The sequence below is a fragment of the Barbus barbus genome (genome assembly GCF_936440315.1).
Source record: "Barbus barbus genome assembly, chromosome: 26".
Lineage (NCBI taxonomy): Eukaryota > Metazoa > Chordata > Actinopteri > Cypriniformes > Cyprinidae > Barbus > Barbus barbus.
Window position 1 is genome coordinate 7,913,276 of NC_136754.1, and position 268,831 is coordinate 8,182,106.

The 268,831-nt window shown below is 37.2% G+C and overlaps 3 protein-coding genes and 1 long non-coding RNA gene across 6 annotated transcripts; 1 reads left to right on the forward strand and 3 right to left on the reverse strand.

Annotated features, from left to right (window-relative positions):
• Positions 1–68,564: 68,564 nt before the first annotated feature.
• On the reverse strand, positions 68,565–186,264 carry LOC306846328 (ephrin type-A receptor 3-like). The gene is made up of 17 exons (XM_079379630.1): positions 186,112–186,264; positions 173,692–173,756; positions 167,862–168,522; positions 129,168–129,323; positions 125,860–126,195; positions 123,017–123,129; positions 119,046–119,208; positions 116,998–117,106; positions 99,369–99,436; positions 98,951–99,076; positions 93,915–94,100; positions 80,137–80,198; positions 77,406–77,615; positions 75,831–75,980; positions 74,704–74,897; positions 72,294–72,431; positions 68,565–71,340 (listed from the first exon to the last, which is right to left on the reverse strand). Exons 1-17 carry the CDS (start codon positions 186,203–186,205, stop codon positions 71,241–71,243), a joined length of 2,931 nt encoding a protein of 976 aa, XP_079235756.1. The 5' UTR covers positions 186,206–186,264; the 3' UTR covers positions 68,565–71,240.
• Positions 186,265–212,343: 26,079 nt separating this feature from the next.
• Positions 212,344–218,531, reverse strand: LOC306846577. Its single transcript, XR_013782085.1, has 3 exons — positions 218,391–218,531; positions 217,900–218,204; positions 212,344–213,071 (listed from the first exon to the last, which is right to left on the reverse strand). It is a non-coding gene; the product is annotated as an uncharacterized lncRNA (long non-coding RNA).
• Positions 218,532–242,563: 24,032 nt separating this feature from the next.
• Positions 242,564–245,172, forward strand: LOC306846269 (uncharacterized protein). Of its 3 annotated transcripts, none has more exons than XM_079379516.1 (5): positions 242,583–242,764; positions 243,110–243,217; positions 243,557–243,698; positions 244,224–244,338; positions 244,524–245,172. In XM_079379516.1, exons 1-5 carry the CDS (start codon positions 242,689–242,691, stop codon positions 244,659–244,661), a joined length of 579 nt encoding a protein of 192 aa, XP_079235642.1. In that variant the 5' UTR covers positions 242,583–242,688; the 3' UTR covers positions 244,662–245,172. The 3 variants fall into 3 exon arrangements, with proteins under 3 accessions (XP_079235643.1, XP_079235642.1, XP_079235644.1); XM_079379518.1 differs by having other exon boundaries at positions 242,588–242,764; positions 244,224–244,300; XM_079379517.1 differs by lacking the exon at positions 243,110–243,217 and having other exon boundaries at positions 242,564–242,764.
• ccl20l (C-C motif chemokine ligand 20-like) lies at positions 244,597–246,926 on the reverse strand. The gene is made up of 4 exons (XM_079379519.1): positions 246,770–246,926; positions 246,514–246,631; positions 245,318–245,395; positions 244,597–245,125 (listed from the first exon to the last, which is right to left on the reverse strand). Exons 1-4 carry the CDS (start codon positions 246,849–246,851, stop codon positions 245,059–245,061), a joined length of 345 nt encoding a protein of 114 aa, XP_079235645.1. The 5' UTR covers positions 246,852–246,926; the 3' UTR covers positions 244,597–245,058.
• Between the last annotated feature and the right edge of the window lie 21,905 nt (positions 246,927–268,831).

Sequence of the window (268,831 nt, forward strand, 5' to 3'; positions counted from 1 at the left end):
CCCACAAATACGTCCTCCTTTTCCCCGAATTGGAAGGATGGGTGTGGTGGATCCTTTCCCGTCCTACCTATCCCATAATTCTTTTCGGCAGAGCGTAATGGCGGACAAAGCGAGCGGTAGCGGAGTGGGAGAGGAGTTTCTCTGACAAAACAAGCTAAAGTTTATGCTTCGGCTCAATGAATTTGTAGGAGAAATTAGTAGAATACTTAAAAACAAATAAAAATAGGCTATAATGGCTTACCTGGATGTGACTGTCTTGTAGTCTGATATAAAAAACTCTCCGACAACGAGCAAAGAAAGTATTTAATTTATTTAATTGCTTTATTTCTTCCAAAATAATTAAAATGAGGAGAATAACTCTTTGTTTGTCCATTTTCCCGCTTCTTGCTTGGCGCTGTCACGGTTGCTAGGCGACAGGATATGAGCAACGGGTAAGGGAGGGAACTGAAAGAAGGGTAGGCTGTCCAAATTCACAAACACCGACTTCCGGGTTTTGCGGACGTCGGAGGATCCCTCCTCCTTCAACCGGGTAGGAAGGATCCTAAGGAGGATGCAGACCCTGAATTTGGACACAGCCCAAGAGTGTGTCACGTTTTTACGGCTAGTACCTGCAAATAATGCAGTTTTCCCATCCTGAGCTGAATTGGACTAAACTTGTAAAAAAGCTAAACTTGTACTATTTAACAAGAAGTGTGCATCGCTTTGTATGTTTAATATGCTTTGATCTGTGTGCTTATTTTCCCTTAATGTAAAATCTTGATACAACAATGGTTGACTTAAGGCTAATTATGATGATAATTAGGTTTTTATTATTATTTCCTCGAAGGGTGGAAAGTAAACTATACACTAGGCCATCCTGGCCAGAAAATCTGTAAATTCTCTATCCCTTCACATCTTCTTAGAATCTGTTTTCCACAATAGCAAACCTGCGTCTCTAAATGACTCTGCTTGCTTCATAAAATATGTATGTCTGTACAGGGAGGAAAAATGCTAATAACTTTTGGTGGCCGAATTAGATTTGGGATCGGAGGCAAGGAAGGAAGAAATGCATGAAAGAATTTAGCTGTGCAACTCATAAATAGTTTACCAACCTAGTGAAGATTCATCAAGTTGCATAAGAGATAAATTATATTTTCTGGCTTTGCATTCTCACCCTCACACCGCCTTTCCACCAGAGAAGTGAATTGAATAAAAGATGAGGGATGGAAATTGTGTCTGCGCCGCGATACCAAGGCTAACTGCGGTTTATACCTGCCGACGCACGTGAAATCCCGATATCTATGATAGGCCACATTTGGAATGGGTGTCACCAATCCTATCGCCTTGCCGTGGATGAGGAAATATTGACAGCAATACAAAATGCCTTCCATGTGCACGGCAACACTATAGCATATCCTTAACCTCCAGCAAAGCTGACATCTGCTAGTTTTTGCATCCTGAAATGGAGGATGTGGAAGAAATCCACCACCAGTGGTTTATCGGATTTCTATTTAACATAACGCAGGCCGTTGATTAAATAATTTCTAGTACAATCCGAGAGACATGCCTTTTTGTTATTCTGGAGGAGTTGGAAATGGCTTTAAAAATGCAGTAAGCTGGAGACCGGTTCCCTCGCTAGGTGCCATTCTATGTTTGCAGTGATGAAGGAAAACTAATTTTCTCAACAAGAGATGTTGACTTTTTGTAAAAGTTAGAGACCGTTGTGGAAAACAGATGACTCAGCTAACCCGCCTTAGGCATTTTCTGTCATTTTGGTGCACGCTTTACACAGCTAATCACACTCTAGGTGCGTCAGTTACAAGATTATTCCCCTCCCTGCATGTAGTTAAAATTCCTAAATTCACTACTCCCACAAATTCATGTGCATGCCTGCATGTTGTTTGTTAGCAACATGTCAACAAACAACATAAAGGATGAACTTCCAGTAAATTTTACACTGATTTGCAAAGAACACATAAAAAATTAATTGTGATTATTTCTTTAACAACTTTTTAACCAGTCCACAGAATTGCAATGCTGGAAAAAATTTGGTTAGATGTAGGCTGCATAGGGGGTGTTTACACAACAAACTTTTTAATTAAAAGCAGAAAAATATTCTTGCTTTTTGGTCATTTATTTAGCTGAAAACAGGTTTCAAAGTGCAAGTTTTTAAAAATTATACAGTTATTGTATCTGTGTAACCTATGAAAACATGAATTTGTGAAATCAGTGACATCATACACATGCATATTATCTGTTCAGTCTATAGGTATGTGTGCAGGTGTTTCTTCGGTAACACTTTATTTCGATAGTTCACTTTACTACTACATTCTACTAACATTAAGTAACTTTGCAACTACATGTCAAATAGCAGCCATTAGAGTATTAGTAGACTGTCTGCTTAATATCTTCTAATACTTTATTTTGATGGGTCCACAACAGACAACATTCTGACTATGAGAAGCTTTGCAATATGTCAACTTATTCTATTAACCCTAAACCTACCCTACTGAGAGTTAGTAGACATGTAGTTGCAAATTAATGAGAATTAGTTGGCATGTAGTTTCAAAGTTACTTATGGTTAGAATGCCTAAAGTGGACTATCAAAATAAAGTGTAACCGTTTCTTTACAAGTGATATCGCCAACTACTGGCCTGAAATATTTATTACAGCATTTTTAGTCGTTTTTACGGATCAGTGTGAATGGGGATCTTTTTGACAAAGAAAAACGTTTTCAGTTTTTTTTGTACAATTGTTTTTGTGCAAATGTAGCCTTAGATAAAGTTGCAAAAGAACAGTTTTTTTTTCAATGTCTGGATATTTATATATGTTTTGTTTATAGCGCATTCATACAATATAAGAGACCACATACTAGTCTGTGTAGTGTGCACTTGGTAACTTACAGGGTAAGTCATTAATAAAGCTTTTGATGGGACACTAACTGTGGCCTAAGTGGACAGGAGGTGAGATGTGAAACTTCTTCAGCAATTTTTGGAGAAAACTAAATCATGAGGGGTTGAAGTCAATTGCATTTGAGTTAGTTGTGGTCTCAATCGTCAAAAAAGATTTAGATTCTGTGTTGTCAAACAGTCACCCACTTCCCATAGCTCTTTGAAAGATATCCCTGTCTTTGAAAGCATTACCCTGTTTTGCCGTGGCTAGACGTGGTATCTATTGTGACAGAGCTCTTCATTTATCCAGTCTGACACAAAGCAGTGGCTTGTGCCCAATGGGAGTCCTCTGGTCTGGGAAAGCTGAGATGATTGGTTGTGTGTCGTTTAGTGATCAAAGAGAAAGACACTTTTAAATCATCCTCCATTTGGCCATAGATTACTCAGCGAGGCTGCGTTCAGACAGAGAATTGAATGTAATATGTGTATAAGACTAATGGTTAAACTCTGCACAAGGCCGACCACCTCTTTTAATGCATTTAGTTTGATTAATAGCTTTATAACTATACACTGCATGCCAGTCTCTGCTTCTGATCTAATTGGTTTTATTTGAAGTGGTGTGTTTTGAGTTGATGCTGCCATTAGAGTTTTGCTTGTTTTGAAATGGCAAACACAGACGAAAATAACTGCAGTGCTATTAAATACTGAAATCCAAGGCATTCATAATATCTCCATTAATATTAGGTTAGAATAACTGTAAGCCTGCCCTGTTCACATAAATCTGTAATTTGTCTCATAATGTGTCTGACAAGCTACAGAACATGAATGACTTGCATTAGTGCTCAACATAAACATAATTTCACATAAGCACAGTCTGCGGTCTACAGCGAATCCAGAGTCTTGGTTTGTTTCATCCGGACTGTTAAACATTTTTCATAAATGTATATAATTATAAACAAACATGTATATAGAACTGTATTTTTATGTTTAAATAACTTCTGACTGTTGCATCAAAGCTTGTGATGTCTGTGGTCTCCGATTTACTAATTTAAATAATCTTTTGTTTCTGTGTTTATGTAGGTTTTTATGAAGGTACAGTACATAGGTTATTTTATAGTTGAAAACGTTAGCATTGCTACAAATATAACCTTGTGCAAAGGCATTTTTAATACCAGTGGGTTTCCATTGAAAAAGCAGACAATTGTTTTCAGTAGATTTTCACTTTTTTACAGTAAATTCTAAACAAATCAACTATTGTGGACTATTTTTTAAACAGACTGATTGAATCGATTCTACTATTTTACCATGTCTTCTTCCTTTACAGAAGTGTTGTTGACGCCAGATTGGATAAGTATTTCAAAATGTCACATTTCTTAGTTGTTCATGCCAGTAATTAGCTACTGAAATACTATAGTGTGAGTGATGATTTTTCAGTGTGGTGGAAGATTCTGTTTTCCAGTTTATTTACACTTGAACATACTGTACATCTTGTAGTAACTCGATGTCCATGTTTTGTAAATGATTTGTTTTTAAATTCCCTGTTTGGCAACATGCAGTTTTATTTTATTTTATTTGATCAAAATCAGTTGAATCCAGTGTTGTTTTGGACCCCATTTATTTTCATTGTTTGGACAAAACATTCTTCTAAATAACCTATTTTGTGTTCCACCGAAAACAAGTCATAAACTTGTGGGATGACATAATTATTAATTAATAATAATTAATTATAATAATAATATATAATTATAATTAGTTTTTATTTGTCACATACATAATTATACAGAGTATAACTAGCAGTGAAATGTGTGCTCTGCATTTAACCCATCCAAGTGTACACTCAGTAGTGAACATACACTCGGAGCAGTGGGCAGCCAACGCTGCGGCGCCCGGGGAGCAGTTGGGGGTTCGGTGCTTTGCTCAAGGGTCTCACCTCAGTCGTGGTATTGAGGGTGGAGAGAGTGTTGGTTATTCACTCCCCCACCTACAATCCCTGCCGGACCTGAGACTCGAACCCACAACCTTCGGGTTACAAGTCCAACTCTCTATCCACTAGGCCACGACTGCCCTAAATGATGACTGAATTTTCATTTTGGGTCAACTTTGGGTAAATTTTTTGTTTACCCATGAGCTATCTCATTAAAAGTTTGCCTTGTAGTGAGAAATAGCTGAGAAATAAAATGTCTCCTGTGATACTAAAGTCATTTAGCTCTTGTTAACTATTGTAGAGTCATATAGGTTTTTGATAAAACAAAGCATCCCTGCACACCATTCACGTACTGTAAGTGCTTTCTAATCCCATCCCTCTCATTCTTTCTCTTTTTTTGTTCTCGTTTACTTTTGTGGCATCAGCCACAATTCTTAAACCTCTTCCGTAGGGCTGCTCCATGCTCGGTAGCGGCAGATTTTCATTACCGAACAAGTCAATCATCATCAAACCGCCCTCTTGTCTTTATTGCTGGAATCTATTAGAGTTAATGCTTTTAGCGGCATTAACCAGGGCCCTGAGAACCTGCGGCAACCAATAGGCGAGAACAACATCCCCTGATGACACGTCTGAGCCCTGCGCTGAAAGACCTGAATTGATAGCTCTGCAGGTAGATGAATACCAAACAGAGAAGGCCCCCGCCCCGGCTCAGGAGCAGAGTCCCTTACTGCATTTTAATGGAGCCCGAGCTTCTCTGCAGAGGATGGGAGGGATTGATATGCTGCCCGACAGCTCCTCACCGGGTCCCATTGTGCTATAGGCGATATAGGAAGCAGTCGGGGAATCAGAGTGGATGTTGCAGGGGTAGCTGAAGACAGATTGTTAACTCGGCCTCTGAGGTGTTGGACACACTGAAGGCCCATTGTGATGAGCTGTACTCATGCCTGGGCAACTATATCATGCCAGTGTATTATGTGTCCTCAGGCCTCACAGTGCAAGAGAACAGCATGATGCTTTTCTCACTTGAGTGACTGTTTGATGTTAATAAGGAAGGCGGATCATGAAATAATTTTAGTCCTGTCCTCCATCATTAATTTTCCAACTGAATTCACCACTCTACCACTTTTCTGCTAATGCCTTAAAGAGGGGGCTGGAAATTCCCTGTCGTTCATGAGTAAATTGGTGCGAAAGATTGGGTTTTTGTCTTTTGTGGCTTGGACTAGAATAATGAAGCAGTAAAGAGTGTGGCCATGTTCTGATTTAGAGGGAATACACTTGTGTATCACTGACATGTTTACATGGATGATCATTTGTGTGTGGTAATTTAGCTGCTTGATTCAGTACCCTGCCAGTTAAAAAGTTAAAATCTGGCTAACATGTACTTGTAACTTGTAATTTATAACTTGTAATTTATATACATTTCCATTTAGTCATTTAGCAGATGCTTTTATCCAAAGCGACTTACAAATAAGGACAATGAATGCAATCAAAATCATACAAAAGAGCAAGTGCTATAACAAGTCTCAGCTTAAAGCAGTGCACGTAGCAAGGTTCTTTTTTTTTATAATATAATAAATAAAATTATAAACAGAATAGAAAAAGAATAGAGCAAGCTAGTGTTAGATGTCTTTTTTGTCTTATCCACTGCGCCATCACCACCCTGATTCGTGTAATTCTTGTACATGCATGTAATTCTAAAATGCTCTGTAAATACTCTTCCTGAACCACAAAGGTGAACTGTAATGGAGAAAGCGTTTTGTGTCTCCTTAAAAGCATTTCTCAGTCTGTTTATTGATGCTGTGGAGAGACTTGATACTCTAAGCCTTCAAAAAGGAGAGCTTATCTTTTGCAATGCTTTCCTCCAGTACATTCTTTCAAAATTGCTGTAATTTCATTTTCATTTTAAAATTTGAGCTCTGTTTTTTGGTATGCATAATAGAATAGAATTACACATTTTCTAGGGATAATTTTTATATTATTTTTTTTATCTAATCCTAAAATGTAAGTCAATTATTTCTGAGTACTGATAATGAGTGTGTGCTGACATTTAGATATCAGCTGTCCTTGATTAGACTGTTTTTTTTCAGGTTCTGATCTGTCATAGAGCATTTGTTTGAGCTTTAGTCTGGTATTTATATGATGACTGGAAATCACTTATCTGGATTGATGTGTTAAATTACTTTGGAGTATCAGAAAACGAACATTATACATTCAGTGTAAAACTGAAATGATAATTTCTGTGCCATTTAAAAAAAAGTGTCTCCCTTAACTCACAGAGTTGCACTGCAACAATATTATTAATTAGTATTAAAATTGTCTTATTTTACAGTAAGATATTAACACTATATTTGGTGAGATGTTTGCTTAAAAAGAGGAAAAACAAAACAAAGACACCAATTTCTTCTTTCAGCAGTGCTCATTGCGCGATTTTTTTCTTTTAAAAGTTTAGATTAATAGCAAACAAACAAAGATTTTGGCAGTTAGTGTTATTAGACTGCTGTTTCTTAGGGATGCTGAACATCGTCTTGATTTTTTTCCATACACTTCAAGAATCGAGCCATAAAAGTATTCCAACATGCTCAATGCATTATTTAAAGGCATGAGAGTTTGTGTTCACATTCACAGTGAGGTCAGGGTGAAAAATTGCTGCACTGTAATTTATTCATAATCATATTCCCAATAAACAAATACCAAATAATCTCTCGGATAAACCTCATCATGATCTACTTTAATTGACTCCCCTGAGATCAGCTGTGTTCAGTGGATTGGATCATGCAACTACATTCCGTTTTTAAAGCACCACAAATGATTAAAATATAGTTACATTTATCAATAATTCATCAGAAAATGTCAACACAAAGCTTTGTTTGTCACAGGAAGTCATCCAGAGGTAGCTCCATCTGCGGTGTGCTGGTAGTTTTGTCAAACGCGTGTGTCTGGATTGTAAGTGGGGCGAAGTGACGCTGTGTCTGACCTCAGATTCACCCCAGGTTCAGTGGAAGTTCAGTGGCACTTTGTCTCATCATCAGCACTAAGCCTGCAGGGCTATAACCCTCCTGTGTGCGGCTCCTCAATATTACATAACGTGACGGCCCCAGGATGGCACTACACACTGGAGTCAATTAACCACTGAAGGACATAGTAAATATTCTGTAATGCCTCTTTAAAGAGGTCTCTTTTAGTTTGGCTATTGGCAAAAAGTGATATGAAACCACAGAGAATATGCAACAATGGGGAATGTGAAGTCAGACGTTCATGTAGAAATCAAGCATGACTTATTAAAATGACTAAATATTTCATTTGGACTTAATTAGCATTTGATTGCTCTCAGTGACATTAGGTTTATTATTTTAACATTGACTTTTAGGCTGAGATTTACCCTTGAGTCTAATAAGAAAAGACACATAACTTGGCTCTACTGTTCTTTTCTGCTGTAGGTGTTGACCTTGGTTTTTTGTATTTGGCAGACATTGCACACCGGCTCTGCAGGGACAGCCTGTGACCACGCTATTACCTCTGTAGTAAATAATTTAGCTACAACAGCCTTGTCTAGCCACCTACCGAAACCCAGACGGAGAGGTGGTAACGGCTAAGCAGGTCATCACCTGCCACCAAATTGCGAATTCCAAAGAATTTTTAAAGTGAGGGGGCTTATGGAATACATTTGAATGTTTTATATGATTGATATTTTTGTCAGCGTAATTAGAAACATTCAGCTGCTTGGAGGGCAATACATAAATAATTTTATGGATTTTTCTCTCGCCTTTGATCACTCACAGTTTGTGTTAAATTGTAAATGAGATTTGCCTCGGTTTAACAGCAGAACCAGAATTGTTTCATGCAACAAATAAGTCAAACCGAGTTTGACAATATACAGACTAGATTTTTTTAAATAAATTGCATTTGAAGAGTAGCACTTCTGTGGAAGACAAATCAGGTGCGTTTGAAGTTGTAGGGGTAAATCTCAAGGGACAAATACTTGAAAGCTCAATGAAAGTAACAACTTCTCTAAGTCGTTATGATCCACTGCTACTGTACTTTACATATGCATGATGCAGATGTATTTTGGCTTTAAATAATGCATCTTGAAAAGAGCTGTGGAGGTAGAGTATGGTGGAATTGAAGCAATCAAACCAAGGTTAAGTGAGTTAAATGATTAGCTTCACGTTAATATCTTTTTCATATACCAACATAAACATGATAATTAAATCTGTGTCCTTTTATAAAATGAAGGTTTACTTCATGGTGGCAGCAGTAAAGCAAGAATGTGGGAAACCTTGTGGCATTTTTTATTCTCTTAGGGCTTTTCACATTTGAAATAGTTAACCCTGGGGCAATCTTAACCCAGGGTTAATCATCGATATTCTTAACGTTTCACACCACACATTTAAACCTGGGTTGACGTTTTTATTTGCATATTCGCAGTGTGATTGGATGAACACAACATGAAGGCTGGAGGCTTATTGCGCATCATCGATAAGCTATACTATCAAGTTTTTCCTGATTTTTTGGACTTTAAAGGAAATAATAAAAGTCTCTTCCTCACTCCAATTAATGTGCTTTCCGTCACCATTTCACATTCCCCCTCAAACGCTGAACAGTTTACACAACGCGGCGTGTACGTGACTGTCGAAAGCACGCTATTGGTGTTTGTTGCTGAGCATCTTGTCTTAACAATAAAACACCACATCATTTCAAACAGTACATGTTTGATAACCCTGTGTAAAAAGTGGTGCTTACCCCACTCAGTCTCATGAAAATGCCTATAAATAGTACTCCAAATAAAAACAGAAGGTATTGATATGCAAAAAATTTACTTTTAAACTCGTGCTTTGATATGCACTTTCATGAGATCGGGTTGATGTCAAGTCACATTTATTCATATAGCACTTTATACAATACATATTATTTCAAATAAGCTATACAGTAAGAGTCCTGAGAGAATGGCATGTTTTATATGAAAACACATCCTCTGTGGGAGTAATATAACGTTTTGCACTGCCTTCAGCTCAGTAATTGAGGTGACAATCAATAACAAACTAGCCTACACTTCACCAGTGCAATACACACTTTGAATACAGACAGAAACAAATGCACAAATATTGTTATAAAGTATTGGACATAAAATGTCAATTGGTGTAATGTCTATTGGACACCTAACCATAATATGTTGGCTGGCATCTCATTTTATTTCTTATTAATAGTTTTGTAAAGGCGTTGAATGCACAGAGTGTGAGTGACATCAATATTCATTGTTAAAAGAATTTTCAGGGTTATTTTCAACCGCACAAACAGTATTTCTGTATTATTCATAAACTTTGAAGTGTTCTTTCAGCATAGACCGTGAAGGTTCAGGGTATTTACAGTAGAACACAAAAGAAGATGTTTTGAAAAGTGTTTAAGTGTCCACTAAGGTTCAGTGTTGTTCAGTCTGTATGGACAAAAATATATTTTTCTACATGTCTTCTTTGTGTGCTGTTTTTTTTTTCCATTGTGTAAATCTTTTAGAAGTTATGAGGGTGAGTTTTTGGCTTCTTGGAAGCTTTTGAATAATCCAGAATGCTCTAAAAGCAGTATCATTGCAAAGTTTATTGTCTAGTTTGGAACCGAAAGAACACAATATTGTAATAGACATTTTCTTTTCTCCTCCATAATAAATTATATACTTAGTGTCCATGTGCCTGGCACATCTGTCTGGCACTAAGCAATTTTAGGTAGGGAATAAGGGGTTTCTTCATATGACACATCCAGAAGGTCTTGACAAGCAGATACTTGAAGCTGTCAATCAAACTGTTCGTCTCTCTCCTCCTCTCTCTCTTTTTTCATCTGCAACGGCCTCACTGATGTTCCTCCCTGTCATCAGCTCCTTTAACCCCTCCATCTTTAGCAGGAATGTTCTGTCACTGCCCTCACATGAGGAACAAGCCATATGACAGGGTGATTTTATGGAGGGAAATTGTAAGGAAACTGTCTGTCATACAATGTGGGGTCTTTTTTCATGCCTATATTTTTCTTTCTGGACACTACAAGTGATGACAGTTATTACCATGGCAGGAGTTTCAATGTCGAAAAATAACAGTGCTTGTTTCAGCTTGAAAAACAACTGCTATAAACATTACTTATTATCTCTCACATATCCTGTTTGTGCATGCGTTTTTGGGGGCAAGGTTAAATTGGATGGAAAAAAAAGAATGATCTGTATTTTTGTGCTACATATTTTCAGTACATTTATCTATTGTGAGCATTTTTAAAACAAAATACTGTACATTTCTTGTGTGCTTTACCATACATTTACCATAATTTCTTACAATAACCAATACAATTCCTCAAAATGTCACTTTTTATGGTCTACAGGCAAAAGTTGTACAGGTGTGAAGTAATAGGAGGGTGAGAATTTATGACAGAATTTAAAAATTTTGATTCAATTTTATGTTGAATCATATAAAAATATGTTGAACATCTCTCTCTCTCTCTCTCTCTCTCTCTCTCTCTTTAATTATTTCTTTTTTAATTCTTCATTTCCCCCCATTGGCAAATTTTTAATTTTTTTTTCCCTATGATTGTCTTTACTAAATTTATTTAGGTTTATTCTTAAAATGAGACCCAAAATACCAGAAGTGTAATTACATTTATTTTACCTTTTGAATTTTGTTTTGAGGAATTTAAGGTCTGAAAACACATTTTATAATCTGGAAATACATTTTAGGACTAAATGTATCTTGTTTTAAGGATGTTTATGTATTATACCTGGAAAACAAGAAAAAAAAGTACCGATTACAGAAATAAGTTGTGCAGTATTGCTGAAGACAGTCAACAATGTCAGGTTCATATCGTTCTGTTGTCTTTCAGACTGAAGCATTTCAAGTTTATAGTGTTGTGGACGCAGGTGTTGCACCTATATTGCTTTCTCAGTTGAGGTTGATACAGGAATGAATGTCCATCACTCACTCTCCACAGATTTATTATGACAGACAGTACAACGGTTGGTGCTGTGCACATTCACACAGATCATGTACCCACACTGCCATCGTGGTAAAAACCTAAGGCATTGAATTTGAGACATGAACTGGTCCAACCATCATTTCTGAATCTATTTCAAGCAGCATTTTCCACAGAGGAGGATAGAGCGCTTTATTGATGATGTCTGCTACAGAATGGATCATTGAAATGTCACGTTCATGAATGATGCTCTATCAACATCCGTATCCATAATAAGGGACGAACAGCTGCATGATAAAAGTAGGGAGAAATAGCCCTGTCCAGTGGACTCTAAAGGATGGCCAGTAGCATTCCTGTTTATAGGCCCATTTCGGATGGCTTACACATTGATAGCATCACCAAACAGCACCCGCAGTACGTGATTTGTCAGTGATATTGTGGCTTTTATTTTATGACATGCTCTAAAAACTGACAGGAATTTCTGCTCTCACAGAAATGCTGACTTAGAATGCACATTATTTTAGAATCAATGACATGCTGGAGGGAGCTGTGGCATAGTGATCAATATGCTTTAGACATGTTGAGCTGTGGTGCTCAAATAGAAAGTTCAGGTTCAGATTTGTCCTGCAACATTTTGTTTCTCCTTCTCTTTCCTTTGTTGTATAAAGTGGCCCAAAAATATTTGAACACTTAATCCACACTTAAGTATTTCATTGTATTTGATGGGAAAGTATTGAACTAAGTTGCATGGCATGAGCTGAAGGCTGATTATCTGATTTTGGCACCACGAGAACACGCACCGTTTCCAAACCCTTCACTAGTGACTATCCTCAGATGTGAAAGGCAGCAGACAGGGGGGAAAAAAAGTCAATTTCACGCTTTAAAGATCCCTAATAAAAAGAAACAGGCACTGGTAAAACAAATTATGTAGTATAATGAAATATTAGCAGTATATACTAGCTTTCAAAAGCTTGAAGATTTTTTTGTAATGTGTTTGAAAGATGCTTCTTATACACAACAGTACACAATAGTTATACTGTGAAATATTGTTATAATAGAAAATAACAGTTTTTATTTTATTCATTCATTTATTTATTTTTGGTAAATTTTCAGCAGGTATTTCAGTTTTTAGTCTTTGTACCACATTATTCTACTTGATTCATTTTAATGTAGTGATTAAATGAAAGATTTCTTAATGTTGAAAAGAGTTGTTGCTCAATATTTTTTTTTCCAGGATTCTTTGATACAAAGGAAGTGCACTTAAAATGCATTTATTTGAAATACAAATCTGTCTTTATTATAGATGTCTTTGCACCTCAATTTTGATAAATGTATTGCATCCCTGCTCAGTAAAAGTATTAATTTCTTTCAAAACAAACAAACAATAATTCTGACCTCAAACTTTTGAATGGTAGTGTATAGTATCTTTTCACAAAAATTAGTCAGAATGCACAATAACTTTTGCATGGCTGTCAATGTATAAAATGATTTAGTCAGTTAGGGCATCTACCAGAAGGGGCTAACGGGGTCATGCTAACCAGTCAAACCTTGACTCCATGGTTGGCACAGCAAAATTAGAGTCAATAAAGCTTGCCCTGGCAGCCTCTCTGATGGACAGCCATGCTGTGATGACAACTTGTGTGCTTTGTCAATATACCACCAAGAACAATCTCCCAGTCTCTTATAACCAGCCCTCTGGTGCTCATTTTGTCCACAGCTGCCTGCCTGTTCACCAGCAATCAGTCAGTTCCAAAGAGTCTGGCACTGAGTAAGTGGCACCAACTGCCCAAACAGTGTGTTTGTTTCATTTCAATTCCGCTTTCGGGTTTTGAATCCTGCCCTCCATGAGCTGCTCATTCCGTCCGATGAGCCTAAATGAAGGTGTCGGAATGAGTAATGTGTGTTGACAGTTGAAATTGGCGAAACAGCACTAAAATTGTGTCTATCCATCCTGCTATCGTTCTGAACAAGTACAGCAGGACAAGTGTATAGATGCAAGGCAACGTTATCCATCTTTCTTGAGGAAGGAGGAAGCTGGAGAAGGAATATAAGAGAGGAAGGGAGGGACATCTGTCCTTGTGTGTCACAGCAGAGGTCAGAGTTTGCTCCATGCACATAAGTGGCAGAAAGCAGGGAGAGAGAGATTGTAAAGAGAGTTAATTTGATCTATAGATCATTGTCGCTGTCCCCTGTTGCAGTGCAGTGACGGTATGAGCATTGAGCAGCATGCAGGAAATTACCATGCATGAGCTGTGTGCGAACATGTGTGTGTGCACTGCTTAAGAGTAATCTGTCACCCTGACATGCCATTTAAGGGGAAACAGGAGAGTATTTTATTATTCCTTCAATGAGCTCCCTTTGTTCCATGGTGCACCAAGCGTGCAGCATGCTATATATTAGCCCTCGCTCATTTTGTGATCTTTTCTCCCTTTAGGAAATAAATCAGTGGTTTTATTTTGCAGGTATTTTATTTGTGAGGGTTTCCAGCTGATGATAGTTTCTACACTGAAAAAAATGTGGCATAGAAACAATCTTAGCTCAGAAACTGCTATTAGGCTAAATTTCACAATAACAAAGAAATTGTAAGTAACCCACTGAACCCACTTATGTACTCCAAAAATCGTTTATTTTTAACTTCGAAAATTCATTTTACACAGTTTAGCTTTTAAAACTGTTTTAAGCAAAATTAGTTATTTTACACTTTTTTTGTGTGTGAGATAAACATACATTTCTTTGTTATATTCGCTCAGTCATGCTGAGTAAATCGAGCAAATCCAACCTCGTGTTCACTCTGCTTAACTGAAATGTATACATGAGGCCGTGGATAAACTTTAAGTAAATTCTATCATGTCCTACCACTGTTTAATACTTATTTAAAAGCATTTTACTACAAATTTCAGATATAGCAGCATGATTTAATGCACAATTAGCCTCTTTTAAACGTACCGATGCTCAAATACTGATGTGTATTGCTTCTGTGAACTGTACTTTAGATGTATTATTATTAATATATTATGAACTATAAAAAATATTATAAACTATAAATTTATTTATGCATTTAGCATAATATTTGCATTAGTTATTAGCACAGCTGGGTAGATTACTTACAAATTGTAGTCCGTTGCTGATTCCAAATTACATGACAAAAATTGTAGTTAGTAACGTAATACACTACATCACACATTTTAGGTAATATAATCAGACTACTTTTAGATTGTTTAACCTAAGTTGTTTATCACATTGGTTTAAATCTGATAATATTGTAACATATTGATATTAACATATAACATAAAAAAATATTCCAATTATGTTTACCTGTCGTGTAGGCATTTTCGAAAGCCAATAATGTAACCAAACGTATTACGTTGTAAAAAGAACTAAATACAAACATGCCTGAGCCTACATAATTAAATATTAATGTGCAAAATCTGTGGCCACTCCCCCAATCACAACATGCATAGGACCTCAGGACCTTTATTGACACTGTGTTTTAAACATAAAAAGCACGTATTGTTATTTTGTGAAATGAATAGCATGTTTAAAATGAATCAAATAAGCAATCTATGATAACATACGATTAATTTGAAGCCAGATTCTTTTTTTTTCTAGTGCACAGCTGTCTGTTGTTCACATGTGAGGTAGTGGTTGGGTTTTTGCAGTGAGAGTGAAGGGTGGTGCTGTATGACGCTGAAGACAGATTGAGGCTGTGACACCTGTCAGACACGTCTGTCTGAGCCTGCCCTCATTCACAGAACACTTCAGATTACAACGCTGTGTCTGGTAAAAAGAAAATGGGGTGAAGATCTTTTCGTGTACTGATGTAAATCATCAACCATCAAGTTTTTTTAGTGAGACAGGTAGTTCAGTAAAAGAATATTGCATTATTCATTTGGTATGTTACTATGCCACATTTGTTATTTCATATGTAAAGCATCTTTGAAGTGATTTTTGTTCTATTTAATGGTATTTTGTAGCATTCTCTTCCATTGTTATTAATTAAAATGATTTTTAATTTATTATTATATCCTATTGCTGTGACGACTACTCATGCATCAATAATTTTTTTTGACAGAAAGTGAAATGTAAAAGATGTTTTTCAATTGTATTTCTGATTATTCTAAAAAGATGATTACTGCAATATTAATATCTATATTTGTATATCATATTATTTAAATCAGCATGATTTTAAGTTAGCACAAATAATACCACTATGTATAAATACTTCATTATTTAATTAATATAAAAAAATTCCACATTAAGTTAATTTGATTTTTTTTCTCTTTGCTTATTCATAATTAGAAGTGTGGAGGGGGGTTGTAATTGTCATAATAAATAATTCTTTCATAAATAATATCATAATGCAAATGATCTGAATGGCCCTTAACTCTTTCCCCACCAGCATTTTTATGTTCATTATCACAAAACTTTAATGGCCCCCAGGATATTTTGTTGTATGAATATCTGAACATGCAATATGTCAAAAGAAAGAAACAAGCTTCTCCTTTTAAACAACAACAAAAAACATTTTATTCTAGCTTTATGCATTCTTTTTTTTATTAACACTTGAATGTGGGCAAGTTTAACAACAACAACAACGAAAAGCAATATTTTGAACAAAAAGTTGAGAAATGTATGTTTTTGTGAATGCATATTGTATTCAGAACCATGTTTAAAATTCACTTCATGTGTTGACATTTTTTTCCAATATGTTAGGCAGTTTTGATGCTGTTAAATGTTCAATAATTGCACTATTTTACATATGCATCTGCTTACATATATGCAATCAGTTGTTTTTGCTTCTTCTCCTGAGTTCCGATCTGGAGATTCTGTTCACTTTTAGAAGATGTGTAATTGTGCCCCCTACCTTAGATTTTTTTGTTTTTGTTTTTAAGCAAATCAAATTTCATATTCCTTCTTTTAAGAGGTGAAACAGGGTCAATTAACAGTCTCTCACTGGTCTGAGTAAGTGAGAGGCCCTAAACATTAAATCTCCACTGTATAAGAAAACTCACATTTTTTACATGAGAGAAAACAGTCACCTTAGATTATAATATTTGAATGCCATTTCAGGCAATTATCGTCCAGTTGTGACACCTTTTGGAAACCTCTGCCCGAGACCTCATCCATCCCTATGGTAATGAAACCCAATCAGGTTTCCATTGTGCACAGCACTTCCACTGACCTCATAGAGTCCCTCGGAATTTGTCTCCAAACTTTTTGGAGTAATTACAACTGTCACTTCCACAAAAATACATCAGCAAGCCTGTCCAAATGTGTGATTGTGAGCAGGAAATGCACACTTCATTAAAACCCCCCTCTGCAAAATGTCACAGTAGATATTAGCCCCCTAAACTTTTGGGAGGTAATTGTCATGTGTTGCCTGTGTAACCTCACTGATCAAGGCACAGTGCTCTGCCCTTCCAACCCCCTCCTAGTCTGAAAAAAAATGTTTCAGAAATAAAAAGTCGTCACTGACCTTTTTTATAATTGCTTCATTTGGATTCAGGTTTCACTAACAGGCCTTTCAGTTTCAAGTATGATTCTGCTTCCCTCTTTCTCCCTCTCCTCTGTGGACTCGAACAGTTTGACTGGCAGCATAAAATAAATGTCTCATTAAAATCCATGTAATATTGTGTTCAGCGTAACAGCAAGTGCCTGTAATCATATGCTAATGAGAATGAAAATGTGCACAAGATATTGATCAGTTATTTGTTTGTGTTCTTTTGTTTTAATTGTAAAACATGCAACATTCTTATATTATATTGGATATAGTAGGGTTTCTGGGGATATTGTGAAAAGGATTAAAAATGTATTTTTCTTTCTTTCTTTCTTTCTTTCTTTCTTTCTTTCTTTCTTTCTTTCTTTCTTTCTTTCTTTCTATGTTCCCCCCAAACTTTCTTTCTATTTAACTTTCTATCAAAACATTCTTTTGGACTAACTTCCTATCTTCAAACACCTCACAAAAAGCACACACACACACACACACACACACATGTTGGGTTTCCATGTTTTATGGGGACATCCCATAGGCGTAATGGTTTTTATACTGTACAATCTGTATGTGCTATTGCCCTACACCAACCCTACACCTAAACTTAGCCCTCACAGGAAACATGCTGCATTTTTAGATTTTCAAAAAACTTTATGCTGTATGATTTATAAGCTTGTTTCCTCATGGGGACCAAGAAATGTCCCCACAAGATTAAGATTTACTGGTATTACTATCCTTGTGGGGACATTTGGTCCCCAGGACGTGATGAATACCAGGTGCACATTGAGTTTCCATGTTTTATGGGGATATTCCATAGATGTAATGTTTTTTATAATGTACAAACTGTTTTCTATCCCCTTACCCTAACCATACCCTCAAACCTTTCCCTCACACAAAACTTTCTATTTTAGATTTCTAAAACAGATAATTCTGTATGATTTATAACCCTTTTTCATCACAGGGACCAAAAAAAAAAAAAAGAGTCCCACAAGGTCCAAATTTACTGGTATTACTGTCCTTGTGGTGATATTTGGTGAATAGTTTGGTGAAACTATTAACTTTGCAGAATTACCACCCATAGAAACCATTCAAAATATCATTAAGAGAGTGTACGTTTTTTATAGGAACAAAACATTATAACTGGCCATATATCCAGACCTGTTATGTATTGCACTTTCTGCATTCCCAATTTGTTTGTGTGATGCTGAACAGTTCCAGTAAATTACAACAGATTGTAGTAGTTTACTGCATTCTCTACAATCTAGTATTTAGGAGCATCTGTGAAAAATTTGGTGCATGTTTACTTGTTGTTTGATTAGCATAAATCATTTAGTGAGCAAGTGATACTGTCAGTGAGAGCAAATCATTCTTAGTGAATTTCGTTGGCGCCGACTGCTTTGACATACATCGTCGTTGCGCTTACAGGGCGTCCCGAGTTTGAATTCCAACTCGAGGACCTTTCCCAATCCCGCGCCCTATCTCTCTCCCACTTTGCTGTCATAAAGGCAAAAATGACAAAAAATAAATCTTTAAAGGGGTGGTTGACTGTTTTTTTCCAGGCAGTCTAACATGTTAATACTTTGTTTAAAAAAAAGAAAATACATTATTTTTCACATAATTTACCTTTATTCCACACCGCTCTGTCCCTTCTCCTCTAAACGCGCTGATCATTTCCTGCTTTTATGAAGCCCCTCCATCAGAAATACGCGATGAGCTCTGATTGGTTAGCTGGTCCAGTGTGTTGTGATTCGCTAAACCGCAAAGTGCTAAGCGCCATGCCCCTCACCTCAGCAGCATGTGCTCCGGTTGTATTGTAAACAATGGCGTCATCAATATTGCTTATCAATTCGAGCCCGATTGAGACCCAGAGAATATTACTGAAGAGGATCACGCAGAACTTAATGGTATGTTTTTTTGTTTGTTGTTGTCTCGTATTGTAGAAATGCTGTTATTTGTAAATGCTACTGCTTCTGTTAGCTTTTAATGTACGGTTTTATCCTGATTAAAGCTTTAATATAGTACGGCAACTGCACACGCATCCATGTATAACGCTTCTCATAGCTGTGTGAAAATAAGGGTATAAATGGAATACTTCATTGTTGGAGCTGCTGATGATCTGAGAGAGAGAGAGAGAGAGAGAGATACAGAGCAGGGCGACGCGAGGAACATGATTGAGAAGCGCTGCTTTAGAATATTGATTTTGAAACTTGTGATACCATTAGAGTCGTTAGAAGACAGAATTGCAATTCATATATGAATAGATTTTTCACAATTATGCCCCTAGTTTTCACCCCTAGTTTTCTCTTCCTCATCTCTAAAGCAGTGTAGCATGGTCTCGCCCCCTTTGCTGCTTGTTCCTGAGGGTGGGGTTTATCTGGGTTCGTGATGTCACGAACCCTCGTTGTAGTGCCGAGCCGTTTTTGTAGGCGTTAAACTGGCAGAATTTTATAAGACATAAAATAAATCTCTGTTTGCATTGAACTTTCAGCGCCGTAACTTTGCAGATATTGTTTATGCTCAAACAGCAACATTACACACTAACTAACATTAAAAAAGTGAAATCGCAATCAACCACACCTTTAAAAGAATTCTTAGTGAATTTCATAGAAGTCTAAAAATATATCTAAATAAAAATATATTTGTCTAGTAAAACTCTATTTCACGTGTTACCCACTACTCTTTTTGTTCTGTATTTCTATTTATTGGGTTGTTCTGTTATTAACAATACACTAGGCACTTTAATTGAAGGAGCGCAAAGGAAGCACATTCTGTTTGTGGTGTGGGCAGCACAAGTGCTCTTATCCTGTTCCCTTTAGTCATCGTCTCCATGGTGAGGCACATCTCAGGAAAATTGTCATCAGAAAGAGTAAATACTTCACAACTGAAAGAGCCCTTTTACAAAGTCTCTCTCTTTCTTTTGCAAATTTACTAGTTTGTTTTAGTAGTTGTTGACCCTGCTTCACCAGATTTACACCAGAAAAACTAGTTTCTTTAATATTTATTCTTCAGCCCTACAGAAAGACAGTGAAATGGTTCAGAGCACAAGGACAGTTAAAGGCATCCAATAGCAGATAGGGGGAGAAGTGACTTGCTCAGGGACACAGTTACAGTGATGAGAATCTGGAATTATAGCCTGGCTCTTCAAAGTTCAAATGAAGTTTTTCGCCTGTCACTGTCTAGTTAGGAATATATATTTTTCAAGTTTTGTTCAAAACTTTCACTGTTTCTTAGTTGCTGATGCTGGCAGAATATCTCTGAAACTTTGGATGTAACTGCATTCTGTTCAATGGAAATCTTAGTGATGGCTAATGGAGCAGCTGCAGAATTCTGGAGAACTCCATACAGAGGAAGGAGGTCTAATATACCTAGAGAGAGTTATCATTGTTAGCGTTCCCATTCAGCTCAATGGCAGTTGCGCTACTGGTGCGCACAGCCCAGAAGTATGCGACCTGGATGTTACCATCTTTGCTTTATAGACTCTCTGCTACTTTTGGCCATCCATGCAGCATTTACCAGCAGGGGCCAAACTCTGATCCAGAGCGTGAGTATAGGATGAGGTAACCTAAAAGCTTTTATGGTGTGTATGTTTTTAATGTTGAAACACATTTTCTTATCCTACTGGAGTGGGTTTGGGCAGAAGATCTCAGCTATTTGGGAACATATTTGTTTTGTATTATGTTGGTATAATGTCACAGTGATTAAAAACTTTATCTTCAAAGTTGCAAAGACTCCACAAGAGCTGTTGTAATTAGGAGTCATTTAGCAACGCTTTCATCCAAAGTCATTTAGAGTAAATTTATTAAAGGGACAGTCCCGCTAGAGTAACCCAGGTCAAGTGTCTTGCCCAGGAGATAACTCATGAATCATACCTTGTCGCTTATACAGCGTGATTTTTTGTTACACGTTTAAACACGTTTGCCTGCTATTATAGTAACAATTAATTGTGCATAATTACATGCAAGTAACCCTAATCCTAACCCTAACCATATAGTAAGTACATGTAGTTAACTAATATTACTCATTACTTAACTGTAATTACACTGTAACAAGGACACCTTAAAATAAATTGTAACCACAAATTTTTCTTAAGTCTTTTACGCTCTCCAGGGCTGCATTTATTTGCTCAAACATACAATAAAAACGGTAATATTGTAAAATATTATTACAATTTAGAATAACTGTTTTTACTAAAGGCTGAATTTTCAGCAACCATTACTGTCTTCAGTGTCACAGGATCCTTCAAAATCATTCTAATATGCTGATTGGTTCTCAAGAAACATTTATTGTATATCAACGTTAAAAACCGTTGTACTGCTTATTGTAGAAATCCTGATGCATGTTTTAGGAACCTTTGATGAATAGAAAGTTCCAGAGAGCAGCATTTAAAACTTGTGTTAAATTGTAAATGTCTTAACTCTCCATTTATATCCAAAAAACAGGAATGAATAATGACTAATGAGGTCCGGTTGACCTAACCTTTCGATTACCAGTCTAGGTCATTAACCGCTGTGTTACATCGCCCCCAACAGTAGCTGTAATAGACAACTGTACCTTTGAAACAGATTAACAACGAGTAAACAAACCGAGAGAATTTAATTTTTTTTTTTTTTTTGTAAGAATCAAAGGCAGCGCATTTGGACATATAAGCATAAAAACTGTTTGGTCTACATTTTACAGTCAATTTAGTATCAGTTTACAGGTCATGGCATCTAAAAGTGCATCTCACATCGCCTAAAGCCAAGCCTCCGCTGTCAAAAGTGTTTCACAAACTGAGAGATATTAAATAGTGCTTATCTCCCTCTTGGGTGTGTAATGTTTGCACCTAGTATTACAGCCCACGGCTCTGTGTCTCTCTAAATTCAGACCTACCTATCCTAGTTGCTGGCCTCAGACAGGCAAAGGGGCTTTAATTACAAATGTATCTTTTGCGCTGGGCGGCTGGCTAATTGTTCTGAATTCCCTCCGGTGTCATTCTCTCTTCGCCCCACCAGTGGCCTGACTCACAGCCTCTAATTGTCATGTACACACTCCAGCACATTAGATTTAGTGCTGCACTGCCCTTAATTTAATTGGAAAGCACAGAACGGTGTGAGCAAGAAAAGGAGAAAAGAAAGAATAAAATAAAAATGGAAGCAATCTTTCTTCAACGGGCAGTAAAAGGGCTGCAGGTATGAATTATTCATCCACTTGATGGATGGGTCTGCAAATAAATATGTTGAGTGGGCCGCTGACTGTTAAGTGAGCTTTGTATACTGTCACCCTGTTCTTTTCCCTGCCATCTGACTGAGGAAGACTACACACTGTTCGTTATGACACGACGTCACCACGCAATTAATGTAATGCGTTGCTTTATAATAGCTGAGTCTAAATGTGTCACAATAACCATGGTGTTCTGTGTGCCTGCAGTCTTTAAATTAATTAAAAGAAATGCCGATCACAGGATGTGGATTTGCTCTTGGGAATGTTTTGGCAGAAATGTTCGCTCACAATTGCTATTATATCACATGTCGGCATTTCACGGACCTGGACCTAACAGAGTGTTTTCAGCTGCTCTGCAGTTGGCTGCAAATGACAGCGCTTCATAAATCTTGATCATCAGTTTCATTAAGTTAAGTGACAGATGATTACAGTTAATCATAAGCAACCCAAATGCCATTAAGATTTTCTGCAACTCTCTCCCTTTCTTTTTTGTATGTAAAATTTCTCTATTTTTAATCCAAGCCCAATTTGTTCATGATTTCCTGACTATCTGAGAAAAATCTTGCCCGGATAATAAGCTTTCAAGGGAGTAAAAATAAATGATGCTTAACAACACAGCTCTGGGTTGATCATGATGACAACTACAAGACTCAAGTGAATGTTTAACACAAGGTCTATAAAGCCTAGAGGAGCACACTATATGTTAGCATTTCTGTTTATCTTAAAAGCAGTTGCTCGGCTATTGTAGGCCCCTGGAAATATGTGATTTGAAATCTGCTATGTTTAAGATGGTTTAAGCTGGTCCTGAGCTGGTTATGAATTGGTGCTGAGCAGGAGATAGTTTCTTAGGACATGACCAGCTTAAACCAGCTCATGACCAACTAAGGACTAGCTTAAACCAGCTCAAACCAGCTGCCATGCTTCAAAACATACCTAACCATCATATGCTGTTTTTTTCAACAGGGAGCACCTATTCTAATCTGACCGTTTGCCAGTAGAGGCTAACTGAGTCATGCAACCAGCCAAGCCTTGACCCTTTGTGTTGATATTTTAAAGTGATAGTTCAACCAAAAATGATTATCATGTCAGCGTTTACAGCGCTGTATTATGCAACCAACTAGTCATGGAAACCAGACAGTTTTTGTTACCATATATTTTTTTCTTTCCCTGCAGTTGTATGGACAAAAACACTGCAAGTTTTTCAGAATGTATTCTTTATGTCAGATCAAAGAAAATCATACAGGTTTGGAAAGACATGAGGGTCAGTAAATGACAAAGGGAGAACTACCTTCAAGTATTTGTGAGATGGGAGAGTGATTTTACTGTCAAACGATCAAATGTGAGGCATATTAACATACAAATCAATGGACTGTTTACCTGATTGATTGATTGATTGATTGATCGATTGATTGATTGATCAGTGGATAGAGAACTAGACAAAGATGGATGAAGGGTTTAAAAAATAATCTGCTTGATCTTATTTTGACTTTTGAAAGCATCAAATTATTCTATACTGTAGGCCAAATATGAGAGCATGTGGTCAAAAGGCCTCTGAGTAGGTGTTTTCTGTCCTTATAATATCTCAAGTTCTCTCCTTGTGTGTCTCTTCAGTGTTTAATAACTCATTTTTCTCAGTTCTGCTCCCTGTAATCTTCCTCAGGTACCTCATCAAATGGGTGGGCCACACGATTGTTCTCATCATGGTTAAAGACGTGATCATACATCTGTTATATTTTACCCCCGCGTTTCTCTATCCAATTATTATCCCGACCCTCAGCCCACAATCTGCTGAAGAGACTCTTTAATGTCAGGTATTATTTTTATCCTCGCAATCGCAAATCACTATTCTTTATGATGAACGCTACACCAAGTGTTCAAAGCAAAAATGTCAGGCATTAATTTCCATCGGAAGCAGAACATTTTTCTTCGCTATCAGATCCAGTTAGTGTGTCACGGACAGGAGTGAGCAACTCCATGTGATTTGAGATATAATTGCTCTCTCGCTGAGCCGAGTTTTCGTTTATTGGATGCTGTGCTTTCAATAACCGAAGTTTAATTAGTCTTTATGCCAGCGATTAAAGAAAATAAACAAAGACTCAACAGGCGTAAAGCGTTTCCCTCACTCTGTTTGCAATAAAAACCTCCATTTGACCTGAAGTTCATGCGGATCATTTGGGGTAAAACTCGAGAGAAGTGTTTATTAATGTTTTGCGCCTCCCCAAATACAGAGGCCTCATGTAGGGCTGAGGGATTTGCATTTGTTTGTCAATTATAAAGACAGAAGGAGTGCGTTAGCCCAGATTGCGGATGAGGCTGCTGTTCTGTGTGATATTTACACAGGCTTGAAAATCAGCGGTTGATTAACTTACCAATGATCCACGGGAGATGAGGTGTGCCCGTGTTCTCATCACTACATGGATTAATTAACGTTAATGAGCTAATTATCTCAGCCAAGACAGATATTAGACAGGATATCATGAAAAATACCTTGCACTACAACAAAGCGTCAAGGTGAACTATCTTTTTATTTTTCAGCCATGATTTAGGATGATTTAAGACAAACAACATTAAGAACTGAGCGCTTCAAGGCAGCCTGGAGCAAATTGAACCGCTGATTGAATCCAGAGCCAAAGGACATTAAAAGAATCAAGACCTACTTGTGTTTGATGGAGGGCAAAAGAGACAGACGCAGCTGTACGTCTACAAGCTAAAGCTCATCACCCTCAACAACAGGCATCAGACTCTCTTCAGGCTATGAGAGCGAGCTGTTGGTGGAATTGCATCAGCCAATCACAGATGCTACATCACTTCCAGGTGAGGCCAGATAGTTCTTTGAAACAGCTGATGGGATCCAGGCTTGAGTGGGAAAAAGAGCCAAGCAAATCTCTCACGGTTATAAATTACATGGCCTACTCGTTCTTAAGCGCTTTACATGTTCAGGATTTTTTTTCATACTCAAATCTTTGCTATCTTCCAAAACCTAGTGAACTGCCACACTGCCTACATAGGCAGCATCACAAGCATGATAGAACCTGATATTGATATAACTTTAAAATCAGCTCGTTATTATACCGCGGCAGCGGTCGCGGCAGTCGTCGTGTGAAGCCCTCTTATTGTGAAGACCAAAGAGTGTAAAGACCATCGACTCTACCGTGCGACTCCACCGGGCAGGGACACCGGCAAGGGATAGTAGTAGCTTTTTATTTAATTTTTTCATTGATATGTTTATTATTGAAATGTTGTTGTTATATGCATGTGTTAATTTTATTTAATTTCTTTATTTTCTTAAATATGTGGGTAGATAGTATTTATAGAGTTGTAACTTTTTAGTTTTAGTTACTTTTTCTTATTTGTAAGTCGCTTTGGACAAAAGCGTCTGCTAAATGACAAAAGTAAGTAAGTAAGTAAAGTAACCTTATAAATAGCCAGTCTTTACATGGTTTAATAGTTTTAGCATGTTGCTAAGCGAATGGCATGCTAATATAAGTACAAACACATTATGGTGCCCATGTTTTATGGAATTGCCTTCTTCTTTATGCAGTGCAGCCTTAGCATTTGGATAAAACTGGGTATTGTAAGGCAACGTGATTGAGCTGTCAACCTTTTGCATTGGGAATGCACTATTTTTTATTTATTTTAGTTTCATTTTTTTTTGGTACAGAGCTGCCATCCATGATTTAAACGTGTTCATTTATAGATCTGAAAGCAGTTTTTTTTTTTTTTTTTTTTTACTTTTTCACAGTAGAAGGTATATAAAAGTACAGTCTATTTAATATATTGAACTTAAGCATCAATCATGTCAGTGAACAAACAACTTCAGGAAATGCAGGTTATGTGACCCAGGATCTTAAGAAAGTATGATATATTAAACAGAATATATTTCAATGCCTCTGAGCCTCAGTTTTATTCATGTCATGCCTGGCTAAAACGTATATATTTTGATCATTCATACTTTTTTAACTAAGGAATGTTACTGGGAAAGAAAATAAGTTTGGGATGTGGCCAAAAACTTTGAATTTGTCTTCACCTGAAAATTTTGTCTTGATTTTGATTTTTTTCCTATACCGTTATTGTAGGTGAAATATTATTTTTAGATACTGTGGCATCCATTATTGATACTCTGAATTTGCTGCATATCCAACCACAAGGCCGCCCCATTTTTCTCCTCCTGGCCTACTTGTCTGAGTCCTCAAGGGCAGCAGTGATCTGGGCGATGTACTATATTTAGTGGGGAGCTTCTGAGTCCTGAAGGATGTTGGGTGAATGTGTAGGTCTTCTTGTCTGTACACACACACACCTGCATTCACTGGATGTGAAGCTGCTGTGATCCATCAAACAAACCATCACTAGTAATGGATTATTAAAACAGTCTTTTCGTTGTGTAAAAATAAAACCTTTTATGCCGGTCTCGTCTTCAAGAGGAAAGTATATAGAGGAACATTTGTTCAAGAGCCATTTTGACCCATATCACAATTGCACATTTGATATGGATAACTCCTTTTATGTAGAACCTTTTGAATTATATAGCTTTAAAAAATGAGTATGTGTGTTGAACTTTAAGAAGGCATTTCCTTAAGAGGGTATACAGACTTTCAGAAATATTGAGCTCTGATCAAGCTCATTTTAATTGAAATCATGAAAATTTGGTATGGAATGTGATTTAACCTAACAAAACCATGGTTTTCTCTATTGTAGTTTATTTTTTGTGTGTGTGGGGGGGGGGGGGGGGGTGTTATGGCTTGTAGGTGTTGTTTACCTCTTATTGACCACGGTCTGTTGGGATGTCATCTCTGTGTGGGCCTGCTTTCATAAACTCCATTAAGCATAACTTCTTTATGTGTTTCCCTCTGCCCTCCTTAATTTACGGTTGCAGCCACTCTCGCCTTCATGTTAATTTGTGTGTTAAGTCCTTTGAGCTTTGTGATGAGCTGGTGTTAATCACACAGCTCACACCATAACTGTGTCCACAGCCCCTCGGAGAACACCATTGATCAGAGAGTAATGACTTCACAAGACTGTGATCCCAACAATTCAAGACACCAGCTAGTCCGAGGACAAGGGCGCAGCCCCGAACATCCCATAATTACCCTGGGGGAGACGAAAATGCAGAGAGAACAGGAAATCTTGCGGCAGAAATAGACAGAACACTCAATCCTACGTCTTACCGGTTGCTGCATGTGGCATTACGGCAGGAGCCTAATGGAGGACTTGTTTGTAGATGCAAATTAAAAGAAATAGATAGGGAAAGAAGGCCAACTTTGATTTGCTGTTTGTTTTCCCACTCAAAGGACCCAAACCTCTTCCTCCCGTGGCCGTGATTATGTTGTGGCTTGCCCCGCTGTGTATGGGGGCCCAATCAGTGGGTGATAGGCCTTTGATTGGGTGCAGGATCTCAGCTCTCACTTGCTATTAGGTATAACAGGTTTGTGGTGGCTGAAACCACTAACACTCTCATTGAGTCGAGGGCTTAAATTCAGTCTGCCCACTCTATCGGCCAGAGCTCAATCCGGTATTATGGCCTCTGACATTGTAAGGATGATGGATTATGAAGATGGAGTGTTTGTGATTTGGATGCTTATTCAAAGTGATAGACCTTTGCATTCTAGCAACCTTACTGCTTCATTCCTGAATTTATCACTAGTTTACTGTCATTTCTGAGCATCAGCATCCTTGTATATATCAGTAGTCGGCACTTTTAAATAATAAAGGGCATACTTTGTCATGTACATTGACAACGGTGGATGATGCTAATGAATGAGCCTGTTGAAAAGAGTTTGAAGTGGCGTCTTATTGCCATGGCTGCAGGTGTTGTATAATCAAGTGGGCAATTTTGATAATCCAGATCCTCGTTTCCAGAGATTGGTACAGCTGATCCCGGTGGAATTAATATAAACCTAATCAAACTGAATGTCTAATGACTGTAAATATTTTTTGTCTGTTTGCTGCAGTATGTGCAGGTGGAAGCCTTTTAAACATACCTGTATAAAGCTGACTGATATGAACTCCTGCTTGTCAAAAGTAAAATTTAAGTTTTGCATATTTTAAGCAATATGCAGTTTATGAGGTAAAGGGGGCTAATGTTTCTCACCAATAGCATTTTCTTTTTATAACAAACAGAGTAACTTACAGAAAAGAAAAATGTGCTGTTAACAATTTTTTTTATATATATTTATCATATCATATTTATCATATATTTTATATATATATGAATATTTTGCATTAACTTTTTATATTGTCAGTGTTCATTTAATTTTGTGTGCTTTTGTCATTTTTATTTTATATTATCTCTATATAATTATAGATTTTTATTTCAGTTAGTTGCAAAGGCAACATTTCTCATTTTAATTTAAATTCTGTAATTTTACAATTTTCATTTAATATTTATATTTTATTTTGGCTTCATATTTGTTCTGTTTCATTACCTTTATGAATTGTACAAGACATATTTTCTATATTGAAACTATAAATGCAATAGTTACAACCTGAAATGAACTTTAAACATAAACTGAAGCTGAGCACTTTTTAACATTACAAGAGGGGGATACTAAAATTCTGCCTTAGATTGATGATTGCAGCCATCCAGTTACTGAAGTGTTTGTCTCGACGTTAATTAGCAAATGTTTTAAACAAGTGGTGCTTGAATTACTCGATTAGTATACGGTTTTGAGTTGGCGTCACCAAAAGTGTTGTTCAAATTTTTTAATGATTTGATGAAACAATAATAATTAAAAAAATCATTAAAATGTAAGTATTGGCAGAATTCTTGGGGCAGCAGCACAAGAGAAAACATGCTTGCCGAAGGGCGTTTTCCCTGAGATGCTGAACTTGCCCAGACGGTCACAGCAAGAATCTGTCCGTCAACATCTGATGCGTTTTTTGCCTGTCTGAAATCTCCCGCAGGAGGCTTTTAATTGTGGCCTTGTTTTAATGATGCGAATAAACAGGCTAGAACGCATCCTGAAACTGAACTTCCCTTTCCTCATGGGAGGCTAGATGTGATTGAAGGTTGAGATTTTCTCATTAAATCCCAATGCAGAAGGTCTTAACCAGCCCACCAAGGTGACAAAAAAACTGTCAAAAATATAAATTCTCCATTAAATAGTACAAAAAAGTTGATTTCTCAATTTTACCTCTGGGTAAATAAGCATTTATTTGCAAAATGTGGCTGTCCTCAGCCAAAACTTTATACCTTCCAGTAGTTTACATTTACATACATACATTTATTCATTTAGCTGACGCTTTTATCCAAAGCGACTTACAATTGCTATATATGTCAGAGGTCGCACGCAACTAGGGGTTAAGTGTCTTGCTCAGGGACACATTGGTGTCTCACAGTGGATTCGAACCCGGGTCTCTCACACCAAAGGCATGTGTCTTATTCACTGCGCCATCACCACCCCCTAGTTTAAAGCAAAAAAAGTGATTATAAGCTATTACAAGATGCTACCACATTTATTGATGAGATAAACTCCCATTTCTAGTACCAATATGAATATGCAGCTTTCAAAAATAGTCGGCATACAGCACTTGGATGTAGAGATATGATTGTGCAGCACAAACACTTTATCTGTTGCAAACTAAATTAAAAGATTTTAGATGTAACCATTCCATTTATAGTTGCAGTATAACAAATATGCCTCAAATCTTAGTGTACCAGCAGCAATCTGTATCTCCCCCAAGTTCTGTTGTCTTCTTGTGTTATTTTATTTATTTTTTGTAAGGATAGCTGATAACCCCCTCTCCTCCGGTTTGTTTTGTTCTCTAAATGCCTCTGAGACTCTCAAATGCCCATCAGAAAGACCAGATAGACCTGGACACGGCCTGAATGCTGAATTGATATTTGAACATGGATCAAGACGCCCACGCTGCACTGCGGGGGAGATAGGAGGATCCTAGTGTGGGCGTTAAGCCTCAGCCCCCAGTCAGAGTCAGACAGGCCCCCCAGCACATCAGAATCAGAATCAGAATCAGAATCAGAAAGAGCTTTATTGCCAAGTGTGTTTGCACACACAAGGAATTTGTCTTGGTGTTATAAGCTTCCAGTACAGAAAGTACAAACATAGTGCAGACAACATATAATTAAGGTGATAAAGAACACTAATGAAGAGAATATACAATAATTAAGAATAACAATAGTAATAAAAATAAAAATATACAGAAAAGAGACATGACCATAGACAGAACTGTGAATGTGCATGTGTCCTATGTGCAGATGAAGGTTTGATGGGAACTAGACTGGCGCTCTAACCACAAAGCTTTGATTGCAGGATCAGCTGGTCTCAACATTAGATCACCTGCATCCTCAATAGGGTTAATTTGAATCGATTCATTGGCTGTTGGAACCGTAGTTCACATTTTGAAATAATAACACTACAGCATATCTAAGCTATTATTAAAAATGCATTCAGTCATTAATAGATAACATTGGTGTGCATTTAGATTCAGATGTTTTTGTATGTATTCATATAATTGTTTTTCCACTTTTTCATGCCTTTTTTTTTTTAACAAACTAGAGTAAGGAGAAAAAAAGTGGAGAGAGAAAGATTTGCTTTGTGTGCAGGTCTGGCTGTCTGTGAGTGAGCGCTCGCTCAGTAAACATGGCCATACCTCAGCTGAAGACTGAGTCAACAGCAGAACAGATGGTGAGATCCTGCAGGAGCTGTTGGGTGTACACAGAGCCGAGACTTCACCTCCTGAATGAATGAGGAGACAAAGACAGATGCGAGGGTTATAGAAAGAGCTCTTCAGTGTAAAAAGTGAAATGGTTGTTGATACTTTGATTGAAGAAGTGTTAGTTATGTATGGAAGCCACTGAATAAAAAATTTAAAAAGGTTATTGCGACTTTTTATCTCGCAACTCTGACTTTTTTCACAGAATTGTGAGATATAAACTAGCAATTGCAAGTTATAAAGTCAGAATTGCGAGATATAAAGTCAGAACTGCAAGATATAAACTCACAATTTTGACTTTATAACTCGCAATTGTGAGTTTATATGATGCAATTCTGAGAAAAAAAGTCGCAATTACCTTTTGCATTTTTTATTCTGTAGCGGAAACAGGCTTCCATAGTAATGATTGTGTGTGTGTGTGTGTGTGTGTGTGTGTGTGTGTGCATGTTTATGTGGTTTATGAGGACACAAATTTGTATAATGACATGGGTATGACAGAGGTATTACAATATGAAGGTGGTTTATGAGGACACTGCCTATGTCTCCGTAATTCAAAAGGCTTAAAAAACATACTAAATGGTGTTTTTTTGAAAATCTAAAAATGCACAAAGTGTCCTGTGAGGGCTACGTTTAGGTGTAGGGTTGGTGTAGGGCAATAGCACACACAGTTTGTTCAGTATAAAAACCATTACGCCTATGGAGAGTCCCCATAAACCACAAAAACCAACATGTGTATGTTTGTAGCTTTTATGCACGGAAAGCGTACAAGATGCACTTTCAAAAAAGAAGGTCCAAAGCTTTCACTGGGGCGGTACCCTAAGGTGCAAAAGCTAAAAGATACATCTACAAGTTCCCTAGTTATTAATTCCCAAGTCCCTGAATGGTACATACTAGTTCCGACTTTCAAAAGGTACTAATATGTACTTTTAAAGGGTTTTTGAATATTTATTTTTATTTTATTTAATTTTTTACTGAGAGGGTAGGACAGTTGGGATATGGGAAGATGGAGGAATGTTTCAGGCACTATTTTAAGTCAAATTCAGACTTCCATCAACCACATTTGTATGCACTATTGAAGCCTTCAGTAGCAATATATTGTCTTTTGTTATCTCTGTCTGCACCTGCTGTGTGTGTGGGTCAGATTTCGCCTATTTTGGGAAGCAGCCAACTATGGGGAAAATGGATTAAAGAAATAGTTCACCCAAAAATCAAAATGTCAAATTTCGGTCCTGAATATTTACTCACTCTCGGGCCATCCAAGGTGTCAGAATGAGAGTCCAAACAGCTGATAACAACATCACAATAATCCACAAGTAATTGATACGACTTCAGTACATCAGTTAATGTCTTGTAAGTGAAAAGCTGTGTTTGTAATAAATAAATCCATCATTAAAACATTTGAACTTTAAACCATTGCTTCCACGTAAAGGAGTCCCCTAGCCATAATGCAGTGAGAAAGCAGTCTTGTCTAAATCAGGAGAGAATATGCACAGATCAAGCACAGTTTACAAGCAAAAACAATCTAAAAGTGTTCTAAACAAATATGTTGGTTGATTTTGTTGTGAGAGGACAACAGGGATGGACTTTTTTTCTCTGGAGGAAGAGTTATCATAGACAGTGGACTATTTGGCTAGAAGATTGAAGATAGATTGAAGTCAAAATGCTTTAATGATGGATTTGTTTATTACAACCATATAACTTTTTGATTCATAAGACATTAATCGATCGACTGAAAACTTTTTTTTGCTGCTGTTTGGACTCTGACAGCACCCATACACTGCAGAGGATCCATTGGTGAGCAAGTGACGTAATACTAAATTTCTCTATATCTTTTCCAATTAAGAAACGAACTCATATAAACCCTGGGTGGCCTGAGGGTTAGAACATTTTCATCAAATTTTAATTTTTGGGTGAACTATTTCTTTAATATATCCTACAAAATATTATCTAGCAGAAAGGTTAATTTTTACGAAGGCTATATAAAATATCATTAGTTTAGCATTAAAGCAATGGAAGTAAATGGAAAGTCCGCTGATAGAGAACCAAATGTGTGTGTGCACTTGTATCCATCTGCGCTGTCTACGGATGTGTGACACAGGTTTGATGACATTTTAAAATATTCATGTGAATTAACAAACAGAGAAATCGAGGCCAGCGAGGATGGGGGCAGGTTTGTTTTGCAGGAGCAGGCCTTTGTAATTGCTTTGTTTATTGCCTCTTGGCTGCGTGCGATGGCACATATGAAATATTACCAGGATGATGATACGTCTCAGACTAATTCAAAATTATGACAGCTTAAAGTCTGGCAGAAGACAGGAAGGGGGGAATTGGCTGGCTCCGCTGTCATAACATAACTTTGAGTAGATCCTGACCTTCAGGCCCACAGGTACAGCTAACGAGATTTTAAAATGATGACCCTCCGTAATAAATGATTTGCTTGAACCTCAGCCATGCGCGGTGGTGACACTATTAGTGTTTAAAATGATGGCAACTTGAGTTGTGCAGTGAAAACTAATTACAGATGGGTAATTGTTTTATTTGTCTTGATGTTAGCGTATGAGTAATGGCCGTGGCAAATGCATATTGGAAAATATGCCACATGCGAAGTCTAATTTTTTCTCATTACAGGATAAAACCTCTCTGCGTTGGGATTCTGAGAAGTATATGTGCTGTAATTTTCTGCCATTTATCAGGCAACAAACAGTAAACAGGTCAATTTAACCATTACTATGTATTGTTGAGCTCTTCTGTTTGTTGTTTGGATTTGTGACATTTTATATGATGTTCGTTTATTTATTTATTTATTTTCTTTGAATCCAGACTCTTCTGGAATCTTTTTTTTCTTTTCTTCATTTCTTGACAGACTTCAAACTGTGCATTCTACATCTGTTTTTACCACTAACCTATGGTGGAGTCAGAAAAGTCTTTTTAAATGTCATTGTCCATTATATTGATTGTCAGCCTTCGAGACAGAGAAGGGATCCAGGAGACGTGGAGACCTAAAAGTGTCCAGTCAGCAGTGAGCGTTCATTGGATATGGGTAGAATATCACTTATCCATTGGCAGTCACAGCACTTGTGTGGCCAGTTTGGGTGGTCTGGGTGGTCATTGGAGCCCACTTTCCCTGTTAAAGCCATTTGATCGGCGTCTGAGTACCTCTTTGTGAGCTGTCTAGGTGTCTTTTAGTGATGGCTATCTTTGCTTTGTAATCAAGTATGTGCAACATGACCTTTAGAAACATGTCTCTTTTCGAAGATGAGGCTGAAACAGATGCTTTCATGGCTGCAGCAATGACCAGAAGCACTCTTGACCACAGTGCTGCATTTTGTTATGTTTTCTGGAGATTAATTTAAAGAAAGAAGGCATTAAAAAATTGAAATCTTCAGAATTCTGAATCTTTCTTTTTTTGCACTCAGTAATATTTTTCTTATTACAAAATTCTAAATAAAATGTATACTTATTAATGTAAATGTTATATAAATTACTTTATATAATGTTCAACATAGGCTGCGGGTCTCAGAGATAGCCATGAAAACACACGGCTTTGGTCAGAAAAAAATAATTTTGCATCAATTCTGTCACTGAAAACTTTGAATGTAAGAAAAGGGAAAACCTCAGGCCTGAAGCATTGAATCTGCATGATTTGAAAAGGGGTTTGTGAGTAATAATATGTGAATATCATATCTATTTAACATAATTAGCCCCAGCATTTCATCCTCATGTAAGGACCCCATGAGAAAATAGCTGACATTTGTGGAAATAAAAGGCCTCATCTGTTGACAAAGCCTCTAATTGACGTTGAAATCCAAACCTCCAGAGCTCACAGTATGGGGTCTGAGTAGCCAAACAACGTTCAATATCCTCCACCTCTGAAAACTCTCCCTCCGCTAGAAAAACTAGAAAAAATGTTCTCAGCTTAAAAATATTGTAAGTGTCTACAATTATAATTGGAGGAAGATGTAACTTTTATGTTGGCATCCATTTAAATCATGGATTTCACATTACCCAGATTCAATGCTTCGGGCTTGAGATTTTACCTTTTCTTACATTGTAACTTGCAAAAAAGTAATATTTATTAATTAACACAACGTTTCGGTCACAAGACCTTCATCAGGAGTATACAAATGTTCAAATTCATCTCTTTTAAGATGAACACATGACCACTTAACAAAGCTCCATCTGTAAACAATTAAGCTCATTAGGAGTATAGATGAACATCACATCGCAAGTTACGATAGTGTGCGGGAATTGCTTGTCTGTTGAGGCGATCCACCTGGTTGGTCCTTTGTCCTACGCACCTATTACTTGCAGGTGTGCGATGGAGTTTGATCACTAATTGACCTTCAAAGGTTTCAGTGACAGAACTGATGCAACAATATATATATTTTTCCCAGCTGACCAAAGCCGTGTGTTTTCATGGCTATCTCTGAGACCCACAGCCTATGATCAAATATTCAGAAAGGTGTTATGTTTTGGGACTAGCAGGATATGTTTGTGAATTTCTCTTTCTGAATAATGGTAGAGAAGAAGAGACCATAGGGTCTATTCATCTTACACACATAAAAATGGTCCTCTCCGATCCATTGTGTCTTTGTTTCGCAGATCTGTGAAATGAGCCTAAATGCATGTGTACGTCTCTTTTGTTCAAGGAAATTATTTGAATTATCTGGCCTCTAAACAGATTTTATACATCATCCTTTCAAGTGTGTGCGTCAGAGAGTGTAATGGGTACTTTCTACCAGGTAATGATGATCGGAGTTAAAACCAGAGACAATGACATTGGCGGGTATTATTGATACAAAACATGTTGCTGTTACTTTAGCAACGTGAGCAGCTCTAGGGTATTACTGGGTGAATTAATTACAGATCACTGTATATTGAGACTTTACATTAAGTAACGGTTTAGTAACGCACTAAATTTAGAGGTGGTGAGAACAGAAATTAGATACATTGAAGTGAATATGTGAGTGATTTTATAGAGAGGCATCTGTTGAGTTCCATGGTGTTTTTGCCACATGTGAATGATGCTGTCCCAACGGACAGGCCCAATGAATTCAAATCAGTTTGAAACTGATTTTGCACGGTGCTGATCTGCGCCACACTTTGTTTACCTTGCTGTCAGTCATTCTGTGTGGAACATTCTAGGTCTGATATGAATCTGTGGCACGGGAGATTTGCTACCTAGAAATGGAGATTTTGTTTAGACCACCCAAATAAAAGTCAGACAACAGCATTGGTATTTCAAATGAACAGTCATAAAAGTAATTAATTTTGATATGTGGTAAATGGTACTTATTTGTTGCACAGACGTGTGAACTGTGACGTCTGTCAAAGAATATGACCTTGTTTTAATGGCTTTTAGAGTTTAGTACATGAAAATATGCTATTTAGTAATTTGTTTAATTATACTATATATTGTAATTGAATTCTATACATAAGCATTAATTTATAATATGATGTGTCTGTCAAAATATGTGACTTTTAAATTATTTTTTTTATTTAGTTTAATTTAACACATACATGTTGGGTTTATACTCCCTCAATATTTTATCATTTATGGAATATTATTATATAAACATATATGTATTATAACTCCAGAGATAATTCAGTTTTTAACAATTCAGAAATCATGATTTTCCATTGTGCATTCCAAATAATCTCAATCAAACCACAGTTGGGTTATTTTGACTAGGGTAAAAAATAACTAAAAAAAACACAATAAAACAATAAAAACATGATAACATAATAAAAAAAACATGATTTTTGAAAATAAGTTATCCGTTTATGCAAATAAACTCTTCATATAATAAATATATATAAATTACACACACATATACATATACAAATATTACCTTGTTTTGAGCCACGTTTTTTAAATAAATATTTTTGACTGTTTTCTAATACAATACTTTACTTTGTTTTCTTTACAATATTTGTTTGATTTGTTTGTATGTAAGCTCTATATAATGATTCTAAAGCACTTGAAACAGGAAATAGAATTTGACTTCTAATCGAATGGGAAAATGGTTTGAAACATGCCGTCCAAACCACACTCGTCCTAATGTTTAAATGGGTTCAAATTGCTTATTCTCTGATTCTTCCACTTCATCTCTTCTCAATGGGTGGATTTATTCTTTAGAGTGTATTCCAAAAAAATAAATTGATTCCAGAAACTCTGGCTTAGCATGTAAGTGTAGCGTTGATGAATGAAGGGGAACTGAGCAAACTCTTTTGTGCCTTGTCCCTGTTTCAATCCATCCATCAGGATTTATGAACTTCTGATGACAAGCAATAATATGAACCATATTTTTATTAATTAGGTACCAGTAAATGTCCACATTTTTGCTGTAATCATATTGGACAATGCTATATGTTTGTCTGTGCGTGTGTAAGAGAAAAAGATGACGCTTGGCAAAAATTCTATAATCGGATAGTGAAACTCGGCGGTGCAATTACAGGCAGCTGAGACACTTAGCTTATTGCTTTCACATCCAAGATATATAAAAGGAGAAGAGAAAAAGGAGCATGCTAACAAGATGCTGAAAATAAATACTGTTGAGATATCAAATAAATCTCTGTGTGCTCATTTTCTAAAAGCATCATCTTGAAACCAATTACTGTTGAATGCTGCTCACTTATGAAACCTTGTCATTGCTGTTCACAAGGTTGAGCTCACTTTCCAATCCAGTGAATCTCTTTAGAATGGAGTTTTGAAAAGTTTTCAGAGACAGTCTGCATACTTTTGAAGGTTATGGAGGGTGAAATTCTCCTATCACTTCATAATATGGTGAGACGTAATATTTTTCCCAGTGTTTATTTCACGTATTAGATCATGCTGTTGTTTTACCCTTAAAAATTCTACATACTATATTGCTGTGCCTACTGTATGTAGTTCTTTTCCGTATAAAATGTCTTTTGTGTTCCACAGAACAAAGAAAGACATGCAGGTTTGGAATAACATTATGAGTAAATAATAACATAATAAAAAAAAGTCTATAAGGTATAATCTGGGTCATCAAGTGAAACAAGTTAAGCACCACTGTTCTTACAAGCTAGAGAATTAAAACGTATTTAGTGCTGTTTCCAATTGGAAACGCTATTTTTATGCGTGTTCATGCTTCAGATTCAAACAAAAGTGCAGAATGTCTTAGAGGAAGCTTTTTCGACATGTGTTGGAACTCATGTCCTTGACACCCTATAAAATCCAGTATATCCAAAATTTGTAAGCTTGGTGTGTTTGATTTCAAGGCTCATTATCAACTAAAAAGCGCTGCCGGCTAATGTACTCGCCAAACACTTGTCTTTGTCCCTGTTTTTCCGAAATCACATCCAAGACCGTAAGCTGATAGGGGAGGATCAATCGAAATAGATCGGATTTTCGAGACAGTTAAAACAGTCTTACTCTTGGATGCAGATCCTCTTTCATAAAGAAACTTGGCTAGTTGAAATCAATATGGAAGGCTCCACTTCTTTCTGTTAATGCCTCCGCTCTACCTCCGTTGGGTGGTGGTTGTCCTGCAGCGCATCCTATAAATATGTTTACTTCGCCTTCCCTCTTTATTTGGCCTAATGAGCAGACAAGCTCAACTTTAACGGCTCAATACTTGATCTTCACCTGACCTCCCTCTAGCCCATTGTGATGCCGTTCCACCAACAAAGAGATGCTAATGTGGAGAGTACAGCATCTGTGTAGCGCGCCAGGCACCTGCTTTAGCTAGCACATTGACAGCTTGGCTAGATTTCAATAACAGATCCATATAGCCGTCCTGGCTCACTCCACAGCAGGGCCCCATATTGATGCTTTTGTGTTCTCATGCTCAGCACAACAGATTGCTCTTTAGAAGTCATTTCCTGTACCTTTTCCTTCAGTATTTAGATGTGTATCTCTCGCCTGCTACATGCTGGAGATTGTGCGCTATCGAAGAGTTTAAGCAGTCTTTGTCCTCTGTCAGCTGTGGAATTGATTGTGGCCTTGTGGGTGAAAGGGCGTAAATGTCCCATGAGTCTCTGCAGTGACAGCAGAGGTGTCTGTACTCTGGTAATGGCAGATTGCAGACAGACGCTAACATTTTGAAGATGCAAGGTCTCTGGTGACCTAATGAGAGGTAGGAGGAGAGAAAGAGTGATAGAGGATGATGGAAGGAAAAGAGGGAAATAATGCCTTTGGTTGTTCTTACGTTTCACAAATATTGTCATTGTGACCCTCACTGCATCCCATCCTCGTATTTCAGCTCAGCTGGGCTGGACAGATGTGACATTTGTGTTGATTAATATTCCCGTCATCCTCTTTTACCACTATGGTGCAAAGGATGCTCTTTTTTCCCAAATGGTCAAATTGCTGCATTGTCAGTAAGGCATTCATTTTCAATAAAATGAAGGAAATAAAAATAAAGCACCTCACGGGTGTTTATCAGTAAGGGGGAAGGTGTAGGTGTGGGGGCGGCTTTATTGTTCCAATAAAGCGACATCCATTTAATAATTTTAATAAAAATGATAATTTACACTCAATACATTATTATTGCATACAGATAATGAACTATGGTGCCAAGGTGCAAATATCTACCAGTTGCATTAAGTAGTATAAATAGCATCTAACTAATATTATTTCTGTGGAATCTCTTTTATTATGATTATTATTATTACTTATTTTGCTTTTTTTCTAGAACATACACATCTATAATAAAACTATATATATTGTTTACTATTGTATACTAGATTTATTTTTGATGGAGTATCAATGACAATATGGACAAGGCAAGTAAAAATCTAATCTAATCAAAAAACAAACAGCCAGTAGGACAACAAATACTTGCTGTTGAACTCTTATTGAGGTGTCTGAGACTATAAACTGACTGTCTAAATTGAAACAGATTTACAGACCAATTTTATGCAACCTGCCTATGAGGAAAACTAATGGTGTGTATGATGTGTTTTAACCCCGGAGGCCATTTTTGGCAGCACGTATCTGGCCAAATACCTTTTCCGCAAATGTTGGGTTGGGTTTTGGTGTAAAACGGGGTTTGTAGCGCAGAGGTCATCCAGACTGTAATATCGCAAGATTGATGGCATTTGATTTGAGGTCAAGAACGATTATTTAGCATTGGTTACTAACTGCTCAAATAGTATGTTTTTTGTGTTTTTTTGGCAAGAGCTTCAGCTTAAGATTGATCTATGGTAGACTCAATGGCCCATACGGCAAGTTGTGCCTGATTTATTTTGATGATTTTATGTATGTTTTATGACTGTGTGATGTATTTCTTATGGTTTTCATAAGGACTGAATCATGATGGAACTGGAATTCTGTTTTTCCTATCCTGATCATGCCAGTTATAGAACAGATTGTACAAAATCAATTCACTTCTACGTTCCTAATATAATTCCATGTTTTTCTGGGAACAATCAATCCCCATTTCAGGTGAGGCTAACAGAGGGAAGTGATTTGGAGTGTGAACACTCATCTGTTGCCGTGGTTGTCCACACCATACCTCTGCTTCTCCCCCTTTTGATGGACCAGTCCCCTCGCTGTCTACCGGGAAAATTTCTGTCAGATTTGATTATGTGGGCTGGCAATAAGAGACTGCTTTTGACCTCCAGGACCCTGCTCACTTTTTAACGGGCAAGTGTAGTGGACAGCCCTCGGAGAATAATCAGTGTCAAATGAACCGTTGATAAATGTGTTTGGCTCTCATTTGAGAATCTGTCATGGAAGCTCACATGCAGAGAAGTCCAAACCTCTTTCCAGCCCTGCCGAGAAACACCAGGAGAGTTGCCTGCCAAGACCACCAATACCTTACTGTTTTTAGCCTTGCGGTTTTTAAGTTTTGAGTCTTTTCTTTTTCTGGATGACACACTTCAAAATGTTATATACGTACTGGACTTAGTGAGTTTGTGTGCAGTAGGGAAGACTACACTCGGAAAAAAAGGGTACAGAAGCTGTCATTGGGGTGGTACCTTTTGAAAAGGTACACATTTGTACCTAAAGGGTCCATATTGGTACTTTAAATGCACAGATTATTACCTAAAGTGTACATATTAGTACCTTAAATGTACAAAAGTGTAGCGTGGCAAAACGTGCCTCCTTAGTGATAGCTTTTGTACCTCTTTTCTGAGTGTTGGTAATCACACCGACAGATATTTGTTCTAGTTTCAAGCATAAACTCACTTAATTTTGATCTTTTCTTATCAGAAAACAAGACTTAATATCCTAAATCATTTTGCTTCTGACCTACATGTGTATCAAGAGAACCAAAGTCTTCCAAACAATACATTACTTTAAGACTGCACAACCACTACAACGAAACTGAATGCTTATAAAGAAACGGGAACAAAGGAGTAAACGAGATGATTAATACAAAACAGGTGGGGATAATAAACGATGAAAAACCAATGACAAGAACCGGAACAAAACCAAATAAGGGCAAACAGGAACTAGACAGAAATCGACACGTGACAACATGTATCTGGATTTAAAAATGGGTTATACAGTATGTTGTAATTTTAGCCTTTTCCTTTATTTATTCACTTTTTGTCAAAAATTAAACTTCTAAATACTTTCTGAACAATGTGAGTTAAGGCGAGAATTTTAAAGTAGCCTACAGTCGGTCCCTGCAATATGGTTGCTAAAGTGTTTGGAGTTGTAATTAGCACGTGGTTTCTAAGGTGTTCAGAGTGTTTTTGGTTGCTTGCTTGCTGTTTTTTGGAGTTTTTCTGGAGTCTCTATGATGTGTTGGTCCATACAGCTCGGCTACAGCCTTAGCAAGTACCAATATACACGGGTGTGAAAAGTGTGACTAGCCCTGAGTTTTGTGAATGTCATTCTGAAGCTGTTGAGACATGTGATCTGGTATATTTTGATGGTAAAGTATTTGTAGCACATAGTCTGTTAAATGTGTGATGATCCCTGTACAAATCTCATCACATCTGTAAATGCATGGTGTCTTCTTTCATCAGTCTTTGATCTCTGTATGTCTGTTAGCTGCTCTTAAACCTAAAGTCAGTCAAATTTCACACACTTTGTTTTACTCAACAGTGTGCATCTGTAGTCCTGCAATAACTCCAGTTTTTACTTTTAAATAGAAAGCAGCAAATATATTGTATATAATCTTAGACATGTTGAAGGTGATTGATTTGGCAACCTCAGAACCTGAATGCATAATTTCATATTCATATATACATTTTTGGTTGACAGTTTGATTAAAGGTACTTTTGAATAAAACAAAAACCTGGGACTTCGTGCTGGGTTTCGGGGAGGACTGAACTGCTTCCACCTTCTTTTCCTGGGGCTAATGAAGCCCCGCCCGACCTGGAAGCCCAGATACTTTGCCTCGGACAGGCCCAGGTGACATTTCCGGGGGTTGGCGGTAAGCCCAGCCCTACGCAGCTCCATTAGCACCCTCCGCAGACGGTCTAGGTGGTCTTCCCAACGCTCCGAGTGGATGACCACGTCGTCCAGGTACGCCGCGGCGTAGGATTGGTGGGGCCACAGTAAGATGTCCATCATGCGCTGGAACGTGGCCGGAGCCCCGTGCAGGCCGAAGGGAAGGGTCCGGTACTGCCAGTGCCCACCGGGGGTACTGAAGGCCGTTTTGGGCTTGGCCGTTTCGGAGAGGGGCACTTGCCAGTATCCTTTAGTCAAGTCCAGCGTAGAGATGTACCGGGCCCTTCCCAGGCGATCGAGGAGCTCATCCACCCGAGGCATTGGCTATCCGTCAAACTCAGAGACTACATTTAAGCGGCGGAAGTCGTTGCAGAAGCGGAGGGTGCCATCTGGTTTTGGTACCATGACGATAGGGCTGGACCAAGGGCTGCTAGATGGTTCAATCACCCCTAACTTCAGCATTTGTTAGATCTCTTCATCAATAGCCTGCCGACGAGCCTCTGGGACTCGGTAGGGCCGTTGCCGGACGATGACTCCGGCTGGTGTGTGGATCTCGTGTTGGAGGATCTGGGTCCGTCCGGGGTTTGGGGAGAACACATCAGGGAACTGACCGACCAGGTGCTGCAGCTCCATCTTCTGAGCCGCCAACAGCTGTGGATCAACATCCACTACCACTGGGTCCACGGTGGCGAGGGCGGCGAGCAGGTCCCTTGTCCCCACCCATTTCTTCAGCAGGTTGACGTGATAGAGTTGGTCTGCTTTCCTCCGGCCCGTCTGGCGGACCCAGTAGGTAACAGGCCCGACCTTCTCGGTGACAGTATACGGGCCCTGCCAGCTGGCCAGGAACTTGCAGGCCGAATTGGAGACAAGGACCATTACCCGGTCTCCAGGATGGAACTCTCGGGGCTGGGCAGCTCGGTTGTAATGCCGTTGCTGTGCCTGTTGGGCCTTTGCGAGGTGTTGCCTGACTAATGGCACGACCCGGTCAATCCTTTCCCTCATTTCCTTCACATGCTCAATAACTGAGCGGTGGGGCGCCGGCTGTTGCTCCCACGCCTCTTTGGCCATGTCCAAGAGGCCCCGGGGCTGGCGCCCGAACAACAGCTCGAATGGGGTGAAGCCAGTTGACGCCTGAGGAACCTCCCGTATCCCGAACAGCACATAGGGGAGCATGAGGTCCCAGTCCCGCCTGTCCTTGGCTACCACTCACCGCAGCATTTGTTTGAGGGTTTGGTTGAAGCGTTCTACAAGGCCGTCTGGGGATGGTACACGGAGGTCCTCAGTTGCGTCACCTTGAGGAGAGCGCACAGGTCAGCCATTAGCCGGGACATAAAGGGGGTCCCCTAGTCGGTCAGTACCTCAGTGGGGATGCCGACCCGGCAAAGGAGCAGGAAGAGCTCACGGGCGATGGACTTGGCGGTGGCCTTTCGGAGGGGCACTGCTTCGGGGTACTGGGTGGCGTAATCCACAATCACTAGGATGTGTTCGTGGCCCCGGGCAGACTTAGGCAAAGGCCCCACTAGGTCCATCCCGATGCGCTCGAAGGGCACCTCAATGATGGGCAGTGGTATCAGCAGGCTGGGGGGAGGCTTCCGCGGAGACGTTCTTTGGCAGGTTGGACAGGCCTGGCAGAACCGCTTGACTTCGGCTTCCATCCCCGGCCAGTGGAAACGATCACGTATTCGGTGGGTGGTATTTTCAGCCCCAAGGTGTCCCGCCAGGGGGTGCGAGTGGGCCAACTCTAGCACCGTTTCTGTCTTCGTCCGGGGCACCACCAATAACGTTTTTTCCTCCCCCCTTCGCTGCGCGACACAGTAGAGAAGGCCATTTCGGATGATGAAATGCGAGAGAGGATGGGGGTCTGGCTGAGTCTCCTTACCATCCACCATGCGCACTTGGGCCCAGCAGTGCTTCAGCCGATCGTCCTCGTGCTGTTCCTTGACGAATGACCCACCTTCGACCACCTGCTGAAACAGATCTTGGTAGAGGTTAGCGTTGGAATGTGGGGACTCACCATCTCTCCCGCTGTCCGAGGCCAGCAAGGCCGGGCGACGACGGGCTCCTTTCGCCGGCTTTTTCCGGCGGTGGCTCACTTTTGTGGTGACAGGCTGTATGGCAGGGGCCAGCAGGCGGTCAAACCCTGGCCAATCTCTTCCAATAAGGACGGGGACCGGTAAATCCTTTACCATGCCCACTTCCAGCGGCCACGTGCCAGGGGAAGCGGAGACGATCACTCTCCGGGTCGGGACGTGTCGCGTGTCTCCGTGCACGCACGTGATCGGAAGGGTAGCCTTGGTTTCCTAGCGGGGCGTGAGGATGCGGGACTGAACAAGGCTGACTGCACTGCCGGAGTCCAGAAGAGCTGGGAAAGCATGGCCATTGATTTTCACCTCCGCTTCCGGAACCCCCGTGGGTAAGTCGTGATGCTCAATACAGCCTGCCAGCCACGTCCACGTGGGAGATGCGGGGTCCACTGTGGGCATGGGCTCGTCCTTTGGAGTGGGAGCTGCCGGCCTGACTACTGGTCGCAAGGTGCCATCCGGCGCCCGTCGCTCCTGGACCACCCTCCGGGGAAACGGCCTCGCTTGCTCCCCAGCATCCCGGTGTTGGGCAGCATCCGCCAGCTCCACCGCCTCGACGAGTTCGGCCATGGTGGTGGGGTTCCGCATTCCAACAGCCTGACGGTGAGACCTCGGAAGAGCCCGGAGGAACCGGTCGATGACGACGCGCTCCGCTACTTGGGCAGCTGTGGGTTCTCCGTCGAGCAGCCAATGTCGAGCAGCCAATGCTGAGCGAGGCGTGACAGTTCAGCGGCTTGGGCTCGGGCTGGGAGGCGGGGTTTATATTCCCAGTCGTGGAAATACAGGGCTGCACAAACCGAAGAAAGCCCCAAGCGGGACAGGATTTCCTTTCTAAGCTCGCTGTAGTTGCTTGATACTTCCGACGGCAGAGCGAAGTAGGCTCGCTGAGCCTCGCCGGTGAGAAGGGGCGCCACCAACCGCGCCCAGTCGTCACTCTCACAGCCCTCCCAGGTTGCTGTGGTTTCGAACATCTGGAGAAACTCGCCATGGTTCACTGCCAAACTCAGACAGCTCCGTCAGGCCAAAGAAGATGCTCACAGAAAACTCGCCATGGTTCACTGCCAAACTCAGACAGCTCCGTCAGGCCAAAGAAGATGCTCACAGAAAGGGGGATAAAGTCTTGTACAAACAGGCCAAATACACACTGGAAAAGGAGATCAGAGTGGCAAAGAGGAATTATTCTGACAAGCTCAGGAACAAATTCTCTTCCAGTGATCCGGCTTCAGTGTGGTTAGGATTGAAGGACATCACCAGCTACAAAACACCACCCCCCAGCACTCTGGAGAATCAACACCTGGCAGACGACTTAAACGAGTTCTTTTGTCGGTTTGAACGATCACCCCACACCCGCCCAGAATACCCCTCCACACAACCATTCACACCTCCAGCAACCCCTCTCTCCCCACACCTACAATTCAAATCAGAGAAGATGATGTGTGCCAGGTCTTCAGGAAGAACAAAAGAAGGAAAGCACCTGGTCCAGATGGTGTGTCACCAGCCTGCCTAAAAATCTGTGCTGAGCAGCTGGCCCCAATCTTCACACAGATCTTCAACAGATCACTGGAGCTGTGTGAAGTCCCCTCATGCTTCAAACGCTCCACCATCATCCCCGTCCCAAAGAAACACAAAATTACTGGACTTAATGACTACAGACCTGTGGCCCTAACGTCTGTAGCCATGAAATCATTCGAAAGACTGGTTTTGGCTCATCTGAAGGACATCACTGGACTGTTACTGGACCCCCTGCAGTTTGCCTACAGAGCAAACAGGTCTGTGGATGATGCAGTCAACATGGGACTGCACTTCAACCTACAGCATCTGGACAGACCAGGGACTCATGTGAGGATCCTGTTTGTGGACTTCAACTCTGCTTTTAACACCATTATCCCGGAAACCCTTCAAAATAAACTAACTCAGCTCTCCGTCCCCACCTCCGTCTGCCAGTGGATCAACAGCTTCCTGACAGACAGACAGCAGTTAGTAAAGCTTGGCAAATTCACATCCAGCACTCGAACCATCAGCACTGGAGCTCCTCAGGGCTGCGTACTCTCCCCACTGCTCTTCTCCCTCTACACCAACGACTGCACATCTAAAGACCCCTCTGTCAAGCTCCTGAAGTTCGCAGACGACACCACACTGATTGGCCTCATCCAGGACGGTGACGAGTCTGCTTACAGACAGGAGGTTAAGGAGCTGGCTGTCTGGTGCAGTCTCAACAACCTGGAGCTTAACACGCTCAAAACTGTGGAGATGATCGTGGACTTCAGGAGAAACCCCCCTGCTCTCCCCCCACTCACCATTATGAACAGCACTGTGACTGCAGTGGAGTCATTCAGATTCCTGGGCACCACCATCTCTCAGGACCTGAAGTGGGATATTCACATTGACTCCATTGTCAGGAAGGCCCCGCAGAGGTTGTACTTCCTTCGCCAGCTGAGGAAGTTCAACCTGCCACAGGACTTACTGAAACAGTTCTACTCTGCCATCATTGAATCCATCCTCTGCACCTCAATAACTGTCTGGTTCATCTCAGCTACCAAATCTGACCTCAGAAGACTACGAAGGGTAGTCCGGACTGCTGAGCGAATCATTGGTACAACCCTCCCCACTCTCCAAGAACTGTACTTATCCAGAGTGAGCAAAAGGGCTGGTAAAATCACTCTGGACCCCTCACATCCAGCACACAACCTCTTTGAACTGTTACCATCTGGTCGACGCTACAGAGCTCTGAGCACCAGAACGACCAGACACAGGAACAGTTTCTTCCCTCAGTCAATACATCTCATGAACACTCAATAAATAAACGTAGAACACACAACTAATTCATTATCCATTCACCACACTCACTTATTTTATTTTTATTTTCTCATTTCTAATTTGCACATACTTGACCTGTACATACATAGTCGCCTATATTATATATTATATATTGTGTATTTTTTATTTTTTTGCTGCTTTGTACATTGGTTATTGGCTATTTCTTGTTATTTTGTTTTATTACCTGTGTCCTGTCCTGTTACTGTCTTTCTGTTGCACTGTGGAGCTTCTGTCACTATAACAAATTCCTTGTATGTGTAAACATACTTGGCCAATAAAGCTCATTCTGATTCTGATTCTGATTCTGAAACGCCTCAACATCGTCATCAGCTGTCATCTTCGGCAAGAGTTGCGTGACTTTCGCCCGAGGATCGGGTAGCGGAACGCATCACGCGGCTGCCGTGCGCAGCTCGGTCTGCCCCTGGCGAGTAGCAATGTGCTCCGTGATCTTTTGCTGACAGATGCTGACCTCCGCTAGCCGTTGGAGGATTTCGTCCATGTCGGAGAATGGGGAGCAGCGGCCGCCTGGCACAAGGAAAACAGAGGGAAAAAAGGAAAAATTAGTGCGTTGCTGGGAGATCTCTGGTCGTAGTTCCTACCACTAATATTCCCGCATTTTCCACCAGTGTGGCGGGGTGGAAGGAACATGCGACAAGCAAAGCTTAGGTGAAGGCCCCGGAGGGTGGATTTTATTAACAAGTGCAAAAATTACGTGGGCGGTGATGGCGCTCTTCCTCGTGGCGGTGCTCTTGAACATGTCCAGGTGTGGATGAATCCGTGCGGTGCTCTTGGCGGTGCAGATAGGTCACACACTGCTGTCTGGAGGGAGAAAGAGAACAGAGGATTAGGTCACTGTCTCATGGAGAGGCTTCTCCACCTTTCTCTGTGAGTACACTGTTTAAATCCAGCCCGGCTGACGAGGCGCAGGTGTGACCGATCAGCCCGTGATGAGCTGTGAACAGGTGCTCCACGTGTGTTTCCAGGGCAACGCTGATGTGGACTCGGGATGCTCGTCACAATATATATATATATATATATTTTATTTTTTATTATTTTTTTTTTAAATACTTTTAGTCCAGCAAGGATAGATTAAACAGTTTCTTTTCCAACTGTGATAATAAGAAGAAATGTTTCTTGAGCACCAAATCAGCATATTCAGATTATTTCTGAAAGATCATGTGACACTGAAGACAGGAGTAATAACAGCTGAAATATAGTGTACAGAATATAGTGTACTTGTTCACAATTCTGTTTTCATATTGAAAACATAAATTTCCAAACACTAATTTTCATTTAAACTGTCCCTGTACTTTATTGTTTTTTTGGTGGGGATTCTATTGTTCATGTTCCTTTAAGAATACTCAAGTTCAGTGCTTTGAGATGACACCAACATCTGTTAGATAATATGAAATACGAGAGCGTTATTAGAACCTGATTCCAAAAAGTATTCTGAAATTTAAGCATAATTCCTTTGTGGTCTGGCCTGTCATGTATTTCATTAAGATGCCATTATTGCCGCTGTACCCTGACTCCACTCTGTCAAACTGTAGGGGCCGACTGACAGATAGCTCCACCATCTATTGATGTGTTTATTCCCCTGTTAGCTCTCAGTCGTAGATGGAAAAATAATTTGTTTTGCGAGAGTAGGAAGGCACTTGCTAATGGCGGAGTGTATTGGAGTGTGTGGGCATTCAGCATAGTGCTTTATGACCTCATAGCTGGAAAAGATGTGTTTCCATGATTACAATCATACAAGCTCTTGTATGAGACTTTGTTCATTAGGCCAGTGGCCATGTGTTATTTTTTTCTTGACTCTTTGCAGTCACATTTATATTTTGATTTTAACCTGAAATCTAAGCGACCCTATAATTATGTTCTTAATGCTTGTTCCTGGAGTTTTTGTGAATGATTTATCAGTGCATATTATTCAAAAGAAAAACTTGGTTTGACTTTGTAATCTTTAATCTAAATGTAGTACCTTACTATTCCTCTAAAACAACATTGACGTCACTTAAGTGATGTGGGCGATCAAATAATGCTTTCAGTCTGGGTCCATTGTGGTATGTAATATTCCATTTTGTATGATGCATTCAGTTTATGCTAAAATATATTTTTTTAACAATATTCATTTATTTATTAAAGAAATAAATCACAGTATGGTACAAAAAAGGGTCAAATTTGTGTTGACAATTTCACCAACATGTCATGTTTAGCAAGTTAAAGCACTGAAAGACAATCAAAATCAAAATAAAGTCAAATCAAATCTCAATTTTAGGACACTTTCCTTTCTCTTTTATACCTAGATACCTGTCACCTGCTCCGCTGAGCATAGTCTACGACGATTTTATCTTTGAGTGAATGTGGAGAAACGGACTGTTCTGAGCGCAGCTTTCTAAATTAAGATTAATGCAGGCATTTGGGTTCAAGTATCATTTGGGTGATATTTTATTTGGTATTAGCCTATCAATTTGCTAATGCACAACTTTGGAGAGTTGCTCCGAAGAACAAGGTGACAGCTGTTGGAAATGGATATTGATTATAAAAGGCTGCTGGGTTTTCTTTTTACTTTTCCCCCTCCTTTTATCTTTGTCTTTCTCTTTTGGTCACGCTGTAATGTCTTATGTAGCGCAAAGCATGATGGATGACCGAAACAGATTTCAAGGCTTCGCGTCAGAAGCGCACTTTTGAGGATACCTGATCGAATTTCAGCCCTCATTTCTGTGGAATCTCTTGGATATCATTATTGATTTTCAACCTTAAAGCTTAGCCATGAAAATGGACCTGTGCACAAATAACTGAATAAAAATAGACTCAGCGTTTAAATATTTCCTTTTAGGGCAATATAGGATAGCCACATGGGACTGCACATGGAAAATCACAAAATCATTCTCCTGTGCAGTTTATTTCATGTGATTACACACCTGTAAAGTCAACCTACATGTGTCTCTTTAGCAATGGAAACTCTCTTTAGCAATGGAAACTCCTTTCTTCACAGCCTCGCTGCTGTAGTTTTACTTGAACACTAACATGTACTGTCATTTTTTTTTTCAAACATATTTCCACCACATTTCAAGTTATTTATTTTATGTGTTCTAATTACACCCAATGAAATAATAATTTGTCAGTTTTTGCATAATTTGTCAAAATTACAGCTTGGAAAGGACACGCACAACTGAGTGATGTCCTTTGTGTAAAAACAGATCATGTTAAATAATACTGGCATGGTTTGTTTATTTCATTTATCGTGTAGAATTACATTTTTTGTTTTAAATCTAAATCACAATTTAATAGTGCATTAAAAGTGAACAAAAAGCCCAATCCTGTCATTTTTTATTTTAAAATTCAGTATAAAACTGTTCACCTTGTGTGTGTGTGTGTGTGTGTGTGTGTGTACATACACACAAGGTGAACAGTTTCAGTGTCACATAAATACAAAAGTCCATCAAGGTAACACACAACAATAAGTCAAACAATAAGTTGTAAAATCCCTTAATAATCACAATTATGAAGACAAAAATTACCATCAAATGTGTTCTGGGAATGTCAGTTTGCAGTTTTTTCTCTGTAAATTACTTATTTTAATTTTACTTTCAACATTTAAAAGTATTTTAATGTAAACATGCATGAAATGTAAGCTTGGGTCCATAAGCTCCAGGTCTTGTACTGTAGCTGATGTTGTTGTGCATTCAAGGTTGGACTCCATTATTTGATGAGTAAGTGTGTCCTGAGTTTATGATCTCATATAAAGCATGTGTGCATGACAGTGTCTTTGTTTGTGTAAAATGCCTTGCTGTATAAGCACTTATTTCTTTCACAGTGTTAATCTTGGCTGCTCTTGCCATATTTCGGGAGACGTGTGAATCTGGCTACCCATCTGTATCACAGCTGTGAGGTGTCCTTTTATTTAATTGACTTTGACGTGGTGCTCCAAAAACGCAGCAACTCTGCAGAGCAAACAGCTTCCTGCACTCAATCAAAAATGCTTCTAATGAAAATGATACTACCATAATTTTCATATTCATTCATTCATTGTTCTATCTATCTATCTATCTATCTATCTATCTATCTATCTATCTATCTATCTATCTATCTATCTATCTATCTATCTATCTATCTATCTATCTATCTATCTATCATTTAAGATTTGCAAGTGTTTCTTTATCAGGATGTTATTAACAATATAAAGCATTGTAATAAGCAAATTCACACCTTTAGGTCATGGAACACGTCTTTTTTAGCTGTGAAATCTTTACAGATTTTTGTCAAATAAACATAGGAATATCTATTATATTGTTTGTGAGTTATATTTTAAGATGAACACTTTATGGGCTGAAGCAAATTATCAAATATTATATATATATATATATATATATAATAAATGCAAACTTCTCTTTTAAATAAATAAATAAACAAACAAACTGTGTAACAATATTTGTCAGACTTTATAAGGTTAATTTGTTAGTCAGCCTGCTTTAAATAAAGCTACTGATTGCTATATGAATAAAGCAATTGAAGGCTAAAGGTTAGGTTCAGCCCACAGGAAGACCGAGTACATCAGATGCCCGCCTATATTGTCATTTGTCACTAACTGTAATCCATTGATGGCTCAAATTAATTTAACCCTTCAGTCATAGATCAATAGGATTGATTATGATAATCACATCATTGATGAAAGGTCAAAGGTTAAATGAGTTTAAAGACTGGTAAAAACCATTTAACACTCTGACCGATGCTCTGGATCTCTCTTTAAAACAGCAGGAGGGTTTGTAATTATGTGATATTATTACCTTAACATATCCTTTTGCGAATCTCCATGGAAAAATATTTGAAAAACCAAGCGCGATGTTATATAATGTGTTGTCACAAAACTGTAAGTGTGAGTCTGTATATCATAATGTGTTCATCTTTCTACTGTACAGCACCTTCCCTCTTTTTCTGTTTCCAAAACCATGCTGACCTTTGGAAAATCGGTCTAAGATGAGCAGCCAGGCCTCAGAGATTCCAGAATATCAAGATGTGTTTGATGTGACAGATGTGTTAGCCCAAACTGACACAGCATTCATGATGGGGTACTTACTGTTGACATATTGGGGGCAGAGGAGGAGATGTCTGTTGTCTATACTGACTGACTGTACCGAGACAGGCCTTGTGTAGAAAAAGTCAGATATGAAACTCACGCATAAGCTGATGTTTTGCCTCAGAGGTGCAAGAATGCGAAGTTTGCCCTTGAAACCAAAGTCAAATCATAAACAGTTTTGTCAGCCTTGTTGTCCTAGACTAAGCGCTCAGCTTTAAGCCTTGATTGCATTATCGGAGGTAATCAAAGCAGCATGGTAGCTCTTAAGATGGCATTGGCAAAAAAATAGCAGGGAGAGAATGTGTGAAGGGTGGCGTGCAGGAAATTCAGACTGTCCTTGGGCCTGAAACTTTTACTGCTCTGTTAGTTTGCCTTTAGCACAGGGAGACACTAATTAAGGGTTCATTTAATTTCCTGAATCAAACGGAATTTGTCAAACACTGCTACACGAGCGCTTGTTAAGCCCTGTGGTCCTTAACGTTTCATCAAATAAATGCTGCGAGTCACAAAACACTATTTAGCAGATTTTTATACAAGGTGTTATACTTATACGTTTTAGTATCTGGAAAGAAAGTGCCGTATGTCCTACATTTTTAACTTGTAAGATTTTTCCACCTGAATTTAAAAAACTAAACCAGGCATCACAAAAAGCTTTGATTTGGTTTTCATTTCAACATCCAATGATGAATATGTTCTTTTACAGACCTCCACTCTCATTAAGGTGAACAGTGTAACAATGTCTGTGCTACTGACCTTGATAATTCATTTGAATAGTCAGATGATTTATATGATTAAATAACTCTTCTTTCAGAATGACCTTTAATCTAAATATTTTACTTGAATGCCATGTTTAAATAATGATAGTTATTATTTCCATCCATTTAACTTGTCTCAATAATGTGTGGCATTTCTAGTCTATTTTATTCATTTTTAGAGTTTTAGCTACATTTTCTACATCAGTAAATGGTTTAATCTAGGACTGGATAAAAAAAAAATTATATGAAAAAGTCTTAGATTTCAAATTCTGTCCGTTTTATTACAGTATTCAAACATTTCAAAATATTTCAAAGTATTCAAAAAACACATGTTTTTTTGTGCTGTTTAATGTGGAGTGTCAGAACGCTATAGCGCCTCAGTTCAAGAGAAATGGCAGCGCGAACTGATCGTCTCCTCTGCCTCAATACCAGTTTCAGCATGAAATAAACATGAATGAACATCCAAAGGTATATTAAAAGAAAGAGTTCAACTTACCAAAGAGTTCAACTTTTTTCTCATGTTGTCGCTCAATCAGTGTTTTAACCATGCAAAGACGTTAATATAACGTCACATTTACCTCAGCAAAACATAAACTCGTTAGTCAGCTAGAAAAAAATACTCTAAAGAGATGCATTTTGCTAAATACATGCACCATATTCATTCTAATTTCTACTGTTCTCCGATGTTTTATGTTTGAAAATTTTTTATGACAGCCACCATTTAAATGTATTGGAGTAGAAATATAATTATGTAATTGTAATTTGTTATTATACAGTGCAATTTAAGCGTTTGTATACAAATCAGTTCATTTTAACGTTCAATATTATAGTAATGTAACTGACTCTCATCTATATTTTACAGCATTGTAAAATATACCTTGAGAAAATTTGGCATGAACTGTACCTATATCCAAAATAATAAATATCAGAATATAATCAGAATCGAATCATGAAATTTGTATCAAAACCCAGCACTAGTTTAATCAGTGAAATAAACCAACAAATTACAAATGAAATATCTAAGGCAACAATAAAACTTAACTTTTCATTTTTATTGGGTTGAAATATTGTAGTTCCCTATTGAGTTTTATAAATATCTACCATATTTATGCTATTCATGCAAACTTGCAAATACACCTGAAGCAAGAGAGCTATATTTTTCTCAGTTGCCATGTGAAAAGTAACGAAAATAATGTAGTTATATGTTGACATTTCCAATATGTGGGCTGCGGGAGCTGTCCACAAACCTGTGATTGATCTTTATTCATCCTTAACGCACAAAAATATGCTAAGAGTTTAATGCAGTGCTCCCAAACTGCCTTAAATTGGTTATTGATTTAGATTTTTCCAAAAAGCAATAGTACATCCGCTCTAGTCAACAGCTTGTCACACAGCAGCAGTGATAAGTGAAAACATACAAAAAGAAGCCAAAAATGTGACCTAAAAAAGATAATGACGACCATACACTCTAAAATAAGCAGGAAATAGTCAATCTGAGAGCTTGTTCAGATCTGATACAATCACAGCCTTCAATAATGGCAAACACATGTGACTTTACAGCAGCGCAGCACGCTGAATTCATTTCCTCTGTGTTTTTGCTCAGCCTTTGCTGTAATTCAACAACACTGTGATCTCCGTGCCTGACACTTGGCTGTTTTCATAAAGAAACATCTCTAGTTTCAACACTGAAATGCACATTACTGTATTCTCTTGGTATAAAGTGATCACATGGCCTGTATCCAGCAACCATAGATGTCCGTCTGTGAGGCTAATGTGTGTTGTGCACGGTCCAAAATTATTAAAGTATTTGGAAGACGTGAGACCTCCATACTGTATTCTCATAAACTGTGAAATATCTACCGTATTGATTTGCAGACAATAAATATTCTGTTGGTAACTGGAGATTATTAAATCTTTAAGATATATTGTACGTCATGACCGTGAGTCATTGGCTTTTAAATGTGTTAGCTGTCTTTGATCACAATGAGCAGGTTTTATTCTTAAGCTTTAATGGTACGAGTGTTTATTTGGAAATCTTAAGGGCGCGCAGTGGCCTCGGGCACGCTTAAGGGCTGCCGGAGACCTCTGGACCATGAGAGGAGATTTTTTTGGGGAGGCTGTACAGTTGAAAAACTTCATGGGGAGGCACTCTGGCTCCAGGCAATTCAGGACTCAGTGGAGAATATAATGGAAAAGAGAGAGCTGACTCAGGAGAAGATGCAGAGTGTAGAATAATAGAAAGAGAGAGAGAGGGAGGGGAGGACAGATTTATGCTTGTGTTTGTGTGCCTCTGTCAGTGACCTACATATCTTGAAAACATTCTCTATATTGTACTAAAGCAAAGATGATATATTTTTTTAAACATGTAATCATAACTAGATTTACAAGTATAGTTCAGCTGAAAGTGAAAATTCTGCCATCATTTGGTTCATAATGGTTCAAACCCTTTTTTTCTTTTGTGTAACATTTTATTGGCACTCTATTGTCTTGGAATTTATCTATCTATCTATCTATCTATCTATCTATCTATCTATCTATCTATCTATCTATCTATCTATCTATCTATCTATCTATCTATCTATCTATCTATCTATCTATCTGTTTAGATTTTTTTTAACAGGCAGAAAAAGCATGTAAAAAATAATTTTGTTACATGACATGCATCTAAGGTATGCACATTTGTAGGCAAATTGATTCAAACAACATTAAACGTAACACCTTTTGTTATGTCTATATATACATTTCTGTGTCTCCTCTGACGGATCGCCGCTGGTTAAAATGAAAGGAAAGAATTGGGTGACATTTCTATTTGAATGGCTTCAGTATGTTACAGTCAAGATGCTGATGTTATCATACCAGCACAACCACTTCCTCTCTCATGTTTCCTCAGACATAACTAACAAAACACAGCAATTTTCCTGTTTACCATGACAAAGGTCAAAGAGCTGTTAATCTCAGCAATACATACAAACATTTCTCGTTCAGACAACAACTGAAATCAGAGAAACCACCTGGCTCCAAAACCCTGTCAGCAACTGTACACGGTCAAATGCACGCACAAAACGAACATGCATTTCCATGCTGCATTCCTCTTAGCTGGTGCACAGTCTATTCTCAGAACCCTTCATTTGGACGGAAAGTAAATAAATAAGCTGAAACAGCAGTGCTGGGAAAACAAAATGCTTAAGTACTAAAATTAATGAGTGGGTCCCATGGAGGGCTTGACTGAAGTGGTCTACCCCAAAGACTCTGGTTTGCCTCGATCTTCGATCTACTTTTCTTCTCCAGAGGGCATGTGATGGTCTTTTATTGCAAGTCTAACCATTGCCGACATTATGTCTTACAGATGCTGCAATTTCATGCCTCCACGATCCAGCGCCTCACTTTGGGGTTTGCTCACTGTGCATGTGACCACTCACAGCCATATGGTCAGAGGATATTGATTTGACTTTTTTCATCTGAAAACAAGTGTCTGCGTGTGGGAAACTGAACAGGAAATGTAGTCCCGAATGATGTTATTCTCAGCAATCTATAAGAGGATTTCTAATTATGTGTGTTTGAATGTGTGAGTAAAACTAGCTGATCTGAAACAGAATTCGAGCTGATTCACTCTTAAAAACTGTGGAAAGCTCTTGTGGGGTGGACAGTTTTATTGTGTGAGTTGATTTGTGTGGTATCAGTTCCTCAGATATAAACACATCCAGATATGTCCAAGAGCAATAAAACAGTCTTTAACTAAAAACAAAGAAATCTCATAGCAGGAGAACAGCGAGTCCTGGTATATTAGTTCATTATTTCAAGTGTAAAATGTTTTATAGTTTCTAGCACTGGAACAAAGCTTGAATATTGTCGCAACTGAGTATCTGGTGCCATGCTACAATTTGTACATTTCACAAACAAGATAAATTGGAGACATAAAGTTGTGCGTCCTGCCTATGGGAACTTTACATAGGGTCAGCTGCTCTACTGAAAAAAAATAATAATAAAAATATGGTGGTACTGTATATACATGGTGGACTCGCATAGCAATACTGTTTGTTTGTGCATTATATTCCATATATATATATATATATATATATATATATATATATATATATATATATATATATATATGTGTATATTTTAACAAAATTTAAATAAACTATAAAAATCAACTTATTTTTTGCTAAAAATTAATTTGATACATAATTGTGTATATAATTTATAACCTAAATTTGAAACTGAAAGAAAAAATAAGTCCAGTAGTATAGCGTGATTTGTAAAATCTAACCATACAATTATATTTATAATATTAAGCATTCATTAAAATGTTTACCTCTCTCTTTGTGTTTTACATGTCAGTATTCTTGTTCATATTCTGTTTTAGCATACAGTATGTCTATGCAAACCAGCAAAAAAAAAAAAAAAAAAAAGTGAAGTGAGTGAAGTGACATACTGCCAAGTATACTCGGAATTCGTGCTCTGCATTTAACCCATCCAACGTGCACACACACAGCAGTGAACACACACACACACACCGTGAACACACACCCGGAGCAGTGGGCAGCCATTTATGCTGCGGCGCAGTTGGGGGTTCGGTGCCTTGCTCAAGGGCACCTCAGTCGTGGTATTGAGGGTGGAGAGAGCGCTGTACATTCACTCCCCCCACCTACAATCCCTGCCGGCCCAAGACTCCAACCCGCAACCTTTGGATTACTCTCTAACCATTAGGCCACGACTTCCCAAATGGTCTTTTATTGCAAGTCTAACCATTGCCGACATTATGTCTTACAGATGTTGCAATCTCATGTTAACTGAAATTAAAACCACAATATTTTTGTTTACTTGAATCTGAATTAAGACAAAATAGAAAAAAAAAACTTCAACTTTTCAATTTTTATTTCACCTAGTTACCAATGCAGCATTTCTCATTTTTTATTTCTTTTATTTGGATGTTTTTGTTGTTTTTACTAAAATAACTTGCAAAAAAAAAATAATAATAAATTATATATATATATATATATATATATATAAATGACAAAAACATGCAACACAATTACCAAAACTTTAACTAAAATTAAAATGTAAATAAATAAATAAATAAAAATTCTGAATATTAATAAAAACTATAATAGCATCTCAATGATACTAAAATAACTGTGATGTAAACATTGCTTGTGAATATGAAACCAGGAACCAAAACCCAAAGCATGCTGGTCCTTTAAGCAGGGCCGTTTTTTTCACAATTGGTTCCTTTCAAGCAATCTAAACTTGTGTAATATTAGCACACACCACTACAGAAGATAACATAATCTAAAGCGGCGTAACAGCTTTAAGGACCAAGTCACTTGAGAACAACGTTCAGTCAAACGAAACGTCTCCAGGCAGCATGGCAAAGTCACAGCCGCAATTATGCCTTTTCTGTTTGCATGTTCGTAATTGTTTCTTTTATTTAGGAGCCCTTGAGGTCCTCTGGAGAAACATAAATTGTGTAATTAGGGGCAGTGAATGGAAATCCAGAACATTTCGCCGTCTTCTAGTCTGATCTCTCCCAAGTATCTTAGCCCTAAAGCCTTCTGAAGCGTTTTATTCTCTTTGCGATTGGATGGCTCTGCAAACTGAAGCGCATTGTGTAAAAATGTATTTATTTTTGTTTTGTTCCAATAATTGCATTGTTCAAGATGTTTTCCCCCCTCGCTGCCGTTTTCACATGCTGTTGTGTTGGGGTCTATTTCAGTTGGCGGGGGGAGGATTTTTCATTAACTTAACTACTTTTGGTAAGTGTCAGAGGCTGGTTTGACTGACAGCGCTGTTCGATTGCACAGTTGGCCAGAGATTGCTCCATTCCACAGTGGGCGTGGCTGAGGGAAATTGATCAAGCCCCCAGTGCCTGCTCCTATCTTCTGCCTCATGGCAGGTGGAAATGGGCTGTGGATGGACTGCAGCCTTCTAGAAATGGGATTGGATTGGGAGTGAACGGTGGTGGAGAAGTTTGTTTTTCACTGGCAATGTGCTCATCCACTCTTTTCAAACTGGAATTGACCTCATTGATTTAAAATGCTCTGGATTTGCAGTTGATTGGGGAAAAAAAGATATCAAGAAGAAAGTCGGATTTCATTTGAGTGAAGGGTTACAGCAAGAGCTCACCCGAAATGAGTTCTTCCATTATTTATTTACCCATATATCTTTTAAATGTTTTATACTTTTTATTGTAATATATATATATATATATATATATATATATATATATATATATATTTTTTTTTTTTAATTATTATTATTATTATTTTTTTTTTACTTTTCTGAATACTTATTTCAGGGCCACCATCTTCATTAGAAATGCAATTTTAAGTACACTCCAAGATATACTACAGGGTAACTTTACATACAGTACTCAATCTCATATCAACACTTTTGATATCAACGCATTTTTTTTTTTTTATCTTAACCTCAACATTTGTAAGATTTAGTCAGAGAAAACTGTTTTGAGGTTCCTTTTGTGTCTCTGGAAAATATTCATTGACATTGCATTATGTTGAAGTTTCGATATTTGATTTATTAAATGTACTATGTTACAGTTAAGGGTTGCACTTTATTTTAAGGTGTCCCTGTTACAGAGTAATTATACATTTAAGTACTGAGTAATATTAATTAGCTTCATGTACTTATTATATGGTCAGGGTTAGGATTAGGGTTTGTCTTAGGGTTACTTGCATGTAATTATGCATAATTTATTGTTGTTATAATAGTAAGTACATGTAACATGTAACAAGGACACCTTAAAACAAAGTGTTACCCATTTAGTAAAGGCACATGTTTCTAAAGGAGGGCATCTTTCCCCAACCTTACCCTTTAATCGCTTTCTATAAATAGCAAACAAACAAATAAATAAATATGTAAATGATTTGATGGCGATAATCATCATCCATTTTGTTTGTTTGATCTAAAATTCTCTCTAGATTCTTGGAGTTGAGTAGGGAAAACAAGAATGAATTTAATTTAATGAATGGATTACAGATTTATATATATATATATATATATAATTTAACCCTTGTGCATCAATAAAAAAAGTTACACTTAGGTAAAAAAAAATACGGTTATAAAAATTGGAAGCTTGGGAGCACAGACTTAAGTTTGGTCTCATTTTAAAGAAGACCCATGGCAGATTATCACTGAAGTAATAAAAGTAAAAAAAAATGAAAGCAAAAAAAGTTATAGAAGTTTAAGTTTATGAAAATGCTTTATGAACAATATTTTATATAAAATATATATTTTATGTTACATGTTGAACTCTAAACCAGCTAGAAAATAGAAAATCAAAGCCACAAATCTAAACAAGTTGTGTTCCAAATTTGAGGTTTATATCTAAAAAAATGAGCTTTCAGTAAGATTTTGTTTGGGCCCAGTACCAAATTTTCCCCATTAGATGCCAGCAAAACTCTGCTGGTGCACACAGTGCTTGGATTTGTGATTTACAGGAGAGTTTTTCTTTCTCAAATATTACAAGCACACACAATTGTTTTTATGACACACATACAAACCACACTCTGACATCTATACCAACAGACCCACACAATTATAGCTGCATTATTTATCCAATTGGCTCTATAATATGCAGAAGCAGAAAACAGGAATAATGCAAGTATTTGCTTTATAGACCCTTTATAGACCAAACCTAAAAAAATGGCACCATCTAGTAAAAAATAGTAAAAAATTCAATTTTGAAGCCTTGCCAACAGAATGATATCATATTAACAAAAATTGTATCATTTTACAGTTAAACGGCAATGAAACTGTTTAGAAAGGGTTTTCATTCATTTTCATATGTCTTACGCAAAGTCTTATATATGTTAGTTCAAAAGATATTTTGTGTCCCTGCTCATTTAAGGGAGAGTACGCTTGGGGTGGGGGTGGGGGGGGGGGGGGTGGAAAGAAAAAAAAGCTGAAGAGAGTTGTGTGCGAGTTCTGCTGTTCAGGCTTTAATGCCGATGCTTCCGATTAAAGAAAGAAACGAGAATTATCACCCTGGTAACCCGTGTTTTATTAATGTTATCCACGCGGAAGAGATTGGAGCATATACAGCAGAAAATAAGGCCTACAGTTAGATTCAGATGGTAAATCATATATTATGTTGGGTGTCCATATTAGAGATAATCACCATGTTTAGAATGAAACCCATCATATTTAAAAACATGATTATAATCATATCATAAAATATCATTTGTTGGTGTTACTGTAAATATACATTCTATTATTATTGGATTTCATAAATACTTTGAGAATCTTTACTTATTAAAATGATTTTGTTTCTGTATTTTAAAATATATTTTTATATTAACATATTTTAATGACAGTATATTTATTGAACAAAAATGTATTATTTTATATTTCAAAATATGCAGAAAATAGTACAAACGTTGTATTAACGTAGACATTATTTTAAAAAAACATTATTTTAGCTGAAGTATTTGTATAAATACCGTGTGTCTTTTACCCCATGCTGGTGGGCCTTTTACCCCGTGTGTGGGGTAAAAGGCACCTCTTGCCACCTCACACATTTATAAGATTTTTAAACAAAATAAACAACTTGAATGATTTATTTTCACACAAAACTATTAATTTAGGTATATATATAATGTTTTGGACATTTTTCACATGCTGAGGTGCATTTTCCACTTCAGCCGTGACGGAGATCTAGCTTCATGTAACTGTTAGACTGGAATACACAATGTACGCTGTATGTTCTATAATGTATCAGATCAAATCATCAGCACTGAATTGAGTTTAATGTAGCGGTGCAGTTATTTTCTCTGCTGTGAGGTGTGTGAGACAGCCCTCCGTCATCATCTTTCATCTCCGTCCATGAGTATACTCATCTCTCCACTTCTGCTCGTCCAACATACCAGATCATTTTTCCCTCCAATCACTCATCATTACAGTACCAGAGTAGAAGCGTGGGACTCCTCTCCCTCGCTCTCTCTCTCTCTCTCATCCGCAGCCTTAGTTTGCATCTCATTCCCTCAGTGTTCTGCTGCAATCTCACTCTCGTGTGCTTTTTCTATGGCATATCACGACTACAGAGCTACTTTTCCACTTTCAATTTTTCAATTGCTTTTTCATTTTTTTTTTCTGGTACAGGCAGCGATGCAAGAGGCCCAAGTGTCCTCGCTGAGGTATCAGTCTCATGTTTGTGGAGAAATGTGTGATTAAACAGGCTTGTTGTCCACTGAGCTAAATCCTGTGATTGCAGTTGGGCTTTTTGCCCTGCTAAAAATGTTCACAATGCTAGTTTGAGGCATTTTTTTGTGGAAAATAAACTCTTTTTGAGACAAACTCAGAGCATTATAGCTACACCTACGTCATGGTACTGAAAAAATATATACCTTGAATGCACTGAACAGAATCTGCCAAATGCATAAGTGTAATGGAATGTTAATGCAAACAAAAAACAATTCTTCATAAATGTGCTGTATACTCATCTAAATAATCTAATTGCATGCATATGTTGCTTAGAAACAAGATAAAATAATATATCACTGACAGGTAGATTATCTTTATAAATGCAGAAGCTTGGTTATATTTAGTGAGTTGGGTTGTTCTTTACTTTATGTAATCTCAGTGCACACGTTTTTCGAACTGCTTGTCCTGTGCTGATGAAGTCTATCCCTGGACGGATGGCCAGTCTGTATACACATTATAGAAAGTATGGGATCAGTATGATTTTATTTATTTATTTAATATATATTATTGTTTTTATGCAGCAAGGACACATTCAGTTGCTCAAAAGTGACAGTGAATAATGTAATGTAAAGATTTATGTAATTTCCACAAAAACGCAGTAATAAGCAGCGCAACTGTTTTCATCATTGATAATAATGAGAAATAATTTTGAGCACCAAATCAGCATATTAGAATGATTTCTGAATGCTCACTGCAAAGTAATGGCTACTGAAAATGCATTACCATTACAAGAACAAATGACATTTTAAAATATATTAAATATGAAAACATTGTAATAATATTTCACAATATTACAGTTTTACTGAATTTCTGATCAAATAAATGCAATCTCATTTGGAGACTTGTTTCAAAAAATTATTAAAAATCATTATAAAAAGATGCAGTTGCATACTTTTTAAATTAACTTTAATCTAATTAAATGAATACTGCAAAATTTGTCTGATACCTAACGCATAACTTAATAAGAAAGTTATGGTATAAAAAGGGCAGCTGCAGTTTCCAAATTTTAATAAATAAAATGATTAACCAAAATGTATATAACTGATAAAAATTGAAATATAACTTTTAAATTAATTAAAGAATGTAAAATGTCACAGGGAATTGTGTGAATGTTTATGGTTTTTCACTTTAAATAAGATGATGACTATTACATTTTTACTTTCAAAATCTGTACAGTAAAACAGTATTTTACTGTAAAATGACATACATTGTCCCATTTGATCTATTACAGTTTGTCATCATATGGTAGTAAGGGAAATTACCATCAACCAATTAACAGGGTTGTTTTTTTCTGTAGCATTTCCCCAGTTGTTCCCCAGTTTAAAATTATATTTTGACAAACTGACCCCAAATTGTTACAGGGACACAGACCTGTATATATTCCAATTAGCTTCCACATGCCTCTTGCGGTTGTATCTAGTGTGGGATTTTCCCATCCCCAAATGTCAAGTATGAAACATTTACATCACGTTCCTCAGATGGCCCCTTTCTGAGCAGCTCTTAGCCAGAATAAGTTGAAATGAGTAGCAGACTGTGAGACTGCTATATAACCGGATCAGAGCAGTGTCTGTGTGTGGTAATTCATCATGGCCAAAAGCCCATCAGCAACTAAATCTAGATTTCCCTGAGCTCACACAATAGCATCATCCACCATAATCTTTTCCTTAATATCTATTTTCCAGCGCTCAGACGGGGCATTCTCCGATTTAACATTTGCAAGATGTGGCACGGTGTTTCTGGAGCACACCACGAAAAAGACACAACTGATGCTCATTTTTCACCCCCAAATCAACTGCAACCGGCAGAGGCAACTCTTCCAGAAACCAGTGCCAGCTGTGCACCAAAAAGCAGCACATCTGCAGAGGGTTAGAGGAAATCCAGACCTCCACTGAGAAATATCCTGTACGATCCACCAACTCCCCACAAAACCCCAAAATAATGCTCTTTTTGAAAGAGGAAAGTCAACCAAATGTTATTGAGCGGTTCACTGTAACACTCACAATGGGAATACTGGCGACCTGCCCGGTGCTGGTGGAAAGCAAGGACAGCAGTCAAAACATGTAGCATAGATGGTGACAGCTCTCCCCTTTCTTCTCGTTTTCTTTCTCTGGCACGGCAGAATGCAACGGGCGCATTCTTTCCTGCATGGATCAACAGTATTGAGCGTCTCGCTGTAGCACGCTGATCAAAGCAGGCGTGATACGGCCCATGCATGTAATACAATTTAAAGCACCATATTCACTTTTTAAATTGAATAAGGAACTTTGATAGCTAATGAAAATTTGAGGCAGGAAGTGCTTTGATAGACAAATTAAAATTCCATGAAAAACAAAATAACTTGGAATGAAAACAGGCACAGCAACAGCGTCAACTATAGTATCTAAAAAAAAAAACGCTTTTAGTGTACGAGCCAAGGTCAAATGCTTTAAATACTTCCTGAGTAAAATAAGCAAGTGTGCTTGCAGACTGAGATGTGCTGACTCGTCAATACATTAGTCAGAGGAGCAGTTAGACTTTTTTGTGAGTGATGCTAGTAGGATGGTTTTCTTGCAGGCTGATAGACGGGCATCTGTTCCAACAGGCTCTAATTAACATCCGCCGTCTGTGAAGTAACATCTCTACTGTCAAACTCTACAGCTGATCATGCATGGGAAAGTCTGACGGATGTGAGGAGTCCTGATATTAGTATTCCATAAAATCTGCTTTTGTTTCTCTTTTGTAAGTCACTTTGGATAAAAGCATCTATTAAATGCATAAATGTAAATGATAGCAATATTAGGCATTATAAAATATATAGTTCTAAGTTCTGAATGTTGACTGGTCAGTTATTGGCCTTGTTATATTCCTACTGTACATTTACAGCTCTTTTAGTGAACTGTTATTTTTGTTACATAACATTCTGTTATGTGAGGGACTGGGGAAGGATGACACTTACTTATTAGAACACATTTTAATGAAAAGTTGTACATTTTATTTTTGGTAACTGTTTTATAAAAACCAATAACATTGAATAATATTAATGAAACATTCTACTGTTGCACTCTCAGAAAAAAAGTATCTATCTATCTATCTATCTATCTATCTATCTATCTATCTATCTATCTATCTATCTATCTATCTATCTATCTATCTATCTATCTATCTATCTATCTATCTTCTAAAAAGTTACTGTGTGACTTACTCAAAGATCTTTAACCACAAGACACCACCATTCAAGGACTAAGTTGTTAGTAATATGAGGGGGGTAATATGAAAAATGGTTGTATGGTTACAGTTCAGGAGCCACTGGAAAGCCCCTATCAAAAATTCAAATTGTTCATTGTGTCTTAGTGTAGCTGCTTGTCAATTTTAATAAAGCCGCTTACAATGGTCTTACAGTACAATCTTCAAAAAACACAATTCACAGGGCCCTCGCTGAACACGTCTACAACAGCCATGACAACACTGTTTGTAAGTAAGCCTTCCCTATAGATGTGTTTTGCTGAAGTGGATTAGGATGATGGCCGGACTAATCTAGTTAAACGTGAAGATCCCCTTTGTGAGCTGAAATTCTCCCACACTTCCTGTGGCTCATCCTCTACCACAGTCAAACAATATCTCAGTGAGGAGCCGGCTCATATTAAACACAGAAGACTGCACCGCAATCACATGTTCCCCCAGTATCTCAATAAGTGAGTAAAACCAGCTAGGCTTTTTTTCCCTCACCGAGCAACAAATGCGATTTGGTTGACAGAGGGAGTGACACAGAAAATCAACTGACATCCATTTTGTATTTTTATGAAAAACAACATCTGTTCAAACAGCATTAGCCGTCTAGGTTCAGCAGTCGCAGACTGACATGAAAAGCTAGCATGACGAGGGAACTAGCATAGTAGATTTCCTTCAGGACTTTAGTACTGATCAAAGTGTTACGGTGTGTGACCTTTTTGCTATTCGGTGTGATGTGAGGATGGCACTTGTTGTGCTCCGAATGTTTTGTTTTTGCCTTAATGAAAATAAAGGCCGGACGCGCTGGGAGCAAACGCTAAATGTCACCGCTAATCAACCAGGATTGCATGACAAATAAAATAAGAAAACAGCCTCTGGGCCACAACTAAGAGTAATAAGAAAGCAATCCAGAGTAATTTGAATTTATTTGCGCATTTATCTAACAATATTTCATTTTCAGATTGAATTAGCATTCAAGAAATATGCGTCTGAGCTTATTGTATTAAGTGCTTCCCAGTTTCCAACACATCCAAGAGAGAGCGCAGTGGGAACGGATCGGTTCCCGGACAGTCACGTGATCCAAATTGAATCCTCTTCCATCTCCCTTTGTCATGTTCACCATATTAAACAATCACATGACACCAGTAAGCAGGGCAGAAAGGATGACCGGCTGTCATTTAGGACGGCGTGATGGATCACCCCGTGATAATGTGTCATTTTACCAAACCACAAATTAGGCCCAAGTCCATATATTAGCAGATGCGAACATTCGGCCACAGTAGGACATATTGATTCATTTTGAAATACACATTGACATAATTTGAAAAGGTTATATGGTGAGGCGAAGAAGGCTCGAAAGGCCAAACCATGACGGATGGGGTTGTCGGACATTTGCACAAACTCGTACGGCACACTGATTCACTCCGAACAAATGTAGAAACACACTAAGCGAACAAATTCACTTTTACTCACTCTCTCTATAACACACATGCACACAGTAGCGAGTCCCGAGGGTGTTTAGTCTAATTACCCCTCTCAGTCATGCTGTCAGACAGGGGCTTAGGTGTCTCTTAATGTGAGTGCAGAAGGCATTAAAAGAACACAGGAGCCCGAGCCTGGATGGTGTGATATAGATCCACTCAGACCTCCGGAGGCTTCGGACAGCAGCGGTGGAAAACTGACCCCATCCCCTTGTAAAAATGGCCCTGAATGATCGCCCCACACACACTTCAAATGCTCACAATGACACGCAAAATAAACATTGATAATACTTTTTTTTTTTTTACTTATTTGCTTAACGAGAAAACTTCCAACCTTTGTGATTTGTCTACTCTGTAAACACTGCACGTTTTATCATTGTGTAATGAGAACACAGAAGGCCATGTAATACTCATTAAATGGAGAAAGTACTTTAATTTTTTCAGTTCTCAGCACTGCGGCACAGAGGCCCGTGAAATGTAACGAATCCGCTATGGCAAAAGCGAACCGTTAGAGATGATTTGTGTACTGTTTGAACTTCTGTAGCAAAATATGATTTGTTTGAAAAACCGTCCGCAATGTTCATCTGTACTGTCTTGCCTGCTGATTGTATTATTGTGGCCCTACAGGCTGCCCATAAATCTGTCCGACTGCCATACTAATGATGGCTGAAAAATTACTATGTGTTCCATATGATGTGTGTGTGTGTGTGCTGTATAATGCACAGCAAGACAAAGGAGAGAAAGAGAGAGTGGGGATTGGTTGTAATGGCCATAACATAGAGTGAGAAGAGAGGCAGGAGTGCTTTTAAAAGCTGACCTTCTCTGACCCGTTCTCTCTCTCTGGAGAATATGACATCCGTCTCCGGCACAGCGCACAGGTCAAAAAGGCCCTGGTTTGCTTAACATAAATGCGATCTTAAAAAAAAAAAGAAGCCCTTTTTGCAGTTATAGCCTCATTAGGAGGCTGAATGTTTTTTGTTTTTTTTATATTTAGTTGTTCTTTGTGCATTTTAAATCTAAAAAATGTTAGAGGCACACAAAGGTGGACTAATTCTGCTAATTGTATATCTTTAAAGGATTTCCTTGCACCTTTTAGAATAAAATGAAAAGTTAAAAATAAAATATACCATGTTAAAAGTAATACATTTTATTTATAAATTAATATATTTTACTAAACAAGTGCATCATGAAATCTGAAATTTGATCACAATATGATTCTAATATTTCGGTGTGCAAGACTAATTTTGAGGAAAATTAGTTTTATTTACATAAATTTGTACATATTCAATTTATATCTAACTATTCGGTTATTTACGAAATCCCGTGCGTCACAAAATCTGAAAAATTGTTTCTACACTATTTTTTTCAGGCTTTTTGTGTATGTGTGTGTGTGTGTGTGTATTTGATAAAGAACCATAAGTGCATTTAGAAAAGAAGGAAAAGAGATGCCAAAGCTTCAGGTGAGAAATTAAAAATATTAGCATTTATTACAGCGACATGAAGAATCTCAAAGCGTACACCCTTTTTTGCGAGCTCATAGAGACCTGCAGTGTGTGGAGAGATGGGCACATAGCTTACAAAAGAACAGAGATCATTCACAAAGGATCAGCCCAAACACATGTACAGAGCCGGGGCAGAACAAAAGACAACAACTCGATAGACAATTTATAAGCAAGATTCATCTTATATCATATTAACAACATTCTGTCACTAACACCGTTTAGTCACACAACCACCTGCTTTGAATCATTTGGTGAACAGATATATAGATAGAATTCTTTACTTAGCAGTATTTGCAAAACTGGAAGTTTTATGTTGCAGTAGTAAAAACTGGAGCTTATGTTTTATTAATGGTCATTAATATTGCCATTATCATCACCAACACTATCATCATCATGTTTTTATTTCAATGCAATTTTCTGCAGCCAATTTTGCTACATCAGTATATTGCCTCCCTGGAGATGGAGCTGAATGGATTTAATTTTGGATTGAAAAATGAGCATAAAAATGGATGAGTTTCTGGCCTTCTGCAATTACTTTACATATTGAAATCTGAGATTTAGTGTATAAGCTTCATTAACAATCGCAGGATAGAACAAATGAATTCATTTAAATGCATAATCACTTGTTTAAGGAAGAGTTTTTCTTCTCTCTCGTTAAAATATGCATGGAAAAAAAAAACTAAAGAAAAGTGCAATAGTGATCCTTGCATTTATCAGTATCATTTATATATTTTTAAATGTATTGTTATTTATGCCATTTTAATTTGGGGAACTAAATATGTGACCATTTTAAACATGGTTTGAGATGTAATTTTCAGGATTTTCACCTTTTATGAAAAGTATCCAGTTATACATAATATCTAATAGATGATGATGGATTTTCCTTAAAAATTGACAAAAGGAAGTGTGGTTATGTGTGCTTAGTTAAACTTACACAGAATCTGTGGAATCTACATAATTCTGAAATTGTATTCATTTATATATTTTTACTCATTATAATTCTAATTTAAATGAGTTTTGAATAAAGACATTTCAGCATATTCAAATCCTTTCAGCAAAGTTCTGCAGAATGTGGAAAAAAAAACTCCTACAGATTCCGAGCAAGTTTTTGTGATTAGTTACAGTGTTGTGCTGAAGCATCGAAACAATCAATGACAAAAGAAATCAAAATGTGAAATGACGTCAGGAAATCATGATTTGAAGTATGATTATCTCTCATTTCCATCCGTTCCTGTATTTATGTCTCATATATATTTAAATAAAACGAGTAGACTTCTACTTTACAGAACAACCTCACTAGTACAAAAATATACAGTGCAGCAAATCAGTCTCGGTAAAGTTAGCATGAGGAATTTAGTGCGGCCCAATAGAGTCTCCGTCCCTGTTCCACACGGATCAAACTCGTTTCCACAAACAGCAGACTAAAACACGTCAAGCCTGGCTTTAATATCGAGCTCCAGCTTCTCAGTGACGCAATGATAAATACTATATACATTAAACTTCATGATATCGTTTCTAAGGGGAGGATGAGAAAAAGAGAGAGAACTGCACAGTTAATAAGGCATCTAAAGTCAAGCAGCTAAGGGCACCACTTGAGTGAAAAAACTGCAGTCACTGTCACCTGTCAATCAAAAATGAAGCTTAGGATCCATGCTACATTCCAGAGATGAGTTATTATCGCACATCGGCAAACGACGCTGATAACGGCCACTTCCTCCTTTTCATACTAAATAAAAGTACATCATTACAAACATTCTAGTTTTTCGTTTTTGTCTTCTTTTTTTTAAATCAACACTGTACATTTTATACACTATAGTACAATAGTCGTCACGCACTACGAGTGTAAACGTAAAGATGATGCGAACTTCGTAATGACACAAACCTTGCAGTGGTACAACACGTTGGCATATCTGTGCAGCGAATGGACAGAAATCACATTTCTATTTTCTGGAAGTGTGTTTGAGAAGTCATACGGTTTCTTATTCAAATGCTTGTAACATGGCGATGAGTGAAGAGCAATTATTTCTCAGCTTATCTTGTCGTCCTGTGCAAGGCACGGCTTTCATCTTTGTCCATCTTTGCTTGTGGAACACAAACCTCTGTCACCTTTTCGTCTGAATACTGGGACTTGAATCCATCTGTGCTCAAACGCTGCCTCAATTATGACAAAATAAATATACTATAAACATCTGATATTTTATTGTGGCTTATAAGTGATGTAGAAGGACAGACTGATATCCCAAACACGGATGTGAGAAAAACAAAACAACAACCCTCATTTTAAGAATAACAGTCCGACCTCTGATATGCAAAACATCAAATATGAAATGCAAATGTAGAAACTGTAAAACACAAGCTGTGAATTCTCCCTAATTTGTCATTGTTCCTTTTTTGTTTAATAACCATACTTCATATCTGATTTGCTGTGGCCTTGTCAAGTGATTGTAGATCGGTCTCGGTGTGTTCCTCTGCCTGTAGGAAGCCCGGGCGTGCATGTACGGAAGCCAGAGTGCTGACAAAAGGGTCGTTTGCGGAAACATCCAGGGTGCGAACTGTAGGGTGAAGCTGCTGATAGGAACTGTGGTGGGAGCAGTTGGTAACTCTCTCAGTCTGTACGCTCTTGAAGGCTTGTTATACTTGCACGTGTGTCCCCTGTGCGTGCAAACTCTGGACGCCCGAAAGAATCTTCTTTTGGTGCCCGACCAGAGTCACGCTCATCTTGCTTAACTCGCTGAGGAAGAAGGGATAGAAAAAAAGGTTCAGGAAATCGTTTAATTTTGGATTCAGTTTAATAGTTCTTTGGTTATACAGTAGAAACAATGATTAAACAATATGTTTAAGTGTAGTATCATTTCATTTGTTTTGATGATTGATGTGTAATATACTGCAAAGTGGAGCATGAGTTTTGAACCAAAGAGATTTCTTTGTGGGTGGAGCTACCCAGCACTACATTATAAAAATACAAACCAAGTGACAGTTTCCCACTAACTGCAGCTGATTGGGACAAAAATATGAATTCTGAATAACAGAGAAATCCTAAAAAAATCATGATCATGTCTATACTGGTTAGAGCACTGAGACTTGCAGTGTTATTTTACTGTCAATGAGATTATATATATATATATATATATATATATATAAAAAAATATTTTCTGTTTTTATAATTTTTTCATTTTTTACTCGTTTTTGTTTATAAATGTCTATATATTTTTTTATTTAATTTTTTTATTTCAGTTTTGGTTTTAGTTTATTTTAGAATATCAATATAAACTACGAAAATGAAAGCTTTTTGATATTTTATTTCTGTTAACATTTATTTTATTTCAAGGAATTATTTTTTTAAATGGTTTTATTTTAGTTTACTATAAAAAACCTGCACTGCAGTTCAGAAGTTTGGGGTTGGTTTTAAACATCATACACTCTTATGCTCACAGAGGCTGCATTTATTGATCAAAAATACAGTAAAAAAAAAAATATTTTAATGAATGCCGTTTATTCCTGAGATACTTTTATTTTTAAGAGCCCCAGTCTTAAAAATAAAAGTAATTACATTATTTTTTTAAATAAAATTAAATAAAAATAGGGTCTTCCTACTTGCCAAAATGTGTGTTTATGTGTGTTTATACACCACTTTTGGGTTCACAAGTATACAGTAAGTGTATTTATATTGGTATACAAACTTACCACAAGCTGATGTATAGTACGGAATCTAGAGAAACGTAGCCTGCGCTGGCAAAGTTGTCTTTGTACTGGCCCATATTGATAGCATCCAGCCATTCATCCACCGTACTCACACTGAACTCTGGGGTGGTGGGGTCTTCCCTGAAAAGGAAATTTAATTTGTATCAATTGGGGTTGGGTTCATTGCTAAAGCATTGAGAACTGAGCTGGAAAACTGGTCTTGCATTATAAATCATCTTCAGAGATGCAGGATATAGTATTAAGGCTTCAGCTTCAGGCCTACAGTAAATAATATCTAATCAAACTGTCACTTGTTTCTCATTTTATGATAGTTTAATGATAGCCTTTTTCCCGAACCAACAAAGCAAGCTGATCCAAGAACTTTCTACTAGGGTATACAGCAGTTTCTTCCGAGAGCCGATATCTTAAGCAATTTCATGAGGAGAGGATAAAAGTTCAGGAGTTGCAGTTGAGGTTAAAACCTATTTTGTTGCCTTTCCGTTCTTCATGACAGATGAGTGACAGCAGCGTTTGAGTGAAAATCGGGGGTCAATTCAATCTCAGACCTGGGATGTATTTAACGCCCTCGTTCTTCTTTGTCCTCTTTGGACACAGAGGGATAAAATGACTGGCAGGTTGGGCTGTAATCAGAGAGACTGTGATGGGCTTGAGGAAGCGTATATCTCACGAAGGGCTCTGAGTCACTGGCTTTACGGCTGTAATGTGAACTCTGCCTCTCCGTCTCCAGCGCTCCTGATAAACCGCAGGTGGAAGGAGAGTCTGCGCTCTGTCTCATGTCAGGTTTTACAATGGGGGTTCAGGCTAGCTATACAACTATGTCTTTTTACAAAGCTACGAGATGGATGTCTGCTGGAAAAGGATCAGTGACACTAGGTTTGGTTATATTAGACAATATGGAATTTATCTGCTTGTTGTTTCACATAAAATGAAGGATTTGAGAGTTCATGGGGCAGACACCGAAAAGCTGGATTGGATTTTCTCTGGATTTATTTGAGCTGTTAGGGATTTGTTTTTGTGGCTTTTAAATGTTTTATCTGTACATCACTTTAAAAGAGACAATCATTTGGTTTAAACTGGTGTTGTCCTTCCTGTTTCATATTTCCATCACATTATCAGGTTTTTTACAATTGAAATCGTTAATCCTGAGTTAGCATAATCTTGGGTTATCTTGATCCATGCTTTACACTGAACATACTATTTGTACACACTCTACATGAGGAAAGCCTTGGGGTAGTTTTCTAATTTGCAAGTCTTGGAAAGAGGATGTTACATGTTTGAGTGTCTTTTCAACAATTTAACATGTTTGCCAACACAATTCGTCATAACCTCCCTCAAGACACTTGAATTAATTTAAATAATAATGCATTTTCATCCCATTGGTGAGAATTTACCAATTTCATCCCCAATGGGGTAAGAAAAAGGAATAATTTCTAAAAATGAGCCTTCGTTAGTAAATATGTATTAACTTATCTTAAATGTAGCTTGTTTTAAGGATGTTAAGATACACTAACTTTCAAAAGTTTGGGGTCTGTACGTTTTTTTTTTGTTTGTTTTTTTGCTCATCAACACTCGGTGCTGTATAGCACTAAAAGTGGTTCTTGGCTCGTAATCATAGGGGAACCACTTTTGGTGCTATATAGTACCATATCTTTAAGGGTGCTATACAGCAACTTTGTCAAATGGTGCTATGTAGAACCATTGCATTGGTTTTTTATTATATTTCTTCCCAAAAAAATGGTGCTAAACAGCACCAATAGTGGTTCTTTGGCTCGTAAAGAACCTTTAAAGGGGCTTAACGGGTTCTTTGTACGGCAGTGGTGCTATATAGCACCTTAATCACTCCAAAGAACCGGTGAAGAACCGCTGAAGAACCACTGAAGCACCATGACCGAATTTTCAGCAGCCATTACTTTAGTCGTCAGAGTCACATGATCCTTCAGAAATCATTCTAAAATGAATTTCTATTCTTTTTTTCAGAATAGAAAGATCAAAAGAACAGCATATGTCTAAAACAGAAATCTTTTGCAACATTATAAATGTCTTTGTCACTTTTGATCAATTTAATGCATCATTGCTGAACAAAAGTATTAATTTCTTTGCAAAATAAAATAAATACATTTTTAATTAAATAAATAAAAATTGTACTGACCTTAAATGTTTGAATTGTAGTGTATATGAACTTATCTTTAATTTATCTTGTTTCAAGGATGTTCAGATATTTTTACAGGAAACAGGATTTAACTTGATTTATTGCAGCGTGAACATTACCTAATGCAGGGTCAAAAAGTGACCTTAATGCAGGATTAAAAATCATGTGTATGCACAAATATCAGCTGTATTGATCATATCAATATCAATTTGAATGAAGTGAGGGTTTATATGAGTTTCTCACCAGACTGAGCTGTTGGCGAGCTCTTTCAGACTGTTGGGGTTGCGGATCAGCTTGTCAAGAGTGTTGACGATCTGCCCGAATTTGGGCCGTTCGCTTCTGCTCTTCTCCCAGCAGTCCAGCATCAGCTGGTGGAGGACAACAGGACAGTCCATCGGAGCGGGCAGCCTGTAACCCTCATCTATAGCTTTAATCACCTGGAAGACAAAGATATGCATTAAAAATACTGTACGATACAATGTGCATGTGCAAATGTGTATTTAAGGACATATTTCTATTTGATTTTCCCAGATAGCTACTTTAGTAGCTGTAACTTTATTAAGGTTACTTTCTTTTCGATGTCGTTGCTAATTTTGTTATTGCAGCTAAAAAAAAAGCATTAATATTGGATCTCCAAACAGTTTTCTGAATCTTTCTGACCTTTTGTTAGATTTTTTTATCCTTTGAAGACAGTATTAACAGTTAACATCAAGCCCCTGGAATTCTAATATGGTAAAAACTATGGTTACCATGGTATATTCATGCAAGTAACATCACTTTTACATTTCCATAACATACCAGACTATAACTCAACTCAATGTTTTAAACATCTTCTATATGGCTATAATTCATTGCTATGGTTAAAACAGCTCCTGTGCTCTGCCACTTCCAGTTCTTAAATCAAAGGAACTATTTCTTTTAGACAGGAAACATTCTAACATTCATTTCTTTGTTTCAAAATGAGCACTGAAGATTTAGATAATTATCTGAGGTGCCCTGAAGGTCTTCAAGATTTCTTTGACATTTCCTCTGATGGTAATAAAGGGAGAAGTCAGAGAGCGTTAGCATAATCCAGCAGTGAGGGATGAAGTGTGTTTAACTGGCTTGTATTAAAGACAGGAGCAGCTGGACAGTTCTAGTTTATGACGCTCCTAAACCATTGTCATTCGAGCGCTTGCTATACAGACATCACCGCAGGAAGATGTTATTCTCTGAACATTTGCAAGGGCACACTGCTCAGAGCCTCAGCCCCCCCGAGAGGCTTCAGTGGAAATGATATTAGCGGAGATATTAGATATTAGTAGAGCAGATTTCAATTTAAACAATACACATGAGAACAAGTGTGTTTCCAGTTTCTCAAGGACACTTACGTCTTGATTAGACATCTCCCAATAAGGCCGCTCTCCATATGAGATCACCTCCCACATGACAATGCCATAACTCCAAATGTCACTTGCTGAGGTGAACTTCCTGTACGCTATAGCCTCAGGGGCCGTCCATCGAATGGGAATCTTTCCACCCTAAATAAGACAAAAACAAGAGGTTTTATTTTTTACCACTTCAAGCACTTTGGTGGACTGATTTATTTTTTTGTTACAGCATATAAAGGCCACATTGAAAATGTTAAAATTTCCATCATTGTGATTTCCATCACAAAATAGTATTAAACACAAATATATATTCTGGTGTAATTTCCATTTCCATGTAATTTCCACTGTTGGACATTGTTAGACTAATAAAACTGACGGAAGTGTGAAAAGTGTGTTTCAATAGAGTTTGTCTTCTAAAAGTTAAAGAAACACCCATAAACAAACAGCAGAATAGAGACAATATTTGTCTTTTCGTATTCCAACACTATGGCGTTGTCAGTATTTCCCTAATGTCTTTTTAAATAGCTGCAATGGTTTGTAGTTAATCTCTACAGTCAAAGTCAAGCAAAAGACAAACCGGCTGTACTCTGTATAGACATACGTGACGAGAGTGCCAAAGAATGGCAGCGGGGCCCATGGGGTAAAATCATTTAAAGAGAATTTCAAAAAGCAATCTTTACAATTTTTTAATTATATAAAGTCACGGCACATAAACGGCTGCCTCGCGTGGCCTGGAGGGTTTTGTCTCTTCATGATTTTAGCACTTGAAGCAAGGGGGCACAGGGCGCTGAATGTCAGAGCCACTTAAATTTTAAGAGTTCCTCTCTGTGTGAAACACACATTTTGCCTCAGATGCGCACACACGGACATCATAAAACAATCTGAGGGGGTCTGTTCGGGGTTGTATGACCACTTTTCTCCCCTGTTGCACGTGACAACAGAGTCGCCTGCTGAGTTTATGCTTTGTCCACTCGAGTGGACACCGACGGCTACACACACACACGCATATGCCTCTTTCTTGCCCTTGGCCTTTATACGCATCCACAGGGTGCTCACCAATTACCGAGCTGAGAAGGAAAGAGAGGAACGAGTGTAGGATGTTTGGAGGCGGTTGTCCTGTCAGAAACGGATGTAATTAATACATGCTGGGTTGACAGAGAAACTGACCCCTGAGAAAGCCAGCTCGCTTCTCAAACATCCCTCCCCTGTCTCTTTCTTTCTGTGTCTTTGTGAAGTTCTTTCACACAATCAAACACTTTCAAAAGACATTAGAGATATTTTCAAGAAGATCAGAGACATTTCAATCATTATTTCTCAACTGAGGACTCATGGAATGAGTCAGATTTACTGTATTAAGCAAAGACAATGATGAAAGCTAGCTCTGAAAAACCATTAAATAAACAACTGAAGTGGGACTCAAATTTATACTGCAAACAAGATGTTACAAAACAACAACAACAACAAAAAACAGCCTTCATTTTTAATCCGTTTAGTTATTCCTTCATTCTCTATTTCTGTAAAATTGATGAAGACTCTAGGATCTAATACAACCTTCAGGGTGGAAAGGTGCTTTACCCGTGTGGTGTATGCAGCTTCAGGGTCGTCCTCCAGCACTCTGGACAGACCGAAGTCGGACACTTTGCACACCAGGTTGCTGTTCACCAGGATGTTGCGTGCCGCCAGGTCACGGTGGACGTAGCTTATGTCAGACAGATACTTCATTCCTGAAGCGATTCCACGCATCATCCCCACCAGCTGAATGACCGTGAACTGCCCATCGTGTTTCTGCAAGAGAAAGAGAAGGCATCTGTTATTTTTGATAGATTGTACAGGTGGTGTACACAGTTAAAAACAAAGGTTTGAATTGCTTAAAAATGTTATCTTGTGGCAGCAGGATGTAAAACTGGTTATAACTGGAACCCTTATTTTCTTTTTATTGGCTAATTTAATATGCAGAGGCAACTTATGTAATATATAATATCAGATATCATGAACTAGCAATATAGAACATTTTGGTTACACTTTATTTTAAGGTGTACTTGTTACAGTACAATTATAAATTTAAGTACTGAGTAATATTAATTAACTACATGTACTTACTATATGGTTAGGATTAGGGTTACTTGCATGTATGCATAATTTCTTGTTATTATAATAGTACATGTAACGTGTAACAATTCAAGTGTTGCCAACATTTTTATTAAGGATTTTTAATGTTAAATTGTGTGTGAGTGCGTGTGTGTATACATACATACATATGTACATATATACATATATATTAGTGCTGAACGAGTGATCAAACAATTAATCGCAATTAATCACATCCAAAATAAAAGTTTATGTAATATATGCGTGTACTGTGTATATTTATTATGTATATATAAATACACACACAGTATATATATATAAATATAATTTTTCTTAAATATATACATGCATGCGTATTTATATATACATAATAAATATACACAGTACACACACATACTGTATATTATGTAAACAAAAACTTTTGGATGCGATTAGTCACGATTAATCATTTAACAGCATATATATGTATATATTTATTTAGTAATAATACAAATAATAATGATTAAATCATGTTTTAATATAGTCAATTCGCTATACATTGCTGTTGAGATTTTTACATTGCATTATGCAGAAAATTATTTATATTAAATAATATAAAGGTTGTTGGTAGGTGACACTTGCTCTGTAATATTTGAAGGCTTTTTTTCTGTTAAATTTTTTTTAATTACATTATTCAGACTTTCATGCATTTTTCAAAAACTCCATTTTCACAGTTCCAATGGTTTTGCCCTGAGTTCTGATTCATTATGCAAAAGACTCTGACCTCTGGTTTTAAAGCTCTTTCTGCCATAATTGCCATAATGTTTACAGGCCTTTATTAATGTAAAACCATCTGGATTTGGTGCTTCTGTTAACTAAACAAAAGAGACATCCGTTTGGCCTCTAAAACAATCTTCGCAATGAGCAATTAGCCCAATGTCTTAATCTCCATATCTGGGCAGTACACTAATCTGGTTAAAACGCCACTTTTGTCCCTCCGAGCAATATCAATCTGAAACATGCGCTCGTATAGTATTTCATGCATCATAATGTGGGTAAGTTAATTACGCTGTGTTTTGTGAAATGTGGCCGCTGATTGATCGTCTGGGCTGATCAACTGGTTGTTATCAATCTAGTGTCAGAAGCCACACTACTTACAGGAAGAGCAGAGAGAGACAAAAATAGAGACAGAGAGAAATTATTTGTTTTTGTACTAGTAAGTGATGCTTAACTGATCTGTCTTCTAATTAAACACATGTAGCTGGGTGGCCGAACTATGAGCTATTAGCCATAAAACTGACCCCATAATTATATTAGCTTTTTATGTGGGCTAAGGGGGTATTTATGGGATTCATTATGTACGCTGCAGAAAGATCGAAAGTCTCAGACAGGCCCTTTTTTAGGGATGGGGGTGTTAGATTTCATTTTCATTTTCTCAAAGTGTAGGCAATTAAAAAGAGTCCTGACTTAAAGGAAAACGTATCTGTGCTGCGTGTAATAAAACTTCATGCCCCGATCCGCTGGGTGACAAAGGCGGTAATAAATTAGAGAGGATTGCGGCGGAGATGTTATGGAAACTTGGTGGAGCAAGCGCACCCTTATTATAAATCTACAGAGTTAATTTACTCACTTCCTGTCTCTAGACACATTTGCAACACATTCACTCGAACACATGCTTAAGTGTTATTTCTGATTACTAAAACAAAAAGGCAAAAGACTACTTTTTTGCAAGCAGAAATAATATAATCATAAAAATTAATGCTAATAAAAAAATGAAATCTAAAAACTTTCGCCGAAAAATAAAGTACAATATAACAAAAATAAATAGTAGGCACACTATAGATGGCAATATAGTTTGTGATGCAGATTAAGCCAACATTTACTATAAAACAAAAAAGGAATATTTTATTAAACAAAAACTGTACTGAAACTAAACAGAATTTTCAGTATTGCAAATGTGCAAAAGTCAGATTATTATAACCTTGGCACTTTTGCTGTACAACAGACAAGATGCGAGAGCCCTAATGGACAGTGAGCAACTGAATCCGCACAACTTCCAGCAGGCATCCATTCCATGCTTAATTTCCCTCCAGTAATAGACTTTCAGGGAGGTATCCGTGGCTTATACCCTTGAGCGATGCTCGTTTATTGGCTGTAGGTAATTAAATGTAAGGCAGCATCTTAAATGGCAAGCGAACATCGGTGTGGACTTGTGCCACGGGCGTTTTGCCTTCCTCACCTTCAGGAAAGTATCCAACGATCCATTCTCCATGTACTCTGTAATAATCATCACGGGCTTGCCTGTAGACACAAAGAGAGAAAAAAAAAGACAAAAACACAAGATTTACCATCAGCCTAGATGGAAGGAAAAAAGCATAAAATGTCGTAACAGATTGATGATTCTACACAAATCCACAAAGAAATAAATCATGGTAATGGTGTCATTAATCCTTTATAGCTGAGATGCTGAAACACAGGAATGAAGGAGAGAAAAGAGAAGGCTAAAGCCTGGCCACACTCTCAGCCTCTCTCCCGGGCAGCCCCATTATTCAGCATGACAGACCTTCATCAGAGCCTTCCACCATCAAAGACAGCAGTTAATTAACCCCGGCTAATCCACTGAGAACCAATTAGAGAGCTTTGTTGCCATGATGGGCGGGCAGGACAGTCTGTGAGAGCCGATGGGAGGCCACAGCACCTGTTGTAATGGATGGCAGGTAGCGAAAGGAAGATCTCCTGTAATCTCGACACTTTAACATCTAACATTGCGCTTAGTTTGTCTTACAAATGACTCTAGAACCCAAACTGAGAAAACAAAAGTATTAGTCACCTGAGCACACCACGTCTGCCCTCTCAATACAACCATGATCAAGTCAGACAAGTATCAGTGTACTGGTTAGCCTGAGAAACTCACACATGTAAACATTAGCATCATAGTTTTCTTCATGTGTAAGGTCATTAACTTCCAACAATTACAAAACGTAAAGCATAAGAAGTACATTTCTGACAGAAAGAGTCCAAATGTAGGTCAGAAAATTATGCTGTCTTCTCAGATGTCTCATTTTAGCCAAATGCTAATATAGCATCCATGTATACCTTTACAAAATATACAATGCCAGTTAGCTAACTAGTCAAAGAAAAATAAAAAAAAGTGGCTGTGGACATACATTTCATTTGTTCTCTCAATATTTCACTCAATATTTTTGTTTGATATCTGTTGTTGGTGCTTTTTATTTCTATTAGATTAACACGTTAGCTTAGCAATGTGCTAATGCCAAACAGTATGAGTGCAACATTCAGGTTCTGGAAGTAAAAATTCCATTGATTTTCTTGATTGGTGAACTGCTTTTTACCAATAATTTTGAAAACAGACCTACTGTGAGCTACTGTACAAGGTTGTCAGTTGATAGATTATGCTTTTGTTGAAGCCGGCAGTCCACATTATTTCAACTTTGTTTCTAAATAATTGTTTTCAATAACAAAATTCCTGGTGAAAAACAACATTACCCATGATTCTGCAGGATTCTTCCTACACTGACAAACTACTTGTACATTTGTACATATTCATATTTTTCAATAATCCTAAAACATGTTATTTCTATGCAATCAACATCTTTAAATCAACAGTTGAATTTATCTATAATTTTTCACTTGATTATGCCATTTGCAATGCTTCATGGGATTGTAGTTCTTTTCCTCATTCCTCATCAGACGTTATGTACACGATTTTCAAATGTGTTTTGCTTTAAATCAAAGTTTCTAATATTGTGATTCACTTTGTAGCTGGTTGGTTTGGTTTATATCAAAGGGGAAAAACATAGAATGGGGAAAAAAAAACATTTATGAACAAGAATGGGAAAAAAAACATGATTAACCAATCATGTATTTGTGGGTCAGACAAGCATACACTTTTTATACAGACTAACATATTCATTGTTTATATTAACAACTGTATGCATCTTCTGTTCAATTCCTTTGAGCTATTTTGAACACGAGGAGGCATCCTGCATGAATGGCCATTACAAGGTAGCTCCTTCTGCACATATTAGGCAAAAATGGAGCACATTGGCTTTTGAAAGAGAATTTTAGTCTTACAAACACACTCACACTAATAAGCATAAGTTATACTACTGCTGCCACCACCAATCTACCGCAGGGCATAATCTGCAAGCCAATATCTGAAATATAGCGACAGAGTGAAATAAACAGAAAAATGTTCCAGTGCCTTGTTGAGTCTCGGTTAACAAGCTCTGTCATATTCCTCTCAATCCTCTGACCTAAATACATCACTCACAGGTCACCGAGAGTTCAACAATTTAGCGACCCTTGCTTCATTTGACAGAACGTCTAAGTGCAGATTTGACGGAACGAATCCAAACGTGACCCCTGGGGTAAAATGACCGTGTCAAATGTGCCTGTTGATTAGTTGGGGCGTATGATTCCGGTGGTGTACACCGTGTTTGCCCTTGTTAAAGGGGCATATCATCGCTGTGTATGAACCTACGCCAAGCATAAGTAGGTCTCCAGAGCGGAGGCTTATAGGTTCATGTACAGACACTGAATGCTAAGTGGGCTTACAGTGAGCCAGATAGCAGGAAACAGGCCATCATGTTAGCACCCAGAGAGATGTAGTGTTCATTTTCTTTTAAGCCACTAAATTGCACTTTACAAATATTAGTCTATGGAGGACCTGCATTTTTTGAACAAAATTTTAAAGTCTGCAAGAACCGGAAGTTGCTGCCGACTTTTTCAATGGTGACGTATTTCCAACTGCAATGGAATATTGAGTAGAGAGCAGGGTTTTATTTTTGTGCTATACAAATCCCGATTCCAAAAAAGTTGGGACACTATACAAATTACGAATAAAAAAGGAATGCAATAATTTACAAATCTCATAAACTTATATTTTGTTCACAATAGAATATAGATAACATATCAAATGTTGAAAGTGAGACATTTTGAAATGTCATGCCAAATATTGGCTCATTTTGGATTTCACGAGAGCTACACATTCCAAAAAAATTGGGACAGGTAGCAATAAGAGGCCGGAAAAGTTAAATGTACATATAAGGAACAGCTGGAGGACCAATTTGCAACTTATTAGGTCAATTGGCAACATGATTGTGTATAAAAAGAGCCTCTCAGAGTGGCAGTGTCTCTCAGAAGTCAAGATGGCAAGAGGATCACCAATTCCCCCAATGCTGTGGCGAAAAATAGTGGAGCAATATCAGAAAGGAGTTTCTCAGAGAAAAATTGCAAAGAGTTTGAAGTTATCATCATCTACAGTGCATAATATCATCCAAAGATTCAGAGAATCTGGAACAATCTCTGTGCGTAAGGGTCAAGGCCGGAAAACCATACTGGATGCCCGTGATCTTCGGGCCCTTAGACGGCACTGCATCACATACAGGAATGCTACTGTAATGGAAATCACAACATGGGCTCAGGAATACTTCCAGAAAACATTGTTGGTGAAAACAATCCACTGTGCCATTCGCCGTTGCCGGCTAAAACTCTATAGGTCAAAAAATAAGCCATATCTAAACATGATCTAGAAGCGCAGGTGTTTTCTCTGGGCCAAGGCTTATTTAGAATGGACTGTGGCAAAGTGGAAAACTGTTCTGTGGTCAGACAAATCAAAATTTGAAGTTCTTTTTGGAAAATTGGGACGCCATGTCATCCGGACTAAAGAGGACAAGGACAACCCAAGTTGTTATCAGCGCTCAGTTCAGAAGCCTGCATCTCTGATGGTATGGGGTTGCATGAGTGCGTGTGGCATGGGCAGCTTACACATCTGGACAGGCACCATCAATGCTGAAAGGTATATCCAAGTTCTAGAACAACATATGCTCCCATCCAGACATTGTCTCTTTCAGGGAAGAGCTTGCATTTTCCAACATGACAATTCCAGACCACATACTGCATCAATTACAAAATCACGGCTGCGTAGAAGGAGGATCCGGGTACTGAAATGGCCAGCCTGCAGTCCAGATATTTAATTTGGCGCATCATAAAGAGGAAGATGCGACAAAGAAGACCTAAGACAGTTGAGCAACTAGAAGCCTGTATTAGACAAGAATGGGACAACTTTCCTATTCCTAAACTTGAGCAACTTGTCTCCTCAGTCCCCAGACGTTTGCAGACTGTTATAAAAAGAAGAGGGGATGCCACACAGTGGTAAACATGGCCTTGTCCCAACTTTTTTGAGATGTGTTGATGCCATGAAATTTAAAATAAACTTATTTTTCCCTTACAATTATACATTTTCTCAGTTTAAACATTTGATATGTCATCTATGTTGTATTCTGAATAAAATATTGAAATTTGAAACTTCCACATCATTGCATTCTGTTTTTATTCACAATTTGTACAGTGTCCCAACTTTTTTGGAATCAGGTTTGTATATACAGTGTATGTATGTATGCATGCATGCGTGTGTGTGTGTGTGTGTATATATATATATATATATATATATATATATATATATATATATATATATATATATATATATATACACAAACAGCTGAGTTTATTGACCCATTGCTCAATGAACTCCGCTTCAGCCATTTTTTTTAAGATAAACTGACATGCAAAGCAGTGTCATTTTAGTGTTATTTATATGCTATTATAGTATTTATTAATACTTTGAAAATTCTTTAATATTTATTTTCAGAAATAATTTTAATTGGTAGGAATGTTATGTGGTTTTGTCATTTTATTCGTTTTTATTGAAATATTTCTATATAGTTTTAATTTTAATTTTAGAAATTATTTTACATTTATTATTTAGTATTTTTAGTACTTCAGCTTAAACATTTGATTCAGTTAGCATTTGACAATCAAAATGTGTTATTTGACAGAATTTCTCATTTTCAATTAAGTTTGAAAGTTTTTCATTTTCATTTTTATTTAAAATTTTTCATCTAATATTTTATTTTATTTTATTATACAACTACCAAAACATTTTAGTTTCAATTAACAATAATAACACTGATGCAATATGGGTATAGTAGTAAATGATGATGAAAACAATGCATAAACTGGCATTTTCTAAAAAAAAAAAAAAACCTTGGAAATGTCCTTGGTTACTACTCACAAAAAATATGAGCACTCAGAATGTGTGTCAGTGTTTATTGGTGCTCAGTAGTGGGCCGTTGTCCCTGTCTCTCTCAGGGACATGTAAACAACAGCCACGTCAGTGCTGATAAATGACTTACATTCTGGACACCTCCACTCTGGAATACAGAGATATGTGCTCGAGTCATGGGACGTGAGGTCTGTGTGTGTATATACATATATATGTCTCTATGAGTTTGTGAAAAACAGGTTTGATCACCCCCCTCCGAGCATCACCACAGCAACAGACTGGTTATACATCACCTAAAATTAAATCACTATCTCACCAAGATAAATGCCTTCCACGACACCCCCAAACCTAAAGCCCCATGTCTCATCTGAAAAAAGAGGGGGAAAAAATGCAATTCCTTTTACTTTTCGGAGGCAGACTAATGTAGCTGTCAGCCGCTGAAAGAGAAAGAGAGGGACTGGACCGCAGCACACTGTGTTCTGGGAATGGAACGGCAATGGGTGGCCATCTGATGTCACTATGTGTGTGTGTGTGTGTGTGTGTGACTGCTTAATCAGAAAGTGAGTTGAAGCGGCGACTGGCATTGATCCTGAAAGAGCGGGTGGCCGAGGCAGTGGATCCGATCAGAGAAGCTTACGGCAGCCTCCCGGGGCCCTGACCTCAGAGCCGAGCCCAGAGAGAGAAAACACGAGCTGGACGTGCAGTTAAACACTGTGAAGGCAGAAGTGAGGATTTAACGGCATTACATATTTTTAGTACTTCAGCTTAAACATTTATTTCAGTTAGTATTTTACAGGATTAATCAAAATGTATTAGCATTTAATGGAATGTCTCATTTTCGCTGAAAGTTTGAAAGTTCATTTTCATTTGTAATTTTTTTTAAATTACGTTTTTTCATCTAATATGTTATTTGATATAAAATAAAAATATAACTAAATAAAATTTAACAGGATCACACACATGCCTTAATGTGGGGGCCCTCCAGAACAGAACTGGTATCAAAAGCTGGAATTTACAAAGAAAATAATTTTCGTACTAAAGGTCTTTGCATACTGAGTCCGAAATTTCCGCACATTAAAAAATAAATACAACCTTGCGTTGTGTTAATCACGTTTACACACTGCCTCCGAAACTTTTATCTGTCATAAAAAAAATAAAAAAAAAATAAAAAAAAATCGTTTTTCTGTGTTTTCACATCCGTAGCAAGTATTTTGATAGGAAGGATGACGAATATGAAACCAACGAAAAAACGCATACGAAAATTTCAGACTCGGTGTGCAAGGACCTTAAACACTTGACTAAACTTTGTCTCAAGTCTTATAATAAAACCACTCTGGTAAATCTTTTTGAAAGGTCATCTAGTGTTGATTTTATGTGGGTTTAAGTGTTAAAAAAAAAAAAAAAACCTGTCAGCCACGATTACAGCAGGCGTTTAACTAATAAAACACTCCTTGTCAAACCTCTTCAGAAAACAACTCTGAAAGATAATTGACAATAATCTCTGGCAACCTTGAGGGGATTTCTAATTCATGCACTATCAAGTGATCATCTGGACATCTGACATGGCAATTTTTCCTGACGAGATACAAAAAGGTTACAGCACAAGCACACACAAGCAGCTTCATCTGATGCAGACGGTGTTCGCTATCTCATAGGCACACAATGGAGCTCATTGAGGGCTTCCTGCATTAGCATCACATGTCTTATGAACAGAGGGCAGGCATATCTCTGTGATTTCACCCTCAAGACCTGGTTTCTCTTTTTGCTTTGTTTCTACAAAGAGACAAATATGTTTAACCCTTCGTGAACCCTGCATGGCTGGAATAGCAGCGCTCTACAATGAGCTCTGTGTGTGTGGGACTGAACTAGCAGTTAATGTCACTGGTGGCTTACTAAGTGTGGCCTCAGGTATAGAGATTCAACAGAAGGATACTGTGAAGAAGAAACCCTGAGGGTGAACACTAAATATGGCTCAGGCAGGCAGGTTTACAAATCATTCTTCAGAAGACAATGCAACTGTCTGACACAACGTTCTGTTAATATGAAGGAATTGTCCTTATTGATTTTTTTTAAGTGCTTCCCCTGTATTTTAGATTACGCATTAAATTGTGCTGTGTTTAAGGTTTACAGGAAATGTCTGTAAACTTCTCTATGGATTTTTTTTCTTACAGTGATATATCATATCACTAAGGGTTATACAAGAGCTTATAAAAAGTTACTTTTTTAATTTAACTCCAGAAATCAGCTTGGATGCATTCATTAATTCATTAAATTCATTTAAATTAAAAAGTACAGTAAAGACTAATACATTGTTACAAAATAAAAAAAAAGATATTTCAAATAAATGCTATATTTCTATGAACTTTGTTATAATCAAAGAATCCTGAAAAATTGATCATAGTTGCCACAAAAAATATTAAGCAGCACAACTGTTTTCAATATTGATAATAATAAGAATTATTTATTGAAAACCAAATCAGCATATTAGAATGATTACTGATTGATCCTGTGATATTTAAGACAGGAAAATTGCAGCTGAAAATGCAGCCTTGAAATAAATGCAGCCTTGGTGAGCATGACTTGACTTCTTTCAAAAACAAAACTTAAAAATCTTACCCACCCAAAAATCGTTAAATAATATAACAATGAAACATAACAATATACAAATAAACAAATAAATAGACGCAAATATAAAAGACACACGACAATTTCGTAAAAGCTTGATAGAATGATTTTCAGAACTCTGATCCTTTGCTACTTTCAAGAAACATCTAAAAACACACCTCCATCGTGAGCCAGAGATGTTCACAAGTCTTTAACTTGGAGTCTGAGTCAAGTCTCGAGTCTTCGGTCACGAGTCCAAGTCTAAAAAAATCCCATTCAGAATCCTCATGTATTGAAATCTTCCTATTTATGAAGCTGTTTTATAGGCTATAGACACAATATATGATCTATGATCTGCTTTGTAAAAAAAAAGAGGTGTTAAGATATAAGGTTAATGTACATCCAGCCTGTTACTTGTTTTAATCCATTACCATGTTCAAAACAGTTTTTCTGTAATCAAATTCTACCATGACACATAAGAAAATAGCCTTATACAGATATTACAAAACCATACAAATAAATTCTTTATGATATAAGTCAGGGGTTTTTAATTAAAGTTACAAGAGGCGCGGCCTCTATATTTTATTCCAAGCAGAGGTCCGACAAAAAAATAAAAATAAAATAAAAATAAAAAAGTACATTTTACATGTATTGTATTTATACATTTAGATACATGCGAGGCCAAGTGACAGAAAAATACTGTTCAGGGTTTTCCTCCTGAAATCAATAGGCTACTATTTTAATATTTTCCTTAAAAGCATTATCTACTAAAAACAATATAGCTACAATAATCAAAACGTTCTCATCTTGAGCAGAAAAGAAAAATAACTAGAGGTTTCAAAGTTTAAGTTCTATCCGATAGATAGAGAGAGAAAGCACACGGAGCTGAAAAGGCTTGAATAAAGCGCGTTTGGCTTTAGATAAAAATACTAGAGCATATAGCACTGAAAGATATTTGTCATAAACGACCCTGAGCGCTTATGTGATCCGCTCCGCTCATGTAAAATGGTGTTGCTGTTACACCTCGCGGTTCAGATGGATGCCGGGTGCGGATGCGGTCCGCCAGTTATATAAGTATTTAAGGATAAAAAACTCAAGTTGCTTTTAAAATATTCACGAGTTCTTTTCCTCAAGTCGAGTCAAGTCTGGAGTCATTTCAGGTCGAGTCCGAGTCAAGTCTGAGGTCTATAAAAATGCGACTCGAGTGCCCATCTCTGTCGTGAGCACACACATTATACAAATATGAATCATTTATGTTATTGTACTGTTTTAGCTCTGAATAAGTGCGTCTGATATATGCATAAATGTAAAATGTAAATGCGACTACAAAAGTACAGAAATAAATATTAAGCTGTCATTGTCTATGGTGAAAATGGAAGCATGGATCCAGGTCTGCTTGTGTTGTAATATCTAGGACAGAGACTTAAAAACCATATCCACTTAAATAAAGCTGTCAAGGCACGCTGCTGTCAGAGGCATTTTGCACAGAATCTCTTGAACTCCATACGTACTTACCGGGAAAAATCGCTGGATAAATCTATTCCCAACGGAGTCCCTCTGACCTACATGTTTGTATTGCACGTTCGGGGAAAAAAAAAATGAATACCTGCAACAAACTCAAGTAATCGATATTACATAACACCTCATCTGTGTAATACAACACCCCTGTGATTTACTTCTAACCGGTATTGTAGGATAATCACTAAAGGAAACAGACCTTTGTTGCAGGTGATTTGACATTTAGTGAAGTGACATTCAGCCAAGTATGGTGACCCATACTCGGAATTCGTGCTCTGCGTTTAACCCATCCAACGTGCACACACACACACAGCAGTGAACACACACACACCGTGAACACACATTTAGAGAGCATGTACGTTATAAAAAATGCTTTGTGACATCAGATACGAGGCGGATTGTGTAATTGCGTATTGGGGGGGAGGTGCACCAGCTTGAGTGTGTGTGTATAAACACTGCCCTGTAGTCATCCCATCAGGACCCCAGCAGTGAGTGACACCCCTTAACAAGCTTAAATCAGGCCCATTCTCAATCCTAGCTCATCCATAGAGAGAGAAACCCTATTGCAAATAGAGTATTGATTTTACACCCCGCATTAAAGCAGTTTATTTCGGCGGCGTGGTAAGAGCAGAACTCATATCTCCATATATTCTGCATTGATATACAATGAACTAATTTATAGGAGTAAAGAGAAAGTGACCAGGTTGATGCCCTGATGGTCCACTTTGGGCACAATTATGAACAAAAGAACAAAAGGAGCTGTTCTTCAACTTTACAATCTTATTGATTTTCCAAATGGTGTTTTAACTAAATGACACATGATGTACTTAGCACTGAGCTGCTTTCCAAGTACTCACTGTTCCCTGCATCACAACCCTAAATCTACCACAAGAGTTAGCGTAATTTAACACAAGAATCTCTGCAAGACTTTAAACTTTCATTGTCCCCTAAACAAAGGAGCGGTGGTTTTAATGAATGCTTTCTCGAAATAACAGCCACTTCGTTAAGAGGAAAATCCTTTGCGGTGGAAAGAGCACGATGAGGAGATGATAGCCTCCTCCAAATTGAATGCTTCCAGATTAGGCGATTGTTGGCACATAAAGGAGGAAATGAGAGATATGGAGAGATCAGAACTTTTCTGACAAATGACGAGATAGCAATTAAAAGGGCTATTTCCAAAGCTTTCTTTTAGTCGCACCAGACCCACCATCTACATAACAATGGAAGCAATCACAGTGAGAGGGAGGGTTTGGAACATTATTCTGATAAAGCACTGTTGATTGGAGCTCTGTTTTAGATTTGTTGATCGCTGAGGCCACGAGCGTAAAGAAAAAACACAATAAAAACTACATTTACAAAGGCTTCTTTGTGTGCATCACTAAAATTAGCCCTGAAGGATAACATTGGGAAGTTAGATTCATTCTGTTTATTCAAAGAACCAGCTAAAACTTGATTTACCAACTCATCTGAGTCATTATTCAAGTGTTTCCAGCAGCATTTTAAATTTCATTTGATGTTCTTTCGTAGTGTATGAAATGCTGCTGTGTATCAATATTTATCACAAATTGATTTTTATGATTTTTTCATTATTTTTGCAGATGTTCGCGATTACTGGATATTTTAATAACGTTTTAAAATTAGTTTATAGAGACTGCTCTCACAAAAAGCAATGAACGCCAATGAAATATATTAAAAGTCCATTCATGCCTGCAAACTTGCTGATATTTCCAAGTTTTCCATAACCACTGGAAGCCTGTTGTGCTAAATACAGAGTCATTTATCAACACTTTGCAAATCAGTTTGAGAATCTGTTCAAAAAGAATGACTGTTTATGAATTAGACAATTTTAGCTCAAAGATACAATAACAGACATAGACATGTTACCCTTCAAGGATTTTGCGTATCCCAAAGGTTGTTTTTTTTGCTACTACAGTAAGAGGCAATCACGATGGAAGGATTTGAATGCTGGGAGCTGTTAGAAATGAATGTTTTGAATAACTGTTTGGAGTGAAAGGTTAGAGAGCTGTGCCTGCTGTTCCCTTGCCCTCTCCTCGGCCCTGCAGCCACTGACCTGCTGAGCAGTGATCTGTGAAATTGCCTCTCTCCGCTGTCATACGTGCGACCATTCACAACCCCCAAGGCCAGAATACATGCAGCCATATGGACAGTGACATGACTATCACTTTACCCTTTCAGAATCTCTAAGTTATGCTTAGTACATAAGAGAAATAAAGTCTTAAACATAAGAGCACAACATGTTTTTTTAAGTAATAATAAATTATTTTAAAGAATTATATTAAAGATAATTAAGAATACAAAATTTAAAATCACAAGTTTTCACAAAAATATAACAAATTGTGTAAATTCAATTTGTATATGTAAACATCTGTCAAGTAGCTTCATCAGAGAATAAAAAAAAAAAAAATGTTTTATGATTTTTTTTTTGAATGACAAGCATCTTGCAGATTCTTAAATTAGTAAATGTAAGAGCAGAACACACTGAACACACATTTTAGCATTGAGATACTATTATGGTTTATGAATATTTTTAACCTAATTTTTATTTTTTTAATATTTTCAATTCTTTGCATGGATTTAGATAAAGTATTTTGTATTGGTTTTGCCATTTTTTTGGCAGTTTTGCCCCCCCCCCCCATATGTCTATGCAGTTTTTTTTAACTTTTTGTTATTTTAGTACATCAACTACATCACCTCAGCTAATGCATTTACATTAAGTCATTTAGCAGGCGCTTTTATCCAAAGCGACTAACTGTACAAATGATGACAATAGAAGCAATCAAAACCAACAAAAGAGCAATAAAATGCAAGTGCTATGACAAGTCTTGGTTAGCCTAACGCAGTACATGTAGCAAGTTTTTTTTTTATTTTTCTAAGAATGTCAAATATTTCCTCTCTATATCTTCCCCTACACTTTCTTTTACCCTGTCAAAAGCATGCTTATTTTAGATTCCAACAGAGGACTGGTCTATTCCACGAAGACAGAGGTCAGAGTGCAGCCCAATGTTGAATGCATTACTCTCACTTAAACTGCTTCTTTGTTCTTCCAAAGAGTCTGCATGCATGCTCAGAGAGATACTGAACTGAGCTTTAACCCCGAGCCCCTGATATTTGCTCAGAACATAAATACACCACTTATAACTGGAGGACAGGCAATTAGGCAGCGTCTGCCTTTTCAAAATGAAAAGCAAACTCGATTTACGGAGAAAATAGTTTTGTAAACTGCACAAACCAATGCTAACAAAAGGTCAAAATTAGCATTCCGCATTAGAGAGAACAGAGCGAAAAATGAATAAGAAATGTCGAGACGTCGCTGTTCATATGTGTGCTGCTGCATATTTATGACATTTAAAACATCCAATTAACTATTTAAATGATTAATATTCATGCAGTCATAAATATGCATACTTTCATTGTTGTGCTCTATAGGTAGTGCGGAGCCGCAGACGTTTGTTCAGTCATAATGACGCTCGAAAGAAAGGGTTTTTGTTTGGCGTCTGGTGAAAGCTGAAGTTCTCCGATAAGCTCTTCCCCATTACTGATGAGATAATGAGACTCTGAAAGGTTTCTAACACACATAACACTGTGTAAGTCTATCTCTGTATGCTATTAAGATCCAATTTAGACAACGCCATCAGGCCACAAACATATAAACTGCAAAACTGCAGTTGAAGATTGGAGAAACAAACGATAAAAGGAATATATATATATATATATATATCCTAAAAGTTTATAAACATATCATTTTGCTTGTAAGAATGTTATAAAAGCCTAGTTTGCATTATTTAAAGATCAGCGTAACATTTCCACTTTCATCTGCATGTTTCTAAAAACGTTGACTGGTAATGTTCTTCATGTTGCTGAATTTTTATAAAATACTGATTATGCCTAATCTACACTGTTCCAAAACTTTGCTAAAGACTTAAAAAGGTTTAAAGAACAATAATTATTTCAAATTCTACTCAAAATATTAGACTGTCTGAAGAAAATCTGACTGTTTTCCACACATCGTCAAAACTGCAATGCTAGGGTGTTCTGAGCGGTTTTTAGCAAGTTCTTATGTTTTCTAGGATTTTTGGGTGGTTTTAGGCATTTGATTGCTAGGTGGTTTAAAAAAATGGCATAGTTATCATCTACCTTTAATTGTCTGTAGCACAAACAGTGGGGAATGAGTTAAGCGCCAGTTTTATTAGTCATTTAATACTGTACTTAGGTTTACTTTTGCATAACAGTCCCTAATCAAAAGTTCCCAAGTAGCCAAGTGAACGTTTCCAAATGAAAAGTGAATTCTAGAGATAATATATTTAGTCACGTTTAAAGGCTTGCTCTGCAATACATCTGCTGTAGCAAGTCTTTGTCTTCAATCCCTCTTGTGTGGTCGGATCCAACTCAACAGAGCCATTCAGGTGGAACAGTCAAGCTCTGTTTCTGTCCTCCCCAAGGCTGAGCACGTCAGTGAGTACAGCACACCTCCATCTGGCTTTCAATCACAGCGCCATGAAAACACTTTGTGACCACTGTGGTGGAAAAGGTTTGTTTGTGTAGTCACAATAATCATATATTGTCACACTTGTGCTATTCAACCACGCTGTATAAAAATTGTACCGAGCCAAGAACTCAACTGTGCAATTGAATCCCCGCAAAATGATTTCTGAAAGCACTTTGGAGAACAGCTTATTTTTCCCTCAGTGCTTACAATGCAGTGTATGTTTACTTACTTAAACTTTTCAATCCGTCTTTTAAAAGCCACTGGGTGAAGGTGAAGACGAGAGTACATGACAGTCACTTACATCTAGTAACGACTCCCTCCAGTCTGATGATGTTGGGGTGGTCGAATTGGCCCATGATGCTGGCCTCGCTCAGGAAGTCCCGCCTCTGCTTCTCTGAGTATCCTGCTTTCAGACTTTTGATGGCCACATAGATTTCTCTCTTGCTGGGGAGCTTCAGACGGCCACTGCAAACCTCACCAAACTCACCTGGAAAGCAATGCATGGCTATCATCAGCACATCAGCATCAGATTATGGCGGATTTATGAAGGAAAATATGCATAAATAAAATTCACTTGACTGGACATTGTGACTGTGTTCACTAGGAGTGTTTCCATTACAGACTTGTGCAAAACTTTGGCAATATTTTATAAATGTCGATAAAAAAGTATTGCGAAATGACTGCGTTTCCATTAACATCTGTTATGCGACAAAAACATAATTTTTTCCTCTCATGATAAGTCATGGCAACGGAATTTGATGGATTTTGACAGATTTTGGCTATATTTAATTGAAGGAGGCGTGTGCATGTATCTTTACAAAAGCAGTGCGGAGAGCTGCTTCAGAAACGTGCACGACATGCCTCATATAAACAAGCATAGACTAGAGTGGCTGAGATCAACTCCGGTGGCCGTATCAGAGCCACACTGCGCCGCGGATGTGTGCAGTGTAAATTGTCTAAGCATGAATGGCAGACAAAGCCCCTTATACTTGAGAGCAGCCACATATTAAGTGTTTCTTGGAGTTTATAGTACATAGAAGACTGATCATATGATATTTTACATACACCATGTGACCTGTAATTGCGGAAAAAACGTTTCCATTGCAGTTTTGCGAATTATTCCTTTTTCGCATTGCCAGAAAAACCACCTCATGCAAGCGTAAAAACATTTTTGCCATATATGGGCGTTTTTGCAAAATTGACACGTTTCCATTAGGCATATTTTCAATTCGCAATTTCAATTTGTGTAATTTGAAGGGTAATGGAAACGCGCCTACTGTCTTGTTTTCCAGTGAAAATATATGGTAGCACTTTAGTATAGGGACCAATTCTCATTATTAACTAGTTGCTTATTAGCATGCCTATTATTAACATATTGGCTGTTTATTAGTACTTATAAAGCACATATTATGCATGACAATATTCTACATCTTACTATCAGGGATTAAAGTTCTCCGTCGCTACGACGGATTTCCGTTAATTGCAACGAGTCTATGACGGATTTCCGTCAATTGCAGGGTTCCGCCTGTCCTTAATGTCTTAAATTCACTTTTCACAATTTTAAGGCCGTAAATAGGCTTACATTTCTCAAATAGTGTAATGTCTTAATTTCAGTTTGAATAGGTCTTAAATTAAGGAAAGATGAGGTGTATTCAGCCTGCTGAGGGGGATGTGATCAAAGCCTGGAGTGGAGTGAAAGCACGTTCCTCTCTCCTCTCGAAGCGTTCTGTAATCACTCCGCTTTGGATCCACTCTGGGTTTTCTTTTCCCGCTCACGGAAAAAAGTGCTCCGTGTGTTCAATCCATTTTAAAAGTTATTCTAATATGTTTATTTTTTGCATGTCAGGCTACAGCTGAGGTAGAACTATATTTCAGCTAGCATGGACACACTTATAATGCAGGAAGGCTCCGATGTATCAGAGATCGATAAAAATGTAAAAAATAAATGGAGATGGGCTTGGCTTGGCGAAATGGGGGAGAATGGCAAGCCTTTTAGTTCGTGGGCTAAAAAAATCAAACAGCCAGGTACGTGTCTTTGCACAGTATGCCACAGGAGACTTCAATATGGCAATAATGGCAAAAAAGTGCTAGCTCGCCATCAATCAGAAGCTAGTCACAATGCTGCCGTTCGTGCTCTACAGTACACATGCTCCCTGTCTGGTGCGACAAGTACCACAACGGAGGTTAATGCAGGGGCGTAGATTACGCGGGGGACGTGTCCCCCGCACTTTTTCATTGGACAGTTGTGTTCTCGGCAACTTGAGGTTTTAATGGAGCAATGTATATAAATGCAGAATGATTTAAAATTCAAAGAGACAGGATAATTTATACATGACGTTTACGTTTCCATGGCAATCAGTCACTCAGTTTGTGACGTCACGACATGCCCAGGCTCGCGCCCGCGGTCCCGCGCTGTATCCATCATTCATTAGAGGTCGAGATGAGTTCAAAGCGGCAAGAAACTCTTCACTCCTTTTTTACGAAGAAGTCAAGCAGCGTAAGTTGGCATGTGGGATCCGAATAGTGTTGCACAATGTTCAGTGACTCTGCCTATTGCTCTTGTTGAATAATTAGCAAGTTTGATGTTCATTATATGGAGAAATAAAATGCTGCCTGGACAAACATGCACTTATTTATTTTCAGTGTATTTTTCCGTAACTCTTTTGTAACGTCTTTTATTTTAACACGTATGTATGTTATTAGAACCCTTCAAATAAGAATAATGTTGAACTGAGATTTTACAGCGTTTGCAGCATTGTGACATGTTTAACTCTGCCAATACTATACATGATGTATTTCAATCAAGTATGCAAGCACTGATCTGATACAGGACCGATCTTCATTTAGGGGTGCTCTGTCATTATTGCACTAATTTGACGTTTTTATGTGTTGTCAAGAGTGAACAAGAAACAGTCAGCCTAGGTTTGTTAGCAGAATCAGGACGACACACAGTGACAGGTGAGAAGAGTGGCTTTTAACACCTGGCTGTTTTTACATTGTATAACGTCTATAATACACAAGCGTTTGTAGGATTATATATGGACCAATCATAGAAAACACATAATTAGTCAAATATAGAAAAATTAAAAATAACATTAGTATGATGAACAACTTCTCAGCTATAATTTTTAACTACAGTAGGTAATTATTATCTTGCATATTGGTTGTTTATTAGTACTTAAGCCCATATTAATTCTGTATTCTTCATGATCATATTCTGCATCCCATAATCCTAAACTTAACAACTACAACGACTACCTTACAAGCTATTAATAAGCAGTAAATGAAGAGTTTGAGGCAAAAGTCATAGTTAATAGTGAATATGTGTTTATCATTCTAAAGTGTTAAAATTAATTTAGGATACAAATGATTGGTTATTGTCCAGCAGTGTACTTAATTTGTTATTTTCTTCTGTATGTCACTATTCCCTGTATGTACATGTTTCAAACACTACTTTATTTGCTGTAGACAGAGGCAGAAGTGAATTCACAGTTGAGAGTGAATGAGGCAGGAAGTTTCAGTGAGGCTTCAGAGGTAAAGATTAATTACAGCATTGTCTATGATAAGATATTTCTTATACCTTTTAACATAGATTAATCAGATTAATGTATAATAGAACAGAACAGAATAAAGGAGTATGTGAAGGTGCAAGTATCCATTACTGTGTGCCATGTACTGTACATACAACACACACAAAATACAATCTGAAATATGTAAACAATAGTACCCTTATAAGGACATCTTTGTAACTTATACTCAAAAAGGTGCATATTAGTACATTAGAGTACCAATATGTACAACTATGAAAGTTTTTGGGGTAAATAAGGTACAAAGATGTGCTTTTAAGGGTACTGTCCCAGTGACAAGCTGTTGTATTTATTTCTTTTTCTTTTTTCTATCTTTCTTTCCTTCTATTTTATAATCATACATAATAATATAATCATAAAGCATATTAAGCAAAAAGGTATGATTAAAAATAAAACCTGTCAATTAGACAAGGGTTAACTGAAAAAAAACAACAACAAAAAAACAGGTATAACACTAGACATTCCGTCCAGTTGTCAAAGACAAGAGTGCACTTTCAAGATTATTAATTATTAAGAGTTTCACAAAACATTGTTTGGTCTTATAACATAAATAAAAACATGCACTGAAAAGTTATGTTGATGGTTGATTATTTGTCAAGGTATGTATAATTTGTTCATAGATAAAAAAAATTGCTTTTAAAATACGCAAACTGGCAATATTAAAACATCTTCCACGCTATTGGTCTCGACTATTTAAATAAAGTGTTGGTTAAAGGAATATGACTTGGCCTGAAAAAAAAATTCAGTCAGAAGAATTTTTTTCACTTTAATCCCTGTACTATTCTTACTACCTTACTAACTGTTAATAAGAAGCAAATTAGGAATTTATTGAGGCAAAAGTCATAATTAATGGTTTGTTAATAATGAGAATTGGACATTAAAATAAAGTGACCAAATATATAAACAATTTAAATTTATATGAATATATATATATATTTATTTCTGAGAAACAAGACAAAAAATGTTACTGATATGTTACTGATTGTTGTTATTAAGTGAGAAGAAAAGGACTGTGGAGTGATACGAGAAACAAAACTATAACAGCTTTGTAGAAAACTAACCATTGACAAAGAACAATTATACAGTTTAGCGTCATATACTGTATATACAGATATATACAGTATACACACACATATACATATATACATATATTTGTTTTGGGAAAGCTCTGTTATATGGTGGATAACATCTCTGCCAAACTCTGTTTGGGTTAAACGTGTATCCTGTACTCACACAAATAATCTAAGAAGATTTCTCCATGGCATTGTTTAATTCAGAGCTCCTAAAGCCCTAAAGAACTCTATTGCACACTATTGCAGCAAGATGAAGATAAATAGGAAATGAGACAGAGAAATAAAGAACCAGGATAAAAAACAAAAAAGTCAGAAAAATGGAGACAGTCACTCATGGACAGAGAAAGCAAACGCTGAGGAAAATGAGATTTCAAACAAAGTTCAGATGCAGAGATATGCGGTATTAACAGCTCAGTATTTCAAACAACAGCTTTGTGTGTGAGGATTACAGTCAGCGGACGTTCTATAATTAGGGTTCAAACAGAAACCTCCGTTCTTTGACATACATTAGCACACAACTGCAATTACACACTGAAAACATGTTTTATGAAATGAACAAACCTCTATATTGAAGGAGCTACACTGACACAATTTGCATAATGTATATTTGAGATTCAATATTGTTTTATTTTCATTTTATTTCCACAATTTGATCTATAGAAGAATAAGAGTCTCACCTGCACCTATAACTCTCTCTATACGTATATTGGAGGCATCGATTTCCTTGGCAAAATCTCGGACGGCTTGATTTGGGTCCTCGTAAGTGTGGGGGTGAATATACGTCCTGCTTCCAGGCAGTTTCACTGCAATAAGGAAAAAAAAAAAAACATGATTTTCACACGGGATTTTCAGTCCAAATGAATGCCAAGACACGACTGCACCATAAACCCAAACAGCCTCCTAAAAAAGTTGGAAAAGATAAACTATGGCGAGGTTGAGCATGAGGGTTTTTGATTTATATCACACTCTCTCAGCCGAGACTGGAAGAGAGACCTTTTACATTTGTTACCTCTAAAAACAACCGTTTGTTTTGACAATCCATTATGTATGAGTGTTTTGTGTGTGTGTTTGTGTGTGTTATTTTGGTCATCGTACCTCTCCCATTCTGAAACTGCATTTTTTCTTCATCTGGATCTTGCTTGGCTTTAATGTAGCCACAATGTCTGCAACATAAAAAAAGATAAAAACATCACCTATAAAAATGTATATTTTTATAAACCAGCTATAAAACTGCCATTCAGGACTGTATAAGAGTCAGGAAAAGATTATGATTATTTCCATACTGCCGAAGAGATGAAGTTCCCTTCATATATTAGACTCAGCTGTAACATCAATCACTGTTTTCCAGTCCATATATACAGCATTAATTGAGTTTGAACGCGTTTGAATGAGTATGCCACCTAAAACATTAATAAAAATCTTCAAATGAGAGTTTGAGGTAGTGTATGCCCTGATAAAAGTTAGTCTTTGCATGTGTATGAGTGTGTGTGTGTGTGTGTTGAGCACACTAGCACATCTGTGAGTTAATCTCCGAGGGCACGTTGGAATGTCTAAAAATACCCACTGGTGTTCTGGGTCTCCGTGGGTACAATTCTGAAACAGTCTGCCTTCGCCTGCAGCAATATAGTGCAACACACCCAGTATAAAATCTCCTAGAGGCTTAGCAACATTTTAAACATCACTGCAAAACAGCAGCCCCCCTTACAGTCATGTGTCAACTAAATGCAGTTGCAGTTTATGCATTAAAAGACCCCTGAAGCGTGTCTCCTAAAGGCATTTCATTTAATGAAATTGAATAGTAGATATTTCACATTTCAAATGTACAAGTTCACCTTTTCATGCAATCCATGTTTGACTTTGCGTCTCCGATGGGAGATTGAATGAGACTAAACTCAAGCTCACATTTCCATTGTACGAAACTAAAGAGGTTTACTCACCGGCCACTTTATTAGGTACACCTGCTCAATTGCTTGGTAACACAAATTGCTAATCAGCCAATCACATGGCAGCAACTCAATGCATTTAGGCGTCTAGATGTGGTGAAGACGACTTGCTGAAGTTCAAACCGAGCATCAGAATGGGGAAGAAAGGGGATTTAAGTGACTTTGAACGTGGAATGGTTGTTAGTGCCAGACGGGCTGGTCTGAGTATTTCAAAAACTGCTGATCTACTGGGATTTTCACGCACAGCCATTTCTAGGGTTTACAGAGAATGGTCCGAAAAAGAGAAAATATCCAGTGAGTGGCAGTTGTGTGGACGAAAATGCCTTGTTGATGTCAGAGGTCAGAGGAGAATGGGCAGACCACTCGTTACAACCAAGGTATGCAGAATGCACAATCTTTGAACGGACAACACGTCGAACACTGAAGCAGATGAGCTACAGCAGCAGAAGACCACACCGGGTGCGCTCCTGTCAGCTAAAAAAAGGAAACGGAGGCTACAATTCGCACAGGCTCACCAAAATTGGACAATAGAAGATTGGAAAAGCGTTGCCTGGTCTGACGAGTCTCGATTTCTGCTGTGACATTCAGAAGGTTAGGGTCAGAATTTGGCGTAAAGAACATGAAAGCATGGATCCATCCTGCCTTGTCTCAACGGTTCAGGCTGGTGGTGGTGGTGTAATATATATATATATATATTACACACACACACACACAGTTACAGAACTTATGCAGCAAGTAAATAAATAATTAAATAAATAAATGGTGCCAATACTCAAAATAATAAAATAACATTCAACATTAAGTTGAACAAACAAACAAACATTCAATAAAAACAAGGTACCAATAATTAAAATAATAAAATAAACTTTAAAAAATCTGATTAAATCAAAAAAGTTAAAAGAACGAATGAACAAATAAATAAATAGTGCCCGTAAAATAAATAAATAAATAATAAGACAAAAAAAAAACAATTTGTAAATGTTCACCCCCGGTGCCATGTGTCAGAGACAACAAAAATCTTTCTCTATTCAAGATATGAGCAATATTAGCATGACTGGAATTGATTTTGGGATGTCACCAAGATGCCGAATGGACTGACCTACCTTTGAATGTGCCTAGAAACCCATTTCTTTACCTCTGAGCAGGTCATGAGGACGCTTGACTGAAGATCTTCTTGAACCGGATCAGCCTCTGCAACTTCCCACATGTAACTGCCTAATCTTTCATGCTCCCTTGCAAACAGCATTACGCTTTAATGAGAGAAGCTATGAGGGAATTACATTTCCCTTCTTCAGGTTCTGCTCTCCCCTGTTCCTGTGCCTAAACTCCCCTCTGTAATTTGTCTCAAAGTAAGAATCACTCATGACAGCTAATCTGAGAAGAAAATGTAGAACTCTCTCATTACAATCAAGGACTAGTACATTTTAAAATCATCTTTTGATTATAATTGGTTTGGGGTGAGTTCCAAGGCATCCGTAATAAGCGTGCTCTGGGTTGGGCACGGCGCGGGAGTGGCCAAGCTCGTGATAAGAGTCAGCAGCAGGGAGACAGATGAGCTGGAGGCTTCTGGCTTTTAATTTGGCAGTAATGATGAGGAGAGGGGCTGCTCATGCCAGGGTCACAGGAGCCCAGCCATGGCGAGTTGGCAGGCTGGAGCTGTGATTGCGTGGCAGAGAAAAGTGAGAATGATTCTGTCTTTGGCAAGTGCACCTCACTCGCACACGTGTGTGTACACTACATAGTGGAACCGATTGCCAGTGTTCATCATGCTCCATCACTTCAGTTTGATGCTGATTTTATTTGGCCGAATCAAACACAAGCTTGTCATCATGTAATCTCCACTAATTGGCTGGACGGATGGATCCCCCTGTGCGTGCGTGCGTGCGTGCGTGTGTAAACCTTGACTCATCTCGTCATTGATGTCAAGGAGAATGAAGAAAAGTGTGACATAACAAGATGAATGGCTGAAGGTCATGAAAACTAGAAAACAAGCCATTCATTAATCTTAACTTTATTTTTCTTGAACGCAATCTGACAAATGGGAAAATATCAGCAAATTTAACAGCTGTTTATTATGACAGCAATCAGCTATGCTGTCAGGAAAGTGACACAAGTGCACACCAAAATACTGCTTGTGTGTGTTAGTGTTGCTTTCGTCAACGAAAATTATGACTAAATATCGTTGTCAATGAACCTTTATCACGTGACGAAAACGAGACGAGACGCAACGTAAATGCTGGTCATGTGACGATGACTATAATTAAATGTATAATGCAATATTGTTGACGAATAAAAACGAGACTAAATGTGGTTTACAAAATAAAAACTATGCTAAAATGTCTCTTCATTTTCTAAACGAAGTGTTATAACGTTATTTCGTCTCGTTTAGTTGCATTATTATTATTATTTTGCAGTATTTTTGTTTCCTGTGTCTCACTTCTGGGGCTGCATCAGGTCGCACTGCGCAGACGCAACATCACTTCCTCAAGCCTCACTCGCGGCATTATTTAGGAGACGACAACAAAGTTAAGTCTGACACAGAGAAAGGGACCGATGGCCGGCCAGCCGGGGTTCGTCTTTGGGAGATGTGTGTGTACTTCTAACATGTTTGGTTGGTAAAATAAATGTTGTAAATTCAAATCAGAGCGTCTTCCGTGTCTGGAATAGATGTATTCTTGAGTCTATAAGGTAACAATACGAGAGCTTAACAGAATTACCAGCCCGAGTCCGTCCCGAGCCCGTATTTTCCCCCTTCTCCCAAATCAGATTATACTGTTTCAGCTATTAAAATAGTTCAGTTTTCTATATAATGGCAAAGTGATTATATTTTGTTTCGTTTTTTTTATTAAGTTAATTTAGAAAAACGTTTGGAGCATTTGTTTTGTTCGTTAAATAAGTTTTTATCTTTCGACCAAGCGGCAGACCGGCAGGCTGATCATAGCCATATTTGATCAATTTAGCCTTCTCAAATCATCACAACTTGCCTAAAATAAAATCTATAGATATACTAAAACAGTTCAAGCATATAACAATGTTTAAACATTAAATCTAGATAAATGTGCGCTGCATCCAGTAGTTTGTGCGGAGAGTGGAAGCTAAAGCGCAGGACATGGAGGCGCCAGCGCAATCAATTGCATTTTTTTCAATGGAAACTGCAATTATTGCTCATAAAAGTAAGAGTAATACATCATTTGTAACTGTAAAGGGTCTACTTTTATTTGTGTGCACTCACAATATCAACAAAACTTTTTATAACATAGGCTATATCAAATAATTTTATAAAATAAAGAAAAAAAAATGCGCCGTCTCGTCTTGAACAGGAGAACTTCACAAAAATGAACCGAAAGTCAGCGAATACATGCCTCACAGACATGATAAATATATCTATAGAAAGCTTTACATTACTAAACAAAATAAATAAAAACAAAAACTTTCATTATAATCATAATCCGTGAAGATGTACTTTTCTCTAAAGGCGTGTCTAATGAGGAGATGGCGAGTCAGGATCATCATCTTCATCTTTGCAACACTAACACAGAAAACACTAGTTTTTTAGTAAATAATTCAAATATCTCCTTACTATTTCCCCCCAACACATTCATGGTAATTGCTTTTTCTGGGGCTTTGCAGCAAGCTTCAGCCTATTGCGTGCATTTGAATGCAGAACTCTTCATCTGCGCTGACGGCACTCGCTGCTGCTGCCGTGGGACTCTAAACACCGTCGAGTCGCTCTTGACAGTCACGGCACGGTCTCGTGTTGTTTCCACCAGCGCGGCAATTTTTTTATCACTAATTGATGGATGTCTAAAATATAAAAATAAGGAGAAGCCTAAAACAGGCCCGAGGCCAAAATGCAGGGGTCTAGAGTTCCCCTCGGTAGAAATCACGTTTCCCCCTCGGACCCCCCATCCCCCCTCCCCCCATCGTAGGGCCCTTAGAAGCGTCCTAAAGTCAAGAGTCATATTGAAATAATAGGATTCTTCCTATAGTTTGTACAGTGCAACCGTTTCTACAGTCAGTTTCTGTTTTGAAATTAAAATGTGAGTTTTCTGTGCCGCATGTCAATAACAAGCATACATTTTCATTATATAAAGTGTGTATGCGGATATTGAGGACCACACATCTTATGAAGCTGTTCTCACTGTATGTCCGTATGGCTGACAGGCCTCTCAGAAATGTAATGAGAAAAAGAGCATCTTATATTGACAAAATGTCTCTCCTTGAAGAACAAAGCAGCGAGCAGCACCCTGATGAACGACTCAAATCTTCCAGTGTTCCTCCAATAAATGAACGAGCGCTGCTTGCTTTTGTTAAGCAAGGCCTCTGCCCTTTCAGTACAGCCTAAACGCCATGAGGACAAATCACTTTGTGCTGCCTAATGCTCTCTTTCTCCAGAACATTCTGCCACACAGAGCAGACAGATATGAGATGTTCGGTACACCAGGGCCTGCTATTGTACTTTGCTGACGGGAGAAAAAAAGCTGTTCCCGCTCTGTGTGAAGGTCTAGCACATTTCAGCTTCATATTTCCTCGTTCTCTGAGTTGCACACTCAATTTACATATCAATTTACCTTCCCGGTCTAATATGCTGTCACATGAGCGCCGTTCTTCTTCATGACAGTTTCCAGCTTTCTGTCCTGCAGACCATATACTGTGGCTTCTAAAAGAATAGTTCACCTAAAAATGCAAATTCTGTCATCATTTATTCACCTTCATGTCATTCTGTATGACTTTCTTTCTTCCGTGATTTTAATTTTTAAACAATATCCTGGCCACTCTTTTGCCAAAATGCATCATAAAAGTATAATAAAAGCAGTCCATTCAAATCAGTCATCTAAAGCCATTCAATAGCTTTGTGTGATGAACAGACAGAAATTTAAGTTATCAAAATCTTGACATCCAGCATAGCTCTCACTGACATGTTCATGAGATTTCATATTTGAAATAAAGATATCTGATCCATCAACTAATCGTTTTGAGACTAATATTTCCAATGAACTGATTGTTGACAGAACCATCTGAAAGATTTGTTCACTTATTATTATTTTTTTAATTACATAAAGCTATTGCATTGCCTCAGACAACTTGGAATATAATACACTTTTTTTTTTTTTTGGAGCTTGACTGCACCCAACTTTTAATCATTCTTACTAACAGAAAATGTTTTCAAAAATTAACCTTTTTAAGATTCTAAATAACTAAATAGTGACAGAATTATATTTTTTGGGGTTAAGTATTCATCACCATTTGTCTTATTCTATCCCTTTTACTCTTATTTAGATTCAAATAGCTTTATTAGTATAGTAACATTGAGGTTTTACATTGCCAAAGTACAGTATCATTAAATATACACTACTGTTCAAAAGTTTGGGGTCAGTGGATTTTTTTGTAAAGAATTTAATACTTTTATTCAGCAAGGATGCATTAAATCAAAAGATCAAAGGTTACAATAAAAGACATTTATAATGTATCAAGATAATTGTATTTCAAATAAATGTTCTTTTGAACTTTTTGTTCATGAAAGAATCCTGAAAAATGTATCATGGTTTTCACAAAAATATTAAGAAGCACCAACTTTTTCAACATTGCTAATAAATGATTATTGAGCACCAAATCAGCATATCAGAATAATTTCGGAAGGGCAGTTTTACACTAAAGACTGGAGTAAATGCTGCTAAAAATGTACTCAGCTTTGCCATAAAAGGAATAATTTACACTTTAAAATGCATTAAAATAGAAAAGTTACTGTAATAGTTCACAAAATTACTGCATTTTTGATCACATAAATTCAGCCTTAGCAACTGCGCTCAAAAACATAAAACAATCTTGCAGACTCAAACTTTTCAACACAAATACACACCTGTTAAAAAAAATAAAAGCATTTAAATAAATGTACTAATAAAAATGCCAGCAGGAACAGAACAGCTTGTTATAGCATGTTTGTCATTTTATGCATGTCGCACAATGTTTCAGTTATTTTTATTCTTTCCTTCTCTCTTATCTGACCCTTTCACTTTTTGGAACTTCCATCACAATCGTTTCTCCTCTCCCTTCATCTCTCTCGCTATATTTTCCCATCTACATCTTGACACTCTTTGAGGGTTTGAGTCGGAGCAGAGCTGATGATTGTGCTGACAGTGTGCTTTCTGCTCGGAGTGCTCAGTTGGGCTGCAGCATACTAACACTATTGAAATGAGACTTGGGGAGAAAGTGATCTGCTGTAACAGGAACCCTAGAGCTGTAGAGCCCATTCCCATCAGCCTCTGCCCTGAACACCGAGCTGACTAAGGCGCTTTTTGATTCCCCCATCTCTGCGAGGTGCCTGGTGTGAAAAATGGCTCTCCCCAAAACAGAATTTCTTTAGGATCAAGAACGCCGGCCAGACAAAGATGGCAGCGTGATCAAACGGAAGGGAACTTTCTCCTCTGTGTGAGTTCAGATGGATGGGGTTTTTTACGCCGAGATTCCTTTAGAAGAAAGTTTGATACCTTTAAACTGAGTAAATATGGATGTAAAGGGAGGCTTTGAAACCAAACAGTCTCAAATTGAAATGTGAATCTAATGGAAGTTCAAAGGCTGGAAAGACACAAAGGAACTTCTCAACCTTCACCGAATCTTCTCGAAATTCAAACTTCGGACAAATGATAACAAACAAGCTGCATAATGAGAAATATTTCATATGACAAGCAGGCTTTCTTGATATTCAGATCAGTCGATCAAGACAAGCAGGACTACAGAAATAGGAGGATGGGTCAGGGTTCTCCTCTGTCCTCCTGGCATTCCATTCATCTCCATTAAAGCCTCCCTAGCCACATGTCCTTGCCAACTGTTTCTAACTGACTTGCAATTAGGTGAAAAAAATGGTTCAGATATTCCCATGACTGCCGCTGCCCTTACCCTCGCGCTCCAGCAGCGTGTTGAATTACGATCACCTCATCTGGTTTAATTCATCCAGCATCTCATTTTACAAACACAAAGTGGACCGCCATAGAAACGGGAGCAAGAGAGTCGGCATCAAGTAAGCCTTTCGCTAGAGATTAATCAGTGAATGTTTGGTCAAAGCGATGACCCTTTGAAATACCAGTCAGTTTATAAAAAAACTTCCTTTTTGACCTTGATTTTTATTCAAAAGAACATGGATGATTATCGTAGGCTTCTGCAAAATACACACATCTGACCTCCACGCTGACCTTCTCTACTGCTCTGTTCCACCTTTAAAACATTCTCCTCATCTCAGAGTGATGAACGGCAGGCGGTCTTAAATGTTGACTTCCTGTTTGGCGTGAGTCTGGACTGGGGAAGAGCTGTAAAACCTGAAAGGAGCCTGCAAAGGGCACAGCATGAAGTTATTTCCTCCCATAATACTTAATTGCTTGTTTGATTACCTTGTGTTTTCCACAACATTAAAACGGGAGGTGACCAACCCTAGCCTTTCATTTGATAATAAGCATGTGACCTTGAGATAACCGCCCATGCTGACGACACAAAACAGCTACGGTCAAGCTAATATGTGGATTTAAATTTGTATTAAAGTAAGAACTAGAGAAGCGTAGGAGACAAAGTGACCTTCTCAGGTCTGCAACATGTCTACAGCAAAGTCATGCAGCTTATGCTGCAATTCTTAAAAGGCAATTCTGGAAAGTTTTAGCAATTCTATTCTACTTATACCTACTGACCACTCTTATAAAATACATATTTTTTTAACTAAAACTGTCACAGCCTGATGCTGCAGAAGAACTTTTCAAAGTTCCACAAAGGAGTTTTTATTCTCTTAAATAAAAAAGGGAATTCTCACATTAATGCCATAGAAGAACGTTTTTTGGTTCTTTCAAAAAATCTTAAGAAACTTTTTCCACTATAAAGAACATTTTGTGGAATGTAAAGGTTCTATGGATGTTAAAGGTTCTTCATGAAACCATAGATGCCAATACAGAACCTTTATTTTAAAAGTATTTAGAAATATTAAAGTTCTGATGCTTAGAATAGTTAAAAATGTTAAAATATTGTCATGATTCCTGAAAGATAGCATTTCAGATGACATCAGATATTAACAATGTATAAATGTAACTTCAAAATAAAGATTGTTTTAATGGTTCTTTGCAGCATCTTAGGTTCAACTTGTCTAACAAAGCATTGTTTTTCATTGCACACAGTGACGTAGACGTGGGGGTGTGTTTTAATGAGCCGTTTTAGGGGGGCGTGGACAAGTCTTAACTTTTATAAAGAATATCTCTTTGGGTTTGAGACTTTAGTCTTTGCAAATTTAGGGATCTTATCTATGCATGAATAGCTTGTCCAAAAGTCCAAAACACTCCAACGCGAAAGGCAAACTTGAAATCGCATCAAATGACCCCTTTAAAGAATGTTTCATCTGCTTTTTGCGCAGACAATTAAAGTCAGTGAGGTCCAAAGCGACACTGGACCCCATTGACTTTCAATGTATGGACCAAAAACAAAAACCCAGTTTGAAGCGACATGAGGAATGATAATGAGTAAATATTAACAGAATTGAATGTTTTGGGTGACTATGGCATGCTGATCTAAAGAACCTACAATCTCACATCAATTAGTTTTTTAATCTCTAAAGATCTCTACAGTCCCTATAACTCAAATGTACAATAAAAAAATAATGCTTGATATAAAGAGTTGAACCTAAGGTACTACAATGAACACTGAAGGGCTTTTATTTTGAAGATTGCTGCATAATACGTTGCGTTTATACGTTGTTAACATCTGAAGCGAAGCGCTTTTGGTATAATTCAGATTAGACAGCAGTGTCCGTATTTGAAGTCAGAATCAAAGTAAATGCTTTTGAGAGGCCTCTATTACAGATGAACAAAAAAGAAAATTACGCGAATGATCTCGTCAACATTCAGTAATGAGGAAATTCAACAAATGACAGCACTTTGTTCTGAACCCTTTGTTCACTACTGTCAAGCCAAGAAAGAGAGATGGAGAGAAATAGGAATAGGATTTGTTTCTGGGCTTCAGAACATCTACACCGCACACAATGCAGAACAAAAGAGAAGTTACAACAACATACATAGTGTCTGTACAAAATTAATCTCGAAAAATTGACAATGAAGCTGAAAGGGATGCACAGAGAGGCTCTCCAGTGCTCCGTATTTTTGATGAGGGAACGTTTTGGCCTGCAGTGTCTGTCAGCAGGGCTGATTAGCGTAAACGACAGGCTTTTTTCAAAGATCAGACGATTTCTAATCATTCGGTGTGTATGCCACAGTGCTAATAGGATGGAGACGGACAGAGAAATGCCTCCCTAACGCTTTCATCACACGGAGTGGCTCTTCAGATTAATGGCAATCAGCGACACCCACGGCTTCAGCTCACAGGAGCCGTCATCGCTGCACCGTACGGTCATTACATTATCAAGCAATAACAGATAGCCAGAATGAATGCAAAACAAAATGCTTGTCCCTCGTCTCTTTATCCCTCATTTCTTTAAGCTACTTTCTCTTGGCTCCTTTCTCTGTTGGAGGAGACCTGGCAAACCTCCAAGGCCTGTGCTTGCTATTTAAAAAAAAGATTTACTCCAGCTGAAGTCATTATTAGTGAAGTGAAGAGATTAAATTGAGATATGTGCTAAATTCCAGGATGTGTTTCTGATAGGTGTGGAGAAACATCCCATTTGTTAGCGATTCATTACAGTAATTGAGAATGCAGAAGAGAAAATTGCGGTGATAATGATCCTATTTCTGAGAGCCGCTTTTTATTAGTTTGATTCAGTACAGCAGTCAGAATCCAATTAATTAAGGAGTCTGACCTCTGACATGATGACTAGTGTCGCCCTAATCTATGCAGGGGCCACGCATGTAATAAAACTCTCATTTGCTAATCGGCCCAAAGAAAATGAAAGGACATAAAGTGAATGCCTTTGTTTTGGTGAAAATCGACTGTGTAAATTAGACTAAGCGTGATAGCAGGTTCATTTTGGTTGACTTTTAATTAGAGATAATAAATACTAAGGATACAAATCGTGAAAGGTTATTTATCCAGTTTATTATGAAAGCAATCTTTAAAATTATAATTCTTAAAAAAAAGAAAAATATCATTATTATTATTATAATTCTTATATTATTATTACATTTCTAATGCCAGATTGAAGAAAAAGATTAACAAAAGCACTATATAAAACAGTATAACAACAACATTAATAAGTTACATTATACTAATGTTATAAAACTGTAATAACATTTTCATAAAGCATAATAATACTACAACTAATACCAGTACTACAACTACTACTAATAACAATAATATTTTATAATACTATATTTATATTTATATTTATATAATAATATTATTGTATAGTTGAATAATAATAATAAAAATATTTTCATAAAGCATAACAATGCTATTTTTTATAAAACAGTCATTATATAATTATTATTATTATTATTAATAATAATAATAATAATAATAATAGATTTTCATAAAGAATAATAACAATGTTACTTTATAATAATAATAAAAGTATTATTATTATTATTATCAACATCTCTGAAAACTTTCTAATGCCATAACCTACACCGAACTTTATGATGTTTTATTAACAAAGTTCGGGAGGAGCACGTCAGATACTTAGCCTAATTAACACAGGAGGTTCGCACTCAAGTTAATCAATGCACGGCTATAAATACAACTGACATACCTCTATCCATTTGACGGATAATCAGCAACCCTCCACCACCCCTTCTCCACTCAAGAGGTATCACTAGAGTTCTCACCACACTATGGGGGGGGGGGGGGGGGGGGGTACTCTTGGTTCGGGCCATTCCTGAGCCCGGAGCCCTTCCCCAGGACAGCACACCAACTACACATTACTATACTCGCCAAATACGCATTACCTTACTCGTGCTAAATATATGTAAGTGTGAACTTGTGAACTTTTGTTGTTCTCAGCAAAGTTTTCTGAGAAAAGTACTACAGTACATGGAAATTTACACTCCCTCCCTGAAGACTTTAAGCTCGATCCACACAAACAGGCCTGTCACCTCTTTCCTAGCAAGAGGTTTAAGATTCCCTTCCTGCATAATTGTGCTTGACAGGCGGCAGCTTGCTTTGCTTTCATTATCTCAGTGTTTACTTCTCTTTTATGCTGACTGTGCGATATTTCAGTCGCTACTCAAATCGCACCGCTCAAAATGAACTGAGCCATAGTGCCGTCCATCCTATAGAAACAATTATAGCAGCGGCACCGCTGCCAAAGAGTGCTTTTACACACGGCGAGTATATTGAGGTGAGAGGCCAGTCCATCACGTTAAGAGGAAGGGAGAACCATTATACCTCTGGATAAACGTGAGAAGCATGTGCGTGAATGTGTTTGCACATGTGTGTGTAAATGAGAATGCACTGAGAAGGACCCGCTGGCTATAGACTTGGAAACTGAGCTCCTATGAAGCTTGGTGTTCACCATTCCAGCTTTTATAATGGAACAACTCTTCAGTTTATAAGCAGTTTTGGCTCTAAAACATTATGTCTGTTGTGCTATAATTTCAGGCACGGAAAGGCGCTTTGGTGAGTCTGCTAACAGCACAGATGCATTTGTACCAGGGCAGAAAAACAAAGAGCCAAACGTTAAATTGTTAAATTGGTGCCATTTGGCCAATCAAAGATGTCACTTCGATGTTACTACACACAAGCACACTTGAGGTAAAACTGAACATTTTATGCAGAAACCCATTATGAACATGGCAGCGCAACAACCTGTTCGACAGATAATGGGAGGATGAAAATTATCGAAAACATGTTGGAGAGCATGAAGTGCTCTCAGCTTCAGGTTCTTGGAAGAAACGTTCTACTCGCATTAGAGTGAGTGAGCATATGAAGCACACTTTCCTGTCATCATTAAGTTTTAAGAATAACCCAAGGCCTGTAGCAGATGCTTCGAAGATAACATCTCATTGACAAAGAGCTGCTACTTCTGTCTGATTAGATCGGCTTGCAAATCTTCCTTTGCACTTCATCTTTCATTACAGAGACAACTCCATCTGTGCCATACTAGCATCATCAAGGGGATAAGTGAATGATCTCTTGTAAAATCTCAAATTATTTCCACCGTCATGACAGACTATATCTGAAAAAAGGTGGTAGAGGGCTTTTAAACACCAGTATTCACTTAGAGGTGTGCTGGAGACATTATAAGAATGGAAAATGAATGGGAAAAATCATGATACACAATATGGCAAAAAATTAAAATCCCAATTTGTTTTCTCAAGAACAAGCATGCACATTTAATTAGACATGCCAGGGAATAAGTTGTGGGGTCATGCAAATACTTTTCAATGTTTACAGTTACACATGCCACTGTAGAAATGCATTATTTGCAGTCGATCTTAATAGTGTGCAAAAATCAGGAACTACTGAAATAAATCATGCATATAATATGTATATAAAATATGTATATAATAGAAGAAATGTCATGTGATCTTAATATAGTGTCCCCATGAGGCGACCTTCTATAAAGAAAATATGTAGGCCATTGATAATGCACTATGATTTAAACATTTTTAAAAGTACAATTATTTTTGAAACAAAACAAAAACAAAAGTAACGACTTTATCTCGTCTTTGTCTCTTCCTCGTCACCATATAGCGCCATTTTGGAGAGTATCACATACGTAAACAATGTATGTATGCGGATATGTTGTTTACGTTCAAATCAAAGCATAAACAACGTAAACAGTGTATCCACATACGGTGCTGCTGACACAGAACAGCATCTGTTGTTTACGTATGTGATACTTTCCAAATTGGCGCTATAGGGTGACGCGGAGGAGACACATTGTTGAATAAAGTCGTTATTTTTGTTTTCTTTGCGCACAAAATATTCTCGTAGCTTCATAAAATTACGGTTGAAGCACAGATGTAACATGGATTATTTTAATGATCTTCTTGCTATGTTTCTGAGCCTTGATCATGTAAGGAGCCTTGCTGTCTATGGGAGGGTCAGAGGGTCATTCACTGCAGATGATCCATTGCTGAGAAAGTGATGCTATGCTAAACTTTTCTAAATCTGTTCCAATGAAGAAACAAACTCATCTACATCTTGGATGGCCTGAGGGTGAGTACATTTTCAGCAAATTTTCATTATTGGCTGAACTATTCCCAACTATTTAAATGAGGGAAAATCAACTTTGAGATGCATAATACTGCAATTCATATGAATAATTTATTGAATATTTAAAAAAAAATACAGTAGCTATTGATAATTATTCAAAATTAACGTGCTTGATTTGCGTGCACCAGAAAATATTAAAAATGTAATTAAAAGACAAATACTGGCATGTGTAGCGTGCACGCCAAATAATTAGGCGCTCCACTGAGGATACGGCTTAAAAGAGATTATCCTAAAGGATAGAACGAGTTAGACGTGGGAGTAAAATAGATTTTCCAACTTAATAATAAGTTGAAAACAAAAATAATTGTTTGGCAATGATGAGAGCAGCAATGATGTTTGATAAGTCGGAAAGCTAAACTTGCAGGACTTTCCCAGCCGTTAGCACCCACCTGCTGTGTTTTAATTGCTTTTTAGGGAAACAGACTTAAAAAAAAAAAAAAAATGTAGTCCGAATTTGATGACTGAACACCATCTGCCTGCTGTAACACATGCCAGTTTCTCCTGTTGTCCATATACAAGACCACAAATATTCTGTATTCTGTCAGCCAATGTAAGTCCCTGGTGCACTGAACAAGCAAATTAAAACAGCATTATTTAATTATTTACTTATTTTAATCTCAGCTGCTATTTTATTCACACAAAAAGTAAAGCGATCACAGGGAATGGAATAGCTTGGGCACTAATGGCTCCTACTAAAACTTTATTTCTATTAACCACTGCACTTTTATTATTGAGAATTTGTCTGTATGACTGTTTACAAAAACGCATTTTTATGGTATGCTAATCACGCTCACCTATTTTCATTCAACAAGGGGAATGACGCTAATTAGCTGTATTTCAAACGATTATATTAAAGCGTAGATCCCAGCCTCAGTCTTTCTTGTAGGCTACAAGTATTATAGCAGTGGAGCAAACAATGCTGATGTTAAAATCTCTAAATTATGCATCATCTCTGTGAGCCAGGTGAAGTCATCAACAGTGCAAAAATATGCTAACAGTGCCGTAGATTTAGCAAAATATTGCTCATGTTTTTACAGACAGAAAAGGGAGAAAGAGGGAGGGAGAGAGAGAGAAAGAGACAGAGAGAGGACTATGGGGAATAGAGATTGAAAATAATGAAGTAAAACAAGCTGAATACTGCAAGTCTAAACAGCCACTCTGCTACTGTTTGTTTGTTCGATAATGTTTGTATATTAATTCGCTCGTTCCTTCATTCAATTGTTTGCTTGTTTATGCCTTTGTTCTTTCACTCATTCGTTCATTCGTTCATTTGCTCTTTTTCCCAGTGCGATTCTTATAAAAAAAGATGGATATACTTGGCAGCTATAATGGTAAGAGGAAACAAAATGGACTCAACCGGTCAAGTGGGATTTTAGCAGACCAAGACGTGAAGAGCAGTAAGGTGATTATGTTGTTCGATCTCTCGCCCCGAAATTCTGAGCTGCATGAAATGAAACTATTCTCAGTGTTTGAAAGTAAGCCAACAGTTCAGCTCCGGGACATATAGCTGGCCAGCAGGGGTTATTGAGGCCTGACTTCTCTCTAAAGAACGATACTGTTTGCATAATCTTTCTATAGTATGTCAGACAGCTGTGCTACAGTAGAGACTTACGCCCGAGGCCCGTAGCCAAAGGAATAATCTTCTGGCAAACCTGCACACGGTGGAATAGTAAAAAGACATTTGGGGGCTTCAAATTTGTGGGAAAGACTGTATATCTGCAATATGTTTCAGAGTCTACAGCATAGCTTTTCTAACACATTATTACAGTGCATCTGAATGACTTATGTAGACCCTATTTAATTAGGCATATTATGGCCATATCTACCATTTAAGTTGAGCTATTTTAACTTGACATGACAATTTAAATGTAATGAATGTACAAGATTCATAAAAACAGCACAAAATGCAAAAAAATGAAAAAGGTTTCTGAAAGAATTTTCTTATGCTCACCAAGGCTGCATTTATTTGTTTAGAATTACAGTAAAAATATTGTAAAACATTATTATAAATTGAATGATTGCTTTCTATTTTAAAACAGTTTAATTTATTAATTATTCTTATTATTTGTATTATAATGCTGCTGATTTGGTGCTCAAGAACCATTTCTCATTATTATCAATGTATAAAATAGTTATATTTCTTAATATTTTTTTGTGGAAGATTGTATTTTTTATGATTAATTAATGAATACAAAGTTTATTAAATATATATATATATTTTTTAAACATTATTTTGTAAATCTTTACAGTCAGTTTTGATCAATTTAATGCATCCTTGCTGAATTTCTTTAAAAAAAAAAATCATACTACTACCAAACCTTTAAACATTACTATATGTAGACCTATATTTACAAAAATAGCACAGACTGAATGCAAGAATGTGAAGAGCAATTCACAAATACACTAAATAACTACTGAACGAACCAAATCATAGTCTGCAAAAACGACAGTCATATGGATAGGTACTGCCAGGAACATTGTTCAAAGCAGGCGATTTGAAATCTGACAGTAATTGTGTTGAAATGTATTGTTCAAGGCACTGAATTTCTCATGACACCTCAAAGGAAAGGAATTTAGAGATGCAACATCTCTGAAATAGTTTGATGTGCTGACAGTCCAACAGCACACTAAAGACAACACACTGGCAAAATCTGCTCAGAAAATATGCATCTTTAAATTAATTTTTCAAACTCAAATACTGGCCCTAAAAATATTAGAGCTAAAAACATGAGACGACTAGCCATCTTCACTAATCGACCATCCTTCCTTTCTATTTTGTCCTCTCTTCCACAGTTATCAGAGGAGCACCAATCAACACTGCATGTTCTCTCAACGCATTCTGCTTTCCCAGCTTTCACTCCGGACAGAGAGCTCTAATTGGAAATGCATGAAGCTGCACTGGGTTGTGAGTAAAATCTGCAGAGAATCGCTCTAGTAGGCCTACACCACTTTTTCTGGTCTTGCATATTCCAATCTCACATATTTATTGTTTTGCTTTATAGTTGAGTGGTTTGAGATTAATTATTTGTTGCATATGAATCCATTACGTGCATTTCTACATGCTCTCAGCAGGCAAACATGGGTCTTTTCTAGTCAATACTGAATAGGGCACTCAGCATGATAGGCAATCACCTCAGATCAATACTAATGTTTTTAGAGACTGGGCGAGCTTTGTTCAAGAAAGAAACCACTATTTAATTCAGTCAGAGTATATTTATTATCAGCATTAATTTATAGGCTCAGTACATCTCATCCAACTGACTGCACCGTCTTTTCTGCTTCAGCCATTGTTTGAATAGTAAAGATGCTGTGCAAAAGGTTTCCTCAGACTTCAATTTCAAACGCTTTCTTCTTGGTTTTTAGGAGCCTATAAGACACACCTCACCGAGTGCCTGTATTGGGTTGTTCTAGTTCTTTTAAATGCTTCGGCATGGAAGAATCCACATTTCATTTTCTAATTCAAGGTTCAATTTATTGTAAAAATCGCCATTTGACAGCAGCTCTCAGATCTAACGAACAGAAGCGTTTTATTTTGCTCTGTAATATTAGCCCTCGGGACCAGTACACCTTCTTCCAAGATGGTTTAGAAGGACAGAACGACTGAAGCAAAGGTCAGATGGTGTTAAAAGGAAGTCTTTTCTTACCGTCCGCTCACTACAAAACACGCCACCAGGAAGATAAGGAGCACAATGCCACCGGTTATGGACACCGCAAGGATTGTGGACTGGTTAGGGTCCCCAATGGCCAGCATATCTAAAGATGGAGAAAGAGAAAAAGAGACACATTTGCGTCAGTGTTAACCCTCATGTTCTGTTTTTGAGATTGCTTCGCTTCCTGTTTGGCCACAAAGACCCCAATGAGTTCCTCTGACTTAATGAAAACAAGTTATTCAGGCATGTGATCAACTAGGGACCAACAATTTTTTTTTTTTTTTTTTTACATTAAAAACATTAAGAAATAATTTTTTTATTAATGTATAAATGTTAAATAAATCAATACATTACTATTGCAATAATACTATTGTTATGTGAAATAAAAAAAATAAGTATTTAATAAGAACAAAAGCAAAATAAACAATACTGAAACTCTAATGTTCTGTTTTGCACAGGCTTATATACTTCTCTTAACTATTGCATTCTTCAAAATATTGATTCTTTTGCAGTATAGTGTCATTGGTTGTGAAAAAATTGATTGGATGTATTCATATTTTATACCAAACAAGTAATGTAGCATCTTTGACGGAGAACCTCAGAAAATGTTATCAACAAAGTATGTTTTTTTTTTAAAGTATGTGGTCTCTTAGACCCCAATGAGGGTTAAATGTCTAGCTTCAATGTCAAACATTACCCTGGTTTCCTCTGAAAAACCAGAACCAGCTGCATTTGGCGACTAAATACGTGGAAGGCGGGAGTCAATTTTCTAATTTACGTATGCCATCCAAATAGGTATGTTAACAGAGGGAATAACAGGCCCGGTTTGAAAGTTTCACGGCGAGTATATGGATTTTATGCTGCTGCAATCGACTCATTACTCAAAACAAATACATCATTTATCAAGCCCGGCAACGCATGAGTAACCGCCTGTTTCAGGAAAATGAATATCTCCAGCAACAGGAATTGATTTAAAATTCCACTCAACTCCATTCAGCAATCTCAGTTATGCACCACATACAGAAAGAGATTTTACTTTCTGAGTCAGGACCAGATGCATAAAATATGCTAAATAGGAATTTCTCTTTTTTACATTATAAAGGATTTTTGACAGTTATTTTGAAAGGACAATGAGAGAAATGATCGGAACAAACATTGAGAACAGAAGCATGCAGGGTTCATGGTATATAAAAAACTGGAAACCTTTACAGCCAGCTTGCATTAAACATGAAAATGCCATTAGATACTATTAATGCAGATTAAATTTAGCAGCCCTAACTAAAATAAATAATAAATTACAACTATAGTACTCTGCAAAAATGAAAAGTAAACTAAAACTAACAATAAGTGAAAATGGCCAAAAACCCCTGGAAAGTAAAAGAAAATTTAAAAGAATCAAAAATTCACTATTATAATAACCTAACCACTAGCCAATGGTTACATAAATGGATTTTTCTACATTATCAGACTAAACATATGCAATTTACAGTACTGCCTGTTCTGCTCTGATGTGTATCGTATGAACAAATGCACACGGTGTAAGTAGTTTATGAATGTCACTGTGAGCCAAAGGCTTAAGCATTTCTCATATAATTAAAAGAGCAATTACTATACGGGACTCCGTTAACTTTCAGCTTGGTAGATCAGGTCCGCTGAGCTCTGTGATATGCTTCCAGAGATGCTCGCTGGGCCGTAGCATGCTTTAAATTAGGTGCATATACCACAAGGTCTCTGGGTTTACTGTATGCCCCAAAGTCTTTTAAAATGTGCCTCCATTCTTTGATTCCTATCAAAGGAACATTGACTCAACACAGCCTTCTTAGTCCTCACAAGACATGGCGACACACAACGTGCTCGCCTCCCAACGAGCATAAGCAGGAGGTTTGGCAAATAAGTCACACACTAGCTCACCATATTAAATTCAAAAGCAGTGTCCTAAAACTCCCATCATTTGCTCAACAATTGAAAGAGGAACAAAACATGCACATATAGATGAAAGTAAAAGAAATAGGAAACCGTTGAGAAAAGCATAAAAACATTACCCTCATGACTGGTCTCCAGCTCTATCTCTCCACCGTAGTTGCCGTAGCCTCCGTCAGTGCGTGCCCTCACTCTGAATACATAGGTGGTGCCTGGCTTCAGCCCCTCCACTGTCATTGTGTGGGCTTTGGTCTTCAGAACCGTGTAATTCTGGTCTCTTTGGTTCTGGAATGGAAAAACAAAGCAATGTTCACATTCACTTACAGTGAAATCTGTTAAGTTGGATTCAGAGACTGAGGATAGAAAATGATGGGAAATTTAGAGTTGCATTGCATTCCTGTCTGATTTTATTGCAGATTACACTATTGTTCAAAAGATTAGGGTCGATATGAATGCCTTCGAAAGAAAATGTTCTTATGCTCACCAGGGCTGGATATATTTGATCAGAAATGCAATATTTAAAATAGCAATAATAGGGCCCCCATATGAAATCAGCGTCCCCCTGTAATGGGGCGAACGAGACGTGAGAAGTGCGCATCCAAGTGCAAGCTTTTATTTATAAACATAGTCAATAAACAGGCAGGGTCAAACAATGGCAAACAGGTATGGTACGGGCAAGACACAAAGCAATCCTAGGACTAGTAAGAGTTGACGATCGGCGAACAATATCCAACAGGGCAAGGCAGAGAGATAATCCAGGTATACGAGCAGTAGTCCAAGAGAGGTGCAAACAGAGTCCAAACGGCAAGGCAAAGGGTAAATCCATGAAATACAGGCAAGAATCAAAACACTAGAAAAACACACAAGGCAAGACTATGACAACAAAGAGGGTTCCGTATCGCAACTAAAACTAGGAGAGTTATAAATGCAGAACAATACTGGAACTAAACAGAAAAATACAGAATGGCTCGGTAAGGCAGCTAACACTAGGGGAGTGCTATATGCAGAACAATACTCGGCCGAGAGGAAGAGGAAGTCCATGGTTTGTGTAGGGTGTGTGATCAGTGCAATCAGCTGTGTGTGTCGTCAGTGGAATGGATGATGGGAATTGTAGTCTGAGGTGGCGTGCAACAGTTAGTGTGGTGCAAGAGTCCATGTGGTGAGCGAGTGACCTCTGGTGGTGAGTTAACGGAAGTTTATAGTCCAGATTCATGACCCCCCCCCCCCCCCCCCCCCCCATTCTGTTTTATTTTTTCCAAATTCCATTGTTTCATTCAAATTTTTCTAGACTCTGTTTTATTTGGTTCAATTAAATTTCATGAATCAAAAAGCATGTATAATTAATTGAAATCATGCAACTTGCAATATTAAATAGCAATTTATTAAATGTTTAACAAAAATTTAATTTTAAGGCCCAAAGAAATGATTTATTTTTCTGCCAAATAGATTCTGATAAGTATGACGAGATTATGTTCGTGTGTTCATTTACTCATATATTGAGGCGGCAGAGACTGAAAACACAGTGAGCGTCACACGCTTCAGAATGTGTGTAGTAAACGAAACCGCACGTCTGCACCATTCATTCACACAGACCCACGCAGAACATGCAAGATTCATATTTAATTCAGTATTTTTGTGGCTTAATATTCACAGACACTGGTCCATATCATGTTTTGAAGTGAACTTTTGATTTATCCAAAATTTGGCAAATTCAGTTGCATTCTGCATTATACAGTAAATTCTGTTTTCATGACTGGAATCCAACTGATTTCTATGTTAATATATTTTAAAATGTAATTTAATTTCTATGATTGCAAATCTGAACTCCAGTCTTCAGTGTCACATGATCCTTCTGAAATCATTCCAATATGCTGATATGGTGCTCAAGAAACTTATTATAATCCATGTTGAAAAAGTACTAAACTGTAATACATTTTTTAGGATTCTTTGAGGAATAGAAAAGTAAAAAAAAAAAAAACAGCATTTATTTGGATTATTTAATGGAATTACAAATCTACAAAATTTTCTGTTAAATCTAACTGTGATGCTATGCTAACAATGTTAACCATTCAGTCTAATATACTTGTTAAAGCTGTTTAAAGTGAACGGCAGGGTGGCAGCACGAGGTTGTGCCATAGAATATGACATAAGAGGATTAATGGAGGATATTATTTCAGCAGCATGTTAACACTGTAGCCAGCAGGCATCATATTTTGAGTCATTTTAGAGAGGCAGATGCTGGGATGCTAACAGACCAGGCCAAAAATTTTATTTACACTCTTTGACATGATTATTGGTGTGATTATAGTTACATGAGTCAGACATCTGCAGTGGTGTGTGAATGTGAGTCTATGAATACTGTGAGTTGATTAATTTTATAGTAATTACCAAGAATGCCAGCTAACACTTAACATGACAGATTCACTTATTCTCTGATGCATATTGTACACAAAAATGGCAAGAACTGGCTGAAAGTGCTAGTTTGGATGTGGCTGACTGATTTTTACTTGCAGTCAGCAGTCTGGTTATGCATTACATTTACATTCATACATTTGGCTGACACTATTATTTAAAGCGACTTGAATTCAGGGTATGAAAAAAAAAAAAAAAAAATCTTGTTATATGATCTCATAAACTGATCATATAAATCGAGAACGGACAAAATGAGAGATTATATTCCTCAGAGAAATCATCCACTAGCTACCAGCCAATAAAACAGTCAAAACACCCTTTCAAAATGAATAAATCTCTTCCAAATATTAAAGAGCATCCCATAACCAAATGGTTTCTGGGAAAGACTTGGTCCCTGTCCACCACACCCAGAATGAAGGAGTGCAGAGCAGGTTTGTGTCTGAGAGCGTGGGATCGTTCCAGTTCCAAAAAACACAGCATGCACCACACGGTCTCCAATGCCAGACACCCATCTGGGCATTCAGTCTAAGCTGACATCCCATAATTGCACAGCAACCAGTATGTATGCCAGACTAGACTGGGTCAAACGATTGCATCTGTGAAGGACTGATGTGTAAAAAAAAAAAAAAAATATATGTTTTGCCTGTGACCAGACAGTATGCTTTGAAAGGTTAAGAATAGATCTTAGAGGAGATGTCATATTTAATTTCATGGGAATGAAAATAAGGCTGAGTTAGGGATAGAAGTGCAATCTGTTCAATATGTACAAAAAAAAGAAAAATATTTTATTGAACTGAAATGTATTTATTTTAATGTTTTGTTACATTTATTATTAAATATATATATTAGAAAAATAGGATGTACTGTATTTATATGCCTCATAGCCTTGATTACTTGATTACTTCTTAACAATTGTGTGCACGTTAAAAATAAAATAAAATACAATTTTGGATATAACATATATTGGATATATGAAGTACAGCCTGCTCAAAGTATACACAAATTCAATAAATAAAAAAATAATTATAAATATTTTAATATTTTAAATAATACACATAAAATAAAAATTGGATATAACGAAGATCAGCTTGTTCAATGTATATGAATAACAATAAAATAAAATAATATCTGTTGAGACATCAATATTTAAATAAAATAAAATAAAACAGAATATTAGATATAATAAAGCTCAGTTCAGTTTTATTACAGGTTCAAGATAAAAAAAAAAAACAAACAAAAAAAAACATTACTTATTAACAACTGTGTTTGCGCATGTTCTCCTTTAGTCTGGATGTGTGTGTGTGTGTGTGTGTGTGTGTGTGTGAGAGAGTCTGTGTATACAGGTGTGTTACAGTAAAGGTATTCTCTCTGATCGGTGACGTCAACCCTGGTTTCTTTCTCCTGTTATAATTAAAGAGCTATGCGTATGTGTGTGAGCAGCCGGCTGTGGCGTACAGGGTCTACTGATTGCTTTCATTCCCAAAGGCACGATGATGCTACAGCCCTCAATTACACATGCCAGGGCTGCCTGGACAACTACAATCGTTACAGCTTTTAATGGAGGTCAAAGAAGCATGTGTGTAATCTGTGTGTGAGGATGATAACTCGGCCTGTTAGAGTAGTGCAGATGGAAATAAAAGAGGAGAGAAGAAGAAAGGAGAGGAGATGAAAGTAGATGTACCTTCTCATAGTAGATGACTTCATATTCCACTATGACTCCGTTTGGTCTGTCGGGTCCCTGCCAGGCCAGCGTGATACTGTCTTTACTCTTTCTTTCCTTCAGGATCACATTCACTGCAAACAGAGTGAGACAGAAGCATAATGTGATGATGTGCATACAAAATGGTACAATTATGTATATCTGTAAGCATTCAAGACTTCCTCAGTTCAATCACAGCTTCTTTACCCTCATAGTTTTATTCCAGTTACACCGCTACTGATACAAGATAAAGCCACTGAGAGCTCACAATCCCCTTACAGACGTACAGAGAGTGCTTTGCACACATACACACAAGTGAAACCTTTGTCTAAAGAGAGACAAAAGGGGCCACACAACAGCAGGTAATTACACTCTTGAAGCACAGTCTAACACCTTCTCTGTCTCTCTCGTCTGTCCCTTCATCTCTCTCACTACAGCAGGACGGACAGAGGAAGAGAACGAGAGGGGGAGGGAGATGGCAGCAGAGACAGCGGGTCTGATATTTGGTCAGATGGTTGGAGGTAAATTCACCTGGTGTCCTTCACCTTTTATGTGCTCTGAGATCTATGAACAGCCTTCAAAATTACACCAGACATAGACACACACACACACACACACACATACATGTTGGTTTTTGTGGTTTATGGGGACTCTCCATAGGCGTAATGGTTTTTATACTGAACAAACTGTGTGTGCTATTGCCCTACACCTAAACTTAGCCCTCACAGGAGACTTTGTGCATTTTTAGATTTTCAAAAAAACACAATTTATTATGTTTTTTAAGCCTTTTGAATTACGGGAACATAGGCAGTGTCCTCATAAACCACCTTCATATTGTAATACCTCTGTCATTATACAAATTTGTGTCCTAATAAACCACATAAACATGCACACACACACACACACACACATGCACACACACAGCAACTCCTTCATGACAGTAAATTACATTTAATGTTCTGTTCAGATACAATTGTTATTAATCTGTTATTTCTGTTCAGATACAATTGCTTTAGGTTTCTACACATTTTATCCAGTTAATTTGTATGTGATTAATGGATAATGCTTTTATTTATTATTGGAAATATTTTAAAAAGACTGAAATCACATATAAAATGTGGGGCATTTCTTTTTAAAAGAAAATTAATAGTTTTTTTTTTTTTTTTAGAATTAAACATTAAATAGATCAAAAGTGACAGTAATTTCTATTTCAAGTAAACACTGTCATTTTCTATTCAAAGAATCACGGACTTCATAACAATATTAAGCAACAACTGTTTTCAACGTTGATAATAGTAAGAAACATGTCTAAAGCACTAAATCAGCATATTAGAATGATTTCTAAAGGAATATAATTCATATTTGCCATCACAGGAATATAGTACATTTCATGATGAATTAAAATAGAGAACAGTTGTTAAACTGTTGTAACAGTTTTAGTAACAGTATTTTACAATATTACTTTTTACTGTATTTTTCTAACGCTCAAATCTACTATTTATTTTCAAAAATATTAATTATATGGAAATAGTAAACACTTATCATACTTACAGAAATATTTAATAATTACATTAATAATTAATCATGTAAAATCGAATTGCAAAGGATTTATGATGTTATTGAGAAAGAAAAAATTTAATGAAATACAAATAAATAAATAAAACTTGTTTGTGGTACTTTAAAAAGTATCTCCGACTGAGAAAACTTTTTGTGGAAGTTTTATTCTGAAGAGTGTGCCATTAAATGTGAATTTTTATGAGCAGCATTAATACCTAAATTGCTCTAAACTATCTAATGTTCGGTTTCGGTTGGTTCATGGTTTGACGTGGCTGAATGTATAAATCCTTGGGATCTTTGACCCTGTTCCGACACTAAGCGCTTCTCTCTCAGCATGTGCCCGTTCTGCTCAAGAGCTTCCCTCTACAGCCTGAACACCTTCATACATATTTAATACCACACAAGGCCCAATACCACCATACACACATTTACAAACACACATTTAATGAGAACACGCCTGCACTGATGACCCTGTCGGCCCGTCAGGGGTGTGAGACAGAAATTTGTGAGGGCAGTTTAGCACCACAGAACGAGTCCTGACTGTAGATAAAATATTCGATGACATGTATTATTTAGAGCATTTGGATTACTATGAACTTATGAACTTCCACAGAGGTTGTGTATATGTGTGAGAGAGTGAGATGGGAATCTGTAAATGCCAATCTGGTCCAACAACAACCCTCTGGCTGTACCGAACCTCTACTTTGTCTGATATCGAAAGCTGGGACCTTGAGCAGAGAAAAATCCACAATACGCTACATCACAAACGCAAACACACACTAGACGCAAGGGCTGTCGGAGAGTTTTGAGAGATCTCATTGAATAAAAAAAAATAAAAAAAAAGATAAACCTTCGCTGTCAGCGTAAAGGGTTGGGATGTATAAAATTTTGAATAAGAAAGGGGGAAAAATTGAAAAGAGAGACATTATTTACCTCTCTTGAAACACAGACGCACACACGTTGAAAATCTAATGAGGACTTCTTCACAAAAAAACAATCGCCTCAGGCATGCTGGTTTTCAGTTTATCAACATGTAGCGTTGTGTCAGCTTTGGCATTCAAAGTATAACATTGCGTCCTAACCAGGTCCGACATGACACAACATTTGAATAATTTATCAGTTCTGAAAGCAAAATGCAGCACAAAGTCACAAAATTTCAGTCAATCAGATCGTATTTGATGTTAAGTTTTAAACCATAAGATTTCACTGTCAAAAATATACACCAAGCAACATTTAAACATTATCATGGAAGAAAAGACGCAATCTACCTGTCTGACTGGTGGTGATGTTGACAGTGACTTCTTGTTTGGGGGTCGGGCTCAGATCGGACACTCCGTTCACCGCCTCTATGCTGAAGGTGTAGTTGGTGTTGGACAGCAGGTCCATGATCAACACTTTAGGGATCGAGAGACCAAACTGTCTAGGTACGAAATGGACGCTGTTGCTGCAGGGGCTGCATGTTTTGCCATTGTTGGCGCACTTCCTGCAGTGGACGTTGTAGGTGACGTCCCCTCGGCCGCCGCTGTCTCTGGGAGGACTCCACTCTAAAGTCACAGAGGTGTCGTTCAGGGTGGAGATAGGGTTATCGGCTGCAGACGGAGGCCCTGGGAGCGAAAAAATAAAAGATAGAAAAGAGTGTTATTTTGTTTGTTTGTAAATCCAGTTTGTGTTTGTATAATAACAAAATATAATAAAAAAGAAACATCCTAAACATCCCTTTCAATTTCTCCAAAGAAATTAATATATAAATCTATATTTAAAAAATAAATAAACGTATTTGTGCACATATATTTTTTTATTAAAATAATTTGACATTGATTATAATACATAAAAATGAAAACATAAGATCAATTAATATCATTCAGTTATTATCACTTGATTTCTCTATAAAAATGAACATCTTATTTAAGATGTATCTTATCTAATTATCAGTGTAATCTAATATGTCAGTGTCAAATAGTATTGATTTTAATTTAACAATAATAATTATAAATAAATAATATATAATATTTACGTTTATATATATATATATATATATATATATATATAATTTATTTATAATTATTATTGTTAAATTAAAATCAATACTATTTGACACTGACATAATAATAATATAAATATATTAATAGGCTACAAACACACAAATAATATACTTTATTATTATATGCATTATAATGCATACACATTAAATATTTTTTACGTTTTGTGTTTTTGCGTGACCACATTTTGTAAAATGTAATTCTTGAAGTAAGAGTAAAATCTAACAAACAATGCTTATAAAACAACACTTACACTTGAGCAACTTCTCCTGACCTGCACTTTTCTTTTCATTTTTGCCATCCAGAAATAGGAAAACCATACTGTGCAGCACTCTCACTAAAACAAGCACGCCAACTGGGACAATGAGGAACAAATAAATAAGAAGAAAAAACCTGGAGGTTCTCCTGTGCTTTTAAGCTGTAACTTTAACACTAAATGCTTCCCATATTGCTTTGATGCAGTGCATTAAGGGTAACGTTCATTCGAAGGAGGGCATGATAATGAGAGGTCTGAACAGGTTGTGGGGTGCTGGATAGTGCTGCCATGGGGTCTTTTCTTTAATAACCTGCTAAAGCTGCAACTACGCAGAACTCCAGTAAAGGTTTTTTAACACTACTCTGTTCAGCAGGGTGTCTTTTCAGTGAAATAAGTTCTCATATGAGTGTGCGGGATGAAAACAGGAAAATACACCCAAAGGAAAGTGAATAAGATAGGAAGATCCGCCAATGCACATATTCCACACGGACACAAATTGTTTTTGCAAAGCCTCAGTAATCAAACGCGCTCATCTCTATTCCTAGAGAGTGATGGCTGCTTTCACTGCTCAAAGGGTTTGAAGAGTCTGCAAGAGAGCTTCAGGATAGAGAGAGTAAATGAAGCAGAGGAAACAGGGGATCGGGGTGGAGGACTTTAAATGTCTGTGGTGATGACATTTCACCAGATCTAGTAGCTGCTGGTGGATAGAGAGGGCTCCTCTGGGACACAGATCAGTGTGTGTGTGTTTGCGGTCACCTGTGGATGAAGACGTCTATATGTTGCACAACCTAAAGGTCATTCCAGCCACTGGGATAAAAGAAAGTGTGTTCTTTCAAGGGTCAAAAAAGACCCTTATACACAAATTTTGTATAAATTTAGAATAATGGTTAAAATATATTTAATTACTGTTGTTTAGCAAGGATGCATTAAAACATTCGTATTTCCATTACGTTTTTTTTTTTTTTTTTCTGTTCATCAAAGAACCCTAAAACAATGTATCCCATGTCACACAAAAATATTCAGCAGCATAACTGTTTAGCATTGATAATAAGAAATGTGCACCAAATCATTTTACTAAAATGATTTCTGAAGAATCATGTGACATTGAAGACTGGAGTTATGGCTTCTGAAAATTCTGTTAATAAATTACATTTTAAAATACTTTAAATTGTAATAATATTCTTAATCAAATGAATGCAACCTTGATGAGCATAAGAGCATAATGGCCGTTTTCAAACAGATTTACCAAACATTTTGGGATGCTGCATAAAAAAGGCTGGATGGAAGCACTAAAATGGGCATAAAAAAATACATAATCTCATTTGAGGTGTAAGAGCTAAAACATGCGCATAAACTGAATGAGATGTTGACATGCACGTGTGTGATTTACAGCTGGTTTCTATGTGATCACATTAGCACATAATTTTTATTTCCTTGCACATGATTTTCATATACAGTATAAACAGTCTCATTTCACTGCTGTTGTCCTAATTTATTTTATCATTACATTAAGCAAGCAGAGAGTTTGTGTGTGTTTGGGGTGGGAGGTGAGTTTGTGTGCAAGTGTGTGCGTGATGTACTACAACTAAAGGTCATTAAGTGCATCCATATGTTTAACTGAACGCATGATTTGCCTTATCAGATGAATGAGTCTTTTAATTAGGATCTGTCGTATTGGGTTCTTTCATTCTCATTCCTTTCTTTCTGTTCTCTTTTTCGTTCTTCTGCACTTCAACCCCCAGCACACACACACACACACACACACACTAACACACATATATAGGCAATGACTCACTATCCTGGTCTATATAAGGTGACCTCACCAGTCTTGTAAACGCAGCGCTAAACGTCCAATTTGATGTGATGTATGATGATGAGACAGTGATGGAGTTGAAAATGTACTGAGCCCAGTCTATAAGAATAAATAAGGAAAACAGCCTCCAGCCTCTTCTTATAAAACACCTGTCCTCTATCCATCCGTTTTTCCATCCGTCTGTCTGTCTGTCAGTCCATCCTTGCATAATTAGAACTATCCATTCTACTAACTCACCATCATTTTAACCATCCATGCATCCACCTAGTATCCTTATTTTCAACAATTTATCCGTCCATCTAATTTATCCATACACTTACACAGTATATTCATGCATTCCTAATTATCTCCACCTATCCATTCACCTCTTTTTCCATCAGTTCACGCATCCATGGATCTCTCTGCCCATCAACATTCATGCATGATCTATCTAACATAGATTTATTGGTTTAGTGCTGGATCACTCACGGGTGCAGGCCATTGACCGCGGGTCCATGTCAGCTCTGTAAAATCCTTTCTCGCAGGAGCACTCGGAGGCTTTCTCCTGATGGGAGAAACTGTGAGGAGGACACTTGGTGCAGTAAGCATCCATGGAAGAGGCCTTGTAGGTGCCTGGCCTGCAGGCTGCAAAACAGAAACATGAAGACAGAAATGTTAGACAAACAGCTTCAAAGAGGACTCCAGTAAAACAACAACAATGAAATTAAACGAAAGCTAAATGAAACAAAACAAAAAGTAACAAAGCAAAACAACATGAAACAAAACACTAAACAAATGAAGCTAAACAATACAAAACAAAACAACACACAAAATGAAACATGAAACATGAAAATTAAAAACAAAACAAAAGGTAGATCAGTTTTTAAAGATTATCTACCAGATCATCAAGGTGGTAATGTTCATAAATGAACATCTTTGCCAACAGAAAAACCACACAAAACCATTGTTTTCACCATCAGAAGCGAGTAGGAGTAATAGCAAGTTTGGGTCATGACTAACTGTTTGTCTGACCAATGGTAGACTGGATTTGAAAAAGCTGTTTATAAACAGTCATTATTTTTGGAATTCTTTCAAAGAGGCACAGAAAGTACACACTTCAGCTGTAAATACACATTCCTTTTCCCTTTTCAGAGCTGTTACAACATCCCTTGTTCTGTAAAAATGGGTCAGTCAACACGGACTTAAATAACCAGTGGAGAAAAACGAGCCTGAGTGCAGGAATTACAAATAGTTTCTTGTAGCAGAGCGTCCCTAAAGGACTTCGCAAAACCAAAACACATCCTTGAGACCTGGATTCAAATTCCAACATTTCCCTGCCTCAGAGTACACCACGATTATGTTTACAAACTAGAGAATGGCAACCTGACTCTCCTCTCAAAATGTGGCCATTTCAGAAGGGGAAAACAGCTATCTCACTTTCACTTTTCTATCTATCTCTCTTTCTCTTTTCCATATTTTCCACATCTGCCTCTCACATTCATTTGTTTGCCTCAGAGCCCCAATGGATGACCCAATTTCTTGGTCCCTCTGAGGAACCATGTGAAATACGTATGGAGGAAATCATCCTTTTACCCATTTACAAATGCAAAGTGTTCTCACAAACACAGGCCTGAGAGAAGGCGCACGTAGAGGAGCAGATGAAGGTGGCGAGTACGACTTTAGCATGGTGTTAGCCTCACTCTAGCTCAAGGCGCCAGTAAAAAACACCACACAGGGCTTCTGCATATTCTAATGTATGTAAATTCGGAGGCCATGTGAATGTTAATGAATTGGAAAGGGCATATTTATTTGATTGCTTTGCTGCTTGGCACTCGTCGAGGGGATGTTGGTGGGAGGGAGGTGGTTCGTGATGGTGCATCTCAGGGGTAGAGACGTAAATTCACAGTGCAGTTAAGGCAAGAGCGTTAGCAATCTGCACCGCGAGCAAATTAGACAATCCTGCCGGCTGCCGAGGTCAAGCCATCGCTAGTGTCGGAAACGCAATTCAATTGATGGATCAATGCAATGATGAATTTATCCTTGCCTTGATTGCCTGTGTGAGTGGTGAAGGTCACGGATTTAATCAAGGTCTGCAGCTCCCTTGCTCGCCCATAAATCCACAACCGGCAGAGAGCGGCATGCTAACCCTGCACCGCAAAGATCCAATCTCCAACTCGGTTCCTATACATTCTCACATCATTTGTTGTTGTTTCTCTTTTCCTCTAAAAACATGAATAGAAATACAACGTGTAATTTTCATAAGCCTCCATTGCTTTGATTTATCATGGGAGCCAGTTTTCATATATGAGTATGTACTGTGTATATTTGTTATGTATATATAAATACACACATACATGTATATATTTAAAAAAAATCATATGTATATATTACATATTTACATTTATATATAAAATATTTGTTTATATATATAATATATATATATTTTTTCTTAAATATATGCATGTGTGTGTATTTGTATATAGACATAATAAATTGGGGGAAGTCGTGGCCTAATGGTTAGAGAGTCGGACTCGTAATCCAAAGGTTGTGGGTTCGAGTCTCGGGCCGGCAGGGATTGTAGGTGGGGGGAGTGAATGTCCAGCGCTCTCTCCACCCTCAATACCACGACTGAGGTGCCCTTGAGCAAGGCACCGAACCCCAAACTGCTCCCCGGGCGCCGCAGCATAAATGGCTGCCCACTGCTCCGGGTGTGTGTTCACGGTGTGTGTGTGTGTTCACTGCTGTGTGTGTGCACGTTGGATGGGTTAAATGCAGAGCACGAATTCCGAGTATGGGTCACCATACTTGGCTGAATGTCACTTCACTTTCACTTTCACTTTTCACTTTCACTAAATATACAAAGTACACACACACACTTTTATTTTAGATGCAATTAATTGTGATTAATCGTTTGACAGTCCTAGTTTTTTCTTCTGTATTGTGACATACACTCACCTAAAGGATTATTAGGAACACCTGTTAAATTTCTCATTAATTAATCAACCAATCACATGGCAGTTGCTTCAATGCATTTAGGGGTGTGGTCCTGGTCAAGACAATCTCCCGAACTCCAAACTGAATGTCAGAATGGGAAAGAAAGGTGATTTAAGCAATTTTGAGCGTGGCATGGTTGTTGGTGCCAGACGGGCCGGTCTGAGTATTTCACAATCTGCTCAGTTACTGGGATTTTCACGCACAACCATTTCTAGGGTTTACAAAGAATGGTGTGAAAAGGGAAAAACATCCAGTATGCGGCAGTCCTGTGGGCGAAAATGCCTTGTTGATGCTAGAGGTCAGAGGAGAATGGGCCGACTGATTCAAGCTGATAGAAGAGCAACTTTGACTGAAATAACCACTCGTTACAACCGAGGTATGCAGCAAAGCATTTGTGAAGCCACAACACGCACAACCTTGAGGCGGATGGGCTACAACAGCAGAAGACCCCACCGGGTACCACTCATCTCCACTACAAATAGGAAAAAGAGCCTACAATTTGCACGAGCTCACCAAAATTGGACGGTTGAAGACTGGAAAAATGTTGCCTGATCTGATGAGTCTCGATTTCTGTTGAGACATTCAGATGGTAGAGTCAGAATTTGGCGTAAACAGAATGAGAACATGGATCCATCATGCCTTGTTACCACTGTGCAGGCTGGTGGTGGTGGTGTAATGGTGTGGGGGATGTTTTCCTGGCACACTTTAGGCCCCTTAGTGCCAATTGGGCATCGTTTAAATGCCACGGCCTACCTGAGTATTGTTTCTGACCATGTCCATCCCTTTATGACCACCATGTACCCATCCTCTGATGGCTACTTCCAGCAGGATAATGCACCACGTCACAAAGCTCGAATCATTTCAAATTTGTTTCTTGAACATGACAATGAGTTCACTGTACTAAAATGGCCCCCACAGTCACCAGATCTCAACCCAATAGAGCATCTTTGGGATGTGGTGGAACGGGAGCTTCGTGCCCTGGATGTGCATCCCACAAATCTCCATCAACTGCAAGATGCTATCCTATCAATATGGGCCAACATTTCTAAAGAATGCTTTCAGCACCTTGTTGAATCAATGCCACATAGAATTAAGGCAGTTCTGAAGGCGAAAGGGGGTCAAACACAGTATTAGTATGGTGTTCCTAATAATCCTTTAGGTGAGTGTATATTCGAGTGAAACTAGTTACTTAATTCAAAGGAATAAGTAGTTTATTTTTCTTCATTACTATTATTATGCCAAATATATAGTGCCCAAATAAACGTCAATGTATTTAGCTACATTTTATTAGCAAAAGTAGTAATGTAGCTAACTACTTATATTAAACGTTTAGCTTGACTGCTAGTTTTACTGTCATACTTTAAAAGACAGTTAAACTAGAAACTGGTAATGTAGTGACAAATTGTTCTCATATATTGTGAACTGGATTACTGAAAAAAAAAATGGGTTACACTTTATTTAGATGATAAAATCCACTTTAGACATTATGTTAACTATAAGTAAATTTGTAAATATATGTCAACTAACTTTCATTAGAGTATTAGTAGACTGTTAGGTTATGGTTAGAGTTAAGTAGAATAAGCTGACATACTTGCAAAGTTACTTATTAAACACCAGCAAAAGTGGTTTCCCAGCATTGGTGCTAACAGCTAGGCTATGGCTCCAAAAGCTCCATTCTCCCTGCAGGAACACATGCCTTCCAGAACTATGATCTCAATAACTTGGATCAATACTTGTCACTGAACATGTTCTTTGATAATATGCACTGGTGGGAAAACCTCACCTGTTAGCGAGGCGCTATCAAACCGTAGCATTGATAGAGCCATGCTTTACCTTCTGAGCCACAAAAACATATTTGTTCCTTTGGACGGGAATGGAGGGATCAAATCAGCAACCTTCCAATTACCACCCCTGGAGCCTTAACCACTACACCGCACCATCCCTTTTCATTGTTCTGATTCAAATGAAAAGTCAGCCAATTGGGATACAATTCATGGCCTCCTAAATAGCCATAAGCAAACAAATAAATTCAAATTAGGTTCAAGAGCATGTTAGTCTTGAGTGTGGTGGCCCTTTTGTTGGGTCGTAGTGGTTGGAAAGAGAAGGAGAGAGATAGAAAAAGAGATGAGTAGGGCTCTGCTCTTAGAAAGCCTAATCAGAAGCAGAGCGTCTGGGGTGAAGGCTGGGCACCGTGCCGCTGCACTGGAGAGTTTTGGCCTGCTGATGAGGGTTGCCTGGCTGTTCCTTCCTGGCACTGATCCACAGCGGTATATCAGAACTCCCAGGCAGCCTGACCACACAAAAACACACACCAAATACACACACACACAATCTGGTGCAAACACACATAGGCCCTTACGGCCACAGGAAATTCCCTTCTGCGTAACAATCTTTGAAAGTCTTTCAAAGTGTTTCTCAGAGAAGAAGTCTTTGACCGCCAGCATCTGTTTAGATGAGTTTCAAAGACCCAGTTTTACCGCAACCATTTCAGCAGTACATGCTGAACTCAAGCAGTGAAAATAATACGGCTGGGTCGAATAGTCATAATTTGTTAATTTAGCCAAACCCAAATTATATTCAATGCAAATAATTTCAAGTGAGAGTGAAACACTGGAAATTGCTCCTATTGGAGTCATAAGGCTCAGGGAAGCTTGATGTTTATTTGAAAAGCAGTGTTTGACAGAATTAAAGACATAAGTACTATCTGAGCAAAATTTTTCCCAACAGTATAATTTTCATGTCAGGAAAAGTGAAGGGTCAGGTTATCCAATACTTGTCAACCCTCCCTGTTTAAATACAAATTAAAGACACATATCTTAGCCAAGCATTCACACAGTGCTCTCATTAATGTGTATTATTATAACTTATGAAATAGCACCAAATGTACGTGATCATCTTTTGCCTGAAATGCTATGAACAGCAGCTAATTATTCTTATTTTGCTTTTCTGATTCTCTACAGATTAGCTACAGATTGCACCAGCTCCAGTATGGATCCAGCCTTTGTGAAGATTTCAGACGACGCCAACACTTGCAAAGACCTCAGGTGATGCCAACTTTGGATCAACAAACAAAACTGTCAATAATTATCCTTATATTGTAATCATTATGAGCACAATAGTAAATGTTTGTTGTATCTGTTTAACTGAATGCATGACATTAACTAACCACATAACATGCATTATATTATAGCTACATATTGCAGCCATATGTATGTTACTCTGACATACTTGCCTTTGGATAAAAACAGAATGCTTCCTAATTGTAAAATTGAAACAGACATTTTCTGTAAAGCTGCTTTGAAATAATATGTGCTGTGAGAAGCGCTATACAAATGAACTTTGAAAAATCAACTGAAATAGTGTGTCTTTATGCATCTTCATCTGTGTAAAAAAAAAAAAAAAATGGCTTAAAGATTATGAAAATAAATCAAATGTAACTGCCCATAAGGGTTTTAGCAAGCTTCTTAAAATTAATTTTTGAGAACATGCCTTTAGGATCGAATTGTAATATATGTTTGGATTTCAGTAAAGATGGAGGGTGTTTTTTTTGTGCAACTGTGTTCTTTTTGGAAGTGTAAGAAAGAGAAAGTGTGTGTGTATCTACAGTAGTGGGAAAGAGGTTGAGAAAGACCCAAACAGACGTCCACATTGTGATAACAGAAAGAAACCAGAAGCACTGCTTGAATCTACTGGAGCCATACACTAATAATGAGGCACAAATTAAAGTTTCTCACAGCATTACCAGTGAAATAAGTTTGAGTTTGGATATACTCGTATGAACCCTTTAATGAAATTAAAAAGTTAATTCCCTGTGATTTAAGATGCATGCATTAGATGCATGATTATGGACAATACACTACCTTACAAACATCTAAGGAATGGAGGTAATACACTTGGGACCCCTAAATCTACATCTATGCCGCTTGTATATAAGGCAGCCCAAACTTCATACATCACAACAGAGTGATTTTTCAATACTTCAGTATCCAAGTGCATCAATACATCTGAGGAAACGTAAAGCACTGCGTCCGCTCCTCCCAACAGCATGCGCTCTCACTCCGATAGTAAATCAAAAGACAAGGGGAAGTGAACGCTCCAGAAATCTACATCTCGGATATCTCCAGGAGGTTTGCCCCATTAAAAATTTATACCCATCTGACTCCAGCTCTTTGTTTATGGCAATCAATAGCTTTTAGATATGATTCCTGAACATAAGAAAAGGGAAAACGCAACGCTTCAGGGAGGCGAGAGCAGATGAAAACGATCCACTTGCAAGACACCATTGTTTATGAGACAAACTTAATTGTCATTTTAATTTACAGCATAGCGGTCATCCGTGGAATTTGATTACGGCATTGCTCAAATATTTTATGGCGAAAGCATTTTATGATGTTCGATAATTGTGTGCCGTGCTATAATAATGCTTTAGGAAAAAAAAGGAAAAACGAGAGAGAGAATACAAGAGCTCGAAAAGATTTATGTTAAGTACATGCATCCACTTAATGCACATGAAATGTCTGATCTCAGCAGTACTGATATCACAGTCAACGGTCAAGTGAGTAATCAATTCCAAAATGAATAATTCTTCATTTATGAGTTCACTTTTTATCTACATATCCTGATTCACTTCCTCCATCTCTTATGAAGAAGTCAAACGGGACCTGACAACCCAACGTACGCCACTGATGAAGTATGACCCATTTGGGTTTGCCGACTGCAACGCTGTCACATCGCATCGATGTATCACTGATTATAATCTAAACAAATTTTCTCCGTGCTAATTGGCTATCACAGCAGTAAACAGGCAGAACGGATTTCAACAACATCCCTCTTTATCCAATCAGACGTCAAAGCAGAGGTGTGCATTTTTCAATTACTGCCCTTTGTTCGGCTAGAGAACAAATTCGCAAGACAGAAAATTACCAACCCCACAGCCGTCGACGTGCTCATACATAATCCATCGGTTGGCGTTTGTCTTTTTAAAGGAATGACAGTAAGTAAACAGTGCTCTGGTGCTGAGCACGACCCACTCCTCCTCAATAATGCCATTCGCAAAAGCTACCTTGCATCAGCATTAATAAGGACAAGCGCAGGCATGTCTTTGCCAATTTATTTGGCATTTGCATTCTCCAATTTTTTAGTCAGTCACTAAGTTTACCTGAGATTAACAATGTACAGCATGTTCACTCTTACAGACGTAGCTGCTTATTTACTGTTTTTCAATAGCAATTGCTGATGAAAGGAACATGGGGGGGAAAAAGCTACAACAATCCGACGGCTACTTGAGGAAATGGGCCTAAAACCGCTGTAGAATATGGATGTGTCAATCAAACTCTTGCCACAACAGTCTAGGATATGCTGGGTTCTTTCCCCAACAAGTGTGAAATTCATATGAAATACAATCACATCCTGAGAGAGCAATACCTAGTCCCCGGGCTAAATAAGTATGTGTGTGAGAGAGAGAATGTACTAACGGAGGTGTCTTGGTGTCTCTCGCTACCTCAGGCAGAGAAATAGAAATCACACACTCCTAGATAACTGTGAATTACATCCTGGAGGATGACATCATTACTGGAGCACACACACACACAAACACACACACACAAAAGGTAGGCAATCACCAGCAGTGAGTTGCTTCCTGGTCTGTGTGATAAGGCTGTGTGGAGACTCACAGACAGAGCTCTAAGAGCTGGTGTTACTGCATCATATGATATCTGGACATGGAAGATCAGGATGTGCCCATCACACTCATGGTGGAGGGTGAGGGTCCATCTGATTGCCCACAAACTCACAGGGAAAGAAAATGGAAAAAGACACTCTAGATAGTTTTTAAGATAAGCCTTCCTCTAAACACACCCACACTGGAAATTACAAATTCAATGTAATCGAAAAGTCACATCTGAAATCTGCTGTACTCATGATATCCTTGACACTATTTTGTCTCTATTTACCAGTCTGCAGAGTAACAGGCATGTTTACAGCAATGTTGTTAAATAAAATATAAATATTAAACTTAATAATAAAACTTAATTGCTGCTCTGGCAACTAACTAAAAATATTAAAACGGCTAAAACCAAAACTGAATAAAATGTAAATTAAAGATAAATAGAAATATAAAAATAATACAAACAATTAAAAAGCATAAAACACAATTACAATGAAAAGTGAAAATTAATAATAAAAAATATTAATAAATAAATTTATTTACTAGTGTTATTTATTACTATAGTATTTATTAATATTCTTAATTTTTATTTTTACATTTCTGTTTTCAATATAATACATGCTATACAGTATAATTATATATAATGTAGTACATATTATAGAATAAAAAAAAACTAATTTACAGAGTATGAGTTAGTATAGTATGCACTGTATACTGTTTTCTATTTTTTAAACAGTAAAATATTACACAGTGCTAAACTTTTCAAATAGTATATGCTACATTGTCACACTGAACAATAAACAATGAATTTAGAACAATAAATTTCCCTTCCAGTTGTTCATGATATAACTGAATAAGGATTTTTTTTAATCATTTTGCAGAGACATAAACTGCATAATAATTTAAAACAAACAAACACGTGTGTGTGTTTGTGTGTGTGTGTGTGTGTGTGTGTGCGTTAGATTACAATTTTGAAACATTTCCCTAATATTGGAATACAAATATTTGCAGGTATTGCACAACTGTGGGAAGCCTGGAATTTAATTTGAGTGGCGTCCAATTAATTCAGTCCAAAATTAATCTAATTTTCAGCTAAAATTAAGTATTGGAAGTTCACAATAAGGCAAGATAACAAAATGTTAAAGACTACGTTAAAAATTACACTGATATTGCTTCAGGTTCATTAATCACACTGGAATTTTGACAGCACTGCATTGTGGGATACAGAATCTCACATAGTGTGCTTTGGCTGTATATTGCAAAGTCTGGAAAATGTTGTAGGTCATCCGTCCATTACGTGCATTCTTAAATTGCACACAGTATACACACTGCATACTAATTATTAACAAAAGCTAGTATGCCACTCTGAACATGTCCCCACAGCCTAGAGAAAGATGTGATTGGCCCCTGTGGTCGTCAGGGCAATGCCATTTTAAGATAACTCTCTCATTTAATAATCCCCTCCCTTAAGCAGAATGTTTCTATGGGATTACGCATGGCTTCTCTATTGAACTTCAATACGGAAAGCATCAATAGACACAGGGTGGGAGATAATGGGATTTGACTTGTCTTAAAGCCTGAGGGGCCACTGTAGGGGTCGAGGACATCCAGCACGTAAACACAACCACTTCCTCCACATTTTGCAATCTTATATGCAGAGGACGCATGGGTCAGGCCATTATGACTGATCTGATCGGGGTGCGAAATGCACTTGAGCACCTAACCTCAGAGTTCTGATGAAATGACGGCTTATTCACTGATATCTTTCACAAGGCAATGCGACACAGGTGCTAATGTTATTTAAGTAGAAACAACTGGACTGTATCAGCCAGGCTGGGCACAAATCACATTCAAATCTCAGGATATGAAAAACACGGTAGACGATTGTTCCTGTCTCTAATAAACGTCGGCGAGATAAAGGGATTCAATTTCAATGCCTAGTGTTAGATTTCCAGGAACTCTTTTTGTCATTCGCTGGCAGTTGCCTTCAGTGCAGGGCCTCTACCTGTATCTCCATTTACAGTTTATGATTTCATAAAACCATTCCCCGAACATATTAGAGTTGGACATTGAAATAAGGAGCTGTTGCTGAAGGGCTCTAAACAATGACAGGCCTCATTTGTCATGAGAGAGTAGAGTGTATTTGGCAGACAAAGGACCAGGCGGATATCTCTGCAGGAATGAAGGTGGCGTAGGGGAGTGAGATGTAAAACCCAAGCTCTTTGTTTTCCTCTCGGATTTTGATGCCTATGACAGATGTGCCGTTAACGTTTCAGAACAATGCCGTGCATGCGGTGGACCACTGTAACGACGACATAATTAGCTACACTTCCTGTGCAGGAACATAGAATCTAATAACCTAGAACAAACACAATCAGCAGTTCACAAACCTTGGCTTTTAGGGTGCTACACATTAGGCCAATGTAAGATGACATTTTTCTCAGAAACTGAAAGCATCATTAAAAATGTGTCAATCCAAATCCAGGAAATGTGCCAACATTAATTATTTTTAGAGCCTTTATCCAATCAGAATTCAGAAGCACAACCGTTTTATATACACAAGCACTCTGGTTCAAAAGAGACTTAGCTTTATTAACCCCTAAAAGGTGCATATTAGTACCTTAAAGGTACATATTCATACCTAAAGTGTGCATACTAGTGCCTAAGTGTACCGTCCCAGTGACAGATTTTGTACCTTAGTGTATAAATGAGATAATTGATGCTAAAAGCAAAATATGCAATCATGTACACACAAAATAAGATATTTTTTCTCAGGGTTTTGATTTCATACAAGGAAAGCCAATGAGGTTCCACAGAGGGAAAGTCATACAGGTGTAGTAAATGACAGAATTTTAATTTTTGGGTGAACTGGCGCTTTAATAGGGATTCGTAAAACAGATGGTTATGCTTCTGAATTCTGATTGAACGTTTTAAGGCGTTGTAAAACACATATATCATCTAAAAGGGACAGAGAGAAAGAATACAAGAAGAGAGTGAGAGTCAGTGACTGAGAGCATGATATCAAAAAGTCGTTATGAGTTGATGAAATGTTCAGGGCTTGTCTTGCTCATGTCCTGGAGGGCAGAGAGATCTGGACACGTCTGCCAAACTGCCCGCCTGCTGTCATTCTTTACGGATAGAAAGCTGAAACAGAACTAAAACTACTACAATGCACTGGAATGGGCTGTCTATAAAAAATATGTAATCATTTTAATTTTTACATTATGTTTTAGGTTAAAAACTCTGCTAAATAGATAAATCTGCTCTAATACATTAACCCCATCTTTGAACCTGTAGCAAAATGATAAAACTTCTCTCTAACCATGTAAAAAGACATTTAAACACATAAAATAAAATAAAAAAAAATAAATAAAATAAAATAAAATAAAATAAAATAAAATAAAATAAAATAAAATAAAATAAAATAAAATAAAATAAAATAAAATACATAAGCTGTCAGGACTGCATAGGACAGGGTTTTAGCAAGTAGTTCTTCTACTTTTCAGATTAAAGGATTCCCGGTTGGGTAATGGTTCCAGGTTGGGTAACTATTCCTCCTTCATTTAACAGCATGCATCCATAGTCACGCTCTCAATTAATTTCTAAAATCACTCTTGCTCTAACCAGCTCTTATTGTGCCTTCTGGAAACTTCCGAGCTGTATATTGTCTACAGCTGTTACCTCACCAGGGTTATAAGCTCTCCTCAGGGGTTACAAAAAAGAAAACTGTGACCTGAAATGTTTTGCCCGGTTAGCAAGCACTGAGCTAAAGCTCTGGAGGCCAAATGGAGACATTCACAGCTTGGCTAAATGCAACCTGAGTGCCTTCTTTCCCCGTAAGAGCCCAAATCAGGGCTAAATCCTAATAAGCACTGAAGCAAACCAAATCCCCGCGCCACTCCTCCTCTCGCTCTCTTCTCCGGTCCTTCGGCTTCTCTCAGAGGGAGAGAGAGACAGACGGCAGGCTGCCAATCAGCTGTGAAGGGGACAGCTCAGACACCATGACTCATCTAACCTCAGATGAGGGGGCCACACACACACACAAACCAGTGGTCTAAATATAAATATAACTTTGAATATACATATAAATTTGATATTTTTGTTATTATTAATACTACTGCTACTATTTCTACTACTAATAAAATAGTTTTTTTTAAATGTTAAATGTTTTTAAAAACAAATAAACAGATAAATAATAATAAATATTATTAATAATAAAACAAATAAATAAATAACTACCCCTCATAGATATGCACACACATAATATCTCTGGAAGCTTTCATAAGGCATTAAATAATAATTTAATTAGCTAAATACTCACAGGTATGATTTCTAATACATTAGCTTTTTGTGTGTGTATTTTGTATTTATTTATTTTTGTTATCTTGCTTTTTATTGCTTTTTCATGTATGTCAGGGTCATCTCATAAATATAAATATAACTAATAAAATAACAGTGATAATAATGATAATAATAATAATTATTATTATTATTAGTTATTATGTTGATTATACTTATAATAATAGTTTTTAATGTTCAATAGTTTTACATATTAATATATAATTTGTAATATAAAATATTATTAATGTAATAAAATAAACATAAATATTAATAATTCCTTTTTCACACTTTAGATACACACATGGTCATACCCGACTGTAAGGTATTATGAAAACTTATAATTATTTAACTAAATGCTCTATGATGATTTTTTTTTTTTTATAAAGTTGTGTGAATGTACATTGAGCATGTGTGTGTGTGTGTGTGTGTGTGTGTGTGTTTGTATCATTGTGAATCCCACAAAAAAAAATAAAACAACAACTATGAGGTACTGCCGATAGTAAAATAGCACTAAAATACACTAAACAGGATACTTTAATGGAGAGCATAATTCAACATGAAACTCTGCTGACGGCCTCACAAAAACCCAAGAGATTCATCCTCTCTCACCATTTTCATTCACCTGATGGTCAGTGGGCCGGGCCGGGCCGCTCTACGATATTGATTTTGTGTCATCCAAGAGAGGACAGACTCTCTGAAAATCATCTTTAAACTCTTCTCTCTCCTCTTCATGCTAAGCCTGAGCGCTGCAGTGCATCAATAGAAAATCAACATGTCGCTATTCCAGGCTGAGCAGAGCTCCAGATGAGCTGAACTAAGGGCTTTTCTCTGTAATAGCTACAGCCGGCTCACAATCACGCACGGGGCAGCTATTCACCCGGGAGTTGCCTCAACAAAATGCATTTATCTCGTCGGCTGCTGTTTTCTGTGCTAAACGGGTCACTGAATAATTATCTCTGTCAATGGAAAGATTGCTGGTAAAAGAAAGATTAAAGAGAAAAATAACAGCTGCGGCTTGAGGTGCAAAAAAAGTGAAGATCTAAAACAGTTGTAGTAAAAGAGAGAAGTGAGAGAAGTGACACTTTTACAGCATGTATGGAAGTAGTTTATGCTATTCACCTCATTTTAACTAACATTTGGTAAGTAGATAGTTAATGCTAGATAAAGTTACTTTGCTAGTTTGCAAAAACACCAAAATCCAGCAGTTTTTATATTAAAAACTTATTTATAAAGTTATAACTTTACAAAAATATTTTATAATGATATATTATAAATCTATAAATTGGTATATATGTTTTCATACTAAAAACGATTTTTCTATACAGATTTTCAATAGATGTCCAAACTGAGCGTCTGTGATCAAGGGTCTGAATGGAAATATCCCAGACGTCCCGGGTCAAGCTTTGTGACACCCCTTCTTGTAATGGACAAAACATGCACAAGTCTTCACACTCTCACACATGAACAAACAAACATGCACACAAGGATATTGGATGCACAGGCACACTTTAAAAAGAAAATTAAAATAAATAAAAAACCCTAGTCAGCCCGCATTGCCACATGTTAGCAGAGCACCTTTCCAAAACTGAGTAAACCCATTCCAATTATTTAGATCAGTGAAGGGGAACAGTATGTTTCTCCTGGCTCGCTGATTTAGGCCATTCCACCACAAAACTTCATTTCCCATCAATCTCTGGGACAGCGGCACTGTGTGGGATGAGGCATTGCTGCTTTGTTGCACTAAGGTACAAATTGCTGTAGAACATGTGTTTTTAGAAACATGATATTTTTCATTAGTCATTCTAGGTTTCATTTCATGGTTAATTCTAGTTTCACTGATTTTGATTAATAATTTTCTTATTATAGAATTATTATATATTAGTATATGTGAAGAAATGTCATATTTCATCCCAAAATCACAAGATCTTAGCAATGGTGACATTATTATCAATGTTGTTATTATGTTTTTTTTTTATAACAGTTAACAAAATAACCCATCCATTAAATCTCAGTAACCTGCAGTAATTTGGAAAAATCTTATTCCCATTGCTGGATAATAATTATAACATAAATGTTAAAAATAATGAGAATTTGTAATGGTAATTTGTACTGCCCTGAAAGTAATGTCACAATGCCAAAATGTCCAAAAATATATATATTTTTATTTTATTTTTGAGGGTTAAATATGAGGCATTTCTATGTGATGCAGAACAATTTCTACTTAATGTATTCAAGTTCATGTTAAATATTTTTTTATTATTTAAAATTGTGTTTTTTATTATTTAAACTATTTAAATATTTTAGTGTACTACCACACAACAGGGGCATTGGACAGTATTGTACATAGGACAGTGTCTAAACATGCACATCTACAAATACAATGCTAATCGCACACTTGTGTGTGTGTGTGTGTGTGTGTGTGTATTATTATAAAATTCTGATAGTCTAAAACAGTTTCACTAATACAAAAAAGTGACCCTGCTGTCCAGTCCACAGTCAGTCAAACAGATACATCTAGAAAAAAAAGAGATGCCTTCAGATATGTAGACGGATAGATAGACAGGATGTCAGGGCTCAAGCTTTGGTCTCCGTCTGCCAGTTTGTGATTGTTATTCCTCTCTGACCTCTTGGCATTGTGCTGGCCATTTGAAATTAAATAAATATTAGTGCAGGAGCACTGGAGGGGTCAGGGTCAGAGTCTGACAGACAGCCACAGCAGGAGGCAAACGCGCACACACACACAAACCATATTTGAAGACATTCCCATCTCCAAAACTACCCGTAAATGTTGATGTGAATGCTAAATGGGTTAAGAGGAAAAAAAAAGCTTGGAGTGAGGCCTGCCGTTTCATTCCTCTATTTCCCGAACACTCCCTGCAAAGAGTGCTGGAAAAAGAGAAGGATCATCCAACTGTTTGAAAGGAGATGGGGCAACACTTAAAAGACAGCAAGAGAGAAATATGGAAGATGAGGGGAAAAAACATCTCCAGAGAAACAGAAAAAAGGACTCAGTGAGGTAAATCCCAGCTGGGCATCTCAGGCTTACTGCTTCACTCCAGATACTCAGCAGTGAGCCACACTAATCACTCAATCATTTCATGCATGCCTACAGACACTCTATAATCACCCAAACACACAACAAAACCTAAATCTAAATAATAATAATAATAATTGTTGTTTTTAATAATAATAACAATAATAATAATAATTATTATTATTATATTAATTATATTGTAATTATTAACAAATTATCCTATTATTATCTCACCATCATTATTAGAATCCTGTATTATTATTATTGTTGTTGTTAAATAATTGAAATGATTATTAAAAATAAAAAAATTTAAACATAATTTATGATAATTTGGGAGGGAAATGTGTTTTCCACTTCCATGGAAAAAAAAAGTCACAATGCATATGAACCTTAATAGTCCAAAAATATAAAATCCAATATTTGTTTTTTTAGTATTATTGTAATGAATGAATGAATGAATGAACAGGTTTGATGCAATATACAACATAGTTGAAGCTGATTATTAAGCAAATATTTTTTTTTATCATTTCAGTTGAAAGGCTTGCCGTAGCAAGCAGCAATCCACACTCTGTGAACAGGCCTTTAGTTGCAGCAGTGTTGGAGAGGAATCATAATGTCTTGTTTTTTGCTGTTTGCCTTACACTAGAAAGTGTAAAGAGAGTGACAAACCAAGAGCACAGTGATTAGAAACAGAAAAACGGCAAGGTGAAGAAAAGAGCTTACTAGAGAAAAGGAAAGATAAAAGAAGAGCGAGTATAGGGCTGATTCAGGAGCGAAGGATGCAGAGAGTGATGGGAGCTCGCTGTGTGATCTGTGTTGTCATGTGTGAGGATGAGCAGTAAATATTTAACGCTGCAGGCTGGGACTCACGTTGCTGCGGCAGGTGCTACAGCCCTGCGCCTGCTGTCTGGAGACTGCTCTCTTTCTCTCTCTACATGAACATTTACATCTATCTCCCCACCAGATGCTTTCTTCCCAAAGTAAACATGCCCATAATATGTAGTAACACTCAGTCTTTGGCAAAAAGTGCAAAATGCAAAACATACACACAAATGTAGTCTTCTGTAGATTTTTATATTTGTATGCCTGTGCTTTAAAATAAGAATGCTAACAGCAAAGTGTTTTAGACAAAGACAGACGTATGTAGTTTTGCACATCCCTTGTGCCATGTTAGTTTTTGTAGGCATTAGAAGTTTCTGTCCATGTACTTTTTTTCAGATGGAGGAACGCCAAGACTATGTCCTGCTCTGTGCCATTTACTGGATAAACTGAGCAGCAGTTAAATAAAGGTCTATAAAACTGCGGCCCAGCTTTCTGCAACCACACCACCCCAAATCCTCCTTCTGAGCTCTTCTGTGCGTGAAATATCTGACATGAAGAAATACAAACAACCCCCTGCTCTCCAAACCTCACATCTTTCACTGGGAGATCAGAGCCAAACTAAGATGTGTTTCTGAACTCCTAAGAACTAGCCTAATTTTATACTCGGCTCAGCAGGAATGAGGAGAAACACATCCATTTGGTCTGATCAAATGTTTTAAAGTATCATTCAATGTCCCAAACAGTATGTAGTACTTTTAGTAGGGATTCCAGAAAAGTGGAATGGCAAGTCTAGGGCAAAAGCAAAATCAACTGAACAGTAAATATATAACAAAACAATAATGGTTCAATTTATAACAACAAAGACTATTATTGTAAGTTAGTCTATGGGAAATATACATCAAATACGTATAATATATATATATATATATATATATATATATATATACATATGTGTGTGTGTATTTGTATATGTTTATGTATACACAATATATTTCAAATATTAATAAATAATCATAATACTAACAATAAATAAATGCTTTCTGTTCATTACACAATATTATGAGGCTTCAAAAGTCTTGTTATAAAAAAAGAACATGTCATATGTGCTAAATAAGAAAAAGTCATAAGAGTTTGGAACTAAATATATATATTTTTCTTCATATTTAGATGAACTCTCCCTATACTTTGGATGAACAATCCCTTAATGATTATTAATAATTAAATAATTTAATGACGATTTAATAATTAAAATCGCAACATTAATAAGTAATCATAATAATATTCATAATATCAATTGTTTATAATAATAAATAAACACTAAACTACACGATACTATGTGGCTTCAGAAGATGTTATTTAAAGCACGTCATATGGACTACATTAAGAAAGAAAGTCATAAGAGTTACAACATAAGAAAAATGCTGACATATTTATATATATATATATATATATATATATATATATATATGGATGAACTATCCTTTTCAATGATGATTAATTTTCAAAAGGAAATAATTTAGGAACTAGGCTGTTTACCAAAAAAAAAATATGCACTAGACTTTTCTTTTCCTTCTTTATTGTTTCATCACTTTTTTATTTTCATTCTCAGTTAGGAAAGTCGATATAACTGAAATCACTAGATCCAGAGTAAAATTCATTTTTGCCTGTTGTCATTAGCAGGTATTAGTTTTCTGCATCCTGGCTCCGTTCATCTGACCCCCCGGCCCACATGGCAAGTGACGCTTCCTCTTGCCGACAGGCACACAGAAACACACGCATGCACACATTGTGTGAGAGAAAACACTATCAAACACTGATAACAGGCCTGACCTGACACAATATCTCATCCCTATTCACTCATTCACACACCGCCAAACTCCTGCGAGAAAGCTGGCAGATTATCCGCGGGCCATTGTTCCTTTCATCTTCAGATGGGAGGTTATGGATTTCAGATTGAAAACTGCATACTGATTCAGATGAAGCATATGCTCCCTCTGTCAGAATTAATAGGAAAACCTCGCTTCTTTCAGTCTGGCTGATAGGGATTTTAGTGTCCGTTTCTTTGAGAGTACAAATGAACCCTGATGAGCTCTTCCTCGTTGATAAGCACAGTAATATCCGGGTTTCGCCCTCCGTGGCGGCCTGCTGCTTTCTATTGTCCTGGACTGATTTGAGTCATGTACTCTCCAGGATGCTTTCCAGACGGGTTCTTTATGAGCTCAGCTCACTGATTCCAGAAAAAAAAAAAAAAAGATGACACTTCTGCTTGCATGTCTAGCCTGTTTGTGTCCTGTAACTATATTACACAAAAGGTTAGGTTTGACTATTCAGCAGTGTCTGATATTGAAGGATAGATGAAAAGGCACAAGTTTTCGAAGTATAGGAAGTAAAGAACAAATCAGATATCTCCAGAATTTTGATGTTCATTCATTAACTGATTTAGATAACACTGATTCATTAGTTTGTGACTATTTTTTTGTCCAGTTAATAACAGAAACCACACCATAAGAGTTCAAATCACATGCAGTCTTGCCGACTGACATACCAATACCATCTACCATAGTTACTGTCAAACCGTCTAGCCATATCGTCACAAGCTAGGAAATATAGAATGATCTAGATTAGAAGTCCAGCCTAAAAACAACTCTCTCCTTGATTCAAATGCCAAGAACCCTTCAAACCCATCCAAGTGAGCCAATGGTACTGTATTAGTGGGCATTAGTGAGCCTTCTGAGAATCCTACTCACTTACACTGACAGATATTAATATAAAGAGAATATACAGTGTGCAGGCTTCCTGCCTAAAGACTGTTGTTACCAGGTGGAATCAAATTCATTTAGCTAGCACTCTGATACCAGGTCATTCAAGGATTCACACATATATAAATACAGCTTCAAAAATTAAAACCACTGTGAATGCTCTTCGCACTAAGCACATCTAATAGGCTTACCACAATAATAATTAGCAGGAGCTGGTTCTTCAAAGCAAATATTGGCCTTTATACATAGATACAGATGTTCATATAAATATAGATATAGAGATTTAGATGACACTGCAGTGTAAATACACTGTACTTGTAAATAAAGATGATTGGAGTACATTTTACAAGAAAATATGATTTCAGTTTTCAAAATTAAGTTTAAGTCAATGTGTTACTTGTCATTTCTCCATAACAGTTTGTGAAATTTACAAGCAATTTCTGAGTGAAAATTGTTTCTAGATCATTTTTCAGTATTTTTTATTAAAGATTTTTTAATTAATACTTTTATTCAGCAAGGACATGTTAAAATTTATTAGAAGTGACAATAACAATATGTATAATGTTACAAAAGTTTACATTTTAAGTAAATGCTGTACTTTTGAATGTTCTATTCATCATAGAATCCTGAGAAAAAAATACCACAGTTTCTGACACTCTAGACTGGACTGGAGTAATAGCTGTTGAAAATTCAGCTTTGCCATCACAGGAATAAATGACATTTATAATATATTAATATATAAAAACAGTCCATTTGAATTGTAATATTTCACAATATTACTGTTTTTACTGTATTCTTAACCTAACAAATGCCTTGGTGAATATAAAAAATATTGACTACAAACTTATGAACAGCAACATTGTGTCACCTGATAAATATTGCAAAAAAATAAATATATATCAAAAAACACATAGGCCCAGCCCTATTTTCAACCACTGTGGCCCTGTAGCTCAGTAACTAGATAAATAAATAGTGGTCAACACAGGACGGAGGGTGATTAGAATGAACAGCGTGGTGCAGCTGATAAAGGGGCTATGAGACTTGTGGACGTGTTACTGTGCGCTCTTGGGACAGAGGTTATGAATTATTGAGAGAGATGAACTTAAAATAAAACGGGGCTGGAGGTGGCTTGAAAACCAACGATGTGCTCACTCTTTCTGTGCCACGTTCCCACCTCACTGCTATTTAACTGTATGCATCCACTTGTTTGGCAGAGAAAGCAGTGAGAGCATGAGAAAGTTTAGAAATACATGATGCAAATGAGATGAAAAATGCCAGGGAACAGCCAATCGCAATGAATGAAGGCAGTAACATCTGTTTTAACATCTTCCAGTCATTTCCAGTAAAAATGGCAAAAAGTCGAGACTCTAAATCAAAGTGTAGAGTAGCAAAATAACAGTAATAGCCTGCTTCGGCCCACATCATGATAAAGGCAGGCGCAGAAAACCACTCTCTCTATAATTAGCACAGCGATGTCCAACTCGCAGCTCGGTGTAATGAAGCTGTTCAACACGCTCCGCTCACAGTATGACCACAGATCGCAAAAGCGAACACAGACACTGCTCCGCTACGATTAGCACTGATTAGCTCACCACCTCTCAAATGCCGCACGCTAATAACTGCTAAAACTAGCCCCGCAGTGGTCGGTTTACAGAGATCTCAAATCACTTAGCAGTGAGCACTGATAGAAAACACCCTTTGATATTACAACTGGTATTTTTAGGCTAATGAAGTAAAAGGGTACATCAGATTTAGGACATTACATGCTTTGGTTACAACTGATGGCTTGGTGATATTTCACAACGGTTTTGTGGATTGACTTTGTTTTCACTTTTTTTCCATCCAGGGCATAAAACCGAATCTCCCCACAGGGATCAATAGCGAATCTCTCAGATTCTAACATTTGGAACTTGTCCATCATGAAAAGCTCAATTTCATCACAGAGGCTCCAAATGTCACATTGTTTAGTGATATTTTCCACTTAGCAAGAAGGGATTGGGTTGTGATGAGACTGTTCAACAGATGAATTGATTTTCTTGCCTGAAAATCTAGTATGTCAGTTTGTACCATCTTGATAATGTAGCCTAAGTAATAAATTGGTATTGCTGCAGGAGCTGGCTGGTTAGCATACACTGAAAAAATTATACTATTTTTTTTTTTAAAGTAAGTGGTTGCAAACAATTTATTTTAGATACATTTAAATAAATAAAACATTTTGTTAGTCAACTAAATTTGTTTATTTATATGTAGCTAAAATAAAAAAAAATCAGTGCATACAAAGATCTCAAACTCCAAAGAGATTGTCTAAATCACAACTCCCAAGAATCAGAGTGGATAGGTTTCTACCAGTCTGCATGTATGAGCTACCAGGCTTCTACAATTATCATTTTTAAGGAATAACTAATTTTACAAAATTTGTAAAATCGCCAGTTTGTGTTTATGTATTGATAGATTTATACTTGGATTCCTCAAGGATGAATTAAATGAAATTAAAAATCAAATTAAATTGACCAAAAGTGATAATAAAGATATTTGTAATGTTACATGAAAATGTATATTTCTAATAAATGCTGTTTGTTTTTCAAACTTCCTTTTCATGAAAGAATCATGAAAAAAATATTAAGACAATAATAAGCAGCACAACTGTTTTCAACATTGATAACAATTAGAAATGTTTCTTTAAGCACCAGATCATATTAAAATAATTTCTGAAGGATCGTGTGACACCGAAGAGAGTAATGGCTCTGCCATCACAGGAATACATTTTAAAATATACTAAAATTAATATTTTAAACTGTAATAATATTTCACAATATGACTGCATCACTGAATTCAGAACCATCTGCCTCCAAATGTCACATAAAACAAAAATAACTAACTTTTACAAACAAAATTTGGATCAAAAGAAATGGCAATATACATGCTGGTCAGACATTCTCAAAGCAAATGTTTCTGGCCAATAACAGGCTGAAAACTGACTTTGTACAAGTAATAAAAAGTCTGGCCCAGTAAGACTAGGTGCATGAAAACGCTGCATGAAAATACACACAAATATACTTCTTGTACAGTAAATGGTCATGTACATGGTTGTTTCCAGCAGGGTTGCTGAGTTGGTTTTCCTGCGGTGTGGTGGCGGGCAGAGGGGGTGGATGGCTGTTATAAATTTGTGGGGGTGAAGTGTTGTTTGATGAAGCAGGCGCAGATTTTTACCTCCTCTGACAGACTAATCAATTCAGAGCGATACTTATCACCTGCTTGCCCTCTCCAATACATCACACATGCACATATCTCATATCACACCCTCTGTTCCTGCCTTGACCACATTTTATTAAGGAAACACAAAAAATGCGTTACACGTATGTGACGTTGGTGTGATAACAGACCTACAGTCTGTTCAATAGCAGGCACGTCAGTACTCACAGCCTCAAAAGCACAGAAAAACAGTCTAAATATTTCTGAGAAAGATGAAAAATGACATTAAACTCAGCAAGTGTGGCAAAAAGTACCATTTCCTTTTGTGATTCTCTGTGTCCTTGAACTCAAGTGCCAAAACGACAATGTCTGAGCAGACAGAGAGCAGCCACACTTTAGAGAGGACAAAAGGCTGCAGTTTCCAGGAAGGCAAAGCAGGGATCTGAGGTGCAAATTGGGTTATGAGAAACATGGGCTGCAGGCGAACGCACCGGAGCTTTTGCATTATTGATAACATAGCAACACAGCGGGCCTCGTTCGTACAGCGGCCGCCAATTCTCAGAGCTGTGATTGGTGTTGTCAGTACAGAGGTCAACGCGGACACGACTGTCGGTCTGACAACATTCAAACACATCTGGAATTTATTGCCACGGATCAGGAGTCAATTCTCCATTTCCTTCAGGAATGAAACAGCTGCCTCCCAACATGCAATGCAATTTATGTAGAACTCCAGCTCTTATATATTCCCATCTTTTTTTCATCTCTGTCCCTGTCGGCTCATCTCGTGATTCATTTAAAAATGCACTTTTTTATCTTCTCTGATGCTATTTGATATTTAGTAACACTTAACAATTACGCCCCATTAGTTAATGTCAGTTAATGCATTACCTAACATTAACTAACAATGCATTACTTACAGTATTTATTCATCTTTGTTAATGATAGTTAACTGTGCATCGTTATTTCATGTTACATGCCATGAAATAATATTTACCGATGTTTTCAAAGTGTATTTCATTGTTAATTGATGTTTAGTAAACTAATAATAACAAATGGCACCAAAGTGTAAAAAAACACACTTTTTGGGGTTATTAAAATTCTGTCTGATACGATAAGTTGATAATCATTTTAATTTTATGGTCAATGACTAATAAAAAAGCTAACATCAAAATTCTATTTTTGTATAAGACAAATTCAAAATAAAACATTACAAACTGAAATACAAGTGAATGTAAGCATCACATCATTATAAATGTACAGTGTATATGCAAATGGGTATTCATTTTGAGATTTGATAAAAATCACAGAACATTTAACAGTGTTATGAATTACTAGTGTTTTTAAAGATTAATTTTAATTGAGCACTGGTTGATGGCAAAGGTAATATAAATGTAAAAAAGGCTAAACAAATATTAATATGAATATGTGTGTTAAGAACTAGTCAGCCAAAGGATTAGTCTTAATTTTCATTCTCAAATTAGACCAAGTTTTTTCACAAAAAAGGGGTATGACCAGTCTTAAAGAAATAAATAATAACTTGTAATAGTAAATTTATGCAACAGGGCTGTGTCTTACTGTGGCCAATTCACCAGTTATTTAAAAAAAAGTGCTTGCTCCTCCCCTAAAATTACTTTCCTTTTACTATTTCCTCTTACTTTTCACCTCCTCCACCAGTAAACAACATCCACTTTCACAATCCAATCTGTTCCCAATGAATAAAATCGAGCCCCATCCTGCATTTTTTTTCTTGTTGTAGATCCTGTTTCAAATTATAATTCATCATATTATGAAAGCAAAATAGGCTGCGAACAGCGTTTCATGTTGACCTTACAAAAATAATTTGCTGTTCTGTTTCACCGTTCAGCTTTTTGGTGCTGGTGTGTGTGTGTGTTTGTGTGTGTGCATGTGCACAACACTCATACCAATCTGCAATGTTCCACCGTCCAAGCAAAGATGAGCTCTGATGTCCCCAATTACAGCAAAAATATGTATTGAGCTATGAATATAACCGTGGTGTTCTGCACAACTATTACGGCTGCATCGTCCCATGGGGGAAAAGACGATCTATATTTGGACCTCAGATTTTCCAACTGTACATCCATTTATTGCTATGCACGTTCTATGGCCTTGTTTTTCCCCTAGACTTGAAATACTGGGGAATAAATGTTATTAATTTCACTTGCTCAGAGTCTGAGAGAATGAGAGGAGGAGGAGGAGGAAGAGAGGGTGATGTAGTCTGAAAATGAGGTGCAGCTGTGTATTTGAGGTCGGCAGTGAGTAACACTGAAGCTTTGTGAGGATGTGAGCAAAGGGGGGCTGGAAACGGCCCCCAGATTGTTATTCAAGGAGTCGTTCCACATCACCCATCAGTCCCCCTCACGAAACATCTGGCATGAGGTAAAATTGCCTCTATGCACACAGAGCTTCAAGAGCTCTCTTTCAGCGAGAGGTCTTTGGCTTTTGACTGACCCTCTACTGCGAGAAAGAAAGAACGAACGAGAGCGGGCTCAGGAATAATGTAGCCGCTCAGGGAACACTTGACCTTCAAAGATCCTCCGCTGTTTCAGATGAACTTAACAGGGATCAGGTGGGTCTTGACTGACTGCTGCTTCACACTTCCACCACATACAGGTTTAACACACACACACACACACCTCCTCTGATATATGACAGGACACGCTGGTGAGAGGAAGAGGGGTTATTTGAACATGATCTGCCAAAAGACGATTAAAAATGCCCCCCAAAAGATTAAAATGTGTTTTGCAGGACTAAAGAATAACCTTTCAAAACATCTGTTTTAACTTCTAACATGTTCATATATCACTATGAGTTCATATATCACATGAAGCTCTCTTTTAAAAGATGAAGTCTGTTTTTCTTATGAGCTACAAAGAGTCATTCTCCTCTGAGAGATTCAGTCAAAACTTCATTGAACATATATCTGAGACAAAGATTTGATAGACCTCTGTATTACTTTTAAGACGGCTACAGACATTTGGTAAGACAAGTCTGTGTACTTTGCAGGAGGAAAAATAACCCATAAAACATTTTGCCGTTTTAAAATAAATAATGGCCTTTTAAGGCTATTTAAACTAAATTATGGATAATTTGTTGGATAATTAATTCCATGCACTTTCAAAGAAATTAATTGTCGTATCTTGCCTCTTTTTCAAAAATAATAATTTAAAAAATAAATAAAAAAGAAGTTACATTGTCAGTATGGGGTTAGGTCTGAAATATATTAACAGAAATATTATTCATAATATAATTTTGTATTTGTGACATTGCAAATAGTGATAAACCTTATGTTTTATTCAGTTTGCATTGCAAATTTTCCTTGATTTAATTCAATTTCAGGCAATGTCAATGCGGAATTTTGGACTATAAGAAGTTTAGACACTAAGTCATGGACAAAAAAATATAAATTAGTATGTAATTGAATTAGCATAGCAATCTGCAAACAAATAATTCTAGACAATCAGTGTATCTTCCGTTCATTCGTTTTTTTTTTTTTTTAATATTAAAAACAGAAAAATAAGAAAAAGGTTAATTGTTTTAGTTTTTCAATAAAAAAAAAAACAAAACGGAAAAAAAAACAAGAATTAAGATTGATTTTCCGTTTTTGCATTCAGGGCTAGAAAATGAATAAACAGCTTGATTTTTTTATCTCTGCATGTGGGCGGGAATAAAACGCCCCTTTCCAAAGATTGGTCAACCAAACATTAAACAGTGCCGTCATTAGTTCCTGCTGCTACAGTTGTATGCATTCTTCAACACGTTTATTGCAAATTGAATCACTTTCTCATCAAACAACCAGACTAACAAATGGCTAACGGCTAACATTACCCCTAATAATAGACCATATACTACACTGATATGCAATAATGTCATATCTTTACATATCTATATCATTTCAACTTCATCTCTTGTCCAAAACTCAGCTCAATAAAACAGGCGATGTGCCAAAGATGTAGGCTACGGGGTAGCTGTGAGTGCAGATGTGAATTAATTAATATTAATCTATGAAAAAATAATAACATAACTTTTTTAATATATTATTTCTTGCGCAGGTTGCCGAAATTATGCCCATACAGAAGTAAGCGTCTATAGGCTCTTCCCCTGTACGGGCTATTCTATTTGTTAGTCTGGTTGTTTGATTGGTCAACCAAATATTAAACCGTACCGTCATTAGTTCTTCCGCAGTTCTGCGCAGCAGAAAACAGTCCTGCTGCATGCATTCTTAACACGTTTATTGCAAATATATTTCATCACTTTCTCATCAAACAGCCAGACTAACAAATGGCTAACGAGTAGCCCGTACCAGGGCAGAGCCTATAGACGGCTTACTTCTGTAAGGGCATAATTTCAGCAACCTGCGGCGAACCATCTTCTTATTTTTCTGTTTTTAATATTAAATTAAAAAACGAATGATCGGAAGATACCCTGATTTCTAGACCTATACTATTTCTTAGAACTCATTATTTTCTAAACCATTTCTGACTTTTAACTAACTATAATTTTAAGTGGATGTTCAGGTCCCCTGAAGTTAATACAGTACATGTCCTAGTAGAATAACCACATGTGTAGTTTATCACATTATAAACTCGACATAATGCACTAATGCTTGATAACCAGGAAGTGTCCAAATATTTTTGGGGGTCACTGTATAAATACACAGTAGAGAGCAGTGACCCAAGTGAAAAAGAGGAAAGGCTAAATAATTAATCATTGTCCTCCCTGCTGAAAAGAACACCACTGGTGGTTACAAGCACATGTTTTAAGATGCTGGTGTCCCACCAGACTATAAACTACAGCAAGACTTCCTCTAACAAAATGATGCTCGTTGACCAGCTTCACCAGCTATTTCACTGCTGAGAGCCATGACCCACTTTCCCTACTGTGAAATCAAATCAGTCTGGTCTTAATCGCTTTTAAGAGGGACCCACAGGCGATCAGCCAGGACGCACTTTCACCAGCGGCCAGAATCTGTATGCTGCTGTCACTTCGACGACCCAGAAAGCTCCGGGCATCTTTAGCAAACTGACCCAGTGTGTACTGCTGGACCCAGCCAGAGATGTTAGGACACTAAATATCCCAGAGCCCACACCATTAGTAAAGTAAAGTAAAACGGTCTTCCTAATCGGACCTTTAAATGTGGCTGTAAATGATGCAACCTAATATAATCAGGTGGATTCAGTCATATTAAATAATATTTTGGTATTGTTACACCATGAAGTACATTTCCATTTTTTTCACTTTATGCTGCCTCTAAGTAATCCTGGGAGGTTCCTGCGTGAGTTCAGAAATGATAAATATGAAGTGACACATGTTCAAGTGGTTTTGAGCTGAATAAAATAGACGAACGCACTGGGGAATTTCATATTTTTCACTCTTTTTCAACTACTGTCAAAAACACGAGGCTTTTTAGCATTAGTGAATTAAACTGAAGTGCGCATTAGCTGTGCACAGGATGTGCAAACCACTTAAATGACTAGTTTTATACAGTGGTATAGTAAAATTGTATCACACATTTAAAATGATTAAAGGTGCCATAGAATGCATTGATACAGTATTTTAAATTGTTCTCTGATATCTACACAGAAGGTATGTGGCTTAGGTAAGGGCAAAAAATCTCCAGAAACGATTTTACATGTCCATTTACAACCCTAGGATTTCTCCCTAGAATGAAACGGTCTGTTATTGGCTTATTTGGCAGGGTCATGAATAATAATGAGCTCTGCTCTGATTGGCTGTTTCACAGTGCTGCTCAATGTTGAGCTCTGTTCTGATTGGCTGTTTCACAATACGGCTCATCAGCAAGCAGGAAGCACAGGGAGGAAAATATATATTTAAATACTTTCTCTCGCAGTTATATCGTCGGGTAATTATACTGTATATAAAACGCGGGCATCAGGGAGCCGTTATTAATATGCGAGGCATTGAAACTGCTTTTGAACGATCCATCGATCGCGTTATAGTTTCACTTTGAAGAGACGCGATCACACAAACTATGTTTACATTATGGAGCAACAGTACTTACCACACATTTCACAAGATCAGATGCTTGTCAGTGGTGCTCAGGATCTGTAAGTCATTCGCCATCATCCTCATCTCTCCTTACTGAGAGTGAAATCTTATGTACTGTAACAGGCTACCGCTAGCAAGGAGCTAACCATGTCCCTTTAGTGGCTCGCGTTATTTGCTTTCTGTGCCTTTCTGAATACAGACACCAACCCATCCCTGCACTTCACACCCCCTGCACGGCCTGGAACATAAAATTTATTTTGTTATTTTCGCTGTTGTCCGCGCTTGTTTATTTACAATACCTGCAGAGCTTCTGATGGTTCGGCCGGCTTAGAACAAGGGCGGGTTTATGCAAATGTTGGGGGCGTAGTGATCCCGACTGTTACGTCACAGTCGGTGTTATGTTCTGATTCGCCTGTTTTTCAGTGGTCTTTTTTAATCACGAGATTTACATATGAAGGAGGAAACTATGGTGTTTGAGGCTCACTGTATGTCATTTCCATGTACAGAACTGTTATTATTTAAATATGCCAGGGTAAAGACAGTTTTTCATTCTATGGCACCTTTAATGTATTGTGTAATCAACACTAACATAACTCTGAGAAAATGCTGAGTTTCCCATTGGTAGTTAAAACATATCACAAATATGGTCATTCTGACATGACCAGAAGGCAGAATTGCACTATTTGTCACACTTCACATTGAATCATCACATCAAAAACAAAAATTGTGTTTTGATCCTGATATCACAAAATGACCTGTTCACCGGTCTAACCTGTTCACCCGTTTGAAGCATCACACTGATCCCATACAATTTCCTGGATCCTGCACGAGAAATAAAGCATGACATACTGTTCAAAAGAGTGCAAGACAGCAGGGCTTACTGAAGGGCATAAGACTGGAACACAGAGAAATTAAATACGCCAACTGAAGAGATGGAAGGAAAGAACCTAAGTAGGAGCGATCGGCCAACGTCATACAGGAGCAGTAAGAGTGAGTCAGTGGAGAGAGAAAGTATATTGGGTTCCAGGACAGAGGAGTGGAAGATGACAGGTGTCTGGGCTGCTCTGGTCTGGTCTCTGCTGGAACTGTAATTGGTTGTGGCAGACGCAGACAGCATGAATGGCCTGCTTCAGGCCTCCAGGGGTCAGGTAGAGAGAGATGGAGAAAAAAAAAAAAACATCAACTCAAAGCCGTGATAGAAAATGGAAAGAGAGGAAGAGACAGAACCAAAACAGTGTGCAATGAGTGCAATTGAGGATATGTATCCAGTGGTCTGTTTTGACAGCAAATCTCAATTTCATAATGATATAATTCCTGTGACAGTACACATCAGGTTATTTTTTGCCATGGACGTGTAGGGTTACTCTGAGAGATAGAAAGGATGGCTGAAATCTACACAGCGCACAGGGACTCATACAGCCAGTTATTCTGTTTAATCAGTGAGACACTATCCGACATCAGTACCTTGGGTACCACAGAAGTCTGAATACGACACACTGACTGTATCTTATAAATACACAGTCTTGTGTCAAAATAGAAACAAACACAAGCGACATTTGGCACAATCTAAAAATTGTACACAGGAACAGCCCAAAAAATTCATAATAAATATCTACCCACCTAAAAACATATCATTGTGGTTTCATCTGATGCAAGAGTTTTTTTTTAATATACCAAGCCTCAATCTGACTGGTTGGTGTTATGCAATTTCTGGGAATCCAGGTGGAAAGGTTTGAATGAGTACAACAAAATGTAGCTGAAAAGCATTCTGCTGGAACTTTGTTGCATGGAAGCTTTTGAAGATTTTCAAGAGAATAGTTTTAATTTAATTAAAAAGTGGTCTGGAATTAGTGCAGAATTTGAAATATTTCTTACTCCTTTAGTATCATAATCTTTCTTTTTCTATGATTTTGTAATCCAAATTTTCTATGCATATTTCTACATTTAAATAATTAAATTAAATATTGAATCACCAAAATCAAAATGACTGTTAAACCAAAAATGATTTTTATGGTATGGCTGATAACTGATTAATTGATCAATACTACTTTGTCAAAATAGTTTTTAAAATGTAAGACTAAAAATAAAAATCAATCATTTTAAATGCTACAAGTGAATTTAGGCACCACAGCATTATAATGTGGATATTCATGTTAAAATTTGCATTTTTAAATATATTTAACAGTGTTATTAAATTATTAGATTATGGCAAAAGGTAATCTAAATGTAAAAATAGGTGACATGAGAATGCACAATTAGTTATTCAATATCAACTGATACAAATAAATCTTAAAACATTAAAACTAGCTACAACATATTTAAGACCCAGGCTTTGTTGATTTTCTACGAGACTACCTTCAACATGACATATGCAAAGACAAATGTGCACTCTTCTATTCATGTAAGCAATGTGAGCTCAACAGAAACAAGCCCTGTCTACCCATCTTGAACACTTCAAACCAAGAAAGCAACAGCCTTATTCATCCAGCTGATATGAGAAGCCAGCAGCAACACAATAACTGACCTGAGAACAAGCAGCTCTTATCAGATAGGCCCTCAACGCTTTGAATAAAGCCCACTGAAAGAGGACTGTGCTAATGAGAGCCCCCTTGAGACTGAAGACAGCCTGAGCATGATAATTACCTAGCAGGGTGTAAAGGTTCTGGACCGGCCCATTTCAAAATGCCACATGTAGGAAAAAAAGAAGCCACACAGCAGGGTGAACCACTCAGGAGGAAGATCCACTGTCGATGGAGAACTCATCTGAGTTCAGAAGATGGGCTATTCTGGTAAAATAGATGATAGATTTACTGTAAACTCATTAAGTGCATCTTAGTATATTTCAGACCAATTCAAATCACTAAATTCCACATCCGATCCAGCATTAAATATACATTAAGGAATCAATAATAAAAGCAGCATTCAAGGTGTTTGTTAAGCTGGACTGAGTAAATGATGGCCTTCTGTGTTACATTGCTGTGAAACTGCTGACAAATCCTTAAAACATCTATTTAATGGGATAACAAAACATAACCAAAACCAAAATTTCTCTTCTTTGTTCAACAAAAATGTGAATTTTTAGAACAATATTCTGGCTACACTTTTAAATAGAATGAAAGTGAATGAGGACTGATGCTGTCAAGCTTCAAAAATACCGAAAGAAAGAAAGAAAGAAAGAAAGAAAGAAAGAAAGAAAGAAAGAAAGAAAGAAAGAAAGAAAGAAAGAAAGAAAGAAAGAAAGAAAACCATGAATGTCTCCATAACTTTGTTGAGCAGCAAAAGTTATTTATTTTATTTTATTTATTTTTTTATTTTATTTTTATTTCATTTTATTTCATTTTATTATCAGTTGATCCAGTCCACAAAACCAGACTGAATGACTCGTTCACAAATCAAATAATTCTAAAAATATTAAATACGACTTTTAAATATTTGGAATATTGCATCATACTGCTTACATTGCTTTTTGTAGCTTTTATTGTAATTTCATTAAAAAAAGATTGACCAATACATTTTTCTTCAATAATACGGTTATATTTTTAGTTATACAGGTTTAAAACAATATGAGGAAGAGTAAATAATGACTCAATTTAAATTTTGGGGTGAACGGATCCTTTAAAACAAAAAGACATGTTCAGTATAAGTGAATTTAACCATTATAATATCTTTATGTAATCATTTGAAACTAAAGGAGGCCGTATAATTTGTACTATTTTGCACTATATCACGATCTACTCACCTGTCACAAACAAGCCATCTTTCTGATAAATGCAGTTATACACAAAAAGTAAATTGAAAACTAACTTTAAAAGACGTTTCCACGAAGATATTAATATTTTATAAGCAGAACGATACTGTCTGCGTCATCTAAGAAAACCATAGAGGGAACGTGCTTCGTCCAGAAGTCCCTATGGAAATGTTCCAGCGCTCTAGCCTGCCTCGCTGCCCCGGCACAGAGGACAACACGGCTCAGCCAAATGCACACGCTCGTGCCTTTTCAAAAACATTTATGCACGACTGTCAAAAAACGCAGTCTTGAACAAACATACGCTGATCAGCATTCAAATGGACTTCCTTGCTGACTTCCAAATGAGAAGCGTTGACAGGCAGCACATAGCCAAGCCTAATTGAATGTCATCATTTTCCATTATTTGTTGCCTTTTTTAAATGAAAGCACTTAGCCTTTTTTATTCACGTTTCTCAGAGACAGTTGGATCCATGAGTCCTAATGAATATTTAAACAAGGACCAGCAGCCTCATCTCCTGAGTGGTCTCCGAGCGTCGCTAGAGCCCGCATCGGGAAGGAGGGGTGACCATTACCGAAACTCGACCACGGAACAGCTGAAGAAAAACACGGATATTACAAAAACAGCACTATGGAAAATGTCAGTAATTAGAGCTGGCTGCCATTTCAGAAGCAGAGCGGGCCCGGTTAATGAGTCCATTAGCACCTACCTTGCATAAAGAAGACAAGCAAAAAAGCCTCATTTTAATACATTAGCCTGCTGACAGTTTCACCGCAGAGGCTATTCAGCACAGCTGACACGCTTTTCCGAGGGCTCTGACCTTTTGTTTGCTGAGTGCTGGCTCAGAGGAGAGCGTGGATTCAGCTCTCCTGGGCATAAAGACCGGAGCAAGTGTGAGAAACCAACACCTTTTGCCTTTACTGACTCATTGAGATGCCAGCGGCTCACTACTTTTTTTTCCAGTTACTAACGGTCCTGGAGAGGTAATACAATTGCCCATGTGGGCATTAGTCAAGCAATGTTTCCAAATTTAGCCAGCACTCAAGTCCTCGAAAACATCCGGAAAGCTTGCGGTTTAGGTGAACACTCATTTCACCTTGGCTTGCAATCAACAAACTGTGAAAAGAATGAAGTGTTCCCATTGTTTTTCTGAATTTCACTCTGAAGTGAAATTTCAGCAGATAAAAGCAGAAGTCCATTCACTCCCACTTCTCTCAAAATACTCCACAAGGCCTGGTTTCATAGAGAGGACTTAGCCTAAGCCAGGATTAGGCCATTGTTTAATTGGGACATTTAAGTAAGTTTTATAAATAGGCCTTTAAGATCAGTCAGTGCAAGTTTCTTTCAGTTGAAACAGCTCAGATTTGCATTTTAGTCTAGGACTAGACTTAAGCCTTGTCTGTGAAACCGGGGGCAAATGTCCTTGCCCACATACTTGATTGTTTAGTTCACCCAAAAAATGCATATTCTGTCATCATTTACTCAACCTCAATGTTTTTCCAGACCTGTATGAGTTTCTTTCTTCTGTGGCACACAAAAAGGGCTGTCAAGTACAATGGGAAAAGTCATAATAAAAAAATTAAAAAAAACCCCCCCAGATATTTAAACATTGTTTGCTAAAATCTAATTTAAGTCAAACTTGATATGCATCTCTGTGAAATACATTAATTCAAAAACGATTTGGAGGAGATTTAAGAATTTTTCATTTATACATTTTTATAATTTATAGATTTTTTTCATGTTTTTGAAAAAAAAGGGTATTATGCTCAGGAAGGCTGCATTTTCTAATTATGCTGATCTATTGTAGTCGATTATCTCCCACCACAACAATAAGACTCCACGCTAACCCAAAGTGGCCTACAGCACAAAGCAATAGATCCATGATTCCTAATCCCATGCTAAGCTTTCCGATATCTGATAGATGTCTACCTGTCAATTAAACAACCATGTGGTCTCCAAGGCAGCTATTGTAATACAGCAGAATCCATTTCTAGAGAGTCTGTCAGCTTAATACAGATGGAGGATCATTCACAAATCCACAATATAATCAGAGCTTACAGGGATAACTCATGCACTAAATATGTAAAGCCATCTGCCGGCCTGATGTGTAATGCAGTCACTATGGTTAAAGCAAAGAAAAAAACAAAACAAAAAAAAACCCTGCGCTTACACATACCCACACACATAGAGCTATAAGTCACTGCCTGAGATGAAGGACAAGGCCATATATTAGACGACCTCTGGCCTTGCGCTGCCAATAGAACTCCATGATTAGCCATTTCGTCATGCTGGCCTACAGACCACCACACTGAGAAATAGCTCAACACGGTCAATCTCTATTTATTGAGTCTTGCGCTCTGCTAGTAAGGTCTTCAGTGAGTTCTTATTTCTCTTTTCCACTGACCTCTCGCATGATTGATTGAGCGATTGGACCAGAAAAGATACAGCTAGCTTAGTCTTAAATAAGGTTAATTGACCGTCAGAGAACAATTCATTACACTGGTACGTTCTGATAAGATTCTTTTGCAAAGAGTGTCCATTCCTTGACCTTCTGCTTGAGAAGGAGGGAAGGTTTCAAAACATTTGAAATTTAATACCATACCACTCTTTCTGCAATATCCAACAGAGGAAAGTTATATAGGATACTGTATCCCACAATGTTCTCAATATGACCATTCATTTCTACAGTGATGAATGTCCTGGATGCAATATTAACAGTGATTTCAAATTTCAGCATTTTTATTATTGGACTCCCAAGAGGTCTTTGGATATTTTTAGACAAAATTAAATTAAAAAGTTCTTTGTAGATCACACTTCATTTCACTACACAACTGGTCGATTATTTACAATACCTGCATAATATTTCTTAAAGGGATAGTTCACCCAAAAATTCTGTCATTAATTACTCACTCTCATGTCGTTCCAAACCCATAAGACCTTCATTCATCTTTGGAACACAAATTAAGATATTTTTGATGAAATCTGAAAAAAGCTTTCTGACGCTGCATAGACAGCAACGGAACTACCACATCCAAGGCCTAGAAAAATAGTAAGGACATTGATAAAATAGTCCATGTGACATCAGTGGTTCAACCTTAATTTTATGAAGCTATGAGAATACTTTGTGTGTGCAAAGAAAACAAAAATAATGGCTTTATTCAACAATTTCTTCTCTTCTGTGTTAGTCAACGCACGTTCACAAGAGTACCACAATGCATGCATGTGATGCTGCTTACGCAGGAGCCGACGTTCTGACATAAAACCTGGATGTGCGTAGAAGACTGACATGGAAGAAATTGTTAAAAAAAATATTTAGTTTTGTTTGCTCACAAAAATTATTATCGTATTCTCATAAAATTAAAGTTGAAGCACTGAAATCACATGGACTATTTTAACAATATCCTTACTACGTTTCTGGGCCTTGAATGTGGTAGTTCCCTTGCTGTCTATGCAGGGTCAGAATGCTCTCGGATTTCATCAAAAATATCTTAGTTACACTTTATTTCAATAGTCCACTTTAGACATTCTACTAACTATAAGTAACTTTGTAACTACATGTCAACTAATTCTCATAAATTTTCAACTACATGTCTGCTAACTCTCAGTAGGGTAGGTTTAGGGTTAGTAGAATAACTTGACACTTGCAAAGTTTCTCATAGTCAGTATGTTGTATGTTGTGGACCCATCAAAATAAAGTGTTAGAAGATATTAAACAGACAGTCTACTAATACTCTAATGACTGCTAGTTGACGTGTAGCTGCAAAGTTACTTAATGTTAGTAGAATGTCTAAAGTGGACTACCAAAATAAAGTGTTACCAAAATCTTAATTTGTGTTCCGAAGATGAACGAAGATCTTACGAGTTTGGAACGACAAGAGGGTGAGTAATTAATGACAGAATTTTCATTTTTGGGTGAACTATCCCTTTAAACTACTTTTCAGTCATTACATTCTTCAAGTATGAAAACAATAGGAAAATAAAGCCAAAATCATAACATTATAGGCAATTAAGAAATTCCTGCCAGGACATGTCTGGGAAAAAAAGAACATATTACTGACACTTTGAAACTAGCACAAGCTAACCTAAAAAAATTGTACATAGCAAAAGCTAAAACCACAAAATCAATGTAGTTAACACATAAAAATGGCGATGCTATCTGTTTGCAAGTTGTGTGAAGTCTGCTAACGTTTCATCATGAAGGTGCTGTCATTAGCTCCTCAGCAGGTCCCTCTGTCACTCTAGCCTACCCATTAGCAAACAACATGATGCCACTCAGCAGCCATTAGATGAGAAACAGCCAAATGCACAAAGAAAGAGAACAACAGCCCCACGATTACACTCACAGGAGCCCGTCATGCTTTCCTCACTTCCACAGCCATCCGAGATCTCAGATTTGATAAAAGAAACGTACACTGCATAATGATGCCATGCAAATAAATAAAAATAAGTAGGAGTTTCAGTCAACAAGAGGTTTGAACCTACGAGACCTGTGTGGGTTGCTAGATATTTTCATGTTTTGACGTGTTTGCAGGCTACTCAGAAGTCAAAACAGCAAAAGAACAACATGAGACAAATTAGGAGCATTTGAAGCTAGTATGATCTCAGCAGATCAAATAAAAACCAATCTAAAATAAATACAGCAAAACCATATAGTATGCAATTTTGCAACAGCTAGGACTTAAAACCCCTCTTAGTCACCTAGCCTCAAAGGCCTTTACCTTTAGCTTACATGTCAGGGACTATACTGTATAGAACCATTTGAATAATGGATTTGCTTAATAAAATAAATGTTTTGATTAAAAAAATGTAATAATTTGAATGTATTTTGTAGTAAACACTGAAAAAAGTCATACTGTGAATACAGTACTAAACAACACCCTTTAGCAGCATGGTCTCTCATACCTTATTGCTTCAATATTAACCAAATGAATCAAGAAGATCTGGGGTTTGAGGTACTATTACACTAGCTTCAAATGATGCAAAAAGCAAGCAGATAAAAAAAATTAAATGAAAAAAAAACAAACTCAACAGCTGGCTTAGACTTCTTTGGAGTAAACTTTTACAAACTCATCCAACGAACACACACACACTCTCAAATAAAAGTTAGTCTGTCTGCTGGAGGCCTATGGATTTTTTTTTTTTTTTTTAAGTCGTGACGTATTGTCAAGTATGGTGACCCATACTCGAAATTGGTGCTCTGCGCTTAACCCATCCAAGTGCACACACACAGCAGTGAGTAGTGAACAAATCCACACACACACACACACACACACACACACCGTGAACACACACCCGGAGCAGTGGGCAGCCATTTATGCTGCGGCGCCCGGGGAGCAGTTGGGGGTTCGGTGCCTTGCTCAAGGGCACCTCAGTCGTGGTATTGAGGGTGGAGAGAGTGCTGGACATTCACTCCCCCCACCTACAATTCCTGCCGGCCAGAGACTCGAACCCGCAACCTTTGGATTACGAGTCCGACTCTCTAACCATTAGGCCACGACTTCCCACAAAGCAGAGCAAGTAAACAGATAGTCTGTGGAATGCTATGTCTCAATAATTTGTATCCTGGAGCACAACTACCTTCCCCAACACAGGGAAACGAGGCACAGAGTGAATCTGAATGAGTCACTGAAGCCCTCAGCTACTTTCATTGCAAACTTATTTGCATTCGCTCACAAACACACACATACACGCTCACTTCAGAAGCAAACAAAGGGACCGCAACTGCTAAAAAACTGACTGCGGATACATTTCATCACTACAGAATGTGTCATATATTACCCAATAAATTGCCCAGTTAAGTCAGAAAAACATGTTTTTTTTAATTATATAGTGACCCCAAAATTATATGGACACTTTTGCCACACTTAAAACACATGAATATCACTGAATTATGTAACAAAATATCAAGCCACGTAATTTTAAAGAAACAACATATTTGATGACTTCACACATTAAATATAAAAAATACCTTGAAAGCATTGCAAGGTATGTTCAAAAAAAAAAAAAAAAAATTCTGATAGGTCTAGAATCATTTGCAGATGCAAATGATATTGATATTTGATGTTTAATATTTTGATATTTCTATGTAATGCAATGACATTTAAACATATAAATGGGGATGCACTGATAGTACTTAGTTTATTATGGCTAGCAACAGATAAATGTTAAAATATTTTGTCTAATTAAAAAATATTTTGTTGTAAAAACTTTGATGTTACAAATTAATTTAAGCATTACAACATTAAAATATACAGTATGAAAAATGGATATGCGTTTTGAGATATCCTACAGATTACATTTAACAGTACTATTATTAGTGTTTTTAAATATTAACTTTATGTGAGCATCAGATGATGCAATCTTAATGTAAAAAGAGGGGAAAGAGCATGCACAATTAAATATCCAATATCAACAAATAAAAATATTTGTATCAGTATTAACATCAGTCATCAATGTCAGTCGATAAAAGTAGAAAAAAGTACATGTGCATCCCTACATTTTTAAGTGTAACTTGAAAGTACAAAAGTGTCTAAATATTTTTAGGCCTACTGTATATCAAAAGTTGCCAATACAGGAGTAAAAAATGCTGCATAGAAAACTCACGCTGACAGTAGTCCTTATTCTCCTCAAAGCCTGGCTTGCAGACGCAGCGTCCAATGGGCACCAGCCATCCACCATCTCCACTGCAGTACATCCTCGGTGCCTCAAACTCCTCCGAGTCATTCACACATGATCCCCTAACCTCCACCAAAGCCGAATCTCCCCCTGTCACTGTGTCGGGAAACTGGGCCAAGTTCAGAACAGCAAGAGGACACTTCTTATAGAAGACCCTCAGGGACACCAAAGCGATGCAGGCTCCAACATCTTGGAAAGCCAAGTAGAAACCCTTCTTGCTCAAGTTACTGATGTCCCTCACTTCTGTGTTTAGTTTCATAACGCGATCGCCAACGTCAGTTTGCGTGAAGCTCTCATCGGCTGCGATAGTGTCGATCTTTATGTAATGGCTCTCTTTGATAAACCACAGGTTGGAATTGTTGGACTCGTAGTAGTACATATTGAAAGTTTCTTTGCAGGTGCCAGGGACTCCAGGCAGACTGTTGCAGTCACGCAGGGTGAACTTAATCTCGATGTAGACGCGCTGCGCTCCATCTCGTGGGATGTGGCGTGTGCGTAGCCAGTTGTTCTGATTAGCCTCCATCACATTACACACCTGGTAGGAGCGCATGGGGGTGTTCCTCTCATCCATCACACTGATTTCCTCCCACTGCAACAGACAGAACAACTGTTATGGTAATTTTAATATGAACTGTGACATTTCTGTCTCAAGTTTATTTAGTGGAATAAACTTATTTTATATTTTAGAAACTTTTGTGTGCGATTTTATATGTATGTATATATATATATATATATATATATAATATGCAGCACAACTGTTTTCAACATTGATACTAGTATAAAAAGTTTCCTGAGCTCTAAATCAGCATATTAGAATCATTTCTTAAGGATCATGAAACACTAAAGACTGGAGTATTGAATGCTGAATATTTAGCTTTGCCTTCAAAAGGAACAAATTATGTTTTAAAATGGGAAACAGTCATAGACTGTTATAAACAAACCATATTCAAACTAATAATAATATTTCACAATATTGCCTTTTTACTATATTATTGATCAAATAAATGCAGTCTTGGTGAGCATAAGAGACTTTTAAGTACATAAAAAAATCTATATAAAAAATCTAAATCAGTTCTGAACTCTGGGCTTACAATTGCATGCATATTATGTAAATATTTGTCATATATTATTTCTACTTCATGTATCTCTATTTTCATCATGCATTTCATATTATTTCCATTTCATTTATGGAACACATAGTGTGCCTCAGCTAGTTATGTGTATGTGTGTATGTCTCCAGTATAGGCAGCAGTAGATAGAGTATGTTTAAGGGACTCGTCTCCCATCATCTCTTGCCATCTGCTTCCACTTGTCTAAGGTTCCTTCATTTGGAACACTTCATGCGTAAGTAACATTTCACTCCTTAAAGGGAGAGAAAATAAACCATCCAGGGTGTCTTAGAGGGGTGGGCAATTTCTTGAACGGCTGCTTCTCAAAAAAGATTCTGATTTGCTTCAATAAATTCTATTCCTTTGCTGTATAATTTGCAGCAGAAATGAGCTGAAGGACCACCGGCTCAGTTCTAAGTGATTTTAGGGATTCATTCGAACTTCTGATCAATCAGCGGAACATACTAGACTTCAAATACTAAGAATTCATACATTGTTGCTTGACCACTTGAGCTCCACTTGACATTCCTCATCATTTCTGCTCAAGATTTCTTGAACAGTGCATGATGGGAGCAATCCACTGTGACTGCAAAAAGACATGGAAAGTTATAGCTGGTTCTTTTAAAGAGCGCTATGTTCTTTTGAAGGACTAGTTCACATAAAAATAAAAAGTGTGTCATCTTTTACACAACCTCATGCTGTTCCAAACCTGTACGACTTTTTTTCTTTTTTTCTTTGGTGGAACACAAAATGAGATCTAACCACTCTTTTCAATTAATGCAGACAGGAGCTTTCAAGCCCCAAAAAGTGTGTAAAGATGCCATAAAAGTAATCTGTACTGACTACTGCGATTTTTTTCTGAAGCCACGCAATGCTTTTTTTATGAGAAACAGCAATAATCTACAAATGTTTCTTTTGATTCAAATATTTTCAACGAATAGGTTGATACAATCAATCAGATTTTTCTTTTCATGAGTCAAACCCAATGACTTAATGATTCAGATACTACAGTTAACAGATCAACTTTCAGTCTGTTCATCATACAAAAAGGGTGACACTTAAAAAACAGCATGTGAATCTTTTAAACTTATAATTTATGGTCCTTTTGTTTTCTTTATGAAGCTTTAAAACTCCAGTCCTCAATACTCATAACTGAATGGCAAAGAGCAACCAGTACATGAAATATCTCCTTTTGTGTTCCAAGGAAAAAGCAAAGTCAAATGGGTTTGGAACGAAACAAGGGCAAGTAAATGATGATAGAATTTTCATTTTTGGGTGAACTAATCCTTTAACAACCCTTAAACTGATTTGCAGCTGAATATGGGTGCACATTTAAGCAAATGGTCAAGGAGACAGAGTACATCAGAATGTCTCCAAAAGAGCCATTTTCCACATCAGCGCAATCAAGCATTTGAAGTATTTTATTCCATGCATCAGCAGAGTCTGGAGTGCACATCACTTTCTAGCCATGATGTCATAGCAACAAAGAGAGCATTTATGACACGTTGCCATTAGCTTATAGCTTTAAAAAAGTGATCGAGGCACGAGGGTCAATTGCTAGCGCAGTCTGGCTTTAAACTGAGCCATATGCTGACTGGTGGGAATGGGCGGACATTACAGATCAAAGCGACACAACCACTGAACGTCTTAGGTATGTTCTTTCCCTTCAAGTGCAATAATTATGACATTTGAAGGAATATTTATACAGGGATAAAGGCAGGTTTATGCCTTTCTGTTTATTTATTTTCAAAACTCGGTCTGAACCCAACCGCTATGGAAAGTTTCTTTGGGAACGCATTGTCTGAATTCATGAAGAATTTTACCACAGATGGGTGGTTATACAAAAGTCTAAAGGGTTGTGTTATACACTCCAGATCTCCAGACGTGCATATACAATTTAGTTACGTATTTTAGTATGCCACGATAGGGCACAGCCATCTGAAAGGAAATTGACCATGTGCAGTTGATATATTTGTGAATGAAACTAGCTAAACTCTAGCAAAAGCAATCATAAATCCTCCTACGTGCAGCTAGTTCCACACACACTCACAATTGTTAAGTGAAAAACAGGTTATTTGGACAGGAGGTAAAGCTTAGCCACTCTCAATCAACGTAGCGTTTATAAGTGTGACGTGGGCGTCTTGTTAATTATCGTCTCCAGCTGGCCGCTTACCCTAGAGTCTCATCTGAAATACCTTAAATCCATTCCCCAGTCACCCTTCACAAGGTCTGACCGCTTTGAAGCCAAGCAAATATGTCAGATCAGGGGGTCTGCTTAGCCCTTCATTGGCTTAACTTAATTGCAGGCCCACAATCATCTGGTAGTTTAAGACACTTAAGTGCAATTGACTTTAAATCCCTAAAAGAACCTCTGTTTTTTTGGGCAGAAGGCCTCTTTTGGAGGACATGTTATTAGAGTTACCTGTTTTCTATCACTCTAGGTGAATTACTGCCTTCTATTTTAGTAACAGACGCACACACATACCCTAAATGACTATGGCCATTTGATAGCCGATCCAAAACAAACCTTCCACATCTGGGACAGGGAAAGCTGTATTAGTCCTGACCTGCGAAGGTCAAGTGGCAGTCGATTGAGTCAGTAAGGTAAATATCCAGCGGAGGTGAAGCGGCCGCTTTGGGAACATGTCGGCTTTCCTGTGAGCCGCTCCACAACGGTACAACATCGGCGGATTCAGCGGGTCACGGGTCGCCGCGATAATCCTCAGGTATGAAAAGCAAGCCGCAGCTGTGAGACCTGATTTAGCCTTACAGTTCACTCCCATTAAATAACTGTCATACCAGCAAAACAAAGAGAGTCCTACTATCACTGAATCTAAGGTAAACACAGCACGAGGACAGGGAGGAACGTTCTCTGAAGAGTTTAACAGACGTCATGTTGAAACACGCCAATTGGAAGAGACTCTCACGGTATGTGGGAGTCACCCAATCGAGTAACTAAAGTCTCTTAGTTTGGATTCTAAAACTGATAATTTATGGTTAAATTTGGTTAGTGGTTTGCTGTAAAAAGGGAATACTCTCTATTTAAAAGCTGTTGATGTCTACTACACACTTCTTAATAAGACAGCATTGGGACAACATATCCTCTGTGCACAGGTTGTACTACTTTTTTTCTTTAGCAGATCTGGTTTAATGAATGGTTAAATGGATGACATTAAAAATCTATAGTATAGTGCGGCAAGAATGAGTCCTAAAAGCATTTTAAGCATTTTTACACTTCAGGTTCAATCGCCCCAATACAGTATGATCTCGATATCATGCATCCCTAAAACACACAAATTCCTATGCCGTGTACTATTTAGGACAGATAGTGTGCAAATTGAAATGCAGTCGTAGAGAAACAGCCCTCTGTAGACACTCCAGTCATCTGCTGAGAAGCTGGTGATGGGTTCACTCACACTACAGCAGCGCTCAATCCCACTACAGCAATCCAAACGCACCAAGCCGTTTACAAAGGCTAATCTCCTCTATATAAATGTAAGAGCCTGCAAAGAATACTGTGACTATTAAACATGACAAATCTCATAAATCCTAAATTTGGCTTATAGGATGCATCTGTTTTGAGGATCTTGCTCTATAGCATTTGAATCGTTTCCACAATTTTACTTTTAAATGTCATTCAATATTCACATGCTCTCCTAGGGTGAGGCAGCAGGTTTGAGTTATTGACAATGTATCAGCCTGTTATGCAATGCAATGCTCTATTATGCAAGTCTAATATTTCTCAGTTTGAGAAGGGGTACAGACTTCATGTCTGCCGTACTATTTTCAGCAAAAAATCATTTGCAAATTCCGCTCATCTCCAGATTTAGCTGCTACACGACACGTCTCGTAGACACGCGTGTATAGCACAGACAATCTGATCTAGCTTCTGACGGCTCTATTAAATTATTTAAAAGGCGGCTGTGAAATCCCAAAGATTGATTTTCTTTTAAGCTCACCATGGTTTTTGCAAACTCAATTATTTTTAGACCACTTTGGGTGCCTCAAAAAAGACAGAACAGGCCTTCTATACTCAAAATAAAGGCTCCTTCTTTTGCTCTCTGGCACAGGGGATTGTGTTCCCGCTTTAGAGACTCTTAATCTTGACGTCTTCCTCAAATAAATTGGAAGTAAGCAACCAGGGAAGTTGGTGTTAAGCCGAACATGAACGCCTCTTGGCTGGAAACAGGTCTAAGCTCACTAGACTCCACATGACCTTGACACCACATCCTACAATTTACACACACACAAAATTGTGGCTCCTATTTATAAGAACTTGAGAACATGCTTACAGCCTTTCTTTCCCATGAGCCCAATGTATGCTGTATCCACACTTATGAATATACATGCGCAGGTCGGGTCTAACCATATGCAATCCCAGCACATCTGAAATGCAACAGCATGATTACAGATGATTGTTTGCAAGAAAAAAATGTGCTAGAGGGGTTCAAAAGTGAGTCGAAGCCCAGGAGCATAGATTCATTTTCATTTTAAAAAGTTTGTCCCAGTGTGGTTCAAATCATTTTGTGTAAAACAGGCACAGACAAAACACACTATAATTTGGGCTGGTTGCAAGAGTCAGAATTGATTAAAGACGTTTGGGAGGTTTGTGTGTTTGTGTCTTGATTTTGATTGGTCCTGTTACTCACCCCTTCAGCTGGATAGGCCTCCCAGCCAAGGTCTCCCAGAGCAGACATAGTGTCCAGCAATGTGACTAGAGAGAAAGAAAGAGAAAGAGCACACAGGGGAGAGAAAAAAAGTAATGATTTGTTAAAGTTCACTCAACCTCGTGACATATTGTGAGCAAAACAAGCTGGTTAGATGTGATTGCATATTTGGCAAGTAAATCACAAAGCAGTTGCAGACAATCAGGTCTCTAGCCTGAGGGACGAGAGTCTAGCCCCACGGTTTAAATCATTCCCACAATGCCCTCCTTCATCCAGCAGCGAAACCCAATGCTGGGAACCCATTACAAGAAAAAGACAGTTTTGTAAATCAGATATATCAATAAAAACACATTCATGTCTTACACAGCATTACCGGCAAAACAAAGTTTGCCCTCGATCGCAGTACTGATGGTCTTCATCTGGAGTATGTATGAGTATGCGTGTATGGGTCAACAAACCATCTAAAATTTAATTTCTCATACTAGTTTCTCTTCCTCGCACGGCAGGTCGCAAACTGGGGTTTTCTGTTATGATCTACATTCCAGGGTAAATAGGGTCTTAGCATCGACAGTTATTCATTTTTAATCACCTCTGATGTTGCGTTTTCACATTGAGGAAAACATATTCACAGCTCATTTGATAATAAATTTTTGCAAACCATTTTCTACATTTCATGAACAGAATTAAAAGACACAATTATCAAAACACTGATATAGATATATTTGATTCCCATATAAATATGGAGGCACTGTTTTTGGTGTTACCAGCTGTCACAGTGACATTACAGAAATGAACTGATCAAAATCAGACTTTACAACATCATTATTTAAATGTCATATGTATATTATCCATTTGAATAATACATGACATATTAATGCTGTTATTAAATACTGTTTTATAATAATTAAAATTATATTGAAATAAATTGAATTAATAAAATAATAGAATTATTGATCATTACATTATTAATTTTAGAAACAATAATGCAGCCTGATTGACTGATATACACTCAGACTCACTCTCACAACTTCTTCTAGTCAATACTTCAGGATATCCACATAAAGAAATGCTGAGCACAGTGCATTTTTTTTATATTGGCACACATGCAATTTATTGGCATGCAGATCTTAAGTGGTTTAATAGCCTTGTTTGTCTTTCACCCTCTCGGAAGTCAATGTTTTAACTGGATTTGTCAAAAACAAAAAAGGTAGAGAACAAAAGTATGACCACAGTATCCTTTGCTGCTGTGTATGAAGCAGAGTGGGATGTGTGTCTGATTTATAGTGTTGCAGTGTTGGTGTAAGATTAATGGAGTCATGTATCATAAACATTTTCCGGCAGAATGACTGTAATCCTTAAGCAGTGAGAGGGATCTGCTCTACCTCACATACTGTGCACTGCATAAAATGTCCAAACAACTACAGCGACACAGAGCTGTGAATGTCAATTGCTCATTTCACATTCAAAGTGTTTAGCCAATCATAGAAGACGCTATTTAAATAAAATTAATTTTAATTGAAATGCTTTTGCCTATATAGCCTAATATTACATGTACATAAAAGACAATATGAAACAAAAAAAGTGTTCATATGGAGTGATTCAGTGAAGCCAGATTCATCTCCCTTCCTCCACCCCCTCCTCCTCTCTTATGTCCCCATCTAAATCCACTGGATTGATGAGGAGCGCTTTTCCAAAGAGCTCTACGCCTGATGCAACACATTACGCCCCGGTGACGGTGACATTTGTAAATAAATAAATTTGCAGTGAAAGTGTGTCAGAGTGTTTGCTGAGGCCATTTGCTCAGTGAACAGGTACCCTTTTCGCTGAGGAAAGGTCGCTCTTTAAAACCACACACAACAGATAAAGAGCATTTCTGTGGTCTCTGTTTGGTTAAACCTAGTGATTACTGATGTATTTAATAGCACAGCGTCTAATGGAGGGCGGAAGCTGACCCAATACAACCGCCTTGCGGATGAGAACCTCTAATTTGGATGCGTTAAATCGGGATAAACAATTCCGAAATGGCAGAGGAAAGAGGAAGCCAGTAATAATGTGGATAACACAGGTGGATGACTGTTATATCAATTACTCTCATAGCTGCTGATAAAGCCTGTGGTGGTAAAACAAAAGAGACTTCATTTAGCTAAACACCACACATCACACTTCAGCTCTGATGCTTCACAAACATAACTGTGTGTTTAAAGAGGCTTTAAGTGAAAACCACTTGCAAACTGTATGCAAGGAAGTAGAATTAACATTAAAATAAATATAAATAAACTTAAAAAAATAGAGTTTGCATTTTGCTTTTACAAAGTGTTGTATAGTCGTTTTGTTAAAAAAATGACAGACCGACAGATGGACGGACAGATAGATAGATAGAATGCTAGACAGACAGACAGATAGATGGATAGATAAAAAGTAGAATGTTAGAACAATAGATAGAACGATAGACAGAGAGACAGACAGAGAGATAGACAGTTAGAACAGTAGAACGACAGAACAATAGATAGAATGTTAGATTAATAGATAGACAAACAGACAGACAGACAACCTTCCTAATTTCTCATCTCTTTGTCTCTTCTGTTCTTTCTTACTCGTCTCACTCTATCTCTCTGTCCCTGGAGAAGTGAATTCATCTGCAAGTGTAACTCTAACTTGACTTGCTTTCTCACATCTAAAAGACTTTTGTCCATTTGTGTCCCAGCCCTGCTCAGATTCATCATCCAATAAAACCAAAACACCATCTATGATTCGATACCAGATCAAAGCCAGCAAAACACTTTACAGTAAGATTCATATATCGCCTCATCTCACACTTGTGGCAAATAAAACACTGCCTTATCACACACTTCCATCGCCTTACATAAAATAGGTCTGATAATTTACCATAAGGATTTTAAAGGATTCATGTTTCAGAGATACATTTTTCTTTCAACACAACATGTGAATCATTTTCCCATTAACGCCTCTGTTGTCTGCAGGAGTAGACTGCATGGGCTCTTCACAGGGTTTGGTTTCAAACAGGCATGCTCATGTATCGATTATCGTCGGCGGGCAGCATTGTACATGGGTAAGAAAAGCAGAGAGACTTTGGGACCATGTTACTGGAACAGGATGCCCCAGAGACAAGCTAGAGTCCACTCCAGGATTTTATTGTGATAAATCATTAAATACGACACTTTTATCATAATCCATTGATCTGTTGCACTTTTAGTTCCTTGCATTAGTGAATCTCTACTGGAAGCATATGGGGAGGAAAATTATTGTTATTGTCTGAAATACATGAAAAGAGCTTGTGGCCAGGCTGAAAAATTGGCTGACATTTGGGCAGTTTAAGGGTGTGTTTACACTTGGCAGGCTTGGTTTGAATAAAACAGACTCTGGTGCGATTGCTCTGTTAGTGTTGTTCATTTTAATAAGTGTGAAGGCTGCCATCCCGAACCTTGGTTTACAACGAGTGGACCGAGATCCACCTTTTTCATGTTTGGTAAGTTTGCAAAATGTGTCACACAATCTGTCCAATTAGGTTGTGATCTAATCATTATGCTTTTAGGTTTTGTATCTTTAGGTTCATGATAAAAACGACAGTGTGAACACTAACTGTACTGAACCAGGACTAAATATACCTATAATATATACTAAATATATATTTTTTCTTTTTTGGTCCAGACTAAAAGAACCAAGAGAACCAAACAACAAATTTAAACACACACTAAGATGATCAGCATATTTTTTTATATATATATATATATATATATATATATATATATATATATATATATATATATATATATATATATATATATATATATATATATATATATATATATATATATATTCAGCACAGAAGCATTCAAGAAATCAACAGTAAAACATTTATAAATAAAATAAAAATATTCAAATAAATTCCATAAAATATTTAGGAGCTGTTTTAAAGGAAATGTTTCTTGAGCAGCAAATCAGCATATTAAAGTAATTTCTGATAGATCATGTGACACCAAAGACTGGAATAATGACTGCTAAAAATTCAGCTTTGCCAAAGGAATAAAATAGGTTTATTAAAATAGACAAAAAATGTATTTTAAAAACTGTAATCTTTAATAGTACAGTACATTTTACAGTTTTTACTATATTTTGATCAAGTTAATGCAGACTTGGTAAGCACCTCTTTTGAAATTTTTGCACATGAATAAAAAAAAATATTCAAGATCTTTGAATTCTTCGTTAATCTACATGTGTTCTAAGAAAATTCTCTGGCTGTCTTCTGGCGTCAGCCACTGAAAAAAACAAATTTAACTCGCTCGATCACTAGCATATCAACACACATACAGAAATTGAGACCAACATCACTACTGTTCCCTTTTTCCATTCTCGTTCTCTGTCTTTATCCAGATCCCCCATGATGCTCACTTTCTCTCTCTCTCTCCTGCGGTTGAAGTGCTTGAGTCCAGGCCAGGGGTGATTACGGACGCTTTGAGTGGGGAGAGCTCAGTGTTCCTCTGGCTGTGATCTCCACTTCCATCCCTTTTTGCTTTCTAATCCCGGCGGAAGAGCTGCTTTAATCTACCTGCCAGCAATCAAACGCCCCGCCAGCACTTCCAATACCTTAGGCAGAGCCGCACGACTTCACAATGAGGGCGGCAGCCAAAAACACACGCTTTATCACAGGTGTGAATATACGGACTGCCTACTGAAAAGCAGGATCAATATGAAGATAAAAAGGTGTACTGAAACAGCCTCCCTATAGAACACATTAGGTCTAAAAACATACATTTTATAATAGATAAAGCACAAAAACGCACAACACACACAGCTCTCAACCTCTCTGATGCATTTCTCCATCTGAATGAGGCCGTCAATGGTGCTTAGGGTCTTTCGTTCCGCTCTCAGTGGCAGGGGCCAGAGTGTTGTCGTGGTAACAGGGAGGTACAGGGGTACAACAAGGGGGAAATTGAAGATTTGTGGATCTCGCTGCAGTAAGACATTAAGGAATGCTGGAGTGGGTGCGGTTCGGTCAGCCCTCTCCACACTGGGTCACTCGGCAGCCAATGGCACATTAGTGAGCACATAATCACTGCTGAGGGCCGAGCCAGTGTACCTGCGAGCAGCTACCAGCTTCATGGGCTGCATCCATAATGAGCCAAAGTCATCAGAAAAGCATATGGAAGAGACCGCTTCCTCTTCCAAACTCACAGCTTGCTTGGAACGATGTATATAAAACCATTTTAGACATAGATGCCAGTTATTTCAGTGACTATATTAGTATTAGTGTTTGTTTTTTAATCAGAATCTGTCTGATTGACGATAATATCAAGGCAAAAAGAGTACTTAACACTTACCCATATTTTCTACATTTACCCATATTACTGTACATTAATAGCATCTAAAATTTGTAATCTGTGTTTTAGTATGAACACTAAAATAAATAATTTTGGCCATCAAATTATAATATGCTCATTTCTTATTAAACAGTTGTGCTGCTTAATATTTTTGAGAAAACTGTCAATTTTTCAAAAAAATGAAAATAAAATAAACTTTTTTTAGTGCTGTCAAATGATTAATCGCATCCAAAATAATGAGTGTACTGTGTATATTTATTATGTATATATTTAAGAAAAATATGTTATGTTTGTATATTAAATGCAATTATATATATTATAAATTATATTAATATAAATATATGTAAATATTTTCAAAATATATACTGTGTGTATTTATGTACATAATAAATATACACAGTACACACACATATTATTATTTAAACAAAAACTTTTATTTTGGATGCGATTAATCACGATTAATCGTTTGACAGCACAATTATTTTAAGGATTTTTAAATGAATAAAAGCTCAAAAGAAACATTAATCAATGCAATGCATCCTTGCTAAAAGTATATTTTATGCAAATCTTACTAAATTTGGAATTGTAGTGTGTGTGTGTTTGTGTGTCTAGAGCACTTTTGAAACAATGTGCATTGTAAAAAAGTGCTGAAGAAATTAAATGAAAAATATTAACCATGACTGTTTACATTACTGAAAAACAATGATGTAGAAACACTTTTCACTCGGACATTGCTAGTAAATTTCACAATTATTTACATAGACATGTCAAGAGAATTAAACATGCAATTTTGTGTATAAAGACTAAAATAGTATTTTCTTGTAAACCTACTCCAATAACCCTTTATTTGCAACTTAATTTTTTTAATATTAGCTGTATTCAGAAACTTTAGCTGCCAGCAACAACGCAGTTTAGACATCTGAGATACAGATTTGTACTGTATATTTTCTTATTTTAAATAGCATTTGCTCAATCTGGCTCTGTAAAATACTGAGAAAATGTTGCAAACTGAAAATAGTGGTATTTGTTAGCCCTCTGAAAGTACTGTAGAATTTATCTGAAGCACTGCAAAGCCAGACAAGCACAGACACACACACAACTGGACAGGAGAGAAGAAAAACTGAATACACTCGCTTACGCACACACATGCACTCTGACAATCACACAGGAGGACAAAGCTTAGAGTCATGGGAACACAAAGCTTTAGAAGACAAGATTTTTGAATGACAGCATCCTCAAGTCCCTCGGCACCAAATTGGCCACAGGAGGGAAAGAATGAGAGAAAGCTGGAAGAGAAAAGAGTGTGAGTGACTGAGAGAGAAAAAGAGAGAGAACGAGAGAGACTTTCAGTCAGTCCAGGCTAAAGCTCATTGGCATACAAATCCTTCCCACAAACACATCTCCATTCTGCCTCTTTTTTCCCTCTATCAGCTGCCAGGTCGCCCTGCTATTGTGCCCGGTCTGGAGAGTGCATGGAGAATGAAGCCCTCAGACAATGACCACTCTTTTCCTCTCCTTTTCATCTCTTTCATTCTCATTTTCCTCTGCCATTTCCCACTGGCCATCAGGCTCTACATGGACTGAACAAAAAGACCACAAAAATTCCCATAATCACCTGGCTGCTAGATGGAAAAGGTTTGATTCCATTCACAAACCTGAGATTCTCTGATTAGTAATAAATCATGTGAAGTAAATGTTTCAGATGAATATGTAACATAATGGATGTTACCCAAATTATACAAATAAATAAATAATAATAAAAATGTTATATATATATATATATATATATATATATATATATAAACAATAAAGTATTGCACTAATGAATTAAATTGACATATTTGAAATATTTAAAAATCTCAGCTCAAAGAAAATAAACATTACTTCATTTTAAAACATTGTTACTAGTTCTTGACCTATGTTCTGTCACATTGTGGTTGTAGAAGTGGGTCATATGACACCAGAAACCTAAATCTGCAAAGGAATTAATTTTCCCCATCATATACTCACAACCCTCATTCCATCCATTTTCAGTGCACTTACTTGTGACCACCAATAGCTTTGTGGTGCATTATCGTATCACTTTAACTATTTTCCCTACCAAAAATGCTCCCCGATCTTTATAACATGACCGGGCTGTATTATTTTCCAGTTAAGAGGTGCATTACTTAAATTACACCTCTTTTATCACTGTGTGTTGACCATCTAAAGTGCCATCTCAAGAACCGCATAAGACTGGATCAGGTCACAGAGACAGCATGTGATATCAGAATGACCCAGCAAACAGCCGTCCGGAGCAGGATGTTGGTTTTGGCTTTTGAAAAAGAGATGTTCATCGAGTGGCAAGGTCGCGCATGGAAATATGAATCTAACCATTGTTTGGCCCACCACACAGATGAGCTAAGCAAACAGCCCACCATCAGCTCCGACAAACATAGACTCAAAGTATGCGGGACACAGGCACTGAGAGATTTCACCCGGTCAATAACACAGAGCCGACCAAATTGAAAAACCCTGCTGTTTGTTTAGCGCTGCGTTAAGGCGGCGATTCTCTGAGCACAATCGCCTCTCCAAACCAAGCAAAAAAGAGAAAAGCTGAGGCCGAAAGCAGACAGATGAATTCAATTAAAACAAATAAAAGGTCAAGACTGGGACCCAGCAAGACCGCAGGGAGAGCGGAGAGCGGAGCGCACAGCGTGACGTTTAGAGTCAGCCTCCATTGTGTTGACTAGCCTGCTAATGAGCTTCCAGTGAGAGAACCAGGAGCCGAACATGAGTGTCAGAGGCGTTAATTTGTAGAAACAGAAAGAGAAGAGTGAGAGAGTTAAAAAGGGAGGACTGAGCGGCTCATTTGTTGGAGACAGAAGTATTCGTAGCTGACAGGGCAATGCAGAACAGAGGGCATCCCAGTGAATACAGGTCACCAGCCCAGCATGTCACAGGAAGTGTTCCTTTACAAAAACAACAGATAGAGCCCAAACAACGACCCGAGTTCAACCAAAACAAATAACCGATCATGTAAAATGATCCTTTTTTACAAAGAAACTACAGCGGTCTGCCAATTCACACTGTTTGTAGGCCATTGTGCACCGTTCAAGGCTTATGATGTCCTAAAATCAATAGCTATATGTCTGCCCCTACCTCTTTCACCTATTTTAATTTCATTGCAAATAATATTGGCAATCAATTACCTGGCTTGAGCCATTGTGTGTCCAGAAAATAATTTGCTCTCAGCCTTTGCTCGTGTGTGGTAATAATGGTGTGTACGGTGGGAAATTAAGAGGCCCTCTAAGGTCCTTTTTTATGATTGCACATTGGTGTGCAACCTACAACGCAAAGCCATCAGTAATCTCAGTAATAGAGGTGAATCAGTGCGGTGAGGCGGCCAATCAATGCTCACGTCAGCTCAAGGTCATGAACAAAATAATGATGGTGATAAAAGCAATCCAATTACACTGATGTGATTAATCATAAAATTATATTATGATTCCCGTTCTCATTATACAGTTAAACAAGTGTAATCAATAAATAGATCTATGGTTATTCTCCTAAAAGAAAGACTCTACTCAAGAGATTTGAAGAGATCTTAAAGGGATAGTTCATCAGGAAAATTCTGTCCGCAGTAAATGACGACAAACCCTTACATTGTTACAAACCTATATGCCTAGCTTTCGTAGAAAATATCTATATAGAATATATTTTAAAGAATGTATGGACAAAAACAACTTAAACAATAAAAGTCAATGGGGTCCCAAAGAACACTGGATCCCACTGATGAAGAAACAAAAGAAGAAGAAAAACATGATTTTCAAAATAATTCTTCTTTTGTTTCCCACAGATGGAAGAAACAGTTTGGAACAACATGAGAGTACAAAAAGTCAAACCTTTCCCATTTATTTTTTATCCAGGATCAAATTATCTGAGGTATTCTCCACACACAATGTATCATTTGTTTCTATTATTATTTTGCCTGAAACATTACTGAAACTTCATTATGTATCCTACACGTTAAGAGAATGCAAACTCAGAGAAATAAGATTGATCTCTTTAGCTGTATATCTATATATACAATTACTCAGAGGTTCATAGATAGATAGATAGATAGATAGATAGATAGATAGATAGATAGATAGATAGATAGATAGATAGATAGATAGATAGATAGATAGATAGATAGATAGATAGATAGATAGAAGCTTGCCAATCGAATATAGGCATAAGAGCATCGAATAAGCCTAATAAATCAAATAAATAAGAGCATGGACACTTGTTTTGTGTGTGTGTCCTGCTTTCTTGCTTGTTTTAGCCGAGGCATTTGGACATGAGGGCACTCTAATCCAGACTGTTTAAACCTGGAGAAAAGGCAGAGAACAGAGGCTCCTTCACAAACAGAGCCTCTTCCCCTGGGGGGAAGCTGAGCCACTAATCCTGCTGCCCAGTAAATGAAAGCATGCAACAGGGACAGGTCACCCAAACTCGCTAGAAGGGAGGAAAGAGAGAAAGGAATATCAGAACAGTGAAAATAGCCCATGGTGGAACTAGAATACTAATCTGGAGCAAAAGAAGTAAAAAAGAAACATAAAAATCGATGACCATTCCAGGGGTTCAGCAAAAAGATTAAATGTTCTTTTTAAGCCATTAAACCGAATTAAGCTCACCAACCCGGATCAGACTCAATCTAATCTTTTCTCAAGCAGGTGGTATGAACCGTCCGCTGTTAGACTGCAAGAGACTAAATAGAGCTCTTCTTCATTTCATTGTAAAATTAGTTTTGAATCAGTGTCTAGTCGTGTGCTTGTTGATACTCTGGAAAACACGCTTGGTGATGCCTTGGCATAATTGTGTTAAGATCTCCATGAATAGGGCTCAGAATCCCAACCCTTGTCAAAATAAAAACCTATTTTTTGGTTCCGCCCCAAATGTTTCAGATTCTAAATTCACGAAACTGTGAGATCCACCGCAAAACAAAACCTTGACAAAAGAATGTGTGTGCTACAAGGCGCCCTCTACTGTTCACATCAGCTGCTGCACTGTCCCCTGACCTCTCTGAATTCATTCCTTCTTAGATGACTTTCACATTTTGGTCCATATGTGGCAAATGACTCCCGTGTCATTGTGTTCGCATTGCTCCAGTGTAACATGGCACCCGCACTCCTACTGCGGCTTAAAATAACAAACGCTGGTCAGTCTTACGGCTCGGTGAGCAAGCACAGCGGGCGTCCTCCAGATGAGACGATGTTATTTACAGTCACATAGAGCACCACGGAGCATAGCAGAGACAAAGCAGAAGAGACTGTGCTTAGGCGTTGGAAGCCACTGGATGAGCGGTTATGCACTCTGCTCACATACACACAAAAGCACATGCTACTACGAAAATACAAAGACATAGGGCAGTCGACTAAAGTCGGCCAATTAGGCCGATAACAGAGGGGAAGGTTCAGAAGAAAGCAGAAAACATTATAAAGAAAAAAGAGGCTAGAAGAACAAGCCCTGCTGGGAGGGAAATGAGGGAAAGAGAAACAGAGCAAAAACGATTTCCAGTCACCGGACGGCCAGAGACCCCAGCTGTTTAGTCTTTCTGTTGGGCAAAAATGGTTTCATCATCCTCTAAAATGCATTTTTTATCCAACAAAATAAATTTTCCTCAGGTTTTGAGAGTTGGCATTGGTGCAATCTAAATGCTTATTACACTCAAAAAGCTGATTTCTTCCATTTATGAATGAATTTACTGAAAGGACCCAGAAAAAGTGAAGTTCTTTCACTCTTCTGCTCGGGATAGGAAATTACTGACAAGGCTCTCGGCCTCGATGGAAGCATTATCTTCATTGTCTATCTAGGATGCATTTTGCTGAACTCAAATTCCAACATTTGAGCTGAAAAACAAGCTCATTCATAAGGTCTGACTGTCTTTATTATATATATATATAAAGCACAATTCAAAACGAACCATGCTGAAATATTTGCTGGACAACTCAAAGCTCTGGCACACACAAAAAAAAACATGCTCTTTTTTTTTTTTTTTTTTTTTTTGAGATAATTAAAATAAACCTTCATTAACATTAACATAATCATAAATTGCTATTCCAAATGTATTTATTTTTAAATAAAGTGATAAACTACTTGGCCAGTTCCATGTGTTCTCATTCTTGTGGCAGAGAACTGGTACTTATATGCTATTTTAGGATTTTTTTATTTATTTAACAGACTGTGGAACAGATTTTTCTAGCGTGTATTGAAACTGCCATATAGACAAGATGCAGTCACCATTAACAAATCACCTTATGGTCACTGATAAATGATCAGAGACTTCTCTCTTGTTCCAGCTGGCCAAAGGCACATTGCACACAACACACCGCACAATTTCTGGACACATAAGACTTTTACTTGCTCACATCATGTTCTTAATTTTGTTTTATTTGCTTTTTAATCCTTAGCAAATGTATGTGCTTTCAAATAACTTTTAACACTTGGTATAATATTAAATAATAAAATATTAAATAACTTTCTAATACATAGTCAGTCTCTTAAGTTTCTTCCAGTTCACTTTTAGGGAGAGAAAAATAAATAAATAAACAAAAAAATATAGCTTTACTGTTGTACTGTGACTTTCGAGTAGAGTATAAGAGTATTCACATCTTATTTTCTATTTTAAAAATGTCTTAAACTGATTTTTACACTCCATACTCGTCGTTCATTTTTGCTGTGGTAGCAAACGTGCATTACAATAATTCTTAAAATTTCACATTTGTGATCCGATCGTGTGTATTCATTATCCTAATAACTGGCACGTGTATAGTGTGAAACATATTGGAAATGTCCAACTGCAATCCACAGGGAGCACTTCAAAGGCGAGTTCTACAGGACAAGCATGTTGTATCCTAATATTTCAATAAACCTAAGTTAAAAACACATGCACTTGCAATTTTTCCTGCTTGCTTCATTCACCTTATGCATGATTTATAGAAACCACAGCATCCAGAGCGCACTTCAGAAACTGTGTCTCCCGCAAACCTCAACCATTAATTAATCCTATTTTTAGTGAATAAACACAAAGCCCTCTTACCTTCATTTTCTGGGTAATTCCGTAAGGCTTGACTCGGTGTGAGGGAGGGGAAAAGAAAGAAAAGAAGGGACGGATAAATCCAAAGGGTTGCCATTTTCAGGCTGCGCTGAGCGCGCGCTGCATCCCTCTTGCTGTAGAAAGTTACTGAGGCTCGCGATCAGAGCTCAAGTGAGGAGAGGAGAGGAGAGCAGAGGAGAGGGAGGGTCCTGGACTAGCCTCAGAGTGTCAATCATCCCGGGCTGCCAGGGAAACGGAGGACGGCGGGAGGCGCGCGGCTGCTTTTAAAGGCGCGAGCTCGATAAAGATCTCAACCGCGCCACACAGAAACTAAAGGAAGCGCGGACGATGACAGCTGCCAAATTTAATTTTAGACTGACTTTAAACTGCTTAATTCTAATTTTCGGAGGTAATTTTAGTAGTAGCGACACTTTTTTAATGGTTTAAGTTTCTGAAGTAAGCTATATTATGGGGGGGAAAAAAACGTCTCATATTACGACGAAATAAACAAACATGGAATAATTTAAGTGATTCTCCTTTTAGCCTTAAAATTGCTCTTCACTTATATACGGTATAGGTTTATCTTTAAGAAAATTTAGGGTCAAAGGATAATTTAAGGTCAAAATGAAGGTAAGTAGCTACATTAACACTTCTAGCTACGCAAGTTACGTGATTTTGTTCAGTTGCAATAGGGGTTATGCGCTACAGACTTACGATTTCTGTTAAACAGGTCTCGCCTCTTCCAGTTCAAGCGTTTTGCATGATCATAACCAATGTCCATCACATAGGCCTGTAAGGATTGATATCTTAAAGTTTTGTATTTTTATTCTTTTCACTAAGCTTTAGATATAATATTTATTTATGAAACGCATGTGACTTAAATTAAATTATTTTAAATGTGCATCTGATAACAGATAGCTGGGATTACACAGGATTCGTATTTTAAAGAGAACCAGTTCAAAAGGAAGAATAATTTGCACTTTTGGGTTAAAATAATTTCTTAATATGAAATTCAAATGGTATGACAATTAGAGATTAGACTGTACAGAAATTGAAATCTGCACGCTAATACACACTACATACACAGTCACGCAATGCTGATGTTGTTAACATTAACAGTTTGAGAACAAAATATAACAATAATAATAATTTGCACGGTTTGATGTGATTTATTGCAATGCTCTTTTTCCTCAGATGGTCAGAACACACGTGGCAGGCTTGTTACTTGTTCAGATGACAATATCCGGTGAAATTATTTGGGTCATATATTGATTCCTAAGTACAGTGCCCACACCGGTGCGGTAACTGACAGCTACACATTCACCTCAAAACATTAGATTCATCCGCGCTGGAGCCGTGCCGGAGCACATCCAATAAAAATCAAAATAATTCTGCAAGTAACTGCAATTGCAGGTTTCAAACAGAGATGGTGACAAAGAGGCAAACTTTACGGACTTCAGCTTTAAACAACTTATTTAAGTGAAGTGACATTCAGCCAAGTATGGTGACCCATACTCGGAATTCGTGCTCTGCATTTAACCCATCCAACGTGCACACACACAGCAGTGAACACACACACACACACCGTGAACATACACCCAGAGCAGTGGGCAGCCATTTATGCTGCGGCGCCCGGGGAGCAGTTGGGGGTTCGGTGCCTTGCTCAAGGGCACCTCAGTCGTGGTATTGAGGGTGGAGAGAGCGCTGGACATTCACTCACCCCACCTACAATTCCTGCCGGCCGGAGACTCGAACCCGCAACCTTCGGACGCTCTAACCATCAGGCCACGACTTCCCCTTAATTTCAAATCTTATTGCTGAATTTTTATCATTATTGTACCACAGTTAGCCATTATTAGGCAGAAAAAAAGAGGGGGTATTAAAAACTCATATTAGTTTGGAATAAGCAAACGAGATTTACATATAATTCTTAAATGATTGCCTTAAATTATTAGGGCATGTTAAAAAAAGCAATCAGAGTACAGACAAAAGCAATAAGCCAAGCATTTTAGACATGTAAAAACTGTGGTAAAAATGACTGTAACACATGGCAGCTGGCACATACATGGCACATACTGCTTTTATAACAGCAAAAATACCGGAAACTGTCATCATTTACACACGCTCATGTCATTCCAAACCTCAATGACTTCCTGTCTTCTGTGAAACATATAAGATGATATTTTAAAGAAATGTCTACAATAAGTCAATGATTAGCAAAACTGTCAATGGACAGTAAAACAAAACTGTTTTTCTTTTTGAGGAGTTAACACTTTTTTTTTTTTTCAATATATCTTCTTTTAGTGAGTAAATGATAACCTTTTTTATCCCATTAAACACATTAACAATAATCACACACAAAAACAAAATCACAAAAGTGCTTATAGGAACATTAATATTTGAATTCAAGTGTGCCCATACATATCCATTAATCTGCTATTGCAATGCACTTGATCATAGTTCATCCAATAAGATTTTAGGTCCGGAACTATTCTTTTTTTTAAATAAGGCACTCTAAATGGACTACAGTAGAATTAAAATTGCAAGATATAATTTGTAATCTTGGCCAGATCTGGGAATCATAGCGGAACAATGACCAGTGAAACCAGCATCACTTTATCCACTTTCTCTCTATTCCAACTGGGATTTTCTAAGTGTCCAATTAAGACAATTAAGAAATTTACACCCGATACAGGCTGCATGCCAATGACCTAATTTCCCTGTGGGGCAAAATAAGAAAAGGTTTTTAGAAGGCTTCATTCATCCAGTAACAAACCTCCGTCATGGCAACACTATAAATGACATTGTAAGGCTCTCAGACTCCTCAACTACCACCAACCCCCCTCTAAGGCTGTTTGTGTGTGGGATGTCTTTAAGACACTCACAATCCTCATGGTCACTGTGGATTGTCTCTGAATGCTACAGTAAAATGCAGTGTCAGCTTCTTCACTTCAAGAGAAAGCATGAAAGTCCAGACAGAGTATATGAAATATGTCTGCAATATTCCTTTTGCTTTCATAATACAAATGGCCATTAGAGGAGGATAGTGAGCTACTGTTAAGAGTTCTTCATAGAATCGCTGCCCGGTGTACATTTAGTTTCAGCCAGCACTATGCTCAACACACACATACACAAAATCTTTCTTCTCCGACTAATTCATGTGCCATTTGTGTTTTTCTGCCATTCTGTGTGATTTTGAGCCACATCAAAGCTTAATGGTTGACTTTTTATCCAAAGGAAATGCTTCAGTCTCTACCTTTTTTCAGCCCATTTCTAAAAGGATTGAACTCTGGTCACCTACTCTCCCCCTTTCACCCTGAAAGGTCAGTCAGTTATAATGGCATGGATTGAGGGCCAAATCCAACACTTCATAGTGCAGATTGTTCTATTTGGCAGGTTGCGCTGCTGTGCAGATTCACTGCTGGAAGAGCAACTAACCAAAAGAAAAAAAGAACACCACATGCACATGGGACCACAAAAGAAAGTAATCCGTTGACCTCGAAAATAAAGCAAAGTATGCAAATGCATTTTGCCTGTTACTTTACTCATTACATGTACATTTAAATTAGAAATTACTTCAATCTGAAACTGAAATATATAGACACACACTGCTGTTCAAACAAAAGTTTACCATTTCAAATAAATGCTGTTCATTTGAACTTTCAATTCAGTAGAGAATCTGGAAAATAATCTATCACTGTTTCCACAAAAATATTAGGCAGCACAACTGTTTTCAACTCTATCAAATGTTGTTGAGCACCAAATCAGCATATTAGAGTGATTTCTGAAGAGTTGTGTGACTAAGACTGAGATAATGGCTGCTGAAAATCCAGCTTTGCCTATTACAGGAATAAATCACATAACATATATTAAAATAGAAAACAGTTATTTTGAATTTTAATATTTCACATATTATGGTTTTACTGTACTTTTGGTCAAATAAATTAACTCCAAACTTTTGAATAGAATTGTGTATGTACACTTGTATCTATTTTCTCCTAAAAGCAAGTTACACCTAAGTGACACCTAAGTTACACCTGTCCCAAAACAGTTCAACCCAGGTTTCAATCTTAAATCTTTAGCTGAAACCACTGGGCTTGTGGTATAGTACAGGGTTCGCTCAAAGGGTCATCTGCCATGCTGAATCCACCCAACACTCTCACAGGCTTTTCAGAGCTACTCACTCGTGTGTTAATGTCTCTATTGTGGCGGACCAAACATTTAATGGCCGGCAGTTTGGTGCTCGCATTTAGAGGCAAAGAAAGGCTTTTTATGAGGAGGTGGGGGCACTGATCCAGAGACCCTCCAGACATCATCGGCCGCCAATGAGGGGAGGGCTGGACAAGGCTAATGGGCAAAGAAAGAGAGAGAAAGTTGAACAGCCTGCCTGTGGCCGTGTGCCTCGGTTTCCAAGATAGATCGTTTGAGCATGAGGAACATAATGGAGGGAGGGAGAGTGATAGTCTGCTCATGAACGGAAGGAAGCAAATTGAGAGATGAGCGTGGGGTTGGGGGGAGGAGGTGTAACTATAACAGAGAAAGGGAGCAGCGCTTTGGCACTTTAACTCCCGTGCAACTGAACCACATGGCATGCAGCATGCAGCAGGTAATTCATCATGTCAGAGTTTGCAAGAGACTGCACACACAAAAGTGAGAGTGTGGGAAAGCCCAGGACAACAATGAAAGCTTACAAGATCCCCCCATAAACACCCTCTGTTCTTCTCTCCCATCTCCTAAGGAATCCCTCCATGAGCCCAGAACTTCGCCTGCCACACTGTAGAGCAGAAAGCCATTCATTCTCATCCAACAAGTAGCAAGTGAAAGAGAATAAGAACGACTTTGTGCACTTTAGTTGCCAGTCACTATTTCACACTCTTTCTTTCTCTTTCTCTCTCTTTGTGCACCTGATGTTGTCAGGTCTGCGATTACTTGATAAAACTCGAAGACAAAACCACTGAAATGGCCCGAGCCTTCTAAAGCGTGATCTGTTGGCCTTTTTTTCTAGACCAAGCTCTATTTCTGATCTCTGTGTCACTCTACTGTCTCTAGGAAAAAATACACCCAGCCAGGAAGAATATTCACCACAGCAGCTACCAGACAATGCAATTTTAGTTTCGTACTGAACTCATGAATGCCTTGCTGTCTTGTGACAAAATATACGAAACAGGATATTTGCTTCTCAGTTCTTTATCTAAGATGTTAAACAAACTTTCAACAGCTTTCTGGGTAGACGTGTAGGAAACCACAGTAATTTCCTGCATGGTTAGTGGGCTACAGGGGTGCATTTGCTTTTGTGCGCATTGCTTTGCAACTCTCTTTTGGCATTACCATGCAGAGTTACCAGCTACATGGTCTTTGAATGTAGCCATCTTTCAAAGCTAGTTCATCTCAATGCCTGTATGCATATCTGAGATCCACAGCCAAAATATCACCTTCTTTAGAAGTTTATAGGCCCAGTATAGTGGCCTAGTGTATGAAAGGTTAACCAGTCTATCCATAATAGATCCTGAGACAGAGTAAGATCTAGTACTCTTGACCCAGACTCACAAGGGAACATGAAACCTCTCCCCTCTTCATACAATCATTACACTGTCTGCATGCTGGAGGGCAATGTATGGCTTTACTGCTGATATATGAAGTTTTATACTGTGTTTAAGAATGTAAAACAAACACAATGTAGATGAAATTAATGTTTAGTGTAGTTTCTTCTCAGAGCAGCTATAGTTCAGGGGTCAACCTTTATTAACATTTCTGGGCACCAAATGTTTAGCCATATTACAGTATTACTATGACTACATTTTGGCAAATCATACAACGATTCAATTGTAAACTAAAAACAAATAATGCTGTAGTTGAAAAAGACATATTAGGTGTCGTTTTAACTTTCTTTAATGATAAACCCAAGCTTGTTTGTCTTTCTCAAGTTTTGACAGCACTGGGGGGAATTCTGAAGGAACTTTCGAGATGAGGTAAGAACACTGTTGCAAAACGCTACCTGCCAGGTCTCTATGCATTCACAAAGATTCTACTACAAATGCCATCCAAATAAATTGACCAAACTGACACAATTTTTATTTCCTTAAAAAGGAACTGAATCTGTTCAGGATTGTTCATAACAAGGAGCATAACTCTAACAATAACTATATTGTTTCAACTCTTCGAGAACAGGGAAGTTGACACCACAACAACAGAAGAACAATATAATCGGAATTACTTTTAGAATTTTTTTTTCCAGCTGATGAATGACAAAAACACTGACTGCCCATTAGAATCCACCCAACTTTAAAGAGTTAGAGCATTTACAGTGTCAGACTACTAAGCAAGCGCTTATAATATTATTGATAATTGGTACTATATATTATAGCCCTAATACTTTAAAGCTGTAATATCTGGAATACATTCAAAGTATACCCTTGAACCTGATTAAGTACTCGGCACAGTTTGTGTAACCTAACAACATGGTCACAAAAACTCCTTAATAGGGATGATGAATGAAGCTGTTAAAATAACCTGTTTTCTGGCAGCTTATTCAATGTCTCTGTTAACGTTTTGACGTGAAACCTGGAGAAAAATCCAACTGTTTTTTGGAATTAAATGTTTTCTTTTTAAGTTACCAGTGTGCTGAACAAGCCCAGATGCATTCCATGGAGAAAAAATAATACATATTTGATGAGAAAATACATAGATGATGAGAAAATGTTAATTTCTTAGGGATAAACTATCCTCTCCACACTAAAAATATCTTATTTATTCTGTACACTGATATTCATTCTGTACACTGCCAGGAGTTATACTGAGAGGAAATCCATGTACGATTTGTCACCATTTCCACAGACTTAGACACCCAGGCACACAAGCCTCATCCCTAATGGACACTCTGCGCACGCTAAACAAATTAGGCCCGTGCATTACAGCTAGAGTGCTAGACAGAGAGAGATAAAGATGCTAAAGCTAATGGCTACCAACACTCTCTTCTAACACCATGATGGATAACCATGGGTAACGTAGTTACAAAACTCCCCGGAGGCGCGATCGACAGGCAGCCCCGCAGCTAGACGTCAAAGGACGTTCACATACCCACAGAAAATGAGTGAATGCATTACGATCCATCAACGCTTAGACACCTTTAACACCATTACGGAGATGCTTTCACTTAACAGAGTCTAGACTAGGCAAAAACAAACTTATCATCTTCACCTATGGATGACGGAGTGACGCCTATATGTAATGACTATAGGGTAGTTTATACATTTATTGGTGTCAAGGTTACATATCCAGGTCAATAAACACAGTTGCACAGTAAGGCTATATGAAAGTTTTATTTTTTGCCTTGTTCCATGTTTTCTGTTTTCAGGATTACATTTTTATAGGTTTAATTAAATCCTAATAATTAAAAAGGAGGTCTAAACTGCTTAAAGGGATCGCTCATCCAACAATTTAAATTACCCCATGATTTACTCACCTTCAAGCCATTCTAGGCATACGTGACTTTTTGTTTTTCAGATGAATACAATTTGAGTTATATTAAAATGTCCTGGCTCTTCCAAGCTTTATAATGGCAGTGAATGTTGGTCAAGATTTTGGAGCCCAAAAAGCGCATCCATCCATCCATCAAAAAAAGCACTCCACATGGCTCTGGGAGGTGAATAAATGCTTCTTTTTTTTTTTTTTTTGGTGAATTATCCCTTTAATCATAGAATTGTAACAATTTAAAAATTAAAAATGTAACAATAATAGGGAACTGTATGGAATTTGTTTTATTTTTCCAGATGTTCTTTTTTTCTGGATTCTATTTCATTATTAAATACAAAATTATTATTAAAATAGTATAAACATTATACAATTATTATAAACATTTAGCAATTTAATCTTTTAAAATGTAATCAAATTAAATGTTCTTAAATTTTGTGGCAAATTTCTATACAACATAGGTTGATGGTTTAAATTAAAACATTGATGAAAAAATTTTCAATAGTCCTAAAAGTAATAATGATCCAAACTATACGATTATGATTTTGTTATTACTTTGAGAATTACATTCTTCTATATAATAGTAATATATTTATGTCATAGTTTATTCAAGTTAAACGCACATACACAAAAATGTAAATTATTTAAAAATGGCTAAGTTTAGAGAAAGTTACTTAACATTATTAACATTTATTAAACACTCTAATTATATGAATGATTATTTAAATATCATGTTCCAGTGGATGATGCAATCCTAACCATGTGGCTCTGCATATCCAGTCTCACTAAGTAGTTGCGCTAATTTCTTTACATCATAAAATTACACATTTTCAGTGTCATACAAAAAAACTTGCGGGGCTCCTAACGACACCATGACTGCAGCATAATTGTGTTAGTCAGATAAAGGTTGGTAACTGTAGCAATGATGTTGGCAGCGATAAGGAACAAGACGGGTGAAGCCCATTAGGACACACTTCCTTGGTGAGAGGGAGAGTGAATCTCTTACACATCAGTGGACCTTAATCAGATCTGGGGCCGGCACAGGGCCTCATCTGCACCTTTCATCTGTCTCTCTCCTGCTACCACTCCGTCTGTCACTCCATCATTCCAACCTTCAAATCTCTCCTATTTTTGTGGTGATGAATGCACACATCGCTCGTTCTGTGCGCCGCATGCGTTACCCAAGTAACTGGAGCTGTTGAGGGCCGATCCTGTGATCCTTCAGCATGTCTGACAAAAGGAAACAGACACAGCGGAGTTAGAAATGCGAATGAAGAGGAAACCGGAGAAATGTGATGTGGTTTATTGGTAATGCTGCCATGTAAACAAACATTGCATGCAGTTCAACGCACTGGCTCACTGCACAACATCATTCTGACATGCGGTTGGATGCGCAATCATCTTGACGCCCGTTGAAAATTCCAGAATTTTCAAGTACATTCTTCAATTCCTTTTGGAAGCTGTCATGGTCAGTAGGTTAACCAGACATCTCTAAGCTCTGACCTGGCCTCAGTCCTTGGCAAAAAGATCTGCTGAAAATCATCCCAAGACCCCCCTGGGTTCACGCTGTGACTTCGGGGCACAATTACGGTCAGTGTTTCCAAACACAGCGCACAGTCCATCATGAGTGAGTGAGGTTCACAGCATAATCTGCTCCAACAGAGGGGCCCCTTTTTCAGCATGCAGGCCTTTGATTCTGACCTCATTTAACCCCGCAACATTTGAAAAGTTGGGCGGGGGATGGAAGGAACAACATTTTTATGTTGAATATAAGATTATGTACATCATACAAAGTTTACAAAGAGTTTAAGAAGGAAGTTTGGGAGAAGCTTATTCATAGTCTTGTCAATCACACCACAAGGACCAAACGGCTGCTTCCGACCTAACAAATATATGCTCCAAGAACATTTTGAGTTATGAAAATCTTTTCGGAACATTCAAAAGCCCATCATTTTGCAATGTTACTTTTCAATGTTCTCTGTGCAATCTGAATCAAGTAGTTATAGTTACAAAAGGTTAGACAAATGTCCAACTAAAATGTTTCAGAAAAAAAAACATTCCATGAATGATATATACATACAATACTTTTGAACTAATGCTTTGAGAGCATTACTAAAGACCAGATCACTTTGAATAAATGTTCTATTAATGTACAGAAGAATGGAAGAATGTTTGTCCATAACTTTAAGAGCCTTGCCAAAACGTTTGCCAAAAAAATAATAATAATTCCCTTTTGGGTTACTGCTTTCCCACCACCCCACCCCATCCCAACCAACTTTTATTTTTGATCTATGCTGTATATGAAGAGTTTATTTACAAAAACAGATAATATTAATTTTCTTAAATCATATTATGTTATGTTTTTATTGTGTTTTATTGCATTAGTTAGCTGTATTTATTTTATTTATTTATTTATTAGTTATTATTTTTTTAATCAAAACAACCCAACTGCAGTTTGATTGATATTAATTGGAATGCAGGACAAAAAAAAAAAACAAAAAAAACATGACTTTGAACATTTTTAAGAATGGAGTTATCTGTATAAACCCTGTATAAATGTCTTTAACTTTAATGGCATGATTGAACCTCTTCTTGACAGATAGAAAGCCAAATGTTTGTGTTTATGTGCTTATCTTCATATCACTTTCAACGGTTAGATGGACACATAAACTTCTGAATTGTCATATTTTGTAGCTTTCTCATGCATATCTGTCCCAAAAATATATTTAAGGTCTTTTTATTTAGGTTTCTATTGAATCAAAAATCTAAGCCTGTTATTTGGGCACCCACATCCCTCTGTGTGAATCATCTATGGTTGAAGATAGAGAATACCATTAAGAACAGCATGAATAGTTACCAGTGATGAACAAGTGGAGCGAGTGAAGTTGGTATCTAAAGTAATCATTTCTGGATCAGCTGTGGCTTTCAGTGGCTGTGAACCATGAAATCTGGGGCAGGCGCACAACAATTTAACTACTTATTGATTGTATGTTTCTGCACCCTGTGAAGAGTCTTGTCTACCACTGAGAAAGCTGAGATACCACACTTGGTATTTCATCATTTTTTTTTATTATTATTTATTGGGAAAAACTATACATGCTATGTTTCTAGTTTACAGACTATTATTAGGTTAATATAAAAATAATTTTAAAATTCCCCGTCAGTTTCAACAAGTATACTTTACAGCTAAGGAAATAACATATTTTAAAAACACCACCAACAATAACATCAAATGTTTTCTATAACTTATAACTCAAGAAAAATACAAGACATTAGCATTAAAAAGTTTGGGGTCACTAAGATTAATTTTTTTTTAAGAAATTACTACTTTTACTACTTTTACTTTTAAAAGGCTACATTTACTTTAGCAAAGATGCAATAAATTGATCAAAAGTAATAAAGATTTAGACAAAAAAAATACATACTAATCATTAATGTCTTTTGACCACCAAATCAGCATATTATAATGATTTCTGAAGGATCATGTGACACTGAAGGCTGCTGAAAATCCAGCTTTGCCATCAGAGGAATAAATTACATTTTAATATTAAAACAGAAAACTGTAAAAAGATGACAAGCAGCAACCTTTCCGCTTCACCAACAGATAATTCACAAAAAGTGTCAAAATCATTTTACTTAAGGACAGAAGTAAAACATCTAGGGAATCTAACACCAACCAGTGATCTGAAGGTCTGTGTGAGTTCAGAAAAAACGTTAAAAAAAATAAAGAAACATAGAAAATGAAATCTCAGGATTAGAAAAACAGCTTTTCAGATCAATGGCCAAGAAAAGGTCTGAGTATCGATTTGAGAAAGGTACTTGTGGCGTATGAAAACACAGGGGTGGATTTTCTGTCGGCTGATGGCTTAGATGACCTTCTTCAGATCCTCAGAGGAAGCAGCAGCTACAAACCTTTCATTTCAAAGTCTAGTGTCCATTCCTATCAAACTCAGTGATGGGATACTGTAACCAGACTGAACCTTGTTTAAAAAAGAAAAAAAGGCCTCAAGCCCTGTCCATTCTGATCTTAGTTGTGAACTATAATTGGCTCGTGGTCTACCGACATGATCCTGTCAGGTCGTAAGTGATTGACAGCCCTTAGTCCCAGAAAGCCTCATTTGTAGAGTTTCTTGCTCTCTTTGGCAACAACTATCGCTCTCCTCATCTCCTTGGGTGAAAATATACTCACTAATGTTCTGCTCACATGAACACTTCTGCACACATACGTATAAGAGTGCTTCAACAGACCAATGTTCACTGCAATGATACATGTTGTAGGCTGTAAAATGATGAAAGTGTTCTTAATATAGCAATCAAGAGGATTCTTAACATTCAAATAGTTCTGCAATCAGTCACTACCAAGACCATTTAATGAAACTAGGATGGAATGTCATTATACAAAGCAAATGTGACCTTTAAGATTGTAAATGTAATGCATATATCTCAAAACGACAATAACATTATGACTGCTACAGCAGATTCTGAATCAAGTGTCTCCGGATAAAACTACACTTTCACAAAACAACAGGGATAGGCTTATTGATTGAGAGAATTAATAATCTATTAGTAGGGGTCATTCTTAATCCGGACTTCCAAAGATGCCACTCTTATTGACCATAGCACGACAAATTAAACAGAGGAAGTGAAGATATGCAGCACATAGGCACACGCACTGCTCTTCCCAGAGGTTAATACATAAAGGACAATCAAACATGAACGAAAACAAGCCAGAGAAGAGGGAGATAGGGATAAAAGAAATAAAGCTCAAGTTCAAACAGGGGAATCTTTCGCAGAAAAGGGAAATTAAAAACACAACAATTTGACTTCCTGTATCCTCCCTTGGCTATTTTATTTCAATACATATTATATCTCCTTTAACAGCAGACTACATATTATGCAAGCTCCCTGTGTCACTCTTTAGTATTTTTTTCTTTTTGTATTGTTTAATTTCTGCCACAGCCTGGCTTTTTGTTTCTCTCTTTGAATTGCAGGGACTTTTCTAGAGGATAAAACACTTAGCGCAATCATGTCTTTCAACTTGCTGTTTCATGCTATTCAAGTTGTTTGTGTGTATTGTAGGGATAGAATTGTGTGTATTTGTGAATATGAGTTAACAACTCCAACATGAATAACATAACCTCAAATCCTATAAGACATCAGAAGCAGTAGGCCTATTTTATAGCCCATCACAAAATCAAGCCTAAAATGAAAGAAACACAACTGATAAAGTTACTGTTTTACCTTTTTAATATTTGTCGTTGTGCCTGTCAGTGTTGTCATGATTGCTGTGATTCTTTGGACAGCAGCATCACTTAGGCTACAAATCCCATAGATGACAAACATAAAATCTTTCCATTTCTCCATGGTGACCAAATCACCCATTTTTGGAGGCATCTTAAAGCGGAGAAGGATTTATTTTAGTTTATCGCAGCATTCGGCACTTGGCTTAACCAAAGACTTCTGTTGCGATTGATTTGTTCGCCATGGAAAAAGTCCGTCTTCGCGTTTGTGTACACTGTAAAAAATTTACTGTAAAATTTACAGTAACTTACTGGCAACAATTAGCCAGTAAGTTACTGTGAATACTTTTTACAGTAAAGGTACTGTACTTCCATTTACAGTATTTTATGTATACACTGTGAAATCAAAAACAATTAAATACTGTGATTTTAGTTGTATTTACAGTAACTTACTGGCTAATTGTTGCCAGTAAGTTACTGTGAATACGTTTTACAGTAAAGGTACTGTACTTCCATTTACAGTATTTTATGTATACACTGTGAAATCAAAAACAATTAAATACTGTGATTTTAGTTGTATTTACAGTAACTTACTGGCTAATTGTTGCCAGTAAGTTACTGTGAATACGTTTTACAGTAAGGGTACTGTACTTACATTTACAGTATTTTGTGTATTCACTGTAAAATAAAAAACAATTAAACACTGTGATTTTAGTTGTATTTACAGTATTGTTTGTTTTACTGTAGAAGAAAAAAATAAATACTGTGATTTCAATTGCATTTACATACAAAAAACAGTTAAGCACTTTTTTATGCATTGTATGCAATACAGTACTATAAACAGTAGATAAGAGTTAATCACTGTAAATTCAGTTTCGCACTGTACAATGTAAATACTGTATCACTCTGATTTAATATTAGTCATCATTAAAAGAATCACCCATATTCTAAAACATTGCAATCAACTGCAGACAATAAGAAAATTGTTAACAGTTATTTATTTAAAAACATTTGGTGAACAGGAATGACAAAACAGGTACAACATAAAGGGATAATGGACATTGGACAACATGCCATTATACCATCCAAAGTTAACGCACATTCTATGTTTGTAATGCGGCCACAACGCCCAGCGGAGTGTGTTAACTTTGGATAGTCTAATGGCGTGAAGTCTATTATCCCGCTTATTCTACTGTTGCTAAATTTAATTTCCGACTGAAGAAAATTTTTTACAAAACTAGGCTATTTCATTACAAGTTTTGTAAAGTCACAGAGCAAACTGTTACTAGTTCATTCACTAGTTCCACATGACTGGTTGCTATGACGGAACAATAATGCAAATTGATACAATAATTTTTTTTTTACTACTTTGAAGCCGTGCAAATAACTGATTATTACCACATTCTAAAAACCAATAAATAACACTATGGCAATATTGAAATAAAATAAAACATTGAACATTAAAAAATTCAATATTTAACATTTGCATGAACATTTAAAACAGAAAGGAAAATAAACTTCCCCTGCCACTTGACAAAGGTCTATGGCCTCTTGCATGCCCTGACCTTGGAGACCTAGAATCGTAGTTGGAGCCCTGAAATTAAAGAAGAAAACATTAGATCGGCTGAATGATTTCGAAAACGGTAAAACTCAACTGTTTAACTCTGGGGGAGTTGTAAAATGAGCCTATTTCCAAAAAAAGTGGAGTGTTCTTTTAACAAATACAACTTTTTATTTAAATAATGTAGGCTACTAGTAAATGGTGAAATTAACATTTAGAAAGATTAATAAATGTTGTAGAAGTGCAGTTTATTAATAGTTAATGTTAACTAATGTAGTTAACTAGAGTTTAATAAATGGAACCATATTGTAAAGTGTTACCAATTTGTTATACACCGATTCAGATGTCTCGTGAGTTCAGTGTTGGACAGATCAGTTGTTTTAACCATTCATTAAATGTAATCGGTTCAAAGGAGTCATTAGTTCGAGAATCGGATGCGTCATTAGCGGACTATGGCACGCGTTTTATTATCACGGGAGTTTAGGACATTGCACAACATTTTTGTCAACACAGGAAACATTTCATCACTGGATAGTTTTGTTTGTTTATTGAAAGTGTTTTTATTTCAGCTGATGCGGAACAATTTTCAGAGTACATAAGGCAACGTTTTTTTTAGCACAATTCACACCCAGCGGTAATTCAGGGAAAAAAATCTATGAATGCTCGACATCAGTGGCAGCTGCTGGTCTTTCAAAGAGGGGAAGCTCATTTTCGGCCTACATCATAAAAATTGTCCAATCAACAAGTCTCTCTCTCTCGTCAGTTAAGATAAGCTACATTATGTCTTGTTTGACTTTCTTTGCCATTTACATCTGACTGAACTACAAACTTTCCAATGACGTCTGGTTAAAGGGATGCGCTCGACCAGCTCACGCGTTTTCTAAACACAAACACTATTTACACGCCTGGTATCGGTTGTTGGTATCGGAGTACAAAAATCATTTTTACGAGTACGAGTACATTGAGCTCAGTATCGACCTGATATCGATACCGGTATCGGTGTATCCCTAATAATTATTATTATTATTATCAAATTATGATTAATTATATTATACCCACGTATACCTATATTATTAATTATATTATAATTATTATTAAAGCTATTATCAGAGCCTCACCTGTATCTAGTCAGTTAGCAAATAGAACTCCGTGAAGTCCCTGATGAAGGAGATTACATGGGGGTTCATGTATGAAGTCTTCCGCTTCACCACTCTCCCAGTCGTCTTGCTCATCTGCTCCTTGGCAGTGCACTTGTTGGAGTCAGGATTAATCCTGACTAAAAACCTATGAAAATGAGTATAGGAGTTAGGGTATGGGACTATATGTACACATTAATGAATAACTGTAAGTGCAGTGAGCAATGTAGAATCATACATAAAGGACAGCTGACAGAGGCATTTCACATCTCAACAGCAGTTAGCTTGATGGTTAACCACCAACCACTAAAGGAAGTCAACTCCATGTAGGTAGCAAGTGATTGCGGATCAAAAAGGCATGTAAAGAGGAGAATAGGCAAGGCAAGAGCTGCATTTGGCATGATGGGGCCCAAATGAAGAGCACGTAACATCACACTCAAGACCAAACTACGGCTATTCGACTCAAGCATTAATACCATACTCCTTTAAAGATCTGAGATGTGGAAAACAACAAATAACCTCCTGAACAAGCTACAATTCTTCAACCACTGCCTAAGACATATTCTTAACATCAGATGGCCTGAAAAAAAATGAAGAATTAAGAGCTGTGGAGTAGAGCAAAGCAGCCTGAGATAGAAGTGGAAATAAAGAAACGAAAAAGGGGATGGATTGGGCACACATTGTGTAAAATGAATAATTCCATGACACAAAGCCCTACAGTGGAACCCACAGGGTAAACGTGGTAGAGGGAGACCAAGAAACACCTGGAGGAGGAGTGTCACAGCTGAGATGGAAAGAGCTGGCAAGATCTGGAGAAGCTGGCACAGAACAGAATGAAGTGGAGAGATATTGTCAGTGGGCTATGCTCCTTGGAGTAACAGGCCTAAGTAAGTAAGTAATGAGTAACTGGTTAGCAAATCACAACTGTTTACAGGACATAAACCACTCTCCTTGTTTGTTTTTTCAGGACAAATCATATTCCCCAGACATCTCCGCATTGGGTCCTCTCAATTTCTCCCAAAAGGTTTTATGTAAAAAGGAAAATAGTGTGTACATGCTCAACAGTCCTCCTAAAGCATTCAAGTTGTAAGGAGGCTTCAACCTACACAATTTAGATACTCAGATACTTTACACAACAGGGCTGGGCGATAAAACATTAACAATATGTATCGCGATAGACATGTAATCAATATCAATAAAAAATGCGTTTGATAAAACGTTCCATATTTTATTTTTTTCTTCGTCAGAAGAAACCAGAGGTTGCGAAGCAAGTTTGGTTGCATGAACAAAGGCACTCACTCTCTGGTAACCTAGCAACGTAGGGAGTAACACGCTACCAGCCAATCATGTAACAGTTTAGTTGCGCCATATCGTTGTCTCGTGTTGGATTCTTCAGTAACAGAACTGGCGTGGAGTGATAAGTGGAAAGCCTTATTTGATCGGTGAGTGATGAGTAGATGACTGACTGCTGCGCCAATTCTGACAGGAACCCGCGCATGTTACTGATACCCCTTTTCCACCTAAGCAGTTCCAGGTGCTAGTTCAGAGCCAGTGCTATAGCTGGTTCTTAGTTAGTTCGACTGGCGAACCCTTTAAGAACCGGTTGCTTTTCCACATGCTAAGAGCCAATACAGAGCCAGCTCTTACGTCACTGAATACGTTTCATGTTTCGGTTCACTAGCGCAGCACAACAGGCTTGTTCGATGTACATCAGCGCCACGCAGATCGATTGATCGAAACTCAACACACTAAAGCACGGTGAGAGCGACCCAAAAGCATAAAGAGCCGTCTGCTTTCCAGTCACTCCCGCAGCACCCCGATATGCCTCGCACCGAACGGTCTGCGCAGTGCCGATCTCTCTACTCACCCCAAACAAGCCTAAACAAACTATCAGCAATGGCGGACGTTGCGGTGCTATTTGATGTTCATGGCTTTGCGAACCTACATCGGCATCCAAACACGGCGAATCAAACGTGTTAGCGTTTAGCTGCTATTTCAAATATGGCGGTTCAAGTTTCTGTTCGTCTTGTTGGTCACGGTAACCCCGCCCCCAGCCCCTGACGCAAGCGGTTCTTCCTTCTAGCCCAGCAATGTTTTGGTGCTAATTACGAACCGCTTTTACTGGTTCGGAGCTGGTTCTTTGGCTGTCGAAAAACAAAGAACCGGTTCGAAACTAGGCTCTGGCTCCGAACCAGCCCAGGAACTGCTTAGGTGGAAAAGGGGTATGAGAGAACGAGCAGAGAGAGAGAGAGAGCGCCTCCTCCGTCCGCGCACTCTCACAGTCTTCAAACTGTCTTGCTCTCCCTCCCTTCTTCGTGCATATAAATAAAAATTTATATTACCAATAAAAAAATCAATTGAGAATTGACACGATGATAGGTCGAAGACCAAAGTTTCACGTTAAGCATTCAGAGATTTCTTTTCCCCTGAATTACTGCTGGGTGTGAATTGTACTAAAATAACGTTGCCTTGTCTTCTCTGAAAAGCGTTCCGCACATTCATCTGACATAAACCACACTTTAAATAAACGAACAAAACCTATCCAGTGATTAAATGTTTTCTGTGTTGACAAATCTTATGCGATGTCCTAACTACCAGGATAATCACACGTGCTGTGGCCACGTCATGACAGGTGTGCCTTATATTTCCTGCTTTTTTGTCCTTTGCCAATCACACCTATGAATCAGAGGAAGGATTAGTTCACCCCAAAATGAAAATGTCCTAATAATTTACTCACCCCAATGACATCCAAGATATCAATGTCTTTCTTTCTTCAATGGAAAATAAGTTTGAGGAAAACATTTCAGGATTTTTTCCTTCATATAATGGACTTCAATGGCAACCAACTCAGTTGGTTGCTATTGTTTCCTCAAAAAACTTAACTTATTTTCCACTGAAGAAAGAAAGACATGGATATCTTGGATGGCATTGGGGTGAGTAAATTATTAAGAAATTTTCATTTTGAGGTGAACTAATCCGTTAAGTTTAAAATAAAAATTTATCGTTTCTACGATGCATCGCGATGCAGACGAGGACGATTCGGTATCGGTTCAGTAATAGACCATAACCGATTATAATGTACTGACGCTTTCTGACGGCATTTGTCGCGTACGTGCTTTGTCGCAGTAGCATACAATGGCAGAGGGAGGCGAGATGCGAGTGCGAGTAATTAAAGATGCTCCAACTACTTTTAAAGCCTACATCTGGGCACATTTCGGCTTTTATGAACAACCTGGTAAGCACGACCTGCAGAAGACGCGCTGTGTGCGCTCATGTCACGCACAAATAGAATATGCAGGAGGTAATACCACTAACTTGATAAACCACATTAGCCGTTTGCACCGCAAGCTGTTAACACCTGGCAGAGTCTGACTGCTTTTAGAGATGCACGGATGAGCTCCAACGCCGAATCCGTAGCCAAAAATAAATCATCCACCCACCCCAATAATTTTCTCTGACTTAAGTATCCACACCCGATGGTCAAATTACAATTATTCTGTGTTGTTATGCGTGATTATAAATGGATGATCGTCACCTTCAACAGCGGACTCGGCGATGGTTGATGCGCGCATCTTTAATGGTAACATAATACACTGATTAATGAGCGCTGCTTTTTAAATGAACATTTCTTTAAAACAAAATTTATATGACAGATTTTCCTTTTCTTAATGGCACAAACTTTACTCCCAACTGGAATGTCACTGTTTGAACAGGCGAGCACACACATCACTTTTGAAGAAAAATGTTAAATTGAGAATGCGGTGCATCGCGATGCATTGTGATATCGAATTGAACTGAATCGATGACATGATAATCGTAATCGAACCGAACCGTGAGACCAGTGTCGGTTCACACCCCTAATTTTAAAGGGAGAAGATGATTTTGAACAGCTTTTCAATTGTCAATTTGCTTTAACACTGCAATCAAACTATTTAAGATAAAAAATACCTCTGAACAAACTCCAGTGTTGTGCTGGCTTCCACCTGATACTCTAGGTTGAATATATAGTAACAGGCGAAGAGAGCGGCCAAGGCAGTGGTGAAGTCCGCCATGTGAGCACCAAGTGGGATTTCGACCCTCCCCTCGATCGACAGCATCCATTTTTTTGCAGTCAGGATTGTCTCTCCTTAGTAAAGACAATAGTCATCACAAAAATTATATTTCATAGCAATACATTCTATAAAAGATTTTCTCCACATAAATTGAGCATACATATCTTCGAAGCAGTGCATGATTAAAGGATTAGTTCACCTCAAAATGAAAATTTCCTAATAATTTACTCACCCCAATGCCATCCAAGATATCAATGTCTTTCTTTCCTCAGTGGAAGAGAAATTACGTTTTTGTAGGAAAACACTTCAATTGTAACCAACGTTTTGAAGTCCAAATAAATGCAGTTTCAAAGGTCTTTGAAGTGCTTCAACGGGCTGTGCAGGATCCCAGCTGAGGATTAGGTTTTTATCTAGTGAAATGATCGGTCATTTTCTAAAAATATATATAATTTATATACTTTTTAACTATAATTGTTCGGATTGAGCTGGGAACTACGTCAAAGTAACGTATATAAATTATATATGTTATATATATAAACTGCATTTATTTGGACTTCAAACGGACTTCATTTCTGTGTATGCTCAAATGACGAACAAATGCAGTAATTGAAGCTGTGGTGAAATTACAGTGCTTGCATGAGTAATTAATTTTGATGGCAAGCTAACTGGTTATACTCATAGCAGCTAGCTCTAACGTTAGCTGTAACTTATACATGTGGCTTTCGGCACTGAAGTTTTTTTTTTTTGCTCGTAGTACTTAACTTAGTGATAGTAAATTTACTTACTGATTTTCTGGAAGTCCCGATAAACAGTAGGTGAAGGATCCGCGATTCCAAGATGGAAACTCCGGCAGATAAAGAGCATAAAAATACATGAACGTTAAAGGCTGTAAAAACGTCTCCGTCGGAGCTCTCACGGAAACGTTTTCGCTGAATTCCTCAGGCAAAAAGTTAAAGAAATCAACACAAAGACGAAAACAAAATAAATACAACCACAAGACAAAGCCGTGTGTAAAGAAACGTAAATCTGAGAATTAACGGACCTTTTTTGTCACTGACGACGAGTCAGAAATTCAAGTGCTGCTTCTTTCGCGCTTTTTTCCCACAGATTCTAGAACTGTCTAGACTGGGTAAACCCCGCCCACTCTGCCGGCGCTTTGATTTCGCCCTGCAGCTCAGAAACAGCTCTGGAAACTTGTACGTTTATCTCTCCTGCTTCCGAAGAAAAAAATATATAACACTGATTTTTGTAAAATAAAAATCCCATGGTACGTATTTATGAGTTAACCAGACAGCCCCAATTTTGGCAAGTAATGCACATGACATAGCCTATACCCAAAATAAAAGTCATTCTGAATAGACACAAAACCTTAGAAAGCTTGAGAGTTTTGGCTCAAGTTCAAAACTCAAAATTAATCAGATGTTATTAATATTGAGATATATAAGCTCAAAAATAAAAACAACAAATATTAAGAATATATTTATTAAATATATAAAAATATTAATATTTTAATATTAATATACATAATTATGTGAATATACTATTGCAACTTATAACCAATGGTCATGCTTCATTTCAAATCTGAGGATGACATCTCAAAAAATTATGCGTTTATGAAGCCTATATTGTTAGACCATGTCAGGGGAGACTTTGGAAAAGTTTAAGATAAGGCTTATCAAATATTTTATTGCCCTTTTAACACCCATTTACACCCAAACACCCATTTACAGTCACAAAACAAACAAACAAAAAAATATTATTGGAATCTGAAATAAAAAATAAGAATAAAAAAAAAGAATAAAAAATATATTGTATGGAATAGAAAGCTCCTGCAGCAGGTGCATCAGAGTACAAGTTACATGACACATTTTAATTTATTAATATTACACTTTTACTTAAAGCTCACCATCGAGTATTTATCATATTCCGGTAATGAATTCTGAACAACAATAATCTGGGGCCGTCCATGTGAAAGGGGTACAAAGAAAGATATGATAAAAAAAAGGAAAATTATTACAGTAGTTTACTTTACTATTTACAGTACTGTAGTGGCTAAATTGTGATTTTTTTACAGTAATGATTTGACTACTGTGATTTCAACTGTAATGCTTGGACTACTGTGATTTTTACGGTCTTACTGTAAACTTTACAATATTCTACTGTAAAAATCTTATACAGTAATGTTACTGTGAAATCTACAGTAAATAACTGTAGATTTCACAGCCATTTTTTACAGTGTATGCATACTTTCAGTATGCTAACTTTCTGAATGCATGTAATATCGAATGACTAATCTTATTCACCAAAATATTCAGCACACGACAAAGCACACGACGCAGAATAATGAACCCAAAAATGTAATAAGCCTACACAGAAACAGAAGTACACAGGGCCGGAATGGACTCATTTTCATGTTCATGCCTTAGACCGGCCCACTTTAGGGGCAGTCGTGGCCTAATGGATAGAGAGTTGGACTTGTAACATGAAGGTTGTGGGTTTGAGTCTCAGGTCCGGCAGAGATTGTAGGTGGGGGAGTGAATAACCAACACTCTCTCCACCCTCAATACCACGACTGAGGTGAGACCCTTGAGCAAGGCACTGAACCCCCAACTGCTCCCCGGGCGCCTCAGCATTGGCTGCCCACTGCTCCGGGTGTATGTTCACTACTGAGTGTACATTTGGATGGGTTAAATGCAGAGCACAAATTCCGAGTATAGGTCGCCACACACCACTTCCCTTTCCCTTTAGTTCACGACTGATTATAGCTATTACAATAATGTAATTAAAACTTCAGTATATAAGTCTGCAATAGCTCTCTACAGCCTTGTAATACATTGTACTTTTCTACAGCTTTGTAAAAAAAAAGGCCAGTATATATATATATATATATATATATATATATATATATATATATATATATATATATATATATATATATATATATATATATATATATATTTTTTTTTTTTTTTTATATCGTATGTATATATTTTTATTTATTTAATACTTATCCATTTGTTAATCGATTATTTTTTGCTTGCATGTCTCCAACAAAATATTTGTACTGTACCATAATGTCTTCCTGCAGTTAAAAAGTTCTCAGAAATAATCACATTTGTTTTGCTTAACCTATTTATGTTCAATTATTCTAAAAATAATTGTATGTCATGCAAACAAAAAAATCATCATTCTGTGTAAATTGTACCATTACAGAATTGTGACTGCACAATTCTACACTGCACAGAAGTAGTGTAGTAATTTAGGAGGTGAAAATACTGTGAAATTACATACATACAAATGGCAAGAAATTTTTAAGTATAATAACAACATCTATGAAACATCAGTGAATAATATTTTTTATACAATTATATATAAAATAAAAAGTAATAAACAATATTTATCAACTGAAACTGATTTATCAATTATCAAACTGAAAACCTGGCAACCCTGTATTTAATGTACTGTAAAATTAAAACTGATCTAAAGTTCTGAGGCTGGTCAAGTTGGTGTGTGGCTGCTCTTCGATTGCCTGTGCCCTTGTCCAATACAGATGAGTCTCTGAATGTAATCTTCCTGTGTCAGACAAATCAATCTTGTCGCTGTCGCTCAAGTTAAGCTCTGTCCCGTGAGTGCTGCTCTATCAGGCCTTAAAACCCTGTGCTCAGCACAAGTTCCGTTGTCTTTCCCTAACACACACACACACTTACATGTTATAATGTTCTCTGTATTATGTTTCCTTCAGCGTGGCATGATAATATGCTGATATACTTCAGGTGCACATGCAAAATGTTCAACACCTAAAGTAGTAACTTACTTTAAATAAAGTGTAAATTGACTTTAGTGGCATAAAAAGCTGTTTTATTCTGCATAAGAGTGGCCCCATTTCATTGTGGCTGCCAATTTGAGACCAGATGACCAACGAAATACTACTTACTTTTTCTAATACTCTGCTTTCACAGCCTCATGCTCTTGCAAACTATTTAACATTCAGGAAGAATTTCAGAAGCTTAACGGTGATAATGTTGAAGTAATGCAACCGTGATGTAGTTTGTTTATAGGCTATGTTTAGCTTTTTAATTCTGGCAATCATATATAGACTTTAAAATTCATAAATGTTGTGTTGATTTGTAAAGATTATCATGACGAACAAAACATCTCTGACTCATAAAGTTTTGTTGGTCACAGAGTTTATTTTCTGCAATAATCCAAAGACCAATGAAAAATTATATTGGGTTTTGTTAAGAGAAACAGAGTAATGCTAATTTATGGGTTGCCCTACAAAAATATGCAATCACTGCAGCACTCTACTGTACTCTACTCAACTCTAAAATAAAATAAAATAATTATTATGATAATGAAATGATTATTATTTTGCAAAATAAATCGAATTTGGTCTTATTTAGATTAATTTGGTCCTCCTGTATAAGTCGTGGCCTAATGGTTAGAGAGTCGGACTTGTAATCCAAAGGTTGCGGGTTCGAGTCTCCGGCCGGCAGGGATTGTAGGTGGGGTGAGTGAATGTCTAGCGCTCTCTCCACCCTCAATACCACGACTGAGGTGCCCTTGAGCAAGGCACCGAACCCCAAACTGCTCCCCGGGCGCAGCAGCATAAATGGCTGCCCACTGCTCCGGGTGTGTGTTCACGGTGTGTGTGTGTGTGTGTGTGTGTGTTCACTGCTGTGTGTGTGCACGTTGGATGGGTTAAATGCAGAGCACGAATTCCAAGTATGGGTCACCATACTTGGCCGTATGTCACTTTCACTTTCACTTAAAACTTAAAATATTTTTGTAGTGTGACATTTTTTAAATACCACATACTCAGTAGAGTTGACTGGAATGTGATATGTGCTAATACATATTTAATGGAACCATAGCCTCACTTGGGCCTAATTTCTTATAAATATTGTCAGACATGAAAACTCTTTGCAAATAACCCCTTTAAAAAGACTCCCCCCTTATGACAGACTTGCAAAACATAGTGACCCTTCCCTGCGCCTGTGGATGGGCACTGGGAGTTTGTGTCCGTCTTATTAGTGTGCAATATTATCATATTTCATGGACGAGCAGGCCAGAGAAGGTAATTACCTGCTCCGTGCTATTAAGCCCTGTTTTATTCCATTCATTTTCGCCTGGCCAACTCAGGCAAAGGGCCGCTGGCATTTATTTCCCGTCTGTAGATTTATGAGGACCTCGGCTCAGCCAAGCCATAAAAAATCTGAGGAGGAAAAGCGCTCTATGTGTCATGTGTGCATGTCCACATGAATGTGAAGGAGAACGTTACAAACGTTCACCCATTTATGCGAGATTTTTCACAGCTGTGATATAAACAATATCGATCGTCAATTTCAGCACTATTGTTATTGAAGAAAAACAACTTATTTTTATGTACAATATGCAGCTGGGTCTCCAGTCATATTGTCCACCAGATGAAGGAGAAAAAAGGAAAGCTCACTGCATGCAATCTGATTTCAAGCCAGGTGTTTGTGAATCTCACCACCTGCAAGATTTGATCTTAATCAATTCAATTGTTTTGTTTGCCTCTTGTTTCGAGATCTAAATAAAAGCCACACTCTGGCTTATCAGAGATATCCTCAAGTTTGATAACACCAGGCTTCTCCTGTGTTTTCCAGTGTAATCATGTTTCCTACATTTTGCAAAGCATTTTTTCATCTTAAAAAAATGCTCGATATCAGATGAGCATCTGAAGCCAAGTATTGATTGCAGTTTCCTGCAATGTTCATTCCAATCGCAAGCTTTATTAAGAATCTCATTTCTATATGCCATACAATTGGTGACCCAACAAGCGTGCCCATAAAACAGAGAGAAAATCAAGAAACAAAATAAGACACCCCAGCGTTCTATGTCTGAAATTTGCATCATCATTGTACTGGTCAAATTATATTATTCTACCTTGGTTGGTTTAGTTTGTGTCACTCTGGAGCAAGTGTGGCAAAGTAGCCTTTGCTTTTTGCTTTTTCTGCCAACCTTCCAGAGGGCCAGAGGTACAACTGATTATCACCTTGCTGAGACTGACATTGAGACTTTCTCCCTTTAAACTATTTTAGTTTAAAAGTTTAAGTTTGAAACACATGGGCCTGGTTTCATAGACAGGGCTTAGCCTAAACCAGGATTAGGCCATAGCTCAATTAGGACATTTAAGTATTTTTTATAAGCATGCCTTAGAAAAAAAGCATTACTGATGTGCATCTTAAGACAAAACAAAGGCATGTTTTAAGATCAGTCAGTGCAAGTTTATTTCAGTTGAAACAGCTCAGATTTACATTTTAGTCTAGGACTAGGCTTAAGCCTTGACTGTGAAACCGGGGGATAGGCTTCTTTATGTGGAACTGCTGCAGATCCTCTAAAAGGGAAACTCGCAGAGAAATGTGTGGTTATTTTATTTTATTCTGTGACAATTCACATAATGTTCAGCTGTTTTCAAGGGTATACATCAGGTTTATTCTGTTGTACATTCACAATTAGTTTAACTCTACTGCTGTAAAACTGTTAACTGACATTCTCATGGTTAGCTAAAGGCTGCAGGTAGCTAGAAACGCTTCTCTAGGTTAGTCTTCCATCATGTGGTGATAGCCTGACACTGCACTCTCACCATAGCAAGAGATCGATATGATGAAGGCCTCTTTTCCATCTTACCCGTTTCAGATAATTCAGCTTTGACTGTCACTAAAGACTTGTCCTTAAAATTATTTTTGTGAAGAATTTTCAGCATTTACATGATATCTGCAATGACTACACCGAAAAAAAAAAGAAAAATATATATATATTGATTTATTGTAACAGAAATAAACATTTTACATTTTATTTATATTTAAATATTTGTTGAATTAATTTATTAGCAAACAATAATTAAAACAAGTTATTTTAAAATACACTCAGCAGAAACACACAACACAACTGAGCTGGTCAAAAATCGTCACATTATTTTCTATAGTCAGCAACTAAAAGACCACCATAGTTCAGTCCTAGAGTAGGACTAAATAATATCTGTAGTGCTTCAACTCACAACCCATTATGAGTATATTCAAACTTACTGCAGTGTGTGTGTATATTTATACAGATGATTTAGTTTTATTCAGATGTCCAGATGTACTTTTGAGTGTCATCTGAACTCTTCTAAGTCCTTTCTTGCTTTTCCCTGATTTTCTTATCATCATCTTTGATGGTTTTTTCTTTTTGATTTTGCTGGTCACTCCAGTTGTTGTTTTTGTTGTTGCAGTTTTTTCACCTGTCCCACATGTTTTCGCAGTAGATTCTTGGTTGTTTGTGGACACTGAAGTTGGTTGGATGGTTGTTTTGCTGATCTCTGTCTCCGGTGTGGATGTTTTAATTGTTGTCACTGCTGGTGTTACAGTTGTACTCGTGCTGATCTCAGTCTCTGTTCCCGATGTTTCATCTGTTGTAGCTGTAGCTGGGATCACATTCGTTGTACTTGTATAGCACGTACTAGGTTTTGGGGAAGGTTTTGTTGTCAGTCTTCCATCCACTGTATCCATTACTTTCTTAGCCCAGTCACTATCGGGATCTGAACAAATAACTTTGTTTTTCTTGGTGTGGAACCTGTACATGGAAAAATGGATACTTGACGTTTTAGCTCTCATTACTTAATTATCTGCCAGTTTATTACTAACTCTTTATAAAACTTAATATTGTGATGGATTAGAATAATTCTGAACTTGCCTTACAGCCCTGATATTACATTGTGCAGGATTTTGTATAGTATAACCCACAATGTTTTCAGCTGGTGCTCTGGTGTTTGAGACAGTAAGACAGCAGTTCGGTGGAGGTCCATCAACTATTGGAGAAGCACATCATTGTATTCAGATAAATTATCATTACATTCACAGTAAGATGTACACAGGTACACTCTCTCTTAAGCTACATTGTAATCTCAAGTTCTCTACATTTCAGTTATTTTAAAGTTACCGAGGTCAAACCACAACATTTAACCAAAGAGCTCAGAAATTAAAATAATCAAATCTCACCTGCAAACGCAACATTCATCCATCCTATAGAGAAAAGAAAGGCAGCAAATAGAGTGAACTTCATCTTGCTCTGATGATCACCTCTAATTATGAAACTTTCTGCTGGGCTGAAGGGTCTATGCTGAAGGAGGTCTTTCAGCCCACAAAGCTCACCACCCTCTGTGATCACTTTTCTTCGTCACCTAGGCCCACAGACACCTCAGTCGGGGACAGGAAAAGATGAGTGATGAGTGGAAGACCAAAAGTGAGAGAGAAAGAGATGCATTGAACCACACAGAGGAAAGTAAGGGGTTACAAAATTCACAATGAGCATTCTTCATGGCTCAGTTCAGTTCATTGTGGCTTAAAGTATTGGTCAGAGTGACAGTTCAGTTGAATTTATGTTCTATATGCATAGCTACATAATAGCTAATTTGCAGCCACTTTTCCTGGTTAGGTTTTAAAATAAAAAAATTATAATAATTATTAAATTTATATTTTCAATTAAGCAAAATAAATAAATAAGCAAACAAATAAATAAATAAATAAATGCAGTTAACCCATAAAAGTGCTGTTAAATGGTACAATGCTGATAATATTACTTCGGTAATTTTATATAGCATGGTACTGGTTCTAAATCACAATATTCATCTAATATGGTTTATTTACTTTTTATCATGTTTTATTTAGTTTATGTAAATGGTACAAAACAACAATATGAGCTAAAAGACTAAAAAATAAGCGTTCAAACAGATTAAAACAAATACTAATTTGCATCTGTAGTATTTATTATTATTAGTTTTTTTTTTTTTTACCATTTACTTGGTAATTCAAAAAGTATCATGGTGTTTCCAGTATGTCTAAGAAACACAGTATTTCCAAAAATGTGGTTATACCATGGTACTTTTTTTGTAAGCACAGTATAAATTATGTACAGCTAGACCTGACCACATACTAACTACTGTCTCTAAACAGAATTGCTCAGACTCATGTCACAAGATGTGCTTGCTTACAATAAATATGCCATATTCAACAGCTAAGGTTGACAAAAGAAAGCTTTTGAGTTTAACAGCAACATTTAAAAAGTCTAAATGAGAGTGCATGCATCTGAAAATGGAACCTTTATGCACTTTGTGAGCATTAGGTATAAAATGTGGGTCTGTTAAACGCGTGTGGAAACTACAGAGGGCTTAAAGGGGCTGTGATCATGAAACCACAAACGTTTTATTCAGACTTACTGGGATCTTCCACGTCTCAGCAAGACCTTAAAACAAAACCAGCTCCCACCCAACATTCACCTACACTTACACAGAGACACGTGAAGATGTTTCATTATGTCATTTTTCTTTATATGACAATCAGAATGAACAACTGCACAAAGTTCAATGAGATTATACAAATATTTCACGTTTTATAAGGTTAACATTTATGAGTTTGTTTACTACTGCCCTATTTACTATAGTACAGTGGTTCTTTCTGGTATTATATGAAAGTAAATATGTAGACCTAAATGAACAACCACATGCACATTTCCTGTTTCAAAATCACATACAAGAAACACGGTGTATGATGTCCTCTGAGTTATCTGTAGAAAGTTCTGGTGTTAGATGCGAGATGCGAGATGACAGACCACAGCATCACACTCTATTCTGCGAGAGGAAGTAGTGACAGCTATGCTGCACCTAACTATGCACTATATGCTTAGTTCTAGTAAACCAAAGAACAGCCAGTGGGCAATGTGCTCATCTTTGAAGTTTCAGTATTCACTGACCAGAATTACATAAATTTGACCTGAGTCATTGGAAAAGATTAGAGCTGTATTATAATTATAGTTACGGTCAGGATGCATGTTATCACTTCATGTTCTGGCTCTGAGTTGCACTCTGGGTGCAAGCAGTGGTGGAAAAAGTAGGTCCATAGGCTACTTAAGTAAAAATAATAGGGATATTTCACCCCAGTATGAAAATTCTATCGTTTACTCAGCCTCATGTTGTTCCAAACCTGTATTACTTTTTCTTTGCAACATAAAATAACAAAAATAAATAAATAACTACACTGAAAATCAATGGGATTCACTATTGTTTTGATACCAACAATCATCATATCATCTTTGATTGAAAGTAAATATAATGTAAGTTAAGTATATTAAAAAGTATTTGTGTAGGGAGAGTAAACTCTAGGGGATTTTATTGTGTAAATCTTTATAAGGAGGGTGTTTCATCATCCTGTCCATTTTCTGTGACGCTGCTTTAGAATGATTGAAAAAATGTTTTTTTTACTTACTGTAAAAAAAACAAAACACTAAAAATTAGTTGTTTCAATAATTTGTTTTAATACAATAGGAAATTGGTTGGGAAGCTTGTTATTTAATTAAACAAACAACATGTTGCCTTTACAGCTATTTTACACACAAAGTAAAGGCCTACAAATGGGACTGTATGAATACAAGCCTTTTTATATTTAAGCCTTCTCCAAAGGGTGCTGGGGCTATGGGGAAAACTAAACATGTTCCTTAGAGTCCGGGGATAGAAAGACAAACTGAGCTTAGGATATGTACCTTCGCCAAGTTGCCCACTGCACTTCCTTCTCTCTTGCCTAATTTGTTGTGTTGTTGATGCCAGCACGGGCAATCAGACTGCTGCATTAAAACGAATATTTTGAAGCCACATCATGATAAAGTTTTAAGGCATTGGATGCAATTGTATGAAAAACATGTTTACAGGTATATTTGACACAATTTACTCTCAGCTGACAGTGTTAAAACGCGTCGAGGGGCAACCTGCAGGGAACTTGTAAAATAAAAATAGCTTTTTTTTTCAACACTGTCTTTATTGATTTTAGAAACTAAAAATAGCTTTTTTAAGTCACTGATATGACTGGAAGGTATCTCAAGTGAGTTTACATTGGCTACATTTAATCAAACAGTAGCCTACCATTTATTGTGAGGTCGGACTCATAACCTTGTGGTACAATGTCATGTAGCAGTGCTTCGGGTGACCCAAGTTTGAGTCCCGTCTAGAAGTCCTTCGATCCCTTTCCACTCTCTCTCTCTTCTCATCTGTACTATCCAACAAACACAAAAAAACTGGAAAAAAATACATCTATAAAAGAAATAGTATTTAAAAGTTATTTTAATTTAAGTAACAAATAGCATCATACATAGGCATACACACTATGTAATATGAATTAATAACATTGTGTTACTAGTTAGTTAAATTATTTCTGGATACTTAAATTAAGTAAATTAAGAAAAGACAATACAAAAAATAGAAGTCATAAAAAAAAAATCATGACAATGTGAGTGAAACCAAAGTGCTGATTTTTCACTACCATCATCTTATTTATTTATTAGACTTGTTATTCGGTTATGCTGGTATTATTAGTATACAGGCATTAAAAGTTGGCCACGTTTTTCCAACAAAAGTTTTAAAGCTGTTTGACACAAAAGTATTTAGCTTGTTCTTTCTTTAAACAAAAGTAATTATTGGTGTTTTTAAATGGGGTTTTTATTCCTGTGATGGTAAACTCGCTCTTGTCTGTTGTTGTTTTTCTTCTTCTGTTCAAGATCTGAATGTAATCCTGGACCCAGTCTTCTACTGGAGAAGAGCAAATGTTGTTGTTCTCCACAGTCATGAATCTGCAAATAAGCAAATGTGTACATACATTGTTTGGAAATTGTACTTTAAGACATACAATTCTATTAAGCGTCCATTAAGAAGAGATTATGCAGCAGATCTAAATAACAACAACAAATGTTATGGTGTCCATATAATTCTGAATTTTAGAGGAAAAAAATATTTTTATTTTAATCCTAAACTCACAGTACAGCTCTGACAGAGCAAAGCGGTGTTTCTTGAACTCTGTAGTCCACAATTTCATGAAATGCTGGTTTGTTTGTTGTTACTGTTAAGCAGCAGTCCTTAGTTATAGATGATGTAACTGTAATAAAATCAGAAGCCAAGACTTATTATTTATAAAACAGTATTTCACAAAAACATTGTTTTTCTTGTCACTATTAGCCTATATTCTCTCTCTCAAAAAACTCCACATATCATCACCAGCTAATCCATATGTTACTGTTTCACCCATCTTACATGTTGTCACAGTACTCAGAGAAGATTCTTGGTTGTTTGTGGACACTGAAGTTGGTAGGATGGTTGTTTTGCTGATCTCTGTCTCCGGTGTAGATGTTTTGATTGTTGTCACTGTTGTTGGTACAGATGTACTCGTGCTGATCTCAGTCTCTGTTCCCGATGTTTCGTCTGTTGTAGCTGTAGCTGGGATCACGTTTGTTGTACTTGTATTGCACATAGTAGGTTTTGGGGAAGCTTTTTTCTTTCTCCCATCCACTATATCCATTACTTTCTTAGCCCAGTCACTATCGGGATCTGAACAAATAACTTTGTTTTTCTTGGTGTGGAACCTGTACATGGAAAAATGGATACTTGACGTTTTAGCTCTCATTACTTAATTATCTGCCAGTTTATTACTAACTCTGTGTAAAACTTAATATTGTGATAGATTAGAATAATTCTGAACTTGCCATACAGCCCTGATTTTACATGGCTGATCTTGTATAGTATAACCCACAATGTTTTCAGCTTTTATTGTGATGTCTGACACAGTAAAACAGCAGTTCGGTGGAGGTCCATCATCTATTGGAGAAGCACATCATTGTATTCAGATAAATTAGCGTTACATTCACAGTAAGATGTACACAGGTACACTCTCTCTTAAGCTACATCATCTCAAGTTCTCTACATTTCAGTTAATTTAAAGTTACAGAGGTCAAACCACAACATTTAACCAAAGTGCTCAGAAATAAAATAATCAAATCTCACCTGCAAACGCAACATTCATCCATCCTATAGAGAAAAGAAAGGCAGCAAATACAGTAAACTTCATCTTGCTCTGATGTTCACCTTTAATTATGAAACTTTCTACTGAATTGAAGGGTCTATGTTGAAGGAGGTCTTTCAGCCTTTCAGTACTTGTATAGCACGTAGTAGGTTTTGGGGAAGGTTTTGTTGTCGTTCTCCCACCCACTATTATCATTGTATTCTTAGCCCAGTCGCTATTGGGTTCTGAACAATTTTTTTTTGTTTTATTTATGTGGGACCTGTACTTGAAAAAAGGATCTCTAAATAACTCTCATTATTTAATTTTCTGCCAATTTATTACTTTATGTAATATTGTGATAGATAATAATAATTATTAACTTACCTTACAGCTGGGATAGGACATAGCATTGGATCTAGTATAGTATCACCCACAATGTTTTCAACTTGTATTCTGGTGTTTGACAAAGTAAGACAGCAGTCTAGTAGAGGTCCAAAAACGAATCACCTATTGGAGAAGCACATCATTGTATTCAGATAAATAGTCATCACATTCACGATGTAAGATATACATACACTTTCTCTTAAGCTACGCTCATTTCAAGTTCTATAGTATACATTATAGGTATTCACTTAAAGTTACAGAGGTCAAACCACAATACTTAACCATAGAGCTCAGGAATTAAAATAATGAAATCTCACCTGCTTTCACAACACTCATCCACCTTATGGAGAAAAGAATGGCAGTAAATACAGTAAACTTCATCTTGCTCTGTTGCTCACTTCTAATTCTGAAACGTTCTGCTGGGCTGAAGGGCCTATGTTGAGGGAGGTCTTTCAGCCACCCTTACCACCTCACCACCCTTTGTGATCGCTTTTATTCTGCATAAATAAAAAAAATAAAAAAACTAACCCCTAAAGTTCTGTTTTTTCATTTGTTACTGTTAAGTAGAGGTCCTCACGGAGGACCCGAGACCCGAGGTCCCGGGACCCGACCCGGTAACCGTATGGGTTCGGGTCTATATTTTACTGTAAACGGTCAGATGGGTCCGGGTCGGGTCCCAATCTATTACTTCGGGTCCCGGGTCTGATTAACGTTATGTGTAATACCCGCGTCGATCGGAGAATACCGCACCCGCCAGTGATCAGTGTCAGTCAGCATGCGTAACTTGCAGTTTGTAAAATTAGGATGAGAAAAGTGTGAGCAGGAAATAAGGTGAAAAGAAAGAAAAATAAACACGCGTTACCGCCAGAAGCAGAGGGCGGGTGGAGTTAATGTAGTAGCCTGTAAGCGGACAGTGATCATGGATTCCTTCGTGAGTGATGTGAAAAAAAAAGCTGAAACAAAACTGAAGAGACGCACCTGTTATCGAACACACACGCAGTAAAGCACTTCTTGTTCTGTGCGGTTTTTTTTTTTTGTTTTTTTTTTGCGAAAAAATAATTGCTCCGAGTATTACAACCAACAAAAATTTATAGTAGGTTAAACGCAACAGTCTCGTTGACTCGAGATGAAAAAATAAAACTGCGAATTGCATTAGTCATCCGTCACCGACCAACAGCAAGTAGACCTTTAAAGCTGGAATAATGAGTGGAATAAGAAGGCTCTTTCCATCGACAAGAGAGAGGAACAACCTAACATGGATGGAAAATTATTGGCAAGGAGGATTGACACCAGCCGCTGCCTTTGTTTTTCGCAAATTGTTTATTGACTTAATAGCAGTTTGTTGTGCAATATGTGCCGATCGGGTGCAGTCGGGTCCAACTTTCGAGTAATGATCGGGTCCCACTTTCAAATAAAATACGGTCCGGGTCGGTTCTGTGCAGCATATTTACGGGTCTCTTTGGGTTCGGGTACGAATTGTTGGACCTGTAACGACCTCTACTGTTAAGCAGCATTCTTTTGCAGAGGTAATGGCGGAAAAGAAATAAAGATATAGGCAGACAGACAGATAGATAGATAGATAGATAGATAGATAGATAGATAGATAGATAGATAGATAGATAGATAGATAGATAGATAGACAGACAGACAGACAGACAGACAGACAGATAGACAGATAGATAGATAGATAGATAGATAGATAGATAGATAGATAGATAGATAGATAGATAGATAGATAGATAGATAGATAGATAGATAGATAGATAGAATAGACAAACAAATAAGATGTATGTAAGGCACATATGGTGTCCCAAAATAGCACATTTGAGTACACTTAGATGTTCTTAAGATTATCTTAAGAAGTACTAAATAATAATTTTTCATATATTAAGTACAAAATTAGTGCATGAAAATAAAGCACTTGAAATACATTATGGAAGTGTTTATTTATTTATTTTTTGTTTTTTTTGCCTGGGTAAAAACGGAAGAGCAGAAGCAAATATTTGATTAAAGCTTTTTATTTTAGTTTTTTTTCCCAGCAGATTAATTGTTCACTGTAAAACTAATGTGCGCTAACAAAGTAGCTTTGTGAATAGGTTTAGGAGGAAACTCTTACCTAAGAACTTTTACTGTTGTTTAGGAGAACTCTTAGTGATACAATCAAATGTTGTTGTTTTTTTTTTTTTTTATAAAATGTTGATTTGGGTATTAACTCAATTTTAATAAAAGGCGTGCAGTTACTGCATTTTATCTTTGCATGGCAGTACAGTCATCATGAGGTCCTGCTAAAGTAAAGGGGAGAACACAGAAAAGGAACAGTGCTCTTGCTATTAACTTCTCTTTTCTATATACTTTTACATCAGCCATCTACTTTATCCCATGCTCAACCTTTCTCCCAATTAAGGCTGTGCATTTAGTACCTGTGTTGTTTCCTGTAGACGTTCCACATGTGGTCCGTGTGTCCCGCAAGCTTGAAAGTTTGTTTTGTATTGTGTATACTTATATGATATAACCCACTTGGTCCAGGTAGCCTACTCTCTTGATCTGTGCATATATGTCTGTTTCGCACAGTGTTGAATCTGTGGATAGAAAATACACCGCATGTCATCCTAAACTCATTCATTCATTCCTGTACAGCAACAATCCAACAATCAAAATGAAAAATATCTGCCAAGTCTTAGATGTAAATCAGTACGAGATTGCTATCATAATGTGAAATTTAAACTTACATTACAACATCTGGACAAGAGATTGGAGGGATTCCAATCCTAAACGATTTTATCCATTCGACTGGCAGTGTATGTGAATATTTGAGACAGAAATTTTGTTTTTGTCCTTTGCCCTCTAGAGAAAAACAACAACAACACAGCAGACTGGTAAATAAATGCCTATGATATCATAAGAGCAGTCTTTTACATTCTCTCTTCCTCTATACAATGATATTCAAGATTTTTTATTTGTCACATACACAATTATACAGGGTATAACCAGCAGTGAAATGTAGGTAAAAGCCAGAGCGTGTTTCCACCCAGTTATGAAAGTAACCTGGACCCGAGCCACAATGTACATGCACATTGTTACTGAAGTATACTGATTGTATTGAAGAGTTGCACAATTACAACAATCAAAACTCACCCACTAGCTCAACACCTACCCACCCTCTGCAGCAAAGAAGAGCAGTTAAATGTATGAACAGCTTCTTTCAGTTTTCACACTTCTAACGTGAGGTAAAACATCAAAAACTTTACAACATTTGGCTGGGTTAAAAGGTTAAATTCAGGGCTTTAAATGGGGGGCTATGGACCCCTGGGGGTCCATGAAGGTACTGCAGGGGGTCTGTGGACATAGGCCTACATAATATGTGCCTACTCCAGAATTTATTTCTAAATGCAAATTTAAAGGGTAATACTTGGAACACCCAAGAGTCACAATTAATGAAAACATACACAAACAGATTAAGAAAAGCTTTGTACTGGAAAGTAAGCTACAGAAAGTCAACTCAAACCATATATGAAAACATTATACAATATACAATATGATTGTATACAATATGATTTAAAAGATTATAATTATAATGACTAATATAATATCCAATGATATTGTTTGTATAACATATGAACAGCGTATACTAGATAAGCTAGATAAATATAGATAATAGATACTATTATCTATTATCTATGTGGGGGATATATTATCTATATCTCTTGTCTTTTTATATCCTCGGTTCCCTTTTGTTTTCTCTAGTTCTGTCTAGTTCTTGTTTTTTTGATTGTGCATTCTTCTCTAGTTTTGTTTTCTCTTTTGATTTTCCTTTGTCTGTCTTGTGTCGTTGTCTTGTTTGTTATCGTGTTTTGCCCTGTCCTGCCCTCTACCCAGATTCCCTGGCCTCTGACCCCTACCACCTGGAAGTAGCTCTCCATTCTCACGAGTCAGGTCTCACGAGTCGGGGAAGTTGTGGCCTAATGGTTAGAGAGTTGGACTTGTGATCCAAAGGTTGCGGGTTCGAGTCTCCGGCCGGCAGGAATTGTAGGTGGGGGGAGTGAATGTCCAGCGCTCTCTCCACCCTCAATACCATGACTGAGGTGCCCTTGAGCAAGGCACCGAACCCCCAACTGCTCCCCGGGCGCTGCAGCATAAAATGGCTGCCCACTGCTCTGGGTGTATGTTCACGGTGTGTGTGTGTGTGTTCACTGCTGTGTGTGTGCACGTTGGATGGGTTAAATGCAGAGCACGAATTCCGAGTATGGGTCACCATACTTGGCTGAATGTCACTTCACTTCACTTTGGTTCTGTGAGTCACTACCTGGCGGCTAGACTGGTGCGACTTCTGAGATTCACTTCAAGCTACGGGGTCCCTGTCTTCCTCTGATTTTCTAGTTGATCTAAACAATATAAAAATGTATACTGTTGATAATATAAAAACAGACGTCACACTACTCATTTAGCATTAAAATGCTAAATGAGTAGCATTTTAATAAAATTGCTAACGTTACAGCAGCGGGGAATATGAACGTGCATGAATTATTTAATTTATCAGTGTTATTTTAATGCTTCGTTTTTTTACCTAAAATATACATTGATCTGCCTGCATTCAAGCATTTCAGTGGGCTTAAATAGGTCAGCCTTTACAGCAGATTTAGTTCACAAACAACTGACAGTTTTGACTTAATATGATTTTCAGTTACAATAATTAATCCTAAAATTCGACATTAGTAACCTACTTCTCGCAGCATTAGCTGCGCGCTCGCACGCTCACGAGATCTCCCGGTTCTTAAATCAAACTAAAAAACTTTTTACTTTACATGTAATGAATTTAAATATATGAAAATTTCACTTTTTGAAATAAGTTACAAGAAAAAATGAACTTTCACCATATTCAAATTTTCTGAGATGCACCTGTACACTTCAAATATTTGGCTAGGTTATAGGGTTTTCAGTGGGGGGGGGTCTATGGACCCCTGGGGGTTCATGAAGGTACTGCAGAGGGTCTATGGAAAGATCACAACTCTTCTTCAAACTAAATTCTTCAAAACAATATACATAATCTGTGTATTACAGAATTTATTTCCAAATTGTATTAACCAGTTTACATTCTTGATGCCAGGAATTATGAAAGGGTTTGTTTATGCCGAGCAATAACATTACCAATTGCAGATGGTTTACATTTAAAATGTAGGCTTAGCTTAAAAAAATAACAAAGATATTTACAAAATAAAAAAAAAGTTAGTTTGTACTGTTTAGCACAACATTTTCCACAGTTTTTGTTCACACACTTTTTCTCATTTCTTTGGGACCCTTATATGAGACTCATTTGTGGTTGTCTTGCTTTTCCTTTTACTCTTCTGTCTTGTTGTCACTCTGTTCCATTGCCTATTTATTGGCAACTCTGTTGCTGTTAATGGATCTGCCCTTCGTCTGCTCCCCTCCACTGATGCTTCTTCTGCAGGTACAGGATCCTGCTTTTTGGGCTTCATCTTTGCTTCATCCACCTTCCACATGGCTCTCTTTGTCCAGTCACTGTTAGGATCAGAACAGAGTCTATTCCCAGATACAGTCTGGATCCTGGAATGGAAGGACACTTTGTTATTAGCGCTCATTTTAGTGGAGTTATCAATTTTCTGTATCTTATGTATTTCTAGCAAATATAATTCCATATTAAAATATTTCTGTTGTCATTATTGCAATTTATGTTTTTTCTAGCAAATGCAAGCAGATAGTCTAGTTTATCTTATGACTTTGTCCTATTAGGGACTTGCTACTGTAGTTTACTTACACAACTGCTGTTATAGGACACAGTCCTTTATTTTGTATTCTGTAGTTCATAACTTTGCCCAAAGGTGGTCTGCTGTGTCCTAGTTTGAGGCAACAGCTCACTGGACGTCCATCTGTACATGTAGAAAGAAATACTGACAAATTACTTGCTATGATTAATCCATATTTAATTTCATATTTTGGTTTCAGTACAAAGTTTTCATTTTATTCTCACACAACTCAACATGTACACAAAACCACTCAGTTCTACAGCAGAGCTACAGAGGTAAAGTCTCAAAACCACATACGCGCAGGCTTTAACTTAATTTCACATCATACCACAAGTCATAAATGCACCTCATTTACAGAGAAAAAAAAAAACTTACCAGCAAACAGACTGAAGAACCCAAAAATGACCCCAAAAACACAAGCCGTGAAAATCAGCATCACTTTGATCAAGTCGAATGGCCAAACTGCTCTGACCAACTTATGACAGTTTTAATAAAGGAGGAAACCGCACATCTGCCTACCCTCTAGACATGGTAGTATTTGTGGTAACATGGCTGCCCAGTGGAAGACATGACTATGTGCTGTTAATTAATTTCCCCACAGACTGGAATAAAGCTGTCATATTAAATCTCCAGTGGTCAGAGTGATAAACACAACAAAATGACTAATATGGGACTGGAAATCATTTTTCATTTATTCATGAATTTATTTTGTTGTTGCTTTTTCCCTCACTTTATACAGTAAGTGTTTGTTTTTCTCTTTACATGCTACGAGGTGATATTTCTCTTTAGACTAAACTTTAATTTGCAGTTACAGTTTCCAAGGCTGTTCGACACGCAGATTTTGTTCATGTTCAAACTGGTCTCATGAACTTGCCATGTTGACCAACAGAAAGCTGCTTCTTTTGAAAAGTACTTCTGTATGAGTTGTACCTAGGAACACTATTGGAAATCAATAATGGACCTTTTTTGCCTTTTTGCTAAAATGACAGCACATTTAGGCTAATCTCTTTAAGATAGGCTAATACAATAATTTAAAATTAACTTCACTGACTGGACACTAATTGTAGCATTACCGAAGAAGAAGCTAAGTTAGCTAACAAATAGTTTTATTTGTGGTTACATGGTGGCTCAATGGAAGAAATGAGCCAGCCACAGACAGGATTTATTCACCTACAGTCTGGGATAAAAGTCATCAAAATGATAAATAAATCCCCAGTAGTCTGAGAGACAAAACATGCAGTGGGCAGACATTTTTATTTTATTTTATTTTATTTTAAGGTGCATTTGTTTTTTTCAGTTCATGCATTTTCAGGTAATTGAACCCATGACCTTAAAGTTGCTAGCTCCATCTCCTGTTTGAGCTACAGGAACACTAACTAAATGCACATATACTTTTCAGAAGTTTGGGATCGGTAAGATTTGTAAGTGTTTTGAGTGACTTATGCTCACCAGGACTGCATTTAATTGATCAAAAACAGTAACATTTTGAAATTTTATTAGGCGATCATTCAAAATAGTTATTATAAATGTTGAAAGCAGTTGTACCGCTTAGTATTTTTGTGGAAACCATGATATATTTTTCAGGATTCTTGATGAAAATAAAGTGCATCTTAACATAAGTTTTGGGTCTTATTATGCATGATTTATTTGTCATCGCTTTTGTCCTTGCAATGTTTACACGCTCTGCCTCTGAAACAATTCTAATTTTCAGCTTGAAACGGTACCTTTCAACTTTTCCCACCAACCACTGGGCCCAATTTTCAATCCAATCAGTTTCTGTCAAATTACAGAAGTAAAATATAGAATAACCAGTGTAGGATTTTCATAGTCAAATAAAAACTTGTTCCATTATGGTCAATTGACGGTCAACACGACTAAAGAGTGGACCGTCAACAAGAGAGGAAAATGAGAGGAGTAAAAGACAAACCACATGCAAATATGTAAAACAGCTCATCCATCAATAAGCCACAGGTACACTTTCACCTTCACCCTAAACCAAATGCAACCATGACATGTGAAACTGTTCCTGGGCGTATCTACACAAGACTGTACTTCCTGTGTCATCACACATACAACATCTGTCAAAAATTCATTCATATCTGTTATGCCTCTGGATTAAAATGCTACGATGAACACTAAGTCAATAAATAGAACATATATTTTTGGTGTCATATAGTATTTGATAGCATTTGCTTAGCTGAAAGAGAACGGTAAAGCGCATGTCTTGGAAATAACACACGTGGAAACTAAACAAGGGGGGGAACCCCACCAAAGCAATGCTAGGTCTGTGTATAAGGAGGTTCTTCCTCCTACAGTTTGATCGGCAACACTCATGCAGTGGCAGATGCTCAGCATCCCCACCATGAACCCACATATTGAGGTCTCACAGTGAGGTTTTCCTCTCTCACACCCTCTATACTACTAATATGGAAAGCATTGTGCCTTTGATTTTAGCCATTATGGAGCATCATAACGGGCCACACATATGCTTTTCCATCATATCATCTAATCTTTGACTGTTCATTAATAAGGTAATCTTTCAAAAAATAGCTTATAATGTTCCTCATTCATAAGTCGTTTTGGATAAAAGCATCTGCTAAACTAATAAATGTAAATGTTATGGCTGGAAGGCTATCAGTTCTCCAGTCTAGTAGAATGCAGTGTCTAGTAGCATTATTCTGGATGTGTTGTTCTGTTGCTTAACTTGATTAATACTTTCCACAATACTCATCTTTCACTTCATTCTGTGCCTCATGGGTGTTAAACGAGAGCTGGTAGAAAGTTGTCTCCTTGCTATTTAGCACAGCTGAAAGACCGCAAGGAGGTATGCAAGATGATGACTGGCCAAATTAACCACAGGAAAGAAACGAGGACATTTGCTATTCCTCAGAATTGGGGAAGTGGGTGTTTAGAAAAACAATGACCTACTAAAGTGCATAATAATTAATTATTTGTGTGCTAGAAGAACAGTTAGAAAATTCCATTGAAGTTCTGCCTCCTTATTTAAAATACAAAATAATAAAAATCATAGTTTGATCAATTAAATCTAAGATTTAAAGGCAGCAGCAATTTACAGAGTGTAAAAATGCTGTTTATAGGACACTCAGTGTAAATAGTGGTAGATGCTACTTGAACTAAGCAACAAATAACATTTTTTACGTGAAGTGCAAATAGTGATAAATGCTATTCAGTAATAGAAGTTACATTCTATTTGTTCTAAAATAATATCTGCGCAATAGCCGGCGGAGTTCGTCCAAAGTAGCGGTGACACTAGAATAAGTAACACATATTCACTATTAAATAAGAGTTTTCCCTGAACAAACTCCTAATGTGCTGTTTATTAATATTTAGTAAGGTAGTTGTTAAGGTGTGGTGTAGATTAAGGGATCTAAAATATGGTCATGCAGCGTAAGGCATTAATATGTGCTTTATAAGTACTAATAAACAGCCAATATGGGTCTTAATAAGCAACTAGTAAATAGCGGGCACTATAGTTACCACTGTATTTTATTTGTCTGTTCAAGGCATATTCTTTAAATTTACCCTAAAATACTTGTATAATTCTTGATGTCTTTGGGGGGTTTTCATGTTTTCAATTTATCCTACAATGCAGGGTAGAATTTAGTCATCGGTTAAGCATCTGGTTTATCATCGGTTACGCATCTGGTTTATCATCGGTTAAGCATCTGGTTTATAATCGGTTAAGCATCTGGTTTATCATCGGTTAAGCATCTGGTTTATCATCGTTTAAGCATCTGGTTTATAATCGGTTAAGCATCTGGTTTATCATCGGTTAAGCATCTGGTTTATCATCGGTTAAGCATCTGGTTTATCATCGGTTAAGCATCTGGTTTATCATCGTTTAAGCATCTGGTTTATAATCGGTTAAGCATCTGGTTTATCATCGGTTAAGCATCTGGTTTATCATCGGTTAAGCATCTGGTTTATCATCAGTTAGGCATCTGGTTTATCATGTTTCATTGCTCACAAGTGGTTAAACTAACTGTACCATACTGATGTTTATCTTTTTGTAGAATGCATTGTACAAATTTTAGTTTATTTGACAACATTGTCTCTACACATAAAATGAAACAAAAATACATAATCAAATTTTTAAATAATTTTAATAAAATACAATTTATAGATATATAGATATACATATAAAACTATGAAAACAGTCTTTTAAAAGTAATCACATACATTGATATATATATCACAACTTATAATGTTTGTGATGTATAAAGTGCAATAAAGAGAAAATCTTTACAAAACGCAAAATCATACTGCAACCAACAATTTTCATCCAAAGGGGTCTGCATTTAAATCTGTGCCGATTACTGAGTCCTATTATTCACAGGAACCGGTGTCACAGATTGACGAGCTGTTTTTTGTTCTTTTCATCCAGGTTTTTCATTGCTTTTTTGGCCCATAATGAGGAGGGATCCGAGCAGATTATTTTTCCTTTGATCGTAAGAAATCTACAGATTCAAACAAAACAAGCTATTATTACAAATTTCCCAGTCCTTTTATGAACAATATTAGGTAAAATAAAGCTTTTATTCTGCCTTTAGTAAATGTCTTAATAATACAAGATAGATTTGCAATAATCTGAATAGATTCTCACCTCACAGCATCCACAGAGAACAAGGGTTTGCTCTGGATTGTGTAGCTGAGCAGATTTTTCAGAGGAGTTTTAATATCTGTAGTTGTTAGACAGCTTGATTCCATAACACGATCATCTATTGGAGATAAAAGTAAATTCATTTTATATGTGAACTATCACTTTAAAAAACATATTGTATCACCATATCCATCATTAGTAATGAATCTAGTGCCAATACATGCAAGACCTTTTGTATATTAGAAAGAATGTGTGAAACCCACCTTGCATTGAGGACGAGACCAGAAGCCATAGCAGAACTGCATAGAAACCCATCATACACGACTTCATTTTTTAGCTTGGTTGTCACTTATGATGTGACTCTTAAGAAAGACGGCGTCTATTTAAGCTCAGCACTGAACTGGGACACATGGAACAACCGCCCACCGATACGACTCCACTCTCACGCCACCACAGGCAGAAAACTTGGGTAATACTAAACAAACCACTACCCAGAATACTGGTCAAGGTTTTTATTAATAATGACATGGTCACAAAATGTCCAATGAGCTGTTGCTATCATATGTATAATCCAGACACAAAATGAATTTTTTTTTTTTTAGCCATGAGGAAGTAATCAGTGTAACAAACATTTAACTCAATGACAAAAGAGAGCATGATCCAAACGTTGTGCTTTATTAATGTTAAAAAAAACCTAATAATTTTGATACCAGAAAATAGAACTGAACGGCCAACCATGTGAAGACGAGACCCCAAAATGAACACAGGAGCCACTAGGCGTTGTAATTACTCCAGGTGCATTTAGTTATAAGCATTTAGGTGTTAAATTATTTTAAACTCGTACAAAATAAGGATTAAAGAATGTGGATCAGTTTGTTTTTGCTTCATGTTTTTATTCAATTTGTAAAGGTTCTGTAAACTGAAGCATTTTATTTTGTAACTGTACAATACCGTCATATTTCGTACATGCAACATAAATCATTTTATTGTGAATAAAATACTGATAATTTTATTAATTGAAAAAAAAAACCCTTCAGTACAGACGCTGCATCCATTGTATCTGGCGTGTTTTCTCACTGACAAACCCCCAACTTGGAAACTCAGGCATTTGAATTTCCCACTCATAATTTCGACGTTGTATGTGCATTCAACTCATATGATCTTTCCATTATCATTATATACAAAGGGGTAATTGGACTAACAAGATACACCTTTAAACAATCAAGAGGGAAACAGGCACAAAGCAAAACTACAAACTAAAGTGTTTATATGAGCATTACTAAAGCCCATATGTGCAGGTCAGTCCAGTGTGGACTGACCTGCACATTATGCAATTACATTCGTCCTCCTAAGCATTCTTGCTACATTCAGCCTTTGACATTTTTCAATGACCTTCCCATTAATTTCTGATTACCAGGTGATTGTATTTTAAAAGCAACTGGGATTCAACATTCTCAGTTGTTGCTACCATCTTAGAAAGTACGTTAAGTGACACTGAGGCTGGGCTTGATCCTCACAAACCAGACTTTGTGCACAGCTCCACAGTTGTTTGGAATGCACCATAAATCACTGCAAATTCTTGCGAACGACAAAATTGACTTATTTTTCTTAATGCAATGCTAAAAATATCTTCTCCGCACAGCTTTTCAATACAAGTCGTGGTTAAAAAGGCACTGCATACCAAAATGGTTCCATACAAATACAGATACAATCTAAATGCTTGTCTATTATTGGCACTGCCAAGTATTTAAACTTGTCCCCTTTTAAGCAAAGTAACCATTGTTAATTAATGGCTCATTCATGATGGCTGATGAAGTTGTTTCTGTTAATAAGGACTCTCCCCCTTTCTTCCATGTCGGCCCATCCAGCTGAAATGCCTCTGTGGCTTCAGAAGATCCTCTCCAATCCTGCTCCATTGATTTGGTTCCTGAGATGGGAAATTCTGTCTTGTTTTCAGTTTTTTGTGTTGTGTGTTCTCTTATGGCTAATTTAATAACAGTAGATGAAGTTGTTTCTGTTAATAAGGCCCCGGTCTCTTTCTCTTCCTTCCATGCCAGGCCACCCAACTGAAATGTCTCTGTGGTTTCAGAAGATCCTCTCCAATCCTGCTCCAGTGTATTGGTTCTTGGGATTTCTATTTTTTGTGTTGTGGGTCTTCTTATGTCTATTTTCTGTGAGTTCTCCGCTGGAAGAGTGCATATTGGTGTTGTAGAGCTGTAAATAAGCAAATGTACATATTAATTTTGGTATGAACATTTTAAAATATCTTTAGACTAAACAAATACTAAATGGTAAATTGCAATAGCGCAAATAGCATTTTCTTGAACTTTGCAGAAAATTTGAAATGGAAAACTGCTTTTTTTTCCCCTATTACATACAAGATCATTAATTCAAATAATTTCCATTCAAAGTTTTGTTTATCGCGTTACCTCTGAGCTGATGTTGTATTTGTGGTTGACATTGTCTTAGGAACCACTGTCACAGAATGATGAGTTCTATTGTTTGATACTTTTTGAAGTTTGTTCTTTGCATCCAGATACTTCATTGATTTTTTGGCCCATAGTGAGGAAGGTTTCGAGCAGATTACCTTCCCTTTGATTGTAAGAAATCTACAGATTGAGACAGAATGTTGCATATACACTGAACACACAGTCATAAATGCTTTCAATTACCAGAGAAGCGGAAATACCTATCCGTTCATCTATTTGAGATATAGACAGAGATCTGTGGAATTAATGATATTTTAATATTCTTATCTTTACCTGATGAGAATGGTGTAATCAATGAAGAATCAATTGTTTGTAGTAGTCCTCATTTGTCTGCTCAGTTATTAAAGGTCCCATATTGTACACCATTCTGGAGTTTTATTTTAGGTTTTGACGTCCTTCAGAATATATTTTTGCAGCTCTTCTCTCAGGAGCTCTGCTAAGAACAGGTTGATTTTGGCCTGTCTAATTAATATTCATGAGCCTATCTTTTGATTGGCCTGTTGTTTTCTGAGTGGCGCACGGCTAGGCCAACCACAGGTAACTAGTTAGGGAAGACGTCACAATTACATCACAGCGCTAGCTGGAAGCAAAACAAAGGGAAAACTGGAGGCGGCCCATTCAAACCAGCGCAGATTCGGCTACTTAAGGAGCTCAAAATATCATCTTGTTGTGATGTTGGGTGCCAGAATCGACGTAATACAGCCTCAAATTAGAAATTTGATCAAATACCTGCTGATACTGCCAGACAAAAAAACAACGACAGCTGTAGTTAAACACGATAAAACAAGTAGACTGGATAGAAACAATAGTCAAAAATGCTCATGTTGGCAGCACACGCTTCTTATCAGAAAAGGTTCAATAAAGTGTGGTCTTTTGTTGTTATGGCACGTCTGAAGATTTCTTGCATCTCACGACTAATGTTATGTCGTGTATGAAATGATGTCTGTGCACGTGTGTAAAACAACAAACTGACGATTTATATATATATAATCATTTCTAATTGTATATACATTGTTGTGGTTAATTGTGGCTGGAATAATAATGTAGCTGTAAAAATCGTTGCCTTCTGAAATTGAAATGTATTTACATCTTAATAATGGTTTCATTATCACCATCACCATCAGTAGCCAGCAATAAATCTGTATTTCTGCCAAACCTCTGGTGAGAAAGTGTATAACACACCTTGCACTGTGGTTGAGAAGATCTGAGACCATAGCAGCAGAACAGAAGAGAAACACAACATTTTCCCCTCAGTCAGACCAAAAAAGACGCTGTCTGTTCAAGCTCATCTTTAACTAATACCCATTAAGGAACCAAAGATGTTTCCGCACAGACACAGCTGCACACGTCATAGGCTAAATAATACTGGAGTAATACCAAACCAAAAAACTAACTAAAATACTGACAAGGGTAAAGACTCAACATCACAGAGTTCAAATGTCACAGAGGATGTAATTAGACAATGACAAGCCAAGATAGTTATTTAGTGGATGTGAAACAAAAAGTCAAACACTGATAATGCATATGTGAGTGACCTAGATGTGAGACAAATATTTAGTTTTTTAATTTTGAGTTTGAAAGGAGAACAAACACAATCAGTATTTCAAATATGTTAATAGCACCTTTACTACTGAGTCTGGCTGATGCATTTCCTGATTTTCTAGGTCATGGCAGCCTGCTCTTTTTCTCCAACCACAAACTAGGGGTCTGTATGTTGCAGTTGTCACTATAGGCAACATATCAGATCTTTGTGGCTGGATGTAAAGGTTAATGAAAAGGAGAAGCCTTTTTTTGTTTCGTCTTTGAATGTAGTACATCTGTTTATTTGAACATTTCAACCGTTAATCAGCTTTTAGTTTATTATTAGAATGTTTGATGTAATGCAAACCAAGAAATGTTACTTGTGTAAGGAGCAGTTAGGAAGAGCAGCCTCACAGAAAAAAACACCCAATCTAATAATAATTTTAGATAATATTCTATAACGATTTGGAGTTAATAGGGTTTCCAAACAGAATAATCTAAGTGAAAAGGGGAAGCCAAAAAAGGAAGATAGACATAAAAGCAAGTCAGGTAAATATTTTATTAATAATAATAGTTAAATAACAGAATGCAGCATCCTTTTGGATTATTATAGTTATTCACCAACTCTCATATCATGACTGTGCATATAAAAGACACAAGAAATGTGGGTTGATGTGGGGGTGAAAGTGGAAGTTTTTGTTTAAACCACATTTACCATCGTTTAACACTTCTTTTGAGGTCAAACTTGTGAACCAACAATTTAAAGCACATTTCAAACAACAATCTTCTTCTTCACAGAAGAAAGATATTTTTGAATGCAATATCCACTTGATATAGGTCTTGTAAGTAGAAACACAATGGCGACCCCTAGGTAGTGAAACTAGAAAGATTTTTATTTTTTTTTCTAGGTCGGAAGAGCCTGGTGGCCTGATTTGGTGTGCCGGAAACATTGTGTGCTGCTGAAAAAAAACTGTTGCATGAATTTATGTGAAGGTATGGGAGGCACATGGTCTCCAAAAAGACCAAACAGACTTCCATAATATGCTAAACAATATTTAAGAGTTATTAGTTAAGTCTAATTATTAGTTATACATAGATGTGACTTGTCAGAATCATAACATAAATTTAGGGGGGGGAAATGAAGCTATATCATTTATTTAAAAAAATATATATATATAAAAATAATACATAGACACACACACACACATATACATATACATATATGTATAGACCCTTTTAGGGCTGATGCCACAGTTACGTCAGAGCTGGAGGCAAAAACTGGAGGCGGCCCATTCGAACCAGTGCAGATTTGGCAACATAAAGAGCTGAAAATATCATCTTGTTGTGATGTTGGGTGCCCAAATCGATGTTGTAGAGGCTCCAATTTGAAATTTTAAGGCATACCTGATGCCTGCCAGATAAAAAAGCTAAAAAATGCTTACGTTTGCAGCGCACACTTATCAGAAAAGGTATTGTCTTTTGTTGTTATGGGCTCGTCTAAAGATTTCTTATGCATCTCACTATGTTGTGTATGAAATAATGTCTGTGTGCATGTGTATAAAACAACAAACTGACGATTTATATTAATCATATGTAATTGTATATTGTTGAGATTAATTGTGGCTGGAATAATAATGTAGCTGTAAAAATAGTTCCCAGCTGAAACTGAAATATATATATATATATATATATACATCTTCATGACTAGATAGACACAGTGAGTTTGTAATACAGGTTAGATGAGAGTCACTCAACCCGAGGGAATCCTCCCAGATCGTCCATCATTTGAGTAAAAGTGTGTGCATAAAAGGGTCTATATATATATGTATATTTTCTGTAGCTCAAATGGTAGAGCATGGCGCTAGCAACGCCAAGATCATGGGTTCGATTCCCAGGGAAAGCAAGAGCTGATAAAATGTAAAAACTGTAACTTGAATGCAATGTAAGTCGCTTTGGATAAAAGCGTCTGCTAAATGCATAAATGTAAATGTATATGTGACCCTGGACCACAAAACCAGTCATAATGGTCATTTCTTTTCGAAATTGAGATATATAAATCATATGAAAGCTGAAAATCTGGAATCTGAGGGTGCAAAAAAAAAAAAAAAATCTAAATATTGAGAAAATTGTCCAAATGAAGTTCTTAGCAATGCATATTACTAATCAAAAATTAAGTTTTTATATATTTACAGTAGGAAACTTGCAAACATATCTTCATGGAACATGATAATGATTTTTGGCATAAAAAAAAAATCTATAATTTTGACCCATACAATGTATATTTGGCTGTTGCTACAAATATACCCCAGCGACTTCAGACTGGTTTTGTGGTCCAGGGTCACATATATATATACATACACATATACATACATATATATATATATATATATATATATATATATATATATATATATATATATATATATATATATATATATATATATATATATATACACACACACACACACACACTGCACATAAAAGCCACATATGCATTGTGAACCAAAAAGCCATGATGTCATAGCATTTGTGGGTAACACAGAAATCTATTTAAATCCTAGATTTTCCGACAGAAGTCTACCATTTTCCCAATGAAGTCTAAAAAGGCAGACAGATAAAGTATCGCATCCTCTTATTTAATGAATGAATCTATGGCTTGTACTCAACAAGTGGAAGTGGTGCCTTGTGGTTTCCTTATTTCAAAGGGACCCGACGATCACATTGATGACATAGATATTAAAGACAGTGAGTGGTAAAAAAAAAATAGTAGAAAATACAATTAAAATAGTTATATGATCAATGATTAAGCTTGTGCATAAATTAATATTCAGATGTGTCAACCTCTTATACAGATAAAGAGATGATTTAGCTACAGTATATTAAAGCAATAAGCCACAAGAGACCATAAAACAACAATTTTACTATGGTATGGAATGTTTTACTGCCTTCTAAAATCAATATACTGTAAAACACAGTAGCTTATTGCTTTTATAAAATGCTGGCAATGGTAATATGATAAGAGAAGCCAATATACAATAAACAGGTCAGAATTCAGGGTCATACATATACACTTTATAAACTATATAAACAATTTTCATATGTACTAAAAATCTCCATGAGCAAGAAACAGCTGAAAAATATGCGCTTATAGTGAGCAAAGAAAAAATAATTTTAAATCTCAAGAAATTGTCTTTGCACAATGGGCTCAGATGAAGACATGACTTGATTTTGGATCATGTGAGGACTAGTATTAAGTGTAACATGAGTGACTGGAAATCTTGTGCAACTCATTAGTGGGTTTTTGTCTTCAGACAAATTATGTAACCATCAAGTGCAGAGCACAGAGAAGTTTGAAATGTAATATAAAGGACTCTTTAAGAAGAAAAAAATGCTTCCCATTTAAAATCTCAAACATAATATTTATAGCAATGCTACATATTAAATTTATTAAAACTAAAATCAGATTGAGGAAAAATGTGAGTCTTATTGCATTTGGTAGCAAAATACCAAATGCAATTATTTTAAAGTTTGATTGTTTTTTTTTTACTTTTTTTTCCTGATAGCTTAAAAAAACAATGAATGTATCGTTCACAGTTCACAACTTAAGTCAATTAGAATTTTGGGGCCACTGTTTTATCTCAGACTTAATACTGTGTTAATTTCATAAAGTTATGCACAGTACATTAGAAGTCAGCTGTGCACTATGGTATATATATATATATATATATATATATATATATGGTTGCTTAATATTATACATATATTTCATTCAAAATGTCTAAGCCAGTGGAAAGCCACTGCTTTTCATACACCTTCAATAACTCTTGACTTAGTTTATGGAGGTCAGAATGTAAAGTGCATGGGTGAACATCCCACCCAATACTGTCATGATTTGAGTGGTTCTTTCTTACTTGTTGAACATTGATGTGATACTGTAGTTCTCCTGGAGCCTTCACATCCTTCCTCCTTTCTGCTCTGATGCTGCCCTTTGGCAACAGGAAGCATCTTCTTGGATGTCCCTATCATGAGTCTAAAGAAATAAGTAAAAACATTTTAATAATTTGAATTTATTAATTGGTAAAACAAAAACCTATGGAGTGGTACATGTGGAAGAAAGCATAAAAAAAAGAAAAGCTGCAATCCAATATTAAATCTCTGATTGAGAGTCTTTCCTTTCATTCATTCCTTAAGCAGGGGATTGCATCATCAAATATCCGGAACAAAACCGCAGAGTTAGCGCAAATGCCAGAAATCGTTTAAAAAAAAAAAACAGCTTTTCCACCGAAAAATTTGACAAGACAGTTCCTCTTTTTGATGATATAAACAGGGCCGGTGTGAGCGAGGTGTCAGTGAGGATCTTTAATTTGCATTGACAGAAGATCCTGAAGAATCTCAAGAAGGACCTCAGCAAAGAACACAGCATGCAGCTCAACCAGAAGATGACAATGAGTCTTGCTGCCATTGCTGTCATTCTGTCAGTGATGATCATGGGGACAAGTACGTATCTACGATATTTTACCTTAATTCATGTGTGCTGTCTGACTTAAAGAAAAGCATTTAATCAAACTTCTCTGTTCATTAGCTGGACAAAGCAAGCCTGTTGAATGCTGCACATCTGTCTCCACCAAGGAAATCACGTTACCAATAACAGGATTCAGACTTCAGAAGAGTAATCCTCCTTGTATGAAAGCAGTCATGTAAGTATTCTCTTTTAGATAAATAATATCTGTTTTGTCTTGAGCCATCTATCCTTTTTCAAAAATATGTTGTTTCTAAATCTCTCTACCTTTCTTGACAAACAGTTTCTTCACATCTGAGGGTCCGAAATGCAGCCACTGGAAGCAGCGCTGGGTGAAGCAAAAAATCCGGGAGCTTCAAGGGTAAGCCTGAAAAATACAATGCAACAGTAATATTAAAAATAGCAACAAAGACTGTCGGATGAAATTGATTTTTCAATATAATCATGCTTTATTGTTCTTTTTTTCTTAGATGGGAGATGAACAGAACTGCCTCTACCTCATCCCCTTAAAACACTAAAGATGCTTACACTGATCATAAAAGGTTTTGCTGAAATGGTTAACTTTTTCAAATATGCTGTGTGTGCTGCATGTTATTTATTGTGATGTAACTTATAATTGTACAAAGAATAGATGTATTTATTCATCAAACATTTGGAATTTTACTAACAAAAGGCATTTATTTTACTGTATGTACTAGTTCGAATGCATATGTTCCTATCTGTTACAATCTAAATTTAAAGCTGAAGTTGAATTGTTCTCAAATAAAGGGCTAAATAAAACTGAAGTTGTGCTTGTCGTTACATTGAGTTATCAGGGTAAGCTCGACTCAAACTTGCATCGCCTCAAATAGGCTAAATAAATAATAAATAAATACAACAAGCAAGAAAATCCAACAAATGTAAACTAAGTTGAAGTGAAATTTGTATTCACGCATAAGATAACATGTCCCTGCTTGAGGTTTTGCAATGTCGAGTCTGATATTAAAAATTTGCACATTACAGACTCAGCATTACATGAAGTTAACCAGAGGTTTTGGTTGATATTTTGATGACATCTTCAGATTATACACAATACTGGAGTGGAACAGTTGTAAAATTAAGGCTTTCTCGTGTGTTTTATCAGGTTTAACTCTAGGTGGCAGCCCTCTCTAATAATAAAAGCTGTTATTCTCATCTAGTGACTACAAATCTGCTTTGTGCCTAGAATTCTCTTAATATATTAAGCTTAAATTGTCTCTCTTTCACTTTGATTCTTCTCCTATAAAACTCAGTAATGAGTCACTTAACCTCATCAGGATAACGGTTCTCCTCAGAGCATGTTGGACAGTGACACTCACCGGTATGCTAGCAATTTTCAGGAGTATCTTCAGATTATAACAATAACACAGCCTTGAAGGTCATCTCTACGCTAATGAACTGATGCAGAAATATCTAAAGCTATTTATTTCTTACTGACCTACTAAATTAACAGCATATCATTGATATGTAACCAGTGAGTTAAAAATATAGATTATATATTGATGTTTCTCACTAGCAGCTGTTGAACGATTAAAATGAAAACACTTATACCCAGACCACCTAAAAATGAGGATCAGAAAGACCCAGCAACTGGACATAATCTTTGATGCAGTAAACACTCTCCAACAGATGGGCTATAGTTCTGCGCTAAACTGCAGCATTATTAAGCTTCCTTTAAATGTGAAGATAACTTCAGACTTGAGTCTTGTGTAGTTATGTTAGCAATCTGAAAGTGACAGAGAAGGCCCTAATATGTTGTCATTCATTTCTATCTGTATTGTTATCTTCATAGTTTATAATCTCAGAATTTTATGAGATAAATTATGACATAAAATGAAAAATGTATGAGATAAAATGAAAAGGTTATGAGATAAGAAAAAAAAAATATTAAAAAGATAAAAGTGTGTGTGTGTGTGTGTGTGTAATTGTGTGAGTTTATATGTTAGGTAAGGATTAAAAATTATCATATTAGGATTTATATGAAGTGCACAAACCCAATGATTAAAAAAAAGATCAGTTCTAAATGAGTGGAAGAGAATATTCATCAGTAATTAATGGCAATCAGATGGATTATTAAAGCCAGATATCTGCAAAGCTGCATTTCATTCCAACCACTTTGAGGTGCTGTAATACTGAGTATATTTATTTATTTTCAGACTTGGAAAGACAATAAAATTAAAGTAGGCCTATTTCGACTTAAAATATGAAAACATATGAAATATGAAAACAAAAGGATAACTACAGTAAATATACAAGGATGCTTGTTAAGTTCACATATATAAAGACATATCATTTGTTCTTATCCGAGATGTTTGCTACTCACACCCTTTCCTCCTTGTTGCATTTATTGACTAATCATCTTGCAATATCCATGATTCATTGCCCTCAATTAAGTAAGGCTTTTCAGGTGACCAAAGTACATCCTCAAACTCTGTTTTCTGTGAAAAATGACTGCATCACTGACTGAGGGTCTTTCCTTCAATTGCACCATCAAATATCCGGAATAAAACCAATAAGTAAGCATAACTGAGGGAGAGTTTTTCTCCAGAAATTGTCATGACGACCTATGCAATTCTGAGAGATAGTTCCTCTTTTTGGTGATATAAACAGGGCCGGTGTAAGTGAGGTGTCAGTGCGCATCTCTAACTTTGCACTGACAGAAGATTCTGAAGACACAAGACCTCAGCAAATAACACAACATGCAGCTCAACCAGAAGATGATGATGAGTCTTGCTGTCATTATATCAGTGATGATCACGGGGACGAGTAAGTATCTTCAATATTTTGCTTCAGAATTTATCTGTGCTGTCTGACTTATTGAAACTTATTAAATCAAACTCTATTCATTAGATGGACAAGTCAAGACTACTGAATGCTGCACAACCGTCTCCACCAAGGAAATCACGTTACCTATAACATGATTCAAACTTCAGAAGAGTGATCCTCCTTGCGTTAATGCAGTCATGTAAGTAGGCCTATTCGCCACTAGATAATTAATGTCTGTTTTGTCTTTATACCATCACCCTTTTCAAAAATATGTCATTTCTAAATCTCTCTACTTTTCTTGGCAGTTTCTTCACAACTGAAGGTCCAAGATGCAGCTATTGGAAGGAGAGCTGGGTTAAGCAAAAAATCCAGGAGCTCAAAAAAATTCAACTTCATGTGTAAGTCGCTGATGAACATATACTGATGCAAGAGACATGACGTAAAATATTAGAAATAAAATTGACAACAGCAAGAATGGAAATGCCTATTTGTTCTCTTTTGCTCAGATGGGGGATGAAGATGAACAGCACTGACTCTACACCTCTCTCTTCAGCCTCTCCAGTCAACTCTACATTTGCTTAGACTGCAAAAATATATTTGATTCATTTCCAAAGTATATATCAGTTTTATTTATTGCAATGTAATTATGCTCAAATAAAGATGATGACCTAGTCTTTTCACTGGCATTCACTCCATTACTTGCTGGGTAAAATGCTAGACAAATATCCAATATAAATATTCTTAATATGATTTGTGATAGAGATATTGTAATATTATCTTGATTGGAGTTAATGAGGACTGGAAAGTGTAGATATAAATATTATTGTTTAGTCATAATGTGGTAAATGGGTGCTACAAATCAGCTTTGCCGAATAAACAGCATTTTAAAATGTATTAAAATAGAAAACAGTGCTTTAAAATTGAATTATTTCACAGTATTGTATTTTTGAACAAATAAATGTTGCATTAGAGAGCATAACGGACATTAATTAGTGTAAGAAATACAGTACGATTAGAAAATCAATTTAGAAATAGTGGGGAATTATGGGGTATAAGTAGTCTAAATATTTTTTTTTTTTTTCGAATTCACTGAATCCAAATGCATTTTCATTCATCAATAAGCATTAAACATCTTGCATTTTATTTTAATTATTTTTTATTATTATTTATACAGCCATTTCTAATATTAAAACAAAAGGCAAATGTCCAAGCCAAACTCATCAATAAGCGACACAAGCACCTCTATTGTTCTCTAACTAACAAATATATTAACCCTATCAAGAAATGCCATATACTGGTGCTATACTGGCACCTTTCTGTTGAACAGAGAACGACATGTGCTTTGTCTCACTTCTGCTATTTATATAAAACAAAAAAATAAATAAAAAATAAAAATAGTGGTGTGTGGCCAAGTATGGTGACCCATACTCGGAATTTGTACTCTGCATTTTAACCCATCCAAGTGTACACACCGTAGTGAACATACACCCGGAGCAGTGGGCAGCCAGTGCTGCGGCGCCTGGGGAGCAGTTGGGGGTTTGGTGCCTTTCTCAAGGGTCTCACCTCAGTCATGGTATTGAGGGTGGAGTGAGTGTTGGTTATTCACTCCCCCACCTACAATCCCTGCCAATGTTTCAGTTCATTTGAGTTCTGGGAGCTATTATATTAGGCCCTATGTGTATGATGATGTAGCTAGGTTATTTAATTTAGGATACTCATGATAAATCAGTATTAGTTTTATGTTAATTGTTCATTTAATTATTCATTCATTAATTTCAGTCACTGCTTTATCCTAAACGTTTTGTTTTGTGTGCTTTGTGTCATTTTAAGGGGATCCTAAATCGCGTATTACTTTTGTTTATCTATTTGGTAGTAGAAAGTAGGCTATTATAAATATTCAATTCACATGTGTTATGAAACACGAATGCATTTCTTACAACTAGATTTTTGTTTCTCCATTCGACCTGATTTCACACAGCCTTGCTTTCAATTTCTAGAGATGTATCTTCGTTAACGAGTCATTAGTTATTAACTTCACTCACTAATTTAACGTTGCGTGTAGGCTACAGTTCATCAGAGCACAGTCAAAGACGTCTCATTCTCGTCACGTGGTTGAAGCGCGCACGCAGTTACTCAGATGTAGGTTACACGTAGTTCGCTGTGGTTTCTTAAATCAAACAAACAACTAACATTTTGACAGATTGACCACAACAGCTGAGAATGGGGTCATTTATCGCATTTCCACTGGCGAAACAGCCTGATATATTCGATCTCTCCGATTCTGCGATTCTAGAGGGTCAGTGGCTGGAAATTTTGAATTAAGTTAACCGTTAATACTCAAGTATATGCTGTTGAGGAGACCGGAGTTTTTTTTTTTTTTCTTTTTTTTTTTCTTTTTTTACGGTTGTAAATATTTAGTTATCTTATACTTTAATTTAAGCTTGTGTTTGTTCACCTTAATGTGTTGTTTTCTTTTGTAAATCACAAGTAGCTAGGCCTAATTGATCATAATTAACAGTAGGCTACACCAGTTTAGTGTAAAGCTACTGTATAAGCTTACAAAACAGTACAGAAAGAGTATATTTATTTGGGATGTGACATTTGATGACACATGTTTATGTTAATCATCTGTGTATTACAGGTGACAAAGACGATGTTTATGCTGAATGTCATGCAATTAATGTGAAGTTCTGTGAAAGCATGCATAGGCAGAATATGCGCTCCAAAAAGGAAATGGCCATGTTTTATGGTACGAGTATATCAGAAACATAAGAAACATTTAGTAACGTTAATTTGCCTCACTGTAAAAAAAAAATTAGTCATCACAACTTAAAATGTAACTTTAGAATACGTTTCAAGTTAAAAAGTAAGTGTTTGTGCTTGACTTTAAAATATAAGTTTAGTTAACTTTAGTTTAATTAAGGTAGATATTTACGTTATCCCAACACCTTTTAAGCTGTTATAAATTGCAGCCCAAGCAGCATTTTATGTCTAATCTACTGTAAGTGTTCGTCGTAGGAACTGCATAATGTCGATCCACATGGTGGTGGTGATAATAACATCTTTCAAAAAATCACATGTATTTCAGAATATAGACGTCACTGGAGTGGAGTGGTTGAAAAACTGAAGGAGAAGTACCCCCAGTGGACATCTAAAGACATCTTGAACCTTAGATATCAGTTTGAGGTTTTTGTCAGAGATCAAGGCTATCTTCTTCACTATGTTACCTTGTAAGTGATAGATTCCCACCAATGCATTTTTCAAAGGTCAACCTAATCATGTATCTGTCAAATAAATCTCTAACAGCTGTGATTTCAGCTCTAGGTGGCAGCACTCTCTAATATCACAAGATGTAATTACTCACAAATCACTAATAGATCAGATTCAACCCGATCTCATGAAAGTGCGTATCAATAGGCTAGTACGCCAAATAAAAACGGTAACTCGTGGTACTGATACGCAAACATGGACTTTGGCGTGTATATGCTACGCGATGGGTAGGATTAGGGTTGTAGAGTAGATGTGTATCATAAGTAGGCCTATGCGAAAACTGCGTATTATATGTACGCCAAACACGTGCGTATCATATCAACGCCAAAGTCCATTTTTGCGTATCAATACCATGAGTTTTCATTTTTATTTGGTGTACTATTTATATGCATCTTCATGAGACCGGGCTCCCAGATTATATGAACACAGTAAATATTGATATTTTTTCACTCTCTTTTTTTTCTTTACCATCCCGTCATGGACAGCAATGAGATGCTTGACTTCTTTCAGGATGACACTTCTCCTGAGCAGCGCAGAGAGATGTTTGACACAGTAGACACTTGTCAGTACAACGCCATCAACTTTGAGGAGTATCTTCAGGTTATAATTGAAGCAATACCTTTGAGGACATTTTTTTCATTATGAATTTTTGCTGAATCCTTTAACTTGCAAGTCAGTTTATCTTGTTATAACTTACTAAGTGCAAATCAGAAGTTAGGAGAATATAGCTGTTGTTTGCTAGATGCTTGTTTCATAAATTTTCACTCACTTTCTCTTTCTTTTAGCTGATGAACAATATTAACATTGGGACACCTGTACCCAGGCCTCCGGGGATTGAAAACGACAGAGATGAGATTATGAATTTAGTCTCAGATTTATCAGAAGTTTACACCTTTTCACAGATATGCTATGGTTTGTTCTAAAGTACAGAGTGATCATTTTGTAAAGTAATGACTTAAACTATCTGTGTAATTCTTTTAACTATTCTCTCCCAACTGTCATTATCTTTTACAGTAAGTAGCATGCAAAGAAAATGACTTTTTCACTTTTAATGTTTTATTTATTTTCATTATTGCTGTTTAAAACAAATCTCTACAGCATCTGATACTGAATTATAGTTGTATGTGATACATAAAAGTAGAAAAATATAGTTATGTATAAAAATTTGTATTATTGTTAAGGATACATATTAAGAATAGTAATTAAAGCATGGTGTTTGAGGATAATCATCAGTAATTAATAGAATCTGCCTTAATATGTAAAAAAAAAATGTTTAAAGCCACATTATTTGCAGAAGCTTCATGGGCTTTTGGTGGTTGTCTAATGTTTCAGTCCAGCATTGGTGAGACGCTGATTTCCCTCTTCTGTCAGTTTCTCTATTTTGGACCTACAAAGAAAATATAAATTTAAGTCATTTGTTATTTTGGCCATCATAATAAAAAAAAGAAATCAATAAGAATTCCAGTTTGTCACATTATTTAGCACTTAGTGATAGTGAATGTTAGCTTGAATGTCGCCCTTGTTTGCCAAAAAAATCGAGGTGACTTGTTTTAAATGTCACACTCTTTGTTCTTCTTACCTCAGACGTGCAAGCGCTGCTCTCACCCACTGATCCTTAATGCTTGCACACACCTTCTTGTGGTTCTTGGTGAGAAAGCTTGAAGATAAAGTTCGTTTTAGAAAGCAATGATGGCAAACGTTCTTCTGAAGCCTGCTTATTGTGATTATTATTGGATGTTACGGGCTGTCTCTTCATTGGTATTAATATAGTCAGGACCAAAAGTCGGATTTAAATTAATTTTAATAATACTGATTATATAATACACACTGGCATTTAAAAGTATGGGGTAAGTAAGAAGAAATTAATTAGAAATTAAAACTTTTATTCAGCAAGGATGCATTCAATTGATCAAAATTAAACAATACAGTAAAAAAAATAAATGCTCTTATTTTGAACTCTCTGTTCATCAAAGAATCCTGAAAAAAAATATTTGAAAAAAACCCCCCTGAAAACTAGAATAATGTTTGATGAAATTTCAACTTTGCCATGACAAGAGTAAATTATATTTTAAAATTGTAATATTTAAATACAAAACGTATTTTAAATTGTAATAATATTTCACAATATTACTGTTTTTACTGTATTTAAAAAACCTAAGAGACCTAACGACCCGGACTATTTGAGCAGTAGTGTTATATATGTGTGTAATGTTTATTTAGTGTTTTGTTTTGCTTTTTTTCGTTGCATATTATATGCTCAACATAATAATTTGCGTTAAATAATGTTCAGAAATGAACATGAATTTTAGATTTTTTCCGTATTGTTTTTCCCATATTTGCTTTAATTCCCTTATTTGCTTTAAAAAAAACCTTAATGATCATAAAACTTGATGATCATGTTCTCCAGCAAGATTTGAAAATAATTCAAAGAGCATCGTTTGTTACAACAGCAGCAAGAACATCTGAATATATGTACAAATTCATTTGTATAAAATTTGTGACCTAGAAATAATAATTTCCATTACAGTTCTAATAGTATACTTTTTCATTTTTAAAATTATAATAGTTATTATTATTATTATATGAAGTCAGATTTTTTATGTGGTATCAGATATTTGTACCCCACTGTCTTGTTAATGCTGTGGGATTTTTGTATCGGCTGTGTGCCCTCATATTTAAATGTATGGTTAAATGTGTCTATTTTTGTGCAACCACATTGTGTGGGTAAATGTGTGAACCCTGACTCATTCCTGCGGTCAGGTTATAGTGACTCACATGATGGCGTCTATGCGACACACCTCGGTGGACTTCTGCTCCATGAAGCCCTTGATCACACCAAAGGGCAGAGGTTTTTGAGTGTATTTCACACAACAGGCATAGTTCAGCGGCCCATCTGACAACACAACATTTTTCTTACTATCATAGTCATAGACCCACAATACCCATTAAAACAATTTTGAAAATGTCAGCTAAATTCACAGCAATGACCAAAATAATGCAAAAAGCAGTAAGATCTCCAAAAGAAACTTACATGCTGCTGGTGTGTGAGGAAACAGGCTCAGAAGAACGCTGCTGATGAGAGTGATGGTGAACAGAGACATTATGCAGCGCATTTCAGTTAGTCAGAGATGTTTGCTATGGCAGTGTAGGGCCTTATATACTGGTGAGCGATAAGATCATTTGCAAATGTTCACAAATCAGATGCAGGCTTTAAAATGGGGACAGCAACCATGGAAAAAGAGGACAGGAAAACCAATATTGCCGATATTACAATGCTTACATAGCAAGCCCCAACCACAGATGTGGTGCAGATTGATCTAAGACTGTTTCTTCTCAGTATCTCGAGCAATTGCACACCTCCCATTATAGTATTTGTATACATTTTGCCTCAAGTATAACTGGCGTTGTTGTTAATGATGTAAATGAACATCCAGAATAACGTCCATGAAAGAAAACTCTAAAATATCAAAATGTAGCTCTATTCTTTGCTTCTTTGCAATGCTGTTCATGTCTTTGTACCTTTTATGACTAATATTTATAAGCTGGTGCATGTCATCACTTGTCATCTATTATGAATAATTTGTTCAGATATTTCAGATTAATTGCTTTATTTGATGGTATTACATGATTACAGGTATGATTTAGACAATTAGAGATTGTTGACACCAATTTGTGCCTTGTCTCAAGCTACCAAATATGTTTGTGGGGAAGTTGTTTAGTGCAGTGTGAGGATTAGCTAAACCTCTTCTTTACCGTGACCCATTTAGTGGTGAGAATGACGATTTTCCTCTCTGAGCAAAAGAACAAATTAACATGCACAGCTTCCGTGACCTAGAAAACATCTCAATACAGAAATCTAACCGTCAAGGGGGAGAGTAAATGTAAAGATCATATATTTAGTTAATCTAGCTAGTATGTGTGTATTTGAGTGAAACATGCTATTAATTAGATAAGAGGTTTAGTCAAGCGATTCTGCCTCAGGGTAAATTTCTATCTAAATGCTGCATATCTGATAAAATCGTGAGATATGGAATGTGTAAATATAGAAAACATCTCATGCAAGGTGCAAGCTGTCTGTTGTGAGGAAGTTCTATTTCTGTCGACTAATAAATCATTTATAAAGTATTTCCAGGAAATTGCAACCAGGATTAATATTCAAGCAACCCAGTGGCTTTTTTTTTGCTGTATTTTATCATATATTTCCTAACTATACTCTCAACAGCATGACAAAGCGATTTGCTTTGTTAGTATTCTTTATTTAGTGAGATGTTTTTATGGATGGATGGTGGTGGGTGGGTAGATGTGTAGACAGACAAACATACAGACATAGATGGGTAGGTGGATAGCAAAATGATTAGATGGGTAGATAAACGGTTATATTGGTAGATGGGAAGATAAATGGTTAGGTAGGTGGGTAGATGGGTAGACAGACAAACATACAGACATAGATGGGTAGGTGGATAGCAAAATGATTAGATGGGTAGATAAACGGTTATATTGGTAGATGGGAAGATAAATGGTTAGGTAGGTGGGTAGATGGGTAGACAGACAAACATACAGACATCAATGGCTGATTGGTAGATAGATGGTAGATAAACAATTATATGGGTAGATAAATGGTTAGGTAGGTGGGTAGATGGTAGACATACAGACATAGATGATGGATGGTTGGTGGATAGATGGTAGATAAATGTTGGGTAGACAAACAAACATACATTCACTTGATAAATGTGTGTGAAGATGATGTTGCTGTCCACTGAATGCTGAGGTGTGCTGCATTAGTCTATAAACTGATGCTGAGTAAACACATTCATTCCCTACTGTCTAAACAGCAGTCTGGCTCTCTCTGTACGTACAGCACAGCTAAATTAATCATCGCTGTGACACTTCGCTCTCCTTCTCAATATCTCTCCACTTTTCTCTTTTTATTGAGACCTTTCTTTCTGTCTCTGTCTCTGCTCTCCCCCGCACTCTGCTCTGCAACACACGTGAATCATATTGTACGCTGCTTCTCGTCTGTGCCAGAGAGAGTGGGACTTTCTGCTTGTGCACTTCAATCTTTTCACATGTTTGCTCTCAGTCTGAATAATTACCGTATGTGGGTAGTTGTAAGCTCCTCTCATTTTGATTCCTTTATAATGACCCAGTGGGAGGTTAACAAATTAATACCTCAAATGATGAATCTGGAGAGACAGATAGAGAGAGAAACCGATAGAAGACATGTCAAGTCACCAGCTCTCTCATTCATTGCCCTCAGATGATAAATATTTGATTCTGAGATTAAAATTCATGGGGTAAATGTTACACCTGGGTCCTCTGAAGCCTGAACACAGGCCAATAGATGACCAATCAAAGTGTGTACATTCAGGCTACACCTCGCGTATGTTAATTTGAAATGACTGTGAAATCACAGGGCACAATCACTGGTACATATTTGACCTAGTTTGACCTTGAAGTCAGAGGTGAGACAGCCATATATCTTGGCTGTTTATTTATTAAAGGCACATCTGCATCAGTTTATTTCACTCATCATATAACTTTGTGTGTGTGTATGTTTAGACATATGATTTGCATACATTTTTACATTTTGAAAGCTATATTTTTAAGCCAGTAAAACTAGATAATTCTGTTCTTGTTCAACTGAAACATTTTTTTTTTTATTTATTTTTATTTTTTGCTAGGTAAACTTACACTTTTCAGAAAAAGATAATAGTTCAAATCAATCAGAATAAATACTGAAATGGTTTGTCTCATTCTTTTAGAGTTTACATGTTCAAAAATTGTTCAAATTATTATTATTATTATTATTTTTATTGGGACATGGTAAAATAATAAAAGTCTATACAGTAGAAAAAAATAGATATTGTATTTTAGTAACATTTAAACACACATTCACAAATCATTTCTAGCTATATTATCTATAACTATGGTTGCCCAAATCATTCTTTATTATTTTATGACAGTTTTAAGTATTAATTATGAAATACTAAGTCAGTAATTTTAAACAAAAGCCTTAATTATGACATTTAAAGAAAACCTCAGAATGTGGTGACTTTGTCATAATTTCAATTTTATCTAAAACATATTAACTTTATATCTCTGTTTTGACTTGGGATATTATAATTTTAGCTTTTTAGTTTATCTGATTGATATGACTTAATTATAGCTTAATATATATTAAGTCATATAATATTATATAACTTTATATGTATATGTATATGTATATGTATATGTATGTATATATATATATATATATATATATATATATAGTTCTTTTTATAACCAACAATTTAAACCATTTACAGTTGCAATTTTAAATGTTAAGAAGAAATCAATTTAATATAAGGTGTTTTTCTTATAGTCTCATTCTTAACTCCAGATACAGTCACTTTATTGTTTTTTTTTTTTTTTTTTTTTTATGTCTATATTTCCCTTCAGGGGGCGCCAGAGGATATGGAGATGAGTTTTTTTTTTTTTTCTTGTCTCGCTATGAATTAAGATTGAGAATTAAGATTGTTTTTAGAAAAAGTTCAGTGTTCTACTTACTTGGACCATTTTTACCAGGCTGAATAAAGCTGTTTTAGGCATTACCTGGTGGCATTTGTTCAGTTTTGTAATCTCCTGAAAAATGCTTTTAACATTAAAATCACCTCAAAGGCATTGGCCAATAAACTGTCTGCTTAAGTAGAAGATTTGTCACAGAGGACAGACAGAGTGGACACAGAGACATCAATCTGAGGATGAATATCACAGCTGGCATAACGCTGTCAGTGACACAACATATACCTCCTCCTCTCCCTTAAATTTGGGCCACGCTCCAACTTTAAAGTAATCAAATATTTCTCATTCTAGGGGAGATTTTTGTAGTTTGTGATAAATTCTGTCCAATAAAGCCAACGAGATGACAGCTACGAAGGATGTAAAGGACACAGAAAATAATGAATGATTATTTAAGGCCCCACTTCCTGCAGAGAGGGCCCTGTGCCAGAGACAGCACAGTTCTAACTCTATAAAAGTGTCAGTGTAAAAGTTTTGGAGTCCTTTGCAGTCCTGCATTTGCAATGAATATAAGAGACTCAAGAGTGAGCAGGTTTGTGTACTGTATCTGAATTGGAACTAACAGGCCCTGTCCCAAATGACAAACTTGTTGTATATGAGACCATAGGGTGTCCCATTTGTCATTTTAGGTTTCATAAGGGCACTCATGAGTTTCCGCCTACCTTTTTGCAGCTGCTGTGTTTTCTGCACTTTTCTGATGCAGACTACAAAGTGACAGTCTGTGTTTTACAATTACGTCACATTTTTTAACAGCCGTTCATTTCCTTCTGATTTTACAGTTTGATAATCATATTTAGGGATATGAATGGCGTTAAAGGGATAGTTCACCCAAAAAATAGAGAACATTTTTAAATTATTTACTCACCCTCATGTCATTCCAAACCTCCTTGACTTACTTTTTTCATTTCATTTCACTTACTTACTTTTTTTCATTTGATTTTGTCTTCTCCATACAATGAAAGTTATAAATAATCATAATTGTGTTGTAAAAAGGATTTCATAATTTAAATTTGTCATTACTTTTACGTATTTTCTGACTTAATATCTCATAATTTTGACTCTTTTTTTCTCACATGGCAGAAGTGGGTTTCCAGTATAACAAAAAAGGTATGGATTAAGTACATAAAGGTGTCCCATAGTTTGAAAGTCGTAAGTCATTCTAAAAATATGACTTTTTCTCATTAACTAAACTTTTTTATGACTTAGCATCCCATAATTTCTATATTTTACCTCATAATTATAACTTATTTAAGAAATACTAAAGCATGAGACACGAGTCCTTTTTACATTTAAGTTTTACATTTACACTTAAGTTCTCAGAACGGGATGGATAAACTTCTATATGGTGAACAGAAACTACAACAAATGTAATTTCTGCATTCCTATTTGCTCTATTAGCAAAAGAAGATAATACGCAATAGCAAATTTAGGACTTTAGGAAAAGAGAGAGAGAAAAAAATGAATGGACAAAGATTTTTTCAAACGACCTTTGTGACCTGGGTGAGTAAATGATGACAGATTCGTCATTTTTGGATGAACTATCCATTTAAATTTCCATACATCATGACAATAATGAATCCCTTGGAATTCTAATGAAGGACATACACACACACTCTCTATGTGTTGCTGCTACTGTAGAGTTGCTTATGCAAACACTTTAGCGCTGTGTGCAGCATGCTAACATTTGCTCAACACTGTCCTCCTGTGCAACAGAAAACAAACACACACTGCTGGCCCAGAGGACGGGCCAGAGCACCACAATAAATCAAAGTGCCAGCTCCAACACACACGCACAGACACACACAATCTGTAGGCAGAATGCATCTTGACAAGAGGCTTCTCGGTGCAGGTGCTTTGTGTTTTGGTGTCAGGAGCAGAGGAGTAACACAGATTACAGATGGATTTATGACAGGGTTTAGGCAGGGATTAGGGCACCTCAGACCTAGATGATTGCACAGCTTATCATGTCATGGAACGAAGCTGCGTGGGGCGGGTTAGACAAAGAGAGAGGCAGAAATACTAGAGTAAATACCGTATGAACTATGATTTTGATCATTGTTTTGCTAGTATATAGTACACACACTCACAACAACATTTACGCAAGCGTTTTTTAGCAGTGGGAGGAGTGACGGAGGAGGAAGATGGTGCTTCTGATGAATGGGGTATTTTGTCCAAAGAGTTAGAAACATGAGCAGTGGTTTGGGAGATGGTCAGAAAGGCCAAAAATGATGTGATTGTATATTATCCTCCTCCAAATGTGTGTGTTGATGTTAATGCCCTTCATTTTCACATCACTGGTGTGTCTTTGTGGGCAATTATGAAATCCATAAACTAGATATATGCTGAGAGGTCATTTACATATTTCTTTGGCTATCTTGGTGTTTTATTGCTTGAAGCTCTCAGCACTATGCGCTATGACTTTATGTTGGAGTGAATTACAACTTTATATTAACCCACAGGAGCATTTCCCATGGATGGGGTCTGGTGGTATTTTTTGGGCTTTCCTCACAATTTCTTATTTTGATTTTGGGTGAAATCTGCTGAATTTTGCAGGATGGATTTAAAAAGGGATATTAGAGGACAGATTTACAAAAAATTAAGTTACGATTGCCTTAAATCTGTTTTAAATCCCAGACAATTTTTCATGAATGTGAGTCATTTTAAATATTAAGCATTGCAACACTTACATATACACAATACGTTTTGTACATACTCTACCAGTTGAAAGTTTGGAATAATTAATTATTATTATTTATTGTTTCATGTTTTTGAAAAAAGTCCAAAAAACAATCAAAAATAGTTTTCAATGTCGATAATAAGAATCAAATCAGCATAGAATGGTTTCTGAAGGATCATGTGACACTGAAGACTGAAGTAAGGCCTTCTGAAAATTCAGCTTTGCCATCATAGGAATAAATGACATTTTAAAATATATTAAAATAGAAAACGGCTATTTTAAATTGTAATAATATTTTACAATATTACTGTTCTTTATTTTTTCATAAAATAAATTCAACCTTGGTGAGCATATGACTTATTTCAAAAACAAAAAAAGTGTATTACTACTCATATTTTACTTATAATATAGAGGAAAAATTCAAATGTTGAGGGAACAATTTGGCAATACTTTTGCATATACTTTATCCTAAAACTGTACAATTATTTTTAAGAAAGTGTATGTAAGAATTCTTTCTTTTTTATGTCCTTAAGAAAAATGTTTTAAAATAATAATTAAAAAAAAAGTAAGTATAGGGAATACAAAATATTGTTAACGTTTTCTATAAGTAGTGATAGCAATTTTACTCTTTATTACTTTTATTACTTTTATTTATTAGAATGTTACATCTGTCCCCAGGGCCATAGATCTATAGAGGTTTTATTATTATTTTTTATTTTTATTTTTTTGTATCCTACTTACTACTTGTCTACTTGACAAATAAGTAAATAAATGAACATGAAATATTGATTTGAGTTCAAAGTTAAATTTATTGTATTAGAGTATATTATCAGAAGAGGACCTGGAGTGATACATGATAGTAAAACATTGTAAAAGATCAAATTTAAAGTTTAGTAATCATTAAAGAAAAACCATACAAAATTGGTCAATCAAGCAAGTAAGAAGCCATATCATTGAATATATTAACATGCAATGTACAAGTGTGTGAATGACAGGCGCTTGAAATCTGCAGAGTTTTCTGAAGGCCTCCACATAAGGAGGATATACCACATTACAGTAAGTTTTCCCCCTCCAGAATACATGCTGGAAACTTCTGAGGGTCCTGTCACTCTGTGAGAGTCCATGGGTGTTTGTCATTGTGTGTGTATGGCAAAGAAACAAAAAGTGCATGCTAAGTGAGCGACACACAGCAGGAATTCCACAGCTAACTGTCACTTCCTCCCCCTTCTGCTCAGAGTGTGGGCGGCAGCTCGAGATCTGTGTGTATGTGAGTCCGCGCTCGGGTTGTTGTGTGTCTGTATGTGTGTGTGTGTGTGTGTGTGTGTGTGTGTGTGTTTGGATGTAGTGCTTATGTATGCAGGAAAGCTGTTTTGTTTGTGTATAAAAGACCATGACAGAATGTATATTCTTTGATGCCACTCGATCATGAGTGTGTGTCACTGAATCTGAGAGAAAGAGACAGTCAGAGAGCCCTTTATAAATAGAGGATGTCTCTCTGGTGTGTTCGCAAGCTGAAGTGTGTTTATAAGCTCTTTGAAAACCAGCGCATTAGCAAGCTGTGCTGGGTTGAATGTCACAAAAACATGTCCAGGTTGTATTTCTGCATAAAATCAAAGAGGGAAAAAACTACAAATGGTATTTTCATAAAGTAAAATGATTTATTTATTTATATATAAAAAGGATGAAGGTCCAAAAAAAAAAAATATATATATATATATATATATATATATATAAATAAATGTATATATATTTACTGGATATATATCTGCAGTAAATATATATACATTTATTTAATTACGAAAAAGGATGATGGTGTACACACAAAAGAACAAACATAAAGAAATAAAGAAATAACGTTAATATTTGTATTTAAGCTTATTAAATTACAATTTATGCGTTTCAGATCAACACTTTTAGTTTTTTGTCAGTTCCATCCAAAAACTAATAAATAAATAATAAATCACTTTAGTATTTGGATTTATACTTATATTCCACTGCTTGTGCATTTTAGTTCAACACTTTTCTTAGTTTGTCAATGCCACACCAAGAAAGCACTGCAATAAGAATATTTATGTTTTTATCCCCAGTGAAATTTAATATTGAGTATAAAGCCAAAATACTACAGCCAAATACATATTCTCTATTTTTGCATCACAGCCATGTGAAATGCAGATAAAATTGTCATTCAAATCTCAATAAAATAAAATAAAAGAAGAAGAAGAACAAAATAACAAAAATGAAGCCTATGTTAAGGATCATTATTATAAAGATAAATTAATTTGATAATTAATAACTGAAAATAAATTTTGTATTCATTTAATTTTTGAGGTGTCCCAGACATGTTTTAGCCAATGTTTGCCCTCCTAAAAGTGTGCTGTTGCTAAACCTGCGAGACAGTAAACCCCTTCCACACAGGGACAGGAAATGACATTGAGGTGGTGTAGTTGCCATGCAATTTGTCTGTTTGTCAGTAGGTCATCCTCTGAAAAAGCACCAAGCCATAAACCCTAAACCTTAATGATATGCTTTATGGTACATGGATGGACTGCACAGTAGCCTGATGCTGATTACCCAAGATTACGCAGGGTTTTAATAGGGATTGTAATCTGCTCGTAACTCATGTTTGCTCAGCGCAGATGTGCAGCCATTGTCATGAACGACGACAGAGCTAAGAGACCACTCTATATTCAAGAGCGCATGACAATCATCTTAAATTAAATGAGAGATTACAGTGAATTAATGGTCTGAGAAATGTGCAAATGAGAGACTAAATTTCCCTCACTGACAGTGTGTGCGTGTTCGCCTCTGTTGAGCGTACTCAGAAACATGATCATTTCACTTCACATTTCAGACAGAGGAAAAGTGTAGTCTAAATCTGTTTGTGTTTCATATCACGTTAAGTTTATAAATGTGTGTAAAACTGTAAATGTGTTACTATGTGAAATATATAATGTAGAAAATGGCTGTTAGAAATAATAAACTAATTAAGTTTGCTTTATTTAATAAGTTTTATTTTGAACCTTATTACATATAGGGTTAATTTCAACATTTATTTCAAACTAAGTATAGTTTGAATCTATTAACATATTTACTGACATATCGCTCGAGACTTGCTATAAAAATTACAGTTTAACTTTAGTTGGAGTACTACATTTGCACAATGCACATTTCTTTATATTAAGCTTTATATTAAGTCTTTAAATGCAAAATATTTAAAGTGTACCTGAAGTATACTAGCAGTAGTTCCGCTTTAGCACAATCAAATATACCCATGCTTAAAACTTTATTTAAAAAGCAAGTAGACAAATGTTTTAAATTAGGGTTTTTATTATTAATGTCAAGTATTATATCACATTGACCTTTCATGTCAACTACCCAGATGCACTAAGTACACACACACAAAATATTCCAGACATATTCTCTAGAAACAAGTCTTGTGGCAATTTTGCATCTAAGTATGTTTTTACTTGAAACCAAGAAAAAAAAAATACTGATTAAAAGTATTTTTTTTTTCTCTCTCAGTACAGTGCTTGTAAATGAGCATATAATGTCTATGTGTTTCCAAGTCTCTCTCTCTCTCTGTGTGTGTGTGTGTGTGTGTGTGTGTGTGTTTGTGTGTGTAACGCTTTTGAGTTTATTTTGGATCAACGTTGCTGTGGTTTGTATGTTCCCCTCAGACCACATTCCAATTTTTCGACCGCTTGCCAGCTCTAAACGAGATGGAAGTGGTTCCTGGTCTGAGTAGAAATATGGGGCTCAGACCAGGCCTGTGTTTGTGTACATGTGTGTATGTTTTGGCTGAACACACAAAACGTCTAGTGGCCCCAGTGTACGGCATGCTTATAATTCAGCTATACGACTGCATGCGCTCTGGTCCAAGTGTTTGTGTGAGTGTGTGTGACTGTGTTTGGGTCTCCATATGGAGATATTTACTCAGATGTCATGACACAACTGTGGAAAATTCGTCTGTAGATCTGAAAGCACAGATCTGTGCTGTGCTGAGCCAAGCGTTGCCTCTTGCAGGTACTCCCACGTCCTCCGAAGAGAACCGCAGGGGGGTGAAGCCGTTCTTTGTTACCCCCCCTCCCTTCAGGAAGAGCCGGACAGGGAGTGGGAGGACAGCTGAAAAAACCCTCTATTCCCCCTTTTGGTGCTGGGTAAAGCTTTAAACACTCTCTGTCCAGAACAAAACAACCCTGCCGTGATCCCTCTATCTGGCTCTTTCACTCTTTCTGACTCTGTAGGAGCTTCTAGCCAACGGGAGATCAAGGTATCAGACTAGGGTATGGATTGGAAGTACGAACTGGAAAACACACACTGACCCCTAGACCGCAACTCCCCACACCCATCCGCAGATTACAAGCCCCTCTGTGGCCAGGGCATGCCATCAACATTATTAATGGCTGCTAAAATGTGGCTACCTCAAGGTCCTGAGCAGAATAAATATCATTCATCACCGGCACAATTCAAACAAGCTAGACAGATGAGTATTAAAGTACATTCTTTTAGCCAGTGGGGATGAATGCTCAGTGTGTAAACTTGGAAGGGAGATGTGTAACGAGAGGGGGAATAGTGAAATGTTTGACTTCAAGAGTAGAGAGTGCAAACACACTGCTGTAGTGGAGAAAATTTAGCATTTGAGTATATAGGTTACAAATAGCTTATCACTACCTGGTTTATTCGCCTCTCAAGAACCCTAAAGGTCTATAACAACCCTAAAGACATCACTGCGACCTCAAACTTTGATTGATTCGCTAAAGGGTGTACAGCTTTTTTTTGCACATCTATAAAGGCTATTTTAGTACTCATTTAGTTCTTACCCGCAATGCGCTCTTACAAGTAAAGATTATTTGACATCTGTGGTTCCATGAAAAAACCTTTAACATCCATGGAACAAAAGTTTCTTTAGTGATTCAGATATTTAGTGACTTTGAAAGTGTGTTTTCACAGTGATCCCATAGAAGAACCATTTTGGGTTCCTCCAAGAACTTTCATTGAAGAGTTCTTAAAATAACTTAAAATTTACAATATTTAAAAAATCTAGACCCTTTTTCCACTATGAAGAAACTTTTGGCCAATGGAAAGGTTCCATGGATGCTGTGGGTTCTTCATGAAACCGCCAATGGTAATAAAGAATCTTTATATTCATGAAAAAGTTCTATTACATTGCTATGAAAACACCCTTTTGGAACCTTTATTTCCTAGAGTGTAGCATCATACAAAGACATCTAGTCAGTATGTGTATTTTTTGTGATATTTGATTTTAACATGCCAGTTCAAGGTCTTTTTAAGATGTTTGTACACAAATATGATGTTTAAAACCAAATGTGGTGCATTCTAGAAGGATTAACTTTTGCACAGATGTCACGACAATGATAGCATTGGCCAATGAAATAGTCCTGTATAGCTAACATTTAGCAACTGCTATTTTCCCCCTCACTACTGCAATTTTATGTTTTCTATATTATTACAAACAAGTCACCTCATCTTCATTAGCATGAGCGCTAACACTGTGGGTAGTTTGCTATGGCAAAATGCTACAGTATTTATGAAGTTTCAATAGATTGTTGTGGAAAATGTTGTGAATTTAGTACAATGGTATTATGATATGCCATGATACTGTATTCATATAAAGAATACCACGGTCGTGCAATTATGGTAAATATGGTAACGGGACATTTGTAAGTTACTAAGAACTGTCTGTCCTATAACATTAGCATGGGTGCTAACAGTTGTGATTCACGTTAGCAGAAAAAAAGCTTAGAGTGTGTTTTCAACAGATTTTCTTGGAAAAAGTTGTGAATTTAATACTATAGTACTTCATATAATAGGCTACTGCATTCATGCATGGTATTTCCTTCAAGGTGCTTTATTTAAAGAATACAGGAGCACTAAAGTCATGGGACCAAAATATGGTGAAGCCACTTGTTTGTAAGTGTACTGAAATACTGTAAGGACAGAAATGTTAATGAAATACAGCCAAACCCATGTCTCCACAGAAGTGTGTCCGAGTACCTGGAGCAGGCAAAGAAAGTCTTTCACTGTGGACCGCTCACCCAAAATTGGACTAAAGAATTTTAATGGACACCGGCAAATGCGAGCTAATTGGAGCGAAGTCGAGGTAAGGATAGGTGGAGGGAAACAAATGGACTGTAGAAAGAGTCATGTTTCAGAGAGGCACGCTGAGAAGGATAGACACTATAGCAATTAAATGGAAACCGAACTTTAACAGAGCCAAAGGGAAAGAGCGTATGAGAAACTTGAATTTTTGAATTTGAAGTCCAAGCAAAGAGAACTGCATTCCTCCAGTAAATTGCTGGTGGGGAATAAAGACGCAAGAAATGTCAGTCAGAATTTAGAGTTAGAGATGAACAATAAATCAAACTGGGTCCTGTGCTATTCTTGAATTTATAAGCATGTGATATATAATCATCTTACAGTGCTGTCATACCAGAGCTGTCTGTTTTGGGAAGTTTTTTAGTTAGTTAAAGGCTATGTTATTTAGCCTATTGTTGGTTGTTAGAAATCTACAATATTGTATCAGACACAATATGATTAAGTAAATTGATACCAACAACATGTATCTATAAGCAGAAAATCAGTATATTGCAATGATTTCTGAAAGATCTAAAGGATTTCTGAAGGAGTTATTACTCAAAAAAGTTTACAATCACACAAAGCACTTAAAATTTTATTTAAAATGGAATTTAAAATAGAAAGCTGATTTTTATAACATTTCATAATATTACTGTTTATTTTATTTCATTATTTTATTTTTACTGTATTTGTTAAATAAATGCAGCCTTGGTGAGAATAAAACATTTCTTTCAAAAGCATAAAAAAATCCTACCCCCCAATCTACCCACCTAAACCCCAATCTATAGCCACTCATGAATAATAATAATATTAATAATAAACCCTTATTATTGGCCTATAACCAAAATGTTATTGATATAATTCAATATTTCTTATATATTATTCTGTGTTTTTGTCCAGCCACGCAGAGATGTTTTGTTGGTCCATTCTAGATAGTCCCGTTCACAGTGAAATCTTGTTGCTCTAATGATGCTTGCAATATAAATTAAACTTCAAATATGTTCTGATTAGCTGTCACTTTGTGCTGGATTTGCACTTTTAGTGAGTACATAAAAATGACTTAAACAAGCTGCATTGCACTTGGTTTGGACAGTGTTCTTTGAATGAATGATTTTTCTTGGTTGCAGGGGACACATGGGACAGCAAGGCTCTCCAGGGCTGTTGAGAGGTATTTTTAGAGGCGGGTCTTATCTGAACTCCTGGAGGCCTGAAACTCAGTCCTTCACCTTGCCAGGTCAGGTGCTTAAAAGGGAATCAACGGGCATCATGGGAACCGACCGAGCGGTGAAGTCAAAGGGGTCGAGGGGTGACCTCACGGAGCGGCTGGGCGGCCCGTTGACAGTCAGACAAGACCAAGACCACCATCAAGTCTATTTTCATTGGTACCTTTCCTGCTGTCACACACACACACTGTAAAAAAAAAAAAAAACATGAACACACACCTTTATCATCTTAAAAAATGACTCTCCTTGCTGTAAACCGAATGCACTCATCTAAACTTTGATGTATTCTCATTAAAACACACATATATTCTCAATTTCACCCTAGATAAATGTATCACAGGCCTTTCTGAAGCTCACAGTAATACCGAAAATAATTTGCTTGTTTATCAGTAAGCATGCCAACACAATTACCGCGCTAATTACTGCAGTCAGTGCGTAAAATATTACCAAGTGTGAGGTGATGCCTCCTCTCACGCTGTAATATTCATTCCATAATCATGTTATTACTGTAAACGTGGCTCACTTTATGACAGCAGTAATTAAAAACGGCTCTGATCGCACATATCAGTGGCAGCTTAGTGCTGCCGTACTGTCAGTAATTAACACTGCTGCCCCATCTCTCCCTTTTTTAATGAAATCGCTCAGACAGATCATAGATTTCTCATTCCTCTCAGTAGACCAGGCACGGGCAGCTCACCTCCACTGCTACTGAACCGTGTTAAAACTAAGTAAAATAGGGGGGAAAAAATACCCTCTCTCTCTTTTTGTCTCCCTGTTTTTCTACAACAGTACAATCGATAATTTAAGCTGCTAAAACTGAAGCTGTCTTTTTGCCTGTAAGCTGTGTTATAGCACTGCGATCAGCTTGTTCTAGTAAAAGAACACGTAATAAAACATCTAATGATAGAATGATATATGAAAGGTTTGCACAGTGTAGCTATTGTAATTTCTGGCAAATTAAAGCAGTGACTTGGAAGGCCGAGGCTTTGCCATGTTCCAAGCGCTGCTTCAAAAATCAATATGCCAAGAGGAACAGATGGGAGAAGGCATTGTGGATGGAATTCTTTACGCGATATTTACATATCTAACTATGCGACTGACACTCCAAGATCCAGTCAACTGCTGTCTCAAGACCTCAAGCCTCATGTCTGATGATTTATTAGGCTTCTGGCACTGGTGAAACACACTACCTGGCTGTCTTCCGCCCTTCTCTGCGGGTGTGTGTGGTGGGTGCACGTGTGTGTGTGTGTTTGTGTCAGTTTGCTACTTGGCATGTGTGCCTGAATGTGTGTGTGCAAATTTGTGTTCATTTCCATATGTCTGTATTTGCTTGTCTGGGATCCTATGTGTTAGCGCATATGTCTGATTGAAGTTTTTTATTCATTTATTTATTTGTTGGTGTGGTTCTATCATGCATTCATTTTTATATGTTTGCATGGACACTGAAACACCATATCAATGCTTTTTTAAGAATATTAATACAAAATAATTTAATTTATTACTATTAAATAAATAACAACAACAACTATTATTATAATTATTATTATTTACTACTAATAATAATAGTAACAACAAACAAATCATAAATTATTTAATAATTACTATTACATTATTTTTATTATTATTATTACATGCAAACTCTTTATATAGAGTATGAACAACATCATAGGCGTACAAATGTTTATGTATCCTTTGAGGCTCATAAAATATTGAATTCAGAGAATAAATAGGTTGGTTTCATCTTATTTATAATAAATTAGACTAATAGAGTATGCTTAACGTTATCACATTTATTTAACACAGTTAATGCATTTACCTAATTTGACATTATGGCATTTCATTGTGTTCTGTGTGATTTTTAAAGTCTAGTTGAAACAATTCTGATAGGACACACACATCGGTAAATGAGTAAAACAGCTTAATGAGTGCAATAAGTTCATGTTAGAGCGGTTCATTTATATTTCATAGTTTTTGTGGTTTTATTATAATTAATTTAGTCCATACAAAGAGAACAAGTGACTTGAATTTTATTGCTCCCATCTGGATTTCATTTATGCAAAATGTTTTCTTAAGAGGGTCTTTCTCAGTTTTTTCAGTGCTAAATGAGTGTCCTGCTATATTGTTTCTTAGTATTTAACATGCTGAACTTGTTCTGGGTGCTTATTCAAATTTTATAAATCTCCAATGCTATACATATATCAAAGCAGTAACTGTGGTGTTGTCAATATGTTGATATTGTAAATCAGTTGTTGTTTTCCAACAACAGAGCAGAGAGATAAATGAAATGAAGTATGTATGTGTAAAAGCTACAAACAAATGCATTTGAATACTAATGAAATAATGCTTGTAACTGAGTATATTTGACTAAACTTTATGTATGCCGGGACTGAAATTGGCACAGCAGCTTGTTTGAAACAACAAAATGTCTCGCTGTCTTCCTGCCTCTCTGCCAGCACCTGCTGCCACTGTGAGGCTCTGTTTGTATGTCAAACTTTACCTCTCAGAGCCGACTCTCAGACAAATGGCAGAGGACATTTAAACAAAGCAATATAAGGCTGCACTGAAATAATTCAAGGTTAGAGTTACGAACAGTCATGGCAGTTAGCTTAGTCATATGACAAAAGGCAGAGTGCAGTCTTGCATGACAGATCAGATGTCTCAGTCTTTGAGCAATAGTATACATAAGTCACAGAGGTAGAGGTTATGGAGCTTTCTAGAGTATTCGAATATTGTAATGTGTTTTACAGTCACGGATGACTCTCTCTTTCCCTTTCGTTCCTCATTCATCCTGAGTTTTGCTCCGTACAGTCGTGACAGCTGCCTGGTGCGATGGGACTGACAGTGATGCCTTCACCATTCTAATGACTCTACTTATTTTTGAAGTGCTGTAGGACACCCTGCACCATTACACAGTCTATCCGTCTTCACCAAACAGCCACTCCGCCACATCTGAAGCCTGCTTTACTGCTGCGGGGTTGTGGCTGGCACTAGGCTGTTATTTAAAACTCTGGAGAGAAGAAGAATTAGCAAACAGAAACCATGCTACAGCAAACCTTGAGGGCGTGTGGCACTCGCACCACTGTGGGATGTTTGCCAGTGGAGGTCTGGAAAAATAAAGAGCCACAGTGTGCAACAGTTTCCTTCGTTTTAAAGGTGGTCACTTCAGGATTGGTGATTTTTGTAGTTTGTCTGCGCCTATGGGGTGTAAAAGCTCTATGGTGCTTTGAACTAGTGATAGATCGGGTTAAATCTGGCTCAAATCAAATCAGCAAACAAACCACATTCACTTGACTGATAAACAGTTCCTCTATCTTCAGCTTTGTCAGTTGATAGTAATCAATTTGTACATTTATTTATCAAATAAACAATTTATTTATTCATTTAATGTATGTCTTCATTCTTTATTTCTTTATTAATTATTTGTCTATTTTACTTTTTGTGAACCTTAGGTAAATATTGTACAATAAGTTTTAAACCGCATATATTTTTAATCATTTTATCAAGTTTGCTGTGGTTGAATTGTATTATGTATGTATTGCAGGGTTTTGGACAATTCATAATTAAATTAAGATTCATAATTTAAATTCAAATTAAATTCCTGAATTTGAAGTAAGGTAAGCAGGATGCAGAATTGCAATTATAATTTTATTGTAAGAAAATGTCATTAAAATTAGTTCAAATTAAATACATTCTTGTATAATGTGTAACTAAAAACAGTTTGTCAAGACAACTTTGAATGTTTTTTTTAATTTTTGAAGATAGATACAATGAAGGATAGTGAATGGGTGGGTAGATGCTGTAGAAATGTGTATTTGGTTAATATATTTCATTAGATTTAATGAACTTTCGATAAGGGTGGAAGAACATTTAACCCTAGGACGCATTAGCTGGGTTAAAAGGATAGTTCACCAAAAAGTGTAAATTCTGCTATAATTTACTAACCTTCAAGTTGATCCAAACGTGTGTAAGTTTCTTTCTTCTAAAACGTAAAAGTAAATAGCTACAGTCAACTGTTTGGTTACCAGCATTCTTCCGAATCCTTTTGCTTAGTAGAGAAGAAATTCATACAGGTTTGGAAAAACATGAAAATGAACGTGAGTAAATGATGACAGAACAAATTTCTGCTTCTGCTTTCTAGATAAACCCATATCTATCTGTGAACTCAAGGAAAAGAAGTGGACATGTGGGACCTGCTCTTCAGAACAAATTCAACAAATAGCAGTAGGGACTCTGCATGTCATTTACTGTGTAAGTAACATTTACATAAAAACTGTCAAAACTCCATTCGAGTGTCCGATACATTGATTGTTGGGTATCTGATGCTGTAGTTGGGAAAACATCAGGGACTCTCTGCTGCCGATGATTAGGAGCTCTTACGCTATCCATTGATTTCTCCTCTACCCGGGGATGAGCGGTTGAGAACACAGAGCAGGGCTGATAGCTTTGTGTTTGATTTGCAGAGTCTGGAATCCATTCACATACTCGAGGGGGAACAGGACTCTATCTCAAACAAAAAGGTCTTTGGGAAAATCATGTATAGAGACAGAGAAAGGGAGACCATGAGTCATTCCTCATCTTTATCAGAAGAGGATTTTATGCAAAAACTTCAGCAAGGTCTTTTTGGATTTACTGAAAGACAGGCACGTTCTAACAAAGAAACTTCTCTCCTCATTTGGTTCCTCTGAAAGGCTATAGAAACATCTAGTAAACGTACATCTTTATTGGAGATGGAAAACCAATCAATCTCCTATTTTACTGTGCTCAGTCACATCTCAATCGAGTTGAGGTGAAATAACCGTTTGTGCTGTATTTTAGAGCTAACGGAATACAGAAAGAACTGAACAGCCCAAAGCTCTCCTTCGGTTCTTTGTTTCTCAATCACAAACACCCACACGCTTCTTCAGACTGCTGAGCCCATCCTTTGAATGAATTTGGCCTGCCTGCATTCATTCGCTCTACTAACTTTTAACGTATCCATCACACGTTCAATGTTTGCATGTGCACAGGATGTACGCATTAGCGCTGAGTTCCGTCAGATATGAGTGTACGTTGTTTGGAAGGTTGTTTGAGAGAGGCCAGAACGAGGGGCGTACAGAAAGTAGAAGAGTGTTTTCTTGCTCGAAGTTGGCAATTACAGACCGCACAGTGTCCCTTGGGGGTCCCGGGTGCACTCTGTCTGGAGACCTGTGTTAGCGTCGCACAATACAGATGTGTGGGCAGATGCCATCTGGGGCTCGGAGAACAAAACCGAGTGTGGGGGCGCCATTCAGGGAATTCAGTCAGGAGACCCGAGAATCCAGAAAGAGAATGGAAAATGATCTGACGGTAATCAATCAAAAAAACTGTGACACAAATGACCAAACACAACGGCCCAGAGCAAAGCCTCGCACAAACACACCCCTGCCTGTGGCGACTCCCCGCCCACCGGCCATAACGCGATCAATAGGCCTTCGCCGATATGAGCAGAAGTGATTGGCCGAGACCGCTAAAAGCGAACCGCCTCTTCCTCAGCTAATTGCGCCTTTATGGTTGCGCAGTCTTTCGTGCAGATTGAGAAAATAAAACGCCATTCTCTTCGTCAAACTGAGTGACAATCGATGTTGGGCACCCATCTCAGAACGCCAGATGCTCCTCCCGACTTCATTATGCTGGCCAAAATGGTTTTGCCGGAGCAACGGCGTCGCCACAAAGCGTTTCGATGGTGGCCCTAGAGACAAAGTCCCGAACGTCACCTGCTCCTCAGCCTAATGCTATTAAAATCGAGAGATCCCAGAGAGGCCCCAAATGTATATGGAAAAGAACAAAAACGTAGCTCCTCTGGCCTATACATAAACAGGAAACGCTAGCTGTGGTCAGATGAATCTTGAATCTTAAAGCCTGAGAAGGCAGCGGAACATGTTTCAAGTCTTCATCCAATCCATTGAGACCAACTTTCAACCCGCAGCTTTCAACCAGACACATTCTTTATTGTGAGCACTTAACTAAAAGTGCATTTTTTTACCATCTGGCACTTTCCATGAATAGGGTATAAAATGGGGCCTGAAACTGAAAAGTTTAGTTCCCTTCCAGGAACGTCGAGCTGCGTCGGAGACGCTATGGGAACGCTCTCAGCGTCATTCCGCTCTGAACATCCTATGTCATCAGTCCAATAGAAGGGCGACGCGTCACGGGCGGGGTGACGTCACGACCAGGAAGTATATAAGCACGTGCGGCGGCGCCCGCGTTAGCTTTCTGTCATTCAGCAAGCGCTCTGTATGTTGTCAGTCCTATTCTCTGTTTGTGAGTCTTATTTAGTGTTGTATGTCCTGAAAAGAAATTAGACATCCCTAAAGCCAAGACCAAAACAGGGGGCGATCCTAGATCGCGTTTCAGATTGTGTGCTAGTCCACTGCCTGCGTTATGAAAAAAAAAGCATTATGAGCGGGGACACACATGATCTGTGCGTGGTCTACCTGAGTGCGGAGCGCGAGGCAGCGGCTCTCGAGGGAGCTGACTGCCCGCATTGTGAGCGGCTCTCGCTGCGCACACTCCGCACTCGGAGGGCTCTCTTCGAGAAGAGAGTCTTTGTGAGCTCCCCGCGTGGTGCTGGCCCCGCTTTTGCCTAGGCAGAGCGGCGGCTGCGCTCGTGGGACTCACAGGCTGATTTGGCGAACGAGAGTGAGACGGGAATGTCCCTATCTCCTCCCGTATCCGTCAGATCTGGCGCCCCGTCTCGCGATTCGGAAGCGGTCTCTTCCCCCCGAGACGAGGGCTCAACGCTTCGTCTGTCTTCCTCCGAGGAGGTTGACGTGACGAGCGTTGATGAGGTTTCGCCGCCTCTGTCGCCCCAATTTATATAGAAGGAAAGCGAGCTCTCCACGCGCTGTCGGCCCCGCTTTTGTGCAAAAGAAAGATAGAGCGGTGGCTGCGCTCGCGCGGCTCGCAAATGGATCAAAACAAATCCAGCGCCCGCTCTCTGTGCTCGGAAGCGGTTCTCTTCCCCCAGAGAGAGGGCTCGTCGCCCCGCTTGTCTTCCTACCGAGGAGGTGGATGAGAAATGATGAGCGTTGTAAACTCTAGTGTTGCACAAGCACAAATAAAGCCAGCCCCACTCTGTCGAGGCAGAGCGGTGGCTGCGCTCGTTGGGCTCGTAGAGAAAAAAGGCTGATCTGGCTGGCGGGCATATAGAAGAGAAGAGAAAAGAGACTATCTTCTCCCGTATCCACCAGATCTGGCGCCCCGTCTCGTGGTTCGGAAGCGGTACTCTTCCCCCCGAGACGAGGGCTTGACGCTGCGTCCTCCGAGGAAAAGGGATGTGACGAGCGTTGACGAGGTTTCGCCGCCTCTCTCGCCCCAGTGTGAGGAGCCACAAGAGCCTTCAGTTTCCCCCGATCTCCACCGAGGTGTTGAGATCGCGGGTGGAATCTTTGAGGGCAGATGGTATGCGCGCTCTCGAAATTCAGGCGGCTGCTGGGCGGGCGCAGCCTCCTCCGCATACCAGCTCCTCGCGCAGCAGGTCCTGACGGGCGAGCCCCAGGACCGCGGAGAGCGACCCCTACTGGGGTGGAGCGGCTTGCACCGCGGTACACGGTGACCGTCTCCCCTCGGTGCTCTCCGGGGATTTGTCTGTCAACCCTGCAGTTCCAGGGCACAGCAGGTCCCAGCGAGTGTTTTTCTCAGAATTCCCCGCCGGTAGTGACTGCGGGCCTGAGAAACTCGCCTCAGTTGCCAGAGACCGCGTCTCCCTCCGAAGCTCCGCAGCGAGACAGCGGTCTGGCCATTTCTCGGACACCAGAGGTCAGTTTCGAGAGCCTGATTCCCTTAGTAGACCATTGGGCAGTGAGCTGCCGAATGCGTCTCTTTGGGCCCTGCCTGGCAGGGTCTGGTTCGTCCAGAGGTCCTGACGGGCGAGCCCCAGGACTGCGGAGGACGACCCCTACTGGGGTGGAGCGGCTTGCACCGCGGCACACGGTGACCGTCTCCCCTCGGTGTCCTCCGGGGATCTGTCTGTCAACCCTGCAGGTCCAGGGCACAGCAGGTCCCAGCGAGTGCTTTCTCAGAATTCCCCGCCGGTAGTGACTGCGGGCCTGAGAACCTCGCCTCAAGCGCCAGAGACCGCGTCTTCCTCCGGACTTCCGCAGCAAGACAGTGGTCTGGCCATATCTCTAACACCAGAGGTCAGTCTCGAGAGACTGATTCCCTTAGTAGATCATCTAGCGGCCAGGCAGCGGCTACCAGATGTGTCTCTTTAGGTCCTGCAGACGGTAGAGCATGGTTATTCCATCCAGTTCGATGGGCCACCTCCGCCGTTCAACGGGGTTTGCGTGACTACGGTCCGCCCCGAGCAGGCTCTGGTTCTGGGACAAGAAGTCGAGAATTTAGTAAGGAAGGAAGCCATCGAGTGGTTCCTCCTCACGGAGTTCACGCCGGCGGCTCAGCCGGCACTTCATTGTTCCAGAGAAGGATGAGGGGCTGAGGCCCATACTGGATTTGGGGTTCTGAACCACTCAGCCAGAAAGCTGAAGTTCAAGATACTCACTGGCAGGCAGATCGTGTCTCA

What these genes read in the sequence shown, in the direction of transcription:
- ccl20l (XM_079379519.1), bottom strand. Translation starts at nt 246,851, where the DNA reads ATGCGCTGCATAATGTCTCTGTTCACCATCACTCTCATCAGCAGCGTT. An exon ending in TGTCGCATAGACGCCATCAT is followed by an intron (nt 245,396 to 246,513) that starts GTGAGTCACTAT and finishes TTTATCTTCAAG; the next exon opens with CTTTCTCACCAAGAACCACA. An exon ending in GCAGCGCTTGCACGTCTGAG is followed by an intron (nt 245,126 to 245,317) that starts GTAAGAAGAACA and finishes TTTTCTTTGTAG; the next exon opens with GTCCAAAATAGAGAAACTGA.
- LOC306846269 (XM_079379516.1), top strand. Translation starts at nt 242,689, where the DNA reads ATGGGGTCATTTATCGCATTTCCACTGGCGAAACAGCCTGATATATTC. An exon ending in CTTCTTCACTATGTTACCTT is followed by an intron (nt 243,699 to 244,223) that starts GTAAGTGATAGA and finishes CGTCATGGACAG; the next exon opens with CAATGAGATGCTTGACTTCT. An exon ending in ACTTTGAGGAGTATCTTCAG is followed by an intron (nt 244,339 to 244,523) that starts GTTATAATTGAA and finishes TCTTTCTTTTAG; the next exon opens with CTGATGAACAATATTAACAT.
- LOC306846328 (XM_079379630.1), bottom strand. Translation starts at nt 186,205, where the DNA reads ATGGCAACCCTTTGGATTTATCCGTCCCTTCTTTTCTTTCTTTTCCCC. An exon ending in TGTTTTGTAGTGAGCGGACG is followed by an intron (nt 99,437 to 116,997) that starts GTAAGAAAAGAC and finishes TTTATGTTGCAG; the next exon opens with ACATTGTGGCTACATTAAAG. An exon ending in GGGAGATGTCTAATCAAGAC is followed by an intron (nt 74,898 to 75,830) that starts GTAAGTGTCCTT and finishes TTTGTCTTCCAG; the next exon opens with GTGATTAAAGCTATAGATGA.